At 41.8% G+C, this 244,798-nt stretch overlaps 11 protein-coding genes and 1 long non-coding RNA gene across 19 annotated transcripts; 6 read left to right on the top strand and 6 right to left on the bottom strand.

The window, feature by feature from the left end:
* Positions 1 to 6,934: 6,934 nt before the first annotated feature.
* On the bottom strand, positions 6,935 to 12,735 carry wnt9b (wingless-type MMTV integration site family, member 9B). 2 transcript variants are annotated; one of them, XM_027284817.1, is made up of 6 exons: positions 12,692 to 12,735; positions 12,180 to 12,288; positions 11,803 to 11,964; positions 11,053 to 11,306; positions 9,377 to 9,642; positions 6,935 to 7,910 (listed from the first exon to the last, which is right to left on the bottom strand). In XM_027284817.1, exons 3-6 carry the CDS (start codon positions 11,886 to 11,888, stop codon positions 7,449 to 7,451), a joined length of 1,068 nt encoding a protein of 355 aa, XP_027140618.1. In that variant the 5' UTR covers positions 11,889 to 11,964; positions 12,180 to 12,288; positions 12,692 to 12,735; the 3' UTR covers positions 6,935 to 7,448. The 2 variants fall into 2 exon arrangements, with proteins under 2 accessions (XP_027140618.1, XP_010735422.1); XM_010737120.3 differs by lacking the exons at positions 12,180 to 12,288; positions 12,692 to 12,735 and having other exon boundaries at positions 11,803 to 12,035.
* Positions 12,736 to 13,848: 1,113 nt separating this feature from the next.
* On the top strand, positions 13,849 to 19,573 carry arf2a (ARF GTPase 2a). Its single transcript, XM_010737117.3, has 5 exons — positions 13,849 to 13,983; positions 16,204 to 16,361; positions 16,486 to 16,596; positions 16,720 to 16,844; positions 17,421 to 19,573. The coding sequence occupies exons 2-5, from the start codon at positions 16,214 to 16,216 to the stop codon at positions 17,580 to 17,582; spliced, it is 546 nt and encodes a 181-aa protein (XP_010735419.1). The 5' UTR covers positions 13,849 to 13,983; positions 16,204 to 16,213; the 3' UTR covers positions 17,583 to 19,573.
* A 3,981-nt stretch (positions 19,574 to 23,554) lies between these two features.
* On the top strand, positions 23,555 to 26,690 carry LOC113747143 (uncharacterized). Its single transcript, XR_003463375.1, has 3 exons — positions 23,555 to 23,688; positions 24,921 to 24,996; positions 25,733 to 26,690. It is a non-coding gene; the product is annotated as an uncharacterized LOC113747143 (long non-coding RNA).
* A 1,441-nt stretch (positions 26,691 to 28,131) lies between these two features.
* srcin1a (SRC kinase signaling inhibitor 1a) lies at positions 28,132 to 129,114 on the top strand. Of its 3 annotated transcripts, XM_027285024.1 has the most exons (23): positions 29,374 to 29,739; positions 82,777 to 82,806; positions 83,682 to 84,040; positions 89,779 to 89,805; positions 97,688 to 97,883; positions 98,616 to 98,627; positions 99,041 to 99,336; positions 100,892 to 101,715; positions 102,119 to 102,220; positions 102,643 to 102,770; positions 105,415 to 105,435; positions 106,140 to 106,300; positions 109,478 to 109,653; positions 110,471 to 110,601; positions 110,910 to 111,057; positions 111,836 to 112,142; positions 112,292 to 112,553; positions 112,835 to 112,974; positions 113,200 to 113,352; positions 113,780 to 113,908; positions 114,894 to 115,829; positions 117,602 to 117,739; positions 123,099 to 129,114. In XM_027285024.1, exons 1-23 carry the CDS (start codon positions 29,718 to 29,720, stop codon positions 123,102 to 123,104), a joined length of 4,704 nt encoding a protein of 1,567 aa, XP_027140825.1. In that variant the 5' UTR covers positions 29,374 to 29,717; the 3' UTR covers positions 123,105 to 129,114. The 3 variants fall into 3 exon arrangements, with proteins under 3 accessions (XP_027140826.1, XP_027140825.1, XP_019114247.1); XM_027285025.1 differs by lacking the exons at positions 29,374 to 29,739; positions 82,777 to 82,806 and adding an exon at positions 28,132 to 28,222; XM_019258702.2 differs by lacking the exons at positions 29,374 to 29,739; positions 113,780 to 113,908; positions 114,894 to 115,829 and adding an exon at positions 64,338 to 64,448.
* Positions 129,115 to 129,173: 59 nt separating this feature from the next.
* fmnl1a (formin-like 1a) lies at positions 129,174 to 140,537 on the bottom strand. Its single transcript, XM_027285026.1, has 26 exons — positions 140,412 to 140,537; positions 139,877 to 140,116; positions 137,032 to 137,115; positions 136,612 to 136,698; positions 136,448 to 136,521; positions 135,497 to 135,580; positions 135,255 to 135,395; positions 134,470 to 134,578; positions 134,300 to 134,376; positions 134,121 to 134,214; positions 133,742 to 133,816; positions 133,537 to 133,647; positions 132,938 to 133,087; positions 132,750 to 132,851; positions 131,820 to 132,387; positions 131,585 to 131,709; positions 131,234 to 131,433; positions 130,892 to 131,126; positions 130,721 to 130,789; positions 130,556 to 130,636; positions 130,285 to 130,414; positions 130,033 to 130,196; positions 129,845 to 129,946; positions 129,659 to 129,757; positions 129,426 to 129,540; positions 129,174 to 129,318 (listed from the first exon to the last, which is right to left on the bottom strand). The coding sequence occupies exons 2-26, from the start codon at positions 140,051 to 140,053 to the stop codon at positions 129,254 to 129,256; spliced, it is 3,318 nt and encodes a 1,105-aa protein (XP_027140827.1). The 5' UTR covers positions 140,054 to 140,116; positions 140,412 to 140,537; the 3' UTR covers positions 129,174 to 129,253.
* A 749-nt stretch (positions 140,538 to 141,286) lies between these two features.
* On the top strand, positions 141,287 to 145,811 carry mlx (MAX dimerization protein MLX). Its single transcript, XM_010737116.3, has 8 exons — positions 141,287 to 141,381; positions 142,645 to 142,681; positions 142,808 to 142,897; positions 143,405 to 143,514; positions 143,632 to 143,734; positions 144,233 to 144,332; positions 144,692 to 144,893; positions 145,005 to 145,811. Exons 1-8 carry the CDS (start codon positions 141,343 to 141,345, stop codon positions 145,059 to 145,061), a joined length of 738 nt encoding a protein of 245 aa, XP_010735418.1. The 5' UTR covers positions 141,287 to 141,342; the 3' UTR covers positions 145,062 to 145,811.
* Positions 145,562 to 149,241, bottom strand: psmc3ip (PSMC3 interacting protein). The gene is made up of 8 exons (XM_010737115.3): positions 149,116 to 149,241; positions 148,836 to 148,936; positions 148,654 to 148,743; positions 148,453 to 148,564; positions 148,104 to 148,249; positions 147,959 to 148,012; positions 147,485 to 147,544; positions 145,562 to 147,405 (listed from the first exon to the last, which is right to left on the bottom strand). The coding sequence occupies exons 1-8, from the start codon at positions 149,132 to 149,134 to the stop codon at positions 147,349 to 147,351; spliced, it is 639 nt and encodes a 212-aa protein (XP_010735417.3). The 5' UTR covers positions 149,135 to 149,241; the 3' UTR covers positions 145,562 to 147,348.
* Positions 149,242 to 149,966: 725 nt separating this feature from the next.
* On the bottom strand, positions 149,967 to 156,948 carry retreg3 (reticulophagy regulator family member 3). Of its 3 annotated transcripts, none has more exons than XM_027284993.1 (10): positions 156,659 to 156,948; positions 156,285 to 156,580; positions 154,874 to 154,980; positions 154,545 to 154,575; positions 154,288 to 154,414; positions 153,981 to 154,065; positions 153,343 to 153,480; positions 153,101 to 153,180; positions 152,292 to 152,424; positions 149,967 to 152,209 (listed from the first exon to the last, which is right to left on the bottom strand). In XM_027284993.1, the coding sequence occupies exons 2-10, from the start codon at positions 156,536 to 156,538 to the stop codon at positions 151,659 to 151,661; spliced, it is 1,506 nt and encodes a 501-aa protein (XP_027140794.1). In that variant the 5' UTR covers positions 156,539 to 156,580; positions 156,659 to 156,948; the 3' UTR covers positions 149,967 to 151,658. The 3 variants fall into 3 exon arrangements, with proteins under 3 accessions (XP_027140794.1, XP_010735414.2, XP_010735415.2); XM_010737112.3 differs by having other exon boundaries at positions 156,285 to 156,566; XM_010737113.3 differs by having other exon boundaries at positions 156,285 to 156,566; positions 156,793 to 156,947.
* A 3,415-nt stretch (positions 156,949 to 160,363) lies between these two features.
* tubg1 (tubulin, gamma 1) lies at positions 160,364 to 166,953 on the top strand. The gene is made up of 11 exons (XM_010737111.3): positions 160,364 to 160,412; positions 160,743 to 160,855; positions 161,077 to 161,244; positions 161,334 to 161,402; positions 162,561 to 162,640; positions 162,739 to 162,865; positions 164,154 to 164,240; positions 164,643 to 164,792; positions 164,901 to 165,053; positions 165,147 to 165,308; positions 165,757 to 166,953. Exons 1-11 carry the CDS (start codon positions 160,364 to 160,366, stop codon positions 165,952 to 165,954), a joined length of 1,356 nt encoding a protein of 451 aa, XP_010735413.1. The 3' UTR covers positions 165,955 to 166,953.
* Positions 166,954 to 167,549: 596 nt separating this feature from the next.
* plekhh3 (pleckstrin homology, MyTH4 and FERM domain containing H3) lies at positions 167,550 to 197,618 on the bottom strand. Its single transcript, XM_010737110.3, has 13 exons — positions 196,961 to 197,618; positions 192,021 to 192,076; positions 183,628 to 183,722; positions 179,957 to 180,139; positions 178,500 to 178,657; positions 176,038 to 176,161; positions 175,365 to 175,662; positions 173,309 to 173,516; positions 172,982 to 173,109; positions 172,254 to 172,374; positions 171,329 to 171,817; positions 170,988 to 171,179; positions 167,550 to 169,791 (listed from the first exon to the last, which is right to left on the bottom strand). The coding sequence occupies exons 1-13, from the start codon at positions 197,093 to 197,095 to the stop codon at positions 169,621 to 169,623; spliced, it is 2,358 nt and encodes a 785-aa protein (XP_010735412.1). The 5' UTR covers positions 197,096 to 197,618; the 3' UTR covers positions 167,550 to 169,620.
* An 11,683-nt stretch (positions 197,619 to 209,301) lies between these two features.
* On the top strand, positions 209,302 to 229,659 carry cntnap1 (contactin associated protein 1). Its single transcript, XM_019258704.2, has 24 exons — positions 209,302 to 209,854; positions 213,839 to 213,940; positions 214,114 to 214,307; positions 214,593 to 214,746; positions 215,129 to 215,332; positions 215,629 to 215,813; positions 215,935 to 216,084; positions 216,208 to 216,469; positions 217,224 to 217,373; positions 217,468 to 217,642; positions 217,875 to 217,981; positions 218,100 to 218,222; positions 219,115 to 219,318; positions 219,412 to 219,568; positions 219,648 to 219,775; positions 219,864 to 220,037; positions 220,141 to 220,359; positions 220,464 to 220,703; positions 220,810 to 221,049; positions 221,194 to 221,321; positions 221,709 to 221,802; positions 221,934 to 222,164; positions 222,248 to 222,292; positions 226,109 to 229,659. Exons 1-24 carry the CDS (start codon positions 209,794 to 209,796, stop codon positions 226,306 to 226,308), a joined length of 3,927 nt encoding a protein of 1,308 aa, XP_019114249.2. The 5' UTR covers positions 209,302 to 209,793; the 3' UTR covers positions 226,309 to 229,659.
* On the bottom strand, positions 229,653 to 242,076 carry ezh1 (enhancer of zeste 1 polycomb repressive complex 2 subunit). 3 transcript variants are annotated; one of them, XM_027285183.1, is made up of 20 exons: positions 241,611 to 242,076; positions 239,931 to 240,114; positions 239,703 to 239,828; positions 239,081 to 239,203; positions 238,590 to 238,707; positions 238,191 to 238,412; positions 237,475 to 237,577; positions 237,029 to 237,192; positions 236,727 to 236,818; positions 236,457 to 236,619; positions 235,111 to 235,295; positions 233,634 to 233,725; positions 233,351 to 233,379; positions 233,110 to 233,235; positions 231,771 to 231,949; positions 231,583 to 231,678; positions 231,402 to 231,483; positions 231,239 to 231,322; positions 231,025 to 231,151; positions 229,653 to 230,919 (listed from the first exon to the last, which is right to left on the bottom strand). In XM_027285183.1, exons 2-19 carry the CDS (start codon positions 240,108 to 240,110, stop codon positions 231,063 to 231,065), a joined length of 2,253 nt encoding a protein of 750 aa, XP_027140984.1. In that variant the 5' UTR covers positions 240,111 to 240,114; positions 241,611 to 242,076; the 3' UTR covers positions 229,653 to 230,919; positions 231,025 to 231,062. The 3 variants fall into 3 exon arrangements, with proteins under 3 accessions (XP_027140984.1, XP_027140983.1, XP_010735410.1); XM_027285182.1 differs by having other exon boundaries at positions 231,067 to 231,151; XM_010737108.3 differs by having other exon boundaries at positions 231,067 to 231,151; positions 231,239 to 231,319.
* Between the last annotated feature and the right edge of the window lie 2,722 nt (positions 242,077 to 244,798).

Genomic DNA, 244,798 nt, shown 5'->3' with positions numbered 1-244,798 from the left:
CCTATTGCTCAGAATAGACAAGAAGTGTAGAGAGAGAGAGAGAAAGAGATAAATAAGCCCCCCCCACCCTCCCTCAAACCATTTCTAAACAGTACATGAAGCGCGTTTACCTCTCCGTCTGTCTCTCAAGGTCATGGGGTTCTCTCTGTCTGTCCTTTATCTTTCAGCCCTGAGGAAAGGATGAGATGAGCTTACTGGTTTTCCTCCACACCTGAGCACCACGGGCACAAACTGGAATCCAGACTCCAGGTGTGGATCACGATCATGCTACTCAGACTGACCTATGGACCACATGTGGTTTGTGATGTACAAATGTCACTACCATAGTTTAATACACATTCGCGGTGCAAAGTTAGGGGCTTCGCCCTGTTTTTGGTGCAGATCCAGAACTTTATGTTTACATTTAACGACTAATAATAATGTTGTTTCATTTATATTTTATAAACATCTTTACTATAAAATATTGATCTGAAAATTAACTAGTAAGTCAAGCTGTCAAATAAACATATTACTGTTATTAAATGTATTACTCAAGTCAAGTGCAACTAGTTTGGAACCTTGTAGCTTAATGTGGATTTGAATGGATCCAGATGCAGTAACATCTATTTTTCTCTCAGACATTAAAAGTATTATGCTGCCTTGGTGGCAGAGGGAGATTTATGAGAGCACAGAATCTAAAGGAAATATATAGATATATGCATGTGTGGCCACCTCAGTGGATCATCAAAGAATGCTATTTCATGGTGCCAGGCTTTGCTCCTTTGGGCGCTACAGCTGGAACCAAACAAAATCTAGCACTGGATCAGACTCCTAGTCCTGGTTAGACAACACGGCAGCAGAATTATTGTTAGGTAGATGAATAAAGCACTCAGTGTACTCTGTGGCTACCCCCTCAATAATAATGTTTTGTTCATCAAGAGAAAATGATATGTTACTGAATCACCTCCGCACAACAAACTTAATGATGTTTTCCAGGCAATATAATACATCATAACTCTCCAATGATTGCCCAAGACAGACAGAGTGAAGAAGCCAATTATGAGGAGCAAAATCGCCTTGGGTCAACAATTTTTGGATACCAGTCATTTTTTGAAGGCACGCTGATCTTCTCACTACCCCCGAGGGAGATGATCCACTCGTCTTTGAAGCCGTGATGAGACGCTGAATGAAAGCAAATGAGGGCCTGTCAGAGATGACAGGAGAAACTCATAAGCTCCTGGTGTCTCAGTGGGTTCTGGTGGGAAAGGGGTCCAGATGTGGGGCCAGGGGTGGCACAGCCCAATCAAACCAGTGTAAGATGCTGATTGGTAGTTGGCTTGTAGTATCAGAACAGTACAAAGTGACATCTTTTGTAGTAAAGTTAATCAAACTACCACAAAGAGGCGCAAAATTACCACAGAGAGACACAAAGTGACTAGAATGAGACACAAACTGGCCATGACGAGATACAAAGAGATGCAAAACAAGAATGAAAACATGCAAAATGAACACAAAGAGATGCAAAACCATCACAAATGGCCCTGAAAAGAGGCAGAACAAACACAGAGAATCATGTGGTCAAACTGACCACAAAGAGCTGCAAACTGACCACAAAGAGACTAAAAATGACCACAAAGAGACTAAATACAACTACAAAGAGACTAAAAATGACTACAAAGAGTTGCAAAACAGCTTCACAGGGATGCAAAATGGCCCTGACAAGATGCAAAATGAGCACAGATACTCAAAATGAAGAGAAGGAGATAAAAACAACAACTACACTTTTTACACTTTTTCAATTACTTAATAAATGTTGTTATTATTAATTAAACACATTATAAATTCCAAGAATCAGGCCTCCCACACCCTCATTGAAACGCTTCCAAACCCGCCCCTTGGTTCCTTTGACCTCTGCTTCTCTCTGGAGTGGAGAAAGGGGTGCCTTGCCCAATGAGAGAAGGTGCTCAGCCTCAGTGTTTCCTTCTCCTGTTCTTCCCCCAGCTGTATTTTGTCTGACCTCAAAGAGCGTAGAGCGATCATGCAGCTGTCAGAGAATCAGACGCCCACAGCCCTGTGGTCATACCACCTGTGACACCCAGACCTCTTAGGATGAGAGATGCTGTCCACCCCTGCGGTTGGATGACGCCTCAGCCAGGATGGCAAGGCAAACAGCAACATGGCACGGAGCACTACAACGGGCTTCCCCTGCCTGTCAGCTTCCTACCCACAGCCGTGCACACGCTCCCAACCACACCACAACATGATCAAGTTGTGTCAGTTAGCCAGACTGCACGGTTCACAGAGCTCAAATAGTAATAGATTATTGTGTATCTCAATCCTTTAATGACAGTGATGATTAAATATGTAAGAACACTTGAGGAAATAAAGCCAACCGACAGCATAATTGTGTAGCAGTAGATATTACAAATAATCACAGATTGCATTCCAGACTTATTTTTTTTAGAGATGTTGCTTCTTGGGAGAACACATAGCTCTGCCCTTTATCTGTGTTTTTCTCTGTCTTACATTGTTGACCTGGGAAAGTTTTGTTTCACTTGTAATGGAGGTCAGTATGACTGTGTGTGTGTGTGTGTGTGTGTGCTTGCAGCTGAGAGAAAGGCAAGGGAGTACCACATTTTCATCATGAGGAGTCAGTTATGAAGGTGAGGTCTTATCGAGTCTTATCACAACAGCTGCACTGTAGATCCGGCTCTTGATTCTGCAGGTGTTTCTGTGCAGCAGCATGGGAACAGCCTCCCCCAGGAGCTTCCCAGTTGGGCTCACAGTGGACCAGTCCAAGGGGATACCGTTAGTAATTTGCAGGGCATCTTTGCTGTGTGAAATCCATTCACAGACACTACTAGTGCAGTACACTGCCCTGCATTCTGTACTATGCTTTGTCTTGCTGCGAGCGGTTATCCAAACACTAGAACATCCAGCCTTCTTTTAACCATTTTGTTTTTGTCTCTGCTTGACAAGTTTGTGTGTTGAAAAATCACAATTATCTGAAGCTGGCATATTCAAATTGCTCGTTTTGTTTGACTGAAAACCCGTAAAATATTTGAATGGAATATAAAAGACAAAGGAAACGAGAAAATATTCATATTTTTGGAGAAACTAAGCAAAGAATTTGAGACGAAATACGAAATGCTTGAAATACAGACAATACAGATTATTAAATTAGTCGATTAGCTAACCGATTAATCCTTGCAGCATGAGGAGGAAGGCTCTGTGTATCACGCAGGGACATTCACATCTTCTGTTCTACAATTCTTACTTATTCTCTGTGTATCACATTTTATTACTATTTATACTATAATTAAGTTCTGTTTTTGTTTTTCTACTCTGTCCTCCATCATTTCAACCGTGCTGCCGGCTCATCACACATGTGTACACCTTCTCTACACCCAATGCGTCTCATCACCCATTGTGAGGAACTCAGCCACCATCCCAGCCCAACCCCAGCCTCTGTGTTAGGCCCCCCCATAGAGGTATGCACTCAGCCTTGTCATAGCTCTAGGCAGTGCATGTTCTTGTTGTGGGTTGAGCAATTGCATTAGTCATTTCACATTCCAAATTCCTACCCCATGCCGTATTCACAACTCTCTGTCTCTCTCTCATTTCCCTCTTTTTTTTTTTTTTTTTCTGCGCCAAATCCGTTCCTCCCCTCATCCTCTTCATCATTTAATTTTCTCTCCGTGCCATGTCAGGGCGTGGGGATTAGGCCCAGCACTGATGCTATCTAAGTACCTTCTCTTCAGAGACGGAAGTCTTGTAGGGTTTAGATGTTTGACCTGGGGCTCAGAGGTTCCGATTACAGGACGGGACTGCGCTTTGTGTCCTTGAGCAAAGTATCGACCAGTCCTTCCACGCTTCAGTTAACATCTACTGTTCTTACAAAAAAATAAGTGATGTATAAACCTGAAAGCTATGTACGTTGCTTTGGATAATATCTTTTTGCTAAGCAACACAATTATAATACATATCTCAAAAAAATCCCCCAGCCTCGGTGTGCCAATTCATCTTCATCTATCAGAGCACAGTGCACTGCCGCAGCCCAGCCCGGCATTGTAACCTTTACCTGAACCAGGCCCATGCAGACACAAGAGATAGTGTTACCACCAGCGTCACCCTACATTATCTATGTCATTCAGTGTCTCGGGGTGACAGAGAGGAGCTCCAGCATACAGCCGTCCAACTGAAGCCCACACCCGCACAAGAAAACCTGACTACAAACACACACTCACATATCACTCCCACTGAACTGACCACAGGTGTGCACATGGCAAGTATGCACAACCGCATATGCAAAAACCTTTCTGCCCTCACCTGTCTCCTGTCAGGACTGTTTCAAACACACACATAGGAGCTTGCACACTCTGCACCCCTGCTCCATCCAACCCCCCACCCTGCTCAAAGCAGCCACCCTCGGGGCTTGTGCGTGCGAATCCGGCTGTGGACTCAGCAGCCCTCATCGTTGCACCCCCTCCACTCAGGGTAGTGAGGGAAATGAAGGCTTTAGGAGTTCATTATAAAACAACAACAGCAGCAGCAGGGGATAGGCCTCCTGGGGCCACAAACTATCCCTTCTCATCCCTCCATCCTCATCTTTTTCCTTCATGTCCCTCAATATCTCAACCCTAGTCCACCCTGCGACACACTCTTCTCTCTCGCTCCTCATCCCACAGCTCTGCTAAGAAGGACGTGCCTTTTTTTTCAAACACAGCACTGATGTTGGATGAAGTCAAATATTGATCCGCGATATTTTCATGTGACGAGTTAATATAATGAGTCAGTGGTCACAACATATGAACTCTTCTGACCGCAGACATCAGAAAGATGGCTGAAGTTTTCCACTTTATTGTCCAAGAGGGGAAATTACTATTGAAGCAAAGCATATGAGAAAAGATTTCATATTGATAATATAAAGTTGCATTTTCATTGAAAACCACGGCTCTTAAAAGCAGCTGTTTTCAGCCTTGTGACAAAGTTGTTTTTAGACAACTTTGAAAGCATTTGGTCTCTTTATAACCTATAATAAAGACAGATGTAGACACAGTTACTGTGATTCTCTCTTTTACGCAAGGAAAACCATTAACCATTACTTATTTACCCTTCACCTCCCTGAAAATGAGTGACATTTGACAGCTTTATCACATTTTTTTCATTCCTGAAAGTTACATTAAATTGCCTTATTCTTGCCCCCAAGGCAGACAAGTATAATCATCACACTGAGTGATAATTTGCTCCAACAATGCAATATACTGTACATCCATTCTAAGGACTTTTAAGGTCATAAAAACTCAGTCATTTCAAAATTGTCTTATAATTCCCTGCAATACTTGAGGGTCTCTGGTTGATGTTCTAATAAGGAATAATAATGTGTAATCATAGTAATTAGTGAGCAACATCAAAAGCACAAGAGCACACACTATAAATGCCTCATACAATAGCCCTCTGTACACTGGAGGTTCACCGATGTCTTGCAAACGAGTGGAAAGTTATGATTCACGGGTAATAGCACATAAACTTGCTCTCATCGTCATTCTGGGGCAGCCAAATGTTACTCTCTTATGGTGAATCAGGGGTCAAACGCTCTGTAATGCAGCATTTTTTCTTTGTCATCATCGTCATTATGATTGTCATCGTGGTTCGTGTACTGGCTAGAGGCACAACACCTGTAACGCATGTCCTCCGCCCACCCCTCGCTTTTTTACTGGGTGGTTAAGGGTGATGCAGTGAGACCACAGTCCTTTCAGATGAAAAGGAGGGCAGGGCAGTATCAGTAGGAAGTGGTTTTTTGCTCGTTAGATGCAGGACGCAGACTTTCAGGCAGGTGTATCGCGCTTGCTTCCTTGTTGCGTGTGAAGTGTGTGTGTGGGTGTGTGTGCATGTGTGCGACGGCACGGTTGAGGGCCCGACCGCCCAAGGCAACTGAGCAAGACACAACAAAACACATAGCTCTTACAAATGTATGTCCATTTATTAATCTTATTTATTTTAAATAAGAATGTAATGCAGCAAGATTAGAAAAAACATTTACTTTTGAAATATGGAAGAACTGTACAAAAATCTAAAATATGATCTTTAAAACAAAGGTTAGGACACAACTCTGCATAGCTCGTAAATCTTACGGATATTTGCTAAAAGATGAAGTGAGGTAGAAAATTACGATTCCACATTGTCATATGCCTGGAGCCCTGACATGAGTTATATTAATTTCATATATACAACCCAGAATCACTCAAACAAAACATAAACTGGCCAATAAAATAAAGCTTTTGGGTCTGACGTGCACTTTTGACCTGCACACATGGACACATAAGAGTTGTCTTTGGATGTAAGGATAACAGAGTAAACATGGTGATTTTCTTTGATTAGCAATTTGAGAAAATGAGGAGCACGATTAGCCCTCCTCAAAGGCATTTAGAACAAAGATGTGGCTAAATTGGACTTTGAAGACCAAGTGGTTCAATCAGGCAATTTAAAACTTGAAAGTATGGCATAGTGTGTGCTTCTATAAATAGAGGAGGAACAAGGAGCAGCGCTGGTATGTTCTGGAATTAAGTGTTTTTCATTCTTTGCTTTTCAAAGACAGTGTTCAGTGTTTCCCTAAGTATTACCCCGGGTATTTCCCTTTGTTCTGTCGAGCACACATTAGTCTCCATGTAGAGATTTCCATAGACATTTCCATAAGAGCAACTGAAACCCAGCTTGTTTCTTTACACAATAACCCTGTTAATACATGTAGTTATAATGTATACCAGTGGCATCAACCATCCCTCAAAGCTTCCAGTGATTCTATTTAAACATACATTTAAACAGTTTTTCTAACTTCTATGTTTAATTATACACCTTGTATCATACATAGTAATGCAACTTAAGTGCTTTTTAATCAGAAATGAACCCTAACACAGCAGACAGAAAGACAGACAGGTGGATTCCTTTGAAGGCCTTTTTTTTTTAGCCTCAACACTCATTTACAAGAAGGATAAAGTTTAAAGCAGCAGTACAACAGACACAATGACTTATACAATAAATAGTCAATGGGAAGGGACCAATGAAATTACAATACAACAAAGTCACTGTCAGAGCTCCCCTGCAGATGGGGGAGGTTTGACGTCATACTGCTGTGACATCCAGTCCAGTCCAGTACCTGTTTTTAAGAGCTTGTTTCCCTTCCCGTCCCAGAAGAGTGGCATTTCAGTGCATCCAGCAAGAGAAAAGCAGAGTAGTTTGAAAACATCCTCACCTACAGTAAGCTGCTGCATATCAGATCGGTGATGATTAGCAAATAACCGGCGATAATATAATGTTACAAGTTTATATTCCTCCCCAAATAGCATGTGGGTCAGAGTGGATATCTGCAATAACATGCTCTGAGGTGGCATCCCTCAGTGGTAGGAGCTTATAGTCCAGCCATGTCAAGTCTTTATGTACTGCCTATATTTCTTCTATCTCATTGTTTGTTATGCGTTTTTGCAGGTGTACACCTCCTCCTCCCTCACACATGTCTGACACTCCACGTGGCAGCACCAGCGTACCTGGCAGTGGCAGGACAGGCTGGTGAGGCGCATGGCCGTGTTATAACCACGTCCGCAGCACAGACTCTGACAACTGGTGTCTTTGGCACACGACCGGCCGCCTGTACCCGGGGAGTAGCGGGAGGGTCTGCAGAAGCTGGGGGACTCTTCCAGGTAGACCAGGTCAGTAGTACGGAGGCTCTGGCCGTGACGACGGGGGCCTGCGAGCTCCGTCTCCCCTGTGGCCGCGTTGGTGACGCTCAGCACTCGCACTGCGGTGTCGTATCGATATTTCAGCAGCCGTCCAGTGTCGTGGAAAGGAGACAACTGCTTCCAGCAAGTCCGTACGGCACAAGAGCCGGAGACACCGTGACATTTGCAGGTTGTTTTCAGCCCGCTCTTCACTGCCTGGGATAGGAGAAAAAAGGGAGAGATGTCAGTTCCCTCAGTTTGATTCATTACCTGGCCTCTTATCTGGGAGGTCTATCTGCACAGAGTGAGACAGTTTCCTGCAGGGTGGGGAAGGGGGTTAGGGGTGGCGGTCTGTGGATAGTGTGCCTTTAGCCCACCTCAGTCAAAAATTTTGACATAATGGATTGAGGGGGGACTGTTCAGCATGTCGTATTTCATTTACCTCACATTTCTCACTTGGACAGCTCTTGCAATTTTTTTTTTTTTTTTTTTTTTGCTCAATGTGTTGAAACTAGCTCTGTCTGCTTCTCTCCTGTCTCTCTTTCCTAAACCCCGAGGCATAGGTGACAAACAGTGCAGACAGTGGAATCTCTCCACCCTGTTCTTTGTACATGCCTGCTCATGGAAAACATTGATAAGAATTTGTGTGCATGAAGTGCCAAAAAAATATGCCGTTTGTGATGGCTGCCCTGATTTAGGTTAGTAGTTCACTGAGCTTGATGGTCAGTGATGATGACTGTGATCACTCAGCATGAGAGCTGCTGTCTTGACGAGGGGCCAGAGACAGGTCATACAGATGGAGCCAGAGGGTACCTCTGGGTTGAAAAGTTCTACTCAGTTCCTCCCTTTGCAGGTATGAACCCCTCGGGGGCTTTAGAGCACCATTACTGAGAGATGTGACGGGGGGGGGCGCCGACGCCGACCACTTCATGTTTTTGTTAACACGGCTCTTGGTCCCTTTTCGGACACATTGGTGTAAAGTGAGGAAAACATTTAACACAGCAGAGATGAGATAAGGCAGTTGCCCTGAGTTCTTCCTGTTGTGTTTTTTTTTTTTTTTTTTTTTGCGTCTCCACCATTTATGGCTTTATCTAGGTGTGAGCTACAGGAGTAGGACCCTGGGGCCTGCTATTTTGGAGCTACACAGTGGTGGTTATGAACATTAGGTGGATTTATGAAGAGTACAGTGATCCAGTAAGTGGAAAAAAATGCTCGCTCGTATATTAAAAAGAGGCCACGGTTATAATCGTTCTCTCCGTCATGAGACCTTTAATTTTCTGTAGGCCCGCACAGCAAGCTTTATCATGCCTCAGAACACCTGGCTCCAACGATCCCACAGCCGTCTTGTCTCCCTTCTACGCTGCCTCTCCCACTGCCTCTGTGTTATCCACCAAGGCCTACGACGGCAGCAAATAAGGGGGCGTTTGTCTGGCTGCCACTGTGCAAAATATGCAGGTGAAGATTACAATTCTGTATCGTCTGATGGCGCGGGAGTGTGTCAGAGGTATAATTGTCATGTGAAATTGTAGCACAGCTAATTGAGCTAAGTGTGGCTCAGGTATAGGTGATGTTTTCGATGCCTTGGGCTTAGGAGGCGCCTTCACCATAAAGAGACGAGGGGGCTATTAAGCTTGATGTAATATTCCTACTCCACTCCGTTGAGTTTATTTGTTCACACTCACCCGAATTCCAACGTTGATGTTGTGGGCATCAACTTGAGCCCTCAGGTCCTTGCTGGCCCTCTTTTGTCCGAGGAACTTCTTGAGAAACTTGGTGCTATATTTCAAGTTGTCTCCGCAGACCCCCCACTGCCAAGCTTCTCGATGCTGGATTCCGGGGGAGTCGTCGCATGTGCACCTTTCCATTCGGCCTGAGCTACACGCTTTGGCAAGTGCATGGGTCAGCGCCGCAGAGGACACCGCCAGCAGGAAGGCAGTCTCCTTGAATGCTGAGATAGATGTAAAAGAGGAAATGGAATAAAAAGTGAATCAGTGTGTTTTTTTCTTAGAGCATTAAAAACATGTTCTGAGTATAAACTATGTATAGTTTAAGGGATGAATTCACAATTCATGATCATCAAAATGCCCTTTGTGCAGCTGAGTAATCCTTTAAGCCAAAATGTTTACAACGATCTCACTACATTGTCATTGTTTACTACCTCAGCATTATTCTGCAAGTTTCCTTGTGTCATAATTCCTCTTCTGACCTTTTCTTTTAGTAACACACTGTTATTTGCTTCAGCCAGAGCCATCACCAGGGTATATTTTGATCCAATTAATTATTATTTTGACTAGGAAGGATTTTCCCAGATGAAAGTGGGTAATCATGCCACCCTTTTCCTCTGGGAATGGGCGCTTTCCCCAGATAAAAATAACCACAGGGCTTGAGCGCTCTCCACCGCACCACATTTCTTGGCTTTCTACTCCCTCATTACCTCCATGCTGACCTGTTCATGTTCTCCCACACACTGATATCCATATGCATAAAGCCTGGAAGATCTGTAAGCATTTTGTGTGCATGGCAAAACACTGCAGAGGATTTGAGCTATATGCAAAATGGTGATTTAGTATGGACGTGTTTTCTTCTCCAAGAGCAGTTAATCAATGGTTTTATCAGGTTATGGAAAAAGTATTCAAGTAGACAACTTTTGGCGACTTCTTTCATAAGATGTCATCTCAGAATAAAAGAAAGGATTTAGAACCTGGTGTCATGGTGACAAATGATTTAGTAGCACAGAGGCTCGAAGTACACAAGTCACTATTTTTGCAGTCTGTCCAGATGCAGCACAGCTAATAGGAGCTGAAGCTGGTTTCTGTTGTTAAAATCAGTAATGCAGTAGATAAATTGTAGATAATTTAGGTTTTTACTTTAAAGTTTGTGATCATGAGGCAGCAGCAACCAATACAAACATAAATGAATTTTCCCCCTAAAAAAAAAAACATAATATATTTATTATTATTCACTATTATTCACAATTTTATATAAAAATATAAATATAAATATATATGATAAAAATATATTTTAATACAAAATCAGTAGTATGTGTTATTAAAATTAGATATTATGTTTGTTTCTGTCTTCAGTCTCGGCTTCAAACTTTTGTAACAGTGCAACAGAAGAGAAACAATTTGCTATTTATTTCTCATTACTTTTGTTGTCAGTCACTCAAAGATAAATTCATGTTGCCATCATTGTCAGGGCCATGCAGGTAGATGTGGCTCAGCACCCAATTTTGGTGAAGTGAGTAATAGAGATTTAAAAAAAGCTATGCACCTGTCTCACTTAAGGTAAATCACTATAAGAGACTGTTTAACAGCTGCTTTGGATGACCAATTTATATGCTGAAGGAATGGCTCACCTCTTTTCAGAAGGCTTCCACGGCCGTCCAAACTGCAGTTCCAGCGTTCATTCCTGAACTGATACCGACACTCCAGGAGGCTGAGGCGCACCGACTCCCGCAGCGTTTCGGCCAAACCGGGTTCCCTGCGACAAAGTCTCTTCTGCCGCCTGGTCAGACTCATCTGCTCGCACTGCTTCAGGTGGGCTTTGCCTGTCGGAGGTTCATTGGGAAACGGACCAGGTAAAAACACCAAGGGTTCTCGACCTGTCAGCCTTGGAGTGAAAAAAAAAGCATTAGAAATTTAGTTCAGTTCCATTTGTGAGTAACCGTAGTTTTTCTAAATTGGAAATAAACTCTGTCTACATTACTAAGTTGAAATATCTTCCAGTGATGAACTTGTATGTTGTCGCTGTCAGTAAATTTGAACAAAAATGTTTTTCTGTGTGTTAGATGTCAATTGTGTAAACCATAAAATCCGAATATAGGATAATACCATTGGTAATACAACAAATCACGGAGAAACGCGTAAAAATAGCCAAATAATTCAAATTGATTTGGTCGAGATACGTCTCAAATTACCGCTTGTGATGATAATGGTTTGTTGCACAGAAATTCAACAACTCAATAACGATTTACCGCAATGGCTAGCGCGCAATTACGCGTGCGTAATTTGGCTAAAGTTTGCAATGTCTTTTTATGATCACTTCTAAAACAACAAAGGCGATCAATTAATGTGATGGGGTGAAGTAAAAAAGGAAATCGGCTGACCCAAAGTAAGCTGCAGAGTGCGAGAGAAGGATGCAGAGTGCAATGAGTCGCAATAGGCAGGCGGTCCGTGGGAGCCTGGAGCGCATGGTGCCGGGTTGGCGCTGCTCTTCATCTCGCTGATTCTTCAACGGAGAAAGTCTCTGCCGTCTGGTCGGCGCAACTCTTTAAGGAGTCCCACATGCACAGAGACTTTCAATACAGTACGCCAGGCCCAGTGGTCCGCTTGGAGGCAGGGACATGTTTTTTTTCTTTGTGGTGGTGGTGGTGGGGATCCATGCTGCATCCTCATTGGATTCTCTCAATATTGTTACTGTATGTTCCCTCCCACTGCAACGCCACCCAGGTGGTCGGAGTTGCAAAAAAAAAAAAATGTTTACCTGCATGCAATGTAGAAATCTCTAATAGGCTATTCCTGGGTATCCATCATGATAGTCAGGTCTCGAACCAATCCTGGTTACGCACTGGCATCAGTTCCCACACTGTGTTCTACCAAAATATAAATACATAAATTGTGATTCTGTTGGTCTTAGTAACCAGCATCTTTAAAAGCAGTCTATGGTTTCATGTTTGAAGCTCCACCAGACCCAGAGTTTAACCCACAAAGGCAGCACATCCAAGTCTGAAGTGTGTTTGACCAACAGGTTGGACCCGTGACCATGGGCATTTTGGACATACACGTTATTACATTATAATCATTGTGATTAGGCAGCATAAATCCACCAATCTTTAAAACAAATTAAAGCACAGCATTCAAGAAAACCCTATAGATGAGAAGTTAATGATCCATGAAGTCTGAGATTAAAGGACACAAACATACAGTATATTATTAAAGGCCCTGTTCTTCCAATCAAACGTTGAAACTTCACTGGCTTTTCAGAGGAAAACCAACCATGGATGGAGCTCCATCTGGTGGATTCAATCCCGAAATTCAATCTGGGAACAGAAATAAACTTTGTAAATGCTGACCAGAGATCAAAGCTGAAAATATGTGAAATTAAGAAAACACCATGGTTATCACTAGGCGCAAACTAATGGTTATTTCCACTCTCTTTTGTTGTCTGTATCAACTATTTGGTCTTTAAAATGTCAGAAAAATGTGGGAAATTCCCATCAAACTTTCTGAAAACTAAAGGTGAAGCCTCCAAATATCTCGTTTTGTCTGACAGTCCAAACCCCACAAATATTCATGTTAACTATATGATGAAAAAAATACTCCTAACTGTGGAAAAACCATGATTTTGTTTTAGCTGCACTTAAAAAAAGAGAGAAAAAAGATTTTAATGATAACTGTTGCCTTTATACTGAAATACCGAAACTCTAACTCTGTAACGATGTAATTCATTTATTTTCTAAAGGTGCAGCATGTAGGATTTTAGTGGCATCTAGTGGTGAAGTTGCAGATTGCAACCAACTGAATACCGCTCACCTAGCATGAGAAATATGCCACATCTATTTTGGGTTTGTAGAAACATTGTGCACTTCGTGTAAGAGGACCTGTGCTCCCCCTGCAGAAATAAATAGCTCATTCTAAGGCAATAGAAACATGATGGTTCTTATTTTCAGGTTGAATTAGAATCAGAATCAGAAACACTTTATTAATCCCTGCAGGGAAAATGTTTTTGTTACAGCAGCTCCCAAACGGTAAGTGAAATAAGTGATAGCTAGAAAGCAATAGCAAGAAAACAAAACTTTGAACTATGCAATATCTAAATGTAAAAAATGATAGAGAATTTAGTCTTTGAAATAAATAGCAGTTAAGTAGAACAAGTAACAGTACAATAAAAACAAAGTAACAGTGAACTATGCAATGTGTGAATGTAAAACCTTATAGAGAATTTAGTCTTTGAGAGACTGTACAGGGAATACACTGATTGTTAAGTGCAGTATGCATGTGTGGCTATAAAGCTATGCTTATTATATTTAATTTCTGCCTATACATCTCCTTAAATGTTACTCACTGGACCTTTAAAGGTATTTTCTTTAATCAACTATCGCTGTCGTGTGGTTCCTGTGTTGACATCTCACACCACATGGAGGCGCTAATGTACCATTTCCCGCCACAAAGCACAGAGAAGACGAAGAAGACGAAGCAGTTGACGACTACCAAGACGACGCCGCCGGAAGACGCCATTTTGCTGTTTAACAGGACAGTGACGGAAGGACCGAGGAGATCCAGTGAAGGTAAATCATTATTTAGACTTATTTAACATGTTAAGGCCGGGTCCTGTTGTTTTTATTCAGATAAGGATGGAGACAAAGTACGCTGACGTCGACGTCGTTGCTTAGCAATTTCCTTAGCAGTCTAAACTTTAGCGCGACTGTGAAGTTCGTAAACACGTCTAAATATAAACTCATCCTCAACAATAACCAGGTAATTCACAGGTCAGTGTCCTGCTTCGTGTTTCACATATTATCTTTTAACATTTAAATCTGTGATTCATCAAACACAGGCTGCTAGGCTAGTTAGCTGTCACGAAGGAGCTCCGGGTTAACTGGCTCTTCCTGTTTTTGTGGCTAACATTAGCTCAGAGAGCGTCCACAGTCGAGTTTAAAGTCGTAGTTTAACGCTGCTTTTTGTTTAAATGTCGGCTAAAATTTGCTCAAATGTTTAATTTAGAGACAGGGCGAGGTGAAGGGGGGAAAAAAAAGAAAAGAAAAAGCTCTGGGTTTGTGCTTATTTGACCAAATCCACTCACACCTGCTGTGTCGCTTTAATATGAACCTGTCCTTCGTGTTTACTCAAGGAAGCACCCATGAGGACTTCACCTGTACAGATATTAAACCACGTCATGATTGTTGTTTCATTTTCAGAGCAATACCACTGCTACTGTTATGATTATGTCACTTATGGTCCTGCAACGTGACAACTTTTGTGAGCAGGTGTAATCACAGCCTTTGCAACCTGTCTTTCAGACTTATATACATTATTGTTACACTTTTGCCTTTATTGATGGGACAGCTGAAGATCGACAGGAATCGTGGAGGGAGAGATGGGGAATGAGTGGGGGCTCGAACCCGGGCCTTCGCATATGGGTCGGCTGCTCTACCGACTGAGCTAAACACTAAACCCCAGATTTCAGCAGCTTCTTGCCCGCTCACACCCTCCCTCCTCTCCGCAGCGGTCCATAACGCCTGTGGTACAAACACTATCACTTCCCCCCGCTCCTCTGAGATCACAGTCCGGGTTTACAGCAGCTATAGTTCACTGCAGTTTACTGTACAGTCCGTTAGGAAGCTCTGTAAATCACAGAGAGCTGATGGCGGAGCAGCAAAGTACATCAGAGGGGAAGCAGGAAAGATTTTCTCAATAAAATCTGATGATGTGTGACTTAGTTACACGGTGTGACGGAGACACCTTTCACCTGATTACAAGTCAGCGCGGCATTGAAATATATCATTTCTAATCTGTCATTTGAAGTTACACCATGGTGCTTTAATGCTGGTGGAATGTGAAGATTAAAAATAACTCTCGACATATTCACCACATGACTTTCATGTCGAGGCTTTACTGTTCTCTTTGTTTCCATTGACCTTATTGTGTAACTACCGGGCAATGTCAGTCTCTCATTGTTCCACTCTCGGGCGTAACACGCCTTTATCACACTTCTTCCTTGATCTCCCTTGGTAATAGATTCGTTAGGCCCTGTGTGACACATGCTGGTTGTTTCACATCATATAGGACCTTTTAATTTTAGAAGCTATTAAGCCAGCTGTGGACGAGTAAACACTGGCTCTAGATCGGGCGTTTCGCATGTTTTGCAGTCTTCAAAGTCTCTCCTTCACACTATGAAGGAGAGTTACAGCAAGTTACACGACTCCCATGTCTCTAAACCATACAAACTGGCTCCTTTTTTAAACCGGAAGAATGTGCTCCCTGTTATTTATTGGTGCCTTTTTTGACCGCGCAGAGCTGAGCGGAGCAAGCTGAAGCATGTCGTCTCTAGGTGTGAACAGACTTTCTGTGTATGTGGAAAGATGAAGATAAAACGCAAAAGAGAAATCAATTTCCAGCACTGAAGAACTGCGGGAATATGCCTGGGTTTGGTCGGTTGCCCTGTTAACGTCACTGCATTACGCTGTTAATACAAACTCAACGTTTCTTGTATCTGTCAAAAAAAAAATCTGCAGTGAACCCTTCATTTCTTTACAAGGCTTTTATTTTGAAACATTTGCAGGAACATGTGAAAAACGGCGACAAATCCAGCTCGGCTCTGAGGAGCGGCCGAGTCGCGTGCGATACCTGCTTTATATAGAAGATGGCTTTCAGTGCATGGCTGGCTATCACTGACACATCAACAGGAGCTTTTAAAGCTGGAACATAATCCCTCTTTGCCGTTGTTTACAAACTGGTTTCCACATTTTCAGAGACCTGACCACTCTGAGTTATTTGTCATTCTGCAGGTGAGCCAAGATGGGGGCTCATTTTGGCAAACTGTTTAGTAGTTTGTTCGGCAAGAAAGAAATGAGGATTCTGATGGTAGGACTGGACGCTGCTGGAAAGACCACCATCCTGTACAAGCTCAAGCTGGGAGAAATCGTTACCACGATCCCGACCATCGGTGAGTCTGCAAGTCATTGCTCAACACCTACAGTGACTGATATGTTGGAATTTGTAAGAAGACGATGCAGCATGATACTCAACCATTTTAATCTCTTTGTTTGTTTTTTTCCCTTCATCCACAGGTTTTAATGTTGAGACTGTAGAATACAAGAACATCAGTTTCACAGTGTGGGATGTCGGTGGTCAGGACAAGATCAGGCCACTCTGGAGGCATTACTTCCAAAACACACAAGGTTAGAGTCCTCCGAATGTTTTTAGACCTTGTAAGTCTGTTGCTGAGGCATTAGCCCACAGACTCCTCCATTCTCTTTGTTTACTTCCTTCATGCAAGCCTCACCCCCCTTTTCCACTTCCAGGCCTCATCTTTGTGGTGGACAGTAACGACAGGGAGCGAGTTGGTGAGGCGAAGGAAGAGCTGATGCGAATGCTGGCCGAGGATGAGCTGAGGGATGTCGTGCTGCTTGTGTTTGCCAACAAACAGGTGAGTTTAAAGCACTGCAGACACACATATCCTCTACATTATTAACAATTTAACATACTGTGACAGTATGTTTTTCTTACTGCAGTGAGAAAACAATATGTCCCTGTGTTGTGTTTTACTGCTTCCCCCAGCCCGTTAAAATGGTGCATTTCTCAAAACCACCAAAACTATTGTTTATTTTTTAACTCCTAAAATGTTTTGACTGGCCAACCTGGTCAGAGGAAACTGGTGACCATGAGAAAGTTAGATGAGAAGTTATTTCATTATTAACCACAAATAAACACACCCACACTGGCAGAAATCGAATTATAATGTTCGTGATGTTACCATAGCACCACGAGCCAACAGCTGCTAACTTCCTCCTCACAAAATCAATTCACATTTGGTGACGCAGCTCATGGAGAAACACAAACACAGAAGTATAAACACATCCACCATTTCTGCTTCATGTTTGGAACTGTAGAGCGAGCCGAGGGGGTTGCAATCTTCCAGGTTTGCCACCGAATCCCACACACCAGTAGTTGTAATTTTCTCCTCTTGTAAATGTTGTGTTGTTGTTTTTTTTAACTCTTTCAGGACCTGCCAAATGCCATGAGTGCAGCTGATATCACAAATCACCTGGGCTTGTCGTCTCTGCGCCAACGTCTCTGGTATATCCAGTCCACGTGTGCCACTAGCGGAGACGGTCTCTACGAGGGTCTCGACTGGCTATCAAACCAGCTAAAGAACACGAAATGATCCACCGTTCCACTTCCTGTGTGTCATCTATGTCAGCAGCGTGATAGGAGACTACACTGGTCCTGGTCTGATTCTCTCCTCTCCTTCCCTCTCTTTCATCTAAAGGTGTTGGATCTATGGCCAGTGCTACCTTGCATCTTTGTACTGTACGGGTGTGTTTGGATGAGTATTTTTGAACAAGTGTGTGTGTGTGTGTGTGTGTGTGAGAACTGAGTGGGAGCAGCCCTGCTGTGCCTTACACACAGTTAACTATCAAGCACCTCATTCCTCCAGTGTCAGCACATCCAAAAGCACTGGTGTGCACAAAGCAAAGAGTGTAACAGGATGTTGAGTCCTGTGTGTCATCTATCAAGATTGTTTCTAAAAAAACAAAATAAAGTAAGATTAATTCAGATGTACATCTGCTAGTGACATAGAGTTAATTCATCCTGAGAAGCCACACAGTATTCCACAGTCCATCCGTGAACACTGGATACTTAATGCCTGATACCTAATGGTCAGATCACATCTATTCCTGGAGATAAATTTCCCTTGTGGTCAAACAGTTCCTTCAGTTTTTAAAGTCAGTCGTCCCCCCCCTCGTAGCTGTGACCCAGATATTTGTGTTTTACGCTCAGAGGATTCAAAATGTCCATCATGATGAGATCTAGAAAAGGCAATAAATGTTTCATGTTTACATTATGTGGCGGTGTGTTAAGTGTGGCTACTGCATCGTCAGTGGACATGTGTATCCTCTGGGTGCTGTGTGGGTTTCAGCTACATCTGCTGGAACACTGAGGCCTTTTTAAGAGTTGCTCCCACTCTGGCTTTTTATTTACTGGTCGCCTTGTTTTTCCTTGTATGTAGATCTTTGGGTTGGGGTCTGTTGTTTTTGTTTGTTTGTTGTTTTTTTTTACATTACTGTTGATGCGTTCTTGACCTGGATAACTTAAGCGTGAGCTGTCGTGCCAGGTGTGCAGTCTTTTTGAGTAAAATGCTCTCGGGACCAATTGGTTGGCTTCAGAAAAGGGCTCATTGTGTTTGGTTCAGTTTTTTTGCATTCGCCTGCAGTGTGTGAAGTCACCCCCTCCTGTGTTTTCCAGAGGACACACGTGTTCCTGAACAAATTGTCAGGGCTGTGACAGACGGTACAGTTGAATTCGAAGTGTTTCTGCTGGTCTTTAATGAATCAGCACTGTAAATGCTTCCTCAGTGCTTCAGGTTTTATGGTGGACATTTCTGAACCTGTTGACATTATGCCCCCTGCCCTGATGCCATTTGCACAACCTCATCCATCAGCTTGCACAACACAGGCTTGTGTGATGAAGTGGTTTATCAATCAGCCTTAGCAAAGAGCACATAGACAATGACCATTCCCATGGCTCAACACCAGCAGGCACTTACAATGTACAAGTAAGAATGTTGCACCGGTCAAAGGTGGGGTCAGTGATTCTGGAGTAATCAGATACCACACAAAGCAAGTAAGGTAACTAAGGTTAGCTATGTTTTGGGTTGGCTGCAATAACAAGCTGTGTTGTGTGGCTCAGTCTCTTTCAGCAGACTTTAAGGAGATACTCACTGAATTTGAGAAAAGGTGTATTTGATTAAAATGACATTATCTAGAATCACTTACTCCAGCTTTAAACCAGTAACAGAATATTTAATTTAATAACAATTAAGGTTCCAGCATTTAATTAATATCAATTTTGATATGTGCTGACTGAAGCTGAAGATGACTCTAAGGTCATAATATCACAGTTTTGTGTTTCTACAACTGGACATTTTGGTATTTTTTATTTTTTTTTCAAACATTTGAGCTGGTCTTTCGGGCTTTCTTTGTCCGTACATTCTGTATTTCCTAATGTCTGTGGAGTTCATATGATACGTTACATACTCTGTTATACAGCAAGAAATACAAATGTATATAATCCGTAAGAAAACGTATTCTAACTTGACATCTTTCACTTGCTCTTGTTCAGATGTGAAGCTTTAATTTTCTGTACAAATGCTTGCTCTTGTTCAGATGTGAAGCTTTAATTTTCTGTACAAATGATAAAGGTATGTGCATATGTATTTCTTAATATCCTTTTTATGCTTTTTTTTTTTTTTTTTTTTTTTAAACTCATCTTGTAACATCTGATAAATGCACTATAATAAAGAGATCTCTATTGTACATCTTCTTCACTGGCCTTTTCATTGGAATAACTTGAAATGAATTCATGAGAAAATGTCTCACAGTGATGAATAAAATTCCTTTATGGATTGGTTAGCCAGAAGTCAGTGAATTTCAAATTCAGTTCACATCGTCAAAGTTTGTGATTGTCGAGTTTCTATCTAGGGTCACACTGGCAGCTATGTGTGTACGCCTCAGTGGCAGATGTCTAAATATGGCTCTGCATTCAAGTCAAAAATATCAAATTTGAAAATTGCAAATCATTTATCATTGAAAAAATGTATAATGTGGTAAATATTTTATTCTGAAAGTGTTCACAGGAAGTCTCAGTATGCTATTGTGTCTGCTTGTTAGTGGACTAAGTCTTACGATGCTGTTCCTGACTGTGACCACTGGAGGGCAGCGAATACATATGCTTCAACTTATTACACATCAGAAAAACTGTTCTATGAGTATGAGTTAATACCACTCCTACTTTTTTTATTTTTTTATTTGTAATCATCATGTACTCTTATGGTGATATGAAGACTGACTTGGGTGTGTTAAGCATCATCAGTCTTACTACCCTCACCATGAGAAACTGCAACACTACATACAAGCGTCAAGTCACACACACAATATACCATAACACAATAAAACTACTAGTACAAAGTTAGTAGTCTGTCCACATTAACAATTCAGGTAGTATTAATGTCAGAATGTGTCTTTGATGAATACTCGACTCTGTTAGCTGCCACGAATAATAATTAAAAAAAATATTATTCAATAAATAAATATTTTGACACAAAATATTTATGTTTTTTCCCCTAAGTAGTCGTGCAATAAGTGTGATAATGCACCGCCATTGGCCATTGTTGTGAAAGAAACTCCTGATTGAGTGATTCAGGGAGAGATGATAATATACATCAAACAGATATTGTGTGATATCCGTACATTATTAATATAGAAACACTGGCCTTGCCACTATAGGAACACTGAAGCAGCTCTTTACTGATACAGTTATTACCAATGCAGATGTTACTGTTATAATATTCACACTAATTATGAATTGAACATATGCAGTTAGGCAACAGGTCTCATGTTCAAAGTGGCTTCAAAGTGCACTGTAAGAGGCATCTCCTGCTCTGGAGCGTTAGATAACAAGATATACAAATGACCCATCCAGCTACAGATCAAACACTAATACATCCTCACATTAATTGGAGTCATGACATTTTTTTTCTCTCATGGGTCTAAGATGTAGCTTATAGGAGGACGTATTTGGTTAAAATTAAAAGTCCCATGGGACAGAAATGGACTGTGAAGATGAGGGTCTTTTTCCTGGCAGCTGAATAGCCTGCAGACCACTGCTCACCCTCCTTTTCCACTCCATCTAGATTTGAGGTGGCCAATTCTCCATAGAGTTGTTACCTTGGAAACAGCACCTTATGTATTTATAGAGAGAGACTGAGCAGACATGGAGAAAGGGGGAGCAGGAGACATGGAGTCATGTGCTGTAATACAGGGAGTGCAAATGCTGGGGTGCAGAGGGATGATGGGAGGGGGGCAGGGGCTAGTCCTACTTTTATTTTGCTAAGGCTCTTTAGTAGAACAGCGGGTAGCCTATGATCCTATCTTTGTAGACACATCATCCCTTACCTTGCAGTAGCTGCCGGTTTGCCCTTTATATTGGAGTTACCAGATGTTTGCTGACCTGATCTGATCATATTTTTTTTTTACTTGAAAGATCCTGCTTTGTAATTGAGGTTGAGCTGAGGTGGTATTTGAATCAATTTCACTGGTTCAACACATTTCCCAGCTACCTTCATGCCCATCACCTCTTCCCTGCTCTCTCACATGCCCTGACTATCAAATAAACCCGAAATAATTGTAATAGGATATGTGGAATCACACACCCTGCGGTACACTTGACCTTTACTCTCTGTCGATCAGCCAAATCTAACCTTGAGCTGTGACATCATGCTCTGTAGTTTTACAGCACATTAACCCTTCATTCACGCCACTATGGTGTCAACTTTTCAGCAGGCAGGAGTAGTTTACCTCGTACTTGTTTATTGACTATATTTATTTGAAAGCTTTAGTTACTTTTCAGTTTAAGGTTTTACATTACAAGCACGAGATAAGCTTATAAAAACTCAATGCATTATTTTTTAAAGATTAAACCAGCAGTTCCCAAATGTTTTGTGACCCATCACAAAATAAAGCTGTGTCTGGTTGGGGAGATATATCATGTTTCATGTTAGCAGTTCCAACAAACTTTTTTAAACAGGTGAAATGATACACTATTTCATAAAACAAGCAACAATTAAAGAAAGTTCAAAAGAGTGAATACAAATTTGTTCAGGGGGATTTTTTTCTTCTTCTTTGCTACCACATTAATCATCTCACAATCCTGTATGTCAAATCGTTAAAACCAGTTCCTCAACCTGCTACAAAAATAAAACTCACGATTGACATCAATCTACATACAATGTAAGAATTTCATCTATAATAAAACATCAGTCACTGGACATGTTTCTTTTTGCATATTTTACTGTACATCTGTACTCTTACTGAAGTCATTTCCCTTTCTTGTTTTGGAGTACTTTTACATTATTGTTAAGCTCTCTTTACTTAAGTAAAGGATCTATATTCTTCCTCCACCAGTGATGACCCTGATCCCAGGGGAGCGTAGCCACTGCATCACTATTTGTCACTGACCAGCTGTATCACTGATCAACCATTGAAGATCAATGAAGGGATATTGGCAATTATTTTAGCAGTCACATATGCATTACGCAGCATCCTCACATTGTTTTATCTATGCCTGCAGTGAATGTTGAGCAACAAAAAACAACCAAAAACTGGTTGTTGTAGATTTATTATTTATCATTTTATGCTTCCACATTTGAACGTTAATATAATGTGGTCCTGTTTAGTGCAGTGATTCTTTTCTGTGCACTCCATTTTCTGTATGTACGCGCTCAATGCATGCACATGTAACATTAATGGTCACTTGCATTTCTTGGCCTGCAGAAGTCACAGAAGGTGCTCAGCAGTGTGCCCGTGGCTGCGCTGGTATTTAAAATCCTGTCCATCCACCCACACATGGCAAAGGAAACCAGAGTTCACCAGTCACTGCACCTTTCTATAAAGACGAGTCATCTCTAGCCTTTCACATCGCCATGGAAACACAAGATTTGTCCAACTGATTGGCAGCAGACTAACACTGAGGCCAAGAACTCTTTGATTTCATGATACAGCCGAGTCAGAAAGATGTCTGCTGTGTGTGAAAAAAAGAAGTTAGATGATTTAACACGAGTAAAGCTTTGCCAACAAATGCAGCCACTGGACACTATTAAACTTGCTACCATGTCTGTACAACATTCTAATCCATTTTTCTCCTAATTCTCTTGTTTATTATGAGAACTATCATATTGATTGGAGTTTAGAGTGTACAGTAGGTCACTCATTAATCACAGGGTTTCTGGGGTTTCGATCTTCAGCTTTTTCTGTCCACGATAGTGTCCTTGAGCGAGATACTCAACCCCATCGCCAGCAGTAGAAAGTAACATTAACTCAAGTACTGTACTTTTTTTCTGACTAAAATGTTGCTTTTCACCTTCAGACTATTCATATAAAATATAACCAACTAATACATTCTGATGTAACATTGTAGACCAATATAATGTTTACACTTAAATGCATCCACACTTATAATCCAATGGACCTTTCTCACAGCAGACGTTATGACACAGGTGTTTGCAATGACACTAATTAAGGCTGAGTTCCATTTAGTGCAGACTTTCCAGTGAGCACAGCATGCACCATAACATAGCAGCACCCTGACTCTGTTTGACCTGCATGGAACTGAGCCTTAATTAGTGTCATTGTAAACACCTGTGTTTACTCTGCTACTTCACGTCCAAACGCCTGCTGTGTTATAACATGACTGTGAAACACATTTACCTTTCGGTGAGTATATTTTGATGCTAATGTATAACATTACAACACGCACTTGCTAAAATAAGTATACATTTAAATTACGTTTATGCAGTAAACGTTTATTTTCATATTTAATGAAGGGAACAGGAATTAGTCCCACCTGACCTTCAGTACTCGCCCTAACGTAAATCTAACGCACCCCGTCAGATGAGGCACTGTAGTTGAGTTTGTTGGTGCTCCTTCTATATATTTGGTCATTGGTGCTCCTCTGTGTTCGTCAGTTGTTATTCCTCATGTCAGCTGTCAGTCTCAAATTTACTTTATTCGTACTCAAGGCTGAAGGTAAGTTTTGTGCTAACCTGGCCGCTGTCTGCTTGGCTCTGCTGGAAGCTGGTTTCTGCGCCAATGCTGCTGTTTTTTTCTTTTTTAAAAACAAAATGAATAGTACTCATTATGCACTTGTCAGAGATATATTAATATATACTGTAGTATTAAATGTTTTTACTGACGCATAATGTGAAAAGAAGAATTTTAACGTTGCAGCTCGAGGTGGAGCTTATTCTATACGTATATATACTTGTGTAGTTTTCAACAAAGTATCAGATTTTATGAACTAATCATCATGTGTTTTCTGCAACATCTTAATCTGCAACCACTGACTAAATGCAATGGAGTAACCCTCTAAATTTTTCAGCAAAAGCAAGATAAACAGGGAAAATTGGAAATATTTCAATAAACTGCAACTAACTCGATTTTGTCATATATGTTCTTCATTTTGGCATTTTTGATATAGTATAACATCCAGCGATACAAACATATAGCCGAATTTGTTAGGATACACTACACTAACATAATAATCCATAGACAATGTGTAATAAAGGATAAGAAAAGGACAAATAACAACACATTCAAAAATGAATAAATAACAGTTAGTATCAGTGGACCGCTAAATAAACATAGCAGCCCAGTGTTTTCTTATATTCTGTAAGATGTTGTACACTTAATGAGAGAATAGAAGTCATCCCAGGTCTGACTAGTCTTCCAGTGCCTCATTTATGTCCTTAAGTGCAGCACTTGAGTAAATTATCCTAGTTATATTTTACCCCTGGTTATAGGCTTTAGTATTTTTGCAGTATATATATTTCCCCCTCGGTTGTTGTGTTTTTCTTTGGCTTGCCCTTTTATCTCATTGAGAATAATAATGTGTATTGGCTTTAGGGGTTTTAGGGACATAAACATATTTGTTGTCTTTTTTTCCCCAGTTTACACTGCTGCTACACTCAGCTGTAAACATATCCATGTACTGATGGTCATCTGCGGCTTGTCAAGTGTTGTGAGGTTTGTATGCTTATAGTTATCTACATGTATACAGATAGACACATTTCTCACACCTTCTGTTGTGAGGAGCCTCTGGTTGGCGCCACAGAATACCCAAACAACTTGTTTTCACTGTTATTTTGGCTGTGTGCAAAAACATACTCGGCCAGTAAAGTTGATTCTGATCCTGGATAGCTGGCGTGCCTCAGCCTGCTGCTGTACCTCACGTGGTTTTCTGACGTCACATCTATTTCAATGGGCAGCTGATGCCCACTCCTCACCTACAGTATACCGTGCTTGCAGTGTATCCTCCTGCCACACAGGAGTCACATGGCCCACGTTTATATTCCACATATAGCTAGTGTCAGGCTTTGTATTTAATGCATCGCTCTTTGTGAGTTGGCTGACTGAATGTGGCTCGTTGGCTCCAATAAACATTTTTCTCCATTGTTTCCACCGGACAAAACGGGCTTAAAGTGCTTAATCAGCAGTAACTCTGCAAAGGATTTCTGCAAAGTCTAAAATGGTCAGATGATAAATGTTTGTAATATAATTGGAACAGTCTTGGTTCACTGTGTATTACAGGAGTAATATCCATCATTGTGGACATTTAGGCCTATACACGGGAAGGTTACAATGAGACTTAAGAAACTGTGTGCATTAGTGCATGTGCGTGCATATGTGTTTCTGCATGTTGTAAAAGGGAACAGGTGATGAATGTGTTGTGACAGTTACCTTTTCTCTTTCTCTTGTACAGTACGAACACCACCGCCTCCTGCCTGTCCAGGTTGTCTTGTCTTCCTGCATCTAAGTCACGCTGACATTGACATTCCTCCCCAGCCACTCTCTAATAACCTCAGATGGCCAGTTTCCACTGAAGCGAGGGCCGATCTATTGTGCCACAAAATGTGCTGAAGGGTTTCTGGGTCGATGAGCGCGCATAGCTGAGATGGAGAGAAGGAGGACAACCAGGACAAACTGGGCTCTTTTAACTCCTGAGGGATAACAAAACATTTCTTTCCGAGACTCGAATTTAAAACCTGTAAAATCATATCTAAAAGAAAAAAAAAAACTAATTATTTTTAGATTGAGCAGCCTGATAATGACAGTGGCAGAGTGTACGCATCAGCTCCACAGAGTTACTTACTCAGCAAGTTGCACCTCTGCAATGAGCGGTTTCCTACTCGTAAAATACTGAAGCCCTGAAGCAAAACATGCCGTCATAGCTACATAATCTCCAATATTGTTTAAACAATCTATCAGGCAGTAGCAGGTTAAGCTGTTTCACAAATGATGCAGATCATAGCAATTATCTCAATATGACAACGTCCTTGGGCTGATCTATTAGACCTACGGCAGCAATTTTATGTTTGTTTGTTTACCAGTTGTATGCGGGTATACAACATGACATATAGCCACACAGCAGTCGTTTATGACGAGTAATCAAACTTAAAATTGGCATTTATATTACCTGCGGGGTGCACATATTTTGTGTGAGGTATTCAACGTCAACATACTGTATATCACATGAAGTGAACCAATGAAAAAGCCACAGCAGGATGTAAATAATGAAAGCCAGGGTTCAGATATATTAAATTTGTTTTTGTTAGCAGCCTGCTTATGTTATTAATAGCAGCACATTAGAGAATTGAAATTTGTATTATATATTTATTTGTATAATATGTACATGTTTTAATGAATTATTATATTGACTAAAATAAAATCGATCAAAATCTGTTTTGTCCACTTGAGCCTGCTAGCATTGCAGCACTGTTTTAATTTACAACAGTGCATGCATTTCATTGTATGCAAGCCTGTCAGTGTGGAAAAAATATTGGGCCCACTGATGTGACTGTAAACTCTGACATCCAGGTTGGCAGAATACATGATTTACTAACCTCTGACTGTAAAATCACTCTCGCTGTCTGATTATGCAAAGAGTACCAGTGCATAAAACATTCAGCTAGCAGCCTTCATTTTTAGCTGGTTAAAGTGACAAATGTCGCCGGTGGCAGATTATATCAGTGTTTGCTAATTAATGTTACTTTCACTAGAACCTTGATGACGAGGCGGAATTAAAATTGGCTGCTCAACACCAATAGGAATCACAATCTGTGTTAACTTTGATTCACGTCATGTCAACGATTTAGGATGTTATATTAACAGGCCACACCTGTCATTTCAGTGTCCATATATTAATCAACATCGTATACCTCATACCCCGTGCCGCTGAGTAAGTATCGGATTGGACTTGGCAGATACCCAATATTAAAGGAGTGGGATCAGGGCCAGGAAAAATTGATGGGTTTAGATGTTAGTAAAAGTTTGATCTCAAAGGGGACACTTCTAGGAATATGCTCCCTTTTATTTCAGATAAAGGGACTCCTATACAGATATTTGGGTGCAGAGATAAATACTTGTAAGAAGTGACCTGTCTCTCTAATCCTGCACCAGTTGTAAAAGAAAATATCAAACATCTGGGATTGCGGTGCCATTGAGAGAATAAACTACTAAAATGACTGTGGTGTAATTAAGGTACTGATCACCTACTGAACCAATCAACCCTCTGCAGACGTGTCATTTTGTGCTTCAGGGGAAGTAAAAGCTTACTTATGTTGCTACTTATGAATATTTTGAAAATTTGATTTTGATCAATATTAGGCCGTTTACTATAAATAGTAACCAGCCATTATAGGGAAACATCATTCACCATGAATACCAGTACGAGCACCCAGAACAGAATGACCCAAATTTAGGTCTCTTAATGTAGTTAAGCACATTATATATATATATATATATATATTAGACTTCCTCTGCTTCCTCTTAATACATAAACAATACTCAATGTGTATTTATTGACAGATATCAGAATTATCTTTTATTTCTCAGTGCTTAGTTTTATTTAAGATTGTCTGCCTATTGTTGTAAGGTCATGTTTTGTGGCATAACATCTGCATTTAACATTATTTTGCCAAATATAGTGACATTTTAATTACCTAGGATGTCATGTCACTTGTAAAGGATATTTCTATCAGTGTAGCTTTTAATAGACACTGACATCTCGAAGATAGCCTTTTAAACTTCCCCTGCTTTGACTTCAACTTAGAAAAAATAGTAAATTTGTGCTGTTGAAGGATTTTGTCTGCTTGGTTTTAGCTCAGCTGGAGAGGTGCCAACTGACAAGCTGAAGTATCGTCTCTCCGAGTCTGTGATCCAGGTGGACATGACGGACAGGCCAGTGTGCTGCGTAAGTCATGTGCAGCCTGACCATACATTATTCATTACTCTCATCCTGGACCTCCATCCTCTTTTATCTCTCCATCCCCTGGCATTTTACTCTCCCTCTCCCTCTCTCTCTCCCCCTCTCACTCTCTTAATTCATCAGCATCCATTAGCTACTAAAGCCTCTCACTGTTTGACAGCAAAACGCTGAACTCTCTTTCATCCACAACACCTGACAGTTTCAACCGTCTTCACCGTGTGTCCTTGATTTCACTCCCTTTGTCTGCTTCCCTTAGCTACTTGGAGTTCATTTTTTGTCCTCTATCACATGCTGTATTGTACATGATTAATTTCAGTATGGATTCTTCCCCATTGTTTTTCAAGGGCATTGTTAAATAGCGGGCATAACACTGCCCTACTTGTGGACTTGGGGATTGTTGGTAACTGGAGATGATAGTCGGCAGGAATAAGAACTGTAATTTACACTTGGAAACAAACATCCAGCAGGGCAGATCCAAAGGCCACACAGTGATGCTGTGGTTGCCCTCCTGTGGCGTCTTTCTCGTCATTCTCACCTGCCACTGCGCTCCGGTTGCCATGCCAATCTTTTACAAACTCGCCTCGGGTCCATCCCAGCTTCATCATTAGCTGCTGTTGTCACTAGGGGATATTTCAAGTGTTCACTTGTGTCTCTCTCTTCCAATCTCCCTCCCTTCCTTGCATCACCAGCACCACCCCCCCCCATCATTCCTGGTACAGTAGATGCTTCAAGCGTTTCTCCGCCCACCCCCCCTGCTAGCTCAGCTGCTGAACCTCACACAGGACCATGTCCCTGGACTCCCCTTTATTACCATATCATGAGATGTGCCGTAGGCGTGTAGCAATGCAGCGTGCCGCCTGTGTCTTTAAGAGAGAGAGAGAGTATAATGTGTAATGGAGAGGAAATAAGGCATGGAGCGAGCGAGTGAGGGAGTGTGGGTGAGGGAGTGTGAATTTATCATGGGCAAAATTTGTGTTTCATTCTTAGCTGTGTGTTGAGCATCCCTGCACCGGCATGCACAGTCTCCCAACGCTCATACTGCTGAAGAGTACGCCTCTCTCTCTCTCTCTCTCTCTCTCTCTCTCTCTCTCTCTCTCCCTCTCTATCCCTCTCAATCTCTCCCTCACACACACACACACACACACACACACACACACATACACACAAACACACCCACACGTGCTCGCAGTCACACACGCGCAGTACTGTCAGGAGTGCCGCTGCTGGACCACAGCCATCTCGCGAAGGAGGTTCCAGCGGAGGGAAGAGAAAGCCAGAGCGAGTGCGAGACAAAGGGAAGGAGGACGGTAGAAGGAGAGGAGCGAATAGGAGAGCGGGGACCGGCACAAGGAAGCAGAGACCCGGCGCTTTGTGAAGAACAGAAAACGAGGAACAGGAGGAGGGAGGAGGAGAGAAGAAAAAAAGAGGAGGGGGAACAGGAAACGCGATCACTTTCAGCTGCAGCGGTCCGTGTCGCAGCATGGGCAATGCACCATCCCAAGGCATGTCAACCTTATCTCCATGCATACTTGTGTAGCAGGTATCTTTTTGATTCTGCGTGTTGTGCTATCCAACCAGCTGGCTGTCCTCCTGTCACACTCTGTGAAAGCAGGGGATGGGGGTTGGGCTGAGGGCTCGTGGAGCGCGGCATCGCTTGAGGAGAGTGATGCCGTAAGGTGGCATCAGTTAATGGGTGGTGGGTTAGGAGATGAGGCGCCTGGGGAGAGGCTTGCAGCGATGTTGGATACGAGGTTGAGGTGCTGGAGGTGCTGGAAACACTGGGTGGAGGCACCATTTGTGGGAGCAGCAAGACATGGGAGGGGGCTGTTGTAGAGCAGAAGTATCATCAGTGAAGCAGGTGGTGCTGGTGTGTGTGTGTGTGTGTGAGTGTGCATGCACGCACACGCAAGAGAGAGGGAGGTGAACAGTGTGAGATTTCTGTCATGTGTGTAGTTGAGCGCAAAGTGTCATTGTGTGTGTGTGTGTGTGTGTGTGTGTGTGTGTGTGTGTTGAAGTGGTGGCTGCAACTGCCGCTGTCATGACCTCTGGGAAGTGAAGTGCACCAAAGGGTGTGTGTGGAGGACAGTATGATGGGGAAGAAACAGATACTGATATGTCAAATAAAACAATTGGTGGATAGTGATGGTTTAATGAAGGGATGAGGCGGCTTTGCCTTCACTGAATGGGGGATGGTATTGTAAATGGATGATCGGGTGGGTCAGCTCCTTCATGTGATGTTCTCTCTATTCCCTTCAGGCCTCTATCCCTCTTTTTCTTTCAGTCTTTCTCTTGATCTTTTTTACAATCCCTTTAGTATAATAGTCATCACACACTTTGCACCCTAAAAATGCTGTGCTTCAAACTGAACTGATTCCTGGTGAGAGTCAGGCATATTTTCCTCTAGTGTATGTGTATATACTATATTTCTACTTAGTATGCTGTGTATTTGCAGAGAGAGTGTAAATGTACAGACAAACACTATAAAAAGAGTGCAAAGGGTGTAGAGGTTAAAGTAAGACAGATTTGGAGAAAATATATCCATCCCTCCTGGGATTAAAAGTCTCCTTTGAGAGGCAACAGAGGAAACATATCCACTATCAAGATGCAGAGAAATAAAGAGAGAAGAGGGGAAAGAGGGCGAACGCTTACTTTTCAGAGAACAGAGCAGCTCAGCACAGCACAGCAAGGAATTCATCCACCTTCATTTCCCTCTCTTAAGTCTTCACTCTCCCTCACCTATTTCTCCCTCCTTTCTCCCTCCCCTCCTCTTCATCCCTTGTGTGCCTCTCACTGAGGGACAGTCTGGTAGCTAGTGGGGAGAAAGGGGAGCAAGACAGGAGACAGAGGATATGAAAGACGGGGAAAGAATGAAAGGAAGTTTGAAAGAAAAGACAAAAAAAGGGTTGGCACGTAGATGGACAGGTGAGTTGCGATGCTGAGGTTTTGTAGGGGCTAGCAGCAACATAATTCTGTTTAAAGAGTGTTGAGTGTTTAAATGAGGTCATTACTTGAATGGCTCAACAGTAGAATAGTAAACAGCTCTTTAAACCTGTTTGCTTGTGAGCTTCTTTCCTGATGTGTTTGGTGGAGAATATTGATGCCCTCAACTTGTCAATTTTTGGCCGCTGTGTTCTGTTTTTTTGCTGCATGACCTTTCAAAGGTTTTATTTCTCATTTCTCCAAGTTGATTTTTCATTCCTCTTGCCAGAAGCTCTTATCAGTCTCTTTAAACACAGGAGAAATCGTTTGAGGCTCAGGTGAAGGCTGCAGTGTCATGAGACCTTTTGCACCGGACCGAGGACTGTGTGTTTGTTAGATTTTTTATTTTTTTTTCATTTGTCACTGTAAAGCTTCTCCTTATGTTCTGTAGTCAGTGATTTTCTCAGAGGGATTGACATGGATAAGGCTGAAAAATGCACCATGGGTATCTTTTTTTATGTTAAAGCAATGAGTTTTTTTTATTTTTTATAGAAGCACAACAGTTTTTAATAATGTGCTGGCTGAAACAAAGGTTTTCTAGCTGTATGGACCTGCAGTATTCAGGATTGCCAATGCTACTGGTGGCAATTCAAAATGCTAAATTAACTGAAAGCATCCAAATTCTACTGCCACAAACCATGCAAATGCTGGAGCTGTGCATTCAGGCCACCAGTGAGCTGGCAATTTGCCTGATCAGGCATAGCTTTGCCAAGTTGGGCAGCAAATAAGCACACCACTTACATTTGGTAGTCGCTGCTTAACACCCGCCTATCACAGCAAATTGAAGCATCTTTATAAGCCCATTATAGTAGTACCATCTCATACTGCTAGGCTAAACCGTAAAGAATAGATTAAGCAGAGTCAAGCATTAAGCCCAGTATTAGCCTGCTGGAGAGCTAATTCTTATCGTAATGTTGCCGTTGTGCAGAGACGGCAGATCCCGGTAGCTTTATGCCAGCATGTTATACCTAGTATGTTCAGCTGAGGGTTATGTCAACACACATGTCCGTCTATGCGCTGATCCTCTCCAGTGAGGCAAAGCCAGAGCTGTGTCGGTCATGCTGTTATGCTCCATGTTCAAGTGATGTTACACTGTATGAAAGTGGAATATGGGCAAAGACAGAAACATGGCGTGGGTGTAGAAGAATAGGATGTGTTTGCATGTTAACATGCTGTGATTTATTGACTGAATGTGTGAGGCGATGTGATGACGTCTTGCCACAGTGGTGGGCTGTATTTTCAATGACATATTATAATTTGACTATGCCGTATGCATGTTGGAAACATAATGACACACACAGTACTGCAGATGGATGTACTTTAGGATCAAGGGTAAAGGAGGATTTGTAAGTTTTTGATCTGATATTGATGAGTAATGATTACACCATAGTACTTGGTACCAAGCTGATAGAAGCTACACAAAGATAGCTTTAAGGAAAAGAAGCAGATAAATGTCTTTCTGTTTTAAAGCCAGCTGAGCTCTGTCCATTTACCTTCTTTTCATTTCAGAGGACAATACAGAAAGCAATAGACAGCTGGGCTGTACCGGGTCATGTCATCATGTACCTGTCAGATATTTATCTAACATGCAGGGACACAGCCTCAGTTGGAGCACGTTCTATCTCTTCCTTTGTTGAAGTCTATTAAAGCACGGATCAGATCCCGTGTAATAAGAGTCTATGTCTATGAACAAATCCACAGCTGATCAAAGCTTGTAAACGTGCAGCCATGTGTGGCTCTCAGTATGTTTGTGGAGTTATTGTTTTGCACTTATGCACCTGCTTATTCCCTAGATCGGTGCCACACAAAGCCCCATGAATGCCGCCTTGTGATTGGCTGACGATGATGCAATGTCGTATGGCAGAGGAGCTGCATGCTTTGAGAGCATTTCCGAAGTAATTGACCCTGCTGGGAATAGCGTTGCTGGAGTTTGTACTGATGTTAAGGAAAATCTGTTAAACAAAATATTAACACGATATACAGACTCCACACATTCTGGGGCACAACCTCTCATGCATAAAAGGGGCTGAGCACATAATGATTGTGTGATGGGAGAATGCCAGATTTCTCTGTCCAAACCAGCAAGCCAGTCCTTATGTTAGGATTGCTTCATGCAGTGTTCTCGTCACAGCAAGTTGTAAATGCACCAGGGCTTGAGTTCACATATGTGCACCCACATGCATGTGTACACTTACACAAAGTAGATGTTTGCACAGAGGAGTGTGATTTTAGGAGTAAATTGATTGAGGCATGCTTCAGTAGAACATAATTGTTCTGTGAAATAACAATCACCACAGAGCTGGGACTGTCTTCACATCTCATTCAACAGTCGTTGCACTTTTCCAGTTTTATATTTGGGTGGAAATATTTAATGTGAACTGAGGTTGCAAGTCAATCAACCTCTTTGTGAATGGTTTGTTCTTTTACATTAGGGGCCTGTGGTCAATATGATGAGCATCTCGTAGCATCAGTGTTAAGCACACTTAGCTCTCAAGGTCATTAATGATTCAAGAGTTTAAATATTACATAGATTTATCAAACATCCTTGTTTTCACACACACCCGAGTTTGATATATGTGCATAATGATGGACTGAACAATATGAACCAGCAATGCATATTATGTGTCAGTAAAATGGTATTTATTAGCCTCTGAGAAATGCAGAAAAAAACTCCAGTTGCATTTATTTTTGACCTTTCAGAGAAAACTGAAACGAAGAGAAATATTGAGCAGTTGCTGTTGCTAGGAAGTCCAATGACCTTCTGTTTTTTAAAAGCCCACCGGTCATTCTTTTAAATGTTACAGTCATTTTTCCCACTTATCTATCTAAAATAATATCACACATGTCAAGCTTGGATAAATTACTATTAAAAATCATTTTACGCAATGATTAATAGTTTTCCTCTATTGTGACGTCAGCTGTTACTTCACGTTTGAACATTTCAGTTTCCTGATTAAAAAGTTTTGTTGTGTCCATATGTGAACCATTTGACCTCCACCAATTGAGGAGGTGGGTGGAGTTAAAAAATGTGATGTTAAAGATGGACATGCTCAGTTATTGGCCTTGACATTTTAGTAAAAATGGTAGAAGGAAAATTCAGAACATTCAGTGTTGTGCCCTTGAGGGAAGTACATGCCTTTCGGTGAGCGTTATTTATAACCAGAGCAATGCTGCTTTTCCTGCTTTTTTACTGTTGGTTTACATTGCACTGCAAGTCTTAACTCTCAGCTCACCGCTACTTTGTGGATTATAAGTGACAGAAACACTTGATGTAGTCTTTATGATTACAAAACCACAGAGTTTTTAATTTCATTTAATAGTAAAATCGGTTAATTGCTGCATCTCTAATGCACATAAAATACAATTTCTGTCTATTACATTAAGTCAGTCACCACAGGCCACAGAGTATTTAGTGCATCATTATCCTCTTGTTATTTGACAAAGAAATAATGTCTGTGAGTTCCCTGGAGTGAGGTATTGTATTTTGTATATTGTAGGACTATTATTGGTATAAGCTGAGTTTTATCAGAATCTATTTCCAAAGGGGAAAAGTTAATCTTGATGCAACAGCACTATGGTAAGGTTTGTTTTAGGTTTAAGTATCAAAACACCTTGGTTAGGTTTGGTGAAATTTTGTGGTTTGGCTAATTTGCTATGGTTACGGATAGTTTGTCATCATTGTTACAATAATAAGCAAGTGGTTAAGATCAGGGAACGGTTATGATCATAACACTTAGATTGATAGATCTTATTGTAACATGAATAAAGTATGTACGTTCTCTGCAGCTGCTGTCTGTTACAATCACTTTCTGTCAGCTGGTGAAGTTCGTGTGCTGTACACAAATCAAGTTAGATGGTACCACTTCTAGTCAGCCTGAGGCGATTGCACTGTGGGTCCAAGAGGCCAGTATTTACTTCATTATCCTCTGGCTTGTCCCGGCTCACAAAGCTCTAGTTGGTCCACAGTGATCTGTTGGAAAAGTCTTGCTGCCCTAATGTGCTCCTTAAAAGCTGCAGCCCGTGAGTCATAAAAACAGCTTGTCATGTATTAAGGTGTTCTGCAGTGAGACATAACAAAATGGACCCTAAATCAAAAGTAGCTTTTTGCTGACTAGAGACCGAGTGGTCTAAAACTACTTTGTGCTGGAGCAGGAGAAAGAAAAGAAAAAAAAATCCATGTTTTGCAAGTATGTGATGACAATACATGAGTTATATAATGAGAGCAACAACTTGGCATATTAAGGGTGTGAAAATTCAACTTTTCCATTTGTTGGTTATTTGACAGTTAATTAGTCAGTTAAAATGTACCCTACTGGTAATTGCAATACTCCCAGAATGTATCTGAAGGCAGCATCTGTTTTCTGCTTTAGTGGCAGTTGGTACAGCGCAAAAAATAATCTTGGAGATAATGAGATAAATATTCAAATTTAGTAGGCAAAAGGAAGTTGTTAGGCTTCAGAACTTAACTTTTTTTTTGCAGCGATTGATAGAACTTTTTGCCCTTTTTGGTTCTTTGAAAAAGTTAAAAAAAACAAATTGTTAGATTTCATGTTCAATTTCAGACTTTACCCGTGTGTGAGCTTGAGTAGATAATGACAACATTTTTGACAACGTTTTCAGTTTGGTAAATTATAAAATGGATATCTCGTCTCGACCCGGCAAGTCCCTGGCAGTCGGCATATACAGATGACTGACTCACAGTAATCCCACTGTCAGAATTTTCACGATGGCGACATCTTACTCATTTATGTTCACACAGTGTGCTTTTACAGCTTGTAAAACCTGCCAGTGGCAGTGTGGGCAGTGTGCATTTAAATTTTGTTTTCAGTTTTGTAATTAAATAAAATTCCTACATTAACTGACTGGATCAACCTCCTGAGTCAGTCCTGCTGTGCAGACTGCAGGCTCTCATCTGGAGATAACCAGTTCACTCTTAGCCCTTCTGATCACAATCAATATGTCACGTTTTAGTCATCAATAACTTTCATTTAGATTAAAGGAATAGTTTGATGTTTACCGCTCTCATGTCTGTATGATGAGCTTAGCATAACATTAAGATTAGAAACAAGGAGGAGGAGCTCTCTTGGCTCTGAACAAACATAATAAAATCTTGTTTGTTTAAACCAAATCTTTAAGTGTAAAACAGTCAGGGGTATAGTCTTTATGCTAAGCTATGCTAAGTACAGTTTTACTTAATTCTTGCTTTAACCAAGGTTAAGGTACAAGTGTAATCTAATTCAACAGATCTGCAACAAATTGTCAGAAATGTGTTAATTTATTTTCTGATATTCTTTTCTTCTTGTAAATATGTTGGGCAAATCCTCAGAAACACCTCACAATATAATTTGTATTTGAATAATTTATAGCTCAACATCACTGCAAACTGTTCTACAACCTCCATAATAAACATGGAAGTTAATTAATACTTCTCTCTTGAGCTAAACTGAACATTGTTATCTTTGTAAAGCTAAAGTCTTTGAGGATATAAAAGCTGCTCACCTGTGTATCTTTTGTCGTTATGGAATATATCACACATTTAATTTCTTTCTTTAAGGTTTTAAGGATTGTTTGTAAAATCATTTTGCCTTGTAGACTGCAGAAAGAAACAGTACCAGGAAGCTGCTTTCTCTGTGCATCCATACCTGCTAGTACAACATTTGCTCCCCCAGAATCAAATGCAATCTCTTCTTGTGAAACAAAGAGGTCTAACATCCATATGAGCCCCACCTGGTGTTTTGTCGTACCTGAAATAGCAACATGCACACACTCTGCTTTTAATATTCAGTAGAAATGGGGCACATAGTGTCAGATTCAAATACATCTGCTTCCTCTCTGTATGGGACAGCAGTAGTCTAAACATAGGAGCTGCAGATCATGTTGCATTGTTCACCTTCCCACAAGGTTGTGTTTTGTTACGTGGACATGTTTTTGTGGTTATTATTAAACATTTAAAGCCAGGTGAATTCTTAAAAAGGGTTCAGAGAGAGTTGAGCTGAATCACTTAGGAACAAATCCGAGTGTAGGTTGGAGTGCATTTCATATAAGGGAGAGCCTGAATTAGTGTACATTTCAGATACCTCTGGGCTAAAGATTCATTTCTGGCATGCGTGTTGCCTAATGGGAGCCGAACTGTGAAGCTACTGAGAATATTCGTTCCCTAAAACTTCCCCAGAAGAAAGAAAGGAAAGGGAAAAAAGGGGATAGTTAGAGGAAATGAAGATGGAGGTGCTAGAGGAAGCAGTAATAGTTTTCTTTCCTCCTACGTTCTCCCATCACTTCTGATTTTCATTCCCAAGATGCTCAGGCAGGAATACAAAGCAGTCAGCGCCGGCTCTGATGATTTTGGGCAGATTAGCCTCCTTCTGCTCTTGATTGGATCCAAATATCTCATCTTGGTCTCAATAGACTCCACCATCTCCCTCTCTGTCCTTCTCCGCTTGACGGTATATGTTTAGACTAAAGGTTGATTTATCAAAATCTAATAGGAGATTTAGTATCACTTTGCAAACTGAATTATCAAATATGTCTGCACTGCCTCAGGGCTCGCCTGCAATTTAGATTTCCATCTTTAAATCTCCATCATTTAAAGTAAGATGTGCACTAGTCTCAATCTTTTAAATCACTCATTCATTTGACTGTGTCTGTGTCCTCCTGTGTGTATTCCGCGCTGCACTTCTCGTGCCATTGCAAGTCTCTGCAGTAAGAAAGGCTATGCTCTGCTGCAACCTTGTGGATGACTTTTCATTTCCTTCCTCATTTTCTCCACTAGGAGTTACCCTTCTGACAAGGAAACCAATTCCCACGTTATCGCCCACTAATATACATGTAATGACTTGTAACCGGCCGGGAAACAGATACAGACTTACATTATCCGGTAGTCCAGCCGTGCTTAAAAGACAGATTTTCTGTAGCAGGGACCACCGGCGTCACCACAAACATTGCATGTGAATCCACGGATGAGGCCAAACTCACTGCCACAAAGTATTAGAGCAGTGAGTATGAAAAGGTCAGCTCTATTTTTCCCTGAGACAGACCCATATGCCTCTGGTTCATCCGATGCTGCCCGTGTTTTGTGTCTCCTGATCGATTGGCCGGGTGGCATCCATCTCCTCACTCTGAGGCATTAATGGGAAAGCAAGGGCTTTAACATAGTGCATGACATTGGCATTTTTGAAACATAGCCTGTACGCAGGAGAAATACATGACAGGTAGGACAGATCCAAACACTGTGCTGAGATTTTCTTAGATTATGAGCAGAGTGATGGATTGACTTTCTAATTTTTAGTGAGAGCGAAGGAGGGATGAAAATGGCTATGCTGAATATTACAATGTGTTCGCCTGGATTAATGCGTACACTAGTTATTGTTGCTGGTGGTAGTGAGTCATTCGATGGTCATAATTTCAACTGCCTTCTAATGTTTGACCTTGTTCAATAACTAGAGCTCACAGCTCAGATGAGAACCGCACACAGAGGTAATCACTGCCAAAGCCTGAGCTCAGCCAGTAGGTTAGAACAAGGTTGTTTGAAGGTTGTGTGGACCAGTTTCTTCCTTTGGGTTTGGTTTCTGGTTATTTTGTTTATCACAGAGATGAAACTAATAATTTTTTTTTATTCAATTTGAATTCCAGGAGCCCAACATTGCTTATTTTGTCCAACACGTAGCCCAAAGTTATTAATTTCACAGTTATGTGAAACTGAGAAATTTGTTTGATAAATGACTACAACAAGATGCAAGTTTATTAGGTGCAACTACCTTAAACAAAAATACCCTCAGATGATAATAATGTTGAAACATTTTTCAAGAGGTGTTGATTCAACTTTATGGACCTTTTGGAGGTTGTAGTTTGTGGTGCTGTGGAATTAATTTGCATTATTCAGTGAGGTGTTTCTAATATTTATTTGACCCTCTCTCAATATATATTTGGTAAACAGAATATTAGTAAGTAGTCAGTGTAGCACAGTATAATTCAACAGCACCACAGGTGTAGCTGCCAAAATGACCATAAAATTGAATCAACACCTCTTTAAACAGTTTCAGCATAAACTGGATGTTCTAACCTTCATGAGGGACTTTTGTATTAGACTGCATTCATTTTAGATACGTGCACTGAGTGTATATTACCATGTTACCATAGACATTCACACACACACACGAACGTAATCAACTGGAAATTCTTACCACAGTTACTAGGAAACAGGAGGCTCACGAAGCCAGTTGAGGGTGTGGAGGTGCAGCGAGGAAGCAGACCTGCAGCAAGAGGGGGTAACGTGATTATGAGATGTGAGGCTCTGGGGTTAAACGCTGTATAAATGCAACGTGCTTTATACATTTAGGAAATCATTCTAATCATGTTTGTTGGCATCACTATGCTGACACCTGTACACATGAGTCACTGTCTGTTTTAGATTTAAGCCTCGCTGAGTGATGGTGAATATATATCATAGCACGTACACGTAAGCTCCTGTGATCTCCTTCATTTCCCCAGCTCTGAAACTCTGCAGTCAGTGTGTTTGCTCGTGTTGGCTGAAGTTTGTCCCCTAAAAACACTTTCATATTGACATTTTAGGTTCAAGCTATCTCATGATAAATGTGTCCACATCCCTAATGACCACGCTTACCAGTACCAGTTACACTGATAAACAAAAGATTAACCTCATTGTGTATGCATGCTGCATCGCCCAGCCATACATCAAGTAACTGGTCCTCCAGCAGGTGCTTAGAAACAAAGTGCAGCAATCCTGGTCTTATAATCTCCGTCTCTGTGTTTGCGCATGTTTATCTGTGTAACGTAAGTGTACTTACCTCCCTTTGTTTTGTTCTTGTGGAGGTATTTCTAGTGCAAGATCGTTGTGTTTCTCCAGCCCTGTTATTTCACTCTCTGCAGAGAAGGTGGGTGTGGCTCGTTCAGCCTTTTGGTTTGGCAGATGTTTTCTCTTGGCCAAGGAATTGGGGGTTTGGCTATTTGTATTTCAGCTTTCTATCCTTCCTCTTGTTTTCCTCCTGGCACACCAGGATGCCAAAGGCCATCACAGTAAAATATCAGCCCCACCTTCTAGATGGCAGCACCACTATTGCAATCGTGGCTGCAGAGCTGCAGTCAGATGCTCCAGGGTTTGGCAGCAGGGCTTATCCAACCCAGCCCACAACCTCCCTCCGCCAAACAGATGCTCTGAAGATGGAGGAGTGTACACAGATGGGTTGCTGCCTGTCATTCAGACGTCCGTGATGTTTGCTCATTGATTTGTGGATATTGTGTTTTTTTGAGGCCAATACTATTTGACAGTTTGAAAAAACGGATCCTGACATGATGGCTAATATTAAACTTCTAAACACAACTTTTTTTGTTGTTTGTTCTGATACTAATGTATCTGCAATAAGCCCATTTCAGCGAATATATCGGCCATGTTGTTTTGCATTTCGTCATGGTTGTCTTCTGCCTCTTTCTTGGCATTTTGTGTCTGTGGTTGTTTTTACATCTGTTGTAGATCTGCTTCTCTCCCAGTGACACTGCATTTCCACTACAACCATTATAACATATGCTGGAATGTCATTTCAAAATGAAGTTGATGCTGGGTGGCTGGTGTCAGAGATGAGGCATAGGGCTTATGAAGATTATTATATAATTTATTATATATAAATTATTACCTCTGAGAGGTAATTTATTACCTCTGAGATTGCTTCCCTGCTCATATCGGATGCCTGTCCAGGTTATGCATGCACCATCAACTCCTTTTTACCAAAATCAGTCATTTCTTCAGCTCTCACAAGTTTTAATGACTCTCACCCTGAAACAAAACGTCAAATATTCATTCAAGTTATTAATGTAGCATGTGCTCTGTGGGGAGTTTGTATTATTGTGGTTTCATTAAGACATTCTGTTTCTCAGCTGTGGAAAATGCCAGAAAAAGGTTGCAGGAATCACTGTGGACTTCTCCTTATTGCTTTGTGTCTTCCCAGGCGTTGTCTTTGAAATTGCACAACTGCTTACATTGTTTCGTTTCCACCTCCTGCGATGTGTCAAGTCCAACTTGAGAACAGTGAAAGCACACCAAAGCCAAGGCCATGCAGAGGGAAAAGATGCTGATGTGCATGCGTGTTGACATCAACATATAAAGGGCATGAGCGTGTTTATATTGCACAAAAAAGAACAATGACACTCTTTGGCCACTTATATTGCAGATGTTAGCATGTAAACATATCTGCTACTGTGATATTTTAAAGTGAATGGAGCACTCAGTGGATATTAAATGTGATGCGGTTAAGAGTCCAGAACAAATCCACAAATACGTTGTAGTTCACTGGTTTATCATTGACTGTCCTGCTGTTTGTCACAGCACAATGCTGCAGACAACCGATGTCAAGTATGGCAATGAAATGTGGAGGACTCAAAGTTGCTTTGCCTTTGTAGTTTTGCATCTCTACTGAGCATGTGCACTCTGACAAACGCAGTGAGAGATGGAGAGGAAGAACCCTTATTTGAAGTTGAACCTTCTTGCAATAGCAGGCTGTGTGTAAGCACATTACCACAGTTGTTGCACAGCATGCAAATGGGCTTCTGTAGGAGAGCGGTCTCACCTTGCAAGCAAACAGCTTTTTGCATGTAAAAAACCTATTCAGCACATACTACGATTAGTATACGATTGATTGATTAATCGATTAGTCAGTCGACAGAAAATTTACAACTATTTTGAAAAGGCATTATTTTTCAGGCAGAAACTCCCAGTTTGTCTGGCTCTAGCTTTTTAAATATATTTACTGGTTTGTGAGTCTTCATTGACAGTGAAGTGGATATCTTTTTAGTTTTGGACTGTTGATAATATAGATAAAACAAGACATCAGAAGAGTGAGGCCATAATGATTAGTTGATTAATCCATTAATGGTGATGGTTTCAGTTTCTCATGTGTGATAATTGCTTGCCCTGGTCTTCTACTATATTAAATTGAATATCTTGGTGATGACATCACCTTTGCCTCTAAAATTGAATTTTAAAAGAAAATTGAGTTTTTCTGATGTTTTAGAGACCAAGCTATTAGTTGAGAAAATAATTATTATTGATCTAGAAATGGCTACGTTAGTTTTTAGATTAATCATTTAGTCTTTAAAATGTCAAAGGGAGGAGAGTCTATCACAATTTCAATGCCCAAGGTTAGATACAACGATATAAATGAGGAAAAGGAGAAAATCCTTACATCGAGTAAGGTGCTACCAGCGATCGGTTGGCATTTATGTCTGATAAATCACTTAAAATGATAAATTTTCTGCAGATCGACCAGTTGTTTCAGCGCCACTATATGCTTTTTATCCATAATTGTCCAGATTTTTATCTGAACATTTCTGGTGCGCACCCCCAAAAGTGTAGAAGTGTGGAAGTGTGTGTGTGTGTGTCAGTGTGTGTCCCCTTCTTCTCCTGATAATGGCAGCCGGCTGTGTTTGAATGATTCATAGCTGAATACTAATGAGACATGCTGCAGATGTCTTGGAGAAGCCAAGCTATGCCCTTTCTGTGTCACTCGGGGATGTTGGTCACCTGCACATCTCACTGTCGTGGCTCACGTGAAAAATGCCAAGTGATGCAGCAAGTTCTGAATTTGATGTTTGTCCCAGACTTAATTTAACCTTTCTTACTTTGTGTGTCATTATGATAATTTGAGACACTGATACATCGGTTACATGATTGAAATTATATAATATAATATGAAAACCAGATTGAAATAGATTAATCATTTCTGGAAAACTCTACGATAGATGAGTTGTTTGGGAAGAGAGTACAACAAGATCTAACAGAAGAAGGTCACGGGAGAGAAAGAACATCAGCATTGTGCATTGGGGGGAGTCAAGGGATCTGTCTAATAACAATAGGGAGCGGTTGGCCTTCAAAATGTGCTTCTTCTCTTCTTCCTCCTGTTCTCTCTCTCTCTCTCTCTCTCTCTCTCTCTCTCTTTCTCTCATCTTTTCTTGTTTCATCTTCACGGTCGAATATACCTGATGCTGTCTGGGCGTAGCATGAGTCTGTATTGATTTCTCCTCCCTCTACTCTGTTGGTGGGTGTTTGACGCAGGAGATCAGGGGCACACTGGGCTTTATTGTGGCCCTTTGTTCCTTTTCCATGTCCTCACCCTGGTCCAGCCTATTAATACATCTCAAAAAAATGCCCTATCTTTGCGTGCCGCCCACCCAACACCCTCTGAAAGCTGGCCATACTGTTATCATAGTCTGGTGCAACAGGCATTGCGTGACTTTGTACTAGAGCAGCAGGATGCATTAACATCTCAGCAGAGTCTTAAATGGTGAAGAAAATATCCCAGTGATTGATCCCAGAGTGCTTTGCAAACCCATGTATATTAAACTGCTTAAAAATGTGGAAATTCAACAGTCGACTAATGGAGTTTTAAATCGCTGTCGATATAGTTAATTGAATAGAAATTGGAGCCACGAATACCTTTAATGTGCTATTTACTGCTTAAAGTCAGGATAAGTAATCACCATGTTCTCAGCACTGCAAGATGGAGACTTTAGCTAGTTGTGGTGAGCAGCATATGTAGCAGGCGTCACACTGTTTTTTATGCAGCATTGTATCATGTAAGGAAACCAGTGAGAACAAAAGTGATGCTTCGCTTTGTGTACTATACATCATTTACATCATTTTAAAGATAACATGTCACATTTCAGCATTAAAATGTCTATAAACGCTCGACTTATGACATATTAGACATATTTTGTTACATTACCTCAAATGTTACCTTTTATTCAGGATACGTCACAGGGTGAGGAAGGAAGTCTATAAATGTGACTAAACAGAATGTGAATAAAACTTAATCACATCAGTGGTCAACAAGACAACAACTCCCATGACCCCACACTGGCAGCCTAAATCCTTGTCGTTGTTCAACTCTGTAGTCAATTGTAAATAATTGGAAGTATAGTGGGTGATCTTGTAATTGTAACAAATAACATGATGATAATGCTTTATTTGGTTAATTTGTCAATGCTGTGTCTTGACGCACGCTGACATTTTTTGTTCCTTATTGGCCAACATACACAGAGAGAATATAATTTACAATAAGATAATATTGTCATTAAATCATCCCTGCCATGTATTGGGCCACATGGGAAAGATCTAGATTTTCTATCATAACTGATTTCAGCTCCCAGAAAAAAAATTTATTAGCCTAAATTTCTGAGCATGTTGACAGCTTCATTCATGGATTTTATTATTCTGCAGTTATTAGATAATTCACTGATTAGTCAGTCAATCAACAGAAAATTAATACATGACAATTAATTTAAATCGATTAATCTTTTAGCATACATAATGCTGAACATTTGGTGGTTCCACCCTGTTTAATATGAGGATTTCCTGCTTTTACAAGATATATACAAGATATACACATTTTAAAATTTTCATCAGATATCAGGCTCAAAAGAACAGGATTTCTCTGGGTCTATAATCCTTTAATTTTACAGACTGACAGCTTAAGCGATAATAATACAGTTTTTGCAGACCACAGAGCTTGATTTTTATCACACGCTGATTTCACTGGTGAGGTTACTCTATTAAGATACTGTTAACATTGTGAGACTTTGTGTCAGCTTTATTTGAATTTATATCGCAGTCAGCCATCATAATGAACTTTAGAACTTGTTCAAACCCCGCTGACCACTTCAATAGAAGCTGCTGGCTCCAGTTCCCACAGCTTCTCTTATAAATCATCCTAAGAGCAATTAAGAGATATCGGGATGTGACAGCTGTATCTCCTTTCCACATCGAGTGCGTATTACTGTCTCTGTGAGTTCAAGGGTCGCTTTTTATCTCCTGTCTCTTCGGCCTGCACGGTAACATATTCCTGGCTCTTGTGTGTCAAATCCTCCGCTTGGGATCGTGCTGCCCGGGTCTGGCTTTGCACCTGTGCCTCATTCACAAAGAGTCACGTCTGCTTTTTACTGTCATTATCATAATCATCATATTACCCTTCCTTCTCTGACACATAATCACTTTAATTGGACTGAAGCTAAAAAAGAGGCTACTTTGTGATGGATAGGAGATGAGAGAGGAATTAGGCAGAATTGGGCTGAAAATCCTCTGTTTCCTCTCAAATATATGAATAGGTTTAAGGGTTATGTCTATGTGTCTGTGTATTTGCATATTATCTTTGGGATTAGCAGGGGTAATTGTCTGTTTCTCTGCAGATTTGACAGCAGTCTTTTGCTCATATGTGGTATAACATCAGCAGAGCCGGGGGTGTTTCAGTACTCGTTTCTCTCTCACTTAACACCTGTCACAGACTTCTGAAAATCGAATTCACTACATCTCACGTTTTATGACAAAAACACACGTGTTGTAAATCTGGCACACCAGTCAATTCATTACAGCCACATCCACTACAATCACCTTCACTATAGTGCTTTTGGTAGATTTTTAACGTTTGCATTCATCCTGACACTGGAAGTGAAGGAGGTTTGTGGTTACATTACAGCAACATCACTCTGCTTTATCGATCCACAGCCTCGCTTATTATAGAACAGATGAGGATGTGCTATAATTATAACCAAGACATATTGAGGAGGACTCTCTGTGCCTTTCTGTTCTATGACTGAAGGAAAATCTTTGCTTTTCAATATCTACTTTTTACATTTCAGATTCATTTTTTTTCCGAAAGAGAAAAGCCTGAGCTTCACTGTTTGGCGTTAAATTGAGGAGAACTGCTTGTAAAGTATGATTTAGCATCGTTCAATCTCTGATTGGTTGTATGGCTGTAGAAATAACAGGTGAAGTGAAATGAATGTTACAGTTGTTTCTCAGTTTACGTGTTTATCATGTTTATTACATGTGTCTGAGCATTTGACAGCTACATGCCAGATATACAGACAGATCACAGCATCTTCCACATTGATTTTAAAGTTGTAGCCTTTGCCCACAAAAGTTGAAGTGACCCTCGATTTCCCAAGAACTTTTCCACTCATGACAGAAAGAGGTGGATATAGATTTTTACTGTCTGCAGTTCTGGCCATTTTCAGACTATAAATCTCATCCTCCTGGCACTTTTGTCAGTCTAGTACCCATCGTCTGGTTTGTCCTGCTTTCTCTCCAAGGACTCAACTTTACATAAGCAGACGTTTGGGTCCTGCTGCCTCCTCGCTACACTAGTCCCCAGGGCTTTTGTTATTAGATTAGCAGATTAGAAAAGCGGTTCATCACAAAAAGTGTGTACTTGAATACCAGTGAATACCAGTATGTGTGTCCAGGCACTGTGTGTTTGTGTTAGTATATATGCATTCAAATGTTGTTGATATGCATCTTTTTGTGTTTCTTCAGTTTGTCATTGCCATCTCCATATAATGTGACGTTTGTATTTATGTGATTTTCTGTTTACAAATACTGTCCACGCACAGCTGGAATACAAATCTGTGTCAGAAAGAGACTCAGACACTCAGAGTTAAACTGAGTATTCTTCTGATGCCGCACAAGCACCAACTGAGGACAATGGCAGCGCGCATCTTTGTTGGGCGGAGCGACTCTGAGTGAGCAATTCTGGTTGCACCTTGGGCCGCCAGCGCTGTCTCTGCAATCACGTTCCCATTGAGGGCAGCCTTTCATCTCGGAGCTTTTCACAGAAACCTTTCAGACGTAGAAAGAGGAAAAATGGAAAGAGGGAGATCAAGGGAGAGAGAGAGAGTGTAGAGGAAAGGAGAAGGGAAGTGCTTAAGCAGCCTGGAGCGCTCGTCTTCGATGCTGACTGTGAATAAGCATGCTGCTGATGAAGAGTGCAGATGTTGAAAGAATGTATAGTAGAGTGTGTGTGTGTGTGTGTGTGTGTGTGTGTGTGTGTGTGTGAGCTCATCTATTGTGTGTGTGAGCTCATCTATTGTGTGTGTTCACTATGTAATATGTCAGCCACCCTATTTAGGCCTCTGCTATATCCTAAGTTCAGTGACTTAAAAACATAATCACTGAGGCGTGATGTTACTGTGGGAGAGTAGTAGTTACAGTACAGTAGATTACAGTCCAGTCCAGTACTGTGATGTATCACTAAGTTGACTGTAGAGGTTTTGCTGCGCTGAGCTGAGTAAAGCTGCGCAGGTTAAGCGGATGGATAGAGGGTGTTTGCTGGCGGTGCAGGGGGAGGCGATGTTTGGTGAGGACTACCAGGTGTTCGTATGTGATGGCCGGGCAGTCGGCCAGGTGTTGATGTTGGGACGTGGGGATCCTGACGCAGGAGGTAAGCAAGTATCCATCTTACTTAAAATTCAATGCCAATAACCACTTTTGGGAAGTTTCTTTTTTAAAATCTATTGCTGTTACAGAAAACTGTATCTGAGCCGAAGTTTGCACAGCCACCTCTGGGTCTGAACTTTAGGCCGCTCCTGAAATGAAAGATGGAGCTCAGGAAATCTAGGTGCTTCATTTTTTTTATTATTATTATTTATGGGCCAAAAAACTTTCATCTTTCTTTGTTTGCCATCAGGTTTGTTAGTTTTTGCTTTGTGTAGCATTTATCTAAAACAAACAACTGGCAAGCTTTGTTGCCTCTCATAAATCATTTAGGCCTACTTTGTCTGCCAAGTGGAGCCTGAGAGAACATTTCTCTGCAGCAGTATGAAACAGTTTTTTGCTTTTAGATTCTTCGTATTCATACCTCTCCGTCTCTGTCATTTCTGTGCGTTTGTGTGTGCAAGTTTTCTGTGGTCCTTTTCACAGCTTTTTTTTGTGTGTGCTTTGGAGCTCATTTGATGCCCATATGAATAATTTGATCCTTGAGTAGAGAAATCTGAGCTGTGATTGATCATTGGAGAAGGGATGGGAAAGGGACGTACAGCTTCCTGTTTTCCTACTTTCCATTTTAAAGTCAGTGTCTGCCTCCCTCGCTTTCAAAGGCCAGGATTGTGCACAGAGGCTAATTAGCCGGCTCCATCCTATTCAAAATGTTCAAAAGACTTTGAAATGAATAAAAAACCTTCAGTAAAGAGTTGGTAAGAAAATGAAAATTGTGAAGCAACTATTGTATCACCATCCACTATCAAAATGTCAGGAACAAATGTCACTTCCTCTCCTCATCTATTTTCTTTATTATCAGCTTTGATGTCACTCTTCAACATGATTGAAATATCGATATTTGTGTGAATTAAGTTTCCGCACAGTGTACTCGCATCACGATCATCTGCTAGAATTTTTCCCCACTATATTCTGCATACACATGGAAACATGATGGTAATGACTTCCACCTCTGCGGCAAGACAATCAAACGTTGTTAATTAGTTCTGGCACTATAGTACTCTCAATCAGGGGAAATTCTCTGCAGCTACGGGCTGTGATGGAGAAAGTCCCAGTGTGTATATGTGTGTGCTCTTGTTTGTGTGTGTGTGTGTTTGTGTGTGACAGTCCTGATTATTTTGTTGGATTGTGATTATGACAATTATTAATCATGATTATCAGCCTTGATGATTTGAGCAGAAATTGTGTCCTGCACCAACAGCTCAGATGTTTTGAATGAAGTTATTGATTTTAATGGAATTCATGTACCTGAAAAGGCTGATGTGAGAGAATACCGAGAGGTTTCTTTCATTAACCTGAATAACCCGCCTGCCACTTAGATGACAGCACTTTCATGTGATGTAAAAACCTTTATTTTCATGACAAAGCAATGCATCTAATGCAGCTGTGGCCTGCTCTCCACACAGCAATTCACTTTTTAATAGATTTGAGAGGAATTAAGACAACAAATGCCTCAATTCCTTGTCAGTCATCATCTGGTGACAGACTGAGAAATGTTCCTTTTGTTCAAAAAAGAAAGAGAAGCGGTGCAGAGCTAAATGAAAGAGTGATGTTTGCTGCGTGTGACAGCAGAGAGAGAGAGAGAGAGAAACGGGAAACAGTGGGAGGTATGGCAGGAGTGTGCATGATTGAGATAAGCGACAGATAGATGGGGAGTCAGGCAGAAGTCCTCTCCCACACACTGGGATCCCAGAGATACCTCCCACAGAAGCGGTGAAGCACACTGCAGTTGCACTGTCACGCAAGGACACATGAAGGACATAGAGAGAGAGAGAGAGAGAGAGAAAGAGAAGATGGCTGTACCTCGGTGGCAGAAAGCCTTTAAAACAGAGCGAGAGAAAGACAGACCATTACCTGCCCTGAATGATGGCACTGTAGCTCACGCCCTGCATCATAAAAACCTATTATTGCTCATTTTAATGGTGGTTGAAATGTAGTACCATCATCTTTTTAAAGAAGTGAACACTTTTAAATACATTCTGCTGGTACCATGGTTGGTAGTATCTCATACAATTTTGTGTTTCACACTACAGCGGATGGACAAAACAAAACTACTACCACACTATGAATATTTTAAGTCAGAAAGTGGACCTTCCTCTGCCTTGAGAACAGATTGAATCCTGAAACGAGTGATTTCCTGTAGGTGTAGTGATGTTGGACCTTTCTTCCAGATGGAGAGCCTTCACTAATTTGAAGGATAAAAGAGGTGGGAATCTGTTTAAGCATCTGCTTGATGTTTAGATTTGCTTAGACCTTGATGTAGCTGAAATCCACTTCTACTCTGTATTCTCCATAACAATACCTGTCATTGCAGCTGTGTTTTGTCATTGGGATTCACACACCACTTGTTTGTTCACCACCTGCATGTGTTTTCTCAGATCCAAATGGAACTTTGCGCATCTGACTGAAACTGTGCAGGATTGTGATCAAATGTACGCCATTAACAATGATTAACTTTCAACGCATTTTCTCGAGATGGATAGATCAAACAAAGATCACACGGTGGAAATAAACGCAAGAGCCAGTCAGTCTGAAGTTTCTTGGCTTGCACATCAAAGTACACGTCAAATTGGATGTTGAATTCCTCTGAAAACGAGGGAAAATGAATGGAACCAAAAGCGATTTTTGCCTCTTTGCCTCTATTTTCTCACTGGTGTGTACATGGGCAGGGTTGAGCTCCTCCACAGACAGCAGTGTAACTTAAAAGCAGAGCTCACAGCAGAGGGAATGAAACAGATTTCGGATATATTTTACTGGCCGACGGCAACAAATAGGAGACACTATGATCATTTTGTAAAACTTGTAGAACAAAAGTTATAAAAAAGTGACGTCTTTGGCCACTTTACCCACCGATATATGCTGCTACTGGTTTGTTGAGCCATACGGGGCTCGTTATAATAAGTGAACTTGTGTTATCCTCCCAAAAGTTACATTATCATGTAAAGTTACATTATCATTAAGTGATATAATGGGAGATATATTGATATTATCATGATCATATTTTGTTACCATATGGTCCAGCCATACATCTTTGGCACCATCAGTTTTTCTCTCTGTACGTGCTGATGTTCCTCATCGCCCATATTCTCATTATAGTTTTCTACATCAGCTATTAATCCCTGTTGAGTGGGAATGTGATGACATGACGTGTGTCAGGCTTGCTGCTCAAATAACTCTGTCTCTTTCTTCCCACTATTCCACCATGCTGGCGGCATCTAATGCTAAATTAAAAGTCATTTTTGGCTTCTTCTGATGTAGTCTTTGTTGAAACAGGATGTTTGCAAAATGCGTTGGAATGTAGTTTCATTTTTGCCTACTTGTGCAGACATTCAGCTCAAAGCATCAGAGTGCACCTGAGCCTGACTGAGGACAGTTTCAACTCCTGAAAGCTGATCCAAGTCTGACATATAGATGGGCTGTGTTTCAGATGTCTTAAAACGGCCGCTGTACTGACGATAAGACCTCTTTATTCACATAACAACATGGCCTTTCCTCTGGGTTTAGTGGTGTTTCGCCTGGCACAAGTTAGCTATGTCTCAGTGGTCTTTTTTTTCCCCTGCAGTGGTACAGGCTGAAGATGCAGGATAGACTGCGCCCTTGCCGTTACTACTTCCTGCTGAGCCTCGTCTGGGAGGCGAGTGGTTCTGATTGGGGAGGATGGGTCCCGTGGGTGAAGGGCTGTGATATCCCCATCACCCCACTCGCTGTCCTCCTCCTTTTCACTGAGTGAATCTGGGTCAGACCTTGCGTGATGGACAGCCTGCCATTATCACCACTCAGACACACAAAAGGGAAAGGCCAAGAGTTGGAAAGTGCTGGGAGGGTGAAGAGGAGGGGGCGATTGAGAGGAAGAGGACAGAGTGCTTTCCTCTTATTCTCCCTCTGGCAGGGCAACAGGATTGGATGTCTCCCCCCTCCTGTGTGTCTGGTCCTGCCTCCCTTTGACACATTTACATTCACACATCCCTGAAAGTAGAGGAGTAGATGCAGACACGCACGCATATAATAAGATCAGAGCTTGAGCCAGGGGAGTTAGTAAAGCGATGAGTGTCTTCTCTTAGGCATTGAACTGTTGGAACCGGGTCTTCTTAGGGTGTAGTAAGTGCAGGCTCTCATTTGTCCAATTCTCACTATAATAGCCTTGACTTGTAGTGATTCTGTGGTTCACTACATACGCTGTCATTGTCGTGATGTTGAAATGACAAGGGCAGGCGCCCCCTCTCTATTTCTAGACTGTCAACAGATGACAGAGGTCGGACTCAGAACTAGCCTCGCCTCTCCGTTTCCCTCAATTCTTTCCCTCACCATTCACATCTTCATCCTTTTTTAATTTCTCAAACATGTCAGTTTTACATTTGCAAAATGCTTTTCTTCTGATTCCTTCTCCATCTCTTTTTTAACCCTGTTAAATGTCTCACCTTTTACCCCTCCCTCTTTTTCCCTCGCTCAGTCGTTATTAACACTCTGCACACTCTGCATGCTCCCTAATTTGCTCCGCCAGTGACACTGATGTGCATTCAGGTAGAAGAGACAAACAAAACAAATGTCAAACCTTTCCTGTGACCTGAAGAATTGGGAGCTAATTATACCCGCTTTAAGTCTTCCAGGTTAAAATACACACTAAGCTGTTGCCATAACCTCAATAATGAAATATGGCGGTATTGTGAAGCCAGCCAAAAGGGGATGGCAAGCAACTGTTGCAATATTGTGTGAGGTCACACACGAGAGTGGATGAAAAGATACAGCAGAATCATTATCTAAGGATGACTTTCTGCCACTCAGTATCTTGTAATTCACAGAATCACAAACACAAAAGTGTCCCCACGTTCGGATTGGATTCGTGCCCAGGATTACAAAACTACACAGTCTCCCCCTCATTTGCTCTGAAGCTCCCGACTGGAAGCAGCGGCAGTTCTTTACCAGGATAGATGGCAGCATTTTTTAGTAGAAAACACCAACTGCTAATAGCTAATTATCTCGATTTGCCACAGCTGTGATGTTTGCTTCCTGTGGCTCGCTGGTGTTTCAGCTCAACAAGTGACCCTGGTTTGCCCCATTGTGCCAAATCGCTTACAACCACATTGTTGTGAGGCTGAAAGTTGTCAGGATTATTTAGAGAGTACAGGTGATTAGTATAAGCAGGTACTGAGATGAAGCTTTACCCTGCCTTATCCCTGACAAAGTAATTTGCAAAAAACATCTGATGGTAATACAGCATATCATGCTGTTGAGCCACCCTAAATCACCACATGGGAAAATTCTTCACTGCGACAGTCCTACGTACACATGCTGTTGTTGTGTACTTCCATAGTCCTGGGGATGCCCTAATCATATTCATGAATCTCTTCCGTCCGTGGCTGCTCTGCAGCAGCCTCGTAATCATAACTCTTGTTTGATATTCACTCAGGTGAAAGAACCTATCAGGGTTCAGCAAATTCCTATGGTGACCAATGGGGCCTGTGGAGACAAAAGAGGAATCTCCACTGCACCAGAGAGGAGGATTAACCAGGATAGATGGCAGCATTTGATCAGAGTCCATTAAATATTACTCGCTGAAGGTCTATGGCCGAAGGACGAAGGATGAACCCGTAAAAGCTGCTGAAAGATTTGCTCATGTTAAAGTGTCATGATAACAGTAAGGAACGAAAACATGACCTTTTTGCAACCTTATTCTGGTTTTATGGGGATTCAGTGTGAGTCACACTTTGTGGTCTCATTGTCTTTTTACAGCTAAAACATCTGCTGTAAATGATGGCTAATGTGGAGGCTTGTTTTCTATGTCTTTGTTGTTTTCTCTCACATTGATTCTTTTCATTGCATTGACTCACTATGGGAGTTTACGTTTAAGAAGTGCAAATGATTCACTCGATTCCAGGGCTGGGCTGAAGCTGAAAGCAGGGTTTAAGGTAAAAGCTGGGAGTTCCTTTTGACTCTGTCAGGCTTAAAGTAATAAATCCACACATCTCCCTTGACAGAGGCCAGTATTACTTGTTCTGTACCCACCTGTTAGCAGGGGAGTTTGTTTTGCTCTTTCAGGATATTAGGTTGGCTGGCCTCAGTTGAGTATCTTGATAAAATACTTTTGTACTCGTTCAACTCCTAAAGCTCAGAACTATGATTAATGTACATGAACTTATTGTATTTGTAGCTGAGTTGCTTTAGAAATCCCCTGGGACACAACAGATCTGAGCCAACTAGGTTTCCTAGTTATATCTGCGATGTATGTTTTGTTCAACAGTGCATGTGGTTGTGTGTAGGAGTGTGTGCATTTTCAAACATGAACTGAATAAGTCAAGAAAATGTTTTTTCCCTTCTCAATATAAGTGTTTTGCTGAGAGCTAATGTATCTAAACTCAGAGTACTTGCAAAAAAAACTCATTACTTTTTTTTTTTTTCTTTTTTTAATACATTCATGCTCATTGGAATGTAAGGTGTCTGGAGGCCAAGCATTTGTGTGAAGGTGTGGGCGTCACACAATAAATGAATAAATATAGCTAATAGCAGAAATTGAATTATATAATGACAGAGGAAAACTGTATTTTCTAAGTATGTTTTAGGTCATTTTAAGGCTTTGTATACAGACAGCGGGGAGATGATAGGAAAAGAGGCAGAAAGGGAAAGTGATGCAACATGGGCAGCCTGTGTTTTCTTGTGCGTGTTTCTGATGGTGACGGTAGAGAGTTGATGGATTTTTGTATTGTGTAGCAAAGCTGTGTTACAAAGTAAACCAAAGAATGGATGGATACACAACACGCTCGGATAATGTAATAATGTATCTCATAAACATCTAGTGTGTGCAGCGCTCTGGCCATTGAAAGATGACATCCTATAGTCAAAGGTTCCCTCTGGTGTGAACAAACAAAGTTTCTGTTTACATTTAGACTCATCAAAACAACATGTGTGTGTCCTTGACCTCTAACAAACACTGAATGCATTTTCTTCCTCATACGGCATTTGAAAAGGTACATGTATATTACATCCATATAACCTTGGAGTTATCTTCTTCACTGCTTTCGTTGTTGCATTGTTGTGTTTCCTGACACATTGCGTCACTTAAATAGTGTGAAATCGTTGGCTGGAATATGTGTTGTATTATACAGGAAGATGTGGAAAACCAAGGCCCCAAGAAGAATGCTGGATTTGAAATAATGGCCAAACCATGTAATGACAGAAATTCACATGAATGAGCTTCACCTCCAACGCTGTATCCAGGTCTCTTTGTACATCCATGTTGAAGACTTGTAACCGCATTATGGGCTATCATTATATTATACCCAGGTGCAGCACCGTTATTTGGCGTAATATCAAACCATTTTGAACAGTAATATCAAAGATCGGTTGAACCTCTCTAAGGTCTCCCATGGTGAACATCTTACTCTGAGTATCTGAAGCCATCAGAGGGGACTGTAAAGGCTGTGCCGAAAGAGGCACACACTTTTCCCAGTGGAAGATTGTTTTGTTTTGGATGTAGCCCATTTTGTCACAGGAAAAACTGCAGCACTAAAATCTGAAAAACTTTTTGTCAGTTCTTAATTGCAAGCTGCACTCTGCTGCAGTGAGACTATGCTAATTTCTCTCCCAGATGGCTGTACTTGCAGGCAGCCACCAGCTCAAGAGACAAACTCTCCGCCCACACTCATGGTTTTCTGTAACAGCAGATCTGACCTGCCAGTCCACACACACACACACACTCCATATATCAGATGCTCTATGTGTTGGTGGGGTGTTTTTTGCATTTATTGGCTAGTGACGGGTCATGAGGCACACAGGAAACTCAAAGAGAGAGGAGTATGGCATACAACAAAGGTCATGGGCTGGAATCAAACCAGCAACCAGTGCGACCTTGCGGCATCCAACGGTAACCATTCGTCTTACTTGTAGGTGCATCCCAGAGCTGCTTTTTTAATGGTATTGATTCTGTTTTTGAAAACTGTCCCTCTTGAAGCCCTTCAAATTAAATGACAAAATATGTTGTTTGTCCACGATGAGGCAACACTTGTTTGTTTAAATAATGTTTTGTTGTTGAAAGACACTTCACCAGGTACGACTGTGGCCTGTGTAACATCTAAAAGGACCATTATGTTACTAATGATCAACCCAATGCCACTGTTGACAGTTATAATTAAGCCCTTGATTAAGGAATATGATTAAAAAGCTGGATGTTTTACAGCTAATTAAATTAAATAGTATCTGCTATGTTGATTAAGATAACAAATTAGGCTTAATTCATTTAAAAACTTATTTTACTGTGACCTAATCAGAAATGTTAAACATTAACTGCGTTGTTGCCACAGCTTATTCCAGCATAATTTTTTTTGCCTTGATACCCAACATGTGTTTTAATAAAACTGACTCATGCTTTCTAGATACACTGGTGTGGGTGTGTTGATGGTTGACACAGTGCCAGGAATGAAGAGCCCAAATTAAATTTCATCAAGAGCCCCCAGACGGCCTGGGGCTGCCCTGTTGAACAGAGCATAAACTCCAATAACCTCCATAAAACATACATTTCTGCCCTCACAGACAAAATAGAATGAGAGATCCATCTTTATAAAGTACACAAGTGGTGGTTCAGTTTTATGCCCCTCTGTATTTTTGCCTGTTTCACCACCATTAGACATTTTTCCTCTTTATTATCTTGCTCTCTCTGTCCCCTGTGATAACCTTGATGCTCTCTCATATACATTTTTACAGATACAGCAGCTCATTACTGCTGATTTTTTAGCTTGCTGTTTGATACAGATGTCTCTAACTGCAGTTACAGAGCCAATTAGTGGATTCATTAGTGATACAGTCTCTTTTCTTTTGCACACAAATTATCCAAGTCAACATCTGTGCAGACAAAGACTGCACATTTTCACAATGAGAGACCCTCTTGTCAGACCTTATTTTCACCAGAACCTGTTTTTTGTCTTGCAAGGATGTCTGGATTTAGACTGATAAGGTTGAGTAGAACAGTTACAAGCTGCTTGCTGAAGCCGGAAAGCCTCTTATAAATAGGAATTTGCCGGTATGAAAATATAAATGCTATAATGCAGCACATCATTATCAGGATTGTGACTGGAAGCAAGAATGAAAGTGTTGAATGAAAGCATGGTGTTTATAAGAAAACGAGATAGGTGGATTGAAGAACATATACACAGCAAATGAACATTCATGCACAAAAGCATTAGTGTGGATTTGAGCTGTGTTATCCCCCGAGTAGTTAAAATTCCCGTCGTCATAGCAGCAGTTTGATGTAGTGGTCGTCTCTTGAATGTGATGGCTGCCAGAGCATAGGGCAGAATGTTAAGATCCAAAGTACCACAAATTAACAACTGAAAAGAGGGAGTGACAGAGTGTAGCCATGATGCTGATGGAGCCCACAGTGCAGTACCGCGTAGCCAATAGCTGATCGATATGTCACATAGTCCTGTCCAGCTTCCCGTTGAAAGAGCCAGTCTACTCCCTTTGGATCTCCTTCAGACCTGACTGAGTCTTTGTGTTCTCCAGTGCTGAATGCTAATTCGTCCACTGTGCCAGGGGCTCATGTACACTGTCTTAACAGTTTCTAAAAAGCTGTTAAGGACGTCACAGAACGCTGCACACCATTTTTTTCTCTCTCCTAACCTCATTGATTCTTATTTGGATGAGAGCGTTTTGAGTCCTTTGTGCAAAAAAAAAAATCTACATAATTTATAAACTCCAAAGTATCAAGGATTTTGTGCAGGATTTGTGATAAACAGGGTTAATAGAACTCCCTCAGTAAACTGCAAAGAGAAGCTTTTCGCTCATTCACGCTGTAGAAAACACAATGACGGCTCTATCTGGGCGGCCATGCCCTATTAAAGCTTTTAGCTGCTTTTTAAAGAAAGAAGACTGCCCTCCTCGTCATAGAACTGGGTGGTCATCGGGGACGGAGGATTGATGGATAGACCTTGAAAGGGCAGCTTCACAGAACTGCTGACGTAGTCGAGCAACATGATTAATGTAAAGCCCTGTCTATATTTGGAATCTGATGTAACAATGATGGAATTGATTTCTTTTATATGCGTACAAAGATCAGGTTCCCTTTTATTAGTGTATTAGTACAGTAAAAAAAAAAGTGAAAATAGTATTTTTCAAATACCGAGTGCAAACACGCTTTAGTTTAACAATTTGTTCTTCACTCAGAGCGACTGTGGTGCATAATCAGCAGCAATATTTCCTCCCCCCTTTTCTCCTTCTATTAGTAGAGTGTATCTTTTCAGCATTGCATGAGGACCTGTGCATCAGTCACACGAAGGAGGTTATATTTCTGTGCCGTTTGTTTATTTGTTTGTTTGGAAACAGGAAAACTACAGGCCCAATTTTTCATGAATCTTGGTGAAAGAGTGCAGCATGGGCGTGGATCTGAATCACGCGGCGGATACACATTATTTTTCACTTTCATCATTCCATTCATTTATACATTGTGGTGTTTGTGTAACAGAAGACTGGACTATTGGCCTCGGTGGAGGTTCTGCGCTCTCCAAGTGTCTTTTAGTTGTGAACTGTGGTGCTCAGTCGTCGTCTAGAGACATCAAAAGGGATTTAAAATGTTGAATTAGAAAAAAGCTGGGTAGTTTTTTGTAAACATTGCTCATTGTCAGTGTAGGATTAGTGAACTATTCTTTACTGCAGAACATCATGACAGGTCTGTAGTGTCTCTTCTGAAGACTCTGTCGGACTCACAACTTCTTTTAACATGACAAACAGGGAGAATCAAAGGCTGCTCAAAGGCTTCATACAGATGTAATCTCTGAAAGATGTATTCAGGATCAAATAATGTGCTTCAGTTGATTATAAGTGGCTTTAACACTTTGCGTTGCTGCTGCTGTTTGCTCTGCTCTCAGAGAATGGTTCAGGAGGCTAGGATATGCTAATAAACAAAAAACAAGACCTTTTTACCCTTGGCTTGGTATAAGAGCGAGCAGTCACAAGCAGTATTTGAATTTCTGCCTTCGTTTGTTTTGGTCTGTGCCGTTGTAGAAGCCTTTAGTTAAGTTAGAGGAGAAGCTGTCGGGAATTTCCCACTGTGAGAACAGAAACAAACAGCCAGCGCTGTGATTCACTTGCGGCCTTACACTGAAACATTTTAAAACACTAACATCCCAACATGGCTCTGCTGTCTGTTTTGGATTCCTGGCGGACTGATCACATTTAATGTTAATGCTACTCTGCAGTGGTGGAGAAACTCACCCACTCGGCAACGAACCCTGACTGACGCACATTCAACAGCTGCTCTGGAAAAAACAGAAATACAAAAGGCTTTAAAAAGCTGGTCTCATAAGAGCATCTCAGTGCGGCTGACTCATTGATGCCATGTCTGACTTGCGTCGTTTGTCACGAGGTGCAGCAGCCGGGACTGTGGGGTTCCTGATCACATAAAAGTGAGTTATAGCACGGCCAATAACATTAGATTACTGCAGTGTGGGCCACAGTACAGTCAACAACACCTCTGAGGGATCCTTTGAGAGGTAGTGAGGGAGAGAGGGTAGAGAAAAAAAAATCTTGATGCTGTCAAGGAAGAGGAAGGATAAAAAACAGATTAGTGGCAAATACAGAAGGACAAAGTCAATGAGGAAATGTAATAAAAGAAACAAAAGAAATAACTACTGGCATTGAGGAGTCCTTGGCTTAAGAGTGGAGCTTAGTGTGAAGGGGTGTACCCAAGGACGAATAGTAATGGTGTTTTGTGTGTGTAGATAGTTGAGTGTACGTGTGAAGGTTCAGGGTGGCTGATGTTCAGTTTTGTGGTCTGTCTCCAGCTGAGGATCAAAGCAGGGCGAAACTCTGGAAATGCATTTCGAAGATTTTGTGTGCTGCCTTCACTCCTCACCCAGACATGGACTGAGCTGGCTAGCTGAGCAGTATTTTCACACCGCTCACATCGTCTGCTACCCAGTTGCGGAAACTAAGGTCAAGCATTTGGACTACTGTTGCAGAGGAGAGGAGAGTGAAAAGGTGGAAGTTTTTGTTTTGTTTTAGAAAAAACTTCAGCTTTTATCATTTTCTCAATACGAACCACTCTGTCTCCACGACACACATCTATTCTGAGTGTGTCAGAGAGACTACCTAAATGATACTCAAGTCTCCTTAAATGAGGCAATCTGGACAGCCCTGCTTATCCATTACTGTAAGCGTCATGATTAGCTTGCAGCCATTTACTCAGCAAATCCATCCATCCTCTCTCTCTTGGCTCTTTCAACTCTCTTTCTCCTTGTACTTCCATTTTATCAGTGTCTGCACTTTCTAAGACCAGTTCTTATCGGCTCAACGTTTTCTTCTCGACTCCCTCTTATCTGTGGCCTAGCTCGGCCCGGCAGGGTGGAAAGTTGTCTTGTGTGGCCAACACAGGGTATAATGAGACAGGTGCACAGCCACCTTGTCATGCAGAGATATTCGCTTTATCCCTCCTCCACCAACGCTGTATCTCTGTGTGGGACAGACTGTTTACGTGCAGTGTCAAAATAAGATCTGGCCCAAAAGGTCACGCTTGTTTTTGCTGTGTTGTCATTGCAGTCTATCTCTCTGCCTCACTCTCCCTCGCTGTCTCATCTTAGGATGCTTCAGTTGAACACAGGAGCACAGAGGTTGTTGAACCGGAATGAGGCATCATTAATTAGCTGCAGGCAGATCTCCACTTAGCCCGTAGCTAGACACCAATCGCCCTCACTCACTTGCGATAGGCATTACATCTCATCTTTGTCTCCAGTGACCAGCTTACTGGCACTGCCTTTACTCTATCCTATCCTCAAAATCTGGATTTGAGACCCTGTCACACTGGCAGTATAGTCTGAATCTTAAAGTGGTTTGTTTAATGAACAGTAGCTGTGTACAGTCAAAAGATATTTTGTACATCAAAGAAAGAAAATAATGTGCACAATCATATGGTATTCTTTTATTTAAGGTAGGATTATATGATATATACTACCTGAACGTGTCTGCAGTAGATTTTGCCATACTGTTCATATTGTGGTATCTCTTAATTGTCCCCAGGTGTTTAGGCCACTTTGGGATGTGGTAATGTTGCAAATCAGTAAGCAGGAGTGCTTGATATTGGACCGTTTAGATACTGGATTTTATAAATATGGTGAAGCACCTTTATTTGTCAGGTATTTAATTAATTGTGTTATCCCCATCTGGCTATTTTATTCTGAAAAGAAATTTCACTACTGTATATCAGAATATGTATCATTATTTCTATCTAAATATGCTAAACAACCTACGTGACAGAGCATTTTATTCACATACCCCACACCTACTTGCATTGTTAGAAAGAAAATGAGGAAACATGCTGGAGTAAACAACTGCAAAGCAGACCAGTGCATTTAAGAGGACAAGCAACATTTGAATTCAGACTTCAACAAACAAACCCATTGTGAAAATGATGCACTGAAGATTCAAAGTGAGGCACTGAGTAGCTTTTTTATTTCTGTCTTTACTCTTAAGTCACAGATTTACAATTCTGTGGAAATTGTTGTAGATACCATCAAGCATACCGCATCATGTATGACTGAGGTACTGTATAGCTTTAGAGGCATGGATGCACAGGTTTTCCTATGCATCCTCCATCCTCATACAATTTAAATGATAGAGCATCTTCCAGGACAAAAACCCTGTTGATGCGGAGAGGAAAACAATTGGAGAGAGATAGATAGTAATGGAAAGATGCAGGACTGTGATAATAAATGCTGTGGTTGAGAACTGAGACAAGAAAGAGACAAGTAGTAAGCATCAAGAGGAAGGCGGTGGGACAGAAGGAGGGTAGAAAGGGAGGCGGAGGGATGGTGGAAAGGTCGGAGAGCTGAATAAACATGGGGATGATTGAATGTGATGGAGAGTGGCAGAGACGGACCCTGGTTTCCAGATGCCTCGCTCTAAAGATAAAGGGAAAGAAGGAGCCGTGGTCCTCTCCAGAGACATCCTCAGAGGGAAGAGAGAAGGAAGTGGGGAATAGCAAGAGGGGCCAAACAGGGGGCAAGTAGAGTTATCTGGTAATACAAGCAGCACAGTGCAGGAGTGGGTGTTAAACAGCTGCAAAGAGATGGACAATATATTGTACCCTTTGTTCCATAACCAATTATGATCTATAATGGCCAAATCATTTATTTGCTGATGGAGCATAATTGCACGTCAGAAGGTTTGACTAGTGGTAACTGAGCTAATAAATCTCAGATGATTTACTGCAACCACACAGGCAGGCATAAATGCAGCTACACACACTCACAGTGGATCATTTAGTGTACACCAAAGAATGGAGTGTTATCTTATCTGCTTGCTGAATCACAATCCCTTCTCTACTGGAACATTAAGTAAACCTGCAGAGATGCTAATGCAATTACGACACGCTTGCTCTGTACACAAATCAGAATAATTAAAAGGTCAAAGAGGACACAGTAAGCCATTAATATCTCATCTGTTTGTATTTGTAGGTGCTAAATTGCTTGGTGGGTAGAGGGTTGTTTTTCAATGGTAGAAGATACGCTGTTTTGTTTTCTTGTTGTTTACTTGTCCTTGTGAGGCCTAAGCGCTTACATGCATTCCGAGTCACTTAACCACTTAACCAGGCACAAACATAAACTGCGAGCACACCAACAACACACCTATCCCTCACAGCACATACATGTGCACAGGCTTATGTGGAACAAATACTTAACACGGATGTGTGTGTGTGCGTGTGTGTGTGTGCGCGTCTGCATGTGTGTGAACTCTGCGGGGAGTAAAACTGCATGTTCAGCAGTTGTCGAGCCCTATGTGGCCATTGTTAACCTTGCACAGCTCAGCAGGTGCAGCTCTGCATAGGGTAAGATGTCTGTGGGTGTCATCTGCTGCTCTTCAGTCTACTGCACGGTGAAAGTGGTCTTTGTCTTAGGCACACACACTCAGGCTGCAGCTAATTTTTGATGACAGTGGGGAAAACAAGAGTTATAGTTGATCAGTGGAGGGACAATGAGTCCTTAAAGTCTGTTTAAAGGTAATTTGAAGATTTTATTCAAAATACATTAAATATGTTGGAAAATAGTTGCTGAAAACAAGTGAAAAGACTTTGAACGATATAGTACTGAAATGTGGAGTTGTTAAAGTTGTTGTGGAGGTTAAAGGGTGGCTAATTTTACACCTAATTTTATAAACCTTGATATTTTTAATCATTCAAATTTGGCTGGGTGGTTAATAACACTTTTGTCTTTGGTCTGGCAAACTCAGAACACATTTATTCTTACTTTACACAGGCTTTAAGTTTTTTTTTGTAGCTGGCATCTACTCAGCATTAAAGGTACCCTGTGGAGTTTATTTTACCACTAGTAGTAGTAGGCTGGGTCCCTGTTTTAGGTTTGCCTGAAAGTAACGGGCCAACATGATGCAAACAATGCCAATTTTTCAATATTCATGCATTCATTTTGTTTGTCAGGCCCCAGGAATAACACTGAATGTAATATAGCTTCTAACATATTAAATGTAGATTACAATGGCATCCATCATTTCATGAAAACTGGCTAATCAGTTAATGACTTTTATATTTTACACGTGAAGATTTTTATCTGATCAAAGTTGTGACAGAGGAAGTACTTACGTGCAACAATCATTTCAAGCCAAGTGACTTAACAAAAAACTTGCCAAATTAACAGGAATCTAGCCTTAAATGCACACACACTCACACTCTTAATCAAAGCAGATTCTCCCTCACTGCAGAGATTAGTTTCCTATACGTTCTGCAGGGAGTCTTCACCTTGAGGCCTGCGTTGACCTCTCTCTGCTTTTTATGAAGGCCTCTCAGATGCAGATCCAGACTGAATCTAACATGTTAATTAAACATCATCGCTATCTCAGGGGAGCAGATAGCAAAGCCTTCGCCTTCATACGCCTCTGATTTTAACCATGGTTGTTGGTCAGTGTAGTATCTGAATTCTGCTGAGTGTTGGCATGGACCTAAGCCCAGGCCCACTGGTGTTAATTACCACACTACTCCTCTTGCCTCCCTAGCCTGCGATTGCCTATCCTTATCTGAGCAAGGGAGTACCCTGGGGGTCATGTGTGGATACACATCGCTTTGATGGGTCTCTTTTTATTAGAGTAGATCAAGATGCAGAGATTGACGATCTTTACTAATCCTGTGGACTGCTTGGAGTTAGCTCTGCTCTTATAGATTTTAGAGACGGATGAAATGAAATTTAAAGACTCTTTCTCAGGTTACGTCAAGGGAAGGAAGGAGGTGGGGTGGGAGAAATGAAGGCAGATGGTGGAGAAAGGGGGTGGAGGACTGGGGGAAGCGGGCAGGGAGCGGAGGTGTTGCCGGGGTGACAGGAGAGAAGGATGAAGTGGGACGTGCCAGTGGAGCGTCAGTAATCTGCTGCTCTGGCTGACTGACATAGCAGTCAAACACACACAAACATACACTTACCTCCACTCAGTCCAATGTCCCCCAGCACAAAGCTAGTGTACACAGGTCTGCAGTCAGCAACCAGTAAGAGGTGGCCAGTCTGCAAGGTGTTTTGAGGCCACAGGGAGCCATGTTTTTTCCTGCTACCCTGCTAACTTGGCATGACCGCTCAGATGGACATAATGAGGGAAATAGAGAGAGAGAGAGCCAAAGAGCCAGCAAGACCGACAGGCAGGGACACACAATGAGAAAAGAGACAATGTTCAGATCTGGCAGCCTTACTCCCCTCTCTCTCTCTCTCTCTCTCTCTCTCTCTCACCCTCTGTATCTCTCTCCCTCACTGTGTTTCTTCCCATACTCCTCCTCTCTCTCACCTCTTTCACAATCCCTCCCTTGTCCCTCCCTTTCATTTTTTTGTTTTATTTTACACAATATTTTTGCCTAAGCCAGTGTCCCAGTGCGGTGGTGGCTGCTTGGGAGGACTTTGGAGATGGGTGGAGGGATGGAATGACCTAGACAACAAAAGAGGGATAGAGGGCTGAGAGGAGCACGGATGGAGAATGCTGGGAAACCCTCAGGTGGGCACTTGGAGTGGTCCCCTCTTCCTTCTTTTGTATGTCCCAGTCCTGTTTTGTTTGTCTTTTTAGTCCCTTCCCTGTCTTCTTCCCCTCTCTCACTTTGTTTTTAAGGCATCCTTTTAGTTTGTGCATTTGCATGGACGCTATTTAATCTTGATAACCTGCAGCATTAAGGGACTCTCTCTGCATGTGTGTGACATTGTGGTTGTTGTCATGAGAGTCACGTAGCTCTGCTGTCTGCTCCTGCGTGCCTCCTGTATGTTCAAAGGCTATGGAGCCCAGTGGCTCCTCCAGGACTCAAACGATTGCTGCAGCTGCCTCATTCATGACAGGCTTCTTCACGAACTCTGTCAAGGCTTCCCATGCACCCTTTAGGAGTTTTTAAGTCATTTGTAGCCAGTCACTTTTGGTTCATTTGATTTCTATTGTAGCTGCTTCTGCTGCCACGCTGATTTATATTTGCATGTATGTGAGAGCAGAAATGTTTTTGCCGCTGTGAATTTCAATTTGAATTTGTCTGCTAAGGCTCCTGCTATCCCCTGTATATCGAACACTGTTTCCAGGGAGATGTCAGCATGACAGAATAAAAGCCCTCTCTCATTCAGTGTTACCACTCCCTTTTCCAACTATGGCTCATTTTCATTTCCTCCGTCCCTCTGCTGTCTGCTCATATTTTGTGACAGTGTATGATCTGGGGAAACTAGTTGGATGATGTTAGGAGGACAGCTGGGACAGCTAAACTGGTTATTCTTCATAATTATACCACTAATGACCTCACTGACAGCGTGTGTTTGTGTGTGTGTGTGTGTGTGTGTGTGTGTGTGTGTGTGTGTGTGTGTGTGTGTGTGTGTGTGTGTGTGTGTGTGTGTGAGTGAGAGAGAGAGAGAGAGAGAGAGAGAGTTTGCTTGCTCGCTCACAAAGCTACAAGGACACTGTCGAGCAACTGGGATTTCTCTTACTGGATATTCCTTCATGTTATCCTTGCATGACGAGGAATGTGGTGAGATGCTTACACAAGCCGCCTTCACACTCCAACACAGAGATACGACAGTAATGTGTGTGTGTATGGGTGTTTTTGTGTGTTGGAGTTCTCATTAGCCCACAGGGTTTTGAGTCAATAGAGGCCAGCACCTCTCCTCCCCTCTTTTGTTTTTCTCTTCACAGCACTGAATCGCAAATTAGGATGTGCACGTACGAGTATATGCAGTGTTTATATGTGTGCATCTGCGTGTGTGTGTGTGTATACATTTCAAGTGCGTATGAAGTCTGTGCAGTGATCCTTGATTTACTACTTGGCCTTCTCTTGCTCTCTTGTATTGTTGCTTCTCTAGAAGAATCTTTCCTCCCATTAATTAGTCAAGGGAACCTCCAGAGTTTACACCATTATTTATTCATCATGCCCTCAGTTCGATCTCATCACGGAATAGAGAGTTAATGTGTGTGTGTGTGCGTGTGTGTGTGCACGCGTCTAAGATCAATGCCACTGAGGTGCAGGGTTCACAGAGCCAGACCATCCAACACACACACACACACACTCAGAGGTGTACACTTTTAACAAAGCAGTAGCTTCATAGATTATAACAAGGCGAACTCTCTCCGCATAAATGACTCTCTTCATCCACCCCTTCTAAACACACCTACACTCTGTTGTCTTCATAAAATGAGTTTAAAGGATTCAAGACAGTTGTAGAATGAGCAGTGGGAGATCAAAAGTGAGCAGCTGACACTTTTGTTTGTGCTGGGATTTCATACTAAGATGCATGTATGCTCTGTGAATATGTGGGTGTAGATGTGTTTACGATGGAGGAAGCTTGTGGTGCTGTCTTACTTTACTACCATCTCCCCTACCTACTGTCAACTTGAGGTGTCAATCACTGTAGCTAGCGACTCTTTTCATTATCATTAATCTGTCAGTTATCCTTATAGTCAGTTACGTGTTTAGTTTATAAAATGTCAGATGCACATCACCGTTTCCCAGAGCACTGAGGTGACGTGTTCAGTAATTTTTTTCGACAGTTGAAAATACATTAATTATGTTAAAAATATTCAGTCTACAATGATATTAGACAGAAAAATCTGTCATTTCTGACATTAATAAGCAGAAAAGAGTGAATGGTTGTGATTTTTGCTTGATAAATTAAATATTTGATACTTATTTTTTTTAATGATCAACTAAATTATTTCAGCACTAATGAACTGCTTGAGATACCTCAACACACACTGTCTAGCCTAAATGGATATTTCTGTGGTAATGAATAGGGATTTACTTTAAGATGTGTCTTTGTTCAACCTTTGCTCGACTTTTCTCCAGACGAGGGCTGAACTTGAGACTCCAGATCTGCACTGGTTGTCACTACCATGGAGAAGAGGAGCGAGATGTGAGGGTGAAATTGGCCGTGAAGAGAGAGCAGAGAGGAGATGATGAGGGGCTGTGGCAGTATTTCTGAGAGTTCCATCTTACCCTCAAAGCGATGTTTCCCTTTGATATTTTTTCTTTTTCCTATGCAGTCACATTGACACTGCATGAACAGTGGAGCTCTGGTGTTAGCTCTCTGTGGGGACGTGTTCTCAACACAAGTGTTATAGTGTTATATTTGTTTATATTTGAAATGTTCTAATGTTTAATTATTAATGAATGTGCCACACAAAAAGTCACATGAACAACATCATTAGGTTTAAACAATAATGTAAATGACTACTGTACTGAAGTGACGATGGCAATCTTTCTCTATTCCTCCACAAGGTGATCAGTGGTCAGCTTTAGTTACAGAGCCACATGATTGAAGCTCTTGCTCAAGGCAACTTCACCAGGTTGAATATTTTCCAACAGTGGTGCTTGAACACATTTTCTATTTTTGCTATTTCAGTCTTCTGTCCATGAAGCAACTCGAGGGATTTATTTGCTGTAAGCTGCTAAGCAGAAGAAAAAAAATATCTAAATGTTTGGTCTCTATCACCTCCTGAGGTGAATATCTGGCTGCTACAGTAAATGCTCCACTTTGTTCACCAGCTAGAGCTCTAATTGTGTCTGTCTGACATCTATTTTTACTAAACAGCTGCCTATTACGACAGCACTATAAAAGTGGTGAGAGTGAGATGGAACGCTATATTTGTGTCAGCAGATAATTTAAACAATGAGGTGAAACTGGGTGTAAGACTCTGTAAACCCGAGGAGAGTTGCAGATTCAAGCGATAACTTTGTGTATGTTCGTCATTATGAGTGACTCCTTTCACATCGTCACATTATTATAACATTGTTTTGTTATCTATTATAAAAATAGATTATAGGAGAGGTAAGTGTCAAGGATCTTCAGCTTGGATTTTTCAGTTTGGAAAATTGTCTGTTGTCTATGTTTTATTATATCTGAGGAGATCAGATATCACTAGACTAGATGCAGTGAGGACTGAGGGGACCAGACAGAATCATTAAACTAGTCATTAGTAAAGATCAGTCAGTTTTAAGCAGCTTGGGTTAGCTATTTGCCAATTGCTTTGGGTCATGATTGAGCCATGGCTCTGTGCCTCGTTCATTCATTCCCCTCACTCAGCCACAGCTTTATGTCCTGATGATCCAGAACGTTGCATGACCAAAGGGTCTCGCTGAGGTCTTCGGGGGGGCATCTGGGGGAACTGGATGATCTGTGCTCATGTTTGTGAAGACTGGATTTGTAGGGTCTGAGAGTTTAGTGTGTGTGTGACAGAAGGTTGTGGTAGGGGGTTGACATGAGGGCATAGCTGTTGCTTGAGGCGCCATCTACAGACGGAGAACATGGAGCGCGTGTGCACATCTGCTCCAACTGGCCAGAGGGCGAGAAGAACAGCAGGTCAGAAACAGAATGGAACCAGATGTCAGATAGAGTCGAGAGTGGTGAGAGCATTTTTTTTTCTAATTAAAGGCAGTGAGAGCGTCGCATTTTTTAAGGCTGTAGGGAAGGGATGCAAATAAGAGTAGATGAAGCCTAAGAGAGACAAAGAATTTGGAGAACATGCCGTGAGTGACTCACAAGCTTTTAAGCAGGAACTGGAAATATCTCAAAAGCATCCAGCAAGGCATGATGAGCTCTGCAGTCAGGAGAGAAAGTGAAAAAGCATCCAAAAAGAAGCAGGGACGGAAAAGACAGAGTAATGGGAGGTTTTGAATTTGAAAATTTTTCTTCTTTTTTTTCCAAAAATTCAAAAAAACAAAACAGAAAAACAGCCATGTGTTTTAGAAAATCACTCCAGGTCATTTTGGCATTAAGTGTCAGGTGCACACAAAGAACAGTGAGGACAAGCTGAAGTGAGACAGTAGATGGGGACTGCTGACTCATAAAATAGTGTGCTTGTTTTGGGGAGATCCGTCTGTTTGCCAGTCCTTCCATCTTCCGGGAGTTCTCTGGTGAGATTAATGTCCTGCCATCAAATCCTAGACTCCCTCCTGTCAAACACACGCTCTAAAGCCTATTTATAACCAGACGCCTACGTGCAAACACTAATGAGTCTCTGGGTGACCAATAGATTTGGAGGACACCTTGCACACCGGATTCCTCCACTCTCCCATCATTCATCCGGCCACTGGCCCCAATGCCAACTTCCTCCTTTTTTTTTTATCCCCTCTCCATATATCCAAACATCCTACTGTCCCACTTCTTCCTGCTCTTCCTCCACTTTTCAAATCTTACCATAAACCATCAATTTGTCTTCTCCTCACCAACCTCTTTCTGCCAGTGTCTGTATTCCTATTTTCGTCTCTGGCTTTCAAAGTGTCATCCACCTCTATTCTTAGCCCCCTTAGCTTCCTTTGTCTCTCAGTCTCCCTCTCTGTCAATCTTAATCTCTCTCCATGTTTCAGCTAGTTGTGAGTCAGTGCTAGTTCTTACTGGATTAGCAATGGGCTGCTCTGCCAAGTGCGCTGGGGCTCTGGGGCAGAACACTTAACAATTGTCAGATTTAAGTTTCATTCAGGCAGCAGGTGGCAAGAAGAAAGGGGAAGAACTCTCACTGAAACAGAGACATTTCTTGATGTCTCAATTTATGTTAAATTGTGCTGTATCCTCTCTTGTTATAGAGCTATAGCCCCCCCATACATGAGTCCTAAGGCGAGATAGCTGTCTGTCCAGAGAGGCAGCTCTCCCGTGGATGTGATTGGCACCATTACGCCTGAAGGCTGGAGAAGAACATCCAATCAGATTACCCTTAGGACTCATCATAAATGCCATTTTAACTTGGGTAAATGTTACTTGGTGCTCTGAGTATCAGTGACAAGGAAATGTTAGCATGTCCGCATCAAACCCCGGCAGCCATTGATTATATCATATAATACAGTATGTAACTAAAAATAGACTAGCAGGAACATTGTGGGAGGTATTCTTCAGAGCATATAGTGATACATCATTTATTTGTTGTTGCTTTTTCTTTTCCTGTAAAGTTAAATCAACCAAGGGAAAAGAAAAGCTGCTGTTAAATGTTTCCTGACACCGCTAAAAATCAAAAACAAAGCAAAGTAACCAAATTGCCCCAGGATGCATCTGACCTTCTCTCTTTTTTTCGGTTTGATCGATCTTGACTGCTGCAGTTGAAGGAAAGTTTTGAAGCGGCAGTAGCAACATTCGCTAATCCTTGTCCTGCTGTGGTAAGCCATTTGGGAGTGAGCAAAGATATCGAGGTTAGTCTGGAAGGGGACAGAAACTCTGCTGCTGTTTTATTTTTTTAAATTACTTTCACAAAGTAAAACTGCAATTTACAGCAAAAATCTCCTCGATTACACGTGTAGTTTTATTTTCCACTCAAAGCAGTCATTTACATTTCACTTGTCCAAGCCTGACCTGCGGTTTGTAGCTCTCCTCTGTGGGTGGAACAAGTGTACGCCTGTTTGGTTGTTGTTTATCACACCGGGCTTGTCAGGGGGTTGTCTTTGCTGTTTTTGTTTGTTGCAGTGGGCGCTGTGTTGTGTTGGCAGTGACAGCTTATTAACGTCTAACTCATCATCTCCTCCTCCTCTTTCGTGCCAACTGGCTGCTCTTCCCTGCTCACCTCCAGTACATCACCATAGAAACCCATGAATCTATCTGTACTGCTGCCCCGCCCCTTCATCCGTCTGCACACCACCCCAAATCAGAGGCTCAAAACGCATGCAGCACCGGTGTAGACGAGAGGGAGAGAGAGAGGCATGACAGGGAGGAGGATGAGGAGGAGGAGAGGAAAATCACAGCGTTGGCTTTACGCGGAGAGAGAATAGGCTGGTTCCCTTGATGCATGTGCACTAAGATCAATAGAAGTGTAATGATGAAGTGGAAAAACCTGCATCCATAGACACACACACACACACACACCCAACATGACATGCTGGCGTACGTTACTGCATGGCCATTAGTGTCCGAACTAATGTGATGTATAGAAGGAAATCGAGTCAATAACACACAAGAGGCAGAGAAGTGAGGCTGAAAGGGACACGGTTATATAAAAACACAGCACATTAAAAAAACATTACAAAAGCTACTTGCAGCAATTGAAATTGAAAACATTTGAGGGTTTTTTTCCGGCTACTAAAACATACATACTAAAACTACAATATCTGCATCACACTATTTTGGAAAATGATTTATTATTATTTATGTGTTGAACTGCCAAATCTACATAAACTTATAAGACACTAAAAACACTGTTATAGTTGTCTGACAGTTTTGTCTTGAATTTAGGATTGTACTAAATATCAACAGACCATGTTTCCTTATACTTTAGGAAGTATTCATGTATATAACTAATCATGAATACTACCCTGCAATCTGTTATGGAAATTAAAATAAATCATTCATCCGTACAAATGCAGAACCCGTACTAATGGTCAAAACTGAAATCTCAAATTTGTTCCTAAAATGTGCAATCCTTCGGTAATCTTGAAATACATTATGTTTTCATTCATTTCTCAATAATATGATGACAATGACTACATGTGATTTGGATTTTCAGTTGCTCTCCACCTGTGTAGAGCAGACACAAACACACACACTATTGTACCAGGTAACGTGTGGTCTGTCAGTAACATTTTCTTGTCCTCTCCAATGTGACGAAGATAAATAGACGGGCAGCAGAGGTTGAAGGGAGATGTGAGGCAGAAGGTAGAGCCGTTGTTTTGCAGGGTTTTCGATGAGCTATACTCTGTAGCCCACTTTGTGATATCCTCTGGGACTGGTGAAACAAGCAATTACTTGAACACCCCACTAGGGACTGCTGTGTGCTGCTCATCTCCCCACTTATTCTGGGATCATAAGAGGTGTGACAAAATCCTCCCAAACAGGCTGGAATGACAGGTCAGTCTGTGTCACAGATTTTACTTAACTTCAATTGCAGATGTTGCCTCTGTGTTTGTGACACAGTTTCAAGATGGATATTTTCTGATCTAACTGTCCTTTTAAATTTGACTTTAGTGGTAACACAAGACAAAATGATTTCAAAACATGATTTCACGATAAAAGAGCAGAGTTTAATTTTGATTCTTTTAACTTCACAGACGATTTCTTCAAGGCAACCTTATGAAAACCCACCACCTACATCCCATCCTCTGATTCTCCATTTGTCTTTTCTCTGATGCCAGCTGACAGAGAGCAGTTTGTACTGTGACACACGACTATCAGCGTCACAACACAGATCTGTGCCATGTTGACTTGACAACTTGTAATCTCCATTGCCCTGCTTGTGCCACATCTGTCACCGGCTGTGTCTCTCACCAGCATGCTTGTGCAACCTTGCACTGTATGCTTGTTGGACAAGTGTGTGTGTGTGTGTGTGTGTGTGTGGGAGGGTGTGGGTCTGTGTGTGGGGGCTAGCTAACTGCAGACAGCTTCCCAGATCAGCTGACCTGTTGTCAAGGCGACCAATCTGCTGTGACAGCCTCTTGCTCTTTAATTAGACAAAAAGTTAGTCTTGTTCCAATTAAACTGTCAGGATAATTCCCATTGGAGAGGAAAACTGCTCCAGTTATTCTTATTATTTGAAGAAAATCAGAACCTCTGTTACTGTGCATGTCTCCCCAAGACAGTTTGGCTACAGCTGTTTTTGCTTCTAGCATTTCAGGCCTGTTTTGACACTATTACGGTCAGCCAATGTCTGTGTCTTCACAGGTGCCTAATTTGTGCCCCTCAGTTTAACCTTTGTCACTTGGCCTGTGGTCCTCATGTTTGGCAGCTGGTGCCACATAGTTTCCAGTGCCAATCACCTGTTAACTCTGTTTACCTGTCACCAGAAAACACACCATGAAAACACTCTGTATGCCTATTAGTCTGCTACACAAATTGTCATTACCTGCCACTGCGCATATGTGTGTTTTAAAAGTCAAATATCGAGGCTAGCGCTTAAATTTACCATCCTATCATGCACAGTGACCCTTTCAAATGTTATAATCACATTAAATTATGATGCTGCTGAGTGAAATGAAGCTGAGCTCTGTGTCACAGCAGCGGATGAACTCCAAACTCATTTTTCTCAGTTTTACTGCCCACAGTTGCTTTTGGAAAATGTCCTCTCTTTAACATTCTCTCTCTCTTTTTTTCTTTTTTTTGGAGCCTCTCCATCGCGTCTGCCTACATCTGTTCTAGTAAATCATTTAATCAGCCGATGTAAGTGATGAATGAATTTCAGTATGTAATGTAATTCACCACTTTGATTGATAACCCATGGCCAGAGCCTAACTAATCTGACAACAGATGTGTTCCTGTGGGAGAGTGCTTGTTAGGTTAGGCTGTTGGCTCTGTCTGGAATGAAAATGGCAGCGTGCTAATACTACAAGAGGCTTGGCAGCAGGTCTACCGGGAGTGGAGGCAACAAACTACAGTACATGTCAGAGCCAGCTCAGTAATCCTACTCCGTAAAGGAAGTAACCTTAACAGTGCTGCTCCACTGGCGGCTGAGATCCCCTTATTTAACCAGCAGCGATGACAAGATTTACGGCAAATTACACATCATTACACGATCATTAGGAAATGTTAGGCTCCCAATCTTAGCAGCACAAATCGGGTTTGACTTTAATTCCACTGAAATAATATTAGAATAATAATAGTGATCTTGTTTTGGTGCTTAAGTGTTTAATTAGATACAAGAACAGCAAAAAACAGGAGATGTTGTTTGCAATTACCTTGTGTTTCTAGTGGAGTACTGTTTTTGTGTTTGGCAGGAGAATCTCACAAATAAAAGCTGTTAATTCAAATAAAGTGAATAAATAAACAAATAAGTAAATGATAGTCAAGATCGACTAATATCTTTAGTGCTTCGCCCAAGGGAGCATTTCAAGAGATTTCAGTTTGGAAGTTTTGACACTTCTGGTTTTCTGCCGACAGCCTGGGCAACATGCCGGCAGAAGGCTGTTGTATAATCGGCCTGATGCTGTCAGCATGTTGGCCTCCAGAGGCGAGAAACAGCAAAAGGTCCTGACCTGTTCAGAGTCAGCATAATGAACCTGCAGTCAGTGTACAGCAACACGAAATACTGTCTTACTGTATGTAATTTCTAAGCATGTGTACATTTCTAAGCATGTGTACATTACTTATTTATAAAACAGCAAACATGTTCAGTGGAAGCAGTCACAGGGAGGAGGTAGGGATCGATTGTTGAGAACGTTCTTAAAGTTACAGAGAAACTGTAATTTGGTCTCGAGCTGGTGGGTGATATTACTCATTTCAAGTGTATTTGCTTTTGCTTAAAGACGCCTTGTAGAGGTGGAACAGTTTCTTCTCAAACTGTGTATCCTTGAAGTGCCGTCTATACTGGTGTTTTTTTAATCAGCATTGTTTAAACATGTTGAAATAGGCATCCCCCCCTTCCTTTTGTTGTTGATCTCTGTGTCTTACTGCCACCTGTGCTGCAAATCAGTAGAATAATGTGAAACTGTTGGCAAGAGTGTGTTTGCATGCACAAGACAAATAAAACGAGGAACCCACTCATGAAAACAGGCACCATAGTGCTTCTAGAAGAACTCAAGAACAAGCGGAAGGAAAACTGCACTAAATCCTGTCACAACAGCGACTTCTGCTTAGTCATTGTACACATTTTCTTTGTCCTGTCATTAACATCTCCTGTCCTACCTCACCTGGTAGAGTGTGTGCCCTGTGTATCAAGCTAGAGTCCCTATGGCAGAAACATTGGTTCATTTCCAGCCTGGGTCCTTAGCCCCCCCCCCAATCTCCTGTCATTTCAGACAGATACCTGCTGTTCCCCACCTGCCCCACCTGATACCCTGCTCCACTAGCACACCTGTTACTTATTTTCCCCCCTGCATGCATATACCAGGCCTTTTCCCACAGTCACTTGCCAGAGTTTCTAAAGTACTACCCAGTCTTACCCAGCCACTGTTCCTGCCCATTGGCTTGTTCGTTTGCCGTCACTGACTGATTAACTGTTGCTGAACTCTGATTTGAACTCTTACCAAGTCAACTATTGCTTGCTTTTAACAGCTTTGTCTCTGCTTTTAAGTCCACATCTCTGTATGGAGTACTGCTACGAATGCCTAATGAGTAATCAGACAATTGTCTACTTTCACATCCAAGAGAGGCTAAGTATTTTTATTCCTTTTGAACATATAATAAAAAAAAAGAATGCAGATTTTGAGACTGAACTATTGCACTAAAACAATGAACTAAGCTCTGCAGATTCTCACTGTGAACTACCCCTTTCACATTAAATCTGCCTGTGAATAAAGTAGCCTGCACCTGAACACAAAGCAGAAACACAACTGTAAACATATTTATGACTCCCTTACTGCCTTCTTCCTCTGGCGTTGCCCCACTCCTTCATAATAACCCAGCTTATCTCATGAATATGCAGACGCTCTGTGTATCAGCTCAGATAAAGCTTCTTAAATCTTCTGTTTATGTCCTGAGATTTTCTTTGCTGCTGAAGCTGCTCAACCAGATTTCACCCCATCAGTCATATTTCAGTTAGTGGGAGCTTTTATGCGACAAACATGCATCTGGATGTGTGCGCGTGCGTGCGTGCGTGCAGGCTGATTGTTAATATTATAGGGCCTGTGGGACAGATAATGACCTATTAGACCTGAGCAATATATCATGGAGTCCTTGGCAGCCATCAGAGGGATATCTGTATTACCATTGACCTCCACCTGAGTGCACACTTTTTTTAGCCTTACTTCTTCATTTAAATAGCTGCAGCTGAAGAGAGACAGGAAACACAGGAAAGAGGGAGTGTGGATGACATGCAGTAAAGGTGGGCCCTTTGCTGCAAGTCATCCACACTCCCTGCAATTGAACCTGGGCCGCTGTGGTAAAGAGGTAGCTGCGCTGCAGGTGAGCTGCCGGGCTGCCCTACTTTTTATTTTTTACCGACTGTAGCACCCCCTGTCTGTCAGGCAAGGTGGTGCAGCACAGCAGCAAGAATGCCTATAATGTGTGCACCAATGACAATAGAAGTGTGGTTTGGTTTGGTTTGGTTCACGTGTTCTCCATGAGTGTTTTCATCCACCTGCCCCAACCAGAACTGGTCCCTCACTCTCTCCAGTCTCTTTCTTTCTATAACCACATTATCTTGTTTGTGCATCTGAAGAATTTGTTTTAATATAACAAACGGCTGCTTGTTGGGTATTTTTGTGTTTTGTTTGGTTAGAATAAATTACTCTTTTATACTGGTTGGGAAAAAAACATGAATATTTGACAGTAATTCAGCACTAGAAATTACAAATCAAGATGAATGTCTGAATGAAAGGATCTTTTTAGAAAACATGGTTGTCAGAATTCAGGAAAAAAAAAACAGTTAGATGGTGTCACAGGTTATGATGTACCCAAACTGTAAAATCAGTCTTGTATGCTTTGTTTTCTTGCTGCTTTCATCACTTGTCTCACTGGCTCAGCAATGCGCTGCATCATGCTGCTTTACTGAATCCATTGAGATTAGCCTGAAAGGACACCAGCTACTTTTCTCATACTAAAGTAGCACCTCCATCTCTGACAGCTGCAGGATAAATTTAACATGTACTTATAGATATGATTGCTGTTGTTACTGCGTGTTACACTAAATATTTCAGGGGGATATGAAAAGGTAAAAGGTAACCACCCACTTTGGGTTCAAAGTAATGCCTGTAGATCTAAAGCAACACAAGGTGAAATAAGGTAGAAATAACTACCTTATGCACAGTAGCCCTCCTCCTGCTGTTTCTTCAACCTTGATGCATTTTACTTTGCATACAAAAGGTCCACTGTGGTTAATACTGGAGCATACTGTAGTGGAGTGAGATGGCCCTTAAATTGGAGGACCTGGATTTGAGCCTTTTCAGCAAGAATCCACCCTGTTGGTGCTTAATTACCTGCACCAGAGGCTGATCTGCAGCTCACACTGGTCTCTGAACTCCATGTGGGCAGGGTCAGTCAGGAAGAGACATTTCCAGCACTGATCAATAAGATATTACATTACCAATAATAATAATGGATGGCCATTTAGCATGTACATATGCAAGTAGTTCAGGAAATATTTGACAGGTCTGCACATTTCTACACTACCTTCCATCTGTGTCAAGTAGCCTGTGTGTGTGTGTGTGTGTGTGTTTATGGTCGATGTTTATGTACATGTGGCGGAGCGCCAAGCTTATTACATTGCTCTGTATGTGGTTGTGTTGTCAGCAACAGCCTTGACATGATGTTATGATGACTCAGGTCTGGGGAGTTTGCTGCCTCTGTCATTCACACTCACTGCGTCAAACCACACTTTAGTTTATGGGCGTTAATATTAGGAACATTTAGATGAAATTACAGCCTCTTCGAATTTTTTCTCTTTTATTTTTTGTTCATATTTTTCAGACATTGTTCATTTGCATGCTACTTAGTGATCTTTCATCCACCATACTTATATTTTGCATGATTTAGTGTCATATATATATATTCATATCCTAAATCATACCATAGTTTTTAGGTTTCTTTCACTGGTTTTCAGTCATTGTGGAGTGCTGTAAAATCTTGAAACCAACTGCTGATGATTAATTCACCATAAGGTAAATTATGTCAAAGTCTGGCCATTTTTTTGTACAGGAGTACAGACTTCAAAACATACTATAAGTCACTGCACCCCTCCATGCCGTGCTGCTTAAGGCTTTGACTGAGGTGTCTTCACCAGTCAGTGTTGCACCCTGTAGAGATCAGAGGTCCAGGCACCACTGTCAGAGGAGCTGCAGCTCTTTGAAGGTGTTCTCTATACTGGCAGGCGTGGAGTCTCCACACTCTCCAAACATCTTATTTTCCATCTACCATCTCTTAAACTCTATTACCTCTGTCTGTCTCCATCTAACATCTTATTGAAGGTACCATCAGCCTCTCCAGTGAGGTAAACCAGGCAGCACTGATGTAATGAGGTGTGGCTGTGACTCTTCTTCTTCACACCTAGTGGCAGCCGTGCGCTGACTGACCTGGTTCAACAACAGGCTGTAATTAAGAGGCTCTCTCTTCTGCTTTTGGTCTGCTGTTATTCCTAAAAAAGACAGCTGGCTTTTACCAGGATGACATGTGAAACAAAGAAGTGCATTATGCTTGCTACCTCCACCCATCCCTCTACCTCTCTGTCTCTCTCTGTCTGTCATATTTATATATCATCTCTTGCATTTATCCTCCAGTTGAGTGCACACACATTTTTTGTTTTCGACTACAAACAGCTCCAGAGATGTTGCTGTTGAGCTATAGCATATTTTAATCATCTGAGTGCATGTTATTGTGTATTAACATATGCTTTGCTGGATACATATTACTGCTGCCTTCACAGTATTACCCAGCGTTGCCCAGTGAAACTAAGTTTGGAGGTAAGAGGGTTTGTGCGTGGGTGAAAGGCAGATGATAGATATAGAGCAATAGGTGAAAAGATGGGCATGTCACTTCTTATTGTATGTTTAAATGATTAAGAGGGCGTTCCCATCACAACAGATTGCAGTTGTTGGTTGTCAGTTCTACGTGAGGCAGCCTTCTGATCATCTCGACTTGTTATTACGTCCAGCAGACATGCAGGCTGACCTTCTTCCGATAGCTTGCTCTTGCTGCCCAGCCATCAATTTTCTCCTTTTAACACTCTTCTCCTCGCACAGTGGTGCCTTAGAGCTTTCAGAGATTATCTTAATGGAGAGAAAAAAGTGAAGGGCACATGTCTGCTGGTTTATGTGCTTTTATACCCAGAGCTTCATCGTTTTAAGTGAAGACCGCGTATAACCAGTGAGAACACGGAAAGAGCAAGATAATAGAGATGGAAACAAAAGTTCCTTTTTCACGTTTTATAAATATCTGTTGCAGTAATTTCAAGGTTTGTGTGACATCTTAGGGTGGTGAGAGACGAAAGTCATTTGCCAGTCACTTGCTCCTTCTGCAGGATTAGTAATCATGTAGCAGAGAGTCAACAGGCAGCACATGAGCTGGTTTCAGTGTGTTAATCTTACTGTGGGTAATTTGGACCTCAGTTCTCATTTTAAGATTTAATACATGTGGAACTGCAGCCCCCAGGTTGGCTCTTGAGTTGTGACCTGCAGGCTTTTTAGAAGCCTGAGCGGTGGTTTTGTGGTTTTTCAAGGTTATATTTAATCCAGCCATGCCCCTCTCTCCTTCTAGTTATTTGTTTTAACTGTTCCCACTGGAGTGCACAGAGTTACAGTTTCTAACAGCTATAGGCATTGCTGATTGGCTTATTTCCTGTTGCCTGTAGACTTAATAGGCTAGTGCTAGATGTTTTCATGCTACTGTTTTCACCTACTTTTTTCTCATTTTCACTTCTTCCCTCCTTCTTCTCTGGTTAATATTCAGCTGGTCTGTCCACCCTGTGCTGTCACAGCCGGCATCCCACAGTGAGCCATGCCATGCTTGCAGTAAATTAGGCTGTGTATCAGTAGGGAGAGCTCGCTTCGCCTTCCCCAACCATCTGCACAACGACAGACCTTCTACAGAGGCTGCTGCACTATCAGAGAAACAGAAAAAAAAGTGGCTTAAAAGAGTGCTTACAAGAATAATTCCTTTGCGGAGAACAAACTATAAATATGGTAGCACAGAGAGATAATTAAGGATGGAAGATGATTGAATGCTTGATTTAATTGTAATAACAGTGAAACATTCAAGACCACTGCATGGTAATCTGATATGAATGAGACAACAGGACAAAAGAAAGTCATAAAAATACATACTGCTAATAAAATGAATGGATGCCCTGCACTATAGTGGTGCCATTTGGCACATTAAATTAAAAGAGGGATGAGGACCTCTCTGAAAGAGCAGTGAAACGCGGATCACAATAAAAGCATTAAAAAAACAAAAGACATTATTTTACGCATTCATAAAAGATTGCTTTTCCCTACAAATTTGGTGGCTTCGACACCAACTAACAACTAATACAAGTTTGTCTGATAAAAATATTTCAGCTAAATCATTAAAATTGGCATATCTGAAGTGCAAACACACTTCACAGTTGTCTAAACTCTGTTTCAGGGACTTCTTGAAACTGGTGATATGATTTGATTTATTACCTCGGTTACCTTGGTTATTTATACATTGACTCCACTTATTTTCCGATGCACAGTTGAGACTATTGAAATCACAGCCAAAGATTTTGTATCTGCTTGGCATCTGATAAACTACTTTACTAAAAGTTTTTTCCAGTTTCCAGTTCCATTAGTTAATCTTTAGTTACAGTTCTACATTAAATGCACTTACCATGGTGTTTTTCTAGCCATTTACCAACTAAAAGTATATTCATATTTGCATCTCCTAAGTAATGTTTACATATGTTTTCATACAGCATTAATACAGGAGTGACAAGACAAGTCAAATACAGAATTCAGTGCTCTGTTTGCATCTGTGCAGACTGCTGCTTTATCATCCACTCCGTGACACCTGCACCGTCCACTCCTTCTGACCCACTTGTTTAACATGCCCATAAATATAAAGCTACACCGTCTGCCTCTACCAAATCCATCAAAGTACACCCAATCCGCTTTTCCTCCTCACCTCCTGATGATGTACATGCGTATGATGAGCAGTAACTTTTCCACTTCAGACTGTAGAAGGAAAAGAAGCACCTTACCTTCCTGAAATATGTGGTCCAGGATTTGTGGTTGTGATACGGAATATTATTGTATATGTGTGTTGATAGTTGCTGTGGGTGATTTGGCAAATACCACACATCATGAATTTCCCTCCATATATAAATAACCTACTGAAGGCGGTGGAGAGTGGTGACTCAAAAAGTGACAAGATGAGAATATGTCTGAGTGGAATGAAGGGCAAATCTTAGTAATTTTGAGGAAAAGAATAGCTGATAATAAATAAATAAATATATAATATATATGATATAATATATATTAATATATATGAAATATATTATATAATATATCTATATAAAAAGCATTGTGTTGTCTTTTTCGTAGCTTATGAACAGGTGGTGGTTTGATATATTTTTCATAAACCTACAAACAGACAAAATGAAGTTTAATGTTTAATCAGCCTCTATTGGCTTTTAGAAGTTGTTTTTTGTTAGTTTGCTTTGCCTTGCAGTATCTTTTTTTCCACATAGGTGTTTTCTCCTCGCCCATTTGGTCTTGCCTCATCTCTCAATGCCCACCACAGTGGCCACTTTTTATTTAGGCAGGTTAATGCTCTTGACTGTGCTCTCTATCTTGCCAGTGCAGCCTCGGCCTCATTGGCTGGGCTCACAGATCTTATCCACTGTGATTGCAGGCTCCCGTTGTCATTCAGGTCCTCTATTATTTCGTTGACCAACACACTGCACCTTTTCCTGGAGCCTCTGAGCCTTTGCAGTTGCAATTTGGTTTGCCACAGACCCAGACTTGCTGACAGACACATTGCATTCTTGTGATAAAGCGTTGACCAGAAACCCATCCCATCAAGGCTCTTTTATGTTGGTTTAAATGATGCTGGCGTCGTGTGGGCTTGCACAGATTGTTTTGGCTGTCAGGACTGTTGTCTGCCAGCTTATGTGGAAATATATTGGCTGTGAATGACAAAAGTAAAGATGAATAACCTGTTCCCATTTTCTATTCTTACTCGCCTACCCACACAACTTTTACTCCTGCTGTGTTCAAGATGAGGGTTTTGCACATCCTTTTATAACTTTGGAAAGTGCATCCACTAACTGCTGCTTGGAAAGTTTTTGGGCTGTATTCCAAACCAGTGGTACAAAGAGATGCAAAGATTTAATTTCTTTTAGGACCTAACATTAAAGCTGATGGCTATAAATGTTACTAATATTGTTTTATTATCGGTTTTCATTTTTTGGACAATTCAGCTTTTCACACATGTTGTGGATATTCAGTCACAATAATAAGCCATACGCTCAGCTTTGCCATTCCATTGTAATGGGACCCTTGAGTCAGGTCCTTGTTAGCTGATGCACAATAAGCTCCAGCCTAATGAAGTGTAAACCAGAAATCTGGGAGGGCTGCGAGGGGGCCAGATGAATGTGGCTGGCGGCCTCAGTGCACGGCGGAGAGCTCAATGCTAATGCTATTAGTCAGGAGGTCAGTCCATCTCGCCTCACCCTTGCTCAGTTTATCAGCACTTCATAATGTGGTGGATGTAAGGGCATGGTGTTGAAACAGCAGATCACCCTTGAGTGCGATATCTCTCTGAGAATGAATTTCTAGAGTGAGGAATGGGTTTACAGCGAACATACAGCTGCGCTTATACGATCGGAAATCCTTCTGCCCTCAACAGGCTTCCTTTGTGTTAAGGTTTGTCCACTGGAGATCATTGTAGCTCTGTTGAGCCTCCATCTGGCCATCTTCCTCTTTTCTTCCTCTGCGTTCATTAACAGTCCATTTGTTGCTCCTGCCCCGAGGAACCTCCCTCTGCTGCTTACTCGTTCAGCTCATCCTAATGCTGCTGATGAGTCTTTAATGTGCAGATGGTCCACATCATTCAGCTCTATTAAACCTCTGCACTTCTTTTATGCTATTAGCTTAACCATTTTTTATTATACATCTCTGAGTCAATTATTTTTCTATCAGCTTAAGGTCTGAAGTTTATGCAGAACTAATTTGCTAATTTGTTCAAATATGAATAAATGTCTTGTGTCCAGTGTCTTATGAACTATTTCTGTGTAAAAATGCATGATATATAACATCCATTTACCATTCTGCAGTTTATTGTACAGTAACTCACATTTGGTATTCATAGCAAACCATTTCCCCATATATTAACCCTTATGAATACATTTGAATGCATATATAATGCATTAAGTAATTGCTATTCAGAGAAAGTGCTATTGTTTCACAATAGCTCTTTTCTGATGGTCATGTGACATGTTCTGGTGCGTTTGCTTGCACATCTGTGCACAAACACACAAATTAACCCTTGGCATGTTTCTCTTCTAGCCAACGCCGGGGCCTGTTTTCCTAAGCAAGGTAACTCACCGGGCAAAAGGCTCCTTGCTCTTTTATCATGCTTTAAGTTCATTGGTTTTTCCAGTCGCATTTTTTTTGTGTGTGTGTGTGTAATCATACCATCCGCTCCCGGCTGTCTCCCTTCCCTTCCTGTGTGCCTTCCACCTCGGGCTGTGTTGTCTGTCAGTTAGAGCTCTGATAAAAGGCCATGGGCTGTCAGGGTGATGCGCCTCCTTTAAAAATGGACAGCAGAATCAGTAACCTCCAGACGAGAGTCAGTGAGAATATGTATACAAAAGTGACATTTGGGTGTCGAGGGATCGAGGGAAAGCTTAGATAGATGGACAAGAGTTGGTGAGAAAGAGTGAGCAAAAGGAGCGTTATGAAGGAGGTGTTTCCCTTCTGACTTTCAATCACCTCAATTTTCCGTATTTTGTTTTTCTTTGTTCCCTTAAAAAACAATGAAAGCTACTTAAGACGGCAAGCAGGCATATCACAATGGAATATCCAGCAAAACAAATTCGTTTTGAGCCTCTTCCTTTGATCTATTGCAGAAGCATTTCACGTTTTCATTTTTCTTCCCTTCAGAACTTGAAATCAATAATTCTGCAGGGAACTGCTCTGTCCTGGTGGCAAATAGTCTAACATCGCATCCCATTTCTTTCTTTCTCTCCCTCTCTCTCCTGCTCTCTCTGTGCCTTATTTTTTCCACTCTCCTTCTCTCTGCTCCATTTGTTTCCACCTGTGTGTGCGTGTGTGTGTGTGTGTGTGTGTATGTGTGTACGTCTCCACCCTGAAATCTCTCTGCATGCTTGTGTGGGTGGTGATTCACCTCTTTCTTGCACACTTTCCCTTTCCTTCTACCTTTCCTTCATCCTCCCTTCCTCGTCCCTCAGATCCCGAGCGTGGTGGCAGTCACATGATCTCCACAGATGACTTGGAGTATCCTCGGGAGTACCGGACGCTGGGGAACAGCGCTCGGCGCTTCTCCAATGTGGGCCTGGTGCACACGTCAGAGCACCGCCACACTGTCAGCGCTGCCCAGAGCCTGGAGGCCTTGACCAACCTCCACAAGGCTGACATGGAACGCAAGAGGGACGCCTTCATGGATCACTTGAAGAGCAAGTACCAGCAGCAGCAGCAGCTGCAGCATCCACACCACAGCCCACACCACAACCCTCCATCGCCCTCACCTTCCCATGCCAGCATGAGGGGTACATCAGAGCGGTCTGCGCGAGAACAGGTACGCAATGAGGTATGTCACGATTTCTTTCCTTTCAAATGTATTAATTAATAAATTAACATTCATTTGACAATGACATATTGTTAGATGTGTTTTTGTCTTATCACTTTGCTGCTTTTGGAGACATGTATGACACTTCATTTGGTGCTCAGTATATTTTTCTTTTGGCAATCAAAGTGGTCAGTATGGTGACAGAAGAGCCTGTCACGTATACACTTAATAGTTTGGGTGGTATCGTCAAGCAACAGAAGTCTCTTGTCAGATAACAGCCACAGTGAAAGCAGCACATTGTGCTCATTGAAATAATTGAGGGAGAGAAAATAAATAATGGAAGGCTGTCAGGTGGTCTTGTAACTGTGTTATTCGAGGTTGTCATTAACCTGTCACAGGTGTGCTTGCCAGAACTTTGCACAGAGGTACAAGACTGGCACGTTAAGGTGTGAAGGAAGACAGGAAGACACACACACACGCACACACACACACTGAATCCACATATGCTAATGCTCTTCTCTGAAATGTTTCTGCTTTGATCTTTTTATCAATTCTTCTGCCCCTCCAAATGGAGTTTATACTTTGACCAGTTGCACAACCTCAACAGTTTTCTCTCTCCCTCTTTTCTATCTCACTCACACACACACACACACACACACACACACTGTACCGTACAGAAACACACTCTCTCTACGTGTGAGCACCACTGCGTGCTTTTAAAAAGCAGTAAATTCAGTGTAATCACTTAATAGAGACGCATCAGGGGAGTGTGGAGAAAATGAAAGGGAGAGAGGGAGAGTGTTGCAAAGGTGGGCGGGTGAAAGACAGGTGGAGTCCATAGTTGCCGTGGCAACGTCTCCCGTAAATGGCAAGTAGGGATATCGCATTGCAAAGGTCAGGTTCTGTAGAGAAGGGGGAATTGTACAGTAATGAAGACAGAGAGGAGAGAGGAACAAGTGGAAGGCAGAAAAAAATGTAAGAATCAGCCGGAGAGTGGACAGATTCTGACGTGACAGGGCATTTTCTCTGCACGGGGGAGGAAGAAGCAGAAAAGCCGAGGATTCCTTGTCATCTCGTGGATGTGCAGAGCATGGACAGCGAGGAAGGAGGGAGGGGGGGAGGAGGAGCTGGAGAGGCACACAGCAGCCAGTCAAGCAGCCCGCTGCTCAATTAGCCAGCACCAGCAGGATCCAGCCACCCATCTGCGAAGGAGTTAATCGGCTGGTGTTGTAATGAATTAAATAAAGAGTTTCCGCCGCATGTGCTACTGGAGAGCGAGACAGGGAGAGCGACGGCGATTGAGTAAAGAGAGAGGGAGGGAGGGTTAGAGAAGCAGAGGGAGGGAGAGACGGGCAAAAACGCGATGAGGATACGCTGCACCTGACGGACAGCCTGGGATGACTGGAGTGGTGGACAGGCACAGGTGCACTGCAGGTGAGAGGGGACTGGAAGCTTGAAAGTGGAAACTGGAGGCTGTTGTAGAGGTGTGTGTGTGTGTGTGTGTGTGTGTGTGTGTGTGGTGTATGTGTGTGTGGATGTCAGCTGGGATTAGATTCCACGCCTGTTGTGTTTGTTGTGGTTGTTGTGGTGACGGTGTGCATATGCGCAGCAGGCAGAAGCCCACGCTAGATGAAGGCTGAGTGGACGATACTGTAAACTGTACACAGAGCCTTTTGGGTGAGGGTTAATTTGTGTGTAGACTAGTGCAGGTGTTTAAAAAAAAAAAACAGAGAAAGGGAGAGAGGGTGCGATAACGTCAAGACGTCAACAAACTAGACCGGAGGAGGATTCAGGGGGGGAAAGGGTAAGAATGATTGAGATGGGGGCGGGGGTGCAGAGGGGATGACGACATGACAAAGAGACGGGGGTGGAGGAGCGGTGGTGTGAGTGCAGCCTGCTTTACATGCAGGTCAGGTAATGCAGCGCTCCACTCTGCGATGCTACGTCCTTCTGTAGGAGCTCTGTGGCCAACTCCAGTGAGTGCACACACACACACACGCCTGTGTGTGAATGTATATATTAGCAGTCAGGAATGCATTTTGAGCCGCTCAGCCACAAGTTTAATCTGACATCTCAAACATATATCAGTAAAGCTGTCTCCTCGGGGCTCTGAGCATCTTTAATTCAGCAGGAGGTTAAAAATGATGTACATTTGAGCTAAGTAATAGAGCCTCATTCATGAGTTTCATCTATCATCTTGGATTATGGCTGAATGAAATAGTGTGATAATGATTGACAGTATAAAAGAATGTCTTGAATATAATTTTTGCACAGATGAAATGCATTAATTGCAGTGGTGATGGTCAGGAGAGAGATATGTTAAGGCGTAGAAACACACAGTTAAGCAGGCCCCCTTCAGTTTGCTCTCACAGCCTCTGTGCAATATTTGCAACTCAAAGTCCAGATTCCGTATACCATATCTGTGGCTGTCAGCAGAGCAACGGTTAAAACAACACGAGGCGGTGTAGAATGAATGTGTTTACTTTACCTGGGAACTGTGAGTAAGCCTCATTAAAGCAACAAACAGAGAAACACTGGCAGAGACAGACACACAAGACCACAAATCACTTCTGCACCATTAAAGCCAGCCCTCAGAGTCATTTAGTTATGTGGGAAAATAAAATCATTAACGTTGTCTGAACAAGTGAACAGCAATTATTTATGACGCACCAATGGCGCCCCTGAGCTGCTGTCAGTTCAACAGAAGGTGTCAAGGATGATTGTCAAGCTTTACTGGCTGGCTACACAGAATAAATGACACATGATCAGCTAGTCAAGGCCAATATGAGTCCAACCTGAGAAGACCTTGTGTATTATCTTATCACTGAAAATGGCCCAGTTTACCCATGACCTGTCACCCCTGAGTTGAAGATTTAAGTGTAGTTTATTTTGTCGGGTACTTTCATACAAGAAAATGAAATACTGTTCCCCTGTAGTGCAATATGAAAGGACAGAAGAAATATATAAAACATACAGATCCAGACAAGACAAATTGTCTTGTGTGTCTTTTGTAAAAGTCCTTTTTATTATTAAATTAACCTAGAATGGAGAATTGAATCCTTCAGACTTAAGTCATACATGGTTTCACTGGACAGCAACAATGAAAGCATTAAAGCATTTTCCTCAGTGTCACATCAAAGAGTGTCTGTAATAATAATTGCTTTGACATACATTGGTAGAAATGTATAAGCTATGGGGAAAAGGAGTGTGGGTTGAGATTACGCTTAGTACAAAGTGTCCCACTTGTCTCAGTGCCAGTGAGGCTATGTGCTCCTAGTTATATACACTGTTTCTTAACATTTAAAATTACAAAGATCACAAGCCCCCCCCCCATCAGCCAAAAATGATTTGGTGGACAGAATAAAACTCAATAAAATGCCCTGGAATAGCTACTACCTTTTAGAAAGCAGGTCATAATTTCACATAACTCTAATTCTAACATACTCTAACATAACTATTAATTCAACCCATTAGAATTGTAATGGGTTGCATTACGTTTCTGTTCTGGCTTTGTGTCCAATCCGATTTTATTATAACTATGCTGCATCCCTTTTCCATATTATTACTCCACTAATAATGCTACTATTAATTGCGTAAACCTCGAAACAATCTGTCAATACTGTCCTGTTAAAGAACCAGTGTCAAAGATTTCAGAGTATTTCTTTGTAAGAATGGAATTCAATAGTATGTTTTCATTAGTGTACAATAACCTGGGCGTAAGAATCGTTATGTTTTTGTTGTCTTAAAATGAGACTTTTATATCTACAGTGAGAGCAGGTCATCTTCCATGGAGTCCGCCATGTTGATTTGGTTCCAATCTGCAACTTCGCTGCTAGGTGCCACCAAATCCTACACACTGGACCTTTTAATGTGCTAAAACTAATTATAGATGATGATAAAAGAGCTCCTTAAACACATCTAAAAGGTATCAGAAGTGTTCATTTATTATTGATTTCATCTACTTCTTCTACCTCAAACTGCAGTTAGAGGGAAGTATTAGTATTTAGTATGGAATAAGATGCAGCTAAAGTAGTACATTTGATTTACTAAATGTAAGGTCTCAGATTACTTTACTTGATGCTTAGACTAACTGAGACATGTCCCAACACATATATAATATACATATATAACTCATTTTCGTGGATTTGCACGTCACATCTTGCATATAACTTATTATTATTATTATTACCTTATAATTATGTGCACTGTCTCATACTGTACATTCACAAACTGCAAACAAAAAAGTTCAGGAAATTTGGCTCCAAGATGAGAAGACCTGGGTATTGCTACCCATGCTACACCCATGTTTTTTGTAGGTTTGTTCCTCTGTGGGAATGGTGTTCATTCGTCTTCATTTAGGTCTTAGAAAGTCTTAAACACTTTATGTACCCCCTTGAAAACAAGATGGTTCATCTCAAGGGGTTTATCCTTATGAATAAACTTGAATCATCATGCTGTTAGTGTGGAGTATGGAATTGGGACACAGCTCTAGTCTGAATAAAATCTGTGAATGGTTACACTGTTTTTAACCATTTATTCATGACTCTGCGCCTGGAACACTTTAGATTAGTTAAATTCTAATATAACATTTAATATCATCAAAACAAAGCAGGAAGTTGCAGCACAATACATAAGTAAAATATATAAAGAAATAGAATGCAAGAGAAGAGCATAAATGGAAAGAGACAAAGAAAGAATAGCTTCAGGGTCATGTGAGGGAACATTAAGTGAAAGATTAGATTACAACAAGGTCATAATCATGTGAAACGCTCCTCTGATGCTGGTGTTTACTGAAGTAATCTAAGCTTTTGTTGAGACAGTATTGAAATTGAAAGCTTATAATGAAAACCCACCAACTATCATAAATCAAAACTGCCTGTCACTTTTTTTCATCCGTGCCCCAGGAGAATAATGTGGGTCCTGCAGAAGGGAGGCTGAATGGACTGAAAATTGCCTGCAGATAAGAATAAAAACTAGAATAAGAGTTTGGATTAGAATTAAAATTCATGAACTCTGTGCAATCTTTTTTTTAATTTTCCATGTCATTTTGAGGTATTTCTGGGCCATCAGTGACTTGGCCTGGTTTTGACTGTGGGGTAATTATGTTTTAATGGAAAGCTCACTTCCTTAGGCCTTGGCCAACATGTGAGCACCTTTTTCATACATGGGAGAGCAGCAGGAAGGGCAAATAGACAGACGAGAGATACAGAAGGGGCTGGTGAAAATAGGCACGTGAGGTGGCGGGGTTCAAATGAAAAGATTGCAGCAGGTGGATTGAGAGCGAAAGAGACGGCAGCGAGCGAGGAGGAGACAGAGTGGTTGTTTGCCCGCGGTGGAGAAGTCTGGGAGAGAGGCCAACATCGCAACAACAGAGTGGGCTGCTGTTTGATTCGATTTCACTCTTTTCATTTCCTTCCCTTCAGCCAGCAGAACAATCCTGTTTGAGGCTCACTGTAACCCAACGCCTGCAAAACACAGCCACCCCCTGCATTAACACCAATCAAACATAATCATTGTGGTTTAGATAGTTGTATTAGTTGAAGTCGTATTAATCATATTAATGAAAATGCAGTAAATGTAACCTAAAATGCTTTTTAGGGAGCATGCATTGTATTTTTGTGTTCATTCATTCAGACTGACCTGCAGCTTTTTTCACAATGGTTTCTTTTTGTCTGTGAATGGAGAAATAAGTATCTAACTTTTCTATGTCTGTCTCTGTCTCTCTCCCTTCCCTCTTTTGTCCTTTATGAACTCCACAGCAACAGCCCAACTACTGGAGCTTTAAGGTCAGTGCTGCTCTACGTGTCCCTGTGTGTGTTATTCGCCTGTCTATTGTGTGTGTGTGTCTGTGGGATCATGCCAGACTCCTTAGGCATCAACGGCCTATGTCTTCAGTCCTCTGGCTCATCCAACACCTAGTTCACTTGGCATCTCTCAGCTCTTCAGGCAGCGTGTGCGCGTGTGTGTGTGCACGTGCGTATATGTGTGTTTGTGGTGTAATTGTAGGGTTGCGGTAGCAGAGGTGTCAGGGGTGGCGACAGCTTAAACTTCTCCAGCTCCATTTAATCTGCAGAAGACGATTCTCTCAGGATTTATGATGCCTCAGTCAACTGGCATTAATGGCTAGAAGCCATGTGACCTCACTGAAGTATTACTTAGACTGGTTGAGACATTAAGAAGACATTTCAGACTTGCCACTGAGGCATTACTGAAATAATGCCTTGACATTAGCACAGAGGCTTGAGTCATGGCTGGGCTGCTGAATGTGTTTTATTCACTCGCGGAGAAGGCTAGAATCAAGACACATTAAAAGTGTACATCACTTATCAAGTCAAGCCAACTTTATTATCAGTGTTGCCATATGTACAGGACATACAGAGAACTAAAATAGCGTTTCCCTATATCTTATCTGTATCTTAGCTGTTATGTGTTGTAATATTTATCACTCTGTTCTGGCATTACACCTCATAGAGGCAAACAGGGAGGTATGCAATCTAAACAGAAAGAAGAGCATATTGATGTGTGTGTGAGAAGGAAGAGCCCAGGGTTTATCTATGGTGTAGTCTTCCCTGAATCCCTGCTTACAATATCATTTGGGCAGGGTGGAAATGTCACTGAATATCAATAGCCATATGCCCTGACACATAGAGAAGGGTAAGTAATTTATCCCTCACTCCCGCAAGGACTGTAACCTCAAACAAGAGTGATATGAAATAGAATTTCGAGCACTATAACACAAATCTATTGCAAAACGATTTGAACTCTGTCAGACTTTCAGGAGGCCTGCAAAACAGTGTAGGGGTGTTAGTAGAAAAGGTGAAGCTTTAAACATAAAACACATTTTGAAAAAAGAATCAGGTCTAAAAAAAAAATGGGGTTCACCTGGTAGAGTGTGTGTTCCATATAAAATGGCTCAGTCCTTGCTGCAGCGGCCCAGGGTTTGATTCCAACCTGTGGCCCCTTGCTGCATGTCATCCCCCCTCTCTCTGTGTGCCCACTGCTGAGCTTAAAATTCCTTAAAAATCCACATTGATTAATTTGCAGATTATTTTCTCGATTGTGTCTCAAAGCAGTTCAGTTTCCTGATTGCAACCCTTCGCCTCACCACCTCCATCTTAGCATGAAGGCCTTCGAGCACCACGGCTTAGTTTCTTTCTATTGGACAACTGCAGAACTATATTATTATGCTGTTATAATATATATTAGTTGCTGTTCTGTTAATCACTTTGTGTTGCTTTGCAGCAGCCAAAAATTTTTTGCTACAGTCAAGTGAGTGTCGTTTAGTCACTGCACAGAGAGAGTAAAAGTTTATTTATTGGCCCCACAAGGCACTGCAGCAGTAATATAATGTAGGCTGAAACAACCAAAGTGGTTCACGTGGTAACAGATCTGAAGCTATTTGCTTTCAACACACACTCTGTTGTTGACACCTTTTACGTTGACACCTCATCCTGCTCAATTTTCTTCATTTCACACTTAAGCATGTGAAAGCCCCACCCTACTCTCTCATCCCACCAGCTCTAATCTAAGATCAACTTGGAAAATAAACACTAAATGAATCTACTATCAGGAAGGCACTACACCCATTTTTACACTTTTTTTACCTGTTGAACAAATGTGTCTATTATTAGTACACACACCTTTTTTAAACCATATATGACGATTACAGGTGTTGGACATGAACAGTGCAGTTAAATATATATTTTACAGTAAAAGACTGCCCATGTTTTCTCTGTTTTCTCTACCAGCAGTCTCAGCTATCATCTTCCCTCGAAGAAAACATAATTTTGCTTCTTCTCCTTGCGAACAAACTGATTGCACTGACACACAATTCACAGCAATTTGGTAGAGCAATTTGTTCCATGCATTGATGACTCGTGGTATTTTAAAGACGCGGTACTCTGGGGTGCGATGGGGGGTTGGAGATTGTGTGTCCAGGCAGAAGATTGCCCTGAGAGGTGGAAAGGATGGAGAAAAATAATGATAGTGGGGGAAGAGACAAACGGATGTGAGAGCTGGATCGATGTTAGTGAGCTGTTTTCTCTCTCCATTTTCTAAAAGTGGAAGTTGTGAACTTTTTTTTTATGTGGAAAAAGAGCCGAGTTATGGGTTGAGGGAGAAAATGCACTCTCAGAATCCTCAAATGCAGACAGCAACAACACAAGCACGGCATTTGGCCTCTGCCACCAGAGACTCAGGTAGAGGCAGGCAAGACTCAAAAGTGAGCTTTTGGAGTGGTGGGAGACGACAAATGAGTGACAGGGGATGAATAGTAAGGGGACGAAGACAGACAAGTGCAGGCAGACTCAAGCTTTTGAGGAAGAGAAAGATGTCATTAGAAAGAGAAATGACAAAAACTGGAAGGAGAAATAATAGAGATGCTGTTAAGGTGTGAGGGGGTTGATAATAACCATTTAACACCTGCCTGTCAAATAATACCCAGGAGCCAAACTCTTCATTGTCATTTCACACATATCAAGCTGACTCATATTTTCTCTTTACCAGTCTTTCCAGTCCAGCAGAATGTCATATCACTTAACACGGAAATCGTCACATTCAGGGAAAAGATCAGAAAGAGAGAGAGCTCAGCAGTAGAAACTGTGTGGTCAGCATACCTCTGGACTTTAGGTTTTAGCCCTCATGTTTAGTACCAATTACAAAACCACAACCTAGACAGTAACAGACTGGCTAGTGTACTTTTACAGCTGTGTAATTGATCCGTATTTGCTCCTCTGCTTGTTGTATGTCACATGATATGCTAAAATCTTATGGCTTAAATTTCCTTTATTTTTTTTATCTTCACAGACATTCCTTTAATATTGTCTGTTGTGTTAACACTTTTCTTTCTGCATGGTCACAACCTGCAACTCACCTTGTAAAGATCAGTCAACCGGGCTCAATGTGAATGCTCCTACTGAATGTAAACACAGAACCGCTGGTCAGTTTCTTCCAGTGACAGTTCCCAAAAGTTGATTCAGACGAGATAACCGCATTATTAACAAAGCTGATAAAACGAGACACAGCCGGCTTTACTTTGAAATTCTAGTATGAAAGGAAAGTAAAAAGGAAAAATATCAATACTCACTGTGGTTTACAGATCTTTTGACAGCAGCCATGAGAGAAATTGGATCATAGAAGTGCTTAACAGCTGACCAAAATTTCTGACATGCCAGAAATTGGACCAAGAGCCAGATGGTTGATGGTTCAGGCAGTGATTCAGGCCTCGTGACCGCCCTCAAACTGCACATCGAATGACAACTGATGTGGCAGAGAAATTCAGCCTGATTCTAAAATTAGTTGGGACGATCAATTCAAGGTTAATATCTGGTTTAGTCCGAAGAATACTAATTTACAAATCATCCTCAGTATAGGACTTTTCATTTTTTTTGTATAGTTAAGAGTTTACATAAATATTTAATTGTCAGAGAGGCATTAAATATGTTGAAAACTGATACCATCTTTCACCAAAACACTGCAAATACATTTTTGTCAACAAAATTTGCCCTTTGTATATTGAAGAGAAGCTGAGGAAGTCTCTGTTGCCCATTACACAAGGTTAAGAGGTTTGCAGGCTAAGTAACACAACACTGAAGTGTCAGATAGAGTTTGATAAGTCGTTTTCTCCCAAAGATAAAATACAAAGGCTACCATCACTTGACCTTAAAACAGAGCATCCCAGTGTGTTTGTGTGTGTGTGTGTGTGTGTGTGTGTGTGCGTGCACGCTCATGCTTGTGTATACAAGCACGCAAAACAACTTGGTGGGAGGTTGCATTGAGTTTAATGCAGTTTGTAGCCTAGGGTCTGTTGTCAAGCTGCCGTGTCCTGCTTTCCGCTTGATTGGTTTCTGTTCCATGTAAGATCATCCTGTTCCCTACTTGTTCCTCTCCGCCGCGCCTTTATAACAGTGTAGAGCTCTCGACAGTAATTGAGTGCTGCTGAAAAAGTCTAGATCACTCACTAAAAGAAAAGGTGGAGGTGGAGGGAGGTGTAGAGGAAAATAAGAAGGAGGTAGAACCAGTTTCCCCTCAAAGCAGGCTGTCATGTACAACACTGGCATGCCTAGCGGGACTAAATTCATGACCAGATGGTGTGTTCACATATAATATTTACAATGTAAAATTACTGCAGATATATATTTACAGTTTTCATATCATATAAACCACAAATATGGAAGTCAGTGTTGTAACAAGGCAAGCAGGCTGAGAGCGTATATAACGACAGCTGCGGTAAGTTTACACACATGCATACAGTGCGGTTTCTTTCTCTTGTTCAGCTGCACAGTCACAGTAGTTGTTGAGAGAGTCAATCATTACTCACTTTCCCCTACCAGATTTCTTTCCTCTTTTTTAGCTTCAGGAATTTAGATTTGTGTCTGCAGATATTGTGAGAAGTGAGCTCAGTCTTGCAACACTGTATTCCCTCTTCCTTTTCATAGAAAGCTCCAACTTGGTTGTTTACCCTGGAAATAAAATGTTCTCATGCACTAAAAGAAACGAGAGAGTTGCTCTGTGTTTCTCTCTCAGCCATGCAGAAAAAATGAACTCACTGTATCAACCCGTTTTAACCATTCCCATTCACACTGAAGGATGTTATTCTACCTTTCAGTGCCAAATCTATCTCTGGGTGTTACTTCTCCTGAGTATCTTGGGAAATCCTTTATCACCTGTATTGTTTATTAATATTGAGAAGAGAGAGGTGGTAGTACGCAGTACAGACTATCTAGAAAACAGGAATAATTCCACATTTTAGCAAATGTCCTTATTTTATTATTCTTTTAAATCAAGACATAACAAAACAGCATCAAAAGTGCAGTGTTCAGTCATTAAACAGATGAGTACAAGTATATAATATTAGATGCTGGCACTCATGCCAACATATAAACAATAAAACAATCCCTCGCCCAGTTACTGCCAGCAAGCTACACAGTGTGATATCTTGCCACAGCACAGACTTGCGGTGAATGGGCGAGTAGTGTGTAATGTATTTAAGCTGCACATAATAACCAAGCATTCACACGGGCTTAAAAAGGCCACCCATGCTTCCTGTAATTTCCCATTCGAATGTTGAATTAAATTGACTATTGAATCTGAGGACATGAGGTCCCTAAACCATTGTGTGTGAGTGGGCGTGGCAGCATCCTTCCACCTGAGCAGGATCGCTCGCCGAGCCAAGAAGGAACCAAAGAATGAAGTACATTGTTTTTCAGCACTTAACTGAATCTTCCCTCCAGTGACCCCAAACTGAATGAGAGGATTTGGTTCCAATTTGACATTTAACACCTGAGACAGGGTGTGAAAGATCTCCATCCCATTTTCTTTAATACCAAGAGTTAGATGTGAATATTGAAACCACTATGATGCCTGTACTGTCATATAAATCTATCAGGAGCAGCCAGTTAAGTTCCACCAAGACTGAAAATTGGAGGAAACAACTATCCTGGCTCTGTCTAAGCAAAACCAGCAACTCTAAAGCTTACTAATTAATATGTTACAAAAAACCAGCTGTTTGCTCTTTTTTAGTGGTTTATGTGTCTCACTATTTTTTGGTTGGGACCAGTAAGTTTTTTGAGCCTCTGCTGGTTGCCTGGAAACTGCTCAGAAAACCCAGAAATAGTCTGTATTTGTAAAGCACCATGCTCAAGCTTCATTTTACCATACATCCCTGCAAGGGGTATCAATTTTACCATCTAACTCTTGTTAAGAAAGCAAATACACATTCCAGAAATGTTGAACTATTCCTTTTAAATATGCATTTATAACTTTTGCTGAATACAATTCAAAGAGGATTCAGCACCAGATTGAAACAAGAAGAAATGCTATCAAACCCCACCTTTACTTTGTATAGTCAAGTCCCTCTAATGTCTTCCATATCCAACTGTCGCCAGCCAGAATATGACACACTGCAGTACGTGCCGCTCCTCTGTTTTTGTTCAGTGTGGTCACAGTTTAGATAAATGGCCCTATTAGAAAACACAGTTGGGGTTATCTGTCAGCATCACAGTTTCTCTGCGTGCTCAGACACCGTCTGCCACCACTATCACTGGACGCCACCACTATCATCCTGTGTGTGTGTGACTGAATTATGCATGATAGTGACAGAAGGAGCGCACATTATGAAAAGGATAGTTCCACTTCTCTGTCCTGATGAGGGTTTATAAACACACATTTACAAAGCAGGTGATTTAAAGAGCAAATCACCAATGATAGATGTAGTTACACGTTGCTACAGCCCATTTAGTTTTGTTAACTCTTGTGCAGCAATAAGTAGTTGATTAATTGATTAACATAAATGTAATCAGCCACAATCATTGAACCTACTGATGAATAAGCCACACGTAGTTACAATTGTTGAATTGTATTTAGCACATTTATTAAGCAACAAGACTTAAGCCATGTCTGAAGCCATGTCAGTGGCTCTGTGAGGCACAGTGGTGCTCCGAATTAAATGTCAGTGTCAGCATGTGTGTGAGTGGACTGCCATGCCAGCTTTAGTTTTGAACCAGAATACTGGATAAATTGAATCATGACTGTCCAAAATTTCATGTCAATCCATCTAATAGTTGTAGAAATATTTCGGTCAGGACCAAAGTGACAAAACTGACAGCCCAACAGACTGACATTGCCATCCGCAGAGCTGGTTACATGGCTAAAAATATAAATCATTTGGTAGTTTCAGTTTGTCCACCGACTTCACAGATCTGTAACAAGTTGACAATTCAGGCAAGGCTTTTTGCCCATTTAACAAAATCATAAAAAGGTGTATAATTGTATTCCATGTAGTTCTGATGAGTGTTAATGAGCACAGTGGTCGCTCTCTGTGTAGCCTCTGTCAGGTTCTCACATTAGTTAAATGCTACATTAATGAAAGCCACAGTAGATCCTTGCTGCAGTTTGGCTCTGCCAGAGACAGAGAGAAAATCCTTAGAAAGGGGAAACTGTGTTGTGTTCATGGTGCAAGGAGGAGGAGACAGGCAAAGCTACTGTACTGTGGCTAAGGATATGTCTGCCTCTGCCATCCAAACAATCAGCAGACAGCATTCTGGGAGCTCATTACAGCAGCCTCTGAGCTGTAGGAGACGCTACAGTGGTGGGGGATCAGGGAGCCAGTTCAGTGAGCTCAGCCCCAGCTACACTAACAGTCTTTCAGTGAGAGACGCCTGGGCATAGGCCGGCAGGGTAAACCCACAGTGACAGCCCTAGATTTGCATGAGCTTCTCCTCCCATCCCACAAGCACTCGTTTAAAGTTTGCAGCAGCACAGGGGACGAGTTTGGATGAGGGCGTGTGGGAGTCAAGCAAACATGACAACTTGCACTAAGATGGAGCACAATTTCCGGCTTAATTGTGCTCCTTACCTACCGTAGGTTCTTCATGAAGGCTGATGCCCTGGAGTGCTGTGCCATTTGAGAACAAGTATATTGTGCTATTCTGCTGCAGCATTCAAGTGATGTCAGATACTGTGAAGCTCGTAATTCTTAGTGAATGGCTGCTAGCTAAAGCATTGTCAAGGTCTTGTTAATCTTGTTATGTGGTTCATTGTGCGATGTCTCATTGTGTGCTCACTGTCTCTTTTCCGGTTGGTCTTACTCCATCGGCCCCGTCCAATCCATTCTCTCCGCCTTCATTTCACCTCTTAATAAATTATTGTGTGTCTTCTCTCCTCCTGCAGAGCCGCAGTCCACGGCATTCCCAGTCTACCCAGTCTGGGCTTGCCGACCAGGCCGCCAAGCTCTCCTTTGCCTCTGCTGAATCCTTGGAGACCATGTCGGAAGCCGACATCCCCATCGGGTTCAACCGGATGAACCGTTTTCGCCAGAGCCTGCCATTGTCCCGCTCTGCCAGCCAGAATAAACTACGATCTCCAGGTTAAGATCTGAAGCTCTACTGGCAGGCTCTGTCAAAATATGCTGTTCGGTCTCAAGGCAGATTTGCAGCTGTCCATTTTTACTCATGTAGCTGGTGATGTGAACCACTGTGCTTATATAGAATGCAAGAAAGTGTTGTACTCTCACCTCATTTACCATAACAGTCTAATTACTCTGCTACAGAGAATATATAACATGTTAATCTGTTTTCAGTATAGACACAATATTTACCTAATATATTCAAAACCTTTCCTGACCGCTGTGCAGGTGTACTTGGAAGAATCGTTTATTATATTTAGAATTAAATTATTCAAATGTACTCATTATTTTGGGGACTGTAATACTGCACATCTGTTTTAATGATACAGGACTGAGGGTTTGTTTTTGTGCAACTGCACAAGTAAACAGAGTCGAGGACAGGTTTACTACAAAAGGACCTTGGGAGTGTAGAGAGGATTAGTGTGAAGCCGGTCCAGACTCTTAAAGATCAAGGTGTGTTATTACGTCAGGTATAGTGAGATAAAAAAAACAACTATAGTGCCAGTGACTGAAGTGGCACGAGTACAACAGCCAGTCTCCATTCTTTCCTCTCCATGTCTCTTTACTAACAACTCTCTTTGTTTTCTTCTCTCCCCAACTCGTCTGCAATATCTCACTTATTTTTCTTGACTTTTAATCACTGGTCTTCCTTTGCTTCGTTTGTTCTTTTTGTTTGTCCCACGGTGTATGAAGATGAATTTTCAGGTTAGTCAGGCATCAGACTCATATTTTTAATTTCTTTATTTCTTTTTAAGTTTTCCATGAAGTGGGGGTTATTTTTGGGTAATATGATATGAACTATTGCTATTTAATTATTGATAGGAAGTTCTGCTTTTAAAAAAGTAGTGGTAAAAATTCAACCTTTGCACCTTACCTATGAATTCTCACAGTCTACCACAGACCTATTCTTACATTCAGAAAGAAAGAACTGGTGTTATAGCTGACATCTGATGAGAAAAATCATTGAACCAAAAGACAGAACATTTTGATAATAATAATTAACAACACTATATATTTTAAAATGCTTCAGGATTTGACAGAATTGCTTGTTATTCTGTCCATCCACTAAATACATCGCCTTCTGACTCAAACTTCTCTCCCTTATCACCCTCTTTTAGGCGTGCTGTTCCTGCAGTACGGAGATGAGACCCGTCGGGTGCACATTACCCACGAGCTGAGCAGCCTGGACACGTTGCACGCGCTCATCGTGCACATGTTCCCTCAGAAGTTGACAGCAGGTATGCTAAAGTCACCCAACATGGCCATCTTGATCAAGGACGAGGCGCGCAACGTCTTCTACGAGCTGGAGGACGTCCGGGACATCCAGGACCGCAGTATTATCAAGATTTACCGCAAAGAGCCCATCTACGCTTCTTACCCTGCTGCTGCACACCTGGCTAACGGAGACCTGAGGGTGAGGGGAAGGGAGCTGGGGGAGTTGGGAGGTGAAGAAGGCAAACTGAGTTATTTTAGAGAAAGAATGCTTTCTGATCTCCTGCTAGTCAGATGTTTGACAAGTGAGCTGTCAGTGAGAGCCGCTACAGTTCTGTGTCTCTACAAGAGGAGAGTGTACTCCTTTGGCAAGTTAATAGTGTTTTTTATATTTCATGGTAACTTTGACAGCTGTTGCGGTGTATGTGGGTTAGTAATTTAACAGGTATTCCTCCTGGAAATTTATTTTCTTATCTTCAAGTAGGCCATCTGTTGCTGCGCAGACACTAGAGAACAATGTTCCTCTGTGAAATGAGCATATTTTAACATCCGAAGCTATTTCTGCTTCAGTGAAGATCAAGGAAGCCTGAGGGAGACCTTTTATACAAACCCCTGCTTACCATCTGCATTATTCACACAATACTGAGAATACAACTGCTATTAACCATGCGAACAGGCAGTGAAAATGGCAATTAGTATATATTGTGTGTGCATGTACTGCGCTGTATGGTTTTACGCAAATGTGTTTGCGCACGCTTAGCTGCTTTTTTGTGTCTGGGAATGCAAGAAACAGAAAAGGAAAACGAGGTAGAGACAGAGCTGACCAACACCTATAAACTGCAAGAGCACACACACATTTTAATACACACTCAAAGTTTAATACCAATAAATCATAAAGGCATGATTTTAAGCAGCACTTTTATTGGGAAAAACCAAGAACCATCAGAGGTACCCATCATTTTTCACAGTAAGTGTGAGTTGCAGAGTCCATCTCCATCTTTATAACAGTTGGAGACTAAATGAAAGCTGCATTTTAACAAGCATCTTGCCGTTCATTTACTCATGTGCACGTTGCATGTCTGGCTGTCTTGTGGAGCAACGTGATACTTAAGCTGTGTTGTTATCTACTGTATTTTGTTGCTTGTTTAAATTTTGTCTGTGTAGCCTGTGCAAACCAGACCACCTCATATGGCTGTGTGGGTATACACTATCTACATGAATTTGTCCCTGGGCATACAAGCTGAGCAGCACAAATTCCTTTGTCATGCTCCAGTATTTTCTGTGTATTACATTGTACCACATGACAAGGTTAGCTAGGATGCTGAGGAGCAAATTAAAGAAGAAAAACAGGGATGAGTTAGGTAACAGAAGTAGTAATGTGACAAGGAAAACAGAGTGCTTGGCTTTTGAAAACGGTAGAAATACTAAGAATCACAACAGGAGGAAAACAGAGACCATGGTAGGTTGAACATGAGAGCATGTTAACAAAGCTGTGATGCTCTGCAAAGATATGCAGTTAGAGGAAAATTAATTAATTTAGAATTAGTGTGGCCTCACAAGATGTTTTGGCTGGTCCAGATTTTTAGGACTAAATTCTGCAGTTTTACAAATACTTCCTCGTATTACTTGTGCTTCTTTGGCATCAGCTGACTGTGACAGGCTGTCGATTGTCAGTCAGATCTCATGTTAAGCTGACACATGGGACTCACAGCACTCTTGTCTCCATAGTAACCCTCATCCCTGCTTGTTTGTTTCAGAGGGAGATGGTGTACTCCTCTCGTGACTCCTCCCCAACTCGCCGCCTCAACACCCTGCCCTCCTCTTCAGCCTCAGCGTCCTCTGGCTCTCCATCCCGTTCACGCCTCTCCTACAGCGGGGGCCGTCCTCCATCTTTCAGCGGGTCCCATTCCCAGCATGATCAGCCTCGTCATCCCCACCATCCTGCAGCTGGCCACGCTGCCAACGCAGGCCTGTCTCCTTCGCCCAGCGCCATCCTGGAGCGCCGCGACGTCAAGCCTGACGAGGAAGTTTCTGCAAAAAACATGGCGCTGATGAAGAATGAGTCACTGTATGCAGATCCCTATAGCCTGATGCATGAAGGCCGGCTCAGTATAGCCTCCACCCAGTCATTAGCTGCCATTGGAGACCCCTTTAGCTTCCCTGTTTCCAGTGGCCTGTACCGCCGTGGCTCTGTGCGCTCACTCAGCACCTACTCAGCCGCTGCTCTTCAGGGGGACCTGGATGACTCCCTCTACAAGCCTGGAGGTTCGCTGTACTCTGACACTTACTCCTCAGCCACTCTGGGCATGGGTTTTCGCATGCCACCCTCATCCCCGCAGAAGATTCCAGACATGCAGCTGAGAGACAGGGACTCGTATTCCAGCTCACCTAGCAGAGCTTCACCTGTCAGGCAGACCTTCCGGAAGGACTCAGCCTCCTCCTCTGTGTTTGTGGAGAGCCCGAAGTCAAGGCCCAGCTCCAGTTCAGAGCCTCTGTGTTTGACAGCCGGTCCCGGGGAGGCCGGCAGGGCCACGCCTGGCTTTGGTTCTTCAATGTCTGGACAAGACCCCGACAGCAGCAGGTCGGTACAAGTCTGTCTGTGTGGTGAATATCATTAAGGTTGCTGTTTAAAGTTGTTTTTTTCTGCTTCCTGTGTGAACACAATATCATCATCGTAAAATACTGATTATTTTGCATTAAAGTTCTCTGGATTTGTGTTTTGCATGTGCTATATCAAACCACACCCACACTACATCATAATTAAAAGGATTGTCAACATTTTAAATGTTTTAAATTATTACAGTTTTTATGGACATGCTTCCACTTAAACTTTGTGACTAGATTACAAGCGTTCAATTTTTACAAAGAAACTTGGTACTTAAAGCTCTAGTGCACTGTGTGTGGTATTTTTATGCAGCAAAACGTATGTTTGCCTTGGTGTGGTCAGCACTTGAGGGATACATCTGTGGTCTTTACTTTTGCAGGGATCACCGTCTGGAGCGTATGGAGGCAATGGAGAAGCAAATAGCCAGCCTTACTGGTCTGGTCCAGAGTGTGCTGACCAGAGCACCAGACAGTGACAGCACGTAAGACTCTCCATTATACCCCATTAACCCTCTAAAATCACAGATACAACTTCAGCTCAGACACATATGCAGCATTATCGACAGGAACAGCAGCAAGCTATTATCAGAGCCATTATCAGCTCCATAGCAGTGAAGTGCTACAGTACTTGTTGTGTGAGCACAGCACAAGTACAGAGCTTTAAACATTAGCTGCAGGGCACAGTGCTATTGATTTATGCATCGATACATAGAGATGTGTAAGATAGCTTTCCGTAGGGTTCCTCCTTTACATTTAACACTGTTAGAACGTCACCCTCACCAACACAATAGGGGCTCATTAACAAGAAGATAACTTGTTAATGCAGTCACCTTGATAGTGTCCAGGAGTAGTGCTGTTAGCGTTAGCACTGTAATTGCCTTGCCCTGTGGCCGTTGATCCTCAGATGTGGCCTGCTGCGTCTCTGCATGATGGCGGGCTGCCCTCCGGACCAAGGGACGGAGTTCTCACGGCCATTACCTTTCTCTTCCAGCGAGAAGACCGAAACCAACAGCGACGGCTCCGCCACTGGAAGTGAGTACAGCTGCGTAATTGTGACCCGTGTACCAAACGGTTACTTACTAGCCTTCTTGTTACTAACACTGCTGCCGTGCTATTCTCTGCACTGTTCAGAAATCCTACTGTTTTGTAATGATGGTGACTTTCCGGTTTATGACAGATTTACTTGACAGCACTCTCACGATGGGAATGCAACATGTCATCAGTTTGGGAAGGTGCTGTATTTATCACCTGACTGTGGAGTTGGTCATCCCGCCTGAACCAAAGTTTAAAAAAAACACATCGCTACCTTTTATTCCTGGTGGCTTGTTTGAGCATCCATGCTTCATGCAGCCCGCCTCAGGTCCCCCGACGATCCACATCTTTGGTCATTTTTAGATTAGCTGAGAGGCTGCAGAGGAAGGATTGCCAAGATGGCGGCATGGTTACCGAATGATTTGCATATATATATATATAACCTAGGGCTGCTCAATTATTATTATTATCAATATCACGATTATTTTGGTCAATATTGAAATCTCGATTATTCAAACGATTAATTTTGAGTTTCACAATGCATTTATTCAGCATTTCTCTCTCTCAAAAACACTTTGTTATTGATTTTTTATGCAAAATATTCATATTGAAAATACATTTTGACTACAAATATGTACTTTACAGCTGTTTTGCAATGTATGAAGCATTAAATCAATATGGAACATTAAATAAGGCATAGAAAAACATAAATGTATCCAAAATAAACTATGGATCCAGCTGCTCTGCAAATTGTCTGTATTTATAGAACAAAATAAATATAATAATAAGCATAAGCATCAATAAGCAATAAGCATCTTCTTGAAACCCTCACCATCGACTGTATTAATGGGTTCCATATCTTTAGCTAAGAAATATCCAATGGCAGCTGTTAGGCCCCGTTTACACGTACATGGGTATTTTAAAAACTGAGACATTTCCCTTCATTTGTATTTATCTTTTACATGCAAACAGTGAATTCGCCTCTGAAAACGCGACCAGTGTTTACCTTTTGCTATGACGATGATCATGGAAGCAAGCCGCCCATAGGCTTGGCTTAGTTATGATGGCGCTCGATGGCGTATTTATGCGGGTTGATGTAAACAAAAACTTTTTTGAAAACGATGCTATGTGCACGATGTTATTTTGGAAAATGGAGGGAGGGAAATATTCGTTTCTCAACAGACCCGGCTATGTGTAAACGTAGCCTAATGTCTTGTGCCTCCGAACTTGTCGGATAAGGAGTCGCATTAAACAATGTGTCTGTGATCGATGACTGAGTTTGCGTTGACGTCTTGCTGGTTGTGGCACTGGTTTTGTCTTTTTGTTTCTTTATTAATTCGTCGTGAGCGACTTTGTGCTTTTGTTTGAGATGGTTGAATAAATTTGTAGTGTTACCAAGAGGAGCAGCTATTACCTTAGCAAATCTTGCACATTATGTGCTGCTGCACAAAAGTGGAAAATAAATCGTTTAAACTCGATTATATGATTTTTGAGATTGTTTGACAACAAAATCGAAATCGTGATCAAAATTCGATTAATTGCACAGCCGTAATATTACCTACATTTCATATCCAGATCACTTATTATAAGATCGCCTCTTGAAAAGAGGAATTTAACAGCTGAAAATCGGTTTTCATGTCTTCCCAGTCAGGTTGTTTTGTCTGCACCAGAGTTTGCTTGACAATTTTCACTGCAACCCAAACAAATCCAACAAAACGGGCAAACGTACCAGAGTTCATTTTAACTTAACTAAAGAGGTTATGTGTGAAAGCACTCTTACAACCCCTGCAATTCCTACTACACTCTCTTTCTCTCTCACTGTTTTTATCTCTCATTTGATTTCATTAGAAATGACTCAACCACTTTTTAAAGAAATTGGCTGTTCAAATATCTGTATAAATTGGAGGCCATTACCAGATTTAAAAGAAACCATGCCAATGCCTGGAAAAAACACTTGAGTGTTATTCATTGCTATTCAGTCAGATTGTGAAAAGTATTTATTTAAAACATAATTTGTTTAGTATGGAGAAGTTTTATAGCTCCACTAAGCATAAATACATGAAGCTGTTGAAGGGTGTCAAAGAAACAAACAAACAAACAGACAAAACTGTTAACACAACCTTCTTGGCGAGGTAATAAGACAGACAGCTTTGAAATATTTGGTTTATTTTTTCATTTTCAGCTCTCGGACTGAATTTAATGTTTAAGTGACTGTGACGAATATTTTTCAGCATAGAATATTTTTCAGCACTGACAGGAATCTTTTTTTCAACAGGTAAAGCCTAGACATCCTGAATCATTTCTGAATAGATTTATTTTTGCTGCGTTTTATTCCTCTCATTCTTGTGTCTGTCATTTTTTCTCCTATCCATAATTTTTTTTCGCCCCAGTTTGGCACAAACAGACCTTGACTGTGGCTGGACCTTCACAGGGCAAGTTCAAGGACATAGTTGCTTTTGAAGCTCCCTCACAAATTGACACACTGCCAAAAGCCATCGCCAGAGTCATCTCTTCTCTGCTGTAATCAATAAAAAATTATCATCATTCTGTAAAATGAACTTTTAAGACTTTCCTCTTCCTCGTTGTCTCTCTATCGCTCTCTCATTAATTTCTTGGTAACTGGCTCACTCTCTCTATATTCCAGCTGGACGGCTGAAGAAGAAAGGTAGTTGTCATCTCCTTCTCTATCTCCCTTTTTATTTCTCCTACCTCTCATGGCTCACTGCTCTCTGTATGGTTTTGTGGTGTTGCTGGGTAGCTGGCGGTGTCTATCCTCACATCTTCCTGCTGGTTGTTTTCCTGGAAAGCCCCCCTTGTATTGTCTCTACTTTTTGAATTGGTTGGTTTTTCTATTGAGAATTGCAGATGGTTCCTTTGTCACAGGCGAGGCGCTCCTTGAATGTGTATGAGAGTGTATGTGTGTGTGTGTGTGTGTGTGTGTGTGTGTGTGTGTGTGTGTTTGTCAGAATAGCTGGGGAGTCGATGGCCATACTCACAAAGCCCTGTGTGAAGATAAGAGCATGGTTATCCCCCTGTGTGTCACTACTGAATAGACTAATTGCACTTCAATATGGGTTACTAATAGCATGAGCTTACGTTTTTCTAGGCTATTAGAGTTTTGTGACTATGGCCCTTTTTGCATTCACACACTATTTGTTCCAGTGTGTGTGTGTGTGTTTGCGCCCAGATATTCTGTATATCTACATTTCTTTGGGCCTTAATGATTTGTGTGTGTGTGTGTGTTATTGTTTGAACTGTGTGTTATGCTGGCTGACAAATCTCACCGGAGCACAGCCCAGCAAACTAACCAATTGGTTTCCCAGTGAGCTCCTGTTGACCCCCCCCCATGTCCTGCTCTGTGATTGGCAGCTCATACCCCATCCGCACCTCTAGCTCTGATGCCGCCGCCACCGTCTAACACAATCCAGGTGAACAGCGTCGGCCGCTTGCAAATGCAGCTCCACCTGCAGGGCCTGCAACAAAATGCCACCGACCTGCGCAAACAGCTCACCCAGCTACGCAAGACACAGGTATGTAGTATATCAGACTAGGAAATCCATCTATCTGATGTTTATAGAGTTCCAATGTAAAGGGTTTAGTAGTATCTAGCGGTGCATATTGCAAATGAATACTCCTCGCCTCACCCTCCAAGCATTTAGAAGAAGCTACGGTGGCCATGAAACTTGCAAAAAAACAACTATTCTGGGCTACTGTAGAAACATGTGGGGCAACTTGTCCTCGCTCTGTGGAATGTCTGTAGATATAAAAGGCTTATTATTTTATTTTACACTAATAAAAACATTAGAACCCGATATGTGGGTGTCACTGCAAAATTAATCCACCAGAGTGAACTGCCATTTAAGAAACTGTGGGAAACGGTGCAGAGTAAGAGAGAAGAAGCAGTTCTCAGCAATGTCAACTAGAACTAATTGACAATGTATATGTTAAATGAGAAATGTTAAAAAAGATCTAACAATTATTCTTTAATGGTTACTGTAAGCTTTTATTTGTACGCTTATTAATGGTTATTTGTTTAAGAAAGCAGTCTTATGAGTACATTTGCATATTGTATAATGTAATGCCTATTTTCATTCATTTCCATCAGAAATCCCATATTAGTCTGGCTCTAGAAAACATATTTATGAACATTGTATACAATATCTTCCATATTCTGCCAATAGATCCCCTAAATCTTGCACACTGGACCCTTTAAAGAGTATGTTCCCTCAAATTATATATCTAAAAAAACATTTTCTTTCTATTTATATAGAGATCTGTTTCCCTGCCATTCAGGGTTTTATAACTCTTTTAATATATCACCAGCTGGCGTGTTGCAAAGGGCAGCCAGTGTTTGTGAAGCTCTTTGCGCCTGCACACACGTGCTGACAGAGGTCGTGCTACAACACCTGCTGCCGGCTGCTGTTTATTCCTTGGTGCGTGTATCTGAATGTTGTCCAGCACATCGACTAAAATGTCACTGTGCTATTTACACTATTAAAAAGTAAAGAGATATAGATTTACACATCAATTGCATATAATTTACATAGGCACTTCTAGTCCTTCTGTATCCCATGATCCATTGATTGGAAATCTAATTTAAAAACAAAACAAAAAACTAAACCGTGGTTATAGCAGTTGATGTGAAAAAGGTTTGAATAACGTGTGCAGTCATACTGCATATTCTGTTTCCACACAGTAAGAATGGATAATGCCATCTGACAGCAGACGCAGACTGCTGTTTGCAACAACATTTATAAACGCCAGCTGGTGCTATAAAACTATAGTAAAAGAGGTATAAAATACCGAACAGCAGGGAAAAGGAGGCAGATTATGGACTAATAGACTTTACATAGTTTTCTGCCTCCACACCAACCAAATTGAGGTAAATCAAATTTTGTTTGTGATGCACTGAAAAAGTATGTTCATTAAATTCAACAGCAGTTGTTTTTTCAGAAACAATAATTCCTCTGTATACTCCACAGTCTGAGCATTAACTGCGAGTCACTAGCAGTCCCTGAAAACTGGTGGCAGTGTGTTCAATGGGTTAATGAGGGTACCTGGGAGACGAGGCATTTTCAGGGAATCAAATACCATCAGTTTGATCAGTCTGAATCAAGCACTTTGCCTCTACTATTTTATTGTAACATGCAAAAGAACACTGAATGTAAGACCACATCATGCACAATACATGTGGTTTGCTTTGAGAACCACAGATTGTTAGTCGCACAAAAAATTCTAAATTTCAAATATTTCCATTTTCTCCATGCGGCTATTATCTAACATTTTTATGATGTAAAATGTATACTGTACAGCGTTTCAACACACATGTATGCAGGAGCAGAGGCTTTGATGTTTATTTGATCCTCACTTCAGTACTGTACTTACAGTAGATAACACCTGCGCGTTCGCATAGCTGTACTGCATGACACATTGAGGGCACAGGATCTTTGGAGGATTAATAATGAAATACAAGGTGTGAAAGATAAAAGCTCCGTTCACATTGAATTGTATTTTATAGATACAGAGTGTCATGATGGATGCAGAATCAGATGAGAAGCCGCGGAGGGGTTAACAGAAATGTGGAGGTCCTCATTTATTCCATTTATCTCTGATACAAGCGATGCCATGGTAACTGTAGGAGGAGTCAGGAAGAGATGCTGAGTTAAATGCTCTCACTGGCAGAGGACAGGGTCTTTTTTAAGGGGAAGAAGAGAAAAGAAGTAGTGACAGATGGACATGGAGTGCTTTTATTTCTTGACAGTCCTGACAGTCATAAGGGCTTCTTGAACTGGCTTAGCAGTGAGACAGAGAGCCAAACAGAAGAGGCTGTGCTGTACCTGGAGAGGACACTTTCCTGTTCAAGTGTATGTGTGCCCATGTGTGAACTCTGCACCTGGGCCCATATTGTTGCCCATGGCGATGGCCAGCAGCTTAAATTTTACATGTGGCTCATGAATTATACAGAGTGAGCATGCTGAGAGGGAGGGAGCACAGCAAGATAAAAAAAAAGAAGAAGGAAAATCTTGTTTTTTTTTCTGGATGTATTCATCATATCAAAATATGTTCCTTGTGGTTGGCCTGCTGCAGTATAATGGACAATACTTGGTCATTTAAAATGTTAGTGATATTGTTGTCTTGTTTCAATTTCTGGAACATAACACCAATCAATTATTAATTTTCCTGCTTACCTGGTGCTTTCATCTCAGGGAGTTGTATTACACGCAGCAGTCCTGTACAATATTCCATTCATAACACTGAGCGGGAGCCGAGTTCACACTCAGTGCTTCAGTCATAGTTTTGTTCTCCTCTGGGCATCTTTCTGTGTTAGGGGAAATGATACACATACATGCTGATCAGCACACACACACTCTGCAGAGGGAACTACATGCTGCATCTACCAGGAGAAGTAATGAAAACACATAAGCAGCCATGGATAGAGCAAACTGTCCCTCTGGCATAACAAGGTGGAAAAGGTTGTGTAGTCGGACTGTCTGTCCGAAACAAAATGTGCCTTTGCTTTAAATCTAAAGGGGCCTCCTCATTGTCCTGTTGTTATCCTGCAAAGACAGAGATAACCAATTTCTTAACTTCAACAAGCTGTTTTCATGAGGCTAGCGGGTTAACACTGATACAATTAAGTTCTAAATACTTGTTGAAGTAAGAGCTACATGTGTTATCTGTATGTGTGTGTGTGTGAATGTATGCAGCTGGAGAACCAGGATTCAGTGCGAACTCTGCTGAAGCGAACAGAAGCGGAGCTGAATGTGCGTGTGGCCGATGCCCTGAGGAAGCAGGAGGATCCTCTGCAGAGACAGCGCCTCCTCGTGGAGGAGGAGAGACTCAAGTACCTCAACGAGGAGGAGCTCATTATCCAACAGCTGCAGTGAGTAACAGTTAAAGAGTCAGTGCTCAGCTAAGTTGACAGATATCTGGTTTAAGATGAGCTTTTATCACATTTCTTTTTTTTAATAACAGCTCCAAACATGACAAAGTTAATTTCTGTTTTATAATTACATGACTCACAGGGTGACGCAATGATAGGATGAAACTGTAACTGTAATTAAGCCTGGCAAAGAGCAAGATTCTTATTAAGATCTGAGGTATGAGACTAATAACGACTAATTGATGTGACTGCGAAACTAGAGCTAAGAGCTACCTTGAGATTTCCTAATCCGATAACTTGCCTCTGTCTCATATGTGGAAATGTCCACTGCAGTAATGATTCCTGGATCAGTCTGTGAGTGGCAGAAGAGTTCCTGAATCACTCGGAGCGGCATTTAGATTGCAGACTAATTGGTTGAACTGTTAGATGATCTCTGTTAATCAATGTCTGGTATTCATCCTGGGTAATGGCCAGTTTTTTTTTTGGTTAATTATACATGGAACTTTGATTCATTACATAACATAAAGCAGATTCATGTGACATAAGTTTGACACAAAGTCAATATTAGCTTAACTAATTCACATTTGTATAGAGTCTCACTTTTTCTCTCAGCTGTTGTGTGAAACTTTTAAAAAGCCGTTCATCCTCCCCCAGTTCAGCTGTCCCAGTTGATCTAGCTGCCAGTTGATTGAGAGACAGTTTATTGGCAGAAGTTTTACTGAAATGCACGTACCATAATTCTGAAATAAATATTCAGTGAAATTTAAGTGTAGCAGAGGAATCCCTGGTGTTCAGCCTTCTGTCCGTTCCATCTCAGCGACCTAGAGAAGTCAGTGGAGGAGATCCAGAAGGAGTCGTCTGTCAACCACAAGCTGGTGACAGTGCAGGAGCTGGAGGAGAAGGCCACAGTTCTGAGAAAGCTGGGAGAAACACTCACAGAGCTGAAAAGTGAGTCATGCTGGTGCATTTCACATTCTGTACACAGGCACATAACAGAAAACACAGACTTATACTCTGGCAGACAGTTTATAATGCACTAATTACTCACTAAGTATCTTTTAGTCAACCACAGCCAGTCAAACATTTAATCATTCTCAAATTGCTCATTGTGTTAATGAACTGCCCGACCATTTACAGCGGTTCAAAAATGTTTTGTTTTGATTACCACAAATTTGTTTAAACGTCTTTGACAAGTAGAATTAATGCGTTTGGGGGGCGGGGGACTTGGTTGGCTAATCTTTTACTTTCTCCTGCAGATCAGTTCCCAAGCCTGCAAAGTAAGATGCGGGTGGTGCTCAGGGTGGAAGTGGAGGCTGTGAAATTCCTGAAAGAGGAGCCACACAGGCTTGACGCCCTGTTAAAACGCTGCAAGACTATAACGGATACCCTCGCCACCATGCGCAAGTATGAACCTGCTCTGACTCAGCAGCAGCACATCAGTACTTTTATGCTTTACCTTAAGACACTGTATATTTTCAACTCTTAGAAACTGTCCTTGCACAGACATTCTTATAATTCGTACACAGTGACACTTGGAGTGAAATATGTCCAACATTAGCTGCCACAAATACTTGGCCATTTGTAATCAGCATTATGGATTTTTTTAAAAGTGGTGAACATACAGGCCTTGGACAGGAAATTTGATTCAATGTTGGTGATGCAGATCTGATATTTCTGCCATTGAACATTTTTCTTTTTAAAGCCAAAGCTCTTAGCGACTGAAAGATGATTTAATGTCATAATGTCTGTAGAAAAAAAAGGTGTTCTGAAGGGTGCTTTCAAGCAGCTAGGATAAATGTGACCACTTTGCATTATGCGACCCTGATGGAGGCTCTTTTCAGTCACATGAATAAAGACTTTTTCATTTTATGTTGAGTGTGGACTTAAAATGTGCCCTTTAGCAGTCTGTCGTCAATCTCCCAATCAGCCTTGTGCCCAAAAAGCACCTCACTGTCTAGTTTAATTAACCTCACTGATCAAAAGAGCTCATCAAATGTAGCTTTTACCCTCATTATGTGGGTAAAAGGGAGTGGGAGAATTATTCAGTATTGACAGAGGTTTGCATCCGTTGAAATGTTTTGAGCTTTTTGGATGTTTTTGCCATTCAGCAACAATTGTTTTCACTTCAATTATTCATGTTTTAGTTTCAGAGTTGATTAATTCATCTTCCATGTCTTACCAGACAAGCAAATGAGGGGGTGTGGAAGAAGCAGGAGGACTTCTCTAGTCCTTCGTCAAAGCACAACGATGACTTGCGAAAGTTTTCAGACTTTGACATCCCCACCAGTCCACCACTCACCATCAATGACCTTGGGGGAGGCAACAGCCTGTCCAACTGGAGCCCCCATTCCAGCCTCAGCCGTGGACACGGGAACCCGTCCGGCCCACACAAGGACAATCATCCTCCTGTTCCTCACAAGGGCAAAGCCCTTGAGGAGCTGGAGCGCCGCGCTGCTGCTGACAAAGCGTTGTCCGTGGAGGTCCGGCTGGTAGGAATTATTGTTGCTATTTTTCACCCTTTTCTTCTCTATTTTTACTGCTCACATAATCTGCATCACAAATCATATCACACCATAGTTACACAAGTACTGCAACACCATGTTGGCTGTGTTTATAGATCCATCTCTCCCCTTCACAGGCAGCAGAGCGGGACTGGGAGGAAAAGCGGGCCAGTCTGACACAGTACAGCGCCCAGGACATCAACCGATTGCTGGAGGAGACCCAGGCTGAGTTAATGAAAGCTATTCCAGACCTTGACTTTGCTGCCAAGCAGATCAAGCCTTCCTCCAACACACCATCCTCCCAGAACTCCCAGTGTGTGGCAGGAACCCCAGAGCACCGCGTCAGCAAGCCCCAGCACAAGCTCTCTGGGAAGGAGGGAGGATCCAGGCGTGGCTCTGGTAAGATGGAGGGTTCAGTTTGCCTTCATGCGTTGTTGTCATGCCATGGCTCTTCAAAATGACATGCTATAAAGAGCTCAGAAAATGGCTGTTTTCAGCATAACCACCATGTATTTTTAAATAAATGTAATTAGTTTAAAAATGTTTTTACAAGCCCCACAGGTCATCAGATTTCAGTCACATAATGCCTAAAAATGCCTCATTGCTTACTTTAAAATCTCTGTGCATATTATGTAAGTATGACTCCTTTCTTAAGACGCCTGAATCACTATCTTCTCCAGATGAGCTGACAGTACCACGGTATCGCACAGAGAAACCCTCCAAGTCTCCTCCCCCTCCACCACCTAGACGCAGTTTCCCATCTTCTCCAGGAATAACCAGTCGCAGTGGAGAGCCACTCATTCCTGGCAAAAGTATCAAGGTAAGACAGAGAAAATACACAAGCATACAGTTTTAATATGTACACTGATTGTGCAATTCAACCATATTATTGGCATGTGGATATGTTCTAATCACACAAGAATCATATGTACATATCAACATATTAGCTCGCCCTCACAGACATTCTTGTGAGATCGAAACATTGTGCATTTTTCAATAAAATGTTCAATCTGTTAATGCACATTTTTTGTGTTTGCAATCGTAGAAGTCTGAATCTGAAGAGACTGAAGGCCAGAAGCCTCACGTGAAACTGAGGAGGGCCGTGTCAGAAAACCCTCGTCCTGCATCCACGCCTCCCACGCTTGCCTCTGGAGACAAGGAGGAAAGAGAGGAGGAGAAAATTGCTGCTGAATTGGAGGTAAACTAATGGGTGGTGTGTTACGATAGACTGTTGTTCAATGAGGGAAATCTGCACTCTTTAGTTATCATTTATCTTGCGTCCACAATCTGCCTCTGGCTTTTACGCGCGCACACATACTCACAAGCAGACATGCTCACCATCATTACCACATGTTCAAGCAGCAGGTGCCATATGTCCTCCTGCCCCTGGCACTGGGCGGGCCCAAAGATCACATACTGCTCAGTCACACACATCATCACCCAGGGCTCACAGATCACATCCAGACAGATGGACCCTGATGGCTTCTTGGACTGTGTTTGAGACGGCCTGCGTGAAATTTGATGGAACAAAGAGTCAACAAAAACAGATTTTTATTATTCAGACGTTGTTATGTTTTTATCTTACACTTTATGACAGCTTTTGAACCTCCCTTTTCCCTTCCCAGCTGTTTGAGAGAGCCCCGCTCAGGCTCACTCAGCCCCCTCCCCTTCCCTTACTCATTAGCCCTCACAGCGGGAAAAGTGTACCCCCCTGCAGACCGGACCTATGGCCTGCCGAGGCCCCAGGCACTGAGGTAACACTCTGGTTGACCCTGAGTGCTGTGGATTGCTGCCCTCCTCCTATCTCTTCAAGCTGACATTAACACAAAGTCTCCCTCTCCATCACTCTAATCATTTTTCACCACTTGTTTGGAAAAAAACATTAAAACCAGCTGACGTACATAGCTGCCACCATATTACTGCCTTATAAATCACACGTAGCAGACAAGGCAAAACATTAGCATTCATTTAGAGTTATGTTTGTGGCCACCTGATATTCTGGTTTGATCTTCCCTAACACTTGAGAAAAGGTCAGTTTGTTAGCTGCACAACTTCCATCATTATCTAACTGCTAATTTTGTCCATTAAAGCCAAAACAATTGACTAGTAGAAGCTAAAACAGTCAATAATTGTTATGGCTAAAAGACTTACAGAGTTGTGTGGTCACCTTTTAACATTTAATATAATATTTTGTGTGATTTAATGTGGAAATTGAGAATATTGATCAATGCAGGTTTAACTAAACAGCAGTGTTACTTCGAAATAATCCATCAAGAAGCATCCGCTGTTAAACTAAGACACAAACCTCTTCTCACATTTTGTTCTTTTGTATGCTGTGAATCTTCTTCACAGGGTGTTTTCTGCAGTGGGTTTATAGTTGATGTTGGGTTTTGGTTTGCAAGAGTCAGTATGTGTGAACAAACTTGTCAAACAGTTGTCCAGCTGTGACTAAGCGGACTGCTTTAGACTTGAGCGGGAGCTGCATGGGACAGACCACACAGGCAGCATATCAGAGGCAACAGTAAGGAGCCCTGACGTTTATATACTGATACTTATGTTAAGAGGATGTTGTCTAGACATAAATTACATTCAAGTTGATAAAATTGCTCTTTTCTTTTTTCCTATTGTTGGCTGTCTGATTATACAGTGATCTCACGCAGCAAGTTGTTGGATTATGCTAAAGCAAGGACCACTTCAGTGTGTTTAAATCTAAACCTCAAGTGCTTTCCTCATTTATAGGGAAGGCGCTTGTCTCCTGTCCCCCACATCGTGCTGACAAAGTGTTTCCCAACTTCACCCGATGCCGCAGAGGATCCTGTCAGAGATTTAGCAAATGAGCCTGTAGAAGAGAGACCATCACGAGACTGGAGTAGTCATAACACTGTCTACCAGACTCAACTTTCAAAGGAAAGGGGTTCATTTGGAAGCCCTCCTCAGCGGGAGCGAAAGCAGCATCGTTTTAAAGAGGATATGGAGTTAAAGCAGGGAGTTTCCCTGCTGTTGACTGAGCTGGAGGTGAGGGTGGTGTCACCTGTTGAGGTCCAGGAGCTCAGCAGCACTAGAGGAGGAGCTCTGCAGACTCTCACCATCTCACCACAGACCAAAGAACTCTCTGAGGTCCAGCTGAGTGACCGGCCTCTCCTAGTGCTCTTCAGAGAGGACGAAACTGTCAAAGAGGCCTACAGGCGGCTACATTCCCTTTTGGAGTCAAAGCCGGTGCCTAAGCCCAGAATAAAATCCTCCCTTCACTCAGGCCAGAAGAGCTCTCTGGTGGAGGCTCTGGGGAGAGGGATGGAGACAGGAGATAGGGTGCTGATACTTCAGCACAACACTGAAATTAAGACAAATTCTGAGGTACAGCAGACTTCAGTTAATACTACTCTTAAGTCCAGTGGTCCAGCCAGCTCTGTGGACAGTCAGTCCAACCAGAGCCAGAGGAAAAACAGCGAAGATATCCGACGCAGCACCTACAGGAGGCTGGACAGCTTGGAGGAGACTATTCGTGAGCTAGAGAACACCTTGATAGAGATCAGTGGCCATCCAGCTGCAGAGCAGCTCTACAGTGAGACAACTACCAAATGCAGTCCTGTGCAAATGACTGGCAGTCCGACCTCGGAGACGAACAAGCCCCCAGTCCCACCCAAGCCGTCCTCTTTGAGCTCAGCGTCAATCCAGGTTCATTTTTCACACCTGCTTTGCAGATTCCTGCTCTGAAGCAGCATGCTCTATTTTCTTTCCTCACTGCTTCTCTGGGTGACTGTTGGAACTTCACTTTCAAGCTTCTGATGTCTGCTCCCCAACTAAATCAGCGTCTAATTGGATTTGAAACTGAAAATATGTAAGAGGGGACAGACAACAGACTTCCTCCCTATTTGTCTCTTCTGTGATTAGTGCTGGAGCTGCTATCCCACTGAGCCCAGAGTTGTTAATTGTTTCTTTATCGACCCGTCTTGGCATCTGTTTTCTGTCTGTAAATCTAGCCAATTTACCTTTTGCTACACCAAACAGGTACTAAAAATAAACAAACATACTACAAGTATATCTGATTTACTCTTCTTTTCCTCCTTATTTGTCTGCTCTGTGAAGTGAATGTCCTTCTGTTTGTTCTCTCCTGAAAAAGACTGTCTTTGCCTTGAAATTGTACATCCACTGTCGCTCTGTATTTCAGCTTAAAGGCACATTTTATGTACATCACATTATAATTGCAGACATTAAAACTGTGAGTAACTTCATTATAAATCTTGTTACTCAGACCCTGTGTGGGGACAGATCTGTCTCTTTTAACAAAGCCAAATATCACTTCTAATAGACTTCTTGTTAATATGTGATGACCACATGTTGAACTCTATTACCAGACATAGCGAGCTCACCCTTATTTGACCGTAACACAGCAAAAGATTATCAATAATCAAAAGCCTTATTGCATTCCAGTGTCAGCTGCCACTTCGGTGAGGTGTCTTGACAGCTTGTGTAGTATTCCCCGTTGCGCTGAACGAAGCCTCCCACTCAGGGCAGGGCTGCAATACTTGACAGTCACACTGTCATGGTGAGTTTCACCCTTCTGATGTAGAGCCAAGGAGCACTCCTGTGGGCATGGCTGAGGATTACAGGGTCTAAACACATTATTTCATCATTCCAGCTTCAACTGCGTTCATCATTTCAACAAGACCCCCCTCTTCCTACTCTTGTCCAACGTTTGCTCACCAAATTCCCACTGACAAGCGATCTGCTTTTGAGCCCCATTACAGCTCAGTTTTTAATTAGCGCTTTAAAATGCGGATGTCCATCAAGAATTAAATATACTGTATATTTTATGGCAGCGTTTTAAAATTCAGCTTCACAGCAAGAGAAGGACGGGTTTAGAAGGAATAGAGGCTGTTTCCAGGTGTCTTTGCCTCAAATAACTGTCACAGAGAGATATTCACTATTTGACGTGACTACAGTTAATCTTTTATTAGTTTTCTTTTCATCTGAATTTCTCTGTGTGCACAAGAGGCACAGTTGAATGGGAATTTGACTGAATACTTATTTGTTTTTGTGCGTATTAGAGACACTCGACAGAGTAACTCAGCAGGAAAGATCATTAAGCACACTGTCTCGTGGCTCCTGCGGTGAGGCCAGCCTACGCAACATCAGTTTTGAAGCTGTGTTCTGGATTCTCGTCTTTGTCATTTTCAACTGATAGATGGTGAAACTCTGTGAAGTGGATTGTTCTGTTATATCAGCTACAAGCTCTGATCTTAAAAACCTCATTGGTCTCAGGAGACTGACTAGCTTGCTGGAGTCAAACTGCGTGAGTCGATGTGTGTCTGAAGCGTAAACTAAAGGCACAGAAGAGGGGAAATGTATGTATGACCATGTACTGTGTATCCAAGGTCAGATTCACATTTCTCTCCTCTCCACTCCTCTCCTCTCCTCTCCTCTCCTCTCCTCTCCTCTCCTCTCAGGGAGGGAATGTTTCTGGTGTTGGAAAGGCTCTCCACTCATCAGCTGCCTCCAAACTGAAGCACCTGCAGCAGAACAGCACAGATAAGACTAAAAGCGGCAAACGAGAGGACTTCATGAAGATCCAGGGCCAACAGCAGGTATCAGTTTTATATTTAGCACTATCAGGGCCAATGCATGCTTGATCTTGCAGTTCCTGTACACAGGGGACTGTATGGGACTTTCCAGACACTCTCAGTATCGGTTGGCTTTTTTGGGTTTTTTTTTGGGTGAAGGCAGCCAAGGCCATAACCGTTTTTTTTCATATTTAAAAAAAAAGGCTTGCACAGAATAGGGTTGTAAAAATCATAAAAGTGAAAATGGTGATCATTATAAAAAAAAAAAGACATGCATTTTACTCTGCCCTCTGAAACTGGGGCAAAAAGAGGTAATGATCTGTGTCAGCTATAAATCGACAAAGATGGGGCAGAAAAAGGTTTTTTCCACATACACGAGGAAATTTGATGACCTTGTTCTTATATAGAAATATGAGATCTTCTAAAGGTGTTGGCACAGAGACAATGTCTGCATCTGAATCTCTGCAAACTGACAGTCTCCAGAAAAGCCATGCAGCACCCGTCTCTGTGTTTTACACATCAGATCAAGCATAAATTGGTCTTCACCATCACTCCTCACCTCCACTCATTCCTTGCCCCACAGAAATACTGCACGCGTCCCACATGCTCCACTCCTCAACTTATATTTCACACAAGGTGTCATTTTATTATATACTGTATATATATATTATTTGGTTTTTGAAAGACAGTAGTCAAAATTGTATTTAAAATCAGCTTAGCTGCTGATCATACATTCTTTGATGGAATATTATTGTGTTTCCATGGGTTTGTTGAAAGGATCCTCTGCAGGTTTTTTGTTCCACAGAGAGAGGTGCGCCAAGCAGGTTACAGTGGTGGAGAGGATTAGCGCTTCAATTACCTAAACTGTGTTTTTATGTCTGAAAGTCTTAAGCTATCTCTAATTAGAGTGTCTAAACCCATTAAATGACAAAAAAACTCTGAGCACACTGAGCATTGTATTCCCTGAAATAATATAACAGACAGTTTCAATGACTCAAAATTAAGTTTCATTCCAGATATTTCCCCTTCCTGGATCCTCATTCTATATATTTGTTGTTATACATTACATATGCCAGCATATAATTTGCCAGCATTTCTGTATTATAAAATACAGAAAAAGACCGGACATAATGATGCTAGATGGCCTCCGGAGGCGAGGAAATTGAACTGTTGAAGCATGTCAGTCCACTAAAGCCAAGAGAAGATTTTTGCACCATGCCAGTGCACAAGGGGAAAAGAAAGCTTAATGTCAATGTAATTTGAAAAATAACAGGAGCAGTGAAGTGAATATAAACCTCCATACCCCATAGAATCTGACAGAGCATTCAGACACAAATTCAGTCTTGAAGATTGCAGGGAAATGAATGTGTTAGGAAGAGAGCGAGAGAGGGAGATTAGAGAGGAATGAAGCTTTGGCCGCCTCAGACTGAGAGAAGATTGGGAGGAATCTCTGTAGTGCTATGTAATAATCGCCTCGTGAGTCACTAGCAATCACTGATTATTCACTATGAAGAGGACAGTTCTCTTTTCTCCATCATTAAGTCTTTCACGTTTCCTCTTCTTCATGTCTCTTTCCTTCTTCCGCTTTTCTGTACTCTGCAATTTATACACGCTGCCCCTTTTTCCTTTTCACTTTCCACCCATCAGTCTCTTTCAATCCCTGTGATTTGAAAGCAGAGTGGATTCGTATTTGTGTAATGAAAGCAAAATTAATCCCATTATTTCAGTATGACACTCACACATGCCACGCTCTCTTTGTCCCCAAAACTGTTCAAAACGGTCATTGTGAAAAGAAGCTGGATGTGTGAAAGCGCTATCCTCAGGGGTATAGTGGACAGTCAAAGCTAATTGTCAGCGTGGGATGCCGGTGCCAAGCCGTTTAGGGCGGCAACATACCACAACTGCATGACTAATAACAAAAAGAAACAAAGAACCAGCTGACTGAGAATAAACTGTCACCTGTAGAAGTCTTTAGAATTGCCAAAAACTGAATTTTGATGTAGGAGGTGCAACAAGAAGTCGATAGGTCAAGTAGTCCATTAGGTAGAGTTATGGAGAATTGCTTTTTACAAAAACAAGCACAGGACATTCATTAGGGAAGCGGAGCACGTTGAATATTATATATACCAATAATTATATTACTTGTAAGGAGCCCCAAAGTGTTCACTGTTGAATAAATAAATGATAATGAAATATATAATCACATGAATAAATTGTGTAATACAAATAAGTATAAGTACTTAAGACTGACCTTACTATGAAATGTTTGAATAACTTTAACATTGTTTTTGCTCTAGCTAACAGGAGCTAACAAGCTGTAGTAGATCTGGTACCAATTGTTGAGCTTTCTTGAAAATAAATTGAGATGAAATATAAGTTTTATTTGGGAAAATTGCCATAATAAAATAATGATGCAATAAAATGCTGATATGAAAATTAACATTACATAATAATACTATGAGTTTTGATTACTCAATTATTTAAAGTGTGTTCCCATTTATGTATTTGACATCATTCAGATGATTATTTATGATGTTTTTTGTTTTTTTTACTTATTTAATATTGGATGTCAAACTGTTTTCCATGTACTGCAGTTTGGTGAAAATATCAACACAAATATTGTAGCACCCTGTTCAAATCTTAATGAAGCACGACACTGAGAGTCTAGTGCTGTTATGGTTTCCACAAGCTGTTACATTTAAAATCACTTCTTCTTGGTCAGATTCCTGATGTCTTTACTGTCAAACCAAGAAAACAGCACAGAGCCTGACAGTTTAGCTTACAGATGGATGGAACAAAATCTGTCTACTAAATCATTTTAAATTCAGTATAATGAAACAGCTGAGCATGGACTATGCTGGAAAAACACACTGATTATCTGCAGCTCATCTCATTAAATGATCAAGGCGGCTGGCTCACTTGCACACAGCCTTTAAGAGCTGATTAGGAACTTTTTCTGACTCTTAGTTCACTTTACCCAGTGTTTTTTCAGCCTGTCTGAAGAGAAATCCTAATTATAGCCACTAAAAAAACACAAAATCTGCTAGTTTTTGACAACTAAAAAGTAAGCAGGTTATTTTTGAAGAATATATTTATGCAGAATGTGTCAAAGCAGTCACAGTCATCCAGCTCCCGTCTTTCTAGAATCCACATATTATTCCTTATTATTGAGCTGCAACCTAAAAATGATCCATATTTGAGCCACCACAGTGTACAGTTAAGCCTTAAACACACCTGCTGGTAACACTTTTGACTGATATTGTTGTTCTGACTATCAGACATACCCACCCTGGGTGACCTCTCTGCTTGGCCCACAGATGAAGGTAAAGGTTTCTTTTCTTTTAAATCTTTCCTGGACATAATTCCCTCAACGTGACCCCAAATGTTTATCCTCCTTCCAGTTCCCGTTGCTGTTTTTTCTTTTGTTTCCTCTAGACAAATGATAATTGACATTTTTAGAGCGCAAACCTAAGGAATGAGCACACAACTTCAGAGTCTCTCAGTGGTCTATTATCTCCCACACCCAGCTATTGCGTGCATAGATCTAAATATATAAATACCTTTAGCGTCAGTGGCGTTATCCACATAATGACGATGGCATTTCCCACCATTTCAGATGAAAGGCAGCTGGTGCACATTAACATGTTAGGAAAGCCAGCTGGAGGGACAGTTAAAACATTTTAAGACATCGCTGTGTACCATCTGCAATCAGCCAAAACATGTCGCATTGGCACCACCATTTTAGTTTTATGTGGGTCCTGCGTTTAGCATTGCCAATTTCAAGTTTTTAATTTTCATCACGATTAAATATGCTGGTTTAATGAACATTGTGCCATCCAGCCAATCATATTTGGCCAGTCAGAGGTTTTGAAGTTCAAAGGGATAGATTTCCAAGCTACCCCTGACCACCCTCTGGACATGCCCCTGCAAATAATGTGGTCCAAACAGACTTGACCATTGGAGCAAAATATTAGCATTAATGTTCAAATTTTTTTGCACATCACCGGGTTATTTTGTTCGCTTTGGCTCTGATGGGATCTGTGTGTGTGTGTTAATTGCCGGTGTTAAAATTAACAGAGCCTTTCTGATGGTGCTCTGCGCCGCTGTGCTCGGGCTGTCTGCTCACTAAAGCTGTACTCAGAGGTATTAGGGTATTCCAGGCATGAGGATTCTTCAAATCAATGTGCTGGATAAGAACAGACAGTTCAAAGACACAATTTCTCCCCGTTTGCTTTGGCACAGATCAAGGAGGGCATGACAATGTGAATCATTTTCACGCCGCAGAACCCTATTTCCATTTCCCATTTGGCCTCTTATTACTTCTGGCGGTAAAACAGGCAAGTTAAAGGTGCTGGGCATGAGGCGGGGGGTTGTGAAGACCTTTCCTGGGAGGCTGACGTTTGGCAGGCAGCTCTGAGTGCATGAGATGAAGGGCGGCTGCTCTGCCACACTCACAGACCAGAATGAATGTGTCGGCCGGGCTTGAGAGGAGTTCCTCAAGCAGAAGGAACAGCTCCTCTCTCTGGGGACGGTTGACAGCACAGGTTGTGGAACTGCAACAGAGCAGGGGAAAGCCTCCCAGCAGCACAGTCTAGACTGGCACACCTGCTCTTTTTTCACACAGAACTAATCCCCATAATCCCCAAACAAACACATTTTAGAACTTTTAGAGCCACCGGAAACTTCAATCCTGTTTCTTCTTATGAAAAAAACCTAAATAAAATGTCCTTAAAGTGTAAAATTGTTCAAAATAAAAGTTTGGGTCTTTAAAACAGACTCTAGCTCTTATCTCACCCTGTCACCACTCTGGTGTATTTTGCTTGGCTAGTCTTGTGCACATAAAACTGTTTCTGTCGGATGCAGGCAGCTTAGTGCCACCTGTAAAAGAGAGACAAATACCTGTTGTAAATGTGTTACCCACAAGTCTGATACTGTTGGAACAGTGCCATCTACTGACTCATTTCAGCAATACATGAAGTGTGCTGTGATGCTGTCCACCCATCGGAATATTTTACATTTTTTAATGAGTAAACATCATTAAAACAAGTGTCAAAATAAAGGTGGACAACACCGGCGTGATTTGCATTGTCTCTTAGTGTTGCACCCTGTTGCAGAAGGTGTGTTTCTCAGTGGTTTGGTCATCATGCGTAGATGGCAGCCTGTCTCATGGCTTGCATCACACATGCTGAAATCAACCTGAATAACAATCTCCTGTGTTTGTCTCTTGTTTCCTTTTCCTCACCTCCTCCCCCAACCCACCCCTTACCCCTCCACTACACTACTTGTTCCTGCGGCCAACCTCACCCACCCCGTCACCCTGTTTGAACCCGTGCTGCCCTGCACTCCCCCGGCCCGCACACCTACTCTACCCGTGACCCTGCAGCAGTGAGCGACCTGTCCGTGTCCAGCCTCTTCAGCTTCCACCTCCTCCTCCTCCTGTTTACCTGATTAGAGAGATACACACATTCATCTGACCCCTTTACTTTAATCAGCTTCTCTTACATCGCCAGTGTTTACTCCAAAAGCTACACCGAACCCCAATCTGTCTGCATTTGTGGATGTGTGCGTGCGTGTGCAAGCATGCATGCACGGGCATGTTTGACTGAATTGGCAAGGGAAGGTGCAGCAGGGGACAGAACCCAGACAATTTTAAGACTTTGATTTTTCATGATTTCCCCTTTGATCCCTGAAAACCTCCCCTCCCTCTTCCTGTCTTCTGTGTCCCTGCTCCGCCTGAAGGCCTTGGGGACCAACAGCACCAGTGGCAGTATTGAGCCATACCTCTCTGGTATCAAAACAGGCGGCATTTTCTCAGGCAGAGTGCCCTCTCCTGCAGCAGCGTTTGCCCCTGGCCTGAGGAAGTACCCCCAGGAGGGGGCAGTGCCCTCCCTGACAGCCTCCTCCAGCCAAGCAAAGGCCCTGCTAGCAAGCCTGTCTGCATCTGGCCTGAACGCAGAGGCCCTGCTCCTCTCCTCCACCCTGCGTCATCACCGCCTTCTACGTGAGCAGCGAGCCTCCTCCTTGCCCCTGCCCAGCAGCCAGTCATCCTCTCCTCCTCCCCCTACTACCTCCTCTTCCTCCACCTCTTCACCCACCACCCCGACTCTTTCTCTCTCTCCTTCCTCTCCTACCTCTTTGACTTCCCTCACCCTCTCTTCTATGGGTTTGAAGCGCAGCACTTGTAGCCTTGACAGCTCCACTCTCAACAGCTGCAAGGAGGGCGGCAGCATTTCTGTGAATAAGGACCTAACCCCCGGCAACCCTCGGTGATGAAGAGGAGGAGGATGAGGACGTCACATCACGTCATGAACCGTAAAGAGAAAGCAACTACATTCTTCAGCATTTTTTTAGTCATATTTTATGTCAGGACTTTTTGGCTTATTCTTCTTCTCTTTTTCACTCCAGTATGCATAGTTTCATATTTTCATGGCAAGAACTACCGTACTGTAAACAGAGTCACAGTTTTCTTCTTGGACAAGTTGCCTACGCTTATCCTCCTGTCCATAGTTCCTCTGCAGTCCACCCACACAGTCATACTGCCAGTTTGCCAGATAGAGAGCGCACAAATGGGCCTCCCCTCCAACCAGCTGCCTGCTATAAGCTGATGTGGTCTGGATGGATTTATTGAGTAGCAGTCACATATATATACCCTCATTCAGTGGGTTGATAATGGGGTAGACATACTTTCTAGACTGTGACTTTTATCGTAGAAAATAGAGCTGCAATAATCACCAAGTGAGTCCAGTAAATGTGTGTGTTCAGGATAATATTGCTCTCACTCACTACCTGCATCACCTGGCAGAACGTGAGCCTGCTCAGAAAAAAAAAAAAATTAAAAGAAGATCAAGGTGATGATTGTGGTTTCAAGCTGATTTGTGTTTAAAAAAAAGGAAAAAAAGAAAAAAAAAGGCCATTTGTGGATTTTCTCACATCATCTGTGTTTTAAACTCTGAACTGGTGCTATATTTTCCCCTCCGTTTGTACACACTGTGTAAAGAGTTTACATGATTGTCCTCACTCCCCGATCTTTGACCTGTGCTTTGTTGGAAGTGTACATTCCACTGTCAGACAGTCTGCTTTGATTTCATGGCACACATTTTGAATATATACATGCATCCATACAAAATGAAATCCTTGCATCATAAAATATGATTATTATAACAATTATGACAATTAAAAAATGTAATTTTCGGCCTAAAGTGTTCACAAAAGCACATTATAGGGGAGTCTGATAATAACAGCACATTTCTATTTGAAATAGAACCAGGAGATACAGTTACTCAAACAGAAGGGAAAAATACAAATGTTGAATTTCTGTATATGTATTATCTAGTTAATTATGACAATCAGGATGTTTCCACTGTAGCATCTCTCTGGCATTTTAGCACCTGACATTAGAAACCCTTTTCCAAAGACTCAAGCACACGCGGTGATGAATAACACACACATTCTGTCACACACATGCACTTGGAAAGCCAAGCTGTTTGTAGAAACGCACACTGGATTTTTGTTTCAGCACGTCGTGTGTGATGATTCATCTTTAAGTCACACCTGTCGCACCAGAGATAAAATATCAGCCAGAGCATGATTTCAACCTTTACAGAAGCCGAGTGCTCTGCAGAGCGACAGAACAAGTAACTCTTGTTTCTTTTGACTCTTGTTTCTTTTGAACTTCAAAGTTGTTCTACTGGGAATCCGCTTTCAGAGTTTTCAGCCATTTGCAGGTCTTATTGTAGAACAAGAACAAAATGTAACTTTAACTACACTGGATTGATTGATGGTTTTAACTCTTGAGTAGTGTTTGTAAGATAAAGAGGCAGCATTTATTTAGATTCAGATGTCGTTTGACCTCAAAGCGCCTGAGAGGAGAATATAGAAATAAAAAATAAGCACAGTTTCCTCTCAAGCATGTGACCCTTCTAATTTTGTGAATCTGGTTAACCATGAAAAGCACAAAGGTACAAACGTTTCTCAAAGAACGAAGAAAGCATCCGTGCATATTTGAAATATGGTTCAGTTACCAACATTACTGCTACCTGCATGTTCAAACATTTATGAATGTTAGGCCTTTGGTGTGCTTTAATGACAGACACGATTTACAGCCCATCAAAGGCCTGTCAGTGTAAACTCTGCACAAAAACCATTGTGAAGCTCCCTGTTCTGTGTTATTGCCTTAAAGCTGCCCACTGGGGACATCACAAGGTGAACGGACAGTCATAGACAAAGTGATTTTTTTATTTTTTTTATTTTTTGTCATTTACTAGAATAAAATTTGTTGATTTTTTAAATTTTCTTTGTAGCATTGAGATTAAAACATGCAGAGGGGGTCGTGTCAAAGAGTAGGCAGCTTGAGGAGAAGGGATTAGTTTGAGGACATGTGTTTGAAGGCTACTTTGACCCATCTCATCCAGAGTGCTTGTGATATAAAAGACATAAAGAGGTGAGACGAAAGGTCTGACAGTCAGAGAGCCATTAAGCGGCTGTTATGTCCCTGCCCCTCTCACTTTCACTTTGTCCTTGGTGTGCAGCGTCTGTGAAATAAAAACTCAGTTGAGGTGATCTTAGGATAAAGTTTGATTGGCCTCAATTCATGAACAGTAACAGTGCAATATGTAATTAGCACTCTTTTCCAAAGGCTCTTGGCCTTTGTGAAAGGCCTGTTTGTCTGCAAGGACCTGTTACCATGTTTATCCCAGTGCCTCTAAGACTTTGTTCTTGCCACAAATCCCCAGTTGATCTTATATGACAGTATTAGATCAGCAGCAATGACAGAATAACACTTTTATCCAAAGAAGAGGCTGCGGGAATGGTCTTCTTCCTATTTTCCGCAGGAAAAAAAAAGGGAAACAGCACTTGAAATGCAGTGTGTGTCAGGTTGCAGAAGTGGCGTTTGACTAAACACTCCCCGAGCTCTTAACAATGTACAAAACTGCAAACTCACAGCACATGGAATTAAGCTTCACCCTGGGTGCTCTGTAGCTCTGCCAGGCAGGTTCAAGCCCTGGGTTTCATATTGAGTGAAGTCAAATGAAAGAAATTCACTTACTCATGCTGTTCCACACTCAAATCCATAACTCTCCGAGTTAAATTTGCTGCATTTGCGTCTGGTGAGCGTTGGGGAGGAAGTATTCGCGCTTGGCTGCTTTCCCCGAGTAAAGTCTGAGATGAAACCTCCCAGAATTGCGTGACAGTGCTTTTTGGAATGATTTTTCAAGTGTTAGCAGGCTGTGATTTCAACATGGCTGGAGGCTTAGAGGGCATGTCGAAGAAACTCACAGAGGATGCCCTTGGCAATCAGAAAAACTCATGCAAACTTGAACTCAAACATAGAAGAAATATACATATATAAATATATCTAAGTGAGATGTTTGTGTATGATATTATAATTGTGAAGAAAAGTGTGATATATATATAGGCCTAGATTAAATTATTATATACTGTAAAATGTCATCATCTCTTCAGTTTTATATATTAGTGACCGTTTTGTACAGATTTTTCTTTTTTATTCATTGACAGAGATATTACATTTCACACTGAGATTATTTATTCATACGCAGAACATTTTTATATTTGTTTAAAAATATCTGTATAGATAACGGTTAACCTCTGTAATATACACTGAAGTTCATTTTTAAATTCTAGGATTTTCTTTACAAACACTGAGTTTGATTTTGTGTAATGTTGATTTATGAAAAGCTTGTCCCTGAAAACACTCGTCCAGCTCGTCTGCACCTTTGCCTCCTTATGTGAAGGGTCTATTAAGGTGCAAGAGGCTGGACCAGTGCCTGTGCTTTGGGGCTTATTTTGCTACTATCTTTTATGTTTCAAGGGGTTGTTTTCTGTACCCGTGGTCTGTTTGTTTTGTTTCACCCCATCTTGTACTTGTAATTCAGCTGGTATTACTAAGTTGGAAATGGTCAGAAACCCAGATATTGTGGTGACTACTGTGAAAGGTCAGTTTATAGGCCCAAAGGCTTTATATAGAGCCTTGCTGCTGTGAGAAAAACAAGTTAAATGGCTTTAATTTCCCGCTGTGTCATGTTTGCATGTGAACAAGAGTGGTAAAAGTGGCAAAAGCATTCAGAGACAACAGGTTCTTTAACATTACAACTGGTGCCAGTACATTTTGTTGCTTGTTCACTTCCAGTTGTTGCACCGAGCGGCTTTAAGTAGCAGTTAAGCTAAACCACAGAGGTTGTTAAATCCACCAAGAAGGAGTAGTAAGGGAAATATATGGAGTTATATGAATTTAAAGTTTTATCTCTTCCTTTGCCATTCTATCTTTTTTTTTTATATAATGAACCTACATTCTATAGTATGTATATGAGATTTTTACATGAATGTGTGGATGTTCAAAAATCTTGGCATCAAAAGTAGAAAAACAAAATTGACTTGTAAATAGGCCGAGTCATTCCTAGCGAGTTCAACAAATTGTTATGTCCAAAAGAAGATGTTTTATTAATAAACTATGACGATGGGTACAAAGGTATATACAAAACAATGCATGTATAGTCTCAAGCAATCGCACGGTGCAGTCGAAAAAAAAATGTTGTCTACATGTTTTCTCAGAAAAATGAGAAAGAGCGAAAGAGAGGAGCAGTATGTTAAAGGTCTACTAACATGAAGAATGAGACATTATTTTGGTATCTGTGACACAGGCATGTTCAGTCTTACTGTGATGTTATGTGACGATGAAGATGACGATAATGGCGGAGAGTGCTGAATGTTTAGAAGGCTTCAGAATGCTTGAACGCACCCCAACCAGAGAAGTCACCGGTGACGGTGTACTCTTTCCACAGAGTGATTCTCCCATTTGTAGAGTAGTGTGATATAAGAACAAAAATAATACAGAAACTAGATCTATAATATAATGATATATAAATTTAAAAGCCTACTGATACTGGAAATAACTAATTTATCAGTGTGGATGCCATGATATTCTGTGAGAAATGTGTGTGTTTTTCCTGTGAGAAGACAGTAGGCAGTTGAACCTGCCTTCTTTTGTACATAATTTGCTGTGATTGTGTGTCCAATAAAGTGCAGCTCTCTTGTACAGTGGCGACGTCTGATCTTGCTTTATAATGAGTCATTCATGTCAGGAAACGAGCAATGTTCTTCGGCAGAACAAATGTTGCATCACATGTCAAGTAATTTTGAAGAGGAAATAGAAAAACAGAAATAATGGTTAAAAAATAGGTTTATTTTAAAACAAAGTCATGATTTTTTTATCACTTAATAGGCGAGAACACTACATATGCAGAGCATACAAAACCATGAGGTGCCACAGAAATATTCAGACTATTTAAAGAAGATTTAGAATCAAATTAATCAACTGTTTCATTAAAAATATCTAATAGTACCAACTTAAATGCTATTTACACATCAAATTCACACTAGAACTTCGGCAAAAATACACACTGCCATTAAACGATATACTATATATACAGAACATGTTAAAGCTTGTTTTATTGTCTGTATGTTTGAGTGTGATTCCCGTTAAATTTGTAAAAAAAAAAAAAGTCTCGGACCAGAAGTGGCTCAAGTGTCCTGGCGCGGCGTTGACCGTCGACCATCTGTCCGCCTGTATGGTGTGTTCCTCAAATCTGCGGCAGAACAAAGGCAAGTGGATTTCAGCAGCACATAAACATCAAACATGCAGCACAAATTATATGACCATGTAACTCCTCCAGGAAACATCATGTTTCTGTACCTGTGATGATGTCCTCCAGGGCGCCATCCTTCCCCTCGCGTACCTGCGGTTTCACCTGCCTCTTCTTCAGCTCAGCTATCAGGTCCATCTGGGGCATTTTAGGCATCATGGGCCCCTAACAAAAGTAAAAAAAACAACAACAAAAGAAATCAAAGTAGATTTATAATTAATAAAAACATTTTCTGGGAATATTGCACCTTTCTAATTCTACATAAGCTATTTTAATACCTCACCTTTTGTGACCCGGCCTTGCTCGGAGATGATGGTTGTTGTTTTTCCTCACTGGCTTCACGCTCCATTTTCTTTTTCTGCTCAATCTCTTGCTGTGCTGTCTGTGTTCGATCAAGGGCAAAATTATTAACATGCAATGCAACAATTGTATTGTGGAGAAACATAGGAAATCTACCACACACTCTCACCTTATAGGCCTTTATAAAACGTCCAAACAGTGGGAAAAACATGGAAGGCTGCATGGTTTTGGGGTTCTCTCCAAAGTATTCCACCACAGAGGCGTATGCTTCCTGGAGGGAGATAAATCAGACAGCAACGTAAAATATATGTCTACATGTTGTTCAGAGTTGTGTAAGCTAGCTATAAATTGACTAACCTGTGCTGTCTTTGAGTCTTTGACCAAAGAGTCCAGATGTTCACTGTTGGTTTTGATGAATTCCTTCAACACCGGGCTGTCATCCTGCACTAGGAACTCCTTTTTGGTCATCTCCATTCCCCGTTCTAATGAGCGGATATCCTGAAGAATGCCGTCCAGTGATACTGATGCAGAAACAGAATTGAGTTTATTACTACTCCAAATTTAGACCCACAAGATACATAACTGTCTAGACTGTTTGTGTGAATGTACCGAGGGCTGCCTTGTCTACAAAATGTAACTCGGTGTGGAAGCTGGCCAAGTCAGAGTATTTTTCCAGGATTATATTGGTGATGAAGTGAAGTAGCGTCTGCGAGCGGTCAGTTGACTTGGTCTCCAACAGCTGAAAAGTAAAGATGTTAACAAAGTGGATTTGGTTATTCAAGTAAGTTAGTGTGACAGTAATGAACATTAAGTCACCAAATATCAGTGAGCTTGGTATCGTAGCTAACATTTGGTACATTTTATTGCTTAGTCTACTTACAAGGTCCAGACTCTGCAGCCGAAAACCATACGCTGCCCCCCTCTTACTGCTGTTCATATAGTTGCCAAAGGCAAGAACAATCTAAAAAGGGAACACATGAGATGACTTCATGCAAAATCACATATTCCAGAGCTAAATGAGCGTGTTGTATTCTCTTTTACTCACTTCCAAGATCTTTTTCAGTTTGGTTGAAGACTTGATGGACATGGATGCTGCAATGATGGAGTTCAGTTGCTGTGGATGAAGTAAAAGCAAGATCATTCACAATTTTTTGTTTAAGAACATAAATCTCAGTCTCTTTCAGTTCAGGTTATACAGTTCATTTGACAAACTCACCGGCTGCAGGCGCTTGATAGTGTCCGGGAAGTTTCCCATAAAGGTGAGAGTGTTTATTCGCTGCCTCAGACGAGGAATCTTCCCAAAGCTTAACATAAATTGGTCCTCGTCTGTAAGCTCCTCTAGCGGACGGCCATCCTTCTCATAGTTTTTCAACATCTTCATCTCAAACTCTGTTGGTATGAAGGGCTCAAGTAGTTCCAGGAAGTCTATGGACAAAGACTTCTGGTCATACCTGAACAGAAGAGTAGCAAAAAATCGCATCAGTAAGTGTATGAGTGAGAGAATGAAGGATCGCTCAGAAATGTCAACAATGAAACAGATTTTCCATGAAGCACATACGTCTCTATGGCGGTGCAGATGGAGCCTGGCTTCATCCCCCCTTTGCGTAGAGTGATGGCCATATTCTTGGCCTTGTTGACCTCAATCAAAGACGTCTTGCTGGGGGCCTTCTGTGGCTTCTTCTTGACTTTGGACAGGTCTGCTGGAGGACCCTGAGCTCTAGTCTTAAAGTGTTCCTCAAATATGTCCATGTTCAGTTCCTGATGTAGACAGAGTGAAAGGCAGAGAGAGCAAGCTGAGAATGTCAGGATAAGAAACTATTTTCAAATATATACAAACACAGTTTTCCAGCAGAATAAACTCTAACTCAGTGCAAGTGAAAAAAAAAAAAAGGAAGACGCATCATCTTACCCCTAAGATCTGCTCGTCATCGAGTTCGGTGAAGACGGTGCCTGTCACCTGGTTTGGTTTTAAGGCCTGCCAGTTTAACAACGGCATCTTGAACTTGGTCTGAATGGGCTTCTTGCTCTTAAGCCCTAAGGAAAAAGAAGAGAAGATAAATTATTATATTTTTAAGGTATTAATGCTGTTACCAACTCATGACAGCCTTCAGTACTTTTCAGATTCTTCTGTAAGTTGCTTTTACCAGATTGAGAGCTGGGCGCGCCAGGAGGCGGTGGGGGTCCACCACCACCAGGTGGAGGAGGAGGCGGAGGTGGACCTCCTCCAAGAGGAGGGGGAGGTGGTGGAGGTGGTGGACCTCCTCCAAGAGGAGGGGGGGGTGGTGGAGGTGGTGGACCTCCTCCAAGCGGAGGAGGAGGTGGAGGCGGTGGAGGAGGAGCGACTGCCCCACCAGGAGGTGGAGGGGGAGGTGGAGGAGGCGGAGGTCCAGAAGCAGGAAGGCTGGATGATGGAGAGGCCGAATCAGTGACAGAGTCCGGAGTACTGGGCTGGGTGGCGGACGCTGGAGTTTGAACATATTCAACCACCGTGACGGGCACAACCTGGATGTCCAGACCCCCAGAGGCACTGCGTCCAAGTCGGATCAACCCCTTGTCTTGCAGCTCCTGGATCTTCTGCTCCAGCTCTGAAGACGTCTGAGGGGTGGAGGTGCTTAAACGCTCCCTGTCCTTCTCCCTCTCCCTGTCCAGCTCTCGCTCCCGTTCTCTCTGCTGCAGCGCACTAACCTGGGTACAGGAGTCCCGCAGGCTTTCCTTTAAGATGCAAAGACAAATATATAAACATACATCTCCATACTGAGGTTTATCTTCAGGGAAGCATGAATGCCTTTACAAAGTTGCATTCAATAGTTATAATATTGTTATTTCAGTCTGGCCCAAAGGAGCAACTAGCAGAGACCCTGATATTGTCATCTCTACAGCTAGTGCCGCTAAATAGGTCATATACAGATTTATTTGACATATGCAAATATGCATCTTTTTATTATATAAAGATGAATAAAATGGAGTGATCTGCCACCCTGACCTCATTAGAACTAACCACTGTGAGAATGTCGCACCTTGCTTGGATTAATTAATCTCATTAAACAATGCACATGTCATGGAGTAGCACTTACTTTGAGCAGCTCGGTCTCCTTGGTGGCCTGCATGAGCTGAGTCTCAAGTTCAGATATTCTCTCCCCGGTCCGATTCTCAATCTCCTCGAGCCGGGCATTGAGCTATAACACAGACACGTTGTTTTAACATCATAACATCATCACACCCTTTTTTTGTTCACAGCATCTTTCTTTATTTCATGGCTGACCTGTGCGTTGTGCTCCTGCAGGTCGTCCACATGCTCCAGCACCCCTCCTCTGTTCTCAGCGTCCTCCAGCAGGGCTCCTACATCTAACACGTTGTCCAGGTATGCCTGGATCTGGACCTGCAGCTTCTCGCTCTCTGTTTGCTTCAGACCCTAAAGCACAAACAGACATAAAAAAGACTTATTATAGGAATAAATCAGAACTCATAAGTGTCATTTAGAAAAATATTCGATTCATGGCATGTTTAAAGTTATAGTGTACTTATGTCATAGAGATTGATTCAAGTTAACTTTTAAATAAAGATTTCTAGAAGATATGTTCAGTCAGCTTGTCACTAACTGTGTCTGTTAGTGCTATTTACTGTAGTGCTGAGCAGGTAGTGTGCACTGACTGTTTCACTGCCTGAAAACAACACTATGAAAGCAGCGAGAGCGAAACAAGACATTAAAGTTGTGGGCAAGACAGCTGAACGATTAACTGAAACTCGCTATAAAGCTTGCTGTTCTCTGTAGGTTCATGACTACACTGTTATTTTATACATTATTATTAAAAAATATATTTTAATGACACCACCCAGTTTGAGATTTTTATGCACACTCACTTCTAGATACTTGTCTAGTGCCAGGTGAGTGAACTCGTACTGCAGATGAACACGGAAGTTCATGTTCTCCACTGAATGGACCACAATGTTTATGAACTGCATGCAAGCCACCTGAAGACAGAAGACACGATGACAGTTAGATCTCGAGGACATCCACCATATAAAAAGTCCCTTTATTTGGTAGGTAATACATTTGTGGACCTACCATGAAGTCAATGTTGCTGTCATCATTGATGAAGTACTCCATCAACTTCTCAAAGCGGTTCTTTTCTCTGCTCACCTGAAGAAAAAACAGAAACTGTATTATAGTTGTTGCCAAAATGGGGGCGTAATGGCATACAGTTATATGTTGTATGCTATGCTCCATAAACAGGGTACATTTTTTTAACACTTCCTTAGAGAATTATACACACATTCATGTTTGTTCTGCCTGTGCTAAAATTATGCATGTGAGGGGTGGATTGTGTCTTTCGCAAGATGAGTAATCAAATAGGGGAAGTCTGGAACAATGAAACAAGCAACAGTCAAAAGTCAAATGAGGTCGTTGAAATATGATAAAATTATTAATACACAAGTCATTTCACCTCTTTGAAGTTGTCAAAGGCAGAGAGAATGATGTCATGACCTCCTCTGACAAGACACACGGCGGCAAGCAGCTCCAACACGAGAGCTTTGGTCCTGTAGCAGCAGAGGAGGGGTTAGATATATGGATACAGATGGACGGATAATACACACACTTTGTCTCCCGCACAAATACACTCACCTGGGATTCTTGCTGTTAAGACTGAGCGTGATCTCGTTCACACAGCGCGGATGAGTCATCACCAGGTTAAAACCAGACTAAACCCAGAAGAGGAGCATAAACAGGCTCGTGTTAAAAGACAGATATTTCGCAGTGAGAGGGGAAAAACTGCAAAATTATAAAGGCTCTACCTGGTAGTTCATGATGGCTCGCAGGCACATAATGCACACATGTACATCATCTCTCTGGTTGGATGAATGGGACTTCTTATGTATTCTGTTCCCCAGAGTGGAGCTTATTCTGTAGAGAGATGACAAGTCTATGGACATAAGACAAGAGAAGCTACTATGTGTGCAAATGATTTGAAAGTTGAGGCCCAAAACTGAGCGCAGTTTGGTGTTGGCCAATTATAACAAGACTTTGGAGATCCACTGTGTCTGCCTAACAGCTGAAATGTACCGTAGCATCAGGTGGAGAGAAAAATACAGAATAAAATACTCAACAAACGAGCAAAGGATATGAATGAATGAGGGTGTGAGTAATCGAGGTATTCGTCATGGTTGGAATGTGTCAGTTTCAAGAGGAACTGCTGTCTAGCAATAAGACGGCCATGAAATTTAATAAGAAGGGTGGAAAAAACAGAGTGCTATACAATTAATCATGAAGACATATTGATTGAAGTCAATATGCATTCTGCATTGTTTGTTTCAAGATAATAAAAACTGCTGCGGTTGGTTGATCAATTAGGGCTGCCACTATTTATGAATTCTTTTTTCTGCATAAATTAATGGTGATTTGCAGAAAGAAAGAGATAAAATTCAGTTTGACACTTGATTGGCTTCCGGTTATCTCTGTGACATTAACATCACACCACTTCTTCCTTTCTTAGAACTATTTTATGTGTGCGTGCTACTGTAGGCTGAAAGTTCCTCTTTGAATAAGAATTCATGATGAACAGTGTATGGGTACTTCTTACCTTACAGTCAGTGCACGAGCAGCTCTGGTCATCCCATGTGACTGGGAGCTGCTGGGGCTCTTGGTCAAGTCTTCCATTGACCTCTCTGCTGGTTTTCCTTTCTCTGACAGCGTGCCATTCTCAACACTTTCCACGTCAAACCTTAAGTGTTGACACAAAAAAAGACCCGTGGTGATAAATAACTTCATTTGTCAGAGCACCACCAGTTTTTGAGAGAGTTTTTACACCCTGCTGGTACTCACGAGGCGTCACTTTGTGCATGGGACAGGTATTCCACCAGAACATCCAAACCTTTGTTCTGCTCATTGAGAAACTCTTGGGCCCATCTACACAAAACAAAGAATTGAAATTATATATCATACAATCTAGACTCAGACTGACCATTAACACAAGACTAGAGCTTTAGAAGGTGAAAATAACGCAACCTCACTCTTACAAAAGATGATGAATGTTGAATTCATAAGCAATAGACTCTCGTGCTTCATTTCGTACACTTACTTATCAGTGTACTGGTGACTTCCAGAAACAGTGACTGATGTTCAGTAAAAGTTATAACAGGCACAAAATAGTGCTCAGTAAACTCAAACTGACCATTAATCACAACAATAGATTTAAACTTTATTTCTTAAGCATCTATCTTAAAGGTGTCCTGTGGAGTTTTGACCACCAGTGGTGCTATGGAGCAATGTTTTAATGAGTGACTCCTCATTTTGTTTGTATGGTACATCGCATGGCAACGCAGTATGCTTTTCATAACCTATTCCCCCGAAATATTGATAGTTGCTGATGGTAGCACGCAAAATAGTCAATGTTTTCAAGAAAACTCCACTGGGGGTGTCGTTTCACTCAGTCGGTAGAGCATCAGCCCCATGTGCAAAGGCTCAGTCGTTGCAGAGGTTTCAAATCCCAGAAAAAAATAATAAAATTAAATTAAAAAAAGCTTTTAAATTTAAATATATATAATATCTTTTTTTTTTTAAAGATAACTGGAAAACTTCATTGGGAACCTTTAAAAAAAAGTGCTTTACAGACAGGATGAGCAACAATACAATAAATTAAATAAAAAACAAGTTAAAAATATAAAACAATGAAATAAGAATACATTAAAATAACTATTCCAAGAAGACTAAATACAAAAAGTTGCTCAAAAGGAACAACAAAACAAAACAAAAATAACCATCAAGTGGGCTCACCCAATGTGATTGGTGCGAAGGGATATCTCCAAATCTTTAAGGACCTGGGTGGCTTCTTGGATCCGTTTCTTCAGCTAAATAAGCAGAGGTGAGGAGAATAAAGATATCATTGTTTAGATGACAGAAGTGCCAAACATGAAATAAAGGTCATGCTTCACACTTACCCTGCGAGACACGCCGCCTTGGTCTTGGTAAAAGCTCTTGATCTTGGTCAGGTAAATGGATGGGGGGCTCTTCACTTGGAAGCGTTCCTGGTGATGAAAGATGTAATCAGTGTATATTTGGACAGTATTTTATAAAAACGCTGTAATAAAAACTGACACATTTAGCAGTGCACAGCATCTGAAGCTATTATTGGGTGTGCTAGTAAACACAACAGACACAAACCGGCCTCTGTTTCCATGCCGACGCCTAAGTTGCAACCACAGAAACTGTGCAGCAAGGTTTTCACACTGCACTCTGCTCTTTACCACACATCCACTTTGGGTGCTTGTGTACTTTATGTCAACCCTGTGCCAACGAAAGCACATTTGGTGACACGCATATTGTGGTTCAGCTGAAAAACAGCTTGTGAAATGTCTTACCTGATCACAGACTAATTCCCACTTCTTTTCGTTGTCGTACTGACTCAAAAGCTTCAATTTGTCTGGAGGCAAGTTCATGTAGCTCTGAAAGGGAGAACAAAAGAGTTTGACTTTATGTACTCATGTACTTTGTTTTTTTACCATTCATCTATAACACATATTCTGTTCATTCAGGACACATCTGATAAGAGCTTTCATGTCTTCATCCTTCTTGCTTATGCAACAATATTAAAATCTACCAAACCACAAATGCACTTTCTGTATAAAACCAGAAGGGTAGTGACTACCTGCCGGAAGCAAAGATGACTCACTGTTTACATCAGTGTATTGACGGTTGTCAGCAGTTACTTCGTATGACGAGAAAATAAATATTTTCCGTCATAAACGAAATTACTGATCTAACTTTAGTGGCTCGATCCAGGTGTTGCTTAAGCTTAAACATAGACTATAACAATTGTTTAAAGCAAGATTAGACTTTCACATACCTTTCCATCTCAGTCTGCACTAAGAGGATTAGAGGCATACGGTATGTATGCCTCTAATCCTCTCAACTGTATGGAGAATTTTTACAAAGACCAAAACCCCCCACACCTTCACAACTGTCTGGTGCAGGTTGACTCAACTATTTATGGAGTTGACATATTCACAACCATAAGGTGCAGTTTCACTTTGAGTTATCTACTCCAACCTACAGTACAGTGAAATGACTCCTATATAAAGGTTAATCCCCTTTAAATAACTTTAGAAATGAATGGTTTAAAAAAAAAAAAAAAACTAAATAAATTAATCAGAGCCTAATTGGTACTTTTGTGTGGGGAAAAAAAGAAACTAAAGTTATTAAAAGGCATTTTTGAATCAAGAACTAGTTTAAGTTATGCACCTGATACACGACTCAACTGACAATAATGATAATTTCTTCTTCGTTAGAACACACTGCTGATTTACTTACTAAGACTAATCATTTCACTTGACATTGGATGTTGATCTTAAAGCTACCAGTGAGTACATTCAAACACCCAAGAACATTCTTTTTCACACCTTGTTAAAAAAAGAGACACAGAAACGGAAATGGACGTTGCTGTGCCGCTGGGGAGTTGAGCTCTCATATTTGGAGGGGAAAGGGAGTGGTGTCATTGTGGGTTTTACGGTAGAACACATTAAAAAAAAAAAACATGAAAAAAGACTCACTTAAACATTCGTGAGACTGTGAGTATAAACTGCCTACGTTTAGAAACAAAGTAGAAATGAAGAAGAAAGTGCGTTTCTCATTTCCTTGTAAAGTTTGCTACAGATACAATTGGAAGTATTTTGCTGAAAGAGGAAGTGAGGTCATACCTCTCAGATCAAGCCTGAGAGGGCGTTGTAGGCATGAAATGGCACCGGCCACAGAGCAGAATATGTCATAGGTATTATGAAATAACTTACACTAAATACACTAAAGCCTCACTACATTCTCATGTGGCAACATTTACGTTATGTGAAATAATCACACTTGAATTTAACATAAAGAAAAGGTGTTTTTGTGTACATGTGTACAATCATTTTAGTTTTGCTTTTTAAAATAATTGTTGCGGCATTACTGCATAAAAACCTTTAAAATATATTTTTAGAAAAAGAATCTTGTTTTCCTACATTAATAAAAGTGTCATTAAACGGATTACAATAACTAACTCCCAAAGTGGACATCTAATATTCTAATATTCCATCTTGCTGATGGTCCTTTTATGTGGATTGTGCTTTACTGTTTTATATATAACACAGATAAACTGGTTTAAAGTTAAAGGGAGGTGATGTTAATGCTAATGAGATGTTCGTGTAATGTTCCAGCATTTGTTTGGTCATTACTTTCACATCTGCAGAGTACCTGGACATTTCATGCTGTTAATGCAGCTGCATCCCATAACCCATGATGACACACTGAAGTGGAAAATCATAGAAATTTAAAGATGGGATAGGTTTCAGATTTTCAGGATTCCTAACAGCAACACTGGATAAATAAAGCTCCTTTGGTTGTACACTTTAAGGTTGACAAAGTCAGGTTCATTATTGATGTTGATGGAGCGCCTGCTGCAGTGTTGTCAGTGTGACATCACAGTTACTAGTCTTGTTTGTCTTTAATTCACTTTTTGAGCTTTTTATGCTCATTAATGTTACTTAAATCAGCAAGAGAGGTAAAAGTCAGATTTTTATTTAAACTCGTTTTAATCCACAAATCTGTAGCCAAAATAATCTAACATTTAAATGTTTCAGCATCCCTGATTCTAAACAATATGTTTTGATTCTTTGTAGTGTCTCAAATGCTTAAAGTGAAAGATTTTCCGACTTGTTGTAAGACTGTTGAAAGAGTGGTGAAACAGTTGCTTTCCGGTCTTATGGGTACACACATGAAAATGTATTTCTCAACTTCCCCTTGGGGTCAGCTGCCTGATCATGCACATAATCACCCTGTTCCTTGTGTGATATTTTCAGGTGTTATAGTGGAGGAAATTAGCGTGTCGATGAATCTATGAATCAGCTTGTGGAAAACATTGTTTTTATTTTGATATCCCTACTTTAAAAGAAGCCAATTTTTTATATGTGCCTGTGTTTTTAGGCAACATAAATCAGTAACAGAGTGTAAATGTTCAAAACACTTAGAAGACACTTTACTTATAACTTTAAATTACAGCTGATAGCTTGTTTTTTTCTGTGCCTCTTAATCATATGTACTTGCTTAGATATCCCAGCCTTCACATATACCCTCTACCACAAAACCATAGCTGGCAGTGGCAACACACAAAGTGTATAATCTGTTTTCATGTGTAGTAAGGGTGTGTGCCTTCTTGAATCCCGTGCAGCCACTCACCAACACCACATTGAAGCGCTCCTCCAGCTCCTCCTCTGGAGGCATGGGCAGTTTGGGGGGAGCTGGCTGCTTCTTCTGCAAGGTTGGAGCTTGGTCACTCGTTCCAGAAGCTGAGTTCCTGGCCTCCCGGCCCTCACCTGATGGCTGCTCCAAGCCTCCTGCAGCCGCATTCCCCATCACTAATCTCCACAAGTAATCCAGGAGGAAACCTTTACACAAACCCTTTTTTTCCTGAGAAATCTGTGTATTCCAAAACAGAGTGACAAAATGTGATCACTCCAAATGACAAGAACGAGTAGGCCTAAATCAAACCGAGTCTTTGAACCTGAAGGGAGGGAAACATCAAGCCTCCGGTCTACTGAATCCGCTAAGGTCCTGAGGACAGGGTGGATGGTGAAAAAAGGCAGTTCGTCCTCATGTTTGTCTCCTCATCAACCTGTCCCTCTCAGTCTACAAATACCTTTGAGAATAAGGTTACAAAGCCTTGTGGGGCCCGTTTGGGCTCTAAGAAAAATCCAACCAAAGTGTCACTCACTTGTTGACCGAGAACTCCTCTGGTGAGTGAGTACAGAGGGCTGCGTTTGAGAGGAAGGAGAGGGGAGTGTGACACACTCTGTAACAGACAGAAACCACAGAAGCACAAAAGCAGAAGAGTAACTTCCTGTGCATGACAGCAACAAAACCTGGTGTGGAGGACAGGGCGGAAGATAAACATGCTAACCGTTAGGCATACCCAGGCATACAGTATGTAAATGATGAATAAGATAAGGGAGCACACTGATTAAAGAAAGTAGAAAGAGGACACAAGCTTTAAGGAAACTTGCTAAAACCAATCAACAAAAGCAAAAAAAACTTTCTCCAGGTTCACCATGAAGATACTTTCACTACACTGGAGCCATTCATCCTCATGCATGACCATGAGGTTACATTTGTTTTAGTCATTGCCCTCATCATGAGGCCATACTGATGTTGCAATCAGGTAAACGTGGTCCTGAGTGACAAGGTGGACAGCAGCGTCCAACAGCGCCCCTCCGCGTTAGAAGCCAACTACTGCATGTACTGCTGCTGCATTCGGGGTCTCCTGGGAAATTGTGTTTGCGAACTTCAGAACACGTAGCTTCATATGACAGAGATGTTTGAATTTAATGCAGTAAACATATGTGAACCCTGTAACAAAAACAAACAAAAATATCATATTTATGCAACTTAATAGCAACTTTTACCATCAGTTATTTCATGGCGAAGCACACTTGCTTTTAATAGCTCACGCACTGAAATGATGTCCAGTATTTATAAAGCACGTTATTAACTCATACATAAATTAGTATGTCTATTCATTTTTGTTTAAGTTTGTTTGGATATTTGGACAAAATATGTCAGTTTTCCCACAAACTTGAAGACGAAAAGAGGATTTTACGTGATTGCACGTGAACGCAGCAGAGGTGAGAGTTGTCTTGCGTTACAAAATGACGGACCCGACTGCGTCGCCAGAGGACCACTGGAAAGTGAGTAACTCCTGTTGGCTGACCGCAACTTTTCAAGTGACCCGATTCACGCGTCTGCCGTGTGACAGGCAGCGACAAGTGGCAAACACTGTTTCGTCTGAAAGTTTGAAGTTTTTTTTTTTTTTGCTGACGCTACGGGGAAGCAAGGCTTTGTTAGCTCGACAGCTAACCGCGGCTAGCCAGACGTCAGTGTTGGCTGGCTAAGTAAACAAAACGTCCAGGAAGAGGAGCTCATGCTCCTCATGTGGGCTTTATTTTTTTTACGCCGCCAAAATAACAGTAATATTATAATAACAGTTCCTCTTTATTGTCTCTCTCTCTCTTTCTAACATTTGTGTGAAAGTAAAATGTAGAATTGTGGAAGAGGTTGCCAGAATTGGTGCGATAAATCCACCATTATCATCAACATTGTAAAAAAAAAATTGCTATTGGGAACCACACATGTAGACTCGACCTAGAAAATGACTTTCCCTGGACTGAAGCTTCCCTCAGGGACAGGTATAATCATTATTTAGCCTATATGTAGTTTATGATATTATGTTTTTAACAAGATAAACATATCAAACTCTTCTATAAGGCAAAATTTAATATACATATGAGTCATATGGGATTCCTTTTTTAAAAAACAATATTACATTACATTGCATTTAGCAGACGCTTTTATCCAAAGCGACTTACAGAGGAGGACATAAGCTGAGAAAGGTGTAAAGGAGCACAGAGTAGGCAGGGAAGCATTCTCGAAACAGAAAGGTTTTTACAAGTTTTTTAAAGGTCGAAAGGGATGTTGCTGTTCTAGTAGCCGTTGGTAGGTCATTCCACCATTTGGGGACGACCACAGAGAAGAGTTTAGAGTGACCTCGCTTTGCGAGAGGCAAGGGTACAACTAGACAATATGATTCTGCTGTAGGTAGAAATATCAGCACAAGACCTCAGTGTTGAAATTGACACACTCTTTTTTTTTTTCAGTGGGAAAAATGGGCCTAACTTTGGGAACCACGAAATTAAAGAAACCTTTGTGTTGAGGTGCCCCAGATCAAACACTGGATCTGCGAGTGAAGTAGTAATTGGGCACAGCTCTTTACACTCCTGGACAAATCAGGGCAACGCTCGGCAGGGGATTTAGACTGTCTATCAGGAGGGCTAGCTATTGGTCTATTGTGGGTGTATTTTTGGCACCACGATTTCCCCCCTCTCTTTATTCCAGCCTTTAAATGTCTATTTTCTCCCTTTTCCATCTTCTGTTGTCTGGTGATGGCTCGGCAGACAGACGGCACTTTCAGCGACAGCGGCTTTGACCCCAGTAAGTATTCACATTCTCTTGTTTGTCATATCATCTGATATTTAGGGTATGTGATGGTGACCTTTTTTTGATATTTCTGGTCTTGCAGTGAAAGATCTTTGATGTCAGGTTTGTCTTGTTCCGTAGGTTTCTTTGCTGAAACTGCCAGAAAGGGTACAGTTGTGTCCAGGGCCAACAGCATCGGCTCGACAAGTGCTTCTTCAGTACCAAATACAGGTATTATGTTTGTCGCAGAGGGGGGTGTGACATCGCTGACAGTTGCAAGAGTGAATTTGTCCTACATTTTAGATTGTGATGTGCATGTTCACGTCCTCGCCTGTGCCTTACTTGGAATGACCCAATCCTGTCAAATAGAAACACTGCCTGTGTCTATACTGAGTGATTATGTCGAATAAAATGCAGTGTGTGCTGAACAATCTTTGTAGCTTTTGTTTAGACTCTTGTCAGCAAGGTTTCATCTGTCAAATCACAGACAGTTTCGATTGCATTACAGTCCGCACAGAAGTCGATTGAAGCATAAATCAGCATTTCTGAATCCTGCTGTGATCAGGATTTATGCCAGGGTTATACATTTTAAGTAGATCTAGAAATTCGTAGTGTGATCAACGTCATTATTTTTTCAAAAGTTTTATTTAACCACGAAATAGTCCATTGCGTATTTGTCAGTCCGTCAAATGGTTTTTTCTGTCAGTCAAGCATCAGTGTTCATATATTCTTGAATAGATGATGAAGACAGCGACTACAGACACGAGGCGTCTTATAAGGACTCATATAAAGACCGGCGGAGACAAGCGCACACACAGGCTGAGCAGAAGCGTAGGGATGCTATCAAGGTAAGACCACAGTGGAATGCAAGTCTCTGTGACTCACAGCAGATGTCTTGAAAAACTCTGTATGTTTTAGATTTTCACTTGTTCGGTTAGTTATTACTTCTTTTTCTTTTACTTTAGAAAGGATACGATGATCTCCAGTCCATAGTGCCGACCTGCCAGCAGCAGTCTGAATTCGCAGTGGGGGCACAAAAGATCAGCAAGGCTACAGTGCTGCAGAAAAGTAAGATGTGACTTTATTTGGAATAGTAGCTGATACATCTCTATCAGGGCAAAATGGCAAATAAGAGCAAGTCAGGAAAGGTCAGAGTTTTCTGTTCAACTTTCAACACTGGCATTAACTAGTAGTTTTCCAATAGAGTCCTTGATGAACATGGTCCAAAAACCAGGCAGTGCCACTGGTTCATGCCATCTGCATGCTGCTTATAGTCTAAGTACAGATCCAGTCTCATGTGCTCATGTTACACAAAGCAAGTCAAACAGACAATAAGGGGAAGGAGTGTTTGGATACGATTTAGCATGTTCAGTGGAAAGATGGAGACAAAAATATCACACAGCACAGAGGTCTCCAGACTTGCTGGAGTTTCCTCATAAGTAGTAAAAGAGGAAGTCGCCGCATTTTGGTGTATGGGGTAAGTTGTGGAGGGAAACTTAAATCTGTGTGGGGTGGACTGAAGCATTTTTCTTTTTCTTTATTTTATTTCTTTCTCTTTTTTTGCAGCAATAGACTACATCCATTTTCTTCATAAAGAAAAGAAGAAGCAAGAGGAGGAAGTTTCAGTACTAAGGAAAGAAGTGATGGCGCTGAAGATCATGAAAACGTGAGCTAATTATTCTCCAACTTTCTTAGCCAAGTTTTTTTTTCCAACCTACAATTTACTGGCAAACTATGAACTCTGTACTCGTTCTGCATCGAGATGGATTTTAAAAAGAAATGCTGATCTTAGACAAAGAGAGAAAACTCTTGAGACAGAAATGTTTTGATGGCAGCCCTGACACAGCACATCGTAAAGGTCCTATCAGATGTAAATATAGAAAATGGAACAAAATAAAAACTTTAAGTGCTGTGGTAGCGTTTTTATTGAGACTCTAGCTGTGGATGCAAACCGATTCATCTACTCTATGGAAGAAATGGCTTTTTTGTCAAACATGGTCATCAATGGTTGTCTTTTCCTAACAGGAACTATGAGCACATAGTGAAGGCCCACCAGAACAACCCACAGCAGGGAGAGGATCAGGTGTCCGACCAGGTGAAGTTCAACATCTTTCAGAGCATCATGGACTCCCTGTTCCAGTCTTTTAGTAATTCTGTTTCAGTGAGCAGTTTCCAAGAACTCTCCGCCTGCGTTTTCAGCTGGATCGAGGAGCACTGCAAACCACAGGTGAGAAATATTCCTGACAAATTATGGACCCCAAGGTCAAGCACAGTAAAACAAAAAATAATAATAATGTTGTGAGTAATTACAGTATGCATGCTGCTTGTTCTCTCCTAGACGCTGAAAGAGTTTGTCATCGGGGTGCTCCGGCAGCTCAACGGTCAGCTTTATTGATGGAGTGAAACCTCTGGAGCGAACTCTCTGAAACTGACTTTGGGCTTTGCTCTTGGCCTCTCAGGGTGGAGTGAAAACTCCAATCAGCCTCAGGCCACACCACAGTATTTACGCTCACTTCAGCTCATCAGTGACTCCCTGGCTGTAATTGGACCCACACTATGGGCAGAGGTGAAAAGTTGGATTGGATTGAGCGTTGCGTGTTTTAGGAAAGATCACTTTGTGAATATATTTGTTCGTATTTCTTACTATGCTAAGAAATGCAGGGGCCCGGAGGATGAATGTATTATTTAATGCGTCAGGTAGACAAGATAGTATGGTTACAGTCAGTTTGCAGTAATCGGCACCCTGGTGGGGATAAATAAAAACAGACTCCTCTCACAGAATTAATCATATTGCTTTTGCAACCTATCAACCGATGTAACAGGAACGGAGACGGTGATGAAAAAAAACATGTAAAAACATGAGCGCACACACCTTCCTCTCTGTGACATCTGATGCTGATCCAAAGGGCTCGTCTCCGCTTCAGTGTACAAACACTGTGAGTCAGCCGTTGCACTCCTGAACCATAGCAGACGACGATACTACTGCAGGGTCATTTCTCCTAATTCTGCACACACTCAGGAGCGTGCTCTATATCGCTTCAGGTTTGATTATTTCATTCATGCAGCAATGACAATTCGCTGAGGTGTGCAATACAAGGAAGCATAGAGGACTTTGGATGACTTGTTTGTTTATATATTGACTTTGCAAAATAATTAAGCTACCACACATTGTGTTAAATGTTGAATACAGTTATACATGTCGTGTTTCTTTGAGAGATGATGTTAAATACAAAGTGTTGATTTTCATGCTTTCAGATGGCAGTTTAAAACAGATTATTTTATATTAAAAAGGTCCAGTGTGTAGGATTTGTGATCGCAACCAACTGAATACCCCTTCACCCAAGAAAACCCCCATGTAGACCCGCTGGTTTGTCGTCTGCTCCGTCTGTAGAGAAAAACGGCCCATTCTGAGCTAACTGAAACAAAGCGCCAACCTCCGTAGCAGAGAAGTGAATCCTGTCCACCGTTGAGCCATGTCTTTGTCAATTTTTATGATTAACCAGGAGGCGGTCAGATTCAGAACTTCTTCAGAAACATGTGGGTGACGTCACGCATACTCTGTCCATTCATTCTACTGTCAGTGACTAAAACACAACAGTTCTTACTCTTAAGTATTTAATTTTAATTTCTGCCCTAGAACCTAAATCTTGCACACTGGACCTTTTTAAAATGATGCGTTAGTGGCTTTTATGATCTTTTCAAATGGTGCAATAATCAACCAGCACTTCTGAATTTTTAACAGCACTGTGGAATCTGTCACTGAGACACAGAGACTTACAGAGGCTGTACTGAATTTGTTTTTTTTTTTGTACTTTGATTTTTAAACATATGATATAAAGCAGATTTTTGTGACGACTTGTCATGCACAGGACTGCTCTGTTCATGAGTTGCTTTAATTTACAGGGAAATGTTGGAAGTATTTTCTTTTGATGGTTCTTTTATAAAAAGCGATCTACTGTATATCACCATCCAAAGAGTGACATGAATCTATGTAAAAAAGAAAAAATACTGAATGTGCGTCCTGTTTAATTCACCCAAAATCAAATAAAGTGTGAAAGACAACAGCAGAAAAATCCTGTAAAGCTGGGCAGTGATCCCCACAATAGTTGGTAGATGGTTCTCTTATAGGAGAAATGATTGTTTGCACTTCAGTGTGTAACATAACTGTCATGAACATTTAATAACAATACTGCATGAAGAAAGTGTACAAAGGAGAGGTGGAAAATGGGACAACCCACGCCTCATAATACATTAAGGTTCTGAATAACTGTCCATGCTTGAAAAAACATTTTATTTTATTTAGTTTTCAAAAAAAGAAATAGAACATTAATAACAAAGAACATCAAAACTGTAAGGAATAATCTGCCATTTTCAGACTCTCAGATTTAGTATGGCTTCTAAAAAGGGAAGCAAACAAACCGCTGCTGCCTATGAGGTGACACACATCCCTCAGTGCTGCCTGATGATGCCACAGTGTTTTTTTGTATAAATATACTTTCAATTACAGAAGTTGTACTTCCATGCAGCTTTTATTAAAGATGTACTATCTGTTCAAAACAAAGGCTATCAATAAAGAATGTGCTGTGGCTCACACCGCCCTGATGTTTAATCTATATCCTCGGCCGAGCGCCGCACAGGCTCACATTGATGAAGTGGACGAACAAATCGTTTTCTCGTTTACTTCAAGTACTTGGAACAACCACCTTACAGTCCTCGTCGGTCTCTACTCCGACTTCATCCTGTGAAGGGCAACAACCAGTTTTATAATTCATTAGTGCTGTGAAGCAAAATGGATTTTATGGGGCTGCTTCCACTCACCAAGAACTCCTTTTTGCTCTTAGGATACCCTTCCAGGATTGCATTGATCATGTCTGAAGCCTGAGAGAAAATAAAGCCTAACTAAGGTTAAGATTTTTAAACAGTTTATGTCTTTATATAACAATCAGTGTTCTGCTTTTTTATCTTCCTTTACAGCTACAGCTTGTAATACTAACACTGATGGGAGGAACCAAATCTGGCATTTCTGCATCATATTTGCATTTTTATTTAATATTTACTAACAAACATTTGGCCCTCATCTAAATGCATTTTAATCAAAATATGAATTTAGATTATTGATTAATCTGCCTTTTATTTTCACAATTAACTGTTTAGTCCACTGATTCTCAAACTGTGATACATGAAAATAAATTGAGATAGCTGGAATATAATTTAATTTATTCATGTAATATTTGATTTCAATATCAGCCTGTAAGGTATGTTATGTACGTGGTGCAGCTGTGTATACATTACCAGTCTCTTCCTCTTTTTCCACTCCTTCACATATACATCCCTCTCTTTGTAAACCTGCAATTTTAAAATACAAGAATTGTACCACCACGCCGTTATACCTTCACCAGGTCTCTGAGATAGTTTGGTGCGGAAATGAATTCCCAACCTTCTCCTTCTCTTTTGGAGTGACGTGATTTGTGGCAGACTTTATCTTCTCCAGACGGGCTGTGTACCCAGAACACTCGGCTTTCAGCTCTTTGATCTCTGACACCATTTCCTCTGTGGTCAGGGAGCTGCTGAGCTCCTTCAGCTCTGTTTGGAGGTGGAGATCACACACACACACACATCATCTACACAACAACCACTTTCCAAAGAAATGCAGTGCAACAAAAACTCCTCCAGTCCCCTTCAGTCTAGAGAAGTTTTGTATGACACAGCAAACATCCAGTGGCCCACGACAGCACCAAACTGTCTCGGTACAATGCAAACTTTGGGAGATCAGTGGTGTTCTCCACCTGCATCTAGCTGTCTGCAGCTCTGGGTGAGGGACTGCAGCTCGGCACTGAGCTCTGAGATGTGACAGTCGATGGCCTTCAGGTCTGCCTCCTTCACATCTTGGAACTGGGACTGTGGGAGAGATTAGCAGCTTCATCTTAAACATAGATTTTTTTTTTGCAACACCAGTTTGTCACAAAACATTTTTCAGATGAACTAACCTGATCAGCAAAATAAATCTTCTGCTTGCCATATGCTTTCTCCTTTATCTTCCCCTCCAGCGCCAGCAGCTCCATGGCTTTGACCACAGCCTGGTGAAACACAGATATACAATCACTTCATTTAACATCACACACACACACACACACAATTGCATGATTATGGTTAAAAGTGTTGACCTCACCGTTTTGCCCAATCCATGCTGCTTTTGTAGATTACAAAACACATCTTGTGCACTGTAGGGCCTGTTCTTCTCGTTCAGATAGGCGAGGATGACAGCAGCACCTGTGGGTGACGTTAACATAGTATAGCTTGTTGTTTTTAGCTTATCGTGCTAACTACGTAGCTAACATTAGCTGATAGCTTTTTAGCTGGCTTTATAACTTATCTTTGAAGTCTGTCGTGTGTGTGTGTGTGTGTGTACAGTCAGAAAACACCCGCACATGAAGTCTCTTAACTCTCACCGTTGTCCTTTTTGCTCATCTCTTCACTTTAACTCTCCGAAAATGAGTTTCGCGCGAAATACGCGTCACTGAAAAGATCGTTAACCCATAACGATGCGTCACACCAGAGCAAATATATGATTAAAGAGCTGGAGTGGACACCCAACACACATGTATTTTTCCCCCATTAACAGTTCACTTTCGTCTACCGACGGAGCTTTTGAACGATATATATTCGCCCTAAATTAATTTGTTTATAATTTTGACTCGGTCCTCCTGGGCATTTTTTTTTTTTAATGAACTTTGTGATTTCTGAAAAGAAGAACCGAGTGAGAGCTCTGTCTGTTTTGGCTGCTCTCTGAGACAGTTCATTTAAGTTTGCTGGCCTGAAAACATTTAAAAAAATAATACTAACATTTCACTTTATATCTTTACAGCAATATACAAACAAATATTTCATATATTAATGTATTTAGGCCTCACAGCAAAAAGGTTTCTGGTTCGAAGATCAGCTGGAGTCTTTGTGTTTTTCTCTGTGGCTTCCTCCCACAGTCCAAAGACATACACCTGTTGTTTCTATGTGCCCTGTGCTAAACAGGCAACTTGTCCAGGGTGCATCCCACCTCTCGCCCAAAGTCAGCTGGGTTAGACTCCATCCCCATCATGACCCTGATGAGGATAAGTGGTTACAGACAATAGATGGATGGATGGATATTAATATGTTTCATATAAGTCTGATTGTGTTCTAGTCAAAGGCAATAATCTGAGTGTTTAATTGCAAAGACTTAATTCATTTTTCTTGAGTTTTACGAGCATTAGTCTGACTACTTTACATCCGTCCCATGAAATATATCCAGAGACACTTGACAGACTTAATTGCAAACATTTTTATTCAATACGATTTGCACGTCAAAACATATCAAAACCAGTTACAGAGAAGAAAATACACTAATATGCACATTACATTATCAAACTGACTACAGATCACTCGCACTGAGGAACTGACTCTCCATGGAGCAGCAATGAGCATCATTCTGGTTAACTGAGGTGGCCAGACAGCTGAGATAAACGTCTCCATTTTTATGGCCTCAAAAATCCCAGCAAATTCCTATCAGTGCACATTTCTCTACTTCATCTCCATGAACGTGGATCCAGCAGTTTGTTTGTTTTTTCCTACTGTGCTAAATCTTTTTGCGGCTATGATTTTCTTCTCAAATTAACAATAAAAGAGAGCAACGTGTCTTCCTCTATTAAAAAACCCCAGCATGTTTATGGATTTCAATAAATCTCAACTGTAGCTCGTTTACGTTTTAAGTGCCATTTCAACGGTTAGGTTTTGACATACTGACATGGTTTGTCCATCAAAAAGAAATCGGGCTGACCAGCACACACAACAACAACAAAAAAACAACAACACTTTAAACCTTGAAATACTAACACTTTTAAAAAAGGATAAATTTCTATACCCAATTTTCATGTAAACATGTTTCCCCATTAAAATAGTAAAAGATCCATGAATTGAGGAATATTTGAATTTTCTTTTAAAAAGTTCAGCATGACTGTCAACTACATGAAATACAAAGATGGTAAAAGAAAATATGTTTCAATATTATTTTTTTTGGAAAAGAAAAAACACACACAAAGCTGAGGGCTCATCGAAGCTATTAAACATGGACACAATATGTTATTGAGCTGTATTGAAAGGGCAGAAAAATAAAAACAAATCTGAACTTATTCACACACACACAAAAAGAAGCAAACCTTGGGGCACAAGTTCATAAATATGATGAACAACAAACATAACGTCAAGTGTTCCTCCGGGTCAGTTATCTTAAGACTTCTTTGAAGAAAATCAGCTTCAAAAATGCATGAAAATGCCTTCACGTGTTAGAAAAGGAAAATCAAAGAGAAACAACTGAAACTTGTATCTAATTATTCTTCATCACGGAAGAGAATCGCTGTCCAAATCCACAACTGCTGACAAATTTGTATTAATCTCTGTGACATTAAATAAAATTGTCTAACAGATCATAGCCAGGCAGCAGAGTGCTAACATCAACATGTGATGTGGAAAAAAATGGAACTTAAAGATGTAATAATATTCCATAAAGTCATTACCAAAGCAACGTGGCTCAGCTCAACCAACAGGAATGTCATATTTGGTCCCATGTTAAATAGCCCTCTATGTGTAGACCTCTAGGTAGAAAAGATTTTATGGGCACTGCTATTCTTTTATAGTACCCTTGTAACTTATGTGTGCATAACATCACAAGACTGCAACAAGGCTCGATAATGCTGGTTTCTTTAAATGTCTGAATGTGTCTTATTTTTTGTTGTTGCATTTCCTATTGCTCAGCCTACAAAATAAAAGTTTTCTGGATGATCGGGGGTTTCAAAGTACGGGCGAGAAGAGTCTGAAAAGATAGGAAAAAAATAAAAGACTTCACAGTGATCAACTGATGCCAATCAGAAGTGGGACTGCTGGAACCTAAAATCATCTTTCACACACACTCAGCTTTCACACTGCCCATGAACACAGGCGTACACACATACACACTCACACCTTACTGTGGTTTACCCAGCAGGCTAGACAAGAAGTTAGACCCCTGGCTCTCTCCTCGTCTAGTACCTCCTCCGCCTCCTCCAAGGGGATCCATCTGGTTCAGTTCAGACTGATCCAGCATTTCAAAGTCCTCTCCGTCCAAGTCTGTGTCCAGCTCCGAGCTGGACTGTTTGCGGTAGCTTCGGTGGGCCCCGGCTCTGGGTGGACCTTCTCTGCGTTGGGTAGCAGGAGCCCGAGGTTGCATCGCCCCAATCAGAGCTGCTTGAATCATGTTGCTGGCGATGACCCCGGCCAAGTCTCCGGTGAAATCGGAGGCAGGTGGCAGGCCGCTGAGAGAAAGTTCGGCATCCAGATCCTCTTGATCGGAGTCCAGATGAGCATCTACGTCCAGCACTGAAGCCCGGTGACTAGCTAGACCAGACGGACCCAGACTAGGTAGACCTATGCTTGTGTCATCGTCATCATCCATCAGAGTGGCATCGGGGTTTATGGAAGGGAAGTCTGGGAGGTCTTGAGCAAAGGACTCCTCGGCGTCACTGTGTCTGTCAAGATCTGACCAAAATACAGAGAAGCATGCCGTGAGAGACAAGAACACAGCAGAAGACGAACGGGAAAAGAAAAGCTGCATACTTACCCTCGGAGCCCTCTGTGAGAGGGGTCTGTCCACGCGATAGGTTAAATGTTCCGTTATCAGTGTAGGACACCTCAGCATCAGAGTGCTCAGAGTCAGTCAGCGCAAGTTCCTTCGCAACCACAGCATCATCAAACTAGGAAAGAACAGAGTGGAAGGTATTTTGTAACAAATGATGTTAAAAACTGTTACTTCACCATAAAGTGTTACCAAACCTTTTATATAACTGTGTAGTGATATTATCTCACCGTCTGCTCTCATAACTTCTGCAAGCTTCATTGCACGCTCACACCCTTGCACACGCGACTAAGGCGTAAATGAACAGGCACATGCCAGGCACGGTGCGTTATGCGAAGTTCTCAGCCTCAACAGGAAGTGGCTCAGATGTGCTGTAACTAACACTAACGCTGAAATACAAAGCCGTGGGTGTGTGCCGAATGTTTTGATTTGACTTTCACGCTGAGAGCTTTAACTTTAGGTTGCCTTCAGTACCCAAAAAAATGTTCTCATAGAATTAAAGAGCTGGCACAGGTTTTGACAGTTTATAAAGAGAACAGAGGCAGTACCTGTTTAAATAGGCATGTTAAGACATGTCTCTACACACGCACATGCAACAGTTTTTATTGTGCACTCTGAAAAAACACGTTAAGCAAAAGTAAACCTTGGATTTATGGGCCTTAGTTTGGGCTGTACAAGCTAATAATCCACATTAAGTGTATTACCTACAGTAGATGACTGTTGGCATGCCAAACTAACCCTTTAGTTAGTGCAGCATGTTGTCACAACTACTGTGGGGAGTTAAACAGACTTACCGTTGGACAGAATGCAGCCAACTCCTCCTCACTGTCACTGTCTTCACCTGAGGCTGCTCCATGGATGGGCCTCCGCAGGACTGCAGAACAACAAACACACACAGCAACTGAGTACTAAACTCACTGTGCAGCTCACAGGGGGGGGCCGCCGCTGCAAGGACTGAGCCTTTGTACATACAGTACCAACTGAGCTAAACGACACCCCCTGGAGATGGCCAACTTAGATTTGATTTATTACTTACACTGATTATCAATAGGCTTTGACATCATGTAGCCACGAACGCTGAAGTCCAGCCACTGCAGGGCCGGCTCCAGCTTCACGAACACATGCTGAAACACCCTGTGATAGGCTCCCAGAGGGGCCAGGAGAGTAGCCAACACTAGAGGAGAGGAAAAGAATACAAGTCATTATTAAAAGAGAAAAAGAAAGAACATTCTGTTGGGGTTGTTTCGTGCACATGACAAGAAGAAAAAGGGTTGTTTGTTTGTGTTCTCTACAGATTCCTCTGTTAGCTACAGCAGAGGTAGCAGCAGGGAGTTAACACGTAGACTACAAGCTGCTGTGGATTTTAGACGTCAGCGGGCCTTGAGCGCTCTTGCCCCCCCCATGGCTCTCCAGCCTACACTGGTTGGCGGTTAGGAGATTAGCCTGGTCTCAGTATAACCTCCTTAGCTTTCTGCCTGGCTCCCTTCACTCCTTCCTTGTGTGTGTCATCCTGGCTGTAATCACCTCACAGGCTCGGTCCTGGTACTGAGGCCCCATAGATCTGGTTTCACCACCCATGCATTTTTTAATAGAACCAGTCAGGATGAGTTTCCCTGCCAATGTGATCCTGCTAAGGAGCTGGGATGTGTAGTTAGGACCGGTTCTGGGACTCACCAGCAGAGTAGGAGAGCACCAACCCGGGAATGTAGCGTCCAACCACGGCCAAACAGGTGAACACTCCACAGGTCAGGATGCAGAACTGACACAGAGGGAATCAAGAAACTAGAATTAATAATAATAATAATAATAATAATAATAATGATTTTTGTTGTTATATGGGATGATTGCTAAAATCAGATTTCATTTTTTGCAGTGTTTAAATACACCATTTAAAACGGTGTGTTTCCTGGAAACCATATTCTGTGTGTGTGTGTGTGTGTGTGTGTGTGTGTGTGTGTGTGTGTGTGTGTGTGGTCCTCACCTTGCCAGGGTTGAGTCGTTTGTACTGCACCAGACTGGACGCGAGAACTGCTGCACTGACCCAGGCCTCGGCCATGTGGTGGCACAGTTCAGGCACGCTGAGGATGCCAGGCTGCACCAAACCCCAGCTGGACAAAAAGAGAAAATTATAAGAACACACACACACACACACACACACACATCTGCTTTATACATGTATTATTATTAGTGTTGGCATCATTTTAAATGAAATGCTGACTGCTGGTTAAAGTAACAAACCTCTCATTCTCTGATTCATCCAGTTTTCTGACTGTGGAGAGAAAGAATATTTCATCTTTAAGCTCGTCTTCACTCTTTGATCTCTTCAGTACCTCGTACATGTAATATGTGACACGAGTTCAAAAACATGTTTGAGAGATTAACTGTTCCAGGTGTGATACAAATCGCTTTCAAAGTCCAGAGTGTAGAACCGCCGGATGATCTCCTTATCTCCTTTGATAGTACATTTGTTACAATCACAGTAAAACTGGGAAATTATTCAGTTCAGAACAAGTGAGAGTCTGTTAGACAGATATAAAGAGCCCACATTAAAAAACAACTTGTAGCACCTTTAATCTCTGGCCAGATCTTATTTCTCCAGGTATCAACACAGACAAGCACAGCCAGACCAGAAGCCAGCAGGAAGAGCAGGCGCAGTGAGGTCAGGGCGAAGAACCTAGAGGGGAATAATGAATGATAAACCAAGTTACAACAATTTAGTACAGAATACATGCACCACAAAACCCCTGAGTGATGATCTACGGTTTTCTTTAGCCAAAACCAAGAAATTAGGAAGTTATCCCACCCTTTGCTGTGTGTTCCACCCATTAGTTGTCAAAACCGATGGCATTGCAGTAACACAAACAGAACAGAAGTGACAAATCAGGGAAGTGTTAATGAATAAAAGCCCTATTCACCAACAATGGACAAACTACATGCTGTGAGAGCAGATGGTGACCTCGGAGGTGGATTCCAACTTTGTAGGTGTGTCACACACACACACAAATTTCACTTCCATGGGCCTGAACACAATTAAAATATATCCGATATGTTGCTCCACTTCCACATCACAAGACTTTTAAAATTTGTTGACCACAACAACGTTTACAGGATTCGGCCAATCAGCAGTTAGAGATTAACCCAACAAAGAATGTGTTGGCAGCATGTTGCGCACTGGTATTTGGGGTGGCGGTGCAATTAGTAAGACAACCTCAGTGACCCACTGTCAGAGAGAGGTCACCCGTATTTCCTCCCACATCATCTGACTTGCCATCATGAGTCACATCATGCATTAATATAGGTTATGAATGCATGTCTTGGGGCAGAAACTAGTCTGCACTATTGAGTGTGTGTGTGTGCACTGGAGCACAAGGATGAGCGGCCTTAACTTCTCCGGTGGTCTAATCGAATAAACGCCTGAGCTCCGCAAGCAAGCAGGTTGGCCTGTCTTGACTTTCCTTATTTCTATGTCCCACATCAGTGATGCACACAACAATAACAAGGTCACCCAATTATGCCAAAACTCATCCCAGTCCTAAACTTTCTCCTGGTGAATTATTGTGTGGATCTGAATGCTCTCCACTGGCATGTGCTGTCTAATTAGTGTCAGCTATATCAAAAGTCCCTGTTGTTTCTCCAGTGACAAATCATTGACCTGGAAATCGCAGATTCAGTTTTACAGTTTCTCTCAGCAGGACACTGTTTTTCAAGATTAAGAGAAGAAATTCAGACTGAAGGAAGGAGTGTCTGCAGGGTGGGTCTATAAATAGAGCCACTCGCCAGCCATCTGCTTTGTCTTGAATTGACAGGTGAAACATTTTGCATTATGTAAAAGCACCAGCTGCTGCTTGGCTTTCCCCTAACGACCAAACAGTCTCTGTGTTGTCGTTGCTACAGCACTGAAACCAACACAGGGAGAAAAAAAAACACACAGGACAAGTTTGCCATTAAAAATGTAAAGCAACTTTAGCTGAAACTCACCAGAACACAACGTTGACGACAATGTAGAGAAGCACACACTGAACGGGTCTCTCCCAAACTAGGACGGACTGTAGGTAGGTCAGGACGGGCTCGTAAGGCCCCAACCTGGACTGAAGCGCGGCTTTGACAGCCCGTACCTGACCGTCTCTCTCGCTGGAGCATGGTCGGCTCCGCAGGCACACGCCGCCGGACCCTCGCCTGGCAGAGTTATCCTCCACGGATGAGTCTCCCATTGCCCCGGTGTGCGCCATCATGAGAAGTCTAAACGTCGGTGAAGTAAGCCTGTGAAATAAAGACTTGAGTGGAAACAGGTGAACCGCGTGATGAGGGGCACCGCGGCGCCACGGAGCAGCTCACAACATCGGCTAACTCACCAATGCTAGCGGCTAGCAGCCAGCGATGTCATTAGCATCGCGTCAGCGTCTCACAGCAAACACCTGGCTGCTTCTAAAAGCGCCCATAGGATGGAAAGCGACGGTAAAACACCTCGAAATGAGATGACACTTACTATTTAGTCATCTTTGCGGGAATGTAGCGCTGTCTTCGGAAGCTGACAATATGGCGTAACCTGTTTTTCCGAGCTCTCAGCGGCCCAATCACAGGCTGCACGAGCCCGTGGGTCATGCTGCGTTCAAGTGGAATAGGAATAAATCAATTGTTTACTTCGACCTCGCTGTGGGTGACACTTTCTATGAAGTTCCTCATTGTCTTAGTTAAATAATGTTTGTTCATGTACTAATGTTGTTCAGTAAGTAGAAAGTAATAATTAAACTTAAAATCACAATGTGTCCAAACTCTTAATGGGTATTGTACCTTTTTTATTTAATAAAAAATATATATTATTTTATATTTATATTTATTTTTAATGTTTATTTTTTATATTTTTATTTTTATTTAATATTGAATTTTTTATTTTTTTATTTTATATTTGTATTTTTATTTTATATTTTTACATCTTCACTTATATTTTGTATTTTATATTTCATGTTTAGTGCTGTTTTTTATTTTTATTTTTTATTTATAACCTTTATTTAACCAGATAAAAACCCATTGAGATCAAGACCTCTTTCACAAGAGTGACCTGGCCAAGAAAGGCAGCAGCGCACGTCGTAGTGGTCAAAAAACAGACAAACAACAATAACACACAGTTATGGATACATTAACAATTTAAGACCATAGGCACTGTTCAAAAGATTTCCATTGTCTTTTTTCTGTCTTGTTTGCACCGGGATAAGAGGGAAACACATTTTTAATTCTCTGTATGTCCTGTACACAGGGGAGCCGCCAGGAATTTTGGGCCCAATGACAAAAAAATCAAATTGGGCCCCCTCTGCGCAGCTGTTGTCACCACATCTCTAGGACCTAACTAGGACCCATCAAAAGCTTTCCATAACTCTAATCAAAGGCTTGCAACTGTTCAATACTAGTACTAGCACAGTATTTACTGCTGGTGATTTGTACATGCATGCAAGTCTGCATACAGTATGCAGTGCAGTTCACTATTAGATGCAAGATTAAAAGCCACCATAAAAAAGTGCTGAAGGCCTTTTTTTTTTTTTACAGTATCAATTTATTTTTATTGTAAAATTTTAAAATGGAAAATTCTCTTAACATTAATGAACAATTTAAAAAAAAGAAAAGTGAACAAACCTAAAAGATATATTACATATTTACATATTAAATATTCAATCATAATAAATTAACATCATTCTCTCAAAACAATGAACACAGCAGATTTTTGAACTTAGCTGCACATATGTCAACAATATTTTTTGGGGAGCCCCTGTCAGTCGTGGGCCCTTGAAATGGTCCCAACTTTTCCCCCAATACGGCATCCCTGCCTGTACATATAGCAGTATTGATAATGAAGTTGACTTGACTTGACTTGAAACTTTTTTAAATGTTAATAAGAGCATCAGTTTTCATCAGTATTTTGCCACCAGCAATTTAAAAACAGAATCGGGCTCCATACTTGTCTGTCTTTGACTGCTGTGTCGTCTTTCAGTAAATATTTGGTGGGGAGTATGCACCATCATGCATTATTATTTCCACACCTCTCTTTCCCAGTCAGACTCCATCATCAGAGCCTGAACTCACCCAGTCTTCAGCTGTGGCCCTTAGCAGCCTGGTCCTTCAGCTGCTGCTCACTCCACATGAGCAACTGGACAAAAAAAATGTAATAACCGATCATCATTTCACGACACAGTGGAGGACAGCTGCTCTGGAGTCACTGGTGAGGCCAGAACTGGCAGACAAGAGAATTTTTTGATTTCCATGACAACTTTGACCTGAGTCGCCTCAATTCACCCAGCTTACAAAAATGAAAAGGGTGTAAAGTTGTGTCCTTACGTGTGGGCACAAAGACTTAAATACACTATATATGAATGGTGTCACACAAAAACAATATCAAGGAGGCACATTCTGCTGATATTCAGGTTCTTATACTATTTTGGGTAACTACAAGAATAGGTTCACTTAATTAATCATCATCATTTTTCTCGTACTCGCCATAGCTGGAGCACCTCTTTTCACCCTGTTTGGCCAATGAGGATTTTACTGATTGTCACCATTGGATGGCACAGAAAGCACGACTATAGACACTGGTGTTAAAGACAGATCAAACAAGTCAGATCAGATCAAGTATTACACCTTCGGTGAATACATTTACTCTTGGTTGTTGGGCTGATTAGCAAAAAATGACCTTACAAAAGAATCGACAGGTGTCACAGCACTACTGTAAATATCAAGTTAGAGACATTCAAAATAAAACGTCCTTGGTACATGTCATACTAAAAATAGTTACCACTTTCAAATGCTGTACATAGCTGTAGTAACGCAATGTGGCCGCTGGGTGTCAGTGAACACTCATAATTGCGCCTCACGCTTGTCAAGGATAATACTTCCAGCAAAAACTTTAAAAATATAACTTTAAACCTGCTCTAGGCTCTTGTGTTTCATCAGGGTTTTTGTTGTTGTTGTTGCTTTCAATACGTCGTTTAGTTTGCTTTATGACTCGACACACTCCGATACATTAGGTGGCGGTATAGACGTTCAGTAAACAGATGTCCGGCTGAGCGTCACTACTAGTGATGGGAAGTTCGGTTCTTTTTATGGAGTCAGATCATTTGACTCAGCTCACCAAGAAGAGCGGCTCTTTCGGCTCCCAAACAGCTTCATTTTACCACTTTTATCTTTCATAATTCAGCCAAATTTAGCACTGTTTTGACTTGATTGATTTGTATGTGTACACATATATCATGTATATATTTATTACAACCTTTGTACTGAAATATTAAAAAGTTAAAAATGACATTTTCTAATTTAAATTGCTGTGTTTTAATTGCGTTTTACAGGCCCTTGTAACTCTCTGAAACCGCCCAAAGAATGCACTAACCTGCTCGTAGAACCACCCTGCTACACAAAGCAGATAAAAACACTGTTGGATGCACAGTATGTGTCTGTGAAGGTTGTTTGTGGATCCTGTTCGATATCAGAATCAGAAGTACTTTATTAATCCTCGTAGGGAAATTGTTTTTGTTACCACAGCTCCCAAACGGTAAGTGATAGCAAGAAAAACAATAGTAAGAAACAAAATTTTAACAATATACCCTATACAGTATCCTATTTTAAACAATATATACACACTATATACACGTGTATAAATAACAGTTAAATAGAACCAGTGACAGTAACAGTAAAAAACAAAAAACATGTAACAGTGCGGTAACAGTGAGATATGAGATAGTTTAGTTTTGATATAACAGCTTGGCTTTGCAAAATTCTGTATTCTGCCTTTGTGTTTTCATTTTTTTTTTTTTATGCGTCCAAATTGCTGCTTATTTTTCTATTACCACTCAATGGCTTCACATAACGGAGCCGGGTCCCATGGTTCACTTAAAAGAGCCGGCTCTTTGAACCGGCTCGTTCACCACCGACACAGCACTAGTCCCTACAGTACCAAGCGGGAAGGAGCGGGCTCGGTGGAGAAGAGGCGCTTTGAGCAGCTCTGTACTTTTTCCTTTTATTATTTAGCTAGCAAGCAGCTAGCGGGGCTGGCTGAATAAGGAGCAACTTGAAACATGCCGCGGGAAATTATAACGCTTCAGCTCGGCCAGTGTGGAAATCAGAGTACGTGAGAGACGAAGTTGATGTTAATGTTACCACCTCTCTGCTTCACATGCCATCTGTATAACGTTAGCCAGCCAGGATGATGTGTGTGACGATGTTAGCTCAATGCTAGTATTAAATGTAGCACACAGTGACAGTGTTAGGATGAACTATTGGAGCAGACTTGTGACTAAGATGGTCTCCACAGAGAAGATGTAACATGATACGTGTTAGCTACCAGTCATTCAGATACACCCCATGCTGTTTGGCGTGTTTACCATTTGTTGTCAGGCTGATCAACATGACCTGATGTTAACATGTGTGTGACCTGCTCCTGTGTCTGTGCTGCAGTCGGGTTTGAGTTCTGGAAGCAGCTGTGTGCAGAGCATGGCATCAGTCCAGAGGGGATTGTTGAGGAGTTTGCAACTGAAGGCACCGACAGGAAGGACGTGTTCTTCTATCAGGTGACTGCTTTAAGCACTTCATTATCCCTCACTTCATTACATACACTGTGTATAGTCAGGGTGATGTTTATGTGCAGGTGATGCTGATGTGCAACAGCATGATGTGTCACTAGATGGAGTAGTTGTGCTTAAAGTATTCAGCCCCCTGTAAGGACACAGCCACCTATGAAACTGCAGGATCATCCACCTAACACCTGGTTATTCCTAAAACTCCGGCACAGGCTGACGATGAGCACTACATCCCCCGCGCTGTGCTCCTGGATCTGGAGCCGAGGGTGATCCACTCCATCCTCAACTCTCCTTACGCGAACCTGTACAACCCGGAGAACATCTACCTCTCTGAGCATGGCGGAGGTGCTGGCAACAACTGGGCCAGTGGATATTCACAGGTGAGGCACTGGAAATGACTTTATTTATACCAGTTAGAGGGAATAAAAGTTCAACGCATCTAAAATTCTACTCTTGTTTCCCCTCCCAGGGCAAAAAAATCCAAGAAGACATCTTTGACATCATTGACCGGGAGGCAGATGGCAGTGACAGTCTGGAGGCAAGTCTGCTGTTGGTCACATTCCAACTGTCCCTGGGGCTGCGTGAAACTTGAATAACTTATTTAAAAGTAACGTGATATCGCCGTGTAGGAATATTACATAGTATAGTCAACTCTTGCTCTGCTCAACTGGAAACATGCGATAGGATACGAAAAGCATTTATTGTTTTTGGTTAATGCAATGAGTTCGTTTTCAGATGAAATCCGTAGAGGTGGCAGGAGTTTAGTCTGAATCATGGACAGATTATGAGACACATTAAAGGCATCTCACTCCTCCCTTACATGGGAGCAAGACCCAAACTGAAAGAGGCACAAAACGACCACATTTTGTCTCTGTTGTCATTTAGTGGTAGTTTTTCCGTCTCTCTGTGGCAGTTTTCCGTCTCATTGTGGCAGTTTTCCGTCTCATTGTGGCAGTTTTCCGTCTCTTTGTGGTTGCTTTGTGTCTCTCTCAGTGACATTTCGCAGTCACAGCTCAGGTGGCTCATGGGACTGAGCTCGGTCGGCCCATTCAGTGATCCATCTATGGTCTGAAAGTGAATACTTGATTGTACTGAAACATGACTGTCAGTCAGACGTTTGTGTCTTTGTTGTGGTGAAATGTATTTAGAAATTAGTGACTTGATTGAAACTTGGTGCCAGTGCCTGTCATCTTTTAAAACTAGCAGAGCCCGCCCATGCCTCACTATTATTCTTAGCCTCTTTTTCTTTTTTCTTTTCTGTGAACTTTCTTCAGCTGCCAGCCTTCCATGAAATAACACTCGCGTTCCCCCTATTTCTGTAACTCATTCACATTATGACCCCACATTATTATTTAGTGTGCGCACTCATGTGTGCATTGGATAGGAAGGTGGGCCGAGCTGCTGCGAGCATGTGTATGTTGGCAGGGTGTGGCGTGTAGAATGTCTGGTGATAATAGCTGGGCTAGTGTGGAAGGCAGGTATTACAGGGCTGTCTTGGGGGGGTGAGGGAGCCTATTTGTGAGGTGGGGCTGCACTCCCATTTATATAACTGCCTAGGAAAGAGAGGCATTTGCTCACCCACACACATTCAGCTTTCTGCATCAGTAGAGTTTACAGTGAGCTTTATACACACGTGGCACATGCTGTAGCTGTAAATTTGGAACTGCGAGTAATAAGTAACTCTTTGTCTTTGTAGGGATTTGTCCTGTGTCATTCCATTGCTGGGGGCACGGGCTCAGGACTGGGATCCTATCTACTGGAGAAACTCAATGACAGGTCCGCAGCAAACACACGTGCGACTTACCGGAGTGATCACTGATCAGCTGCAGTTTTCTCATGAATAATATATATATAAATACGTTTCTGATCTTTAGGTACCCAAAGAAGCTGGTGCAGACGTACTCTGTTTTCCCAAACCAGGATGAGATGAGCGACGTGGTCGTTCAGCCGTACAACTCGCTGCTCACGCTGAAGAGGCTCACCCAGAACGCAGACTGCGTGGTGAGCAGCAGCATTCATGAATGGATGTTAATTAATCCCGTTGCTCTCTTTGCTTCACAGACACAGCCGCAGCTCTAAATACCCCCACTAAAACGTTTTTTTATTTTTTATTTTATTTTAACAAGCCCCAGTTGGCTTGTAATTGTGGCACTTGGACACACTTAAGTCAACATACAACACGGTAGCTAAACTGTTCCGCTGTCAATGAGCTGAAACGGGAAACAAAAATCATTTTTGGTCAGTCAGTTTGCCAATAAAATTATGACGTGATGTCAGACTGTTAAATAAATTTGGCCTCATGTGTTCTGACGTAAACGGAAGGGGTCAAAACGGAGCAAGTAAATGCCAATACTCATGTTAAGACATCAAAGACGTACAAAAGGCTTCCCTAAATAAAGGTTGATTAAGTCTCACAGGCCTGTTACACACTGCCACTGTCACAGTGGCATTAAAAAACAGTTTTATTAACAGAGATTCACACCGCTGGACAAGTTTTGGCCAGACTTAATGTTGTTTTTAAGCAATTTTAAAGGAATACTTCATAATTACAAATAGAAAGACAGCGATTATCACCCAGTTGTCATTTGTATTTTAAAGTTGTGTATCTGACATCATAGCACACTTTGAAACTGGTTGTTTTTTGATGCTTTAACACAAGCTTTAGTGTCATTCTCGTCCTCAGCCTTTACAAAGAAACACTTCCTGTAGTCAATTTCCAAAATCTACTATCCAATTTGTGGAACTGCGCAACGGTTGCAGTTTGTTTTCACTTCTGTCAGTCCTTCTGCTGAAAATCTCATTTTTTAAGGCCCCTTAAGTGCTTGTGTAGCCGACTAATTAAGAAGCAAACTGCAGTGCCAGGGCATTACAAATCAAACTTAATAAATCTCTGTCTTAAATTGCTGATTGTATTAGTCTGCGATGCTCTGACAGTCTAATGGTGTTTCCTCACTAATACCTACTTCCTCCAGGGTCATGCATAAGGCCCTCATGTTGATTAAATTAGCCAGTGGGCTAATAGAATCTGCTCAAGAATCGGTCCCCCTGTTGTGACTGTACAGTGTGTCTTTTATGTTCAGCTCTCCCAACAACAGCACAGTGTTCCTCTTGAAGAGGTTCCTTGACTGCGTAATTACATCCGATACCCTCTCACTCTTCCTTTAACACTGTAGCCGTGTGTTGACTTTTGCTGTGCTGTTGAGCTTGAGGGAATATCTTCCCTTCTGTTGTCTCTTCATTTATCTAATAATTACTCTCTGTCTGTGTGTGTGTGTGTGTTGTATATCAGGTGGTCTTGGATAACACAGCTCTGAATCGCATCGCCACAGACAGGCTGCACATCCAGAACCCTTCGTTTTCCCAGATCAATCAGCTGGTGAGTGCGAGAGACCTGACACGGTGCTACGACCTCGTCCTCCTCCAGTTGTTTTCTCAGCTCGTCAGTCAGCAAGTTTTACTTACAGTTCTAGACAGACTGCGCCAGACGTGTGGCTCACTTAAAAACAAATTACAAGATTCGCAAACTAGTTTGGTGAGTCAGTTGCACGTCAAACTGGATCTTAGATATGGGCTGCACAAACCAAATGGTATGTCAGCTTTCTCGTCCCGTACACTGTGATGTGTATAGTCACTCTTTGTGTCGAAGTTGACAGGACTGTGATAACTTAAGACGGCTGATGTTGTAATAACTCAGCCGTCACGATGTAGACATTTTACACATGGCGCAAAAACCACAAAATCTCTCTCCCTGCGTCTGACTGAATCTTCACACGCACAGGTTTCCACCATCATGTCTGCAAGCACAACCACTCTGCGCTACCCGGGCTACATGAACAACGACCTTATCGGCTTGATTGCGTCCCTCATCCCCACACCCCGCCTCCACTTCCTAATGACCGGCTACACACCGCTTACTACTGACCAGTCGGTGAGTTCAGACCAGTGGTCGAAATTTCAAGAAAAGGACACCTCAGGTGAAATAATACAAATGATGCAATATATCATTGGTTTTAAATTTTTGTTTTAATGAATTCAGGTTGCCAGTGTGAGGAAAACCACAGTGCTGGATGTGATGAGGAGGCTTCTTCAACCCAAGAACGTGATGGTGTCCACAGGAAGAGAGCGTCAGCCGAGCCACTGCTACATCGCCATCCTTAACATCATCCAGGGAGAGGTCGACCCCACGCAGGTACGACCGCGCGGCATCTTCTTATGAATTCTTTGTTACGCCTTCACGCGTTTTGGAAAGCATTCAAGCTTATTTCGACTGACTCTTCCGCAGGTGCACAAAAGCCTCCAAAGGATCCGGGAACGTAAACTTGCAAGCTTCATTCCCTGGGGTCCCGCCAGCATTCAGGTGGCTTTGTCCAGGAAGTCTCCGTACCTGCCCTCGGCCCACCGAGTCAGTGGCCTGATGATGGCCAACCACACAAGCATCTCCTCTGTAAGTGCTTTCTCCTCAAGTGTGTGTTTATACAGTAGAGACCTGCGTGGGTTTATTTCTTCAGGATATTAATTGAAGTTGAGCCACCACAGCAGCAGGTCAAAGTCCACAAAAAATAGATTTAGTTGATTCTGGTGGTTATTAAAAAAAAACTGAAACAGTTTTCCCTGTTTGTTGGCTTAAAACATCACCTGGGAAGCAATTCTGTGAAATTACTTCAACTGAAAAATGAAAATGAAACTTTTTTCCCTTTTGATATAGGTTAAATTCAAGCAAGGGGAAATTACAAAAATCTGAGTCATGTCATGGATTTCATTTTGGTTTCTCGTAACTTAGAAGTTGAAACAGAAAGTGTCAAAGTTCCAAAGAAGTCTGAAAGGGATAAGTTTCAGGTTCTTATTCTGGGTATTGGCTTTATTTTGACGACCTTTCTGTTGCTGTCCCACAGCTGTTTGAGCGGACGTGCCGGCAGTACGACAAACTGCGTAAGCGCGAAGCCTTCCTGGAGCAATTCCGCAAAGAGGACATATTCAAGGACAACTTTGATGAGCTGGACAACTCCCGCGAAGTGGTCCAGCAGCTGGTAGACGAGTACAGTGCAGCCACGCGGCCTGACTACATTTCCTGGGGAACACAGGAACAGTGAACAGACTCTTCTGAACTACCGATCAGCATACATGCTTAACTAGTTTATTCTAACTCGAGTTATGTCCCTTTTTTTTCCAAAACATTTCCTCCTACACACAAAATAGACAGGTATTTGGCTATAGCTGCTTTGCTTAAAAAAACAACTATTTATTGGCTTGTTATAGCATGTAATAGTATAGTGTGTTAGTGTCCTGAATTTGGAAAGGGACTGAGGTTAACGCCCACTGTTATATCAACCAAAAAGTAAAATGACATTTTCTGTCTGGACTGTATCACATCTTGGAGATTTTCAAGTGTTTACCCAAGAGTCCAGTGAAGCAAGAGTACTTCTTTCTTGCAAATAGCTGCAGAAAGCATTGATGTGTCTTGTACAAAACAATCTATAAATGTTTGTTAATAGTTTTCTTTTTTCCCGTTTCTCCTAAACTTAACTTTCCCACCTTGTAGCCTTTTTTTTCCCAGCAACGTGTTGCCTTGTTTTGGTCCATCTTCATACTGAGTACAGTACTTATAAGCTTTTGTGCAGTTGATTTACAATAAAAACGTCCACCACCTATGAAATGAATAATAAACAGTAGGATTGACAGAAAGCGTTGCATGATGGTTGATGCAGGTTGTTGCATCTGACATGGTGCTACTTTTTTTTTTTTTTTTGTAGTCCATCTACTGTTCATGCAAATTTCTCATTTTTTGCCGCTTTACATGACCAACAAGAATGTCGAGTTGAAGTTGGACTTGAGCCAAAAGTGATATTAAAGTACATACTATACACATTGTGTTGACATTTTAACAGCATCTGTCACCTACAGTAGAGAAAGTAACAGTTTGCACAGAGTGTACAAAGGATGGATCTCATTTTAACATCTCTATGCCTGTAAATATACTTTGAGAATAGCTGGTTCACTGGCATTCTCTGTATTGTCTAAAATGAATATACTGTTTCATGTTGCTTTGCTTGTTGGACCTGTTTAAAGACAAATAAACACATTTTCTATTATTTTGTATTTACTTTTTGAAATGTTTCTGGAAGGTCGGTTTAACAAAGACATTTTATTTGGTGTCAGTCAAATGAACAAATCTGCAAAGTGATAAAAACCTTTTTTCTTCACCTGGAGCTTCCGTGTACTGGTGGCCGTTTATCTAACTCTTTTAAGGCTCATTACCACAGCGGAACGTAAAGGCACTTGAAAACGCTTGCTCAACCAGCTATTGTTTTTAAACCAGAAAAGCTTTGGGGGAGGTAAGGCTCTCGGCTCGGCTGCTGGCGCCAAACTTCAGACTTTTTATAAAATGCGCCTGTTTGAAAACAATAGTCATACACTGCTTCACTAGTCAAGGCACAAGAAAGCACATTTTGTGATAGATGAAACAAAGGAAATGAGCGCATAGGTTGGACAATAGTACCAAAGACTAAATCTGGTAAAATGGTGCTGTTTTTATTAATTACATACAGTATTTATAGTTTTTTATTGCACTTCCAAGTTAGTTAAAAACAAACAATAGTGCAATTAACTATACACACATTACATAAAAAGGTACCATGCAGCATACAAACAAACTTAATACAAAGCAACAACAACATCCGCAGTTTGATTTTTTTTTTTCTTTTTATACGTGTAGCTCGGAGCTGCCTGCAGCTGCAGTAGAAAAAGCAAAGACCTGCTTCTGAGCAGGAGACAGGACTGACTGTGCAATGACTCGTCAAGGCCTTTCATGGTGAGAGGATTTAAGTCTTGAGGTTGGTTATTGCCTGGGGTTGTGTAGCAGACAGTACTCTAAAGTTATATTTACAAATCTATGGTCTCCTAAAACCTCATCTACTACATTTAACATAAAAAAGGTGTACAACGCATACAACAGGATGTCTTCATATTTGTCTGACATTCAAGTTTAAAAGAAAAATGAGTACATGTGAGAACAGTCAAATATAAGTTGGGTGGGTGGATCTGTCTGCTTTGGGATCATTTCTTATTATAAAAGCTTATTTAAAAAAACAACAACAAAAAAAACACATCTTTGGTCCATGCTCAAACCCATGACTTGGCGAAACTTTGGCTTCACAAGAATACTCAAACAGTGAACACAAAGAAGGAGCTACACAGGATTTACACATCTGAACTGCTTTAAGGAGCAGAACCAAAAGCATTTATGGCTTCTGGTTAACCTTTTTATCAAAACACATCTGGGTCTGCATTTAAGACATAAAGAACAGTACAAAAAAAAATAGCAACGTTTGCATAAATAATACTACAAAAGCATCTATGGCCTGATTTTAAAAAAAGGGTTTCTGTTTAAATAACAGGACAGATGGGGAAGTGCGTGGAAAAAAAATATGGTGTCTCTTTAAATCATCTTTGACTGTGGGGGTTTATGTTTACTCTAATTTCTCCCATTAAACATATATACATTGTGAAAATAACAATCAACAGAGAAGCACCTGTTATTTTCAGCAGAGTAGAGCTGCATTAGGGTAGTAACTGACATAAGCGTAATTATCTAATCAGTCAAGTGTTAACCAAGTTTCGTGTCAAGGATTACAGCCAAGACAAGCAGCACAACAAAGGACGCATGAGAGCATTTGGTGGAAACAATGAAGAAACAGCTCCAAAATCCTTTGGTTTATGTGAAACACAATTAGCTCAGATCCTGAATGTCATCCAGGAAATGGTTTTTCTTGATCAAACATACACACACATACATACACGCACCCACCCACACACACACACACACACACATAATCCCATAGGTAAGAGTCTATATGGCCATGGCAGCCAAAGTGACTTAGCCACAGAGTTCAACATCTGTTTCCAGTTCCAAGTTCACATGGCTCACTGCATCAACAGTTCCAGGTAATGCAAGCCTGGCGGGGACCTTATGAAAACTGACCGTCTCTGATGAACGTGTCAGCATAAGGGCACGTGAGAGAGTGAGTGTGTGCGTGGGTGAAAGAGAGAGAGGAAAAGACAGAAGACAGGAGAGGGTGTGTGAATGTGTGTGTGCGTGCGCGTGTCACTGAATGTTCTCAACACTATTCCAGCAGTGCATGAGGGACGACTGCCTTCTAGGAAAGGCAATATAAATATGGCACACTTCGAAAGAAAGAGAGAAAGGAGAGAGTAGTGTTTTCACTCTAAGCCATACCTTCACGAGGGGAGTACCACAGCTTATTGTTTCCACAAGTCCTAACTCTTTTGATGCTATCTCTCCCTGATGTAGCAAGGCTCATGCCAACGTCTCACATTGTCGACGGGGGTGGGGGGAGGGGGGGGGTGGCGGTGGTGGCGTGGCGAGGTGTTGCCATGTAGGGTAACAAGAGGTGGTTGCGTGACAGGATGGGGTGGAGGGTGTGTGACAGCTCATCAGCAACCGCATTGGTTTCTGTGGGTTTCTGGCCTCACTTGCAAAACAGAACCCCTTGCCTTGCCTTCCCGTCCCCTTCCCACCTCCCCTCCCTCCTCCATCGGCCAGCTCCTTCAGCTGGAAAGCTCAGCAAGGGTTTATTTTCACGGATGGGGAGCGAAAACAGCGCTCTCTTTGTTTTGGCTGCCGTGCCGTTCCCAGTGGAGGAGGCGTGGTGTCCTGAGGACTGGGGTTGGGCCACATAGGGCCCACATGGAGGAGGACGGTGGGGGTTGTGGGGGTGTCCGGGTAATGGGTTTCCCTCTCAAACAGGGTGCGAGGGCAGCTCCAGGAGAGTTGGTGTCAGTGTGGAGGCCAGGTGATGGAATCCCACCTCTGTGCTTTCTGCTATGGTGATGTCCGCATCTTCCCCTTTCCCTCGCTGGCGACGGATGGCACTGAAATACGCATTCATCAGCTGCATGATCTCAGTCAGCTGTGACACAGAGAGAGAGAGAGAGAGAGAGAGTCAGAGAGAGAGAGAGTCAGATTGGTGGCAGTCTTAGTGTCTGTCTGGCACTGTCACAGGAGGGTGGAGAGAGATGATGTCATTCAGCTGCAAGAAAAACTGGATCCTCCAGAAGCAGAGGATGATGTTGTTTGGCAGATTCTGGAGGACACACACACCCCTCGATCAGGAAAAAAAAAAAAGAGGCCTTACATGTGTTTGAATATTTCATCACTTTGACATATTTTGTTCAGCAGCTGTTGCAGGAAAAATGGAGGACCCTGCGGAGGAGTTAATTTGTTCATCTGTCTCTCCGTTACCCTGATCTTGGTGGACACTGTGGACCACCAAACCACCACGAGATACCATGTCTCTCGTCCTGCTAATGCTTGCCTGAACAAGTTGTGTGAGAACACTGACGAAAGAGCACCTACTCTTCAGCTTCAACACTTGAATCAGCAGCTACTCTCGCCCTTACCCTCAACTCCAGGCCTAACCATAATCACCCCCTGCAAATTCGCTCTCCCTTCCTTCCTGCCCAGTAGCTCAAAACCCTGCACGTTCATGTCAGAGCAATATGAGGCCTTAAGTTCATTAAAAAAAAACTTCAATTCGCCTGTGCGTCCAATAAATAAATAAAAGCCACTTTTGTACCCCATGAGAGATCACAGAGGGATTTTTTGTTCCGTGTGGGAAGATGCAAGCAAATCTACCAGTGAAAGGCAAGATTTGTTCTCTGCTGAAAAAAAAATATGTCTGTTTGGAAGAACATCCATGTTTCTGAGAAATGTTGCCTAATATTTTAATCTAACCACTGCAATAAAACTCACCCCCATTTGCCATTTAATGCCAGGAAGTTAGACTTTTGGTGGTTAGCATCGGTTGGAGAGCAGGAGCAGGTTGTGTGCTCTCTATTTAGACCAAATTAATGAGTGTTTTTAAAGTGGGTCAGAGAGCCGGAGGAGAGGGGAGGGGGTATCATGAGCAGACAGCATGCTTCTTTCACTTACTCTGCAGAACACTGCATGGTGATAAGGCCACTTGGCCCTGCACTGTACACAAACCTGACTACGGTGAAGATAGACTGTGTTTAAGCTCGGAGGTGCAACAGTTCCAGGAATGAGAGATCTGAATCTATTAATCCTCAGCCTGTATATGCTGACCTGGGGTGTGAGTCACTGTACCTTGGTGGTTTCAAACAGCAGATCCCGATCCCCAGCTGTGATCTTGAAGGTATTGCTATCAGATACGCCGTAGGAACAGATCTGTCCATAAGGGAAACACTCCAGGGCCTCTGCCTCTCCCTGCCGATAGAGAGACACGGATGTAGCAGCTACACCCAACCACAACTTCTGGGAAAAATTTCCTGTTGAACTCTAGAGGGAGGAAGAGGTAAGCAGATGTCAGAACAGTTCAGTTATTCCTGAATTTACCTCAAGAGTCCAAGTGACTCCTAAGAATTGAGGGAACAAGCGCTTTTATTACCTCCAACAATAAAACTAAAGTGTGACCTCACAATACTCACAATATAAAAGTCCACTTCATAAAGAGTGCATCCAAAGCCCGACCACTGGCGTGCAATTGTGAGGTAGGCAGCCATACTGTCCCTGCGGCTGTATCCGGCCAGACCTTTCCAACGCTCCAAGATGGATCCCATGACAGCCGACGCCTCCTCCTTCAGCCGGCTGCGCAGACGCAGGTCCTGCTCCACCTTCTGCTTGTGCGCTGCTGTGGCTGTGTGGCTCCACAGCGTCCCTGTCAGGAGTCCTGAGGGGAAGCGCTGCGTCGCGGGACAGTCCTGAGCCGCCACCTGACAAGGAGGCAAGGCTTGGTTTGCAGAGAGGGACATGAGGACTCGAGCTTCTAGCATGTGACCTGGGAAAAGCTCGTCCAGAGGCGGGCAGGGGGCATGTGTGGTGAAGTCACCCATCAGACATTGAAGCCTCAGGGAAGCTAAGGCCTGCAGGTCCTCTTCTGAGGCTGGCAGCTGGCCACGTACCACCATCTCGTGGCACTAAAGCGCAGAGGCCAAAACCAGGACAAACAGGGAGAGACCAAACAGGAGGAAAAGAAGGCACAATTTGTCAGCAACAGCCTCATTCCTGCCATCAATCCCTTCTACCCCACCCTGTTTTATTTTGTCCCATAACTCTTTTATGGGAGTCCTCAGGAAAAATGTTCTAATGAAGCCAGTGCTGGCTGCCTTTTGCCCCCTTTACATTACAGCCAGTGCTCTTAGTCATGCTTTTTATGCAGGGTGTTTTATTGCAATCACCGCCCGTAAGACATTAATGATTGTTAAGTAGAAACATAGTAATCCAATGAAATATGAAGAATGAATCACTGCAGGACAATAAATTATATCTCATTATCAGCACTGAAATAGGCACTCATAACAAAGACACATAACAAAGGAGGTCTCTACCCTTTGAGGCATTCTGCTCCATTACCTGCTCAAAGAGGAGGAGATATTCAATGCTGTCCACAGATATGCTGTCAGCATCCAACAGGCAGTAAAGCTTAAAACACAGCTTCCACTGGGTTTTAGACTCAGACTCTTTGGTGGAAAAGCTGCACAGAAGAGGCACAGACAGGGTTAGAAAGCTGGGACAGGGAGCAAATACACTGATATACAAATGGTATACCAAGAATCTGAAGCCTACATGTTAATATGTTACACGTTATTGCCTGCTCAATGTGCAATATTGTTGTTTAGTAACTCCGCGGTTTGCTGAGTTTCATGTTTACCCTGTCAGTCAGCACTGTGAGGACCGCACAAAACACAGATCCCCTTTGATTCCAGCTGCCTTATCGTTTCATTCTAGACTCTGCCTTGTACAACCAAATGACATCAGTGTCACCTTGGTTTGCTTTGCTGACAGAAATAGTGACACAAGTCCAGTTTCCCAGCAGGGTGTCATGTCTGACCAACAAAATCAGACAAGGTCACCAGTTATCAAGGATACTGGATAACGTACAGCATGGGAGTCAGACTTGCAAAGATAAATATACAATCAACTGCTCTGTTCACATCTAACGAGTGACAAATAGCTCAGATTCCTGCCAGACTTAGACAAGGTGTTGATAGCATGTCTGTCTGCTTGGTTTTATTGTGTCCGTGACTTCCCCATGGTCTGTTCTGCTTTACAAGGTGAAGACTGACATTTTGTTTTCAAACCTGGTCAGGATGTCTGCGATCAGAGCGCTGCCTGCAACCGGCTGCTCCCACAGTGCATTCTGCTCGAACAGTGAAAACGTGTTTTTGCTGTCTTGCAGGCTGAGTTTTTCCTGCATCCTTCGAACCACCTGGGAAGTGATGAAAGGACAGATAGGGCACACGAATGGTTAAACTCAAAAAAGTGAAACCAGAAGAGGGAGAAACACAATTCCAGTGATTATCATAGCTTAGTAATGTCACTAGACTCCAGATTAGGCTGGGAGGTTTTGAACACGTGAGAAGCTGGAAGATTGAGAAAAGTAGAAGACAAACAAATGAGCCCCAAACCTCATTGGCAGTGGTGTGTGAGCTGATGTAGAGCTGGCAAGATCCGGGGCCAGGATAGTGCACAGTGCACAGCATCTCCTGTCGGCTCATCAGCATCTGGATCTCCTCCCAGGATGGCACACACTCCCGACACTTGGTCTTCTCCAGAGCCTCGCTGATGAATGACGCATAGTTATCCATCTCAGATTCAGGGCTCTGGCTCTGGATCCTGCGAGAAAGAGTGACATGTGAGACGGGTGGATCCGTACCGTGTGTGTGTGTGTGTGTGTGTGTGTGTGTGTGTGTGTGTGTGTGTGTGTGTGTGTGTGCACTCTTGTGCAAGCACATCCAGATATTTGCCAGTAATTTTAAGACGTAAAAGAGAGAACTCGTTAATGCTCCTGATGTTAGGAGTGACTCAAAGTCTGAAAAGTGTTATGTTATGATTTTGGACCTTGCGTCATCCTTTTGATTCAACCAAGCTCTTTATTTTCTTTTAGTTGGCAATGCTCAAAAGTCAATGAGGCGAGGAATGACAAATGTTCTCACTTTAGCTCTTAGGGACTTAAAAGGCTCGACATCCCTCAATCCTTCAAAGAAAAGGAAAATGGCAAAGAAAACATGTTTGACTTGGGGTAGCGCACGAAACAGGAAAAGGTGTTTCCTCCCAGTGGAGTGTCCAGGAGTGCTAGGTGAGAGTGTGTGTGCTGTTGTTTTAAGAGAGGCGACACAAAAGCCACGGACAACACACTCCAACCGGGGCCTGAAGTCTCACACACTTTGCAGAGTATGAAAGGTGTGAAATACAACCTGATGGAGTTATGAGCTCAGCCCTGTGTAAACACAGAGGGAAAAATAGGAAGGAAACAATTATACTGCGATGTTCGTCCCAAAATACACAAAACGGAGGACAGAGAGGCGAACAAGAGGGCCTCAAACATTCTGCCAGACAGAGAGAGGCCCTCTCATTCCCTCCGATGTCTCCCTCTCTCATAACTATATGGCCACAGGGTGGGATTTGTCCTGCTGAAACATAATTAGGAATGTTCCACTGAGTCTGTGTGAGCCTTCCTATACTCTCCTCTCTTCACCCCTCTCTGCTCTTTCCTCCTTCCTTGCCCCCTCCTCCTCTGCTTTCTTTCTCCTGGCCTATTCTCTCTGACAGCAGACATTCCCTGGGGGTTTCTCAGGGCACATGGGGTGGGGGCGGAGGAAGGTTTTCTGGGCCCGTTGCCCAGCTCCAGTCTTAGCTCTGCCCAGCTGCAGCCTCAGCACTGATCCACAGAGTGAGAGAGTGCGTGAGAGCGATGGCAAGACGTATCAAAACACACAGGCAGCGAGTTCCACAGCGTTATTATGAAGCTCCGTCGCATGCAACCGTTCCATTAGCTAGAGGGTGATTCCCAGCACAGACGTATAGATAGAAAACTGTAGTGGTTTGATGGCATGGCGTTGGACAGAAAACCTAGAGCAGGAGATTAGCGCTGCTAATAACGTAGATTAGCATGCTTGACAGAGGGGCTAATTCAGACCTGCAAATCCAGCCCTAAAACACTGGATCTGTCTGGGGGAACATGCTAACAATGTGAAGGCATATCACGCTACTATATCTAAACTGGTGGTCAACACTGCTGGCGCCTGCTTTTTGTCCACTGTCTAGACCTCGTGTTTTCCCTGCCACCACACACTACTGGTTCACCTTCATCTCCCTGCATTCAACCTGTTCTCCACCACATAACTGTCTCCTGTCCCATTCTTATGGGAATGGGTTGATTGAATACAAAATAAACGCTGCAATATTACTGTTAACTGACAGCTCTGGCTTCTGTTACCTTAAGCTGTCATCACAAATGGATTCCCTGTAGTATTTTCCACCTGTCTTCCACAAATCATGTTTCCCATTGGGTCAAATCAGAGCCAGCAAAAACAAGCAAAACCATCACGTTTTCCATTTGTAATTACAAGTATGAGAAGATGTGAAAGGCTTACTCCACTCTGCAGGATTTATCTGTGCTAAATTACACATTAATGTCAGCGGTATCACCCTTTCAGGACTCGAGTATCCTTTGCATCTCACCTCTTGAGGTGGAATCGCAGGTACTTGAGCACAGTGACCCCAGGCAGGAAAGTGCAGCTCATGCAGGTGAGAAGCTGCCAGTATCGGAGGTGTGCGGCAGTGTACGGGGCGGGCGTGTAGCTTGTCTGCTTCACTAGCTGGCAGTAGACCTCGTCGCGGAGGGGCCGAAGATCCAAACATGTCTGCAGCACGCCCTGGATGATGGGAATTGGCTCCCGTGCCGACTCCAGCTGCTGCAGGCAGTTGAAGAGCTTCACGGCCTCCTCACGCACCGAGCCGTAACCCTTCCCACTGTGATCTGAAGAGAAGCAGTCAATTGTGTTATATTTTGATTTATGGCATGCATTTTAATGTGTTAAACGTTGCCTCTGAGCAATTCAATCAGCAGTTAAAACAGAGATCTATCCAATTAGCAAAAAAGCCCTTGAACAATATAGTCACAGACAATGGTCATTAACTGTACACACAGTTTCTGTTAGATTGCACAATTAACTGTTAATCAAGAACATTAAGATTTGTTGTATATTTAATTACAGATTCATTAAATCAGCACAGAGATCTGAACCTACTTCTTTTATTATCTAGTTAATTTCAAGCACTATTATGATTTTTACCAGCAACATCACACATTGTTGTTATGATAATATATTACGTGTACACGTTAACTACTTACATGTGTGCTCCAGGCTGCCGTAGGGGAAGGGCAGCAGAGGAGCGTACAAGGGACCCTGGGTATACTTCAGGATGGGATTGTGCTGGTAGATGTGCTCCACTACCTCAGGGTGAAACTTATTCTCCTGAAGTACACAAGTGAAAAAAAAAACATACATGTGATGATAACATCAACATACACAGTTAAGAATACACTTTTATGTGCCTTTTATATGCCTGCAGCCAACCTAGAAACAAGTCAGTGAGTGCGGTGATTGACTGGGTCTGTTTGTCTGTCAAGGGTGACCGGGGTCGATTTGACCAGGGTCACAATTCAGCTCTGGCAACTTTCAAAACAGCAGGAAGGTCAAGTGATGACCCAGCAAACCGCACTAGCATGACTGACACGTTATATTTTATCCACTGGTGTCAATGAGTTTAGTGTGCGTGTGTTTGTGTCTTTCTCTGCCGATGTGGATAGATGCCTTCCAGCAGTAGGCTACAGATGGCTTCCATGCCACTGCCCTCCAGCACCTGTTGCTCATTAGTAACGTTGCCACTGCTCTGGCTCTCTCCTGCCTTTGCAAACCCCCCCTTAAACCAGCCACTCTTTCTCTCTGGCTACAAGACAAGCCCGCTTCCACCCCTCCTTAGTGGGGCAAAGTTGACACATTCTTCTGAAGTGTTTGGTGCACACTGGTGACAGCCTTGTCTGTTTGAAATGTGGGAATGAGATGCTGCTCGGTAGACCACGTGCAGCTGGATAAAGCACAACATTCATGATATTCATACATTTTACATACATGTTTAGACTGACTTGTATTCCCTATGGTCTTCCCCTGATACATTAAGAAGTTCAATATTTTGGGAAATACTGTACGCATTTCTTTCTTAAGATAAAGGTGAAGATTAATACCACCCTTAAGTTAGTAATAATAATTAACTTAGCTTAATGCTAGCATAAGGACTGGAAATGGGGAAATTGTTAGCCTGTATATCTAAAAGGTAACAAATTCCACCAAGCAGCACAAAAAAAAAAATAATTCTCGTTTATAACAATAAGTTGATGCTATTTTCACAGTTTGGTCATTGTGCTCACCAAAGTAATTGCAATTTTACAGCGAGGTCAGTGGAGGCAAGATGAGCAAGATATAAAAACATGTCATAAACAAGTCAGGTCAGGAGTTTAGCTAGATTATCTAAACCACTTTAATCAGAGGTAAAACCACAACGGAGTGCACATGAAATGTCACCAACAGTCTCTCAGAGCACAGGAAAACTGTGTCTTTGTACAACTACTTTAAGAACAGTAGGTCAAGTAGAGCCAGGCGTTTGCAATCAACAATTCAGTAATAATTTCACAGTTTGTTTTCAAATAAGTGCCCTGGCCTGTAAGGTTGTCCGACTGCTTGCGTTTTTGCTTCATCAGATTTCACTACTTATACTACTTTGGCAAATACAGTGTTATTACAGACAGGAATGATAATCTGACCAAAGATGATCTGCTTTAAATGTAATGTGTAGAAGATTGATTCACCCAACCAATATGTTTTGGATCTTCTCTCTTTCACACATGGCCTCTGGTTGTACAGCCAAGGCTGCAAACTGCAATCCCTTGTGTCTGTGGCTGGAACATGAATCTATGCTTTAAAGATAAGTGAGCTGGCCTGTTCACACAAAGCCTTCTTCTGTTCATTCTCCCTTTGATTTTTGCAGTAGCAGTCCTAATCTCACACTCGAGAGGGAAAATACCTCGCCTATTTGAGAAAGTGTGCCTGTGGCCTGAAAGAAAGAAAGACTGAGGACGAGCAAGGGGGGGGGCAAAGCAAAACAATGAACGAGTGGCACTTTAAAAGCAGGCCCCCTCTTCTCCACCAGAATATAGGCTTGGCCCCTCCTGGCAGAGCAGACAGGGGCAGACGGAGGCAAGCAGATTAAGCACTTTCTTTGAGATTAGAGACTCTCGTTGGGAGATTACAGAGACAGGAGGCCAGGCATAGGACTGCTTATCTGGCCCTGCTACTTCACGCCAAGCCCTCCACCTCCTCTGCCAAAAGTGCCCCACTTTTCACCCCAGGGGCAAACTGATGCAAGACGGGTCATCTGTCTGCTCAATGAGATTCCAGCATGCTGTACTCTCTAGCAACCCCAGGTCTAAAAATATGGCTGTCCCTTAAAAAAGCACTTCATTCACCTTTCACGTGACAATACACAGCATTCGGCAAATCCAAATTTTCCCAGCCTTCAATAACTGGAAATACCTTTATCTTGAAATGACCTCTCTGCTTCAGGTCTGTTATTATGTCCTGTTTCAGGGTGCTGGAATAAAATGAGGTCATTCAAAAGAGAAAGGCAACCAGAGAAAACTTTGGACTCATGGCACAGTGAGGTCGTGTGGTTTCCCTGGTAACAGAGCAAGAAGGAGGGAAGGGGTGGGGGGGGAAACAGCACTGTATGTTTTTGTGTGCATGTTGTGTGACCCACCTCTATGTCTCGAATCAGGAGCTGTGTTGGTGTTTCCACTGGTGCTTTGGTATCAATGATCTTCTGGATGGCACATGCCCAGTGGACTGCCTCGTTGAAGTGCTTAGTATACAGCCTGTAGCAGTGCTTCCGCCCGTATACTGTGATGCTCCAATAACCTGAAAGAAAGACACAAAACATATAGTTCATATTATTGGAACTTGAAATACAAAAGGAACCTTGTGCTATAGAGTAATTTAAGTAAATAGGGAAGATAGTGAAACGCTCTTTGCACGGGACACCCCGCATATCTGGCATGACTCTCTCCCTGACTTCCTCTCTCGGTTTCACTGAAGATCAAAGGTCATCCTGAGAGGAACCTCTGACCACGCCAAAACCAAACAAGAACAGTTATTCTACAGATGAGTTAGGGCACAAGTGTTAACCCCCACAGTGAGTCTCCTATTGGACAAGCTGAAATAAAAGAGAGAAAAGGCACGCTTCCTCCTTGTGCAGAGGAAGTATTAGACGTACCCCAGGCAGCCTGGCCTGATCTCCGGCCCCATGGCTGTTATCAGGCTTTCCTGCTACGTGACTTGGCACCACATCCTTCTTTGTTTAGATTCTTGGTGAAGTACAAACCCAAAATTAAGAGGTTTTACAACCGAGATTAAGACTACTTTGAACCTGTTTGTTGCCCTTTATATTGACTGAGGGTCAGTGATGCCACAGATGGAAACCTTGAAGGGAACTAATATTTCATGGTGAGAACCAGAAAATACACAGAGGAAGTAAATATTTCATGCAACTCTGATGTGACAAATTTCTCTGTGGCTTAGGAGGAACACAAAGTTGTTCAGTAGTGAAACGGCCAATAGACCTTGTGACAAAGCCGCTGTTGAGAGTATACTTCTGTCCAGAAAAGTCCCCTGACATATTGAGTTAGTAAGAAGAACTATGTTTAGGTTTGGGTTTATACACTGGTTTGGTGAATTCAGTAGGACATAATCCCCTCCATTGATGGACAGGCAGACAGACGTAGACAGAGGGCAACATGTTTGAGTAATACAGAGACTTGAAAAGGACAAGTCATCCCCTGTCTCTTCCCGTTTAGCAGACTTTCCTCTTTATTTTCTATGGCTTTTGTTTCTTTCAAAGGGACAGGAGATGCCCCCGCTGATTACTGAAATGTGAGGTTTCTTGACCAACCTTGAGCCATATTTTGGACCAAAAACAGCTGGGGCTTCCCAAACTTACTCAGAATTATAGCACTCATGGGAAGGGAAAGGGGACCACAAGACGTCAAATACATTTAAAAAAAAAAAAATCCCCGAAACAACTTCCTAGGAAATTTTGAAAATGTCCATGATGCACCGCGTAGTGAACTAACAAAAGTCTTACCGGACTCAAAAGAGATTACGGGTAAGTATACAAGAGCGTGAGTCAGCCATGCATCAGCACATCTGTGTGCCCCTCACCAGTCTCCTTGTATGTCTGCTTGTCTGGCCAGATGACAGAGCAGAGGTTAGTGAGGACCAGAGTGCCCAGTCTGCGGGCTCCTTTCTCTGGTCCGCTGTAGTAGTCCAGGGAGTCCTGGCTCAGCACAAACCAGTACCGACGCTGCTTGATCCAATTTCCTCGCACCTCCCGCAACAGCCACCCTTTAAATCAAAGATACAAACACACGTGTCAAATGATAACTCAACTTCAACTTAGCAAAACAACCAATCAGTCAGTCAAAGTAACTCTTTTGAGAACAGATTCATGGTTTCATTTTAATTTTTATTTTAATTCATTTTTGATTTAATGGCTCCAAATTCTTAAATTTCTGCTGCTTTTTCTTGTCCTACATTACAACAAACAACATATGTTGGGTATTGGACTGTTGGTTGAATAAAACAACAAAAGATTTCAGTCTTGGCTCAAGATACTGGACATTGTGACAGTTTTCACTGTAAACTGATCTCTGCAGTTTTACATATCAGCAATACTTTTAATGCATACCGTATGAAATATTTCTATAACCTGTTTCAATCAACAACAAAAGTCCATGTTATAGCAGTTAATATAGCATTTATTTTCACTTGCTTGGAGTCTTGCATTTTGATTTGACTTTACACTATACTTTTGGGCTTTTAATATGTTATCAGACAAACCTTATGTGCGTACAGTATCTACACACCATTGCAAACATTTCTCTTAAAAAGTGGGGCTAGGGGCTACTAAACCAGGGCTGCCACACCAGGTCTTCACTAAGAATAATCCTCAAGGCATGTAATTGTCCATAAAGTTTGCTACCGTCTGTATGTGACTGCCTTGTTGGGGTAAATACTAGGGGATAAAAATACAGCCAGCTAATGGCATAGGGATTAAAGGCGTGCAGCCAACGTAATTACCACTTTAGAGGTTGACAGAGTGAGAAAAAGAGCAAGAGAGAAAGAGAGATGTATTGGAACAGGGTGAGAGAGAGAGAGAGAAAAAAAAGAGTAAAGCAGACATGCCTTCAGCCAGCTTATAGGCATGCCCAATGGTCTTGCCAGGTCTAGGTCTACTATGCTGGATAAAAACAGGCAGGACAGGACGACAGGAGGATTGACAAATCCTGGTAGGGCAGGTCATAGTTAACCCAGAGAAGCTGATGGGGAGGCTGGCAGAGGGTTGTAACAGGCAATCTTGACATCTATGGGGCCAGAGCACCGCAATACACTTGTGCAATGTGCCACTTGTGGGGTGGCTGTACATGTGTGTTCATATGGCTTGCGCATGCATATTTGAAAGTGGTTTCAAAAGGAATAATTAGACAATGCACCTATAGTTTCTTACCCTGTGAAAATGGCAATGACGCCACACCAGCATCACAACTTCCTCTGTGGTTAGCAAGCTGCGTGCCACCTGTTAGCAAGCACATATTTCGCCTGCATCTCTCTTCACTCTGCTCCAACTCTCTTCCTATTTACTTTCACCCCCCCCTCTCTTCTCTCCCTGTTTTCGTCCTTGCTTCAAAGTGGTTTTCTCAGGCAGTGCAAAGCGTCCACTGCCTCACATCTACTCCCGAATAAAAATAAAGAGAAAGGAGGGGGCTGAAGGCTCAGCCTCCCAGGCTATGTTTCCCGTCTGAGAATGCCTCTATATGATATAAGTGGCAGGCCTGAACCCACCATAAACCTACCCAATATAGCCCAAAGCAAAAACCCTGGAGGTACTTAACACCACATCAGAGGGGGGCACCATCAAAACCCAACGTGAAATGGATAAATAAAAACCATGAGGTAAGTCCGGCTGAGCTTGCTGACAGACTGGATGTGGGACGGGGGGAGACAGACAAGCTGACTGGGTGAGAGACATGGAGAGAAAGGCATTCCTGCTACCTTGACGCCTCTGTCACAGATATGGGACACCCCACAGATGCTGCTCTTTTTGGGAACTTTAAACAATGCAATAAGGAGAGAGATAGAAAGAGTCCTGGGACCCTCTGTATAATCCTCCCATGGTCCCCCATCTGGATCCCATCTCTGTGGCCTGCTAATGTCTCCCCTGGGGGCCACGGCTCGCCCTTAATTTGTTTCATTTGTGACCCCTGACCCCCATCGCCCTGCCCCCTCCAACACAGATTGAGCAAACAATCTCTCTCTCTGTGCATTTTCATCTCTTTACTGCGCACGTCCTGTCATTCCACAAGTTTTGCAATATTATAATGAAATATAATGGTTTCTAAATAAAAAGATATCTCACTTTGAAGTTCAATTTTTCATATTTGAAAAATGCCTCGCAGGCACATTGATGCTTGGCATTTCACAAAAAATATTTAGGAACATTAGTAAAACTAAAACACAAGTTTTGAAAAACTCCAATAAATAAGTCTCCAGAAATTTACAATATGTTTTTTTAACCTTTCAGCAAAGTAAGTGAACTTTAAAAAGACGACAGATTTGCAGATGTGTAAATATTAGGCATCATTAATCAGACCTGAACTTTACAATCTGTACAAGTAACTCGACTCGTTCTCCATTTGAATCAAACAGAGCATGATACGTTTTGCGTCATGTGAGGAGCAGTAACTGTAAAATCAACAAAAGGTGTGTCAATCAACAGATATCTTTAAATCTCTTGCTGTCAACACTCCAAGACAATTCATCTCTCCATCATCATTGTACTTGCAGCAACGTTGGTGGCCTATTTTAGATGCTGGGCCAATATTAACCCCATATAGCCTCGGGATGTCCTGCTGAAAAAACAAACAAACATGCAAAACAAAGAGAAAGACCCTAATGGAAGTGGAAATCATATCCCTGTGCAAAAGCAATGAGAGAGATTATCAAACACCCTGAGGTGTCCAACTGTTGCTGTGGCTGTAATGGTGGGGTCAGTTAAAGGATGTGGGAGTGGTGCAAACGCTGAAATCCCAAATAACAGTGGGATCAGTTGTCCAAAGAAAAGTAGCAGTCCTCTGTTTTGGAAGGAAACTCCTCTCCTCTGACAGTGAGACAGGAACAGAGAGGGGACAGCAGTGAGGGAGGGGCACTAGCCAAGAGTGCATAGTAACTGCTGTCAGAATTAGGCAATCTGACTGCCGCCATTCCAAACAGGACGTAACTTATCCAAGTGCTGGCATTTTACTGCTCCGTTTCAGTAGCAGGCCAAGAAGAAGGAGAAAAAAAAAGAAATCACACAGAAATATCTTATGAGATCATTCCTCAAAAGCATCAGACACCCAAGACGGCACTCGTGATGCCAGTAGCTATCCTTACATGAGCACACAGAGCAGCAGGGGGGCAAAGTGGGGGCAGCTGTGGGCCACATGTGGTCAGAGAGGGGTTGGCTACGGGGCGACGGCACAGCATGGAGCTGCGACAGTACTTATTAGGAGGCAATTAGGGGTAATAAAATATACACTACACTTAATGAGACGAACAGGACCAACTTAAGGAGCTCACTTTTGATTATTCTGTTATATGTTTAGTCGGTAAAATGTCTAAGAGAACAAGATGATGTGTTCAAGCTTCATTTCAATGCAATTTGCATTTATACTCAAGCAGAAAATGATTGCACCAAAGACGCTCTTCAAGTGAGTATAGCAGGTGGATGCATTCAGTCAAAGGTTGACCACAGTATTGGTGGCATTATGTGCTGTGTATGTTGTTCGACTCACCTTTGACCAGCAGTTCAGGCTCTTCCTCCAGGCCCATTTTATTCTTCTCAATAATCAGGCTCTTCATCTCTTCAGACCCCTCTGAGACAGTGTGCCTGTGTGGAGGAGCAGAAAGAGAATGTAAAACACTGCTTCCCTCTTAGCTCCACTCTTCCCCTCATTGCTCCCTCCCATTGGATAGCTAATTGCACCAGAGACACACAGTTGGCTGTAAACTCCCTCCCCATGCGACACTGTGCCAACTACAAGCCTCTCTGATACACTTAGGTGGGGGTCACACAGGAGAGACTGGAAGAAGTGCCACGAATATCTGTCCTCCAGCGTTCTCCTACTTTCCCTCCCTAGCAGCACACGCGGCACACAAACACACACACATACACACATACACACATACACACATACACACATACACACATACACACACGCGCGCGCACTGATGCATACCACGCCACTGTGGACAGCTCGTCTCTCTTTTATCACTTTGGCCGCCGAGCCGAGAGGGCGACTGAAAATAAACGTGACAGAGCGACGCCGGCCTGACTCCCAGCCAGTCGGCTCACGCTGGTCAAAAGAAGGCAGAGGGTTCAAGAGGTCACAGCGTCGGATAGTTAAAACCAGAAACATCAAAAACATCTGTAAATCTACTGAACCGCCGTTCTTTCCTCCCCTCTTTAATGCCTCATGATCATGTTTGCAGCTACCTCCACATACATGATGGTTCAACATCTGGTCAGGCAATGGACAAATTCAAACTTTGTTATCTTAGGCCAAGGTCCAAATCCAGTCTATTAGATTGTTTAGAGGTTTTATCTCTCCTCGTTTATTTATCTAATTACTTTATTTTCTCTGTTTCCGGGGTCTAACTAGCATTTGAGGTACAAGTGACAAACCCCCTCCTTCCTCCCTTTCCTCCCTGTCCTCCTCCTCCTCCTCCTGGGATTATTGCTCAGGAAATTAACTGAGCCCTTCCTCCCAAGGATATTTGGCCTCTAGTTACCTACTCCTTCTCCATGTTGATTTATGTCCGTATTGATCTGATAATACTGGAGGGTTCCTCCTCACGGAAGGCAGCAACAATCAGTAAGTCTCAATATAGCATTATCTGTTTTGACTCAGCTTACATGTCTGCAGAGACCATTTCCTTTCTTTTTGTGTGTGCTGACATGATCCTATCTATATGATACTGCATACGTTATCCGGCTGACCGCTTTGACATTACACTTATTACACAGTGCTGATTATGCTTGAATGCATGCAAACTGTTTCTGCATGAAATGTATTTGCAGTTGAGGATCCTGAGTGACTGGCATTGGTCTCTAATTTAAGCAAATGTTCAGACACAGTGAAACTCTATATTATGGTCCAGTTTTCTTCTATGTGTGTGTGTGTGAAATGGTTCAGGGCATCACCTGAAAGCAGAAGTGAGAAGTGGAGAGTCAGGATTCTGTCACATTATACTCAGTCAGGCTGTATAACTAAGCCGGATCGCCTACTACGGCAGCAGTCTTCAGGGACCCCTTGACAGTCCCTGCATACAGAGACCCCACTTATAGGCATTAAAATAAACACAGTTATGCGATGACGTCTCTTATTTGAGGATGTTAATAACCCCTGCTACATAATGGAGACATGTACGCAGACAGGCAGAGTTAGGCTATATGTAGCCCAAATGAAAGAGGGATTAGACTTATAGAAAAACTACGCCTCGGCAGGAGGTTGCAGTCTGTTGTGAACAAACAGGTGCAATACCTTGGGTCATTGTATGCTGTTGCTGGAGATGGGCTTGCATCCAAAATGTCAATAACAATAAAAGAAAATTCACAGACTTACACCCATTATAACTACGCCAATTCTGAATTTTTAAACTTCTGCTGCTGCTGGATTTGAACCAGCAGTCTTAAAAATATATCTCACAGTTTCTTGAAGAGGTTCCATATGGTCATACATCTTGTAAGGATATGCTTGGAGTTCAAAATCAAACTTGGCTCTGATGTCAGCAGATTTCTTAGAAATGTGGGTATTTTGCCATACCGCTAACACAGGCAAAAAGCTGTTTTTCTGCCCCTAACTGCCCTCATCTTTAACCTGAAATACTTTATAAGTCAACTTCAGTCCTGTAAAGACTGAGGAGGGACAGAAACGTGACAGAATCAAAGGTTCAAACCCAAGTTTTGACCTTTAGCAGCACTGACCTTCAATTTAAACGCTGCCAAAGCAGAGTCAGTTTGACCATTGTGTCCTAAAAGCCAGGCTAATGTCGAAACTCCCTCTGGCTGGTGACCACAGCGGTATAAAGCGGTCTCTACAAAAACTGTTAGTATCATTATCAAGAGTAAAAAGAGTAAAACATACAGTCACGGTCTGAAGACATTGTAGTTTTTAATCAAAAGAATCACTGACTAAATATTTGAGGCTTACTGGCTCTAAAACAACTTCACTGCTAAATAGAGTTAAAGTGACAGCTGAAAAAATAAGAAAAAACTAAATAGCGCAAGACATATAAACATGTGAGCATCTAGTGACCACACACACAAGCCACATACAGAGTGCAAAGCTCTCTGGAGTTACTGAACAAAAAAAGGATTCATTCATTAACAAGAAGAGGCCCATTTCACAAACCTGATGGAAATAGATCATAAGATGATGAGTGCAGGTACTGAGTCTTTCTTATCCTTTAGACAATCAAGTGATGTAAAATGGGTGACCCAAGCATCACACGTAGCTTTGTAGCTTGGCCGATTAATATCTGCATGACATGATACAATCTATACTTTCTTTTCGGTCACACATATTTTGCAACAAAATAAAAGTTGGCTGATATGTATCACACTGCGTGTTATACAGCTCGGGGTAAACATCTGAGTACTGCTGATGTGGGGGCTTTGGGATCTCCACAGCTGTCCAGCAGCCCTAAAACCACCACCTTCACACAACTTACACCCACCCCCAACTCTGCGCCCCATGCTTACCGCCCCCGCATTCCCAGAAGTCCCAGCAGAGGCCGTGACGGTGGGGCCTTTACTGGGCAACTTCCTGTGGAGTGCAGGAAACAATTTGACATGGGGATTAGACAGCATGGAGAATAGAGCGAGTGCTCATCTACAGACAGCACCTCTCTCTCTCTCTCTCTCGCCCTCCTCTTGAGGACAAAACATCAACTCCTGCAGAGGAGGAGCATCATTTGAATGTCACACGACTCAACTGCTGAAGCTTGAAATGTGGTAAAAATCAAGGTATTCCTTCCAATCTGTGTTTTGGGTACGGTTAAAAAAATAAAAAATAAAAAAATCAACACAATGTACATCACTTTTTCTCTTAGAGTTGATACTTCTGCTGCATGACAGAAAAAGTGGACCATGGGAAACAGGCGTTTCACAATTATTTATTTATGAACGTGAAAAGGAAAATGTCAGCAGCACTGATCACTTAAGTTAGGCTCAGCCTAGAAAATAAACTGCGCGAGAGGGGGAAGTCACGAAAACAAAAGTCAGAAAAGAAGAAACACGATTTAAGAGAGGAAGGAAGATATTTCCCTGTTCTGTGTGAACAACCACACAGATCTGATTCTATGATAAATCTAAAGCACATATTTACACCCTGTGGAGTCTTGTGAGTGTAAATGTCCTCTGGCTCCTGTACAGCAGTGACAGATTGTATACTGTAAAGCCAATGAGGTCCACAGAAAGATGAGATGAGCTGTTCAATACTTATCTATCCATTACTAACTGTTACCACTAACAGTTTGTGTGTGACCTGGTTACTTAGTTTCATACATCATCACATCTGTTTTATACCTCAACAACACAATAACAATATTCAGTCCAGATGGAAGAAACAAAGAAAATTTCTTTCAAAGAGGACATATGGAGGTATCAAGCAAAGTCAAATAACATCTGGTCAACTGTTGTGTTCAGCAGCTTAATGTATTACAGGCCCTATGAATTGATATACGACTCATGTACGAAGGTCTACTAAGTTCGATCCCAATAATATATCTAATTTACTTTTCTTGTCTTATCTTACAAACTAATAATTAACATAGATTATGTAAAATCCACAACATGAACAGGACACAGTGCAATAACTTATCAATTAATAACACTGTAAACACACTGCTGTTCAGGTTTAGTTGGGTGGAGGTTTTAATGGGATTTATGAGGTAACCCAATTCCACGTACTTAAAAGATTGTTTAAAGGTGTTTAGTGTCCCGCCCTAACAGGTGCACCAAAACTAACAGGAGAGTCGAGGAGCTGTCAATCAAGTAGAGTGTGTGCATGCCCAAACACAGTCCAGAGAAAAGATCTAATAAGTCACATTAGTGAAAAGCTATGTGGCTGCAAGGTTCGGCAGTAAGCTTGTAATCATACCTGTAAATCCTGTACATCACGCTGGCCATGACCCTGTTCTGTCTTCTACCGTGTTTACATGATGAGTAATGACCGCATTTATTGTTGAAAGCATTAAAATCATTAATAATAGTACAGCAATCAGTGAACCAGCCACCCAATCATTTCAACTGTAATCATGAGTTAGAGATATTAGGAATTTCTGATAGTGACAATATCTTCTATTTCCTGAAAATAATTATAGTGGTGTAAAGAAACCACTGGTGAAATGGCTACAAAGCCTTCATATCTGGAAGTTGTCCTAATAAAATATAACACTGACACAGCGGGGTAACCATTTATGAACACAGACAAGTCTGAATATGTTCTTCCCATTGTACCGAAATTTAACACATTATTTACACTATAAAGCTACAGACAGACTCAAATCAGCAGCATATCGGCTGTCCCCACACAATGAAATAAGGTCACCACAACTGATGAGCATATTGTGCACAGTCCTTTCACTGCGATAATAATGGTGACACACTTAAATCCACGCAGCACAATGAGTTGATTAGTTTGTGTCTGGTGGTAGCTGCTGGAGCGATGAGTAATTGATTTCAGTCCAGGGTCTAATCAAAACGGCGAGACGCTAATTAAAGTCAGAAAAGTTGTGTCCTTGCTCTCTGGCTTGGATGACCGCAGTGGAAACAGCGGAGATGATCCAGCATACAAAGCGGGTCTTTGTGACCACAAGAACATGGACAGTTGCAAAAATGACCGTTGTGCTGATGTGTCACCGAAATACAGTATGGTTTTTCTGATGGACGAAATGCCTGGATGGGTCCAAAAAAACTATTCAAACTGATGACTTCAAACCAGCTGCCTTTTTGTTGACGTCTAAGCTCATGTACTGTATACAGATGTCAACCATACATCAAGTTACACAGTGTATTAGACACCCGAACAAGGACAAAGGATTACACTGAGACGACCTTCATTAAAATACAGTGGGTCATAATGTAGCACTAAATAATCAGCTTCTCTATGTAGAAATCCATTTCTCTCTCTCAAGTCTCCATCCCCTCCCCCACAGTGCATGGGCAGGCTACAAGGGCCTCTGACTGAAGCTGGGCTGGTGGGAAAATGGGAATGTGGTGATTAAGACTGGGCCTATATGACCTCCCAGCTAAAAATACGCTGTTTACTCAAGACCACTGCCAAGAAACTCTGAACTAGACTGAGGGGAGAGGAAAAAGTCATGTTTTGAGAAAGGAGGAGGAGGGGAATGTGTGTGACAGGAAGTCTGAGTTTGTGACTGAAGGAGCGTTGATCAGCAAAAAAATGTTTGGAAATGTTGAAAGGAGATAATGACTTCTTAAAATTTAAAATCAAGTCATTCAGATGGTTTCTTTCTATATCTGCTGATGCTGTAAACAGGTCCAATCTGTGATGGTTGGATGGTTGACAGACAGGCTGACGGACACTCAGACAGGCAATTATCGTGGGGCCCACTTCTAAGCTTTTCATGCAAACACCCACATGTTTCATGTATACACACACACACACACACACACACATCATTTCACACACATGAAATACAGTGGCTTCTTTGAGCCATTACAGCCTGGCAGCCCACACCGAACTATGTCAAGTCTTTGACTGTCAAAACTTGTCAAAGAAGAAGGGAGGCTAATGAGAACACAGACGCAAAACAAATGGCGAGAAAAGGGAGATGGTGAAGTCCTCAAGTGTCCACTTTACCTCTGGTACAGTTTGTACTCTGCTCTGGCCCAGCTATGAGAAGGAACTTGAGTGCCAGGAAAGTGGGGATGAAAAAAAAATAGTGATGATGCAAGACAGATTTCAGTGGGAGCACAGCAGGAGGGGGCAAGCAGCTTGGCACTTTGTGCTGAGTGAGAACGGTCAGGGGAGACCTTGTGTTGTCTGCCTGCAGAGATACAGTACAACACCCACACCTTCGCAGAGCTGCCTGTGACGGAGAGGTCAGCGCAAACACAAATCTATTACAGGACTCCTGACAGAGGCCAAAATAATATTATCATTTGAAAACTTTGTTCCCAGCCTCTGCAGATCAGTCACCTTAAAAAGGAGTTGTGATTACTTTCTGACCTGAACTGAAACCTAGTAATGCACTGTACTGTGGTATGTTTAATCATTATTTGATCATTCCATTCAGGTTTGAGTTTTTGGGACTCAAAATGGACAGAATGCATACATGCAGAGCAATGCCAGGTTACATACCAAAGCGATGTCTGGTCTCTTAAAACTAATGGTCACACGTATTAAATTCTATCTTGTAAAAAACAAAAACAAAAAAAACACAAATCCTGTTCTGTATCACATTATTTTAGTGATAGCAAGATGTTTTGATCAAATTGTGTCAAGGTGTAATCCTTCTTTTACTTTATGGAGGAAAAAATACTGATAGTTAATAAATGTAATGGTGTATTTGCATTGTGTTTATCTAGCCTAAATCATGACACAAGACTCAAAATGCACACAAATAATGTCTTTTTCAAAACTAATTGTGACTATAAATATATTCACGTGCAATTTTAGCACACTATGTACAAAGTACATTAATATAAAAAGGGAATTCTGGGAGATGAAAAGGTTTGTGTCCGTGCCCTGCCCTCCCACATCATGTCTACAGCATGACAAATTTTCTGCGCATTACCATATTAACTTCAGTCTGGTAGGACAAACGTAAATCCCCACAATTTGTCACCATCAAATCTGGCCATTATTCAAACGAATAGTTGAGATTAATGTCTCCTTCTGGACAGTTCAATTCAATAGCTCAATAAAAGCAAAACCAGAGCTGCCCTGCTTGTAACATGAGACTGAAGATAAATGGATATGGCACCATTTGCTACATCACAATGCCCTGACTTATCAGAGCCAGGCTTGGCTTTCCCTCTATACAGCTCAACTACTGGGCGTGTTCAGTCATTGGCCAGGTAATGACCAAGCACTATGCTCTCTAATCTCTGCACGAAGTGTGATGATTACAGCCAGACTTTTAACACACTCCCTTCAAAACCAGTAGTTAATTATGCCATGTGGCCTGAGGCCACCTCCACTATATTGTAGAAGTGACACACACATACGCACGCACACACAAACACACGTCTGAGCCACACCTCTTCTAGGAGTGCTGCTGAGGTAGGACTGAGTCACCCTGTCCAGTTAGCCTTCCTCCCTCCTTCACGTCTTCCCTTCCTTCTTTCCCTTAAATTCTCTTAAAGTCTCAGCATGTCCTGTATCACTGCAGCAAAATGTCTCAGCCCCAGCCCCTAACCACTTCCTGAGGCAGCCCTCTTCTTGTTGAGAGTTGTTGCAGACCTCCATCTATTCTTTTGTGGTGTATGATAGTCCTAAACGTCGGAGCTTTGTGACTCATTGCCTGTGAGTCGGCAGATGTACAATAGAGATTGTGGATAAGGGAAAAGGGGCGGGTGGATGATAAGGGCATGATGCCAGAGACAGAGAGGAGCAGAGCCTGGCTACATCACTGTCTGAGATCACAGCCCTGCACTAATAGTCTGAATCAAGCCCTCCATGAATCACTCCTTTTCATTGGCACTAGCATTCGCTTGTCAACCACATGACCATTTGAATTTCATTATTCTTGAGACGTATAGAGAGACACATTTTTGGCCAACGCAACTCGTAAGCACAGCCAAGCCAACCTCTGGAATGGAAAAACTCAAACAGTCAAAAGGTTAATAAGCAAAAACTGACAGCACTATCCATAGGCAATCAAAAGTATTACCACAACTTGGAAATGTCAGATCCTCTGTTATAATATATGAGCCTGTACTGCACACCTGTGGTGATGTGTGTGGATGTGAACTGAGGCACGTGTCATGACACTGCAGATGAAGTTAAAAATCAAGTGACTGGCTTTTACTTACGCACGTGCCTGCCTGAGAAGAAATACAAAAATCCCCAGCACTCAGAGGAAGTATAAGAGTAAAATAAGGAACTATTACTTCCCAAAATATAGGTAAAAAAAAAGTTTTTTTCTCTCTCCTTACCCATTTGTTCCATTGGCTGTGCAAGTTGGTTGAGAAACAGTCACCTCAGTTGGACTCTGTCAACATAAGAGAGAGAATAGGGTAAATAGATGATAACACAACACAAACAGTAGTCTGTCCTTAAACTCGTCCACAGGTTGGAGTGATCCACTCAATCGTTTGCCTTCAGTGGCCATGTTACAGTAGAGCGTGCAGCCATTCCTGGCAGCCGCAGCACATAGCTGCTCTGTTCCTGTAATGCTTGGCTTTCACTTGCAAGGGGTGAGCTGGTGGAGAGAAATATGGCATGCAAAACAGCCTCATTTAATATAGGAGTGGGGGAACAGAGGAATCTTTTGTGTAATATCTGCATTCACCCCGACCAACAAATCCCCGAAATGCTTTTATTCAGATCAGTCATTTCTCTGAGAAGGTTGTTAACCTAAAAATAACCCCCAGTCTTTGAGATGGTCTTCATCTTTTCTATCCACATGTTTATAGCGTCACAAATGGGTGATAAAAGGCTGTTAGCTTGATGAAAACAAGTGAGACAAAGAGACCACTGGGGGGGATTGTATAAACACAGCACTTTGCGTTGTAAAATTATGGTGTACTTATGTTGATTATCTGATCAACACAGCCACAAATCTTAGACAAATTACGAGCTAAAATGTTAGAAGTTATCTCAACTGCAAGCCAGCTACTCATATCAAATTGCATTCCCTGCTTTCTTGGACATTGGTTTTGTATGGAAACTGGGGTTAGTGCTTCTACTGACTACGAATGGGGCTGCCACTGGCAGACACGTAAAATCAAATTTCATGGGTGGAACAATGAACTTTTCATTCCAGGAGTCCCCTGTTAAGCAGAAGATGGGAAAGGATGTTTCCTTTCACAGCGCTCAGGCCCCTAGATTCCCAACCTGACCTTGGAAAACCCCATCAGACATCAGAGCTTGCCTGTGTGCAATTTGGACTCATTCCCTGGTGTGCAGGGCGGCACTGTGTGTCCCAGTGGCCTGACTTGTTGTCTCTGTGAGCCACAGCCTTGAGCCAGATCCTGTGGCTGCCCCGGCCCAGATTGGGGGTGTTGGCCTACCTGAAACACTATCCAGGTCAGCTCTGGGCCCCTCACAGTTCGCACACCACACTTTACTACTGGGCAAACTAGCCTAAGTATAGCCCTTGCTCTACAAAAAAAGTCTACTGCTTCTTTTTGGATGGCTTAAAAATAACCCCCCCAAAAAAAACAAAAAAAAGAAAACATGAAGTGCAAATTTATAGGCTCGTATGGAGCCTGCATTATATTTATAAGGCAGTTGGACTCTGAGGCAAATGAGGAAAAGATGAGGGTTTGGATAATGAGATTTGATTAATGTTTAACTAAGGGAGAGGTACTGTAAAAGTCAAACCAGACAGGCAAGAATAACTGAACAGTGTCAGCAAGCGGCATGTGAATGGAAGAGTGTGTGTGTGTGTGTGTGTGTGTGTGTGTGTGTGTGTGTGTACGGTAATTCCCTACCTCTGTCTGTTAACCATAAATGATTTAACCAATTCAGACAGACAGCCATGACTGAAAATGACAAATCAATACTAATCATATCAACCGCCTGCGAAGCTGTAATTCCATGATATAAACTAATCAGAGGATCAATAAACTAATGGGTTGGGTAGATAAAGTTAGAATATTTTCAGTAATTCTCCACAAAATGCGACAATTTACAGAAAAATAGCTTTCCAATAGAGTTAATGGGCTGTGGGATAAGGAACAAGGATAGCGTGCGATGCAGAGCCCTGGCAAAAGCTCTCCCTTTGGACGGGCAGGGGATGAATCACTCCAGACTTGAGCAGAGCATGGAGGGAAAGATGCCGTGATGTGTTCGTTCCGTGGCTGACTTCCTCTCTCTCTCTCTCTCTTTCTCTCTCTCTCTCTCTCTCCCTTCAGCTCTCCTGGGAGGCTGAGTAACCAGGAGGAAATGCTTGGGCTCAGCCAGTGTCGGCCTGAAGACCAGATGTGTGGCCTGGAGGTGGTGAGGCAGAGACGCAACGGAAACCAAATATAAACCAGCGTACCGTGACACCTCTGAAGACAGAGGGCAGTAGTGACGGTTAATGGGACCCGCTCTCAGCTTAGCCGGACTGTGCCCATTTGTTCCCAGTAACAGGATGCACTGTGGTAGTACTCCAGCCCACACTTACAACTGTGCAGGCCCAAACACTCTGCGGCTGTAGTTTATTGGTAAACGTGACTTCACGTTATATAAAAACTGAATAAAGTTTCAGTGGAAACATGGAAAGAAGAGAGAATGACGGATGTCCTGTCCTAAAATTAGTGCCTTGCTGTCCCAACACTGGAGGCATTCAGCTCAGTGCGACTGTTTGGGCAGCTGTTGGAGAGCAGTTTCTTTGAATGAGGTCTGTAAACATGCAGGGAAATGGTTCTGACATGGCCCTGTGCTCTTAAGGGCCAAGCCTACACAAGCGTCAGCACTGACTCATTATTCCAACCTCAGTGAAAGGAGTCCTGGCAAAGAACAGTGTGTCGCCTATGGATTTGTGGATGCTACACATCATGGCATCCTCTGGCAGCGTGTTGGAAAACAAGGCAGGAGATCGTGGTGAAGGTTTTGGATGTCTTGAGCGTGAGGGAGACTCCACCAGACCTGTGGGTTACTGTGGTCATTCCTGGCATAAGCCAGACAGAGGTCTACTAAATAGAGTATTTCAGCGTTACAAAGTCCAAAAGACACACACGCATACACCCAGGGAGGTCTGACCTGCTGTCTGAAAATGTGGCTTGTCAAGCTCTGGACGAAATGGAGCTCTCTCGGTAAATGCTGGAACGTAGCCCTGAGGGGCTTTCCCTGGAAAGCATTGTAGACCATCTTCAACCCTCCACCCCACCCCCTGAGTTGACACCATGGAAAGCCAAACAGTGCTAGTTAGATCTGTACAATTCTGAAGGGAGGGTCTCTGGGGAGCATGACGAATTTCATTGGCTATGATTGGGTCAGCTGATGAAATTGGCTTGGAGTGGTTCAGCTGTGGTCTTAATTATTGGCTCAGCGTGAACTATTGACATAGAGTTACAATAACCACCAGAAACCAATGGCAAAGATCAAGAGGAAACAGGATTTGTGGAAGTGGATTGATTACCTGCAAGCATTTGGGAATCAATAATCAATAACTTCAGCACACCTAGGTGGATTTAATATAAAAAAGGCTTGTTCAGTCCTAAAGCTCACTGAATCTCACTGCCTTTGCTTACTGGTTAAAACACTGTCAGTTACATCAGTCAATAAAGTGGTTCCTCCCATTAAGAACTAATCTGATAAACTGAACAGGCCTAACCACATGATAGATTAGGACAGAATGTCCCTCAAAGGGAAATATATTGCTTAGATTAACACAGGCGTAGCATCATTTTTATGGCTCAAGACAAGTCGGTTCACATTTATGAATGTTTACATCACTAAAACATCAGCAGAAGCTCTCCAGACAGAAGATTATGAACTGCATATTAATTAGTTTTGCTCTTCCATATTTTGTTTTAGGACTTATTCTTGTATAAAAAGTTACATCTGTTTCACAAATTTGAACTGGTCTTGCAGCAGTATCCCACCAACCACCAGAGCACTATTCTGCAGATGAAGGATAGGTTGCACTTTAATGAGCCATCCGGGAAAGTGACTCACTTTAAAAAGTCATCAGAGGTCTCCATTGGGACATGTTACTATGATCTTATATTGATCGTGAATATGGAGCACAGTCGGGTTCCTTTGACCACCAGTGGCCAGGCAGATGGTACATTATGACCAAGAGAGGGATGTTTGCCAAGAAAGAGTGCTACACCTCTCTGGATACCCCTGAGCAACAGATGTTGCTCTTATCTGGTGGCTGCTGGTACTGTTGAGGCAATAACTGTGTAAAACTTATCTCTTCCCATTCCCAACGTTTTCATGCAAATCGCTGTAGTGTTGCATTGGTTGGTTGCAAGCATACAAAAGGGTAAAAAAGAAAAAGATGAGCAGGATATGCAAGTAGTGGCTCCAGGTGGTATTTTCTTCCACCTACAACGCCATGCTGTTAGTGTAAATCATGTCTTAGCAGCACAGAATACCTAAGGCCTGTGATACCAAATAATACATAATGATAATAAAGCTTTCACTGGAGGCAAAGGCTAATAATTTGAGAACATTTTCCTTAAAAAGAGTGTGTCTGTGTGTGAGGAAAAGCACTAAATCTCAGTGAATATCCAAGGCTGGATCTTTCTAAAAGACTGTACATAAAGAGCTGTACGTTGGGTCATACAGATAGAGCCTACCTCGATTCAAGGCAACAATGCCCCCTCACAAGTGGGTGGACAATGCTGAACTCTCTGTGCCTGATCAGATGACTAACATTACAGAGAAGACAAGGCCTCAGTCTTATTTGCAGAGTTTTACAGCTTGCATCAGAGTGTGTGTGTGTGTGTGTGTGTGTGTGTGTGTGAGTGTGTGTGTGTGTGGTATTGCTCAATGTTGCCCAAGCCTCTCTAAGAAAGTGCAAACCTGAACGTCAAACTGGCCAGCGGCAGCAGCAGCAGCAGCAGCACACTGTATTCTGCATCTGTCATAGAGGCTTGCATTGAACAAGCTGGTTCCCACAGCCAACATGTGAACACTGTTTGCTTCTTCAAACTATGATCAAGCTTATGAACACAGGCCGCATTTCTTATCATACCTTGAAAGTCTAATCCGCATTTTACTTCTTAAATGTAATAACTTTCATATGAAGAACTGTAACCATGTGTGTTTGAGATTATTAGTTTTATGAAATTTATGAAATGTTCAAGGACAGTTTTACAGTCTCTATTTTACTTTTTTTAAGGGAGTATATTGAATTAAATGATGCTACACACTGTGTCTACCTAAAGTATTCATGCACATGCATTACTGTCTAGTGCAGGTGGAAAGTTTTTACCCGTCCATTGGGAGTCAAGTCCTCCTTATTGCGCAATTCAAAAGACTCTTCCTCCTCTTTCTCCCCATAGTCCCGTCCGAGCAAACTGAAGCCCTGCCTGCAGCACAGAAACCAGCAAACTCCTTGCAAAGGCATTCAAATGAGGTTAAGTGTGTCGTCTTCTGCTATCCAGGTCGGTGAATTCAACACTCACGGTGTTGCCTCGGCCGCAAGTAACTCCCAACAGCTGCGTGAGAGCATACAGGACACCCTCTCCATAGATATCCAGCGAGGAGGATGAAGGGTAGCATAAGCTTACTCTCTCCTTTCTGTCAAACAACATGTAAAATGTCTACTAACTGTACATGACAGCAGTACTCCAAGAAACCCGACGGGGAACTGGTTCAAAGGAAAATCCTTCCCCTCTCCTCCAGGAGTGCTGTGAACTTACTCACGGTACCTTGCTGTCCCCTTGTTTGAACAACTTCACACGGCCAAAGTACAACAGGAACTCATTTAAGTCTCCCAAAACTGGCGCTGTAGGTTGAAAAAAAAAAAGTATCGAGTTGAACGGCGAGCCCGTTGCTGTCAGCGTTTTATAAACACATTTGGTAAGTAACGTGAAAGGCACCTCTGTAAAGACCCGTCTGTCTGACTTCTGAGTGAACAAAAGCGTGCTGCAGCTGGGACAGGGCTGTGTGGGAGGGGCGGACACGCCCACCGACCTCACGTCTGAGGTTTGATTGGCTGCACGCAGACACTCCCCGGAATGACACGCCCATCGCGCACGCCTCCTCATTGCCAAAGCATCGCCTCTGTTATAAAACCGATAAAACACCATGTCTCCACAGTACTCTGTAACTCTGTAATGCTCATTAGTGAGTGGGAGTATTTTTTTTTTTAAATCACATTGTGATGTCTGTAGTATTCACACAGGGAATTACACTCAACAGTGAGTTTAAATGCACCTCCTGCTTTATTCTAATTAACCTACAGTCACAGATATGAAGATTACACACCTGAATAGCCTACATGTGTAATTTTATACACATATAACGAAGATACATCCATTCAAAAACTCACAAGTTTTTTTACTGAACTTTACTCAGAGGTGGTAACATGGTAACACCTGGTTTATTTATGCAAAAGTACAATGCTATGACCTATTACAAGTAAAAAACATGCATGCTATTTAAGTAAAAGTACACAAGTATTGTCAAATATCAAGTATAATCAAAATGTACTTAGTGTAGCAGTGAAAGTACTCATTATGCAAAATATCCCCTGTCAGTGTTACTTTATTACTATATTTGATTATTACTACCAGTTAAGCAGTACTTTATTGTTGTAGCTTGTTGGTTTGGTTTATTGAGGTTAATATAATATATAAATAATGTATTTTATGAACTGTAATATGTTCTATGTAAAATATTGATCTGAAAAGTAACTAGGAGCCTAACTATGTCAAATAATGTACATGTAATGGAATACAAAGCACAATATTTACCTCTGTAATGTACATGTATAATGTAGCATGGAATGGAAAAGTTCCTAAAATGTACTTAAATACAGTATTCGAGTAATGTATTTAGTTACTTTCTGTCATAGATATTCACATTATATTCTCAATGCTGAGTGTGTGTAGACTTGTGTTACAGTTTACTGTACGTCCTATCAACTTCAACACAATCTTGATAAGCACTCAAGAAGACTTTAAAAATACTTTTCTTGAACGGGAGATCAGATTTGTATGAAAGCATATTGCTGTCACGCCAAATAAAATGTTCTCAGTATCACATTATAACTTAATAATTTATGTTGTTAAAACAACAATAACAATAAATTATCAAGTTGTAACGTGAAACTTTTCACTTGATACTGATGAATTTTTATTTGTCTGGTGTGGCAGCAATATGCTCCCGTAGATTTGACAACAGCAATTTCCCTCACAGTATTTGGAGTACTTTACTGTCATTTTCTTGCTTTTCTTGGACATACACACACACCAATACACACACATATTCCTCCCCCACTCTTCCACTTTGCTGAACAGTCTACAAAGATACAGCAGTAGGAGGTAGGAGGACTGGTGCTAAATCCATACACGTGATATATGCAGCCCCCTCGGCGCTCATGCTTATTTCTCCCTTAATATCCCTTCATTTCCCCTTCTCTGCTCTGTGCAAACTCCCCCCACACATCTCAGTCAGCTGGCTTTAACTCATTCCTCACCAAGAAGAGCACTTAGCTGCTGCTCTACTAGTTTTAGTCTTTTGATTCAGTTCTCCCCACAACACACACACTATAGTTTTTGCAGTAAGCTTGCATAAGCACACTGCCCCTCCAGATACTTTTAACCCTTGTTCCTACTTTTCCCCTGAGGCCTTTGTAAATCAGTAAAAAGGCTCATGGATGCATCTTTTCAGCTGGGGTGTGCTCAGCATTATGGCCAGTAATCCTGACCACCCCTCACCCCATCTCAGACACACACACAGACACTTTCAAATAACACACACAAACACACTGCCCTACATTTCAATCCTCATTGGTTACAGAAAAGGAGAGATGGGTGTTAGTATAGTATTGACTTTATTTCAATTTCCTGAGTGTACACAAAGAAGTTGCACGCAATTTTGTGCAAGAAAGAATATTTCCTCAACTCTTTTCTTGAAAGTACAGCAGCCCTGCCCCCTCTGCTCCCTCTCTGTCTGTATCCACTCTGCAGTATCTCTCTCTCTCTAGGCCAGATCCTCCCTGTCCTCCTCCATATCCCAAAACAATATGCTGGGGGCCCCTGCTCCCACAGACCTGGAGGAACATGTGTTTTATTTTTAGAGCTCACTCTCTTGGCCCACGCTAGTAAAGTGAAAAAAGAGAAAAGCCCTCCCTCCATATATGGTTTCTGAAAGAGCAGAAGTCAGTACAAAAAGCACAAGTATATTAGCATAATCTTCAAATATCAGCTGAAGCTATTAAATATTGTCTGAAACTGCCTTTTTAATATTTCTTGACAAAAGAAACATATTGATATATGATATTCTCCTAAATTATCTAAAAAACTCTCTCCAGGTCTTTCAAGTCTCTTTGACTGTCTTCCTCTGTCCTCTCCTCTGTGGCTCTCTTCCCTTTTCCAGGAGATGACACATGATTCTCCATTAACACGCAGTCGCATACACACACACACTTGGATACACTCAAGATAACCTGATACAGTATGTCAGGTTGAGCCACCAGATCAGGAGAAGGGCAGATGATTTGGTTGGGCTCCCAGAATGAATACAGGCCAAGCTGGCTAGCCTGAAGCCAGGGGAGAGGGAGGCGTAAATCTGGAGTAAAAGAGGAGTTATTGGAGGCTTATAATATGATGGGATGTTGACTCTGGATATGGTAGAGCTCCAACAACAAGAGAAATGTGATTTCACTTGGAAGCACAACAGTGAGGATAAGGTTTTATTGCTTGCAAATTAAATAAGTTGGCGTTACTCTTTTCCTTTTGATATACACATATCTTAACTGTGGTGGTAATAAAATTTTGTTCTTCATCTTTTTCTTTATTTCTGGTTTGTCCCACCCACTTCCTGCCTGCCCACTACCCATGGCACTGGCGTTTCCAATGGAGACATAGAGTAGACACACAAGTCACACATGTCAAGTTGATTGGAGACAGCGCAGAGCACTGTTCCCTCCATTCTCGCTCTTTCTGTCTCTCTCACTCGTTCCCCTTTGAATTCCTGCCTGCAGGATCTTGTTTCACTGCAGCCCGCATCACAGCCAGACTCTTATGTTGGTGAACCAGATTGATTGTCAACAGAAAGGGATGTGACATCTTGTCTGCCAAGGAGCTCCTTGCATGGTTCACAGTTGGGTGGCTGTATGTTTTGCTTTTCTCTCAAATGTTCTCCGAATGATGATTGATCAAATATTTTGATATGTTTGAGGAGTACTGTGGGATTTATCCTTTTGAGGTTTTATTTGAAACTGAGCCTCCAATGTGGTCTGAAGGCGCATATAGAAATGATTCAATAAGAAACACTATGTCTGCTCAAGACAGCTGCTCCGTCTTTGGTGAGCTACACAAGCTTCTCTTCAGAAGAATGGTCCAAGGTCAGGGTTTATCTGACAACCCCAAACTAAGGATTTAGGATAGGAACTGACCCCCGGTGACCCATCACCTATGACTCAGACAGGATTTCCTCCCCACTGTGTCCAGCATTGAACTTAACCCTCATCCTGCCGTGCCACCACCCCCTCAACCACCACCAGCCCAGTGTGTTTAGGTCCAGCAGAGATTTAGGCTATGGGTTAGTGAACAGAGGACTGCTGTTTGACGGCTGTTGGCCCATGTAATGGGATAGGGCTGCTGTGGAGCCCTTTAACTACAGCAGCACTTGACCTGAAGTTCCCACTGTGAAATATCCAGCTGTGCATGTGGATCGTTTGTGACAGATAGGCTTTATATATGGAAAAATGGGATGAAATGATGATGGAAGATAGTTAATTAAATGAATGAAATTTGAAAAGAAATTTGAGATATCTGCTTTCAGCTGCACACAAATCCTGCCACAGAGGGTCTTGTTGCAGATGCAACAAAAAGAGAAACCTTTCAGGCACAGCTCCCATGAATATCACGTCCAGTAACTTCTGTTTTCCTGTCTCGTCCTAACGTGCTTCAGGAACAGTGTTTACCAGTACTGGGGACACCGCAGGAAGGGACGTGTTTCTAACCCTGGCTGTGGGTACATCTGTTCCTGGGGACTGTATTGCACACAGGCTTGTGTCAAGGGAAGGCCAGGCTGGGGAAAACATTCCCAGCTTCAACTTCTGACCCCCTCGCCCCAGTTAACCCCTCTTGCATTCTCCCTTTCTCCTCCCTGCCTGGCTTCATTACAGTAACTCTTAGCGCTCCAGATTCTTGCACACTGGCTCAGCCTGTCAACACATAAACTGCCTGCAAAACTTGTGCAATGGATGAATAATTGTGTTGCAAGGAGGCTTCTCAGGTTTTAAGAGACTGAGTGATATTCTATACCTGAGGCATCTGTCTTGGGCACCATTAGAAGTTGGATCCATTATTGACTGCATATTACAGCAGCTATTTTCTACTACAGTCTGGGAAATACAGGAGGAGTGACCTTGCTAGTGATTTTTTAAGAATGGTCTTAGTACTTGCTTTAATGCAACTACTTGGTATGTGGGCAGCAACTTGAAAATATTTTCTGTGAAAGAAACACATCATACCTTCACGCTTTAAAAAGATTTGCACCTGCAAGTGTTTAGATATGGATAGTGTGAGTAATATGCATTACTCACGCTATCCATTAAATCCATGTAGTTACATAATTCAGTTTTTTCATAGCTCTGCACCACAATTCACCTCTAACAAGAATCTGAAAAGCAGACATTCCTCACCATGGCGAAAAAATGAAAATAAGAGCCGTCACAATACCAGAAGCCTTGTTATCTCTAACCGTCATCACAAGCCAAGTGAGGAGGAGTCGTACTGGAATAAGAAAGGGAAAGATGGGGAGACTGATGAAGATGGATAGTCAACTGGAGCAGATAAAAAGACAGGGGAGCTGAGACTAAAACTTGAAGAGGAGACACAACAACTGACAATGCAAACAAGCAGCAGAGATATGCCCTCCTCATATTATCTGGTATTTTCACATCAAAGAGGAAATAAAAATAAAAAAAACACAGATAGGGTTCCTGTAGATACTGAGCACATCTGCCTATTCCTAGTCAACCATTTATAAAAGGCACTGACTGACCAAGTTACCCCCTGGTGTATTATCACATACTTGAGGCGGTTCACGTTGGAATAATTTACAATTAACTTGTGGTGTTTGGGAGACAGCGCAGTTAATGGTTGTGGTACTGTAGGTTTCAAAGTGTTTGCTCGAGGGAGGAGATTACTTATTGACAGTTAGGGAGGCTAGGCAGAGAGCCAAAGTCCTTCAGCTATTTTTAGGATGCTGACTGTGTGAAAGTACGCTGAATACAGAATTGATGACACATTGCCAAAATCTGAACCGGTGCTAGATTTGTGGTCTCTGTGTGCACTTTGCATTTGTACATGTGCACATGCATTAGTGTGCTTGTGCAGAGAAGCATGTATATACATTAGGAATGCAGAAGTGAGTGTGTGTACAAATGAAAGGCAGAGCCTATTTATTGGTGGTCACCACAGAGAACTACTGAAAGATGTCAAAAGGATTTGCAGAATCACTGAAAATGGTAAGCCATTTGTGAAGGAGTCTAGCCCTGCGTGTCTGTGCTCGGTGTTGCTCTTGTTTCCTGTGTTTAGATATCAGCCTTGAGAGTGGCTCTTAGCAGTACAAGCAGTATAATTACTGAATATGGAAAAAGTGCCCACTGCTTTACCTCAGTCTGGCTAGCAGCCCTTCACAGAGCAACAAAGTAAACTTCCTTGCCTTTGGTCCAAATTGCGAGGGTGTATCTGGGTGTCTTTACATGAAAACCCACCCTAAAAGAAATCTGCACACTCCTGTGATCCTCCACACATAGTTTATATCACATGAATATGGAAAAAGTGCCCTCTGCTTTGCCTCAGTCTGGCCAGCAGCCCTTCACATAGCAGTTAAGTAAATGTCCTTGTCTTAGGTCCAAACTGTGAGGGTATATGAGGGTGCCTTTACACAGAAATTCACCCTAAAACTGAATTTAACACTCCTGTGATCATTTAAAATATTATTGTAAATGGGAATCAAGAAAAATAAGGCTCCAGCCAGTGGGAAAATGAATCTAATCTTCTGGATACTTACTTATTCTTGAATTATTGCTCTTTTTTTTCACTTTAATTACTTTGGTTCAAAAGTTCAAAAAAAAGATCCGGTGTTTATATAAGCAGGAAATCATCAAACATAATGTGACACTGCATACAATAGAAGCCTGCTATTCATAGTTAATATGCTGGCTTGAGAGACTGTAAAGGGGATGGAGTCTTTGAGGCATTTTTATCACACAGTTCAACGCAGAGAGACAGGATATAGGAGGAGAGAAGAGGGTTAGGGTTTAGGAACCAGGAGTTTAAGTGAATATTGTGCAATTACACCAAATTACAACACACCTTTGCATTGGTTAATATACCAGTTTTTTCCCTTTCCCTGTGCTTGTCATTGGTTTATAAGCGTTCCTATATGTGGTCAATTTATTGAACTCTATTGACTATAGGAAAAAAAAGTCTTCCGCATGATCTCAGAAAACCGTGTCAGTCATGCAGACACGTGCACACTATAAAGTAAAAATGTGTTCCTGCACTTCTCTGCACTCCAGGTCAACAAAGCTAGTTTAATGTGGGTGTGTTTAGGAAATAATGTATGTTACTATATCAACTGTGTGTGTGTGTGTCTGCCTGTGTTGTCTCATGTTTCCTTCAGGACATGCTCCAGGCTGTTGCTAGGTGCTGTGACCTCTAAGAGCAACATTCATGGATGCAGAGGGTGAACCCTGCAAGGAGTAGGGCTGTATTTTATTTCTGCACCCTCCCCCCAACCTCAAACACACACCCTCACTGACACACTGTATCCCACAAACTCCCCATGAGCTCGGCCTGTGGTTAGGCTTGTTCACCAGTGGTTCATCATCAGGCACAATATCCACTCCCATCACAACTAATAAGCGCTCTCTCTTGAGGAAACAGGGGAGTATCTGATTTTAGGAGGAAGGATATTTCATTCGTCTATTTTACCCATGAATAAAGGTTTAAGTATGACATCATTGCAAACTGATCTTAAACACTTGAGAAATAGGCCTCTGTTCCATTAGCTGCACCGATCACTGCCCTCCAGATGCCCCAACCCCCACCCCACCTGCAGGCTGTGAGTGTAGCAGGGCCCAACATTGAGAGGACAAGCCGTTCTGTAGCCTCGCTGCCAAAGGTACTTTACTGGAGCTCAGCTCCAAGGAACTGAGCTGGGGAGGGGAAGGACTCAGTTTGTATGTCTGGCCAGATAACTTAGTGTGTGTGTGAGTGTGGGTGTGTGTGCATAGCACAGTACACTGCAGAAACGGGCCAACAGAACTACCTTAAGAATTGCTTTAGACCCACTTGCAAATGTGAGAAAACCAAAGTTAGTTTGGACTTCTTCCCAGTGTCCTGTTGTAACTGCGTGTGAAAAGAATCATTCAGTTGTCGCTTTTTGAACACAAACACAGAAACGTCGCTGTTTATCCAAGCTGACCACCTTCATAATTTGTCATTTGGCGTGACCCTTTTCATTGTCACTCATCATCCTCCCAGCTGCAACTGTCATTTGCTACAGTCAGCAGTTCACAGCAAACAAAGCCCAAAGCAGAGCAACAAAAGAGAGAAGACAGTGGGCAAACAAACTGGGAGGCAGACTAAATAACTGTGGCTTGTCTGCTGCGTGAGGGAAACACAACCCAGTGGTGTATGTGTGTGTGTCACTGGCTGGGCTATGCATCTGTGTGTGTGTGTGTGTGTGTGTGTGTGTGTGTGTGTGGTTGTGTTGGCAGCAAACATATGAAACAAAAGTGTCTCAGCTTCATGCATCTCCACAGCCGCAGCTGTTGTTGGTATTTAAACTTAATGCAGGTGTCAGTGCTGTTGTCTTTGTGGAGCTGTCACTGTGGATCTACCTTCGACATAACATCTGTGAATAAATCAACTTTGTAAGCGTGTGTGTGTTCACCAGGGACAAGCATAGGTGTCACTTGTACTTCAACACACAAACATCTCTTGGTGGTTTTAACAGAGTAAAGTGGAATCTGATGAGAGCTTAGGTGGCTCGCATGGTCTCCTGTTGTTGTGATATCCTGTAATGATATGAAAATATAATAACGAATCAAAGTGACTGAATAGGAACATATACCAAATGTATGTTGATCTGTAACTGCTACAGTTTTATATTTTCTTGACCTAAAAAATCAAGTCACTGGCTTTACAAGATAAGAGAAGAGTTGGGAAAATATTATGTAGAAAAAACTAAAATTCAAACAATAAAACAAGGTATAACAGAAGTACAATTGGGATAAGGGGACCGTAAAAATGAAAACAAAGGTCTTTCAATAAAAAGTGAGTGTTAAGAGGCGATTGTAAATATTCTACTGATTTGGCTTGAGATTTGGCTCAGGCATGAAGATCCAACACTAGGTCCAGATCGTATCCCTGAGTATCTCACGCTGGTGGCACGTGATGCCTAAAATAAAGCTCAACAGTTGAAATGAAGGAGATAAAATCATGGACTACTTCCTTGAGATGTGTGGTTGTTAAATACATATATAAACACATATACTCATGTCAGCATCATACATATCCCAGGAAATCACATAGAGTAACTCCCAGTAAAAGCTGTTGCTATTTTATTTTTTACACTTTTTGTATAGATTAAACTTGAGCTGCTTCTAGGTTGATTTTGTCCATTTTGGACAGAGTTAAAGGTAGCTAGCTGTCTCCAATATTTATACTAAGCTGTGTACTTAAAATGTCCAACATTTTTTTAAAGCTTGGCTCCTCAACTGAAGCCACCATTAGTTGGTTTTGGAACATTCCCTTCACCCCCGGCCTGTGTCCTACACTGAGTTGGTTGAGAGGTCTAACAGGTTGCAGCAGCTGTCTTGGACACACCAGGTGAGCTAACACTTGGGGGGAGATCTTTAGAGGTGGGATCCCAGGCTGTGCATCTCCTGCTGGGCTTACTTGATGATGGGATTGGCCCTCACCAGCAGGAGGTCATTCCAGTGTATGGACACCTGAGAACAGGCTGCTTGAATAGCCCTGTTTACAGCAGCTCACCCACCAGTATGCAAGGACATTAGGTTCCCATAGGTGGTGGCCAAAATAAACACCTGTCTTAGGAGTCAAAATAGAGAACAATCTTGCTGAATTCCACAGTTTCTGACAAACATTTTCAAACCAGCCATCGTCAGCATTTCACTAGTGTTTTGTTTTTGACATATCAGATACACGTAAATAAAGTTAGTGCTCATCACTCATACAGAATCCTTCATTCATCTTCATGACAAGTAACTCAGCCATGATAACAGATCAACAACACTATCTCTTGGAAACATCTGGGTGTGAGTCATAACGTGACCCCCTGTTTGAGTGTGTGTCTGTGTGCCCGTTGTTGTGGGTTTGACGATGTATGTCTATGTGTGAGAATTCCTGCGACTCTATGTGTGTTTTCATGCTCGTACCCTCAGAACATGTCCTATGCAGTGTACAGTGGCACCCCTATGGAAAATACACACAGTGCTAATGGGGGCAGACCAAAGTACAATCTGATCAAAAAAAAAAACACTTGTGAGAAACAGGGCCATCATGGGTCTCCACCTGTAAGCTTGTTTGAATATGTGTGTGTGTGTGTGTGAGCAAGACAGAGAACGTGACCTTTTACGATAGGTGTGGTTTTGTAGCTTTCTCTTGAAAACTGCTTACAAAGGAAGTGCCACATTGTCCTGCCAGACCCATTTTATTAACTCAAATGTTATTTGCCTCGCTTATAATTTATATACAGGTCTAATGCATTTTGGCAGCATGAAACACAATGAAAGATCTCCAGAGGAAAGATAAGTGATGGATAGAAAGTAGGAGAGAGTTGGACAACGGCACATCAGTCAAATCCTGCAAGCGGACATCATGTGTGAGAAGTCTGAGCTTTTTCTGACATCTAGTGGTCAGTTGTGGTTTGACTGAAACTGCTGCTATACCTGCAAAATGGAAATTTAGTTCAAATGCACATGCATGAAGGGAAAGCATTTATTATGTTCTGTCTATATTTTAAGATATATTAGAAACATTTAATGTATGTCTTACCTTGAAACAACTCAGTCTTTTATTGTGAATAGCTGGAATTATTTTCCCTTCATTGGAAGAACTATTCTTGTCAGAAAAATACGAGGACTGTAGGGCCTATTTTACATATTTGGGGTATATTTAGCAGTAAACATGGTGTGAGTGAGGTTGTTTCTTGGAAAACCTGAATTATATTTGCTGGAAATTCTACCCCCAGTTGCTCTTGTTAATCAGTTTATTTAGTTTAAGGTTATTTTGCTTATTTTCTTTATCGCTTTTGTTGTTTTTGTCCAGATGAATAAGCAGACAGTGATAGGTCTGTTCTGCATCGGTTTCTATGGTTACCATAAGGTCAAATGTAAAAGGTCAATGGAGAAACAGATGGCAATCTGGCTGTGTAAATGTTTGAAAGAGAGGGTGTGTGCCTGTGTGTACTGTACATGTTATCTGAAGACGACAGAACTGCAGTCATCCGAAGATAATGGCTGGTTTTAAGCTTAGTTCACTGATGTTGTGTGATAGTCTAACAAAGAGAAGTCACTGAAGAAACAAAATAATCCTGTTTGTTTGCTTGTTCACCTTTAAAATGAGTAAAATTGGTGTACGGAAACGTTTTTATAAACTGTTGAAGCCTGCATGGCAGTAGTGTGGGATAATTTCACTTGAGATTGCACCTTGTTTGAGCAAGTGTATCTGTGAAATATTATAGACCACTGCACTCTAGCAATAACAAAAAACCTCTCTTACATATCCAGAACAGTCGAAGAATATTGATTTGCACTGTGATTGAGATAAGTTACCTCTCCAAATCATTTTTGTACCACTCTCGCATCAGTTAAGATACATTTTCAGTGCCTGGGCTGCATCTGTTTCCTCTGCTGATTTGATGTCCTACATATTGTCCCTTGTCCTTTGCCATTGCCTTCTCTCTACAGATATAATTGGAGGAAAACCAGTGGCAGGAAGCTTACAAACTGACAATCTGATTTGATTGAAAACACGATAAACCCCACACTGGCCTGGGCATTCAATCTAACATCATTACCGACAAACAGCCGTCCCATAAACCCACTTCTTAATCCCAAAGCCTTTTTATTTTATGGTCAGTGTGCCACCCATTGCCACAAATCCCCCTCTGCCTCAGTCTTATCCCGCCCCCATCCCTGCTGTGTGTGTGTGTGTGTGTTTGTATGCGCAGGGATGAGTCTGAATTCAGGCACAGCTGGCATCATCATCCTATAACCTATTCTGCTCTGGGCATATCTGTGAATGCACTCGCATGAACTGACTACCTGCACAAGGTCAGACAGGCAACACACAGAGCAGTGCAGCCTGCTGGTCTGCCGTGTTGTCATTGACATTCTTTGTGGTTCTGCTGATGATACAGGATATTACGGACTTCCATCCTATTTTTGGGCTTCAAGTGCAGATCTGCTTGGTTGGACGGAAAGCTTTCTTAACCATCTCATCACTAGTGCACTCTTGGACATTTGGCTGCTATGAAAAGTGCAGGGTTATGAGATCCCCGGACAGAACAGGAAAGGAATAACTTGTCAGTGGATTGATGTGATACACAGTCCAGGTGTTTTTTTTATTGTTTTTGACCAACTTATTTGGAGATTGAAGACAACCTCATATTATTTTGATGTGTTTTGGACCAGACTGAAAAAGTTTTCCCCCGTCCTGCCTTCCAGCCTCCTCTGCATCCAGACTCCTGCATGAGGGACTAACAGAATCCAACTCGCATCTGGCCTACAAGCAACTCTGCTAGTTAATCACATTTACAGCTACGTTGGATTTTTATCATACGGCAGTCACACCATTACATGACGGTCATGTAAATAAAACAATTTAAAGGTTATAAAAGAAGAAGTGCGCGCTCTCGGCGAAGCGCAGCATCAGCACCAGCAGTCGATGCGCGTCCCCGCTCCGGTAGAGGCTGCCCGAGATCCCGGGAAGAGGAGTTGGAGCTGCGCGAGTTAAAGTTGGGCTAAAGGGGGTTGAGAGGATGCTGCAGAACAATCTACGGTCTAATTAACATAGCCTATGCGGAGAAACGTGTCCTAAGTGAAGGATGACTTGCAAAATACTGAGCATATGCCTCTTATTTTTGGGTTTTCAACATTGCTCATCACGTAAGTCTTGTGAAACACTGATTGTTCATCTATTATCGATCGCTAGAATATTATTAAAATATTTCAAAGTATATTTACATGTCGTATCTGCATATCGTTTAGCGTCTGCTTGAGAAAAAGTTGCAAGATAACCTTTGGTAATAAGTGGGAAAAAAAAACACTGGAGGGCCAAATGTAGCCTGGGGTGTTGGGATGTTTGAAGGGCAACACACGTTTGCGATATAACCAGACAGCCTTAAAATGCGGAGCATTAAATGTCACTGATTGTCTTGGCTATTGTAATTTCATTAAAGCATTGTTTTGTGTGATCGCCCGTCCAAAGAAAGTGCAAGAGCAAACCGCGTCGGTCCTGCGGAAGGTGCGCACGGCGATCCCCATATGCTCTGAACTGTCTGCATTGCAGTGCTTTCATTCAGCCAGCACGCAAGTTTCTGCACCGTGTGGGTTCAACTCTCTTCGTAAAGCACGATGCAGCTCGAGAGTCTGTTATGTTGTCTCTGATATTATCATCTCCAAAATCGCTATGACAGTGTGTGTTCTTGTCGCTGAAAATCCGCTTTCCAAAGTGGTGGTTTAGAGAGCAGGGCTCAGCGTCCTGACCGGGACCAGCCCACTGCAGTACTTTTTTTTTTGGGAAGCCTGTGTTCCCATCACCTGTCCATGAAAGCCCAGTATACTGCACATGACTAATTCACCTGGCAGAGTAATGATGCAAAATCAATGAAGCAGCCATGTGGTGGGTTTATAGTTGGACAGAGGTGGGGCTATGTTTAGGGTTCACATTGGTTTTAAGGTGTCATCTAAGCATCCATCACAGAGCTTGTATGCATATTAATAAGATTTATGCATGATGTCATTGTTAGGATGACCTCAGAGGATCTTGATTGTTCATTAACCCCATGCAGTGCAATGCATGACTCATTAGTTTTGATATGAGATTGGGGAAAGAGGGATGCTTTGTCATGTGACTTGTGGATAGTTGGGAATATGTATTAGTAGTTTGCTCCTTTCTGAGCTCTTTCTGTGAAATTATTGTTGGGAAATAATACTCCTGTCATGCATGTGAAGATATATGAAGTTTATTTTTTAAATGAAAAATGGCTTGTTTGTGGCGCCATGCTGCCGCTGAATCTCTGTCACAAGGTGGAAAGGGAGGGGTGCGATGATGCTGTAGCGTTATGGGGATTGAAAAAGTGAATGAACAGGAATGACTGCATCACATATTGCTAACCAGTAAGTGGGCGCTGTGGGTTTGGGCCTGCTGGTTCTTTATTGCAAGCCAACTGTATATAAGTGCACGGTGGAACCATGCCAGATTTAAATCGAGCCTCAGATCCCAGAGATTCACTGTGTGTGTGTGTGTGTGTGTGTGTGTGTGTGTGTGTGTGTGTGATGCATATGCATACATCTCAAGTTTATGCTCTATGTATTCTGTCATGGTTAGCAGCACGAGAGTCTGAGTGTTTGTCCATGTGAGGGGAATTGATATCTATAAAGAGGGGCGTATTTCTCCGTGTGGAAACTTTTTTCTAGGCAGTTTGAGATTTGAATTGAAGTCAGAATGTGATTCTGATGTGCTGTTTGTGTTTTTACTCTTGGCAGTAGTGCGGCACCACCCACTGTGATGCCCTACTGAGTATTAATGCTTTATTAAAACCCCATTGTCAGAACATAGTGCTGTTCATTTGCAGTATTTTTGATATAATATTAATGGATATCTTCATTCATGGTCTGAAACCTCCAGCTATCACGCATCGCAGGCTAGTGACAGTCAGAGGAGGTGTCTCTCTACATACTGTACCCAGCAGTAATGATGTGTCAGCCCAGACAGAGCAGCCTACACGCAGATTGATGATTCAGCAAGTGTGGTGCTAGAGCTCTACACAGCCTCACCGTTCCCCCTAGCCCCTTAAAGATAAATGAAGAAAGCGACTACTCTACGTGGTGCAGAGAAAGGAAGGAGGGAGGGAGGCATGCAGAATCACAAGGAGAGGGGTGAAAACCTGGTGACTGGGTGCTCTGCACAGCCTTCAGGTACACTTTAGCTACTGCAACATGACAACGCCCACTTAGTGAGAGAGAAGCAGACAGGGAGAGAGAAGTGAAAAATAGCAATGCAGCTATCAAGGTAATTCATAGTAATTGATGCTATTCAGAGTTGGGATGGAGATGAAGAGAGGACTCGGAGTGAGGGGAAGGATTCGTGACGTAGAGTAGGTGGGGGTATGGAGTGTGTGACAGTCTTGCCATAGGGAGGAGCTGAGGAGCTGAGTGGCCTGGGTTAACCTGCAGTAGTCTGCGATGGAGCTGCTCTCCACATTTAAAGTAAAATACTTTCCTCTTACTACTAATTGAGGAATTAAAACAGATCAATAAACATGAAGCCATTAGCAGTAAATGAACTTTCCCTGTGCAGCACAAAGCTTCTAAATATTTTTACTTAAATAGCCATTTGAGCAGTGGATCACTTAAAATGGCTTTACTTTGTAGTAATGGAGTAATGCACCAAAGCTCTGTTATTGATCATGTGCAGCATAGCAGGGACTTCTGTCTGATATATATGGTGAGAACACTTCTTAGGGAGGCAAACAGAGGCACATAGTCAAGGTCATATTTCCCTTGCTCAGCATGCTTCCTCCACCAGAATGTGCAGCGTGTCCTTGCATGAAAGGTGACAGAACTCATGTGACTAACTCATAGCTACCGGCTGAGGCAGAAAATGGTGCATTTGTGCTGTATAATGGCTCATCTGTGTTTCATGTAGTATTGCGAGGCAGCGGATGAAAGCTCTCTTCCTTCTCATCTTTTCATTGTTTTTGCTTTGATTGCTTAGAACCGTTAAAATGTAAGTATATGCAGTCCCTGTTCTCATCTTGTGTCATCTGCAGCCTGCATACTAATTCTGCTAATGTCTCCTGTTTCCAGCCACTGTCTGCTGCCTTTTCTCCTGTGCTCTATGACCTTTGTGACTGTAAGAACAGGAATTACAAGGACAAGAGTCCTGTTTGCCTGTAAACAACTCTAAACGTTTAGAGATGTTTATACTGATAGGATTATTTCTATTTCCTGTACACACACACACACACAATCAAATTAAATCACAATCAAATAAAACCCAATACAGAACCCAGCCCATATATATTTTAGCCTTATCTTTATTAAATCTCCTAGGAGTATTAAAGAGCATACTGAGACAGTGTTTCTCTTGCAGCTCGAGGTGAGGGCATCGTGCATTTATCCTCAGCCGTGACACAAGCAAGATTAGGTAGAATTATGATCAGTTGTAATAGCTGTAGGCTGGAGAGCGAGCCCAAGCATATGGGTGATGGTCCTATCAGTCTTGTAAACCACATGCAGACTAGCAACTCGACATGTCTCAGTTTGTCTTGGACTTTTCTGCCTATGAAATTCCAAAATCTTTGAAGAAATAACACAGAAATACAGAGACACCCAGGCACCGACAGGCACGCACACACATCCCCCGATGTGACGCCGCATCATTCTTATTCTGCCTCTGCAACACTGAACAACACAAGACCAGATCCATTTTTGGAACAGGAAGGCAGTGTTGCGCAACTGCATGACATTTACAATAGTTTATCTCAGAGATAGTGTGTGTTATCGTCAGTAGCTCTTATTCATTTTGATGCACCCTGTGAAAGCACATGTCAAAACAGTTAGTTGGCTATTTAGGTGCTTTATTGTTGAATATGAATCTGGGACCTCACTCATATATCTTTGTCAGCAGAAAGCCTAAGTGTGTTTGTGCTATTTAATTGGACTGAGCTGGCAAAATGTCTATTTAAGTCTCATGGAGCATGTACTAACCTCTAATTAAACTCCAAATGGTCTTTTATTTATTAAGCTGTGCAGCTGTGACGCTCTTAGCTGCCCAGAACAATCCAGAATTTTGAATGTGATTTGTGAATGCTGCATTATGAGAAATCCTTCTCAATAACTCCTGACCTTGATGTCTTATTGCAGATGAATGTGTTGATCCACTGGTCTCCGGGCTCTATGCCTCCTCCTTCTTGGCGTCCTCCAGATATAACTTTCTGTACTCTGCCAATTTTGCCAAACTGTATGGTAAGTTTCTTATTGTAGCATTGAATTAATTCATTCATTCATTGATTAATTTCATTGAGTGTAACTTATAACATTATTGGTGACTATGGCCCATTTAGGCAGGCACATTAATGTATGTGTGTTTAGTCATGATTTCATCTCTGTCAAATTGTAACACTCTTTCCTCCCCTCAGGCAGCAGTGGCTGGTCCCCAGCTCCCAGGGACAAACAGCCATGGCTGCAGGTAGACCTGGGCAGGAAGTATCGACTGAGGGCCATTGCCACTCAGGGGACCTTCAACTCGTATGACTGGGTCACCAAGTACACCCTGCTCTATGGAGACCGACCAGACTCCTGGACGCCGTACATCATGGATGGAGGAAACTCTGTAGGTGATCCAGGATAGTGTGGGTGGGATGAGGGCCATAACAGGGATGAAGGGAGGATTAACTAGTCAAACATGATCTTTACAGATGATTCTCCAGGCAGTGTGTGTTCCATTATATTCATTGTCACTGGCACAGAAACAAAGACAGCACAGCATATTATCTCTCTCAAGACCGACAAAGCTAATCTCATCATCATTTCATCTCCAGTCTCTAAATAAGGTGTTAACACTTTTGCCATGACTCAATAACTCTCTCTTTTATTTCCTGTTCTAATCTGGTTGCAGACGCTGCCTGGGAACTGGAATTATTATCAGGTGAAGAGGAATGTCTTCCATTACGCCTTTACTGCTAAACACATTCGTCTGCTTCCTCTGGCGTGGAACACAGAGAATGGAGGGAAGATTGGTGTGAGGCTAGAGCTGTTTGGCTGCTCTTATGGTAAAAATGACTGATGCATAGGAATGTAATGCCTTTGATTTAAATCCAAGGACATTCTACAATCCTACTTAATCATGTTTCAAAATATGCCACTAAATCCAAGTACCAAGTATGCTACAATATGTTCCTTGTTAACAAACGACTAATCTCACCTGATTTCATCCAAAGGAAGATCACATAGCTAAATACCAACACATTTGAGGAGCTCCAGGAAATGTGCCAGCTAACATTTACTTGTACAGTCCTTAAAACCTTTAAATGCTGCCTAAGACTCTGTATAACCGTATGCACATCAAATAAACTTTGAACAATATTTTCTAAATCTAAATCCAATTAAGTGGTTTTGGAAAATAATCAATACATTTTGAAATTTTGTCTGCAGATTCCTATGTGCTACAGTACAACGGCGATGACTCAGTGGTCTACATGTACCCAGGAAAGAGGTCACGTACACTAGAGGACGATATTTCCATTAACTTCAAGACTCTGGAGCAGGATGGTCTGCTGTTACACAGTGAGGGGATTCAAGGAGATCTCTTTACCTTGGAGCTCAAAAGAGGCCGTCTTTACCTGCACATCAGCCTTGGTACAGTCTATGTTGTTTGCTGGATAAAGTTGAAATATTTTGGACATGCCTTTATTATACACACTGGGACACCCCATAAAGTTGAAATTTATGGAAGGGCTCTTGTTGAGAGTTTCGGATAAAGAAAATATCTGACAATGACATCAATCTCAAAAAGAGGCAGGCTTTTCTGCGAGGGGATATCTCAATCTCTGCTTATCTGGAGTCCTACAGTTCCTTTATTGTAAAAAGGTTTTTCTCTCAGCTTTGCATTATTTAGAGCTAATCTGAGCATTTGTTTACCCTCTGTTTTTCAGGAAGCAGTGTAATACACAAAGTTGATGGTCGAATTACACTGACTGCTGGCAGCCTTCTTGACAATCTACACTGGCACTATGTCACCATCAAGCGCTATGGTCGACAGGTGAACTTCACAGTGGACAGTCAGACAGTGACGGGCATCTGTAAAGGAGACTTTACACACCTGGATCTGGATACGCAGGTACCCCATGGACGCATATATTTATATGTAGTTAAAGGATATATGAAATCCACAGCTAAGATCAGTAGAGGAAATGGTTTCTGTTTGATGATGACTGAGTGCCTTAATACCTTTTTCCTAGTTATATGTAGGAGGAGTCATAGAACAAAATTTGCCTCACCTGCCCACCACACCAAATTTCCGGGGCTGTCTGGAGAATGTCTTCATCAATGACGTCAACATCATTAACAAGGCACAGAACGAAGACTCTGACATCCACATCCCGCGAAAGGTCGGCTAAATGCTAACCATTATACAATAATCCAGTAGTAAAATCACTGTCAAATATATGTTTCATGGAATATAATAGCAATGAGTGTAACCTATATGGTTGTATTTGTCTGTCTTCCCTCAGAAAAAGTTACATTTTGCCTGCAGGGACATTCTGCTCAAACCGATGACTTTTGCTGGGCCAAACAACTACCTGCAGGTGCCGGGCTATTTCAGGAGGCCCCGTATGTTTGTCAAGTTTAAGTTCCGCTCATGGGACTACACTGGGCTGCTGATGTTCACACGATTTGCTGATGACCTGGGTGCCCTTGAGCTGGGCCTAAGCGAGGGACAGATCAACGTCACTATATTCCAACCTGGCAAGAAGAAACTCCAATTTGCTGCAGGTGGGCTTATGCAATTTTGGCCTTATCAAATATGACAGAAAAGATTACATTTAAAGATTTTGGATAACACAATGCCTTAAGCTCCTCATGCAATTGACAGTTCGCTAAATCCTGCCCCCTAGTTACTGTTGTGCCTATTCTGCATGATACCTTCGATTTACAGTGATATAGATGACAGGCTACTCACAATTCTTCACATTTTTAAACAATTGATCCTTGATCACAGACCAAGGCAAAAGTTATTTTTTGTAGCCAATGGTTGCTAAGCTATTATTAGACTTTTATGCTAAATTTCATGCAATGTATCAATTGGGATACTCCTGAGTACACTTTTGTACACTGTGCACATGATGTACTTCCTAGCATAGGGTGCTAAAATCAGCAAGGTAGTGTTGTCTCAATTCAAGAATGGCTGTTGTACAACTTACATTTTTGAGAAAGCCGGGGTCCTTCTGCTTTTGCCACGTAGCCAAAATGGCCACAATTGAGGGTATGAGGTATCCAGTGTTCCACACTCAACTTTTTAACCGTTATGAGTGCACCATCTAGGTACTCACATTACAGTGCATTTTGCATAAACTGACAGTGTGAATGTACTCAAAATAGCATGGAAGTATGCAAATCGAGATACAGCACCTGGGGAGGTGGGGTTTAACCAAGAGTTAATTCTGCATAGATGTGCGTAGTGCATGCCATCTTTGTACTGAAGCTGATTGCAGAAACATTACATGACAGACATTTATCCAAACTCTAGGATACCGGCTAAATGACGGTTACTGGCATACGGTGGATTTGGCAGCCAGAGACAACCTGCTCACTCTCACAATTGATGAGGAGGAGGGGTCTCCTCTGAAGATCACTAACCCTTTCACAATTCGGACAGGAGACCGCTACTTTTTCGGAGGTGAGCTGATGACTTAAAACAGCTGTTGACAAATCCTGAAATCAACTTACAAATCTGCACTGTTCAATTCATATGTTTGCTCTCCTGCACTTAGGTTGTCCGAAAACCAATAACACAGTATTGAGGTGTGAGACGAAGTTGAACCGTTTCCATGGTTGCATGCAGCATATATTCATAGACAACGAACAGCTCGATATTGACATTGTTCTACAACGACAGTGGGGGCGATATGCTGAGCTGTTGTTGGGCACATGTGGCATAACTGATAGGTAAGAACCTGAGTTACAGTTTGTAGCACCTAGCATATAATTTTATTAATATCACAACATTGCTAAACTATTTTATGTACCTCAAACATAGCAAGTATCAAACGGCTGTGATCTCATTCAAGATAGTTGTAGAGTGTTTAGTGAGACTTAAGAGTGAGGCATTTCTTTGGAGCTGATGGCATTTCACTTTTGTAACATAAAAAAGATCAGTATACATATCTTTTCTCTACAGATGTACTCCAAACCCTTGTGAACATGAAGGTAGATGCATTCAGTCCTGGGATGATTTTATCTGTCTGTGTGAGAACACAGGCTATAAAGGAGAAGTGTGTCACATGTGTAAGTCCTGGCCGGTAGTCTTATCACTATAATAAGTCTTTCTTTAAAGTTAATTCAACTCGCCAATGCCATATTTCTTTCTAATACTAACAAATTGATCATCTCACTTCTCGGACAGCGGTTTATAAAGAGTCATGCGAGGCATACAGACTCAGTGGCAAGTATTGGTCTGGGAACTACACCATCGATCCTGATCTCAGTGGACCGCTGAAACCATTTGAAGTGTACTGCAAGATGAAGTGTAAGTAATAACTCTCACGAATTAAATACAGCTTCATCAGCAACATGTTCAGCATTAGCTGGATTCTCAGTCGGTGATTGGAAAAAAAAATTGGAAAGTGAAAAGTGAGGTTATCATGTTCTGTGATTGTTGTGGAGAAATTGCTGGAATCAAAGGTCAATGGTGAGGTCAGGAGGGAAGAGAGTGTTCAGGAGCCTCTGATGTCTTATGCTGTAATAGCTTATTTATTGACGCTTGGCCAAGGATAATTAGAGACACTCTCAAAGTACATCAGATGTGTCTGAGTCGGTCTCAGACACAGTCTGCCCAATTCATCCTGGTGGATAAACTTTAAACCCCAAGATAACACCACAAATACTATGCGCCCCGAATTAGCCAAAGAGAATGTCTTTACCCATGGAGGTGTTATTGTCAGCATATTCTGGTCTGAAGACATAGATGTCTGTTTATGCAGATTGGAACATCAACGGCAAGCTATGTATCATGTCTAGGAAGGCAGCAATAGGTCTCTTCGACCCCGGCCACCACAGTGTTGAGATAGAATGGCACCTACTGTTCCCAATCAAAGCCAAACAAGTAATACTGCCGAGGACCTCAAGGCCCACATGTGACCTTGTGTGACCTAAGGACAGCCGTAACATGATGTGTGCTAAAATTTCATGGGAAATAAAAGGGTTCATAATTAGGACCAGCTGTTTCTGTGTGTGTCAGTATGTGTTGTTAAAATGTGCATCTTTTTAACCAATACTTTGTGTCTAACCTTTCCTAAACTTTCTCATCAGGGCGTTGAATTGCTTTGAGTTATTTTCAGTTTTCTTATCTTAATATTCCCTCCATTTTCCTCCTTTAATATTTTATTACTATGACCTATATCTGTCATATCTCCTCACAGCATATAAGGCTTGGACAGTGATTTTGAATGACAGAGTGGATGGTACCAAGGTGACTGGGAGTTCAATAGACCAGCCGTATATAGGAGATGTGCACTACTGGAATGCCTCCTGGGATGAAGTCACTGCTCTTGCCAACACCTCTTTATATTGTGAGCAGTGGATCGACTACTCCTGCTACAAGTCCCGTCTCCTCAACACCCCCAGTAAGTGGGATAAGTCAGTTCATGAAATTGGTTGTGTGATCACGAAGAACAAGAAACATGAGAAACTTAAATACCATTTCTTTTTCAAAACAGATGGAAGACCTTTTGGTTACTGGATTGGTCGTAACAATGTGAGTCACTATTATTGGGGTGGAACATTCAGAGAGGTCCAAAAGTGCGGCTGTGCTATCAACCAAACCTGTATTGATCCCAAATTTCAATGCAACTGTGACGCTGACTATAGACAATGGTAAGGATACATTGAACAGGTTTAGTTTGTATCTGTGCCACTGAAGTTGACGTTTAACACTCCCACTGTGGCTTTTTAGGTACTCCGATAAGGGCTACTTAGACTTTAGAGACCATCTGCCTGTTAGAAAGGTGGTAGTCGGGGACACCAACAGGACCGGATCAGAAGCTCACTTCACCGTCGGGCCCCTCCGCTGCCACGGCGATAGTGAGTTTAAATATATTTAAACGGATTATGACAGTGGTCATCAGTGCTGTCGAAGGGTTAAGACTTAATATATGTATATTTTTCACAGGAAACATCTGGAACACCATAGCCTTCACCAAGCCCACCTACATAACCTTTCCCACCTTCAGGCCTGGCTCTAGTGCTGACATTTCCTTCCACTTCAAAACCTATCGAGACCACGGTGTGTTCTTGGAGAACTCTGATGACCAACTTCGAAACTTCATACGGATCGAGCTAAATAGTAAGTTGACTCATCTGCTAGCAATGAGTGATTACCCTTAAACAACTGAGAAATTACTGTAAGTTTTTTACTTTTCCTTTCTATGTCTTTTCTTGTCTTACAGCCACCCATAACCTTGTGTTTATATTTATGGTGGGTGATGGCATCATTAATGTGACTCTAAAGTCCCCTGTGCCTCTCAATGACAATGAGTGGCACTTTGTTCAAGCCGAGATTAATGTGAAACTGGCCCGGATCAAGGTCGATTATCAGCCATGGGCTGTTACACGGTTTCCAGGTCAGACATTCGTCACCATGAAGTTTACACATCCTATCCTAGTAGGTAGGTTGCCTGAGGTGAACTGGCATGGCATACAGCGCATTTAATGTGTCCTCTCTTTTCAACTAAGATTAATAAAACTCTGATAAAAGTATTCTTTCTCTTAGGTGCCGCCAACCGCACCTTGAGACCTTTCTTAGGGTGTCTTCGAGGGTTACGGATGAACGGTGTTCCTCTTGATCTAGAGGGGAAAGTAAATGAAGAACAGGGTATAAGGAGGAACTGTACTGGCCAGTGTCTAAATACTACCATACCATGTCGAAACAGTGGCCAGTGTATTGAGGGCTATGCTTCCTACACGTGTGACTGTAACAACACAGCTTTTGATGGCTTCTATTGCCATAAAGGTGAGCTCATAAATGTTTCTTGACAAAACCTTCACATATTAACTGACATCATCTGTAGCAATGCTTTGGAACAGATATATCTAATTCCACATTGATCTTTTCTAAGACATCGGGGCCTACTTTGAGATTGGCTCGTGGATGAGGTACAACATACGAAAGAAACCTATATCAGATGAAGCAGCATGGGCCAACTGGATTGACCCGCATTACGACAACTTCAGCCTTGGCTACAATGATACAGCGGATGACATAGAGTTCAGTTTCAGCACTGTTCACACACCAGCTGTGTTACTTTACATCAGCTCTTTTGTCCAAGACTACATCGCTATCATCCTCAAGACTGACGGTGAGAGAATGTAAAAGCTTACATTTGTAGTGTTGCACATTCATTTTATTCACAGCTACCCCAGTAGTTAATGTACTGTACCAGTTTTTTGTTTATTAGACCAGAGTATGATGTTGATGTCTTTTGTTTCTTCTCTCCCCACAGGTAGTGTAGATCTGAGGTATAAACTGGGGCTCATAACACACAAATACCAGCTGACTCACCGGAACCTGGCAGATGGATACCCTCACTATATCAACATTACCAGACACAACAGAACCATCAAAACACAGGTTCATGCTCTCACTGCGGTCACCATGTAAACTCTGATCTGTGGTTTATATTCTGTTGTATTCTCAGTGAAATAATGCCCATGAAAGGATGTGACACTAAGGAACCTTTCCAAGTTATAAGAAAACAGTGATCCACAAATTTGAACACATCTTTCATCAAGGTTTTGGGGAATTTGCTTATTTACCTACTTGCCGAGAGTTATAAAAGAGGATTGATACCACCATTATATATGCAGCTGGAGCCAGCAGCCAGTTAGATTAGCCCCAAAATGTCTATTATATAACCTTTTAATAATTATTCCTTTAAATACAGTAGTCATTTCTTTTTATAAATCAGTCCTTTTCCTGTAAAGATAAGGTACATAACTTGTTTATCCTTGTCCACAGGTTGATTACATGGAGCCCATAGTGGAAAAGATAACCTTGGTGGAGGATGCCAGGTTTGATTCTCCAAAGTCCATGTTCATGGGCAGAGTGATGGGTAAATATCTGATTTTCCACTTGTTGATGAGAAGACGTGGCCTGATCTATTCATCTTGCAGCCAGTATTATTAATACATTCATTATTTTATGTGAGAACTTTGCTAATGTTTTTTTTGTCTGCTCGCTCAGAGGTTGGTGACATTGACTATGACATCCAGAGGCACAATGCTCCAGGCTTCATAGGCTGCATATCTGGGGTGAGATACAACGTTTACGCCCCTTTAAAGGCCTTATTCCGTCCAAATGAAACAGACCCTCCGGTAACGACGCAAGGTTATGTCTCTGAGTCCAACTGTGGTGCATTCCCTCCTGTCCTGGGTTATGTACCATGGGAAGTTGACCCGTGGTTTACCAGCATAGGTGAGTTTATCTGTCCCGTAATGTATCATTACAGAACAAGAATATTATTTACATCCACTTATTTGTGTACCTCTTCTTTTCAGAGTATATTTATATCCACGATGACCTAGGCCTATTTTGGATAACAGGTAAGATGCAATGTTTTCTCTTCTATATTGTCATCTTGTCATCAACTTCTTCATATGTCATCAGTATACTTTCTGATGAGTCGCCATGTATACACAAATGTTGCATATAATGTGTCTTGTTTCTGAGTTGCTGCATTCAAAAATAAGACCAGTAATGTGACATTTAGCAGTTCATTTGAAAGCATTGCTTCTCTCCCTCATTTCTGCTCTACTCACTCACTCTTGTCCCAGATAACACAAATCAGCCTTTTGAAATTCTCTCGTGTTTTTTTCCTAAAATCCTCTAATCCTGAATTAGAGCAGGATTGTCAGATCTCAGTATGGGCTTTTGAGTGTTAAGTCAAGCTTCAGATTGGGACAGAACTGAAAAAATACTTACTACTTATAGAAAAATAAATTACCAGACATGTCTAAGAAATGATTTTCATTATTATTATAATACTGAATATTATATTTGATTTAACTCAGTTGAGGTCAGATTATTTTGTTAATCTACTGGAGCTTGAGTGAAATTAATTAAGTAAGTAAAAATACAACTATAGCCTAAAACATTTCTAAGAGATATATAGATCATTTACAGGACAATAACTTTAACAACATTAGGCCACAAAACCACCCAAAAAAATAAAGATGTATTTTGATACAATGAACTTTAAGTGTTTGTAAATCTGTCATCATAGATATTAATTTCATGCATTTCGATGTAATGGAATGAAAATGACTACATAAAAAAAAAGGCTGAAATATGTTCTCGTCTAATACGGATTTCTGGAAAACATCAGTATTTAATATATTTCTTCACTTATTTAATCCCCATGATAACTGTGCGCTTCATTATATGAGGACATGTTGAGACCAGGCCAACAGTCTGCAGCACAGTATTACAGATGAAAAAATTGCAGCAGCTCCCTCTGATGAGCAGAAGAGGCTGGAGTTTCAGGATTAAACTGCAGCACAGAGACACTCTAAATGGATAAATTATGTAAGCCTGACTGAAGGCTATTCTCTGGGCTGCCTCTAAAAACACATTTTGATATTTGCTGATCAAATAACTTTTAACTGCCACATGATAATTATGCTCATTCATTTTAATTAGGTAGATATTTTAACATCTTTTTACCATATATTTTGGCATTCATATGCAATTTGTTAGTCATACCATGAGCAGCAAGTTTGACACAAGGTCTCTTAGCTTTAATAGACAAAATAAATTCACAAAATGCCAAGAAATTACACGTTCTTAAACTTATTATCCATATTAGACAGAAAAATACAGCTGTACACCTTCAAAGTTCAAGTTTCACTGAACTAAGTCTAGCCTTGTAACTCATCCAATTCATTCAAACTCGACAGTTACAAAATAAAACCAACCTGCTTTGGTTAGTCTTTCCACTGTTTGAGCAGTCAACCTAGTTTGGTAGGAATAAACCCTCACTTCATGGAGTTGGACGTGAAAATATTTAAATGAAAAACTTCACTCATTATAATGCTGATGTTGATGTTATTGATGCACTATATTGATCCGTTGTCCATCCTTGTTGCTTGTGGTGGTCTTTTTGTGTCCTTGTAGAGAACTCATCCTCACTATCTGTCAAAGTTGCAACCAACAGCTGCTCTACTGCTAATGTAACGTTGGGGCTAAAATCACCTGCCTATGCTACAGAGTCTCCAGGTCTGGAGCCTCCACCCTCCTCCACAGTGGAGGGTCTTGCAGTTGCAGCTGGTAATTGAGGCTGGCTTTTGGGCTTTGAAGGACCTGAGAGAAACTTGTATAAAGTCCCTCTCGGCCGTTTTCTTTCTTCCTATTCATTTTTCTTTGTGCTTTGCTGCATAAGAAAGCATACCAAAAAGCTGCTAGCCTATATGTTGCTGCTGCTATTGCTATTGATCTATAATAAGATTGTATGCAGTGTTAGAGGAGGGGCTCATTATCTTATTCCTCTTGCGAAAGTTGGTCAGTGGTACAGGACACCAAAAGTCACTTCCTGCTACAGAAGTTACCTGAATGGAATATATAATGTATGTGATCGATGTTATTCACCCCTTTGTCTGGCCCCCCTAGTGGCAAGGAGGCCCTAGGCATGGGCCTATAATGCCGATCCGTAGATCTGGTCCAGACTCTCTGCTCCATCCCTGTCTGAGACCTTTAGCGGATCAGCTATATTAAGCCTGCGTGAGCCCAGCTTAATAGATCATTCAGATCCAGGGGTATTATGCTAATGCTGGACATCATTATGTCATTTAAGATTGGTGCCCCATTCAGGCATGCCAACAATGGCCCCCCGCTGGTTATCAGTCATCATCACTGTCAGGATAAAATGGTTATGGCTTTGAAATTATGCCACTTGTTTTAAATGGAGTTGATAAAACAAAATGGTCAATTGTGCTGGTGAACATATTCTGGCACATTGATAATAAACATTTTTTTTCTTGTGTTTGTCCAGCGAGAACATCACTTTAAATAAGGTTCTTGCTTCCTTGCTGTTCTAAGCTTAGAATATATATGCAACAGCATTGATCTATACCTATTTATACCTATATCTAGTGAGGATATGCAGGCCATTTCCACCATATATTGGCAGAAATTCTAAGAAACACACCAATATATCACACAGTAAACACACTGACTGACAAACAAGGTAATTGAATGTTTCTGTTCTGTATTCATTGGACTGTGACAGGAAACCCATGCAAATCCAGAGGAACATTAAAACTACACTTAGAAAGAGCAAGGGCTGAGTTGTGAAGCAACAGCTTGAACTGCTGAACAATAATTCTGGTTGTAGGTGGTGACCACTCTACAAATCTACTTGACCTTTAAAAGTCACATTACTTCTTACCATCTGAAACATTTTCCAGTCTGATGCTAAAAACAACTTTATGCTCATGAGTTTGGATTACTGAATTACAAAAAGACCAGAACACATCATCTACTTAACATCCTCCTCTGCGTGTATAAGACCTGGCTTTACAGTATACATGTATATCAAATTATGCTCTCAATTTACAAACCCAGCAGACCTCCCAGGTCACAAGATACCAATCTCCTTCATGTCCTGAGAGCTTTCTCTATGTCTCATTGCATTTAGTATTTATTTATACAAAAAAAACTGCTATTCTGACACAAACAGTTAATTTATATTCAGTTTAGCATTCTCCATAACCCTCTGTGTCTTCTATCATACTCTTATGTCTAAATGTTTTCTCCCTTGCTGTTTACTCGTGCTCTCCTGTCGTTTTTTCTTTCTGCACCGTTGATGTACGTCTCGCTTTCTTTCCACATTTGAGCTGCATTTGTATGAAAAGGTGCTATACAAAAAAAACTAAACAAAAAGAATAGAAAGAAAGGGAAGTCAGTAGCTTGAGCGACGATACCTTGGCTGAGCAGACAAATGAATGCAACCACTATTACAATTTGCCCTTCATAAACATAGAGGGAAAATATTTAGTACATGGTATAGGCCAGTCTGGGATATACATTGCAGAAAGTAATTAAATACAGTGTACAAGTGTATAGCACCAAAGATGTTGCAAATTATATACAAATGTCAGTATTCAATCAGATATTCTGCGTGCAGTTTGGACTGACTAGCCAATAGAAACCTTATTTGGTTAGAGAAAGGTGGCTCTGGCACTGGACTTAATACCATTATAGGTAATATTACATCTACAATCACAAATTTAGCTCATATAATGTAATAATATAGCACTAGAGGTTCAGTCAAACAGTGCCTGCTCCTCATCAGTGTCTCTAAGCTCACCTCTTTTCTCACTGTGTTGCATATTAACTATGACTGTGCTAATTTTATCCTCTAGTCATTGTCATCCTGGCACTGCTGCTCCTCTTTGGAGGGCTGTACAGCATCTACGTCTATGCGTATCAGCAAAAGGGCAGCTACCGCACAAATGAACCCAAGAACCTGGAGTCCCCCAGCAGCGCCAGACCGCTGACCGAGACCCTGAGGAGAGAAAAAAAGAACCTCCCTGAAATTGAAGAGGAGTTCAGGAGCGACTAGCATCACAGGACTTTTGGGCCAGTGGGTGGGGGTTTGACTGAGGGTTGGGGAGAGGGAAATCGCGCTTACAACAACCACAGATACCTGTATTAAGTTTTCTAATTCTTTTGTTCTCTTTCTTTTTCATATTTTTTCTTCATTTGAGTGGGATCTGACGCCTGGTGCTCTACATAGTATGTATTTTGGTAAGGGTTAAACGTTCTCATTGAGCCCCATGTGAGTAGCCAACTAGTCTCACACTGTATTGCAGGGTGAAATACTGAAGTGCCTCATCTGAGCAAGCTTGACCTGAAGTAACCGTAATAGCTTCTTCAGATAGGGTTTAGCCTACACACTGTGGGGACAAGATTTTAAGGGATATTGAATTATATTTGGAACATCAGTTTAAAGTATTCAGGCTTTTATTGAATTATTTTTTTTCCCCTGAGCCATTTTCAAGACCCATTAAAGCTACCAATATCTTACTGTATAGATTTATTGCCATCTAAAATATACCTTTGATGACAATCTCTCATGAAGCCATTTCTGACATCATAGCTCATAATCCATCTTGGGTTTGAGCAGTGAAACCTGTGAACTAAACCAGTACAGCCAGTATCCCGATCACTGAAATGAATGAACTGGTGTTCATGAGTAAAAACAACCAACTGAAGAGAGATATACTGACAAGCATGGAGCTTTGAGATTTTAAGCTTTGAGATGATACATATAAAGGTCGTAAAAGGTATATATGCTTATATTTGTTGTATTGCAGCCTATAACAGTGCATTACCTATACAGAATGGCACATGTAAGTGGTTCAGAATTACCATAGTGTCAGTAGATAGCAGCTTTGCCGATTAAAGTATGCTCAGATTCCTAACACATTCTCAGCTATGGGGGAAACGAGAGTGTGATGTTATGTACCTCTAAGTGTGAGAGCTCACAGGCTGTCGGTGTGCTGCAGAATCAAAACAAAAGTTAAGGTGATGAAGCTCACCAGGGATAGAGTGACCTAAACAAGTTCTCATTCCTTCTGTCTTACTTCTGGTTGCTTATATTATGGTCAAGCTGCCAATAGCTCGGTGCTACAGAGTGTTTGACTCAGTGGACATCCCCAGTGACGAAAGAATCAGTCTTCTCCACAATCCTTTCATCCCCGATATTAAGCATCTTTCAGGAAACAGCTGCTCCAGATGGCCATATGGAGAAGCATATAAACACACATGCACACACACAATAACATATGTACAGAGGACCACAAGAGTGTAAATGCTAATCTTTTACTTCTAACTCATACTGCTCGAATATTTTTGCATAATGCCGTAGGACAGTAGCTGCTGCTGCTGCTGCTTGTTTAGCTGCTTCCAGTGGAAAGTAAAAAAAATAAAAAATTCTACCTATAGTCCAATGAAATTTCCTTCTCTGGCAAGATGAAATTTCATTTGATGTGTGGTGCAACCAAAGCTTAGAGCTACCATCACTCACTACAGCTCTCCTTGATACTAAAGCACTGTTGTGTATGTGGAAAAAAATGTAAAACATTTGCAACATATTAGCTATGCATTCGTAGAGCATGAGCGCACTTTGCAGTAACATGCAATAATATGAACTATCAGCCACCAATGATGTTAGTGTTTAATTTGCATTTGCACAATAGCAAGTAGGATGTAATGAGTGTATACGTGAATATATGAATAATGTGTTAAGCGACTTTTTTTTATTCCTATGGTTTATATACAAAACAGGTTAGTTCAACAGTTCAATGGAGTACTCTGAATGTAAATCCTCTGACTCTGTAATGTACGAGCAGACACGACAGTGACTGATGTTTTCATTGTAAGCTGCTTAGCTTTGAAAGTAAAATTACTCATGGTAGCTTTTAAGAATGCTCAGGATAAATAAAGTACAGTCCTTGTTCTCTGTAGCACTAATACACCTCTAAAACTCAACATTGTTGGTTTCTTCCACTTACAGATGGGCAGAACTGTGCGACATTGTACAATGAAAGAATGTACAGTAGATGTAAAGAAAAAACTGCAATTACTGTAAAGGCACGACATGTAAGAAAATGTACAGATTCGGCCAAAACTGGCATTTACAGGTTATATTTTTAAGAATGCTGTGACAGGACGAGTGATGATGAAAAGTGAGCAAACAGAGTGAAACTGTTGGTTTGTGATCCACACATGGAATCGTTTGTGTTTTTGTAAAATAGACAATCACCACTCAAACTCATATTAGACGCAAGCCAACAAACTTGGGTCAAATATGCTTTGTTGCCTATTAGGAAAGAGTCGACTTATGTATTATATAAATGTATACACTTCACTGTATTCACTGGTAAATGGACTATAAACATTCAGCCTAGCAGTGTCACTTCATTGCCACTCTCACTAGTTAATCATACGTGGTCCCTGGAGCGTGTGTATGTGTGACTGAATGGTTCTTTAGACTGTGTATTTATAGTTGCCCACCAAGATAGAACCACTGATGTTAAATAATGACTAATGAATAATAAAAAAAATAAAATAAAAAAAAGCATACATGTGCACTGATGCCAACTATCTAAGTCACTCATTTTAGTGAGCAAACAGTAGTACAATGAGACAAGAAACAAGGCCTGGATATAGCTCAGAATTGCTCCTCCATGTCTGCAAGAAATTGAATTTGTGCTGAACTGAACATTCTGCGTCCTAATTTCAAAAGCAGTAAAAGGACTGAGATAAAATGGCCAGTTTAATTGTTGAACATAAAATAAAACAAAATATAAAGCGATATAAAGTTAAATTAGGGTTAGTCAAGCATTTAATTCTCCTCTATGGACACATGAAGACTTCATATGAATCTGCAGATAACCTGCCAACAGTGCTATCATGTATGAAATCAGACAATGAAGCACCAGAGTGAGGAGTAGGCAGGTTACACTGGGTTAGACTTCTCTGCACCATCAAACTGAATCTTTCTGCAACAGGTACCAGAAATGATCATTACAGTTGTGTTTGTGATCACACTGAATTTTAGGATTTGTTTTTCTCTTCTTCAGTCCGCTTCATTTTCTTTTGTAATACTCTCACTGTAAATGACCATTACTGTGTAAATGAAAGCCAAACTGTCAACTCAATAAAAGAAGCTTGAAAGAAATGCAAACTGTGTATTTAGGTTGCTTGACATTTAACAAACTCGAGGACCATAACAAAACGTTTTAATGTATAAAGTTAAACTTTTATTTTTATAGGCATACACTGTACATAGCAGTAAACTCCATTTTGTTCATCTCTATTGAGAAAGATCTCATTTCAAAGTGGGCTTTAATGTTTTCTAAATGAAAAACAGAGCGGATAACAAATCTGGACATATAGAAAAAAAAAACAAAGATGATAAATGATAATTTACATTCACATGTGGGGGACTTTTGATATTTGGTCAAACACTGATAATTTTGCTTTTCCCATGGTCAAAACCTTGCAAAGGTTACTTTTAAACGCACACCTGTTAATTATGCAACACATCCACACTGTTTCAGCCTTTTTCTGTGTAGAATCATTTGGCACTTATATGTTTGTTTGTTTTTTTAAAAAGGAAGACATTTACTGTGACTGGTTAATTTATTAAACATTTCCCAAAGTGTGAAGGCCTCCAGATCATGTAAACATGATAATGAAATGTTTGATGTGCATATACGTTGCTCAGAGTACCAACAGGTTGGATTAATGTGTAAAATGAAAAGAGGGATGAGATCTCTTCACCATCATCTACAAGTTACATTCAGTCAGTCGGTTTCTTGTCTGGTTGCCTATTTTTTTTTGCAGAACAATGATATAAATGCACAACAACTTATTTCACCATAAAGATGTGGTGGTGATGCTAGCCGCCGATCATAGAAGAACATACCGAGCTATCAAACCTGCCTGTTCTTCAAAGGTTCCTCTGAAGAAGAGGCACTGGGTAACAACACACTCCAATACTCAGTGACTGCAGAGAACAGCATCTGACTGAAACTAATGCTGTGGCTAACATGGTTTAATGGTTTGTTTATCCAAGAGACAGCACATGCATTTCACTGATCATTATTATGTACGATGTAAAAGCTTGCATTACGTATTGAGAGATCAAACAAAAGCCGGTCTATAAGTACAGTAACAAAACAGCTGAGAGAGTAACACACTGTATGTTGGGTTATCACGGCCTCTTTGCTTCGACAAGATGGTTCGATAAAGAAAATAACAAAAAACAAAACGTAATCCTCTTGGTGCGGTAAGCGATACAGATTAATAGTATTTCCACTTTAAATAGTTTAGTTTCATAAGCTTGGCGTATACAGTCTTGCAGGTATGTGGATGGGTTTGGGCAGATCAGAGGGAGGGCTGACGGATGGTATGATGTTTGCGGAGCAGGGGCACCTGTAAGCAGCGGGGAGGGACTATTTTTGGAAGTGCAGCAGAGGGGGTAGAGACAGCGAATGTTCATAGAAACTTGCCAGCTAGATGTGACACTTTAGAGACAGACAGAAGCATTAGTGGGTGGCTGAGGAGTTCAGGGCAGGTTATGGAGGTAGGCAGCAGGTGTAGCTAAGTCATGTCTACCTCCCTCTCTATCCCCACATATTTGAGGGCATCGGCTTGGCTGTATCTGTGGGAGGAAGTAAAAGAGTCTTAGTGCGTATACAGTATCTGGAGAAAAAAGTAATTCAGTCACAATGTACAGAGGCCCTGTTTTTTTGTTTTTTTATTTTACTTTGAAGCTGATGGAGAGTCACAAAAAGGCCTGTGACTCTACCTATAGTCAAAGAAGAGCTCCTCTCCTTGCAGAATAGCACGTTTGGCAAAGATTCCAATGCGGTGGTCTCCGTTCACCATTACCACTGAAATGGCACACATCAACATTAGTGAACAAAAGACTGTTTTATCCCACAAAAAATGTTCTAAATTCAAAACAAACTCGGTCTTACCTTTTGCGTAACAGTTGGGATTAACGGAATGATTTGCAAAGCGGATTTTATTCCCCTTTCGTGTGGCATCCACAACAAAGTCTACTGAGAGAGACAGTGTATTAGGGATTACTAAAACGCTGTAACAGTGGTATGGTTATGACTAGGAGTGGGGAATACTTGCCATTGTTTAAGTTGAAAAGGAAACTAGACATGTATTTGTCATAGATCCTTCCACGTCGGTCCGCTTCATCCTGGGAGATCAGCTGCTCACACACAGGAACAATAAACACCATAACTTCAATCAAGCTGAGAGTTTTCGAAAAATAAAAATGGTAGAATCGGACTAAACTGCAAGGACTTGCCTCTCCGCAGTATTCAGAGATGAACTCATTCTTCTGAACTGGTTCTTTGATGAAGGTGCCCCATCCGGCGACATCTGATGGAGCCAAAAGCAGGTGCTGAGAGAAGTCAAATGTAGGTTAGGACACCACAAGTCATATAAAGGAATATCGAATTTGAAACCTTTAGACCTTCAAGTGTCCTTGTGTACCTTTTTTAAGCCTCTCTGGATGCTGCAGTTCTTACAGGAGACCCCTTTGCTGTCCCAGTGGTCTGCGGCGCCGCAGGTCATGCACAGATCTGGGTCACACTCCCTCACAGCTAGGTAGCAGGGACACTGTTTAGTGTTGCACTGGGTTTTACACCTGCATCCTGGGAAGCGGTTCTGGCCTGGAAAACATTTAGGCAAGCAGCTGCTCTGAAATGGGTTGTGCTGAGAATGTTTATGAGCAAATCGCAGGCAGCAATCCAGAAAGAGAATATATTATATGACTTGGCAGAACATGATATGATCAATAATCCCATCTCAAAATGCAGTTGCAGCACAGAAGCTCAATGGCTGAGTAATGCTGAGAAGCTCATCTGTCAGAGACCTCTGCTGGCAGATATGCTGAAATACAGTTTTGCAGGGTGTAACATAACACCCTCCGGGCAGATGAACGGAAGGATCAGGCAAGAATAACCGAAATATCTTTCCAGCAGCCTCTGCTCGGGGAAAAACGGTCCATAACACAAGCTCTAGGCGGCATTTGTCTTCTCTGTTGTGTCGTTTTACCCTACAGCCTGTGTGGGTTTTATGTGTGTGTATCATCAAGCGTTGTTTAGCTGGAGCTGTCTGACTCATACTGATGATGTTGTATATCAGGCACAGAGCCTGTCACATCCCTTTGATTTCCCTCCAAGTCTTTAGAGCGCACACATGTGCAACCGGGGGCTGCTTCCTGTTTGGCCCGACTCTCCTCTGCTACGGGAAAAGGCGAGGTAACAGTTGGGTGAGGAGGAGGAGGAGGAGGGGGAGAAGGAGGAGGGGGAATGGAGAGAAGGTGACTGAACCACAACAGATGAACAAATGAGGCAAAACCATCTTGTCCAAACCAGAGCAAAATGTTTACTTTGTCTTATCCTCTTTCTCTGTTGTAAACTGTCCTGAGAGCAAAACACAAAATGAATTCCTCCACCATGTGGCCATTTCAGAAAACACAGTTCTGGGTCATTGCTGCTGCAGCAAATGCCTCATTGTGAACGCAGCTCTGTATTAAACAGACACCCACCTATCCCCGCCAGAGGACAGTCTCTCCTCTGACCGCTGCCAGAACACTGCAGAATCGCTTTACATTCTGCTGCCCTGCTCTATTGTGGACTGGCAAAAGGGCTTTGAAGCCACTGAGAGCTTTCAGTGGAAAAATGTGGTTATGATGAACAATTTCCTTTTTAGCATCACAAGGCAGAGCGTGCTTCTCATGTGTTTTTTTGTTTTTTTTTTTGCTCGAGAAAGAAAAGAAGCATAAAGGGCACGAAAGCATGATCTCTCAGGTGAATAAGACACTCACACTCGTGCTCGCACTGGCAGAACTTCTCGCAGAAATTCTGGGTCATCACACACGGGCAGGAGCTGTCGCACGGATGGTCAGGGTGATCACATGGCTGGTAGTTGTACACCTGATTGGACGAGTTATCTGGAGCAACAGAGGACAAAAGCCCTCAGACTGGCACAGTAAGCTGCATTGTATTTCAGAGGGCATAGTGTAGTAGTAGTCATACTGCGATATTTTCATTATGAAATGAACATACCTTTCTTTAGCTGAATCTTTGCCCATAACCTGCCACATAAAACAAACACAACAACAGGGTTTACTCTCTAACTCATCTAATCTCCACACATATGCAGATAATTCACTTTTCATGGCTTATTCAGTGACAGTGCAGTTTGAACACTAAAGCACCGACTTTATTTATTTCAACCTTTATCTATTCAAGTTTCACTGAGTTCCAAGCTCCGTTCTGCAAGAGATCATGTTATGACCATGTTTCCATTACTCAGCAAAAACAGAGAGAATAACTGGTGATATCATGCCTGTGTTTCCTTTTCTTCTTTTGGGGCGAGATGCCTCCATCGACCAAAGGAACACGATGGATCAGGACCTCCTTCACTGCAAACTCATACACCTGTGGGAAATGAAACTGTCATGAGCAACAACAACAACACATCCAGCTAATCTCTAACAAATGTACAGTGTACTGTGAAGCAATTCTGTTCTCTTCATCGTGATTATATTGTGTAACATAACGCCGCTCAAGCTGAAAAGCACATAGCCTCGAATGCTATCAAAACTCTGCTGGAGAGGCCAAACATACACATGCACGTCTGCACAAACACACACACACACACTCAACCACTTCTGGCTGCCAAAACCCAAATTTGGCCTCTTTGCTAGGACACAGACATACATAATGATGCAGCTGGTTTCAGCATTTCCATTCAGTTAAGCAGTGGGCGGGGCGCTCTGGATGCCAGCAGAGCTGTGACAGACAGTCCAGTACAGACTGTGGACTGATCTCGCCATAGAAAAAGATGTGGGATGTAAATGGACATTTCAAAAGATGTTGTTTTATCTGTTCTTTAATGTGTGTATTGTGCCCAAAAAGTAACAGATCTAATTTAGATTTTGTTGTAATATTTTCTCATGTAAAGACCACATGACACTTAGTTGACATGAGTCTGGGAATGTCTCAGGCTCAGCGACTGGATCATGAAAGAATATGAGAGACGTCACATCTGGTAAGCATCCCCGTTCATGATGCCACATACCATTCTCTCTGTAGTCAGCCCAGTTATCCACACCATAAAACCACAGGCACAGGATGCATGTGTTATTACCCTTGCACTGACGCAAACGAAACAGAAATCAGCAATATAAGTGTGTTGTCTACTTTCAAAACAACTATGCATCACTTTCAGAAAGAATTAGTCAGAGCTCATTATCTGACATTTATATATGCAGTTCATAATATAGTCAGTAAACAACAGATAGGACAGCAAAACAAGTCACAGTCGCAGTAATTTTACTGTCAGTGCTGACTCCAAAAAACATTATTTCTCCGAAATGATCTTTTAATTACCAATTTCCTATTTGTCATCATTCCCCAAATTTATGTGTGTTCCGTTTCTTTTCTTTTCTACTAAAGTGTTCAGATGTGTTACATCTATTTCTTTTTTTTTACTCATTCCATGCCTTATGAAGGGGAACTCAACTGATTTTATACATCAAAATCTGTTCTGTACAGATCTTTATAAGTATAGGTTTGAAACTCAAAATAAGTTAAGAGTTGGAGAGGGTACCAGAGCTCATGTCCTTAAGTCTGCTTGAGGCTAGTGGCTACATTAACCATTCCTGGCATAACACATGTCCTGATCTGTTGGCATTCCAGTGTGTAATGCAAGCACCAAGACGAGCTTTCAAACTGTCCACAGTGAGTCTGACAATGTGATAGGAGTGTGATGCTAAACCAGTGCTGAGATTGGAAAACTGTTAGGTGTGTGAATATTTCACCTCCTTGCAGTTCTTTGTACCGATGAGGCGTGCGATTGAGCAGAAGTTGTTGAAGTAGGTGCCGTGTAGCACCCTGAAGAGTGACTCCTCTGCCCCGCTCCACTGGACCACACAGCATGCCTGCTGCGCCCCGTCATCATCTCCTGGACGTAGCTTGGTGGGAGTCTGGCACCGTGAATTCCCCTCTGTTACACACACACACACACACGCGCACACATGCACACACACACACACACACAGAAACACTTCAGTATCACTGACTACTCTTGGCAGAAAGTTTGTTTCATATTTCTTTAATTTACACACATGCAGCTGCACACACAAGCACTTTTCTATTACTTTGTCTTGGCAAAAAGGTTTTCGGCAGCTTTTTATCTGCACACACACGTCGTCCTTATTTAACCCTACGTTAACACACACACACTGTTATTTCTAGGTGCCATTTCTGTGTATCTGCATGTACACACACACACATACACAGGGGACTATGGGCTTTAGCTTTTTGGATATTCAAGACTGATGCTCGTACACCCACAGCTCGAGGCACAGAGCCGAATGTTGCTTGGCAACAGGCTGAATGCAGCATTGCTGCAGCCACATGCTCCAGCACTGAGTATCTTTATTAATCTGCTTAACAATCTGTTTTTTCCACATTATCCCAACACATTAGAGAAAGTCTGCTGAGTCACTGGCTGAGAATGAGCGGTTTCCAAAAATGGACAGAGACTTCCAGTGAAGCACTGATGGTGATGACCAACAACCTGAGAGCTCTGGGGGAGGAGAGGACAACAGGGAAACAGTGGAGATAGCTCTTATTTCCATCCCGCTGCTCTCCACATGAAGATGTCAACAGAAAAAAAAAGAAAGAAAATAAAACACAGCAAGGAGGAAGGGGAGAGAGAACAAAGTGTTTATGCTGAGGCTGAAGCATGCAAAACTAATCGATAGTTTATTTTGCTTGGCAAGAGAGAGCTGATATCAAAAGGAGGTGGAAGAAGGGAGACAGAGGAAAGAGCAGGATATAACTTGATAGCTGTTGGCCAAATTTCACTTTTCTGAGGGGCCTTCCAGAAAGGGAGGGGTTTGTGGGAGGTTATGGTAAATGATGCATCAACTCAGCCACACAGTGACTCAGAAACACATTTAAAACCTGTAGGAAGTCTCAAAGCAGAGAATCAATCCCAGATCTTTACAATTAGTTACTTTAGAGAAGCGGAGAGAATGGAAACATAAAAACCACAACACAAACTTCACCATAACTCCCATAGTCCTCCTGGCTAGAGTAGATAAAGCACCTGGTGTATCCAAAAGCAGCAAACCCATTTCATGCGAGGTCAGACTCCCACCTGATGAGGAGGTGGTTTCGTGGTCACTGTCGCCCTGTTTGCCTTCCTCAGCAGACCCAGATGGTCCAGGGCAGCTGGAGCTGGTGGGACGCTGCTGCTTCCGGCGTCTCCGAGACCTCTGTGATCGTAACATATTCTGGTCCACAAACTCTTTAGCCCCTTTCTTCAGATAGTGCACAATGGATGGGGGAAAAACAACAAAAAGTAAACAAGACAAGCATGTACTACAGAACGGATGCATAGCTTAAATAATTGGCATAATTGGCATACCTGTAACAGGAAGCAGTCTACGCCACATGGTTCAGTCTCCATGTGGATCTCCTTACTCTTCCTCTTGTAAACATTGGGTGTAGCATGGAAAGCTTTATGAACGCAAACAAACATATTTTGACTCTCTATTGTACATCAGTTAATTAGTAGTTAGCAACTGTGTAAAAAAACAAATAAAACACTCAAGGCACAAAAAAAGAGCTAGTATAATCAAAATATATGTATCACTGGAAGCAAAAAAAAAAAAAAAGATTGAAAATGAATCTGTAATAATAATAATAAACAGAAATCAAGGCCATTACGGTGGAGGAAACAGTCGTATTTGAAGCAACGTCTGCAGAAGAGCGTGTGGAAGGAGTGTAATGACTGCTCCCGCTGCACAGACTTAGCAAAAGGTCCATCCAGGTTGGGGGTGCAGAGGGGGGGCAGCTTCACCGGGCTCGGGGGCTCCAAGAGGTCCTTGTACCTGTGGAGGTGACAGTGTGAGTTATAGTAGTAATATATCACCTGTGTACAGATCTTTTTGCCACAGTATTGACACGCTCATTTAAAGTTGGAGCTGGGAGACGGTAGAAGTAAAGGCTCTTTCAGATGCTGGTGCACCAGCTCCTTTTTAATCGGAGAGCCTGAGAGGGAGCCACCATTATTACTTTACTCCCTAACAGCTTGCGTCTCCATGGTGAACACTAAGCAACGGCCTGTTCAGCATTGTGCACATAGATCCCCAGTTTCAAATCACTTTTCTTACTTTTCCTTCAGCTCCTCCATGGTGCCCTTGTAAGGAAACATTGAGGCGATGGCTGTAAATATCTTATCGTTGGGGACCTTCTTGTTGCTGGACAAGTCCCTCACTTTGGGAGACAGGAAAAAACAGAGTTGGCTATGCAAATAACCCAGTTTTGTCCACACACATCAGGTTTTGATACAGATTCACAAATAAAGCTTATGCAATGTGTTCTTTTAAACATTTTGCAATGGTACATAAGTATTCCCAGTGCTCAAGGCCAGTTAGCAATAAAAGGTTTGGAAACAATTCTCATGGAAAATCATTATAGTCACAATGTAGTTTTCTTTTCTCTTTTGTTTATAGAAACCTCGTCCACGTGTTTGTGTATAAGGAGTGGTGTAGACAGATGAACTTCCATTTCACTATCACTAAGTATGTATAAAGGCTAGTTTCCCATAAAGTCTGGTACAAGAGGTCATTAAGTTCCGTAATTAGAGCTGGGACATATCAGTATCATGGACAAACAGGTTCCCTCACACACAGTGCTCATGCAGGGACACAGGAGCAGCTTTAAAGTAAACAATGCCTGTGCAAGAGCTGCTGTGGCAGGGCGACCTTCTGGCAGCTGCACAGTGTAATGAGAGGAACAGTACCAGCCTTGTTCATGCTTCAGGCCTCTTGTTCTCTCACACGACAGAGTCTGGAAACACAAATGCACAGTTGAAGACGTTGCTCACCCTCAGCAGTGCTCCTCCTCTTTCTCCTGATAAATGCAGCAGTACCAGGTTTGGTCTCTTCTGCACCCTCCACTGAGCTCCTCCTCATCGCTCTCTCGTCTTCCTTCTTTCCCATCCCCTCTGCTGCAGCCACTTCTTCCTCTTCCTCCTCCTCGTGGTCAGAGTACTGGCTCAAGGCCTCCACCAGCTCTTTAAAGATCTCATCGCTGATGAAACCTCCCTCTGCAAAACAACTAACATATTAGGATATTGCACGTGCCAATCCTTTAAATATGCTAAAGAATGAGCTGCATCATCAGCATATAATAAAACAAAGTTTGAAACAAAAATTTGAAGTGGTACACAGCGGGAAAGGGGTCTGTACAGACATCTTAATGGGACAGAGCCCTCAAGACACACCTCTGTCACCATGGACACCATCATAGTTGTCAATGAGTTCCTCCAGGAAAGCCTCGTCCTGTTCCAGTACCTCATCGCCCATGTACGGGATGTTGTGAAGGAACGTCTCATCCTCTACCTGAGAAACAAAAACTTTTGTCAAGATGTATGGAACCAGCATGTTACACCACCACCTGTGACACAACATGTCAAAGTAGATATCTGACCTATTAGTAGCAAACACACAAATACAATTCACATTAGACTGGAAATATAAGAAATGTAAACATGCGTTTAGCTTCATGACACGTGTTCCTAAGTTCATCCAACTGGTTGTTACATAAACCCACAACTGGTAAAAATGGAAAAAAAAAAAACTCACAGAGAGTTTCTAACGAACACATAATAATAAATCCCACAAAATTGGAATCAGGTGAATAAATAAGGTCTTATGTAAGAGTGCTTTGCACCTGTACGAACACTGTAACTGCATCACCTGCAACATATCATACCATAAAGTTGTGCTGCAGAGGTGACCAGGAGTACATGAAGGGGATTCCTGCCACTATTGACAGTGGTCTCATTGCAATCGCTTGAGCTTTGAATCCTGGGAAACCAAATTCCACTGTACACATCTGTAAGAAGACCAGAGATGGATTAATAAGACAACAGAACAGTTATTAGCATTATTAGATAATTTCATAACTCTCTAATCGGATACACATGCTGCTCGACCCCCAACAGAGAAAATAAACCCAGGAAATACATTAAAGTGTACTCTGACAGCATGTGGGAAGAGAAAGATGCTCTTATGCCCTCACTAGCTCCCACGAGGCCAGAGACCACTTTAGGCCATCATATGATCCATTTCTGGCACACAGATTTGTCCTGAGATATTTTAGTAACACCTGACAGCCAGGTGGGAATCAGAGCAGAACACTAGGGCTAGTGAAAAGCACTCGACATGACGGACATGAGAAGTTTTCTCATAACACATTAACACTATGATAACAGATTGGATTACTAGTTAAGCAGGACAACACAGCTGGACAGTGCAGGCAGGATGGCACGTAAAGTTATGTGTTGCAATGCCTATTATATTACTCTCTTTAGCATGCACACACACATACACACCTTCTTGCTGGCCAGAGCTCCACTAGAAGTTGACAGAGGGATGGACTGAATCCTGAGCTTGGACCACTCTGCATTTAGGAGATTTGTCTGCTGCTCTATCTTTTGCCTGTTGGACATGAACAGGGTCTAAAAACAAACAGAACAAAGAGCATGTCACACACACTGTAAGTCACCCCACATCATGCATACAGTACACAGGCACAACTGTCGATAAGTACTATAACTTGCCTTGACCTCCTCTGCTTTTTTAAGGCGTTTTAACTGTCGAAGCCGCATATACTCAGACTTGACTCTTCGTCTCCACTCTAGCAGGCTGCGGGAGGGTGCAAAAGAGGAAGGCTGAGGTCTTGGGTTTGGTGGGGTAGCACCGGTGCCAGGAGCTGGTGCTGCAGCAGCTGTTTCCTCCATGACTCTTTAAAAAGAGAGAGAGATAATATTTGGCAAACTAGCTCAAACAGGGTGGACTCTGTTTAAGCTGTTTTAGATCCCCCAAAAAGGTGCCAAGGAACACCATCAGGGGAATGATTGCATTTATTTATGTCCAATAATAAACAGAAAATTATGTGAGCATAATAAGTGAATTCATCACTGTCTGTACCAGCTATTCTATCACAATTATTTTAAATAATACAGCTAATATGTGTTCAGAATCACTTTTATTTGCAGGGTGTGTGTGCACAAACGAGGAATTTGACTCTGGTTTGCTCTCGATGTACATACTGACATGAGAAAAAAACAAGGAGCTTGAAAGATAAACATAAACATGACATAAAAACTATCTATATATAAATATGTACATCTATAGCTATATATAGAGATTTTTATTCTGTGCAAAGGATGCTGAAATAAATATGGTCTGTACAGCAGGTTGTTATTATGTACATGAGGTATTATTATTGCAGTATGTACAGTACATGTACAGATGATATTTACATATTAAAAGGGACAAAATAAATAAATTTAAACAGTAAGAATAAACTGTATATTCATTTATTGTACCAGTATTGTTCCTGACACTGTGAGTCTGGTGTTAGCTGTTCATCACAGTGACAGCCCGTGGGGAAAAAATATGCTATCTTGCTGTCATTTTGCTGTGACATGCTCCTTTCTAGAATGTGTTGCTGTTAAATCACACGTCTTTATTTCTACATGCAGTATACAGTAAGCACCACTGTCTCCCTCTGCCTCTCACAGACATGAAACTTCCCCATTCACCCTTTCAGGAAGTCTAGTTGAAAGAGCGCCCCCTTCTGTTGGCAAAACAAAATTGACATTAAATGTGAAAAAAAAAAAAAAAAAAAAAAAAAAAAAAAAAAACAAAAAAAAAAGCCTTTCCACACGGGTGCTTTAAACTGGCCAGGGCTAACACTGCTGATGGCCATTTTTTCAGTCATGGGTGTCAGCTGGCTGAATAATAAAACTCATCGTGTGTACACGAACAAGTAAAGTGTCTATTTAATCTAACAAGCACGGGGGCATCCACATTGCTCAGGAGTGGGCGTGCCTCTTCAGAAAAGCAATATGAAGCGGAGCAGAAAAGTGCGTAGTACAGTTTTTCTGTGTTTCATAATCACGTTAGTGAACATTAACTTCCCTCCATGGGCTAAACCAGACACGAAAATAAGTACAAAGCTAAAACTGAGCTCGGTAAACCAGCTCTAGTGCATTTAATTTCTGGACTACGAGTCGTGCACACGTTTTTTTTTTTTTTTTTGCCACTGCTATGAAGTGCGCTACGTCCTGTAGCTGCAGCCCCGTTCACACGGAGCTACACAGTTATCAACCCGTTTAAATGTGCAATACTTTAAAGACGTGCACAGCGCAGCGAGCACCATAATGACAGCACGGTATTGTAGCGGACGCGTGTGCACGTCTACCTCCACAGCCAGTGTCGCAGTTATTAAATACCTTTAAATCCACGGCTTGCGTCCTATTTGTTGCGACAGGAGCCCGCAACGCGATCAAGTCCCTGTTTGTTTGTTTGTTTTTTGTTTTTTTTATGGTAGGCTACAGAGATCCCAGAGCAATTTAAAGGCTGTATCTGCTATGGATCTGACGCAGATATCGTCTTCGCACGGCGAGGGGATCTCAGAGAAATCCCTACGTTATCCATGGGCATGGTGCTGGAGGTTGTTGTTGTTGTAGCTTACAAATAGCTGCGCACTTGGCTTGGTTGAGCCAACCCGAGCAGGAGGGTGACGTCTTTATTATGATCACAGCCTTTCCTAGCAGAGGAGGATTTATGACTATTCTGCGTCCTGGGAATAAAAAGTAGCGTGGAGCAGCCACGGCACAGCCATTTACACGCACACACAGGAACTGATGCAACTGTCCAGAGTGCTAGATCGCCGTCTAAATGCGTAAGGGCATGACACCCATGTGGGTGTTTCAATTTTGAGGTTTCAAATAAATAAATGAAACAATTTCGCAAGATGGTTAGTGATTTCTTTTTTTCTTTTTTCTTTTTTTTGAAATAGCAAATCAAACAGATGGCGCATAAAACCAAAAAATATATATATTCACATAATATTTACGTATTACCACATAACACGCAGGTTGTGTAGATACAATGAACTGTATTTTTTTGTTTTATTTTAAGAATTCAAACGATCAATAGTTAAAAACTCCTGCAGTGGACTTTTATCCGATGGAAAACAGTTCAGCTGTTGTTCAGCTCTCCTCCTCCAGGGAGAGCTCAACACATTTCATCCTCCGGTTAAAGAGAGAGAGAGAGAGAGAGAGAGAGGGAGAGAGGTTTGGGTGAAGGTCTTCACGTACTCCACGTAAAATCTTCATTGACAACTTGAATCGGAAATGATCCCAAGAGAAGAAGAAACATACTTTTAAGCCATATTCTGTGGAGCAATCCTTAAGCAATAGGCTGTATTAACACGTGTGTATGTATGAGTCTTCACAGCTAGTGATGAAAAATATCATTTAACAAACCATCAGATCATCAGATCAGTTACCTGTTTTCCAGCCTGGTTTAACATCATTAACAAGTGTTAATGTGTGTTCTTGATCATTTAAGGTTAAAAAATAAACACAATGGTGACTTCCAGGCTGCATATTATGGCCCTTGAACCTGATTTATTCCCTTTATCCACCTTTTACATGGCTTGGATTGTGCCACAGATATTTACATTGATTGTAAGAGGCCTGTGCGACACCTTTACTCTGCATAATTAACAGCAGACAACTATTTCTGAGGACTGAGGTGACTGCAAACTCAGCACCTGCTGGGTGATGTCATCCATCCCAATGAGGTTCAGTTTTTTGGGACAACTTTTAACAGCATTTTATTTGCAGCTTTACATTTAAAGTAACATAACTACATAACTAAAATGCTGTATGGCTGACAAACCTGTCTATACAATAGCTATTCAAACACAAATTTCATAGATATTAAAACTTGTACATGTATACCGTACTGGGTCTCCAGTCTGGAAGACAGGGAGCTTATTTTATATATTGAAATCATCTCTTTAATCACCTTTGATAACATATTTTCAGCACCATGGCTCTATTCATGTACTTGTATGACATGAATATCAGTTTAGGGACAGTTGTAACCTGCGCTGTAAAATGTAACCCTGCATCATATTTCCACAAGCTGTAGAATTTTGTTTTAATTTTTTACAAGAGCTTCAAAATAAACGCTTCGTGGATAAAAGGAAACCACAGGAATGTTTCTTCTAAAACACACAAGATGGCACTGTTCAGCTACTTTTCATCTCATGACACAACACGTGCTCATACATACACTTCTAATTTGGATAAAGAAACCCGGCTTGGCATGGTTTGGTCAAATATCACGCTATACCAACACGCCTGCCTTATTGTGCTCCTCTCTGAGCACTGTGTTGCTGTTGATCCTTCCTGCTCTCTGGTTCATTTGTTTATGCGGTTACATTCCTAGTTATTAAGTTTGCATTCAGTGAGCAAAAGTGTCTCAGATGTTATAACTATGTAGGAAGTTTAGGAAGATAAGCTTGGCTTTCTTTTGTAACGTAAACTGTATGCATTGCTCTTGGCGCCTTCCAAGCCTTTGTGGGACTCAAATCTTGAAATATGGTGTACTGTGCTTGCTATGATCTGTGACAAAGGCTTGGAGAAGAAAATATTCACAAATTAGCAGTAGAAATAGTCAATCTCTAAAGTCATTAAAACGATTAACTGACTGTAACTGATGTAAAAAGCATGCATGTGCCAAGTAAACTTTCACTTATTCTGCTCATCCATGCTTCAATAACGCTGAAAGTTCGTTGTATTTAAGTGTGTATTTGTTGGATTTTTAAAAATATTATTCAGTTTCATAAAAGAGTGGCCTCATTTATCTGAAATGAAATATGGAAGCAATTTTGGCCCCTGAGCCTCTTGGCTCTCTTCCAAGTCCAGCAGCTGAGGAAGAGGACTCATCCTTCAGTGACGTGGATGACGTGGAGATCCCTGCTGCTTCCCCTAACCACAGAAGCTTAGTGTGACGTCAGAGGAGTGCTTTTCATGAGCACTGATGGTGTAACACCACAGATATTTCTTACTTATTTGTAAAATGTAGTTTCCACTGCAAATTGAAAGAGGAACTTTACCAAAGTCTGTTTAGGGACATGTGGCTCCAGAGGGAGGTGCTCAAAATCTGATAAGTTTCCTTGAGTGATGTCACTTGAGTCAACATTTGTTGGAGTGGAGGACTACAAATGTGAAAATCTGGAGGTGTGGAGAGAGAATGAAGCTCATCTTTAATTAGCTATAGCACCTTAACACAATATTAAACACGACTAGCATAACAAACCTGAACCCCCTAACCATAACCCCTAATCCTAACCCTGAACTATGTGTGTTCAAGTTGAATTGTGGGTAATGTAGGTGCCAAGTTTTGACAAGTAAAAAAATGTGTGGTTTTGCTGCATCAATTATGACAATGTTGTGGGAGTTCAAATGCAACATTTTGTTTGTACTCTCATTAACTGCTACTTTTTGGGAAAAATATGTCTTAATAGTCTTTAAATGGTTTTGGATTGTGATTAACAACCATGCATCTCTCTTAACGCTGTGAGTTGGCTTCACAGCTCTGAGTGATAAAATTATTGTTCCAA

Source organism: Larimichthys crocea, chromosome XII, assembly GCF_000972845.2.
Source record: "Larimichthys crocea isolate SSNF chromosome XII, L_crocea_2.0, whole genome shotgun sequence".
In the NCBI taxonomy this organism is placed as follows: Eukaryota; Metazoa; Chordata; class Actinopteri; family Sciaenidae; genus Larimichthys; species Larimichthys crocea.
The sequence above is the reverse complement of the archived record's forward strand: the minus strand, read 5'-3'. Positions and strand labels throughout refer to the sequence as shown.

Bases quoted from the DNA above. Each gene is read 5' to 3' on its own strand.
- wnt9b (XM_027284817.1), bottom strand. From the start codon at position 11,888: ATGCGCTCCAGGCTCCCACGGACCGCCTGCCTATTGCGACTCATTGCA. The intron at 9,643-11,052 runs GTGAGCCATTCC...CATCTATCTCAG, and splicing joins TGGAAGCCTTCTGAAAAGAG to CATTCAAGGAGACTGCCTTC. The intron at 7,911-9,376 runs GTGAGTGTGAAC...CTCCTATCCCAG, and splicing joins ACATCAACGTTGGAATTCGG to GCAGTGAAGAGCGGGCTGAA.
- arf2a (XM_010737117.3), top strand. From the start codon at position 16,214: ATGGGGGCTCATTTTGGCAAACTGTTTAGTAGTTTGTTCGGCAAGAAA. The intron at 16,597-16,719 runs GTTAGAGTCCTC...TTCCACTTCCAG, and splicing joins TTACTTCCAAAACACACAAG to GCCTCATCTTTGTGGTGGAC. The intron at 16,845-17,420 runs GTGAGTTTAAAG...TAACTCTTTCAG, and splicing joins TTGTGTTTGCCAACAAACAG to GACCTGCCAAATGCCATGAG.
- srcin1a (XM_027285024.1), top strand. From the start codon at position 29,718: ATGGGCAATGCACCATCCCAAG. The intron at 82,807-83,681 runs GTAACTCACCGG...CTCGTCCCTCAG, and splicing joins GGCCTGTTTTCCTAAGCAAG to ATCCCGAGCGTGGTGGCAGT. The intron at 113,909-114,893 runs GTAACACTCTGG...CCTCATTTATAG, and splicing joins CCGAGGCCCCAGGCACTGAG to GGAAGGCGCTTGTCTCCTGT.
- fmnl1a (XM_027285026.1), bottom strand. From the start codon at position 140,053: ATGGGGAATGCGGCTGCAGGAGGCTTGGAGCAGCCATCAGGTGAGGGC. The intron at 136,699-137,031 runs GTAAGACATTTC...TTTCATCACCAG, and splicing joins GGGAATTAGTCTGTGATCAG to GAACGCTTCCAAGTGAAGAG. The intron at 134,579-135,254 runs GTAAGAAGTACC...ATCTCTCTACAG, and splicing joins GCTCGTGCACTGACTGTAAG to AATAAGCTCCACTCTGGGGA.
- mlx (XM_010737116.3), top strand. From the start codon at position 141,343: ATGACGGACCCGACTGCGTCGCCAGAGGACCACTGGAAA. The intron at 141,382-142,644 runs GTGAGTAACTCC...ATGGCTCGGCAG, and splicing joins CGCCAGAGGACCACTGGAAA to ACAGACGGCACTTTCAGCGA. The intron at 142,682-142,807 runs GTAAGTATTCAC...CTTGTTCCGTAG, and splicing joins CGACAGCGGCTTTGACCCCA to GTTTCTTTGCTGAAACTGCC.
- psmc3ip (XM_010737115.3), bottom strand. The intron at 148,744-148,835 runs GTGAGGTCAACA...GTGTTTCACCAG, and splicing joins AGCATGGATTGGGCAAAACG to GCTGTGGTCAAAGCCATGGA. The intron at 147,545-147,958 runs GTAATGTATACA...ATTTTCTCTCAG, and splicing joins GGAAAAAGAGGAAGAGACTG to GCTTCAGACATGATCAATGC.
- retreg3 (XM_027284993.1), bottom strand. From the start codon at position 156,538: ATGATGGCGCACACCGGGGCAATGGGAGACTCATCCGTGGAGGATAAC. The intron at 154,981-156,284 runs GTGAGTTTCAGC...ATTCCCCTCTAG, and splicing joins GTCGTCAACGTTGTGTTCTG to GTTCTTCGCCCTGACCTCAC. The intron at 154,415-154,544 runs GTTTGTTACTTT...CTTTTTGTCCAG, and splicing joins GATGAATCAGAGAATGAGAG to CTGGGGTTTGGTGCAGCCTG.
- tubg1 (XM_010737111.3), top strand. From the start codon at position 160,364: ATGCCGCGGGAAATTATAACGCTTCAGCTCGGCCAGTGTGGAAATCAG. The intron at 161,403-162,560 runs GCAAGTCTGCTG...TTGTCTTTGTAG, and splicing joins ATGGCAGTGACAGTCTGGAG to GGATTTGTCCTGTGTCATTC. The intron at 162,866-164,153 runs GTGAGCAGCAGC...GTTGTATATCAG, and splicing joins CCCAGAACGCAGACTGCGTG to GTGGTCTTGGATAACACAGC.
- plekhh3 (XM_010737110.3), bottom strand. From the start codon at position 197,095: ATGCCTTTGCAAGGAGTTTGCTGGTTTCTGTGCTGCAGGCAGGGCTTC. The intron at 192,077-196,960 runs GTAAAAACTTTC...TTATGTTGACAG, and splicing joins ACTTGACTCCCAATGGACGG to AGTCCAACTGAGGTGACTGT. The intron at 173,517-175,364 runs GTGAGATGCAAA...TCTTTCTCGCAG, and splicing joins CTGCGATTCCACCTCAAGAG to GATCCAGAGCCAGAGCCCTG.
- cntnap1 (XM_019258704.2), top strand. From the start codon at position 209,794: ATGACTTGCAAAATACTGAGCATATGCCTCTTATTTTTGGGTTTTCAA. The intron at 209,855-213,838 runs GTAAGTCTTGTG...GTCTTATTGCAG, and splicing joins TTTTCAACATTGCTCATCAC to ATGAATGTGTTGATCCACTG. The intron at 220,038-220,140 runs GTAAGTTGACTC...CTTGTCTTACAG, and splicing joins CATACGGATCGAGCTAAATA to CCACCCATAACCTTGTGTTT.
- ezh1 (XM_027285182.1), bottom strand. From the start codon at position 240,110: ATGGAGGAAACAGCTGCTGCAGCACCAGCTCCTGGCACCGGTGCTACC. The intron at 235,296-236,456 runs GTGGGAGTCTGA...TGTGTGTAACAG, and splicing joins CGAAACCACCTCCTCATCAG to AGGGGAATTCACGGTGCCAG. The intron at 231,950-233,109 runs GTGAGTGTCTTA...AATGTTTTCCAG, and splicing joins CTGCCAGTGCGAGCACGAGT to GCCAGAACCGCTTCCCAGGA.